This window comes from Pseudorca crassidens, chromosome 15 (genome assembly GCF_039906515.1).
Source record: "Pseudorca crassidens isolate mPseCra1 chromosome 15, mPseCra1.hap1, whole genome shotgun sequence".
In the NCBI taxonomy this organism is placed as follows: Eukaryota; Metazoa; Chordata; class Mammalia; order Artiodactyla; family Delphinidae; genus Pseudorca; species Pseudorca crassidens.
In genome coordinates, this window is record NC_090310.1 from 7,359,618 (window position 1) to 7,605,335 (window position 245,718).

Below are 245,718 nucleotides of genomic sequence, written 5' to 3' on the forward strand. Positions count from 1 at the left end.
TACAGCGGCTGGGGAACGTGTAGTAATGGTAATGAAATCAGCTAACATGAGCTGATTCCTTACCGGGTGCCACACCCAACTTGAAGCACTTTGCACCTATCCACTCCTTTAAAATTCTCAGCAACCTCATAGGTAGGTACTATTATTACCTTCATTTCTGTCTTATGGAAGGTAGAACCAAGGTACAGGGACTGTTTGAGGCCATCCGGGGTTTGAATGAAGGCTGTGTGAAGCCAGGACCCAACTCCCTGCTGCTACCCTGTCCTGCTACCTTGCTGGTACCATCATTAGGGTGGGATGTGTGTCACTTGGTGGCTTGGCAATGAGTCTTCTTTTTTTTTTTTTTTAAGAGCAAACTTAAAAAAATATATATTTATTTGTTTCTTTGGTTGCGTCGGGTCTTAGTTGCGGCAGGCAGGCTCCTTAGTTGTGGCTCACCTGCTCCTTAGTTGCGGCATGCATGTGGGATCTAATTCCCTGACCAGAGATCGAACCCGGGCCCCCTGCATTGGGAATGGCAGTGAGTCTTGATCAGGGAAACAGTGCAAGCTGATGACCAGACTGTTCCATCACAGAGGGACGCCTCTAAACCCATTAACATTCCCCTCCCCCTCCCCCCCCCCCGCCCCGCTTCCTTCCTCTCTTAACTTGTCAATATGGACAACTTAAATATATACACATCATTTGCTTTAACAATTATCAACCATTTTCGACCCCATTTTATCTACCATACCACTTTTTTTTCCCAGAGTATTTTAGAGTAAATCCCAGACATCATGTCATTTCACCGGTACATACATGTGTTTAACAGATAGGGGCTTTTTAAAAAACATAACCACCATGTCATTATCACACTTAATAAAATGAACAACGATTCCTGAGAAATATCATCTAATATCCAGTCCATATTCAAATTTCCCCGATTGTTGTAAAGACGTTTTTACAATGGATTTGTTCAAACCAGGATCCAAACAAGGGCCTTCCATTGTATTTGGCTCTTATACTTCTAAAGCCCCTCTCTCTTTAAAAAAAAAACCTTTTTATTTTGGAATAATTTTAGATTTATAAAGAAGTTACAAAGCTGGTACAAGAGTTCCTGTATACCTTTCACACAGTTTTCTTTAATGTTAATATCTTAGGCAATCATGGTGCATTTGTCAAAAGTAAGAAATTAACATGAATACATTACTATTAAGTAAATTTCAGAGTTAATTCAGGTTTCATCAGTTTTTTTCCCCACTAATATCTTTTTTTTCTGTCCCAGGATCCAATCCAGGATACCATAGCATTTGGTTAAGTCTCTTTAATCTCAATTTTGATCTAATTTAATCGCCTTATTTTTCTTCCTTCATGCCCTTTGTGTTTGGGAGAAACCAGGTCAGCTGGCCTGGTGGACATCCTGCCTTTGGACTTGGCCGACCGCTTCCCTCTGGTATCGTTTAACGTGTTCCTGTGTCTCCCGTATTTCCAATAAATTCATGGTTAAACGCAGAGGCTTCATGAGATTGAGGTTCCGTGTCTTTTTGAGACAGGGATTCTTCGTGGATGCTGCTGTGTTATTGCATCATCTTATGAAACATAATGACTGGAGGTCCCACTTAAGGGCCTGGCATGTCATAGGCGCTCAATAAATATTTGTCAGATGAATCAGCAAATCGATGATCCTGTATATGTCGGAGGTGGGCCATTAGGGGGTGAGGGAGGAAGGAAGGGGCTCAGGACAGGCTGTGTGGAGAGTTATCCTAGCTGTTTCTCTCATCATGATCTGCGCAGTGATTTGTAGTTTCCGTCCCCAGCATGGATTTACCCGCTGAGTTCCAGGCCTGTCCTTCCAGTGAAATATCCTTCTTGGATATCCTAGAGGCATATCCACATTCAACGCATCCCCAAATGAATTCCTTTTTTCTCTCACCCTCCCAGCCCGCTCCCCCGTTCCCAACCTCAGTTCATGGGACTTCTAGAAGTGCAGTATCGGTTGTGACTAAGAGCCTGGACCCTGGAGTCAGACTGCCTGGGTCCACATCCCTGCTCTGCCTGTGACCTCTCTGTGTCTTAGTTTTCCCATCTGCAAAATGGAGATAACATTGGCATCTGCCTCATTAGATTGTTGGGAGGAATGAAAAGAGCATGTGGATTAAGGCGCTTAGGACCATACCTGCATCCAGGAAGCGGGGGCTGCGTGTGGTACCCGCTATCACCCTAATCATCACTCAGTCTCCTGAGCAGATACCCAGAGTCATTGTAGGCACCCCCTCCCCCTCCATGGTCCCGCTAATCCAGCACCACCCAATAGAAATAGAATGTAAGATTTAGATGTGATTTTGAGTTTTTAATAGCCACATTAAAAACATTTAAGAGAGAGAAAAGAGAAAAAAGAAAAAAAAAATCTGAGAGAAATACGAAGAGTTAATTTTAACACTTTTATTTAGTCCAGTATCTCAAAAATATAATCTCAACATAGAATCAATATAGAAGTTATTAGTGAGGTATTTTACATTCTTATTTAAAATTAATTTATTTTTGGCTGCATTGGGTCTTCGTTGCTGCACATGGTTTTTCTCTAGTTGCAGCGAGCGGGGGCTACTCTACGTTGCGGTGTGTGGGCTTCTCATTGCGGTGGCTTCTCTTGTTGCAGAGCACGGGCTCTAGGTATGCGGGCTTCAGTAGTTGTAGCACGTGGGCTCAGTAGTTGTGGCGCACAGGCTTAGTTGCTCCGCGGCATGTGGGATCTTCCCGAACCAGGGCTCGAACCTGTGTCCCCTGCATTGGCAGGCGGATTCTTAACCACTGCGCCACCAGGGAAGCCCCTATTTTACATTCTTTTTAAAATTTTGAACTAGGGACTTCCCTGGTGGTCCAATGATAAAGAATCCGCCTTCCAATGCAGCGGAGGTGGGTTTGATCTCTGGTCAGGGAACTAAGATCCCACAGGCTGTGGGGCAACTAAGCCCGCGCGCCACAACTACTGAGACCGCGTGCCTCAACTAGAGAGCCTGCGTGCTGCAAACTACAGAGCCTATGCTCTCTGGAGCCCACGCGCTCTGGATCCCATGCGCCACAACTAGAGAGAGAAAACCCGCACGCCACAACTAGAGAGAAGCCCATGCGCCACAACAAAAAGATCCCGCGTGCCGCAACGAAGATCCCGCGTGCCACAACGAAGACCTGACGCAGCCAAAAATAAATAAAATATTAAAAAAATTTTTTTGAACTAACTCTTCAAAATCTGTTGTGTATGCCAGATGTGTAGGCCATCTCACTTTGGACCAGGTGTATCTCCAGAGCTCAACAGCCACAAGCGGCTGGTGGCTACTGTGTTGGGCAGTGCAGCTCTGACTGGGCAGAAAGTTTGGGGGATTCTCTCTAATCTGCTCCCTCGTCACCATCTCCACTTCTAGTCAGGTTTCTGCAAGAGCTTCTGAACTGGTTTCCCAGCCTCTCACCTTCCCTGTGCCTGTTTGCTCTACATCCTGCAGCCAGAGAAATGTTCCTAAAATGCAAACCTGATTATTTCTTGTCCCTTGTTTCTTGAAACTCCTCCAGGGGGCTCCATCCTCTGCAATGAGACAGCTTTGGCCCACTAAGCCCCTAATGATGTGTCTGGGCCGGTGCAGCTGTACTGGCCTCATCTCTTGCCCTCGCCCACATCTTCTCTGCTCCTGCTCCTCCTTTCCCCTTCTGTGCACTGTCCCCACTTTCTCTCGGGCAAACTCCTACGCGTCCCTAGGTCTTAGCTCACATAGGGCTCTTCTGAGACACCTTTAACTGCCACAGGCTGGTCTAGCAGCCAGTCCCTCTCCTGGGACTCCCTACACACTCCATGCAGGTGTCACACTGCTTGTATCTGTGGGTTCACTTATCTGTCTCCCCAAGTCCTCTGGGTCCTGGGCACTGAGCCATGCACTGTTGCATCTTAGCTCATGCAATTTCCCAACCCTGTGTATATGGCTTGCTCTGGGATACGTGCTGGTAAAGAAGGAAGCAGTGAGAGATGATTCCAGAAGGGTAGTTTGAGGCCAGTTCATGAAGGGCTTCGAAAAATGCCAGTTCAGAGAGTTCAGACTTTATTCTCTAGGCAATCGGGAGCCATGGCAGGTGTTTGAGGGAAGCAGGCAGGGCACAGGGTGAGGCCAAGAGGGCCTTTTGGTCTGAGCATCAGGCTCAAAGTGAAGTCAAATCTAAATCCTTGGCACCCTCTGCAAAGTCCTGGAGGGCAACGATATGATCTGCATTCTAGAACCATCTTTTCTGAAGGTCACTTAGGGAAGGGTTGGAGAGAGGAAGTGAGGAAGAGAACCAATACACATGGAGCTTCCATAGGCCCGGTTCTTTTCAAATATTGTCGGTATGAATGTATATAGGTATGGATTTTCCTAGTGACCCTGCGTGAGAATATTCTTTCCACCTCACAGAGAGAGAAGGAAACTGAAGTTCAGGGAGGTTAAGAAAGTTGCCCAAAGCACCCTGCAGTAAGTGTCTGAGCTGGGGTTCTGTTGGGCCTGGATGCTTGCTGGAGGGCCAGGAGATGGCAGTGGGGACACCAGGGAGAGATTCGGGCGGGACCAGGCTGGTGCTGCACCCTGAGCCCCACCCTCACGCCAGGTGGGTAGCAGCCTCTGGATAGCACCGAGAGGTGCACGCTGGACTTGGGGGCTGCTTCCCCCCAAGATCCCATGGTGGGGTCCCTCTGGGTGGCTCTGTGAGGGTGTCCAGGCCAGCCTTAAAAAAGCCTGTGTGTGGAATCAGACAGTTGTACAGGGCTTTGAAACAAAACGGGTCACTTTCTTTGTCCCCCTCCTCCCCGTAAGATTTTTTTTTTTTTTTTTTTTTTTTTTTGCGGTACGCGGGCCTCTCACTGTTGTGGCCTCTCCCGTTGAGGAGCACAGGCTCCGGACGCGCAGGCTCAGCGGCCGTGGCTCACGGGCCCAGCCGCTCCGCGGCATGTGGGATCTTCCCAGACCGGGGCACGAACCCGTGTCCCCTGCATCGGCAGGCGGACTCTCAACCACTGCGCCACCAGGGAAGCCCCCCATAAGATTTTGATTAAATTGACAGGGTCTTCTGGTCACAGCCAACGCCTTAGCTTTAATAGTGCCTTAATTTTAAAATCCTTGAAAGAAGTTTTGGCTCCCCTTAAGCATGAAAAGATTTTCCCCCAAAGCCTTTAATTCTGCGGTCATCTATTTTTCCAATCAAAGGCAATTCCATGGACTGTCATGGTCTTAATTAATGGCTCTGTAATCAGAGTTCCACTCTGGCTGCTCTCTCACGCCCCTCCCTTTTTTCCTGGTTTCTCAATGAAGGACTTATCTAGAACTTGTCTCGACTTCAAACAGATATTTCGTGATAGTAAATTGAAGTGAGTGTTTTAAAAAATAAATAAATTTATTTGTTTAGCTGTTTTTGGCGGCTTTGGGTCTTCGTTGCTGCGTGCGGGCTTTCTCTCTAGTTGCGGCGAGCGGGGGCTACTCTTGGTTGTGGCGCGCGGGCTTCTCATTGCGGTGTCTTCTCTTTTTGGGAAGCACGGGCTCTAGGTGCGCGGGCTTCAGTAGCTGTGGCTCGCGGGCTCAGTAGATGTAGTGCAGGAGCTTAGCTGCTCCGCAGCATGTGAGATCTTCCTGGACCAGGGATCGAACCTGTGTCCCCTGCATTGGCAGGCGGATTCTTTTTTTTTTTTAAATTAATTTATTTATTTTTTGCTGCATTGGGTCTTGGCTGCTGCGCGCGGGCTTTCTCTAGTTGTGGCGAGCGGGGGCCACTCCTCGTTGCAGTGCGCGGGCTTCTCATTGCAGTGGTCTCTCCTGTTGTGGAGCACTGGCTCTAGGCACGTGGGCTTCAGCAGTGGTGGCACGTGGGCTTCAGTAGTTGTGGCTCGCGGGCTCCAGAGCGCAGGCCCAGTAGCTGTGGCACACGGGCCCGGCTGCTCCACGGCATGTAGAATCCTCCCAGACCAGGGCTCGAACCCATGTTCCCTGCATTGGCAGGCAGATTCCCAACCACTGCACCACCAGGGAAGTCCCTGGCAGGCGGATTCTTAACCACTGCACCACCAGGGAATTCCCTGCACTGAGGTTTTATCAAGTGGAACAACCTTTTCATTCTCTTTGTTTTGGGTCTTGGTATCAGTGCAAAACCACCCTTAGGGAACATGGTCTGCCTTCCTCTCTGCTTTTCAGCAAAAGATACCTTCCGAGAAGCACTGGGAAGGTGTTTTCGATTATGTGCAGCAAAGACCAACATGGTAAATCCTAATAAGATGTTGGTGGGCTGGTATTTACGGGGCTACCTGGAGACTTCTGGTTTGAAGATTGCACCTGACAATCCTTTCTTAAGTTAGGATAAACTCAATTTTGGATAGAGATGTGAGTGGGGTAGATACCAGTCTCTCTTGAAACGAATGGCAAGTCCCTTCTTTGGTCTGGTCATCTGTAGGACCCACCTGACATTTGCATTTGTGCTTCTCTCTTTTTCTTTGTCACAGACAAAGAAGGAAGAATACAGAGTAAACAATTGTGTTGCTCAGGTTCCCAACACTGGCCCTCCTCTTCCTGAGGGCTTGGGAAAATGAACCAAGTGGTTCATTGATTTACTCAGATATCCAGCTAATATTTATTTAGCTTGGACTGAGTGTGATGCTGTTAGGCCCAGGGAGACAGAGATGGGTGGGAAACTACCCTTGTTCTTAGAGTGTGTAATGTGTGGTAGGGGAGACAGCAAACATGTTAAGAAGTAACCATGGCAAGTGGAAGTGTGTGTGGACTAAGAAGGTTGTGGAAAGACCTCTGGGAGCACAGGATGGGTATCAATCCTAGTTGGGGGGATTTGGTGACGAGCTGCATCCTGAAGAAGGCTCACCAGGAGGAGACTGAGTGAGGATGGAAGTGTCTTAGTTCATTTGGGCTGCTATAATATCATGAACTGGGGGGATGATAATTCTCATGGTTCTGGAGGTTGGGAAGTCCAAGATCAAGGTGCCAGCAGATGTGGTGTCTGGTGAGGGCCTGATTCCTGGTTTATAGAGGGTCATCACCTTGCTGTGTCCCCACATGGCCAAAGAGGGGAGGGAGCTCTGCGGGGTCTTTTATAAGGGCACTAATCCTATTCATTAGGGCTCCACCCTCATGACCTAATCACTTCCCAAAGGCCTCATCACATTAAGGGTTAGGATTTCAACATAAGAATTTGGAGGGGACACAAACATTCAGTCTATGCCAAAAACATGCCAGATAGAGAGAACAATCTGTGCAAAGCCACGGCAGTGAGAAAGATCTCGGCCTGTTGAGGGAATGCAAGTGTTGCTCTGTGGCTGGAGCATGGGGTGGGGGTGGGGGTAGGTGGAAGTGGGGGTAGTGTGGCAGCAGGACAGACAAGGAAGGCAGGATGGGAACAGGTGGCAGAGGATGCACTCAGGGATCCAGGCTGACAAAGGCCCAGCCTGGAGAACATCTGCTGTGGCAGGGATGGAGAAGGCTTGGAGAGAACTCATACTCTTTCTTTCCTCTTTGTCCTGGACGTGGCACAGCTCCCTTCTGCGCAGAGCTCACTGGCCAGAGCTAGTCACATGACCTTGCCTAACTGCAAGAGAGGCTGGTAAGGGAGGTTTTCTTCGTGCCCAGAGATGACAGGAGATCCAGATGTTGGTGAGCACTGGTAAAGTCTACCATACTTATTCATGCCTGTTCAGGGAAAATTCTACAGTTAATTAAATCCCTTTCTTGTCTCTGAGGTTCAAGAATCATGGTCTCAGGGCCATAGGTAGTGCTTTCTGCTTAATTATAATGTTTCTACTAGGTGCTACCCCACTCTCTGGCTGGATCCCGCTAGTGATGGGGAACTCACCCCTCAACCCACCATGCAGCTAAAGCCAACTGTGGCCAACCTATTTCAAAGTTCTTCCTTATATTCAGCTGGCATCTTCCATCCACTGGCCCCCAATTCATCCCTGTGACTCAGAGAACAAGTTTAATTCTTTTTTCCTGCATGTTTTTTTTTTCCCCTTTCCTTTTCTAAGCCCAACGTCTCTCTTGTTACCTACCTGCCCTGATGGCTCTCCTTTTCACTCATGGTTTGTTTTACCAACAAGCTGTCATGTAGGAGCCCCAAGTGCTGAACTGCAGAACTGGGCAGTGGAGGGGGTATGGAGAACCAGGGTGGGGAGCCCTGAGCAGATCCCCCACCACAGACCCCCAGCTAGGGGCAGCTAGGGAGGGATATCATTGACATGGGTTCAATGTGTCTAAACCCCCTACATCTTCATGCCTGTGCGAGGATAAAGCTTGTTAAGTCAACACTCCCCAGGTGTTGCGTCTTCTTTATTTTATAGCTGTAATGGACTGAATGTTTGTGTTCCCCCCAGATGCATATGTTGAGATCCTAACCTCCGAGGTTTTGGTATTAGGAGGTGGGGTTATTGGGAGGTGATTAGGTCATGAGGGTGGAGCCCTCCTGAGTGAGATTAGTGCCCTTATAAAGGAGACCCCACAGAGCTCCCTTGCGCCTTCCACCATGTGAGGACACAGTGAGAAAACAGCTCTCTGTGAACGAGGAAGCAAGTCCTCACCTGGCTACGAATCTGCTGGTGCCTTGATCTTGGACTTCCAGTCTCCTGAAGTGTGAGAAATAAATTTCTGTTTTTTAAAGCCCCCTCGTCTATGGGATTCTGTTATAGCAGCCAGCCAGAAAAAGACATCCCCTTTCTTCATTTTTTCCCAGTAATCTCATTAAGTTCTTAGGGAAGCATTTGTTTAGCTGTGGCTGCATTAGTCAGCAGTCAAACTTCTTATCACCACATTTGAGTTGGGCTTTTGGCATTGGTAGTTGGGCAGACTCCATGTTTTTAGTGTTTTTTAGGTTTTGCTTTTAATACTTCATTTTCCCTTCCAAATTTGTGTTTAAGATCATGCGCTATGGTGGTAGCCATCTAATTTGCTGTCTACTTTGTGTGTGTGTGTGTGTGTGTCATCATTTCTTTATTTCTTACAAGAGAAGACAGAGACAGTCGACTTGCTAAAGCCATACGTGAATGTTAATGCAAAAAAGACCTAGATGCATGAAGTATTTGTCTTAATTTGCTGTCTTCTGAACATCTATTTCACTGCCAAAGTTTAGGGAAACAGGTATGCTGAGCAAGGAAGTGTTCCCTTTTATAGGGTTGGGTGGAATTTTGCGGGTGTCCAGGTAAAGAAGAAAATTCAGAGTCGGCGTCTTCCATTATATCCACATTCTCATATTTTGCCCCTGGCCAAGTACAGAAAGTTTGGAGCAAAACAAAGAAGGCCCTTTGTTGCAACCGTCCCACTACGTTGAGTCAATCCAGCCCATTCCTGTGCTGGCCTGGGATCTGGAACAGCTGGGAGGATGGGCTGCTAAAGAGATCAGTATGAAAACCAGGCTGTCCTTACTATTGCTTCCCTGAACTTCTGGGAGGATTGCAGGATCCATGTCCTGTAAGGGTACTCACGGGGGAGGGGCAGATTCTGTTTTAGATTAACAGGAGGGTTTATCATGCCAGAAGGTCAGTATTTACCTTGGCTTCAGCTTGATGAGTATTTACTTCTCCGTTCAGTTGGTCTCTCTGCTGACTTCAGCAGAAGTGAAGATCTGCTTTTTGTCTGCCCAAGAGGATGCTGACTGATATTTTCTTATCAGAAGGGCCTGGAAACATAGTTGCGGAGGAGCCCACTTCTCCAGTGTGTGTGTGTCGGGGCCTTTGTCTACCTCCACCAAGAAATCTGATCCCTCTTTGTACAAACAACCCCGTTTCTAAGGCGCTTTTGAACTTACAGACGGGGGCGAGAGCACAAGATCGCAGACAGATCACTTCTCTCATCTCCTTGTATGATGAAAACTGGGGAGATTCTGAGAACCCTGATTGTGTCAGAGTTGTGGTGAGAGGTCGAGGAGTTAAGGGCTCAGTGGCGCCCTGCTGACCCTCATTTGTCCAGTTTCCATTTTATCGAGGTTTGGGGGTGGGGGCACGCTGTATGATGCCTGAAGATCACCAAGGAAGAGAGGAGGAGGGAGCCAGACTACGACCGGTCCCAACTCCAAGGCTTCAATGTTGATTTCTTGGGCTCTTGGGAACAGTGGCTTCTGTCTCTCCTGGGGCTTTAGCAGGTATTTGGTGAGTGCCGCGGGCACAGTATAGAAATACAGAGACCAGTGCTCGTGTGGAGTTTGGATCAGGGGCCAGCCGGGGTGGCTGACGTTTGAGGAGGCGCTGGACCTTCTGAGGGCACCAGTACGCCCCTCAGTTAGGGGCTGTTCAAACTTTCCTGCTTTTGCTGCCGCTCACAAGTATGTTTTATCTTGAAAAATAATGCAAATGTCGCATTCTATTCAATACTATCCCCGTATTTGTTTTAAAATAAAGTTTCATCTTAAACTGTCAACCACAGAGAAAGATGTACCAGGTTTATCCCGGGGCTCCAGAGTCTCCTGAGAAAGCTCCAAGCACTCCTGGGTATGAGCCCACTTGGGGCTTTGAAAAGGGAGCCATTCTTCAGTTTTATCCTTCACCAAAGCTCTGCACATAATAATCATTAACATTTATTGAGCATTACAATGTGTCAGGCACATGATTCCAAGCACTTTGTGTGAATAAGTCATTGAATTCTTTTAGCAAACCCATACATAAGGTACAGTTATTATTCTGATTTTACGGATGAAGAAGCTCAGAGAGGTTAGGTAACTTGTCCAAGGTCACACAGCTGGTACTGGTTGGAGTTGGACTCTACTACCTGATGTCCTCTGGGGGTGAGGGAGGGGTTAGAATGTGATACCACAGAATCCTTCTCCATTCTTCTCGGCTCCCATGGCCCCCCTTACGGGGCTGCTGCCGCTGGAAATCTTGCCTACAAGAGTGATGGCTTGCTAGGGTTGGGTTTATCCACAGCTGCCTTGGTGATAGGAGTGGAGGATGAAGGGAAAGTGAATTATAGAAGGCCACAACTGGAAAGGTCTTCAGAGACAAGCCAGTCCACTCTTCATTTTACAAATGAAGATGCTGGGGAGGACCGGAGAGGGAAGGGGTTTACTCCAGGTCACCCAGCAAGTCAGCAGGGGCACCAGGAGCAGACCTGGGGCTTCTGCATCTGGGTGGTGTGTGTGATATCACATTTCTTGGTTTTCTGCATCTTCGTCTTTTTAATCCCTTGCCCTCTATATGGAACCTCCTCTTGTTTGCAGAGTGTTTCTCCAGACTGCCTGCTGGCTTTTAAAAAAAATTTTATTTATTTTTGGCTGCGTCGGGTCCTGGTTATGGCACGCAGGATCTTTCGTTGTGGCACGCAGGCTTCTCTCTAGTTGTGGCAGGGGCTCCAGAGCACAAGGGCTCAGTAGTTGGGGCGCGTGGGCTCTCTAGTTGTGGCGTGCAGGCTTAGTTGCCCCGCAGCATGTGGGGTCTTAGTTCCCCGGCCAGGGATTGAACCCACGTCTCCTGCACTGGAAGGCGGATTCTTAACCGCTGGATCACCAGGGAAGTCCCTGGTGGCTTTTGAAGGAAAAAAAAAAAAAGCCCATTGTAACGCTTCCTCAAGAATAATGTAAGCATCCTGAGGGTGAGAACCATGTTATTTGCTTCTCTAAGAGCGTTCACTACACCAGGACAGTGCTGGACACGCAGAAGTTTCTCAATACATGTTCACGGGGCCAGAATGAACTTTTTGTCCTAGAAGTGAAACAGAGGACCAAACTAGACCTGGTTAGTCCTGAAGTTTCTGGGATGTATTAATTCTTTTCCTAAAGCTTTTCATGCCAAAAGAATCCTGCAGGTACGGAATAGTGGTATCTTTTCCTGTCCTTGGTCCCTCTAGCTTGGGTGCAGCCCATGGCACTGGAAAAATGAATTTAAGATAAAAACTAAATTCTTGTTCCCTTACTGCAGTGTCTACAGCATAAAGCCAATTTACAGCAACGTGGAATTCCTCTGGTCTTTAAGATCTCACTATGCAAGTAAAGGAGGGAAAGGAGGAAGACGGATGCTTACAAATTCCTGGCGGGGGGTGGGGGGGGAGGATGACCTCATCATTTATTGGGTGTTGGAAAACAGCCCAAGGAACACAGTTCAGATTCCTTTTGGGGGAGGCACTGAAAATCCCCTGATAACCCAAATTCTCCAAATCTTTTAGGCCTTGAGAAAAGGATGGAGGACAAGATGAAGGAAGTGGTCCTAGGTGCAAGTGACGTTTCCCATTAGGGGACTGTCCACTCTGAGATGGACTGTTCATCCCGATTCCGAGATGGAAACTCTGGACTTGGGAAGTGTGGAAGTTCCATTTAAAAGGCCCAGGCAGGGGACTGCAGTCCAGTGGTTAAGACTCCACGCTTCCACTGCAGGGGGTGAGGCTTCAATCCCTGGTGGGGGAACTAAGATCCCACTAAGATTCTGCATGCCTAGTGGCCAAAAAATAAAAAAGAAAGAAAAGGCCCAGGTAGGATTTGAGGGAATTGAATGGGTGGTTTGGGGAGAGGATAAAGGGGGTTGGAGATGATATCTTGGTATTTGTACTCAAGAGGGTACATAGGGGAAATGTACATATGGATACGTATTGGGATGTGTAAACAAGAGGACAAAAGCCTTGGGAGTGGCCCTTTCCCTCCACATTTTCAACAGCATCCTCCGGTTCTTCCTTTAACAACAGTCCCACAGTTCTTTTACAAAATGGATTGCAGTCCACGGAGCACTTCCATACTTGATGGCTTCTCTCCAGTCCTACTGGCATTTTGCGGACTAGGAGTTCCCCACTGTTAGCAGGGACAGAGCTGGCCTCAGGACCTCTGCCAACCCTTGGTTGCTCTGGGGAGAATTAGAAAAAGACTTTCTCCCTGGGGGAGTGGGGCACGGGATGGATTTCGGGTCCCCCCTGCTTTGTGCTGGGTACAAGCCCTATGGGGATCCTGTGGTCCAGAAAAGACCAACTTGGGGCCAGGCTGGCCTTGGGCTCAGTGTGCGATCTGAGACCCAGCCTTCCCATCTGTAAAAGGTGGGATTGTGTTACATCTTCCCCCAGCTCCTTCCCAGATACGATGCCTCATGAATCTGTGAGTCCAGGGACAACTTCTCACCCCACATCAACTGCTTCCTTCCTTCCCAGCTGCTTCTCAGCTTAGAGAGACAGCTGGCAAGGTAGAGGCTGGAGGTGAAAGGGGGATAGAATTCTGGGGAAGTCTGGGGTGTGCAATGGTTTGGTCAAAAGAGCCTTGGACAAGGAGTGTGTATTTTTTCTGCTTAACTTTTTTGAGCCTCAGTTTGTACCTCTGAAAAATGGAACGGCACCACCTTATATAGAGAGCAGTGCTGTAGGGATTAAACAGCATTGCCCAGGTGAACTTGCCGGACACAGAGTGGGTGCTCCGTAAGCACTTGCGACCCGAAGAGGGTTTGGTTGGGAAGGTTCTAAAGAGCGTGTGTTTGGGGACCCAGGCACAAGATCTGGCTTTCGGGGCGCGCGGCTCCCCGGACCCCCAGCGGAGGAGGAACCCCAGCTCTGCCGCCACTGCCGCCTCCTCGGCCCCGGACCGCCGAGGGTTAATGAGAAAGCCCCACGCCCCCTTTGACGGCGCAGAGCCCACCTCGCCGAATTTGAAAAGGCGGCCCTGAGAGGCGTGGGCGCCCCCCAGACATTTCCAGCTCGGACCTGGGCTCCGCTCGCTCACCGGCGCGCTCGCTCGGCTCTCGGCGGGGGCCGCGGGTTCGGTCCGGCCGTCGGTGCGCTCCCGACTGTCCTCCCGCCCGGGACTCCGGGTCCCCGCGGGCGGCCGCGCAAGATGAAGCTGGCTCTGCTTCTGCCCTGGGCGTGCTGCTGCCTCTGCGGGTCGGCGCTGGCCACCGGCTTCCTCTACCCCTTCCCGGCCGCAGCCCTGCAGCAGCACGGCTATCCTGAGCAGGGCTCCGGCTCTCCCGGCAGCGGCTACGGGAGCCGCCGGTGAGTAGCTGGGGGCGGCGGGACCTGGGGGCGCGCGGCAGCCCGGGGCTGGGGGCGCGGGGAGGTGAGGTTTGGGGCTTGGGATCTTGGGATTGGGGGTTGGGGGCGCGGGCTGCCGGGTCTCGGGGCCGTCTGGGGCTGGGGCGCGGGGGCGGGGTTTGGGGCTTGGGAAGGTGGGATTGGGGGCTGGGGGCGTGGGGCGGTCGAGGACTGGGGGGGCTGGGGACGCGGGGTGATCGTGGCACAGACAGTGGGGGCTGGGGGCTCGGGGCGGAGAGACTGAAGGTGCGGGGCTGGGACTGCGGTGGTCTCTGGCCGCGCCCACCCCCACTTCCTTCCCTTGCTCTTCCAACCTTCGCCCCTTCGGCTCCCGAATCCGGGTGGAGGTGGCTCAGACCTGCGGCGGGGGCGCGCGAAGGGGTGACCGTGGCTGGCTGGGGCTCGGTGGCTCGGTTCCTGGACGTTTACCGGCTCACGTGGCTCCGCCGAGCTCACCTGCGCGGCCGGGGCTTTGTGTTGGGGAGCAGGTTCCCGCGATTCCAAGGCCTTGCATCCGGGCCCCCTACTCTCACGCCGGCCGCCAGGGACACCGGAGGGGCGATTCCGTCCGGTCTTTGGGGCTGGGCCCGCGGAGGAGCCTCGGCTGCGGCTCCCCAGCCACCTAAGAACGTGGAGCCGGCTCCGATCGCATGAGTCCGTGGTGGGGTCGGAGAGGGAGCCAGGGTCACGGAGCCCGCGGTGCCCGGACCCACCCGCGGCCTCCTCCTCCGCCGGCAGGTGGCGCCCTGGCCACCCCAGGACGGTTAGGGCAGCAACTTCTCAATCCGTGGTTGAAATCCGCCAGAAAACGCGTTAAGTACTCAAGTAAAAGTTGCCAAGTCCCTGTCTGCGTAACTCATTCGACTTTAGCTTTTCCCATTTAACAGTAATTACGCCTCACACGGCTGTAATAGCCTTCTAGAACACACAACATGCATTGGTAGCATCCATCTCTTTTGATCCTAACACCACCCCAGGGTTAGCTGTTAGAGTATTATCTTTCCTTTAACGGAGGAAACAGGCTCAGAGAGAGGTCCTCAAATTCGGTGGCAACTCAGGGCTCACCTCTTGTCTTCTTTCTCCAAATCCTGTCCTTTCTATGGCCCCACTCTGCTTATCGTTTATGGAGCAAGGTCCATAAACCTTGCTCCATAAGGTCCCAGTTCTTCTGTCCTCCATGGTGTTTACCAAGCTAGGGAGGGCTACCAAGATGAATTCTGGCAACGTCTTGTATCAAGGAGACAGGGATATTTTGTGTTGAGAAGAGCGGTACACTTAATGGCTGGATAAGGCGGTTCTCAGAAGAGCATTTAAAGTGCTTCAGGAAAATTTTGCATGCAATTTTATTTCCTTCATTTTGTTTGGAAGTACTTCTCCCAGGCTCCTATTAGTATTACTCTCCAAACACCCACAGTAGTGTGGACTCTGCACGCTTGCATAGGAGCATATCTTAAAAACTCAGCTTCTCAAATCGCAGAATGATATGTATAGCATGATCTCACTTATGAAAAAAAATTCGATCTATATCTAGATATCTATCTCTCTATCTCTCTATCTATCTATATCCAGGAAAAAAGTTGGTAGGAAACCATTTTTAGCAGTTACCTATAGGGAGAGACCTGGGGCTGGACTAGGGGAGAGTGAAAGAGGACTCCCATTTTTTCCCTCTGTTTGCTTGTGTCTTGTTTGCATGTTTTACAAGGAGGGTATATTCATGTATTACTTTTGTAATTCAAAAGTGTGTGTGTGTTGGGGGCTGGGAGTGGGGGTGGGGTGGGGGCAGAGCCTCCTGCAGCCTGGACTCTGCATGCAGAGAGGGGCCAGAGGGGAAGTCCATGAAGGGAGCCAGTGAATGGGGACGGGGGTTCTGGCGTTCGGTGGGCTGGAACTTGGGGACTCCAGAGACACTTGGAAAGGATAGTTTTAGCACAAATAAAAAGAGGCCCAAACAAATGTAATCTTCCAGAACTCTTTCTACCAGGCTGGGAGCAGGGAGAAGGTATAATTAGGTTCAGGGAGGATCTGGATGAATTTGTGGAAAATGGATTTCTGAATAGGATATTGGGGGGTGTTAAGGACTTGGGGCGGGTTCCAGATGCTTGAGATGGGTGTTCCGGACTGTAACTGAGCCCTTCCATGCCAAGCCCTGCGTGGGCACTGCAGGCACCTGATTCAGGTCCGGGCAAGTTATGGGCTGGAGCTGGCCTGGTGTCACATGTTCCTGTGTGTTATTCGCTCCAGAAGCAGAAGCCTTGGGGACGGCGTTTGGCACAGGGCTCTTCACAGCTTTGGCCTCTGCTTGGCTCCATACATGTGTTTACAGTGGCTTGGTTTCAGCTGATGGGCAGGGCTATAGGGCTGTTTCTCGACAAATAGTTTTATTTCATGGTTATTGCTCCTGTTGGCAGTTTGTGTTCTCCTTTCTGTGTGTGTGTGTGTGTGTGTGTGTGTGTGTGTGTGTGTGTATGTGTGTGTACCTGTACCTACCTTCCTGGGCTGGGTGTCTGTGTCTAACACGTGCTGGGGGCATCTTGCTTTGCCCAGGGATGCTCTGCTCTGCTCACCTCCATCACAAGCCCAGGGTGGGCCCCTCTGATGAAGCTATTTTGGCAAAAAGAAGAGGACCCCAATTCCTTAGAGGCCTGTTTCCAGTAGAATCTTGCAGCCCTGTGTTTGGGCCACTCATGACTTTTGTCATCCACAGTGCTGTTCGGATGCCAAATGAAAGCTAAAGGGAAATGTAACGTTAATTGACCAGCAGGGTTGCACGAGGATGGAGCCTCTCAGCTGCCCAGCCCTTCTTCCCAGAAGAACTTCCCAGTATAAGGATAACACATTGGTGAAACTCTTTAATGGATGTATATCTCACTCTTCTCCCCGCCTCCCTCCCCCGATCATTCCCTCCCTCCCTTTCACAGATGGTGATTAGAAGTCTTGTCTGTTGTCTGCTCCTCATATCTGTATCCAACCCTAAAGGGTCCAACATAGCAGCGAGTCTTCCGGGCACGAGGAGTGAGAACCAGAAAGGGGGCCCCGCACCCCATCTGGGGTGCACATCTCCCAGCTGTTGATGGCGAGGTTTTAATTTGGATAAAAGTTAATATTCTTGGAGTGGGAATGTTCTCCTAAGAGAAACCAGAAGAGTGGTGGGACCTGCCTGGATTTTAAGCAGAGGAAGGAATGAATACACCCAGAGGGCGGGTTCGTGGGACAGGGGATGAGGGACAGAGTTGCTTTGTGCTTCTGCCCTGAAGAGTGGCACGCATTCCATAAACCTATTCCTTCTGTACAGGACCCGAGGCATGAGAACAAAGAGAGACCACATACTACATGGCTGAATATCTACAGGTTATGAATCAAGCTAACGGATGGTTAAATAAGTAGGTCCTATCCTCTAACCTTGATGAGTAATACCTTCACAGTGACCTGGAAAGCCAACTTCAAATGAGGAGTTCTTAGACGCTTTAGAACTCTCTGCTCTGGCAAGTGGTGGCAGGGGGAAAGCTCCCCACAGCCCAGCCATCTTCACTGCTTTTTGACCTTCAACTTCCTGTCCACTTATTGGTTGTTGTGTCTCTTTAGTCTTTTTCATTGCGGGAGAGTCCTCTCCTTTAAAAGAAAGCATTTCCAGGGACCTCCCTGGTGGTTCAGTGGTTCAGACTCTGCACTCCCAGTGCAGGGGGCCTGGGTTCGATCCCTGGTCAGGGAACTAGATACCACATGCTGCAACTAAAGATCCTGTGTGCCGCAACTAAGACCCGGCGCAGCCAAACAAATAAATACTTTTAAGAAACTAATAAAAGAAGGCTTTTCGCCCTGCCGTTGACTTGGTGAAGACGGCCAGTTGTCCTGTAGAACCCCAGGTTCTAGATTTGCCTGACTGCTTCCCAGTGGTGTAAATAATTGGGTCCTCTATGCCCTGTATCTCTTCTATGTTAGAGATTAGGTGTAAACGTTTGATTAGATTTAGGATCTTTTTTTTTTTTTGACGGTGGTGGGGGAGAACAAGAACGCTTTATAGTTGGTCCAGTGCATCGTGTTATATCATATCCGGAGGTGTTATGGATTGAATGCTTATATTCCCTCCATCCCGCAATTCATACGTTGAAACCCTGACTCTCAATGTGATGGTATTTAGAGGTGGGGCCTTTGGGCGGTAATTATGAAGATGAAGGTTTAGATGAAATCATGAAGGTGGGGTCCCCATGATGGGATTTGTGCCCTTATAAGAAGAGGAAGAGAGACCAGGGCGCCTTTTCTCTCTTTCTCTCTCTCCTTCCCATGTGAAGACAGAGAGAACTCTGCTGTGTGCAAGCAAAAGAGATGGTCCTCACCAGGAACTAAATCAGCCTTGATCCTGGATTTCCCAGCCTCCAGATCTGAGAAATAAATGTCTGGTGCCTAAGTCACCCAGTCTCTGGTGTTTTGTTATGAAAGCCTGAGCTGACTAATATGGGAGAGCATGACATTTTTCTCCTGGAGAGCTGGGTGTCAAACCTTCACCAGAATACCACTGCCTATAGGTTCCCTCCTTCTTTGCTCTCTTTACTTTGTAATTTATTTTGAAGAAACTAGGCTTTGATAGCGTTTTCCTTGTTCAGGATTTGTTTGATTATATCCTCATGGTGCCTGTTAACGTGTTGCCCTGTCCTCAGTGTGTCCAGAAAATTGGAAATTGGATGGGGAGGCTCGATTGGATTTTGGTTCCTTCTCCTCCTCCTTATTATTATTATTTGTTTGGGCAAAATTACCTCTATGGTTGTGTAGCATTCTTCCATTAAGAATCATATCAGGGGGCTTCCCTGGTGGCGCAGTGGTTGAGAGTCTGCCTGCCGATGCAGGGGACACGGGTTCGTGCCCCGGTCCGGGAAGATCCCACGTGCCGCGGAGCGGCTGGGCCCGTGAGCCATGGCCGCTGAGCCTGCGCATCCGGAGCCTGTGCTCCGCAACAGGAGAGGCCACAGCAGTGAGAGGCCCGCATACCGGAAAAAAAAAAAAAAAAAAAAAGAATCATATCAGGAATCACACAACATCTTGTCATCTCTCCTCTTGTGATGTTAACAGGTGTTGATGATCACTGCCTAGGTCATTATTTCATTAAGGGTTACAAAGCAGTCCTATTCTAATTCTGACATTTCTTTTTCATTTAATTACTGGAATACTTGCATAAATAATTTCCCACTTATGTACTATTTGTAGGGAATCATGTTTTGAATTCATTTTTGATTTATCTTTCCATTGTTTCATTTTGCAAATGTAAGTGTGTGTGTCTTCTTTCTTTTTAAAAAAAATTTATTGAAGTTTAGTTGATTTACAATGTGTTCATTTCTGCTGTACAGCAAAGTGATTCATATGTATGTATACATATACATAATTCTTTTTTATATTCCTTGCATGGTGGTTATCACAGGATATTGAATATAGTTCCCTGCGCTATACAGTAGAACCTTGTTGTTTATTCCTTCCTTTTTTTCTTATGCAGAGGTGGTACTAGTAACACTGTTGTGCACTTGGCTTTTTTTGTTTCACATTGTACTGTGGAGATTGCTCTAGATCGGGGCATAGATAGCTTCTGCATTTATTTTGTTTTTCACGATTTGACAATTTGTGGTGAAAATACACGTAAAGCTTACCATCTTAGCCATATTTAAGTGTACGGTTTGGTGGTATTAAATACATTCAGAGGGTTGTCCAGCCATCACCAGAATGTTCATCTCCTGCATTCTTTTTTTTTTTTTTTTGGCCACGCCCTGCGGCTTGCAAGATCTTAGTTCCGCGACCAGGGATCTAACCCGGGCCCCTGAAGGGGAAGCGCTGAGTCCTAACAACTGGACCTCCAGGGAATGCCCTCCTGTATTCATTTTTGTAGCTCTGTAGTTCTCGGTGGTGCCAATGACTGTGGTTTTTTTCAGCAAGTCCCCTACTGATAGACATCGTGTCGTTCTAACCTTTTGTGTCACGTGTAATGCCATAATAAATAGCCTTGTGAGTTATTCATTTCATATTTTTGCAGATGAATCTTTAGGATGCATTTTTTGAAAGCGGATTTTCCGAGTGAAAAGGTAAATGCACGTGTAATTCTGCCAGATAGTGTCAAATTTCCCGCCATAGAAGTTACACCATTTTGTTTCCCATCAGCAGGTTTTTCTTGGGATGCATTTGAAGATGACACTGCAATAATGCTGGGTCCAAATAGCCTTGGTGGGGGTGAGAGCGGCCTTCCCTGGCCTATACCACCTGCCAGCCCGACCCACTCCTCATTTGAGGGGTCTGGGGCAAGGGTACAGAGGGAAGCCCACACAGTGTATGTCTAAATATTTAAAAGATATCATTCAAGCTTACGGACTGTTACATAAAATAAATTCTGTCATTGACCTTGACCTTGACAAACACACCCTTCTCGTTCCTGGGGGTGGGGTCGAGGCTCGGGTTTAGAAGTCTTGCCTCCATGAATTTTGTGTGGGAACTTGGCGGTGCAGGAGGAGCCACCTTCCCCTTCCCTCCGTGTCCTGCCAGATACCTCGCCCTGGTCAGGCCTCACCCACACCCCGTGGACACGCTAGTCCAGCCCAGAACCCCCTCTCCTTACCCTGACAACTGCCACTTGGCCATACCTCCTGCTTCAGTGTGCCCAGCTGTTTGGGGAGGGAGTTCCAGGCCCCTGGGTACCCACCTTTGCTCCATAAGGGGGGCTGTGGTCTCTGGAGCGTCACGTCCCCTCGGCCCCATGGTCTCCTCGCCCTGTGCGGTGTGGTGTGGCTGGAGAGGGGCCAGATTGGGGTCCTTGAAACCTCAGTGCCCAGGATGGGGCTCCTCTCGCCCAGGTTTAAGGCAGTTCTGGGGGGATGTGGAGTGAGTCTTGGGGATGGAGCAAGGACACGTGTGCCCTGAGTCCTCAAAAGTTGGACAGCCTTTCCCCAGATGTCCACGGTCAAAAAAGGCTGCGTCGTGGTGACAGAGCTACGCTGTGTCCAGATGTTCCCTTCCCGTGTCCTCCCTGCCATGTCCCCCGTTAGACTGTGAGCGCCAGGTGGGACAATCACCCGCCTGTTTGCGACCCAGCCCAGGGCCCAGAAGAGAGTCGGGCTCTGTCGGTTGTGTGGAGTGAACCGGATCGCATCCACCAAGGACCCACCAAGGCCCTGAATCCAGAGTGGATGTGGGTCCCACGGGGGGTCACTTTGCAGTCCCAGTGGCAGGGGTCCCATACTCTGCGTGGATGTAAAGACCCCTTTCAGAGATGACGGGGGGCTTTGGGGAAGGAGGCTTCAGGGTGGCTCCCAGGGACTTGCTCGTGCTGTTTTAGAAGCACAGCTATATTCTGGCCTGACGTTGGGGTATTTACCCATTTTCAGACTATTCTAAGAAACGATGGGATGGATTTCAGAACTTACTACTGCTTACGGTTTTCCGTTGAGAAATTCTCTGGGAGTCAGGTTTGAAAGGGTCTGATCCCTGCTATGATGACAGTGCTGGACCGCGCTGTTTCCTCCCCATTCTTCTTGGTCCAGCCTCTCCATCCCCACCCCCGGCTTCCCAGGCAGGGCCATTTGACCAGTGCAGAGGCCAGGGCGCAATGCTCAGCAGGGTCCACGCTTGGAGTTTAATGCTTTGCGCTCACCATCTCCAAATTCTCGATACTCTCATTCTTAAATGTGTTTTGTAAGTGAAGTCCGATGGGACCATGGGGCACCAGGAAACTGACCCTCAGCTTTGACCATGACCCACCTCTCACCACCTCCTACCGTCTCCCTGGGGTGGGTTCTCCGCTACTCACTCCCCACCCCTCTGGCACCCCAGGTCCACCTGGCCTCCCGCTCTCCACCCCTGCCCAGTGCCCGCTGCCACCCTCTGCCTCTGGCTGGAGCCTGGGTGTGGGCTCAGAGAGGGTTGGGATTGGGTGCCCGCACCCCGTGCCACCCTGGAGTGGGACATGGCGGCTGCAGTCCCTGCCCTGGGCTGGCAGTGCTACCGTGTGCTCAAAGGGTGACTCAGCAGGGGAGAGCCTCTGGCCACACCGATCCTAGTGTGTCCTGGGGAGAGATCGCAGTACCCTGAAGCGTTGCCCATCCGTCGTACGATAGTGGGCCCCTGGGAAGGGGTTACGCCTGGCTTCACTTCCTGCTCCGGACCGGGGCGCTGTGCTTCAGCCCGCTGGCTGGTGGGAAGGGTGGCACGCGCACTTACACACCGTGGGGTTGCAGGGAGGGGTCTGCACTTGCCCCCCAGAGATCCCTGTGCACGAGGGAGCACACATGAAACACTAAACAAATGACAGGTCGAGAGAGACGGAGAGACAGAGACCCCAGAAGAGAGGAAAACACTTTGTATTTTACTGTCTTTAATGACCCAGCTTTTTGAATGAGGGGTCCCTTAACTTCAGTTTGCCATGAGTCCCACAGATTATTTAGCTGGTTTTAGATACAGCAGGGCGCTGACTGGCTCATCACGATGAACTGGGGTGATTAAAGAATTGGGTATCCAGACCCACACGTGACTCAGGAAGTCTAGGTCCTGAGAGCTGTATTTAATGGCCTCCCCAAGCGGGTTTTATTTTTTTATTTTTTTGGATGCCACCAGGTTTAGGAAGCACTGCGTGGAGAACAGAATTTTTTGAGGTTCTTTCATCGTGACCCATAGTAGGAAATACCTTTTATATGATGCCTGAGTCCATGCGTGCGCACTTACACACACATACACACACCCCCACACACCCCCCCAAATGCACACACACATACCCCTGAAATAAGTTTCACAGAATCATGCTTACTATTACCATATGTGATACTTACTTTTTTATGGTGCTCTATCTAGTTCATAAAAAAGTGCCTGCCAAGACTCAGAAAATTGATTCCACAGCCCCTCTGGCTTACGACCTGCAGTGGGAGACCCCGTGCCCTGGGGGAATTCAGGGGTTTTCTGGCCCCATCACCCCAGTTCCCCTGCCTGGTTCTCTAGACTCTGACTCCAAAACCTCTTTCTTGTTCTTTCTGCTGAGCTGAGGTGCTTGGCCTCTCCGCTCCCCACCCCATACCTCGGATCCATCCTCTTCTGGGGGCAGTCACACCCCCCCTCCTTCAGGAAGTCTTCCTGGACTGCTCTGCTCCCGTCTCTGTGGGCGGCTCCCTGCGCCTCCTGTATCTGTGATTGCTTGTGGTTTTTGTACCGAGAACTCACTTCCTGCTCTCCTTCCCCGCAGATGGAATCATTTCTCCTACCTGTTTCGTCCCTAGCATGGCCCTGACGGGCCCACCTGGGACATGAGTGCATGAGCCGGGCCTGTGCCCTGAGCCTGGGCTGCCCGCCATCCACCCTTGCCTCTTGGACATGTGAGCTTATCCAGGCTGGGCATTTAACCACCCAACCTTTTCCGATCCCACTGTCGGTGGGTTGTAGGCTGAAGCTGGGGGCTGAACCATGGGGGAAGGGGTGTTCTGCCCTGAGCCCTGAATGGGAGGGGTTCTCTGTAAACTCCAGGGGGGTGAATGATCCCCTTTCCACCCCACCCCACCCCCTTTTCCCTGCCACTGGATCCAGGTTCCCTGGAGCCTTACATTCAGGAAGTTACTACAAGCACCTACTGCCTGCTTGGTGCTGGGGGTAGTGAGATGACTGCTGATTCAGACTCAGCCTCTGCCCTTGATGAGCTCGGAGGCTGGTTGGGGAAGACCCAGGAGCAAGTGTGGAATTTGCTGTGACACAAATGTGTGCAAAGTGGGCCAGGTAGGCAAGGGATGTATGAACAAGTACCTGTTTAGGGGAGTTAGGTGTGTGGGAGTTTGGCGTGTCTTTGTGCCTCGGTTTTCTCCTCTGTAAAATGGGGATGATCTACTTCATAAGGTTATTCTAGGCTTAGATGAGTTAAAATTAATAAATTGCTTAGAGAAATATGTACTAAACATTCTGTTCGTGCTTGTGGTGTATGGTGTGCTAACCTTGCAAAGATTGCCAAGAAGGGGGGGGTTTGCAAACATATGAGGCTGTGGAATCCTTTTGTTGGGATGACGTTCCAGACTCCGTACCTTGGGAAACGCTGGCCTGGTGGACCAAGGCTACATGCCAAGGCCTTTCTAGAGGAATCACGTTTGAAGTGGGTCTTGTAGGGTGAGGGGGGGGTGTTCTCTGCAGTGACTGGGGGGGCATTTCAGGTGGACAGGACAGCTGTGTAAGGGCTGGGAGGCGTGACGGTGTCTGACATTTATGGTTTGTGCAGTTGGGTTCAGAGTGGCTGGACCAAGGGCTGCGAGTGTGGGGCAGGTGGGGCCTTCGGGCCCTGAGGGTGAAGCCCCTTTTCTGCCAGCCCTAAGGAGCTTGGGCTTTGGGTCGAGGCTGGGTCACAGTGGGTCCTGTGTCAGCGTTACTGGTATGGAGGAGATGGGGCCGGAGGAGGGAGGCAGCTAACAGGCAGTGTCAGGAACCCTGAAACAGGGCTGGGGCAGTGGGGAGGGAGCCGCCGAGCGACGAGCGCTCAGAGTCTGTGCAGTTGGCAGCATCTGGCCACTTGCTGGACCACGGACAGGCCAGAACAGGTTGCAGCCTGGGGCTCCTGGACTTTCCCAGTGCCTGTGGGATGCCAGAAGCTGGCTGTTTTGCTTCCTGGAAGCTTGCAAAGACTCCCCAGTGTTTTCTCAGCTTTGAAAAGGCAACAAAGCGTGGTGTTCACGCACCTTGTGTTTTTGTAAAGTACTTGTATTTTTAACATCTAGCGCAGGCTTGCGCGTATCAGGTGTTCCGTGGTTGCTTTTTGAGCAAGTGAGTGAACAAGTGCCTTGACCTCTGTCCTCTGGGAAGCCGAGGGGGTGGCCTCTGCCCCCGGGCAGTTCTGTCCTTCTGAGAGGTCCTGGAGTGAGGTCCTTCTCTGTGCTCCACCCCCCACCAGGCCAGCTCTGGAAGCCACATTTAGGGGAGCCACAGAGGCCACCCACTTTAGGGGGTCCTGCTTCTTCCTTTGAAGTAGGATTGGGTGGAAAATCACATGGAATGGCCTCGATGTAAATATCTGGTGAGGCCTTTTCTTAAGGCCCCGGGGTTTTCTGAATCTCCTCGCCCTTCCTCTGGCTCACCTCTCCCCCCTCAGCCTCTCTGTTATTTTAAAATCCATTCCCAGAGAAACAATTCCTATGGCAATAAGAACACGGCTGCAGGCTTCTCTTGGCTTGAACTGGTCCGACACTTCAGTGCTGCTTCGAGAGTGTGCAAGCTGGACCCAGACCAGCTCTGCCTGGAGCAGGGGAATAGAGTAACAATAACTAACTGTTAGAGGATTTTCAGGAACCCTGAAGCAGATCCTATGGAAGGAGACACACGGCGCGCTGTTCTCCTCTCTGAAGAGTCAGGGGTCCCCAGCTTCCTCGCCTGGGCTTCCTTTCCCTGCCTCCCTGAAACCAGGGTCTACATGTTTCTTTGGTGGCCTGGACAAGACCACCTTGAAAGAAGCTGGGCCCAGTCCAGGTTAATTCTGTAACACTTGGGCAAGAGGCGGGGGCTCCCACCTTCTGGGCCTCTGTCTGCCCTACCCCCAGCCGCGTCCGGAGTGATGGGCGGGAAGGTCAGAGCTGGCCAGCTGACTGCTGACCTTTGCCGGCTCCCCTGCTGCCTGTAACGATGTTGCCAAGCTTGTTCCGTCAGGTGTTAATGGAAGTTATGAGAAGCAGCCTGGGAAATGCTTGTGAACCAAGCTCAAGTGTTTCCTTCAGAAAGAGGGAGGGTGTGAAGACCAGACTCTGGAGCCAGGCGGTCTGGGTCTGAATCCCCGCGCTGGGTGGCCCTGAGCGAACCATCTGACCTCTCTGTGCCTCAGTCTCATATGTAAAATGGGCGTGGGTTTACTTCCTCAGGTCGTTCTGGGGCTTCGATGAGTTAATGTTCATATAGGGCTTAGAACAGTATCTAGTAGACACTCTATGCAGCCCCATGAAATGGTAAAGGCTTTCCCAGAGTGGGCAGTGTGATGATGGACCTTGCAAAGCTTGGGGAAAGGAGGAGTTTCGCAGACATCTGGGACCACTGGATCCGTTTCTGGGGAGCGTGTTGGTTGGTGTTCCAGACGCGGTGCTCTGGGAAACGCTGGCCTAGTGGGTCAAGGTTAAATGCCTCAGCAGTTATGGTGCCCTCTGCCTTTTGCAGAGGACCTCTGGCTGGGGTCATTTGCAACCTCGCCCTGCAGTTGCCCACCCTGGTGCTGTGGAGGAGCCAGAGAAACACAGAAGGGAGGGTCCTGTCAGGGTTTCGGAATCCCTGAGAGCCCGCTCAGGTTTTCAAGGCCAAGAGTGAGGGATGGGGGCTGGTCCTCTCTCCCAGCTTCCACCACTGGGTGGGGTGGGGCGGTGGATGAACACAGAGGGTCGCCCTCAAAGTATGACTGGGGAGCAGGTTGGAGGGTCTGGGGTCCCGAGATGCCCGTGGCGAGTCAGAGGCTGAGGAATTCTGAGGAGCTTTGTGTCCCGGGAGTGTGACAGCTGAGGGGACCCTGTGTGGCCCCAGGATGGGGGAGAAGGGACCGGGGGACCCACAGTCAGGCCAGTGCTTCCCTTCATTGACTCAACGCCTCACAAGTAACCTGAAACTAATAGGATTGGGCTAAGATCAAATGAGGAAATGTGTTTATTAAATATGCAGGCTCATTATTACTCAGCGCAACCTGCTCCCTGGCCGAGGGCCCCCACCTTTGCAGCTCCCTCCAGCCCGAGTCCACCCTCTGAACAAGCCTGGGGGCACCAACACTTGCCGGAGGATGGATGTTTGCTGCGCGCACGTGCGTGTGTGTGTGTGTGTGTGTGTGTGTGTGGTGTTGTTTGCACCCATGCCTGGCTGCAGTTTGCAGCTGAAACATTTTATGTCTTTGAAAGGGTCTGGTCCCCTCCCCCTTCCACATTCTGGAAGGTCAGGGACTGTGTGACATTTGCTGAGAAGTCCCCCAGTTCCTAGCACGCAGGAGGCCCGGCAGAGGGGCTTCTCTGCTTGGAGTCATTGTGAAAGGCTCAGGCTTCCCTCTTCCCCAGAGAGTACCTTCTGGAATCTGGCCCTGCTGCAGGTTGCCCGCTGACCCTGCGGCCCTGCTGGCCCCGGAGGCGCCAGGGCCTTTGGGGAGAAGGTGGCAGTTTCCCTCTGACTTGGCTCCAGCTGTCTGTACCCCCGCCAGTTGCCTCTGGCATCTGACATTTTTGTCATTCCTGAAAGGGCTTATCTGGGGAATCGGCACTTACCTCTTCCTGCCCCTCCCTGATTGACTTGGCCAGACCGCTGATTCTCCCTTCTGAGAGGTCTCAACCTGCCCGGACACCCTCTATTTCTGGGGTCATGGGATCCTGGGCCTCTACAGGGTTTGCCAGGCTCTCTCTCTCTTTTGTCCCCTAGCCGACGATGACGATTAGCTCAGATCCTGAAAGTCTTCGTGCAAGAGCTCTGAATACGTACTTTCCTGGAAAGGCAGCTGAACTGATGGGAGAGACCCCTATATCAGGGGCTTGGAGGGAGCCCGGTCCAACCCCGTCTAGCCTGCTTCTTGTCTCTCTGGGTGCTCTGCTCATCACTGGCTACCTTCTAATCTCAAGCTGCTTCCTGCCTCAGGGTCTTTGCACTGCCTTGATCAGTTTTTGCTTTTTCTTGGCCTAGCTAGTTCCTGCTCAAAGCTTAGAGATCCGCTTAAACATCACATCTTCAGGGAAACTTTTGCTGGCCCCCCTCCACAAGGTAAGGTAAGGTCCTTTTGTTAAGCCCTCAGAGCTTACTCTCATATTAGAAGTTCATGATAACTGTAAGTCAATCCTCTAATTAATTGATTGATAATTAGTTAATAGTTGTCTATGCTATGACTGTAAATTCTCCGAGGGCAGGGATCTTGTTTGGTGCTGTATCTCTTGGTTCTTGCAGAGTGCCCGGATCACAGAGAGTATCCAGGAAAGGACTAACCACTTTGCAGGCTGTGTTAGCTTCCTACTGCTGCTGTAACAAATGGCCATAAACTTTGTGGCTTAAAACCGCACAAATTTATTACCTTACAGTTCTCAGGGCTAGAAGCCTGAAGTGGGTCTCCCTGGGATAAAAGGTATTCGCAGGATTGGTCCTTCTGTCGGGTCCAGGGAAGAATCCGTTTCCTTGCTTTTTCCAGCTTCTAGAGGCTGCTGGCACTCCTTGACTTATAGCTCCTTCCTCCATCTTCAGAGAGCCTCCTCCAACCTCTCTCTCTGACTCTGATCCTCCTGCCTCCATTTTATAAGACCCTTGTGATTAGGTTGGGCCCACCCGGTTTAATAATCCAGGATCAGCTCCCCACCTCAAGATCCTTAGTTTAATCACACCTGCAAAGTCCTTTTTACCGTGTGAGATAATGTATTCACAGGTTCCTGGGGTTAGGAGGGGGCATTATTTAGCCTACAGCACAAACGGAAATGAAAAGTGAAAGATTTGGGGCCTTGAAGAGTTGGATTGAGCTTAGATTTCAAACAGTATTAAGACTGAAAGTGGCTTTGAGCCTCAAAAACCTGTTAAGACTCAGCTTTGTGTAAAGAGTCATGATAAGGGCATAGCCTTCCCACTGAAGTTTTTACAGAGGCTGTGAGGTAGGGATTTAACTTTTGTTTCTTTCCCCACAAACCTCCCCTCACACTTCTACTGAAAAATCCATCTATTCCCAATAATTTGAAATGCCGCTTTTATCACATACTAAACTTCCCTATGTACACAGCCCTTTTTCTGAACTCTTAATCTGATCTGGTGCCAAAACTACACTATTGTAATTACTATATCCTTATTCTATGTTTTGTTAGTTGATAGAGCAATTCCTCTTTGCTGTTCATCTTTATCAAAATATTCTTAGCATTTGTACACTTTTGGGTGAATTTTATTTTATTTTTACAATTTTATTTATTTATTTTAATAGTTTGATGTATTTTAATAGCAAACTTACAGGAAGAGCACAGAAGACAGACAACATTAAAAACATGTACTTGCATATAGGACAACTCAGTTAGAAAAGTATAGTGAATGGATGGAATCTATTGTATGATAAAAATGCTACAAACACCATTTAGTTGCAGTCAATAAGAAATTTACTTGTTTTAAAAAAATCCAAAAGAAATCCAAATACTGGCATTGTCCAGAAAAATTTGACAGGTTTATTTATAATTGTTATAAAGTTGAACTGCTGAAACTTGTTCACTCAAACATTTTGACCTGCATTAATGCTTTATGTCCCCGCATTTATATTAAAAATTCACACACAAATGAAAATGGAAAAGCTGCCATTACCTGATTTCTGTCCCCTATTTTTCCACCTGCAGTCATATTCTTAGGTACCTTTTGACCCCATGGGGGGGGGAAAATCTAACATTCAGAACTACCAATAACAGGAAGAGAAATTTTTTTTCTTTTAAAGAATGAAATGTTTCCCATCATAGTCGATTCTTAAGCACCTTCTCCACGTATGCGGCGTGCTATAGCTGGATGTCTTTTAGCATAATTGTTACACGTTTGGCATGGATAGCACGCAGGCTGGGGTCTTCAAAAAGGCCAACCAGCTAGGCCTCACTTGCCTCCTGCAAAGCACCAATAGCTGCACTCTGGAAGCGCAGATCTGTTCGGAAGTCCTGAGCAATTTCCCGCACCAGGCGCTGGAAGGGAAGTTTGCAAATCAAAGGTTCAGTGGACTTCTGATAACGTCTGATTTCGCGGAGCGCCCCGGTACCAGGCCTGTAACAATGAGTTTTCTTCACCCCTCCAGTAGAGGGCGCACTCTTGCGAGCGGCTTCTGTAGCCAGTTGCTTCCTCGGTGCCTGACCACTGGTCGCTTTGCGGGCAGTCGAGCCATGGTAAAGAGACCTCCTGACTTAACCTCACTTCTCCTTCCGCTGGAGCTCTGCGAGCTAGAGGCAGCGCTGGAGTTGGAGAGTGACAGCGGCGCGGCGGCAGCAGCGAACACAATTGAAAGATCTTGGGTGAATTTTAGAATCATCTTTTCTTGTTCTATGAAACATGCTGTTGGGATTTTGATCTAGGCTGTGTTGACTTAATGGATTAATAGAATTCAATGTTTATAATACTGTGTGTTTTTCAGTCTTTCTGCTCCATTTATCCAGAACTTGTTAGATTTATTCTTAGGCATTTTGTAGTTTTTATTGCTATCGTGAATGAGTTCTTTATGTTCCCTGACACTTTTAAATGTTGATGTCTGGCAAATAGGAAAGCTGTTGATTTGGGGTACGTTGATTTTATGTCCTGCTACCATAAGGCATTAAAAATTTTTTTTTGATGGTTTTTCAGGTGGCTCTCTTGGGTTTTTGAGGTAGAGAATCCTATAGTCTTCCAATGTGTGTGCGTGTGTGTGTATGCGTGTGTACGTTTGTGTGTATGCGTGTGTGTGTTGGTCACCGTGTAAGTCAACATCTTGGCTGACTTGGAAGAATGAGGCTTCATCTTTCTTACAAAGGATGGTGACGTAGAGGGCTCTGAGGAGAGAGAAAGGAAAGTGGGTTGTGGTTTGGTCTCCCCCAGAGTCATCTTCTCTGCTGCCTCTTCTCCTTGTTTACTCTGAAGAGAGGCAGACAATGTGTGGGTCCTGGACGCAGTTAGAAGATGATGGTATATTTGCCTCACTTCTTGGTTTATAGATGGGATACTTTTGGAGTCCGAGGACCCAGGATTCACCCACCTTTCCCTCCCTCTCATCCCCCCTTTATTAAACAAATAGCCTAATAATAGACTGCGGTTTCTAGACTCCTTGTAGGGCCAATCATTCTGATGAGGCTAAATTATTTCTGCCATTATCACGCATCTGCCCTCTCCTTCCCCATCAGTCACAACTTATTCTTCCTGAAAACAGCCCTGGTCCTAGACCATGAGCTGTCAGCTTCTGTTTGGTCTCTTTTTCTCTAACAAAGCCAGCATCTGTTTGAAGCGGGTGGGGAGGCAGATGCTGAGCTGGGAGTGGGGAGCATGTGAATTCCTCCCTCCCCCCACCCAGCTTGTCCTATGCCGGGAAATGCAGTTAAAATGAAAACCAAGGGCCATCTTGTTTAGCAGAGTCAAGAACATGAACCTATGTCCTTCTACACTGGTGCTCAGGTAGATGGTGTTCCCTGAAAACCACAGGTGGCCCAAAGCATGCCTAAGGCGAGAGAGCAGTGTTTCAGGCTGGCGTGACACTCTTTTATAGCCTGATGCCAGCTGCATTTTAGTCCCTGCGTTAGCTGTCCAGTTGCTTCGTATGGACTGGGGCTGGCCGTGTGGGCCGACTCTGGTCCTCTGCACCCGTTGGTGGGGGACTCACAGGGACAGCTAAGACTGAGTCACAGCTGTGTCCCAGAGAATACAGAGGGCCAAAGTCATCAGTGCCTGGGATCTTGACACATCCTAGCAGGGAAGCTTCGGGGGGCCTGGGATTGTCTGCCTTGGTTATCGCCATATCACTGGAATCTGCCCATATGGAGCCAGAAATAGGTGATAAAGCCAAGTAGGTTCATGCTGGGTGGGCATGTGCCATCTGTGAGTAGGCAGGCAGGTCAGTTTATAAAGGTTCAGCCAAGTTGGGCTGCGGTGGGTGGTCCCCAAAGCACAGACCTAATGATACTCAGAACTTTGGAGTCAGGCAAATTGACATCAGAACCGTGGCCCCTTGTCTCGCTATGGGCAAGTTCCTGTTACCTTGCATCAGTTTACACATCTGTGAAATGGGACTAATCCTAGCCAGTTCCTGTGGGAGCATTCAGTGAGCTGTTTGAATCAGGGCTGTGTGTTCTACTTGGAATCTAGAGTGAACAGTGGCCCCTGGGGTGGGTTGTTCTGCCTTCTGGATGGCAGAGCACCTGGCCGTGTGGCTGCCACGGGCAGCTTTCCCCAGGTCCTGTCCTGGTTTGCTTTATTCTTGTTTCATGTGCTTGTCCTGCAGCTGGACTTGAGCCCCTTGGGGTCAGGATCCCCATCCTAGATGGCTTTGTCTGCCCCAGCAGGTAACCCGGGGCTGAGCATGGAGCATGGGCTCAAACAATCCCTTATTGATTCAACCACAGCCCAACTGGGACACCACAGTTGCTTTCTAGGCCAAGAAGTCCAAGTCACTCAGGATCCTGGAGTTGCATTCTAACCTGGAATGAACCAGGGAGTGAACAGGGGCTCACTGGGCCATGATGCAGTGTGAGGGTCCAGGCACTGCACGAGCAAGGGGTTTGGAAGGAAAGTTCAATTCCCTGGCTGGCCGTTGGCAGGGAGGCGGGAGGGCTGGAAGTTGTCTGCCTGCTGGCCCGGGGCAGCTGCATGTGGGGACAGCTGTCTCAGCTTCGGACATAGGATCTGCCCCAAGATTAATAACAGAGCCTGGCCATGCCCGTGGGGAGCAGAGAGGGGCTTGGGTTACCGCGCACCAGGAAATTCGCCTGCCCCACTGACAGTGGGTGGGTAGCCGGCAGGATGGATGGGCTCTGGGGGCTGGGGGGTGTCTGGGCAAGACAGCTCAGTGCGGGCCCAGCCAAATGCACCCCGATGGGATGCAAGCTGACCCTCCCAAGGGCCGCTTTCTTTCCGCTGGACCCGAAACCGGCAGGAGCTGATCTCCAAGAATTATGTGAAGCGTTGGGAATGGAAACCAAATGTTGGTGTCAGGTAGAGAAAGCTGATGGAAGCTCTCGGCCCAGCAGGCCTGGGAGCAGCAGGGGTTGGGGCTCCGGTGGCCAGCACAGATGTTTAGGTGAAAGGGGGCCTGACATCTTCTTTTAAAAAAGGTTTATTTTCCCCCTGATTATATTTATCATAGATCATTCGGAAAATATGGAAAAGTGGAAAGAAAGAAATCATTTATAATTCCATTTTTGTAGGTTTAAAAATTTAAATTCTTTTTATTGTGATAGAATACACACAACTTAAAATTTACCACCTTAATCACTTTTACATGAACAGTTCACTAGCATTAAGTGTATTCACATTGCTGTGCAACCATCACCACTATCATCTCCAGACCCTTTTCATCTTGCAAAACAGAAACTGCAACCATTAGACACTAACCCCCCATTTCCTCCTCCCTGCCGCCCCTGGCAACTGCCATCCTACCTTCTCTCTCTATGGTTTTGACTACTCTAGGGACCTTGTATAAGTAGAATCATACAGTATTGGTCCTTTTGTAACTAGCATATTTCACTTAGCATAATGTCCTCAAGGCTCACCCATGCTCTAGCATGTGTCAAAATTTCCTCCATTTTTAAGGCCGAATAATATTCCATCGTCTGGGTGGACCACATTTTGTTTATCCATTCATCTGTTGATGGACACTTGGGTTTCTTCCACCTTCTGGCTGTTATAAATAATGCTGATAAGGACATGGGCGTACACATTTCTCTGAGTCTCTGCTTTCAATTCTTTTGGCTAGATACCTAGAAGTGGAATTGCTGGGTCATATGGTAGTTCTATTTTTAACTTTTTTGAGGACCCATCATACTGTTTCCCATGGTGGCTGCACAATTTTATGTTCCCACTAACAGAGCAAATGGGTTCCGATTTCTCCACATCCTTACCAACACTTGTTATTTTGTAAATTTTTTTGGATAGTCGTCATCCTAGTGGGTGTAAAGCGGTGGTTTTGATTTGTATTTCTCCAGTGATTAGTGATGTTTAGCATCTTTTCACGTGCTTATTGGCCATTTGTTCATCATCTGTAGAGAAATGTCTATTTAAGTCCTTTGCCCAATTTTGAATCAGGTTTTTTTTGTTGAATTGTCAGTGTTCTTTATATATTCTGGATATTAACCCCTCATCAGATATATGATTTGCAAATATTTTCTCCCATTGTGTGGGTTGCCTTTTCACTCTGTTGACTGTGTTCTTTGATGCATAAAAGTTTTAAATGTTGACGTAGTCCAATTTATCTATATTTTCTTTTGTTGCTTGTGCTTTTCATGTCATATCCAAGAAATCATTGCCAAATCCAGTGTCAAGAAGCTTTGGCCCTACATTTTCTTTTCTATTTTGCCCTAGGAGTTTTATTCTTTTAGGACTTACATTTAAGTCTTTGATCTATTTTGAGTAAATTTTTGTAAATGATGTAAGGTAAGGGTTCAATGTCATTCTATTACAACGTCATTCTATTACAACGTCATTCTATTACGTGTGTACAATTTTCCCAACACATTTTGTTGAAAAGACTGTCCTTTCCCAATAATTCCATTTTTGAGAGCCATATTTCTTTTGGTATTTGCTGTGTACTTGCATATATATATATATATATAATTTTGCACAGTTGAGATCACACAGGATTTGTTAAGGAGGAAAGTCAATATATTTAGTCTTGGGTCCTGCCTTTTTTTTTTTTTTTTTTTTTTGGTGGTATGCGGGCCTTTCACTGTTGTGGCCTCTCCCGTTGTGGAGCACAGGCTCCGGACGCGCAGGCTCAGCGGCCATGGCTCACGGGCCCAGCCGCTCCGCGGCATGTGGGATCTTCCCGGACCGGGGCATGAACCCATGTCCCCCGCATCGGCAGGCGGACTCTCAATCACTGCACCACCAGGGAAGCCCGGGTCCTGCCTTTTAACACATTCACCTGGAAGCCTCAATGAAGTGGTCTTCAGTCATTATGTAGGTATTCCAGATGCCCAGGGTTTAGCAGGGACTGTTAAACGGTTGCTGAGTGTGCAGAAATGGTTCAGAGAAGGTCACTGTCTTCAAAGTCCAATAGAGGAGACTAAATGAACAATTATCACAGGAGGTCTGGAGTCACAAAAGTCTGGACAAAGGGATACAAGGAAACAGAGGCAGGAGCAATGTGGTACCCAGGACAGCTGGGGAGGCTTCCCAAAAGGGGTGACATTTGAGGTGCCTCTGGAGGAAGAAGAGGCAGGGATGGGGAAGACGGAGGACAAGGAGTGAGCAAACGCCCAGCAAGTGGGTGGGAGGGGGCCTGGCATGGTGTGGCCCTGGGTTCTGAGAACGAGAGACAGAAGCAAGGATGGAGGTGAGCATGGTTCATCCTGGGGGCCATGAGGAGCCTCTGAGTTCTGGAAGGATTGGAGTGGAGTGATGTGGGCCACCAGATATGACGCCCATCAGAGCCTTGCAGCCATATAGAGTCAGGGGCTCATGCTATGTCACCAGTCTGCAGAGAGATGAGTACAACTTGGCAAATGGTAAAATGGTAAAATGGCAAATGGTAAAACCTTCTGGAGAATATCTCACCAGTCACAGTTCACCACCCCCCTCTTTCAAGGCCTGTGTAGGCTGAGGCATAATGTAGCACAGGGGAGGTGATCTTGCCTGGGGCTTTGTTTCTGAGGGTAGTATAATTTGATGGCCAAGGATCTGACTCGTAGTTTGAGTCCTGCCTCTACCACCTGCCAGCTGTGTGACCTAGGAGAAACCATTTCTTCTCCACAAGCCTCGATTTCCTCATCTGTAAAGTGGGGACAACCATCATATCTACCCCAGAAGTGGACGAGAAGATTTATAATAGACTTTATCACATTAGGAATTATTATTATTTTTTAAATTAATTAATTAATTTTATTTTTGGCTGCATTGGGTCTTTGTTGCTGCACATGGGCTTTCTCTAGTTGTGGCGAGTGAGGGCTACTCTTCATTGCAGTGCGTCGGCTTCTCATTGCGGTGGCTTCTCTTGTTGCAGAGCAAGGGCTCTAGGCACGTAGGCTCAGTAGTTGTGGCACACGGGCTCAGTAGTTGTGGCGCATGGGCTTAGTTGTTCTGTGGCATGTGGGATCTTCCCGAACCAGGGCTCGAACCCGTGACCCCTGCATTGGCAGGTGGATTCTTAACCACTGTGCCACCAGGGAAGTCCCGGAGGAGAAGATTAAACAAGAAAAGTCTTTAAAGCACTTGGTATTATCCATCTTGGATCATGTGTTTTAACTTTTAATTTCATTTGTAAACTTTTATGAAAGTTGCATATGTACATAGTTTCAAGAACCAAATAGTTCTACAAGGCTTAAAACGAAAAACAACAGCCCTCCCTCATCCACTTCCTTTCTCATGTTCTCCAGAGACAACCACTCCAACTCTTTTAACTTTTCATATTTTTAGTATTTGCACCCACATCTCTAAGATATGTAGTTACATTGCTACAGCTTGATTTTTCTGTTTCGGGCATTAGGTATCAGTTTTCCACTATGAAAGGTGAGAGTGGAGCATCTTCCACACGCTGCCCTCCCCTTCACACACATTTCCTGTGCCCCCATTTTCCCAAGACACTTTATGTCACAATTCTAGTTAGCACAATACTCAGGTCTTACATTTTATGCCAAGTGATAGCTGAGCCATGCAGTGTACTATGATGGCTTCTCCTGAACACATTTTTGACCCTTCTTGTTTTTGTTCACTTAGCTTTTCTGTGTTTTTATTAATTCATCTCCAAACTCTCTCCCAGTTGTGCAGATTTCCTCCCGACACTTCATGAGATATTCCATTACTTTCATCTTCTTCCAGCAATTGCTCCTTGAACCTCTGATCTGCTGCGATCTGGGCAGGTAGAAACCTACAATTTTGGGATTGCTCTTCACCAACAGCCTGGGGATTTCCTTTGCCCCAAGCTTCCTCCCTGTATTGGGCACCCTCTTTCCTACAGTTCATGCGCTTGTGTGCAAGCAAACTCCCGAGACTGGAGAAACTCCCCTCTTGTACTGGAACCGGACCCCCGGCGAGGAAAACAAGCTTCTTTTCTTCGCCGTCTGCTCCGGCTCTGAAGGCTGGGGCTCTCCCCATCCCCCTTCCCTTCTGCTTCCCCATCCCCCAGGCATCCGCCAGGCAGCGCTGACCTCGCACAGAAGGCTTTGGTTAGCAGGTCAGGCTGGAGAGGCAGGGTGGGGGCAAAGGGCACAGGCCAAAGAGGAGACCTACAGAGGGGGGATGCTCTTCGGAGGGAATCCTGGAGCCACAGGGGAGGAGAGAGGGGAGCGGAGCTCTGGGGGTGTGTGGGAGGCCCCAGCTGGCCAGGCCCTTTCCCACCCCTCTACCCAAGCCCTCTGCTGCGGGCCCTCAGCTTCCCGGCCCCAGAGAAGCAGTTCCCAATTCCTAAGACCTCACCAGATAGTGGGAATGTGTGAGTTGGGGGGGGTCACCCCCTTTTTGCTGGAAGTGCTGGGGCCTGCTGGGGATTCTGGTTGTTGTTTACCTTCCTCAAGGCCTGACTCTGTCTGGGCTGTGAATTCATCCCGGGCAGGGGCCGTGACCCACCCCCCCAGTTCCTGTGTACCCTGGGGGTGTGTCGGCACAGATCTGGTTGAGTGACAGCTGGTCCCAGGAGACTTCAGGCGGACCAGAGAGTCTTCGTCTTCTCCAAGGCTCTCTGGGGGAGGGAGCGATCTCTGCATGTGGACCCAGTTCTAGAGGACTTAGAGCTTAGAGACAGCGTCTGTCCTGCTCACTGAAGTCCCTGGAACATCGTCGATGCCTGATTACAAGGGCAAACACTTCATTCATGCTTATTCTGTGCCAGGCGGTCTTCTTCCTGTGTTACATATATTGACTCTTTCCTCACAATGACCCTACAGGTTAGGCGCTGGTATTATCCCCATTTTCTAGGTAGGGAAACTGAGGCCCAGGGAGGGAGAAGTCACTCTGGGCTTCACAGCAGAGTTGGGATGTGGGAGGCGGGTGCCGAGGCGGGAGAGTTCTCCAGATTGGGGGAAACGGCAGGAGCAGAGGCGCCCCGAGGGCAGCGGGTCTGGCCCTTTTGAGCCATCCGCACCCACCCCTGCGTCCTGTCTGTAGGCACCTTCCAACAGTTCCTTTCTTTTCGTATCAGTTGTTTTGTACTGCACGCCTTCTGTATTAACTAGGGACCAAGTTTCCCAAAACCAGGCTTATGGTCACATCTGGGAACCCCGGAAAGGTGGCAAAGGTCTGTGACCCAGTTCCCACTTGTCTGAACTGCACCTCCCTCCACAGGCCTGGTGTGGCCACCGCTCGGCTGTGTGGCCTGGGGCCAACTCTGCGTAGGAGGTGGAATAAAAGCCCCCAAAGATGTCCACATTCTACTCCCCAGAGCCTGTGAATATGTTACCTCACGTGATAAAAGCGACTTTGCAGATGTGACTAAACGAACGCTGTTGAGGTGGAAGATGTTCCTAGATTCCAGGTGAGCACAAGCTAATCACACCGCCCTTCTAAGAGGGAGGCAGCAGGGCAGACGTGACGATGGAATTAAGAGATCAGAGTGATGTGAGGAAGGGGCCTTGAGCCAAGAACTGCAGGCAGCCTCCTGGAAAAGACGCGGGACAGATTCTCCCCTAGAGCCTCCAGAGGGAGCCAGCCCCATCGACGGCAGCCCCGCCGACACCTTGACTCCAGCTCAGGGAGACTGATTTAGGACTTCTGGCCTCCAGAACTGTAAGATAATAAATGTATATCATTTTACATTGCTGAGTTGATGGTAATTTGTTACAGCGGCCCTAGCACACCAACACACCATGCCCCCACTCTGAACCACAGTCTCTTCATCTGGAGAATGGTCACAGCACCCACGTCCTGACTCCAAGGCTCTGGGGGTCAGAAAGCAGGAGACCTTCCATTCTTCTGGGCTGTTGCTGGAACTTTCTGTCACCTAAAGCAGGTTTCTGCCCATCAGCGGATGAATGGATAAAGAACACGTGGTATTGATGTGCAGTGGAATATTATTCAGCCTTTAAACAGAAGAAAATCCCGCCATTTGTGACAACATGGATGGAACTGGAAGACAGAATACTGAATGAAATAGGCTAGGTGCAGATGGACAAATACTGCATGAGGCCACTTACAGGAGGGACCTAAACTAGTCAAATTTATAGAAGCAGAGAGTGGAATGGTGGGAGGAGGGGCAATGGGGAGGTACTAGTCAAAGGCTACAAAGATGAGTAAGTTCTAGAGATGCTGTGTAGTTAACAATGCTGTAGTGTGTGTTTAAAAATTTGCCAAGAGGGTAGATCTTGTGTTAAGTGTTCTTACCACAGAATAATAGTAATAATAATCATGATAATAAGTAGGGCAGGAGGAAACTCTTGGAGGCAATGGATATGTTTGTGGCATAGATTGTAGTGATCGTTTCCCTAGCGTATCCTTGCCTCTGCATTCATCAAGTTGGATCCATTAAATATGTACAGCTTTCTGTATGTCAGTCATACCTCAATAAAATGGTTTAGAAAAAGAAAACAAGCGGGTTTCCAGACCTCACTGTTGTGAGGTCTCTTCTGGAGGGGAGAGACCCTCACCCAGAGGAATTCTAACCAAAGGCTCTGCCATCCCACCACAGGCCTGATTAAAAGAAGCCTTTCTAGCAGGAAAACTGCACGTCATTAGTTTTCAGCTTTTTCTTGTGTGAACGACCGTTGGGAGGCCTGGTTCACAGCATCCTGCAGCTTGGGATGCATTTAATTTTCTCTCTTGATTCCATGGCAAAACCCACAAATAGGGGTGCAGTAGCCTGGTCCTGGCGGCCGCGCTCCTGGGACGGACGAGCTGCAGGTGGAAGGGCCTCCTGCGCTGTCCTGTGGGAATCACCTGTCTGCGGGCGTTCCTGGAGGGACAACGGCACTGCAGAAACAAACCAAGAACTTGAAAGTGCGTCTCTCTGCCGGATGCCAGGGGAAAGGGGCGGTTCTTCTCCGGTGATTTTGTGTCTTTCTTGTGGCCGGCCCTGTGGTGCCTGGAGGACTTGGGCAAAGCCGCCAGATGAGAGGGGAAAGGTGAGGGGAAGGTGGGCTGCCCGAACAGGGGGACATCTGCCTTCAGTCACAGCGAAGAACAAAGTGGGGCTGAGGAATTACATTGGACCACGCTTCTCTGGAGGCTGCAGCCTTCGGGTGGGGTCTCAGCCCTGGGGTCGTGCACACAGGGGCTCTGGGGAAAACCTTCTGGAACTTAGCTGTGTTCACGTCCTGCCCTTGCTTACAATCTGTTCTGAGCGCTCCCCCGGCCTCGGGCCAAGGCTGGAACCCCGAGGCCACTCCAGCCGCATACAGCTTCTCCGGCAATTCTAGCGCTTTCAAGCTTTTGCAAGTGACCATCCTGCTCATGAAAGTTCCTCAGCCCCGGCTCGGAGTCAGGCTGATGCTGGGGGTCCTTCCCCTCCGCCCAGGATGGTGTGCATCCTGGGAGGGACCTGGGAGGCCTGGACCAGTGGCAGCAGGAGTGGGAGGGTGATGTAGCAGCCCAGTGGGTGCTCAGGAGACAGCATAAAGCCCTGGTGCAGGCGAGGGGGCCGGGATGCTGGGGATGGTGCTGTTTGCCGGACGAAGGGCCGAGGTGTGGGGAAGGGGAGTCGGTTTGGTGTGATGCTGGGTTTGCATCTGAGGCTGGGGAGGGTGCAGTGCCCGGACGTCCTGGAGAAGATGACCGGGGGCCTTCCCCATAGAGGTCTGGAGTGGACGAGCTCCCTCCAGGCGGGCATAGAGGGAGACGCGGGAGGGTTCATGGGATCTGCAGGACCCCGACATCTAGATGAGGCTCAGAGAGGGCGGAGGAGGGGAGAAGTTGACAGGGTTCCGAGAGTCAGGAGGGGAGATTTGGGAGACAGGGACTGAGGCGCGGGCGTGTGGACTCCTCTTTTGAGAATTGCGACCCCGAGGAAGAGGAGGAGAGAGAAGGATGAGCCCTGGGCATGGGGACCCGGATCTGGTGCGAGAGCCTGGAACATGCAGGTCACTGGAGTAAGATCCAGTGGAGAATGGACATGAAAGCATGGAATATATAGGGGTTGGGGGGTGGGGGGACACCTGGCATGGCCTCCTGATCCCAGGTCAGCTGAGAGGCGGAGAGGCCACCTGCTTCCAGGTGAGTGGGAGGGGAAGACTCAGCCCTGGTAAGCCTGGAGGACGCTGGGGAAGAAGCCAAGGCAGTGTGCGCCTGTGGGCTCAGCGTTCCCAGTGGATTGAGAGGTGGGCGGCCTGCAGGTGCGGGGAAAGGAGAGGAGGGGAGGGGAGGACAGCAGAGCATCTTGGTGGGGGACCAGGGAAGACTGAGCTGCCACCAGCATGGAGGGCCCTGGGGGGGGGGGGGGCCAGGCAGGACGTGGCTCTGGGGGATCAGAGTCCCTGGGCAGTGGGGCAGGGCCGGGGCGGTTTGACCTTACCATCCCTCCCCGGCAGAGCCAGGCATCTCCTCCTCAGGGCTCCCGCAGCATCCCAGGTCCTGGCCTGTTCTCATCACCTGCCTCCTATTTCTGTGGTCCTTCGCATTGTCTGTGTCCTTCCCCCAGATCGCAGATCTCCTTCCTGCTCTGTCAGCCAGTGACCACGTCAGGGGCTGGTGCCTAGAGAGGGCTTAATAAAAGTTAATGGACGGGGACTTCCCTGGTGGCGCAATGGTTAGGAATCCGCCTGCCAATGCAGGGGACACGGGTTCGAGCCCTGGTCCGGGAAGGTCCCACATGCCGCGGAGCAAATAAGCCAGTGCGCCACAACTACTGAGCCTACGCTCTAGAGCCCGCGAGCCACAACGACTGAGCCTGAGTGCCACAACTACTGAAGCCTGCACGCCTAGAGCCCGTGCTCTGCAACAAGAGAAGCCACCACAGTGAGAATCCCATGCACCGCAACAAAGAGTAGCCCCCGCTCACCGCAACCAGAGAAAACCCGCGCGCAGCAATGAAGACCCAACGCAGCCAAAAATAAATAAATAAATTTATATTAAAAAAAAAAGTTAATGGACCAAATGGCTTAGAACCACCCTCAGGAGCTCAGAGTGTCTTTGCTCTGGAAGCCGCAGTTAGACGGGGTGAGTGGACAATGGTTCACTTCTGTGCCTGACGTGCCCCACACGCTGGCTCTGCTTTGCCGGAAGTTCTCTCCGAGCCCCTGGCTGGGGGATGACTTTGGAGACCCAGGTGTTTGCAGAACTACCTGCCTGGAAAGGATGTAGGGCTAAGGCTTTCCCTGACACCGCCAGTCCTGTGGGTGGTAGAAGCCTGGCCCCGGCCGGCTGGAGGACGTGGTACCTTGCTCGGCCAGTCCAGTTTCCCAACTGTTCTGGCTTCTGGGCGAGAGGCAGTGTTGCTCGGGCCCTTCTGCCGAGGTGGGGGTGATGGCCTCTGTAATAGTCCCCCAGCTCTGATGCTGCCTTGTGAGTTCCATCTGCTGCTGAGGAGGAGGCAGAGGCCCAGAGAGGGATGGGGCCTGTACAAAGTCACACAGCAATTCCTACAGCTGGACCCCCCAATCCAGAGCTCTGGAAGCTCCTGTGAGGAAGACCCCTGGAACCCACTGGCTGATCTCAGATGGAAAGGGCAGGATCCGCTGTTGTCTACCCATGTTTCCCGGCTACCTGCTGGAGGGGTTAATGGGCCATCCATGAGTAGTGCTGATAGCAAGATACCTCTAAGAGGCAGATTTGAGAAGTGGTGATCCCAACGAAAAGGCAAACTTCACAAACGGCAGAATGTCATTCGGAACACTGCACTCATTCTCCTGGATTTTGCCCTTTGCAGGGGAATTGAGGCATTCCTTAGAGACTCCGACAGCTGTGGGTTTCTGGGGTGTCATGGGCCACCCAGCTGGGCCTGGTGTTTAGAGCCGGAACCCCTTTCCTTTGGAAAGGGATGCAGGTCCAGAAGGTGTTCTGCTCACAGGAGACTCGCTTGGTTGTAATTGTGTGTGATCCTCGGCGGGTATCAAATACCAAATTCCACAGTCAGTCCCTTTCAGCCGTCACATTCCTCAGATTCTTATCAGTTTTTTTTTCCTCAAGTGAACACTGGGAACCACTCTCCCCGCTGATTGCAGAAGGAGGGGAGAAAATTAAAAACAGGAGTCCTGGCTTTCGTCCCTGACTCTGCCACCAGCTCGCCATCCACCTTGGGTCCTTCCCTTCTTTTCTCACCTGTAAAGAGAAGGGGTTGGGACAAGATGCTCTCTGCAAAATCTCTTGTACAAAGCTTTCGTAATCCTCCATCCAAGTCCATAGCAAGATGCCGTCTGGAAAATACACCTAAACAACATTCCGACTGCTTCACCAAGCAGGAGAATTTTCCAGCACATCTGCAGTGGTGGGAGGTTAGGAGTGGTGGCCTTTCCATGTGTCCCCTCCCTCACGGGGCACCGTTCCTTCCCCTGAATGTTGCAGCAGAGATTCTCAGAGATGGGCATTCTGAGTTCCAAGGGGCTGAGCCCTCAGGGGAATGTTCCAGTAGTTTTCATCTCCTTGCCCAGCAGTCTGCTGTATGGCCTTTGGCCGTACCTGTTGGTAGCAGTAACCATGGCGGTCACTACCACTGATTCTCCTTTACAAGTGACAAACTGCTTACACATTCATTTATTTTTGTGGATCCCAGACTGCATGTTATTATTCCCAGTATAGAGAGGAGGCCCCAGAGGCTCAGGTGCCATGAAGCCCGTTCAGCTAGGCAGGGCAGAACCAGGACTGGAGCCCGGCTCTCCTGACCCGCCCACATCCTGGGCACTTTCCACATCCCATAGTGTGTGGGGTCACGCAGCTAGTCAGGGGCCTTGCATGAGGCAGGGGCTCCGTGGACATTTGTGCAAATCGGCGAGTGATGCCCCCTCGGCCCCGCCATGCAGGGCCAGCGTCTTGGTTGGCATTCAGCAGTAGGAGTCTTGGGGCACATGCTATGCTGATGTTTATGGAAGTGAAACATTTATATCCCAAGGATCCTAAAAGCCCAAACCAAGGAGGTGGTCAAGCCAGAGCATCTGACGCTCACAGACCCGGATATAGTCTCTGAAACTGTCCATCATCTAGTGGAGCAAAAACATGCAGATACCATTGGGTGAAGAGCAAAGTCTTCCTTTGTCCCAGAAAAGATAGAGCTAGTTCAGGATCACGATTATATTTCCATTATGAAGTACAATCAACGGAAGTGCTCAGTAAACGTTACTCATCCCCGCAATGAGTCAGCAAGGTGCCGTGCCTTTGTTCTGGACCTGCCAATGGTCCTCGTGTCCACTGGGGCACCGGGATGCATTTGGTCGGTGAGTGACCTCTGTGGAAAGCGGAGCTTTCCTGTGTCCAAGATCACGACAGGATCTAGCAGCGTCTTTCTCAAAGACACAGTCCTTCGTGGTCTTTCTCAAGTGCACCGTCTCTCAAAACCACCTACTGACTCAGATTCTGTGAAGACGGGCCCCAGGAGTATGCATGTGTAACAGGTTTCCGGGTGATGCGGAGGAAGGAAGGTGACCCTATCCACTTGAAGGAAGTTGGAAGCTAAAGCAGGAGTAAGAGTAACGTATACGGAGCGCTTACGATGTGCCCGGTTCAGGGGTTCTCGTGGAAAGTGCTGGTCATGGGACCACAAAAGTGCTTAGCCAGAGGGCATCTCAGCACGTGGTCCTCATAAACGTGGGCAGGAACGCTGACCCCATGCAACGCGTTTGGCCCCATCTTCTCACAACTTGTGGCAGAATGCTCAAAACCACATGGTCTGTTCGGCCAAATCATATACTCCCTTAGCTGCCCTCCTCTGAATGGGTAATTCAACCCCTAAGTAGCTGATGTTCTGTGCAAGGCTCTCTCCAGCCGCCTCGCAGTGGGGGGAGGCCTCAGGAATTCTCAGCTGTGGAAGGTGCTAGAGGATGAATGCAGACAATAATTAAGTGGGAGGAAGCCCAGAGGCTGCCTCTGGCACAGCCGTGCTCCCGGGGCCTGCCGGCTCTCCAGCCCCCCCCACCCCACGCAAATCTGCATTCGCCCTCCAAGCCTCCGTGCGCGCGGGACCCTGGAGTCTGTGCCATCGCCCTCCTTTTTTACAGAAACGTTTGGTCAGTTGCCGCGGGGCTTTCGGATCAACATCTTTACCTCTAAAAGTCAGTGACCTTAAATGTACTTAAATTCCTCCCCAGTGTTGCCTTGAAACGGACCGTTCCAGTAAAAACGCCTGTGAGGAGATGCAGGCAAATTGACCCTCTTATCCAAACACTCCTACTGGTTTTTGTGCCCTGAAAACCCATCAGGCCTTAGTGTAACGTACACTCAGCTATCCTTACATAAACAAAACCCTAACTCCGGACAGTGGTTTAGGTGGCTGAGAGCTGAGAGGTGGAGAGCCGCGTCAGCCGTACAGACACTTACCTTGTTGGGAGACAGCGTGTAGTGGTCCGTGGGTTGGCCCCGTTTGGATCCAGGTGGTAAAGCCCATTTCAGGGGGCTTCCGCCGGGCCTCGGCTGGTCCCTTCAGGGTCTGTGCCCGTTTATCCCAAATGGGTTCAGCCTCTGCCCTCCCCCCTGCCACCAGAGGGTCCTCCTGGAACCCCACTGACCGGGTTCCTCTCTCATTTAAAAATCTTCCGAGTCTTCCGGCGGCCTGGGTTCGATCCCTAGTCGGGGAACTAAGATCCCGCAAGCCGCACAGCGCAGCCAGAAAACCCCAAAACTCTTCCCTGCCTTACCTCCTCTTTTCCAATAGGTGAATCTCCATGCTCTTTGCGGGTCAATTGTGTATCTTCACCCTCCATCCGCCAAGTGGGTGTCCTGCCTCTGGTCACCGTTCCCCTCCCAGGACGGGGCACCCACTACCAACGTGCGGGCAGCTCATTGCACCCATGGCCCACCCTCCGGAAGCAGTACCTCCCCAGCCTGAGCGGAAGTCTGCCTTCTGGTGGGTGTCGTGTTCTGACCCGACTCCGGGCCCTCTGCGGCCCCACGAGCAAGTGTTGTCTAGCTCCCCTGCACTTATCCTGGCGGGGGGGAGAGCTGGCCTCCCAGAGCTGCCTCCCGCCACCACGGCCGTCAGCTTACTTCTGCTCAGTATATCTGAACGCTCCATCGTCGACAGGCCTCTGCTGCTGGAGAGGGCAGATGTGGACCCGAGGGGCGTGGGGCCGTCCCCTCCACGTCACCAAACCTTGGGCTTCTGACCTGTCCTCCTCCCATGGACACTCACACCTCTGCAGGTGTCCCCTGCTCAGAGGACAGCGGTCGCAGCCCTCTCCTCCCAGCGCACTGGCTCTCAGTTTGTTCCTTTTCCCGTTGGGGCTCACGGCAGACACCAGGTGGAGTCTCCAGGAAGCAGATTCTGAGATGCAGTCCAAGAGGGAGGACGTGTATTGGGGGCACCTCTTAAGATTGTTGCCCGTGGAAGGGAGGGGCAGAAGCAGGAGTTAGAAGGAGAAGTTGAGCTTTGATGTGGACCCAGTGACAACTACCATTGACCTCCAGGGGGCCCTGCACCTACAATGGCCCTTCGAGTTGTCCTGAGGTCCATATGACTGAGCCTTTCATCTTGTGCAGGGACCAGACACTGGACGGGGCCCCAGGAAGAGCCGGCCCTTGGGCAAGGTGGTTCTGGGCAGCTGAGGTCTAAAGACCCTTCACTGAGGGGGATCTGGGTGGCACAGCCCAGGGTCCACCATATGCAGGCCAGTGCAGAGGGGAGCGGGGATGTTCTCGACGTTATTCTGCTCTTAAGACAGCCTGAGATTGCCTTTGCTTTCTGCATGCTGCACACACCTCTGACTCACACCTCTGACTCACAGTGAACTTATTGTTGGCGAGAACCACTGCGCCCCATCTGGGGCCTGTCTGCTGGGTTTTGGGGCTGCAGTGCAGGACTCCACATTTGCCTGGTCATGTTTCATCTTGTTAGACTTGGCTCCTTGCTCTGGGCTGGGGAGATCTAGCTTGGATCCTGACCCCCTCCCAAGACCCAGGCCCTGCTTCTCCCAGCTCCTGGGCTTCCGCGGTTTCTCTCAGCAGCCCCGCTGCCTTCGTCATGGTCTGTGGCACGGCTGTCTCCTGGCAGCACGGCCCCAGGTGGACAGACCACCGTATGCTGAGACCCACGCAGTCAGGGTGAGCTCTAAGTCAGTTCGGCAGGGTAGTCAGGGGGCTAGGGGCCGGGCTCGAATCTGGGTTGTCTGTTGACTTGTGGGGTGGCCTTGGATGTGCCTCGGTTTCCTTTCCTGGAAAACTGGCAGAACAGCAGTTCTGACCACCCAGGATTGTGTGAGGCTGAATGGAGGTCTGTTTTAGGTAACTGCAGGGAAGAGGGGGCAGGGGACAGGACCGGCTTGGAGCCCGCCCTGTGAGCCCTGCTGTGGCCTGAACTGCCCTCAACAGGTGTCCCAATGGTTTCACGCATGAGGTGGGGGCTGTCCCGTCTGCTTGCGTTTTGCATGTGAGGTGGTCCCCTGAGGCCCACGGCTCGTAAGGGCCTGCCCGGGGATGCTGTATTTGCTGTCTAACTCTCTGCTGTCCTCACTGGCAAGGTGGATACAGCCTGGGGTTTGGAATTAGAAGGCTGATCTTCAAGACCTAAGATAAAAGGTATAAACTTCCAGCTACAAGATAAACGAATCTCAGGGAGAAAACGTACAGTATGGGGAATATAGTCAATGATATCGTAAACACTTTGTATGGTGACGGATGGTAACTAGACTTATCGTGGTGATCATTTTGTGATGTATAGAGATATTGAACCACTATGTTGTACACCTGGAGCTAACATAGTGTTGTAGGTCAGTTATACTTCAATTCAAAAAAAAAGAAAAGAACCTAAACTGATCACTTATCACTGTGTGACCTCGAGTCTCCCCTGCAGTCTGGGGCTCCTTCTTTGTAGAATTCCTACCTGACACTTGTTGAGAAGATTAAACAAGGTCACGTATGTGTGTGAGTTGACTAGGGCAGCCATAACAAAGTACCACACAGGGGGCAGCTGAAACAACAGAAGTTAATTTCCTTAAAGTTCTGGAGGCTGGAAGTCCAAGATCAAGGTGCTGACAAGGGTGCTTTCTCCTGAGGCCTCTCAGATGGCCACCTTCTCCCTGTGTTGTTCACATTCGAATCCAAACTTCCTCTTTTTTTTTTTGTTTTTTGCAGTACGCGGGCCTCTCACTGCTGTGGCCTTTCCTGTTGCAGAGCACAGGCTCCGGACGCGCAGGCTCAGCGGCCATGGCTCACGGGCCCAGCCGCTCCGCGGCATGTGGGATCTTCCCAGACCGGGGCATGAACCGGCGTCCCCTGCATCGGCAGGCGGACTCCCAACCACTGCGCCACCAGGGAAGCCCCCAAACTTCCTCTTCTTATGACACCAGTCCTATTGGATTAGAACCCACCCTAAGGCCCTCACTTTAATGTAATTATCTCTTTAAAGACCCTATCTCCAAATACAGTCAGATTTTGAGGTAATTGGGGTTAGGGCTTCAGTGTATGGATTTGTGTGTGAGGGGGACACAATTCAGCCTATAACAGTATGTGAAACTGCTTTGCCAACCGTAAAACAGGTCTTGGGGGGGCTTCCCTGGTGGCGCAGTGGTTGAGAGTCCGTCTGCCGATGCAGGGGACACGGGTTCGTGCCCCGGTCCAGGAGGATCCCACATGCCGCGGAACGACTGGGCCCGTGAGCCATGGCCGCTGAGCCTGCGCGTCCGGAGCCTGTGCTCTGCAACGGGAGGGGCCACGGCAGTGAGAGGCCCGCGTACCGCAAAAAAAAAAAAAAAAAAAAAAAGGTCTTGGGGTACTGGGCCTGACTCTGCCCACGGAAGAGGGTCTCTGTATGGTAAGGATCCTGGCAGGCCGATTCTGCTTGCACCAGAGTTGTTCTTCCTGTCCCTGGAAGGGGCTGGGAGCTGGCTCCTCTGCCTGCATCTCTCAGGGAACCAGCCCAGGCCATGTGGGCTCTTTGTCATGGGCGTGGCCTCAGCGTCATCTGAATTGCCTATCCACTTGGCCATGGCCTTTAGGTTGCAAACCTCATTTCTCACAGAGTTTCTTGAGCCAAGCTGGCAGGCAACCCCCCTGGAATTGGCCTCTGTAGGGGTCAGGCAGGTGTGGTCAGGTAATAGAATAGTGAGGGCCAGGTGGAGAGGGGCCTGACACAGGACACCCCCAACCTTGAGGTGGGTGGCTGCAGCCACAGGAGCAAGCCCCACGGTGCCGAGCCTGAGAAGCAGCTTTTGGTAAGAGAGTGAGTGAATGTGGATGGGAAAAGGTCCCTCTGGGATGCGGGGCTTGGGGTCAGATGAGCACACCTTTATGGGGCCTGCTGTCGTCCGGAGCCTGTGGTCATCAGGTGTGATGAGGGTTAAGATAGAGGCATGCAGGGGGCCCTGTGGAGCAGGGGGTCAGGGAGGGCTTCCAGGAGGGGACAGAGCCTGAATGGAGACGGGTAGGGTAAGAGTTGGCTGAGTGAAAGAAGGTGGGATGGCATGCCAGGGAGGACAAAGTGACAGCATAAATGGCAAGATGGAGCGTCGTGGGAGGTGACAACGGGGAGGTGGGTGGGAACCGTGGAGGATGGGGAGCTGGGAAAGGGTTTCCAGAGGCCGGGTGACAGGGCCAGGTTTGTGGTTTAGGGGGCGCCCTCTGGTGGCACCTCGAGGAGATTGCAGGGAAACAGGGCGGATGCTGGCCGACCAGCAAGGGCCTGGCTGTGGGAATCAGGACTGTGGGACCAGGGCTGGGATGCAGGCAGGACTTGCCTGACGTGGGGGCTGATCAGCCGTGGAGAGTAAGGGAGGGAAAATGTGGGTTCTGTGGCGATTTGCTTCTGGGGGTTCTGGGTCAGGGGACCGGGAACTTACTGGTGCTGGTCACCAAGATGGAGCGAGAAGGGGTTGGATAGCGATGGTCTCCGTAGTGGATGGATTGAAATGGTGTGTCCTGAGGTGTTCCGTGGGCTATGAGGATGTGTGTCCATGCAAGTGGGGCACATATGTTGGGGTTCAAGAGGAAGCATTGAGGTGATGCCACACTGGGGTGGAGCAGAGCATGAGACAGTGACATGGGGGCAGACTGGGTGGTCCTCTTGGGGAGGGAGATCACTGTCAAAGCCCTCGGGCTTGGTTCAGGCTCAGGGTCCTGGGGGTGGAGGGGAAGGTGAGATCAGGTCCCAAAGCAAAGCTCAGATAGAACTGGGGCTCATGGGCCGGTGCGGGAGGGGGTCCCAGGGTTAAGGGGAGAAGGGCTGATGTGGTGGCATGCCCCGGGTGAAATAGATGGGTTGGTTAGTTATGTTCAGAGGTGGGCATGGGCTGGTGGTGTCCTGAAGACCCCTCCGTTCCATCATGACATGATTTCCTGAAAGCACTTAGCACTTGTTTTCCCAAAGGACTCTAAATTAAGGATTTCACGGCTTGGCCAAGCCACAGAGCCAGACACATAGCGTGGCAAAAGCTGCTGTAGGAGCAGCCCCCAGGCCTGGCGGAGCAGGGCCAAGTCAGCTTCTCTTCCCCATCAGGGAGCGGGGCCTCCCCTCATAAGACAGACCTGGAGCGGAGCAGATCCGTCCCCAAGGCTGGGAGTGAGTTTCCCATCCTGGACCCACCACGAGAACTCAGCTGAGGAGGCGGGGGGGGGGGGGGAGATGATGAAGGGAGGTCGCTGAGATGATGCCCCCAAATAAAGGCAGTCCTGCCCCATCCTGATGAAGGCTGCTGAGGCCACCCTTACTTCTTAGGCAGTTTGAAGACCAGCCCTGCCACTCCCCAAATCTCTGCCCCTGGGCCAGTCCTTCCAGTAGGGTCACAGAAGGGACGTACTTCTCCTGCCAAGCCTGTCTCTGGGCGGAGTCATCCTGTGGCCCTTACAGCCTTGTTCACTCATCACTGTGCACCCACCATGGTCAGGGGTGGTGGTGGTGGTGGGCGGTGGTGTGATGCCACCCACAAAACAGGAGACATAGATATGATACTCAGGAGACGGGGATCCTAAGGGGGACCCCATATGGGAGCAGAGTGCCTGACACCGAGATTCCCTGGAACTGCGGGTGCCTGGAGATGAATGGGGTTTAGAATTCCATCTGAAAAGGCCCGGAGCCCTCTTTGCTTGTCTCTGCCTGCCTTCTTCGTTGTTTTTGGCCAGGTTTTAATTTTGGGAAACCATTTACAGCCCATTAAAAGATCAAATGTCTGGAGATGATGAATCAAGGCATTTGAAAATGTTTTCCAGTTCATAGCTCATTTCCCTATAGAAAGCTCTGACCCAGAGGTGGCTGGACTCTGTCTGTTCCAGATCGCCAGGGGCAGATCTCAGGGTGGAGCACTGTCCTTGGATTGGACAGCAGTTCATCCCGAAGAGACTCACGCTGAATGCCCGAGGTGGTACTGATGCTCCCTGGTAGAGATGGAGGAGGGGTCCAGACCCAGTTTCCCTGAGTAACGAGCAGAGGCAGTGGTTTGTATTGTACAGGTGGGACCCTACTGGCCGCCTGGGCAGGAAGATTGGATTCCCTTCCCAGCTCGGCCTCTGATTTGAGCCATGGGCAGTGAGGTTTCATCTCTCAGTACTTCTTTTCCCATCTGCAAAATAGGAAGGACAGTCCTTACACCTGTTGTGGGGTTTCAGTAGCCAGGTAATCAATCATGGCCCCTTGGGGTAGGTAGTGCCACATGGATCTGCTCACTCAGTCCTCAACAATAACCTTGAGAGGTAGAATTTTTTTATTTAACTGAGGCTCAGAGAGGGAACATCACTTTGCTCAAGTCACACAGCAGACTGGTGGCAGAACCAGGTCTCCTGATGCCTTTGGGGAGAGGGATCAACTTTTGGTTACTTTTTCATGTTCTTTTTGACTGTGCCAATATATTCTCCTAGAAAATTGTCCAGTTGTCAACATTTTGAAAAATGTTGATGTAAGATCAGACATAATATTTATTTACAATTTCTAATCTCTATGGGGATTTTTTTCTTGTTCTTAATGTCTTCTTATGTCTTTTGTTTGTTTCTCATTAAAAATTGTCTAGGTTTTGTCTGTTTGATTTTTTTTTAGACCTGTGTTTGATTTTGTTGATTCACTTTTGAAAGTAATCTATTTCATTAATTTCTTTTTTAAAAAATTTTATTTATTTTTGGCTGCATTGGGTCTTCGTTGCTGCACGCGGGCTTTCTCTAGTTGTGGCGAGTGGGGGCTACTCTTGGTTGCAGTGCGTGGGCTTCTCATTGTGGTGGCTTCTCTTGTTGTGGAGCACGGGCTCTAGGTGCGTGGGCTTCAGTAGTTGCAGCACGTGGGCTCAGTAGTTGTGGCTTGAGGGCTGTAGAGCACAGGCTCAGTAGTTGCGGTGCACGGGCTTAGTTACTCCACGGCATGTGGGATCTTCCCCGACCAGGGAGCGAACCTGTGTCCCCTGTGCTGGGGGGTGGATTCTTAACCACTGCACCACCAGGGAAGCCCTATTTCATTAATTTCTGCTTCCATCTTTGTTAATTCCTTTCTTCTCCTTTCTAATTTCATTGTCTTCTAATTACTGTGTTTTCTGTTGCTACTTTCTTGCTTTTCTAGCATTCTGTTGGGTTAATCAAATCTTTGTTATACTTCTTTCTTTCATGGTTTGTCAGTTTTATGTCCTCTTCCTACACTTTCTAGTATTTATCTTAAAATTAAAAATTTTTTTAAATTTTTAAAATTTAATTGTATATTTATCTACTGCACCTAACGTTGCACAGTTTCTATATCTTTTCCTTAAACAAGACAAAAATATCAGCAAATATTAGTTCCTTCTGTCCCCTCTTTGCCATTGTCCATATTTAGATCACCTTGGATTTTAGATCTAGGCTGTTTTTAAATCTTATTATTGTTTCTTTGTTTGTAACTGCTCCTCATGTTTAATATATTCCTCCTATGCTCTCCTATGTCTGTTAGTTTGTTGGAATACATCCTCTAGTAATTCTTTCAGAAAAGGTAACTGATAAACTTTCTGAGTTCTTGTGCATCTGAAAATGTCTTTATTTTGCCTTCACCTTTGAAGAAGAGTTTGTTCAGGTATAGAATTCTGGGTTCTAAATATTTCCCCTCAAAACTTTGAAGCAGTTGTGTCACTATATTCCCGATTCTGATATTGCTCATAAGAAATCTAATTTCAGTTTATTGTAGGTGATTTGTTTTTTCTTTCCTTTCTTCAGTGTTTAGTATTTTCTCTTCATTCTGAGTGTTCTGAAATTTCACCGCAATATGTCTGTCTTTGTTCATCTTGCTTAGCACTCAGTGGGCCCTTTTGAATTAAGAATTCATGTCTTTTACAAATATCATAGGATATCACTTATATGTGGAATCTAAAGACATGATACAAATGAACGTATTTACAAAACAGAAATAGACTGACAGACATAGAAAACAAACTTATGGTTGCCCAAGGGGAAAGGTGGGGGGAGGGATAAATTAGGAATCTGGGATTAATAGATACACACTACAATATATAAAATAGATAAACAACAAGGACCTACTGTATAGCACAGGGAACTATACTCAGTATCTTGTAATAACCTATAATGGAAAAGAATCTGAAAAAGAATATGTATATATAACTGAATCACTTTGCTATATACCTGAAACATTGTAAATCAACTATATCTCAATTAAAAAATAAACATTATTCACACACACACAAAAGAATTCATGTCTTTCTTCAGCTCTGGGAAATATTCTTTATTATCGCTTTAAGTCTATACTTCCCTGTGCTCTCTCTGGTCTCCCCTTCCAGGGCTACTAATAGATGTATGCTGGAATTTGGTGTGTCCTCCAGGTACCTCACCTTTTCTCATACATTTTCCATCTCTATGTCCCTTTGCAGTATATCCTTGGAAAGTTCATGGCTCAGATTTCCAGCTCATCAGCTCATTCCTTAGCTTTGTCTGTTCTGTGTTTTCAGCCCATCTGTCGAGCCTTTTTATTTTCACAGTCATACATTTCATTTCTAACATATCTAATTTTTTGATTTCATGATAGTTCTTATGAGTGAAAAATTCTATCTCTTTAAGGACTTTAATTGTGCTTGAAAAAACTGTCTCCATTATTTGCTTCATTAATTGTTTTTTCTTGAAGTGTGATTTATTATCTGTTGAGTCAGTGCCTTTCTTTCAGGGTGTTGGCCTTTTTTCTTAAATAATTTGCAATTGTTGGCATTTGGGGTTTTCCATTAGCTTGTCTCTGTTTCTCTGTTCACTGCTGCTTTGCCTCTTGGAGGGTTGGTGGTATAGGATAAAGAATGTGCAAGAATTCAGTTGTCTGACCTTGAGAGGATCCCTGTGTCTTCTGGAGGTCATCAGCCTTTGAGGCACCCATTCTGACCACACCTGCCACAAAACAAGTGAGTTCGATGCCTGATTCTTGACACCAGCAGGGATAGGGATCCTGGTCCTACCTGTCTGGCTCCTTCTACCATGGTCCTTTGACAGTCACCTCTGCTGCTCCTATATTGTACCCACCTTGAGCCCCAATCTTCCCTGTGTGTTTTGGACTGTACTTCCTCCTTCAATTTATTCTCATGTGCTTTTCAGTCTCTCAAGGATTCCTCAAAATATCTGGCCCACTGCTTTTTGTTTTCCAATGCTGTTAGGGACTTATTTTTACTTTATTTGTATTTTCTGCTTTATTGAGCTCCGATTGACAAATTTAAAAAGTGTTTATTCAAGTCGTACAACTTGATTTTTTTGGTTTAAAACATGATGATTTAATTGCGTACACATCGTGAAATGATTACCATGGATTATTAACACATCTGTCATCTCATGTAGCTACCTTTTTTATGTGTGTGGTAAGAACACTTAAGATCTATTCTCTTAGCAAATTTCAAGTATACAATATGGTATTTTGAACTATAATCACTATGTGCAGATCTAATCTGTACATTAGATCCCCAGAACTTATTCATCTCATAACTGGAAGTTTGTATCCTTTGACCAACATCTCCCCATCTCTCCTATTCCCCCTCCCCTGGCAACCACTATTCTACTCTCTGGTTCTATGAGTTTGACATTTTCAGACTCCACTTATAAGTGAGATCATACAGATTTGTCTTTCTCTGTCCGACTTACTCACTGAGCATAATGTCCTCTAGGTTCATCCATGTTGTCACAAATGGTAGGATTACCTTCTTTTTTATGGTCGAATAATTGTATTCCATTGTACATATACATGACATTTTCTTTATCCATTTATCTGTAGATGGACACTTAGGTTGTTTCCATCTTGGCTGTTGTGAACAGTGCTGCATTGAACGTGGAGGTGCAGATATCTCTTTGGGATACTGATTTTGTTTCCTTTGGATAGATACCCAGAATTGAGATTCCCGGATCATATGGTAGTTCTATTTTTAATTTTTTGAGGAACCTACCATAATGACTGCACCAATTTACATTCCTACCAGCACTGTACCAGGGTTCCCTTTTCTCCACACCTTCAACCACTCTTGTTGTCTCATGTCTTTTTGATAATAGCCATCCTAACAGGTGTGAGGTGATATCTTATTTTGATTTGCATTTCCCTGATGATTAGTGATGTTGAGCACCTTTTCATATACCTGTCAGCCATCTATATGTATTCTTTGGAAAAATGTCTATTCAGATTTTTTGGCCATTTTTATTGGATTATTATTACTATTTTTTTGCTATTGAGTTTTATGAGTTCCTTATATATTTTGGATATCAATCGTTATCAGATAAATACTTTGCAAAAATCCTAAAGTTCCCACAAAGGCATTTTTGTTCAAGAATGGCTGCTAAATTACTGTTACTGAAGGGTACTGAGTAAGGGCCCTCCTCTCCCACCATCTTGCCGATGTCACAGTGGGGACTTATTTTTAGATTTTCAATATCTAGGATCTGGAGATGGGAGGGGGAGGTGTCTGCCATCTTGATCCAATCACCATATTGTTTGCACATGTCCCCTCTTCCCCGCTGCAGGCCCCAGCTCAGGCCTCCTCAGCTCTTACACACTGCACCAGAGGGGCTTTTCTAAAATCAGACCCATCTGAGTCATTCCCCACCGCGCCCACCCCCCAGTCCTTCAGTGGCTCTCCACCAATGTCATAAGACCCACCTCTGGCAGGTTCCCCGCCTCTTCCTTTCTCCTGGCTACTCCCTTTCGTCCAGCCTCAGGCCACGCCTAGTTGCACTCTGGTCCCTGGGCAGCTGCAGTCCGTCTCGCCGACGTTCCCTTGCTCACCCTGCTCTCTCCTCTGTGAACTGTCCCCCCTCCTTGCCCCCACACTTTGGGTCTGCTGACTCTGACCTTTCAGTTCTCAGCTGATTGGCCTTTCTTAGGACCTGGGTTGGGGGCCCTGCTGGGTTCCCATGGTTCCCTGTGCGCATCCTGTGGTTGTTCCTATGAGCCAGTGTTCCCGTGTGTTCTCTTCATCTCGCCGACCGTCTTCGCCTCCAGAGTGGGATTTCCTGACAGGGGGACAGCCTTTATCACTGATTTCGCACGGAGTGTTTGAAGACTGAAATGATGCTGGGGCTTCATGGCTAGGGGGTGTGGGTACTCTCCCGTCCCCTTAGACCGGTACGCAGGGTCTCAGTGGGCCCCTTACCCAGGGTCTCAGTGGGTCCCTTACCCAGGAGCACCGTCCCTCAGGCTTGTGGACGGGCCCCTCCTCGGCCCGCACGGCCTTTTGGTCCACAGTCGGCACCTCAGGAACAGGCAGGACTGACCTGACTGTTGCTCTCCCCACAGGCACTGGTGCTATCACACGGTGACACGGACGGTGTCCTGCCAGGTGCAGAACGGCTCAGAGACAGTGGTCCAGCGCGTGTACCAGAGCTGCCGGTGGCCCGGGCCCTGCGCCAACCTCGTGAGGTAAAGGCCGCGGGGCTGAGCAGCTCTGCCTTGCCTGTCTGTTCCCTTGGATGAATCCAACCCTCGCACAGCTGCTGGGATAGGGGGGTTGACTCTCGGAAACAGAGTCGGACATGCATTTATGGAGCACCTTTTGTGTACGGGGCCTGGGGGGTGTGCGTGCGCAAAGATGAAAGGGACGTGCTCCCCACACGGAAGAGTCCTCACAATCCAGTGGGTATTTGATGAGCAGAAGGGCCAGGTGAGGCCCCCTCACACACCTCCCCACAAGCCCCGCCCCCTCATAGGCCCGCCCCCACAGCCACGCCCCCTCAAGCCCGGCCCCTTTCACAGTCTTGCTCCTCTCGCCAGTGCCTTCCGCTCCCAGCCCTCAGCAGCTCCTCGGCATTCACAGGGAGAGCTCTGAATGAATGACCAGACTTTCTGGGTCTCTGAGACGCCAGCTTGCAGTGCCTCGTTGTCCTCTCCCCCTCCAGGCCCTGCTCCAGCTCCAGGGACTGGCTTCCCTTACACCCTCACCCCCACACCTCTCCAGCCCTGCATTTCTGCCTCAAAGACCCTTCCTCATCTCTGCCTGGGACCACCCTCCTCAAACTCCAAATCCCTTTCCCTTCTATGTTAAGAGAGCACTTTGTGCCCTCCACTGAAAGGACTTACTGCATGAGGTCTGTATTAGGCAAGGTTCTCCAGAGAAACAGAACCAATAGAATAAGTGTGTGTGTGTGTGTGTGTGTGTGTGTGTGTGTGTGTGTGTGCGTTGGATAGATATATAGGAGATGGAGAGATTTTTAAGGAATTGGCTCATGTGGTGGTAGAGGTTGGCACATCCAAAAGCTGCAGGATAGGCTAATGGGCCAGAGACCCAGAGAAGAACTGATGTTTCAGAAGGAATCAGAAGGCAATCAGATGACAGAATTTACTCTTCCTCAGAGGAAGTCAGTCTTTTTCTGAAAGCCTTCACCTGATTGGATGAGGCCCACCACATTATCGAGGGTCATCTGCTTTACTCAAAGTTTACCGCCTTGATGTTAATCTCATCTAAAGAAATACTTTCATGGCAACATCCGTCGGCATTTGACCAAATATCTGGGTACTGTCACTCAACCAAGCTGACACATAAAATTAACCATCAGAGGGTCATCATGAGTTGGATATGTTTTCATCACCAGAGATGGAGAATGAGCCCATGCATGAGTCAGGGCCTGTGCCCACACAGTGCTGTCCCCTGTGGGGCTCACCATGGAGCTGACACCAGAATCAGCCTGCAGCATGAATTAGTGGGACCCACAAATGTGGCAGAGAATCTGATCCTGGGCCAGAATTATTATTGTTTGTTTTTATTATAAAGATAATGATACATACTGCAGAAAAAGTTCAAACATTCGGTAATAACTGAATAAGGTAAAAAATGAGCATTCTTTCCTCTCCCAATGCCACCTCCATAATCCCATTATTAACATGTCATTCCAGACTTTTTTCTCCTTATACGTATATATGTAAATATATTTTCTTTTTTTTAAAATTTATGTTTTATTGAAGTATAGTTGAATTACAATGTTGTGTTAATTACTGCTGCACAGCAAAGTGACTCAGTTATACATATATATACATTCTTTTCATATTCTTTTCCATTATGGTTTATCACAGGATATTGAATATAGTTCCCTGTGCTATACAGTAGGATCTTGTTGTTTATCCATTCTATATATACCAGTTTGTATCTGCTAATCCCAAGCTCCCAATCCCCTCCCCACCACCCTTAGCAACCACCAGTCTCTTCTCTATGTCCCTGATTATAAATGTATTTTCTTAAACAAATACTAAATGATGTTATTTTGTTCTACAACTTGCTTTTCCCCCAGAAAAATATTTTGAAATATATTCCCATAGAGCCACCTCATTTTTAACAGCTGTGTAGTATTCCACTGTAGAAAAGCATCATCATTTATTTCCCATGTCCTCAATTGATGGATATTTAAGTGGTTTCCTAGTTTAGCCATTCCAGACCATGCTTCAATTGCATCATTATATATATTTTAACACTTTTACAAGTGTTCTTAAAAAAATATTTATTTATTTGGTTGCACTGGTTCTTAGTTGCAGCAGACAGGCTCCTTAGTTGCAGCTTGTGGGCTCCTCAGTTGCGGCACGCATGTGGGATCTAGTTCCCTGATCAGGGATTGAACCTGGACCCCCTGCATTGGGAGCGTGGAGTCTTAACCACTGGACCACCAAGGAAGTCCCTACAAGTGTTTTTTCTTTTCTTCAAACTTTTTTTGGGGAACAATTTTAGATTTATGTAAGTGTTGCAAAAAATAGTAAACAGAGTTTCTGCATAACTTTTCCTTTCACCCAGCTTCCCTGTCTTAGTCCGTTTGGACTGCTATATCAAACCACCGTAGACTGGGTGGCTTAAACAACAAACATTTATTTCTCACAGTTCTGGAGGCTGAGAAGTCCAAGATCAAGGTGCTGGCAGATTCATTGTCTGGAGAGAGCTCTTTTCTTGGTTCACAGACAGCCCTCTTCTCAATGTATCTTCACATGGCAGAGGAGATGAGGGAGTTCCCTGGGGTCTCTTTTATAAGGGCACTAATCCCATTCATGAGGGCTCCACCCTCATGACCTAATCACCTCCCAAAGTCCCCACCTCCAAATGTCATTACACTGGGGATTAGGTTTTAACATATGAATTTAGTGGGGTGACACAAATATTGAGTCTATAGCATAACCCTAAGATTAATATCTTATGGGGCTTCCCTGGCAGTCCAGTGGTTGGGACTTCGCCTTCCAATGCAGGGGGTGCGGGTTCGATCCCCGGTTGGGGAGCTAAGATCCCACATGCCTTGCAGCCAAAAAAACCAGAACATAAAACAGAAGCAATATTGTAACAAATTCAATAAAGACTTTAAAAATGGTCCACATAAAAAAGAATCTTAAAAAAAAGATTAATATCTTCTATAACCATAGTACAATTATCCAAGCCAAGAAATTAACAACAATGCAATACTGTAAACTAAGACCTTATTCAAATTTTACCAACTGTCCCACTAATATCATTTTTCTGTTATTTTTTTTCCCCATTTTTCATTTAAGTTGTCATATCTCCTTAGTCTCCTCTAATCTGGGGCCATTTCTTAGTCTTACTTTGTCTTTCACGACCTTAACACCTGTGAAAGTACTGGCCAGTTATTTGATGGAGGTTATGCATTTTTGGCAAGGAGCCTGTAAAAGGCATGTTCTACCTTTCTCAGGGCATCATATTAAGAGGTACATCAATCAATACTGGTGATGTTAACTTTGATCACTTGATTAAGGTGGTGTCTGCCAGGTTTCTCCACTGTTGTGTAATTATTTCTCCCTTTTTCATTTATAAGTACCTTGTGGGGAGATATCTGAGTCTAGACAAACGTCCTGTTCCTCATCCTATTTTCACCCAGTAATTTTAGCATCCATTGGTGACTCTCGCTTGCCATAATTATTATTATGGTGTTGGCCAAATAGTGATTTTCTATTTTCATCATTTTTTAGTAGTAGAGGTTCTTAACTTGGGGTCTGCATGGTACACAAGTGTTTTTATATACTCATTCTGCAGGAGGAATGGCTAAGTAAATGGATACGTCCATTAAAAATTGAAGGCAAAAGACTGCTTTTATTTTATTTTATTTTAAATTTATTTATTTATTTATATTTTATTTTTGGCTGCATTGGGTCTTTGTTGCTACGTGCGGGCTTTCTCTAGTTGTGGTGAGTGGGGGCTTCTCTTCCTTGCAGTGTGCAGGCCTCTCATTGCAGTGGCTTCTCTTGTTGCGGAGCACGGGCTCTAAGCGCGCAGGCTCAGTAGTTGTGGCGCACAGAGTTAGTTGCTCCACGGCATGTGGGATCTTCCCGGACCAGGGATCGAACCTGTGTCCCCTGCATTGGCAGGCGGATTGTTAATCCCTGTGCCGTCAGGGAAGTCCCTAAAGGACTGCTTTTAAATGCTGTGCTAGAGGGATGGCCAATGGATCCATAATGAAGAAAAGATGCTGACCCCCTTTCCTTTTCAGCAGAGGGCACAGAGACACCCCCACCTTTCCCTCCCTCCCTCATCTCCCAGGAGCCGAATTCCAAGAACCTCCTGCCTTTCTCATCATCAGGGAGCGTCAGATGACCAGGTCACCACCTCCCGATCCTGGGAGCATCTTCTGAGAAGAAGGGTCTTTGGAGTCTGGTCTGTAAGTGGACCTGACTGTGGATCCTGCTCAGTGTTGGAGTGGCTGCCCCGCCCTTCAAACAGCGAAGCTGCTGATTGGTCCCAGAATTCAGGCCACTGAGAAGCAAGGCTATGCCTGTCTCACAGTTCCGCCCCCACCAGTCTCGCTTTTTGCAAGTGGGGAGCCGAGCTTGGAAGTGGCTCTTTCCAAGACATGGGATTTGACTTCAGCAAACTCATATTGTCTTTGGAGCTGAGGCACACGAAGAGTTTATGCCTCGACTTTAGCCACAGTCCCGTGTGTTGGGTGCACCCCACGGTCAGCTCCCAAGGTGGAAGCAAAAAAGAGCACGTACGCATGTGCGCACACACACACGTGCCATTGTATTGTATTTGGGTTTAGAGAATGAACTGTCAGGATTCCCTTTACTGAAAAACCTTGGAAGGAAGGGAACAGTTGGCTGGCTTTCTTAATGTCAAAATTACAGCTTGAGGTTTTTCTATTTTCTAAATACAATAAGGCACCTTTAAGAAAAGCCAAACGAGCTAAGTACAGAATTACTGACCTCAACTGAAAAAATGTTAAATGATCGTTAATTTTCACAACTGCCCTTTGCTTTAGGACTTAAGAAATCACAGGAATAAGGTTTCAGAAGCATCAGGGTCTTGTCTTTGGGGTGGGTGTTTACAGGCCTTTCAGGGAGGCCTCTCCCTCTCCTTGGCATCAGGAGCTGAGAACAGAATGTTCAATCAGAGCAGACGTGCATTTGTCACGAGCCTTCCCTCTGCCTTCAAAACGTAGCCAGCAGGAACTTTGTTAAGGAAAATTTATTTCCCATTCTTTCAAGGAATTCTGTATTTCTGATGTAATTGTCATTTCTACTTCTGTTATCGTTATTTGTTAAGGAAGGAGGGGTTACCCCACTTTTCTTCCTCACCAGTAACACACATCTGAGTTAGGACTGGGGTGTACCCCCTTTGTGGTCTCTGGCTGCTGGCTGGGCAGGAGGGTGGTGGGTTGCTCCCTGGTGACCTGGGGTATCACGTGCGTCCTGCTTTCAGGTCCCAGTTCCGCTGGTTTCACATACGATGCATCGTTTCTGTAGCAGCCACCTCACTTGTGTCCCCACGTCCCTCCTGTCCCCCTCCAGTTCCTTCTGGCCGATCATGGCACGACCCTACTCCAAATCTTCCAGAAGCTTCCATCTCACCTAAAAGTCCACACCTCTCTCTGCGGCCAACCAAGGTCTCGTGTGACATGGACCCTGTTCTCTTGCTGACCCCGTGGCCTTTCATGGGCCGCCTCGCTCCTTGGGCTCCGGTCACACGGACCTTGCTGGCTGGAGGCTGCGTCCCTCCTCGGAGCTTCACATTTGCTTGTCCTTTTGCCTCGACTGCTTTCACCCCGAGAAACTGGAAAAGCTGGATCTCCTTACGTGATTCAGTTCTCTGCTCCTTCGTCTGTCTTATCTCAGACCCCATAATTCTCCAGCCTTTATCCCACTTAATCTTTTTTTTTAAATTTATTTATTTTTAGCTGCGTTGAGTCTTTGTTGCTGCACGTGGGCTTCCCCTAGTTGCGGCGAGTGGGGCCACTCCTCGTTGCGGTGCATGGGCCTCTCATTGCGGGAGCTTCTCCCGTGGCAGAGCCCGGGCTCCAGGCGCACAGGCCTAGTAGTTGTGCCACGTGGGCTCAGTAGTTGTGGCCCGCGGGCTCTAGAGCACAGGCTCCATGGCATGGGGGATCTTCCTGGACCAGGACTCGAACCTGTGTCCCCTGCATTGGCGGGCGGATTCTCAACCACCACACCACCAGGGAAGCCCTAGCCCGCTTAATCTTATTCTTAGCATTTGTCACTCTCTGACCCACAGTGTTCATCCTGTGGTCAGGCTGGTCATCGTCTGCCTGGCCCTCTAGCCTGGGGGCTGGGGGAGGGTGGGCGCTGTCTTACTCCCTTCTGTACCCCCAGTGCCTAGCGTTCAGGGGCTCAAGAAACCTTGAAAAAGCCTTACCGAATTGATGGTTCTATGTCGGGAGGGTGAAATGAGATAAAGTTGTCAGAACACTTTGAAATCGCGCACAGCGAGTGCGTGATGGTGAGCTGTGAGCACAGATCTTTATGGAGCAAAGTTCTTGTCTTCTAAACTGGTCTGCAAACTTGCAATGAGGAGATGGAGGCTCAGAGAGGCAAAATGACTTGCTCAAGGTCACAAGGAGAGTCACAGGGACCGGGTTGGGTTTGATGCTGGCCCATCAAGCAGGCCCCATTGGGATGCTCCTGAGGTTTCAAGGCCCAGCTCCCTTTTCCCCCAAATGAACGTTTGTAGACCTCCTCCTGTATACAGGCCCCGAGGCTCCCAGGAGAGTGCGGGTGAGAACACAGACCAGTTCCTGACTTGGAGAGATGACGGTGGGGCTGGGGAGGGGAACAGTAGTCAGAGCAGCACAGTATCAAGTGCACAGTTATGTCTGTCCCTGGTGCTGTGTGGAGACCGAGTGGGGCCCAGACCCGCGGGGAGAGCTTTCCTGAGCTGGGGCAACCTGTGAGGGGAGTTTTCCGAGGTAAGAAAGAGCTCCAGGGACTGCCCTGGTGATCCAGGGGTTAAGACTCCGCACTTCCAGCGCAGGGGCAGGGGGCATGGGTTCGATCCCTGATCTGGGAACTAAGATCCCACATGCCGCGTGGTGGGGCCAAAACATAAAGACAAAGCTCCAGACTGTATAGCACTGTCTCAGCGAGATTACTGTTTCTTCGCCTAATTTTTTAAAGCATACTTTTACAGTTTTCTTAAGAGTCTGCATGCTGCAAAATCTGTGTGCTGGGCTGATTACCCAGAGCAGAGCCTCAGGGCGGGAGGAGCTTGGGAGGTCCCTGGGAGCCGTTTGAGGCAGAGACTGTGTCTTATGCGTGTTTTCCCGTGTCTCACAATACCTTGGGCTGAAAACAATAGACGACATTGCTGAAAGAGGCTTCGATAACAGGAGCCTATTAATCTCACAACCATCTGGAAGAGCTGCTTCCATTTGGGCCGATGATATGCTCAAGATCTCGGCCTCCTTTATCTTCCTCTCTGCCAGCCCCTGTGTGTCGGCCACATGGTTCCTCAAGAGTATAGAAGGGCGGCAGCAGCTCCAGGCATCACGTCTCATATAACCGTGTCCCAAAAAAGGAGGAAAGGGGATTTGGCATCGTTATTTTCCTATCAGAGAGGATTGTCTTTACCAGAGCCTTCAGCTGATTCCCCTGATGTTTCATTGGCCCGGATTTGTCCTTTCAGCCTGCCTTTCCCCACCTCTAAAATGGGAGTGATAGAGTGCTCCTTAAGAGGTTGTTGGAGGATGGTTTGAAGTTCAGTGGGGGAAGTCCCGCACAGACCCTGGCTCGTAAGAAGTGCTCTGGGAATGCAACCTGAGGCCGGGCCATGGCTCAGCTAAGAACAAAAACAGACTCACAGATAGAGAGAACAGACTCGTGGTTGCCAACGGGGAAGGGGAGTAGGGGAGGGCAGGAATGGGAGTTTGGGATTAGCAGAGGCAAACTATTATATACAGGCTGGATAAACAACAAGGTCCTACTGTATAGCACAGGGAACTATATTCAGTATCCTGTGACAACCCATAATGGAGAAGAATATGAAAAAGAATATATATCTATATATATGTATAACTGATTCATTTTGCTGTACAGCAGAAACGAACACAACATTGTAAATCAACTACACTTCAATAAAATTTAAAAAAATAAAGAAAGAAGCAGATCCCAGGAAAACCACCCCAAGGCAGCTCCCAGCAGGTAGTTCAGGCCTGGGCGTGCTCTGAGCTTGCATTTCGCATTCTGAGGTTAGGGTGGCAAACCCCAGCTGAACCCCCATAGCCGCCTTGTGCCGTGTTCTCTCGTTTGTAATCCTGGCTCCTCAGCTGTGTCTTGCCATGCTTCAATCCGCTGTTCCCTTCATTTCTGGAAACATTCTGGATGCTTTGGTTTGTGTTCACACAGAATTTTGCACAGGAAACAAGATGGTACATGACTGTGGCGTGATCAGTGGCGGACTGCCTCTCCCAATTCTCCATTTCACCCTCCATCTTACCATCCCTTTGATGTCTAGGACATGAACAGATCCAAGATTTCTTACCTTTTTTCTTTTTTAAAAAATGGAGACATAATTGACACACAACATTGTGTAAGTTTGAGTTGTACAAGTTGATACATTTATATATTACAGTCTAATTGCTGCAGTAGCTTTTGCTAATACCTTATCACGTCACATCGGTATCTAGCTTTCTGGTCATGACGACACAGGAAAGAGAAAGAGGGAGGGTGACTCATTCTCACGAGAGCTGGCGCAAATTTGTCCAGATCCCCGTGAATGTTTTGACTGGGGCTGACATAGTTTAGCTTGTGCACAACGTCCCCCAGATGTGTCATCTAAGATGATGTGATCGTGTTTGAACAGATATTTGTCCACATTTCACTGGAAAAGGAAGAGGCTGTTCTCACCATCGCATACTAAAGACACCCAGGCTCCCCCCACTGCTTTTCTCCTCCCTTATTTCCTTCTTCATTTCTGACTCTTGGAGGAGTTTTCCCTTTGGTCCTGGGAATAATTCACCTGCGCTCTCTTTCTCTCTGTGGCATTTTGTTTACTTTGTTCTATGCATCTCACGCCTCCTTGCCATCGTTATAGCCTGTTATGGGGGTTGGGGGGTATACAGTAAGGTGGGCTTCAGAGTCAAAAAGACCAGCTGTGTGACTTTGAGCAAGTTACTTGCCCTCTCTGAGCCTTATTTCTAAAACGGAGACAATGCCTGTCTTATAGGGCGGTTGTTAGAATTCCAGGAGAGAAAGTGCTAGTTCGTGCTGTGTGTGTGATGTGTTTTGGGACATGCTAATGACAGTTATTTGTTAACTGTTATTTTCTGTTGGCCAGTGAATTCCTTCTGCCTTGGAGGTCCAGCTGCACCCTCCCAGGCAGAAGTGATAAGTCCTTCAGTTATATTCCCCCAGAATCTTATTTGTCCTCTCCTAGAGCACAGCTGGACTTGTTTTAGTTAATTGTCTGCCTGGCCATCTCTCCTCTTGCTGGAGTCTGTCCCTCAAGGGCAGGGGGTGTCTGCTCGTCACTTTGAGATCCCCTGGGTGTCTGCCTGGAGAAGGTTATCATGAACTTGGTAAAGTTTTGCCCACATCCCCCTCCTTTCTGCTTCCTGTCCCCCACTCCCCCACTGGCTGGGGTGCTCCCACCCTATAAGGAAGGGTTTCCCTCAGCTGGATCCCGTCACCAGAGGTGTGACACACCTCAAGGGAATTTATCTTTAACTGAAGACTCCTGGACCAGGCTTCACCAGGTCCTGTGTAGAATTGTGGGCAGTCCAACCAGAAAAGAATAAACATGACAAGGAAGCTTGTAGAACCCTAAACGTCCTGTCTTCTTCTGGCCGTGTTTGGAAACGGGGCTCCATCTCAATTCCCTCGTGTGGCTGTGACAGGGTGACCAGAAGGGAGGACATGGGGCCCCAGCCTAGCTGTCAGGAGAGCGTGTCTGAGCCCCGGTAGAGAAGGGCTAGAATGTCGGGTGTAACCTGGCTGTTGTCTCGGGCAGTGAGCCTGCTGGTGGGAAGGGCTGGTCGGTGGGTGGGGCCAGGAAGTGAGAGCCGAGGGGCTCTGGGTGGCATGTGATTGGGCGCCGCCCGGGGAGGGGAGGGGATGCTCTCTGACCTGTGTATCTGGAGCCTGTGGTCCAGTCAGGAGCCCTGTCTTCATCCCTGGCTGTTTGCTGGTCTCCTCCTCCCTTCTCCCCAGTTTGGGTGCTGAGTCTGCGCCCGGATCCTAGTCCGTCCCTCTCCCCCGACTCCATTCACTCACCGTGAGCTCGATCCGGAGTCGAATTTAATAAATGGAAGCTGGTGGGCCTGCCCAGTCACCTGGACACGGCCGTCCACGGGCGTCCCCTCCTTGGAGTCCAGGCAATGGCCTCCTCCCTCTCCTAGAGGTGCGCTTAGCTTTGCCTAGAAATAGGTAACATGATTTGGGGTGCTCGGAAAACCCCTGTCCCCGGATATCCCTTCCCAGGAGGCCTGGAATGTCTTGTTTGTTCACTCATTCATTCATTCATTCATTCAAGTTTGCCTGGAGGCCGGCTCTATGCCAGGCCCTGGCCAAAAGAGAGCACATGACTGTCTCTCTTCAAAGAGATGACTGTCCAGGAGCGAGGAAGGATGGTTTGAATGGCGGCTGGGGTCCGAGGTAAGCCAGGCGCTTCAACCTGACAGGGGGCTTGGGAAGGCTCCTGGGACGAGGTGACGTCTGAGCTGAGGCAGGGCCTCGCAGCAAAGAAACAGAACAGCTGGTGGCCACAATGGGAGGCGCTCAGGGGCTCCAGACCCCTGCATGGGGCTGGGTGATGACAGATGGGGGGGGCACATGAAGCAGGGGTAGGGGGACCACAGGCCTAATGCACTCAGCTGAGGGGTTGGGGCTTAGCCGGTCCTTCCCTTCGATTCTGCAGCATCTGGTCCAGGAGCCTTCAGTTAAATAGAATTATCTCCCCACCCCTCCTGCCAAGACAACTGGCTGAGGGACTGCTTTCTCCTTTGATGGGAGCACCTTGGGCAGCGAGAGCCCAAAGCAGGAGGGAGGAGGCAGAAAGGAGTGTGAGCTGGGTGAGAAGCCCTCTACCCATCACATTTGTGCCTGAGGAGTGCCCTGCTGTCTCAGAGCTCTGGGTTTTCTGAGAGGAGCAGGCTGGCCCCGCTCTACCATCTGCAGAGCCGTAGGAGATGGAGCCGGACTCAGGCATGATGGGGGCCTACCTGCACCCCCTCCCCTACCCCGCAGAACAGAGTGCCTGGGTCCTAGGGCCCTTCTACCCAGGCAGAGGGGACCCTTTAGGGAGGCCACTCTGGCCCTCCTTCAGCCATGCCCATCCTCATGGGGCAAGGAGTCCATGAGGCCAGGGGGATGTGTCCATCTGGAGCCTATGCCCCACTTCTAGACCATTCTCTGGATACCAGCCCTGAGTGGCTTCTAGGCCTGCCCCGGCCTCTTCCTTGAATCTTGGGGACGGTGCCCGTGGTGGGTGCACCGCAAGCCTTAAGAGGAGGGGGAGGGGTGGCTATTTGTGGAACTGAGGCGCATGGATGGAGCTGGGACGTGCAGGCTGGGTCCACACACCCAGTGTGGGATGGAGCTGAGGGTAGGAAGAGAAGGGGTGGGGATCGGGGTCTCACTTGTTTCGTTTATAAAAATGATGCGTTGTATGAAGTTATTGGGGAGATTCAGTGCTGGGGCGATGGCATGTGTCGGCCAGTGTCTTGCTGGTGATATGCTCTTGATATGTTGGCTACGACTCCCAGGGAAGACGTATAAATATCAAGTGACTCATGAGGGGACACAGAGCAGGGTTGCTGCCGAGTGGTTGGAGCACCTGCACCAGCGCCCTCCTGCTGCCCATTCTGCTCAGTGTGAATTCTGGGCTGGGACCACCACAGGGAGAAGGGGTTTCTGCAATTCTGCAGAGTTAGATTTGGGGATCAGCGGGACCATAATCCTTGGTGGTGCCTCTCTTTGCTGAGCGCTATGAAGTCAGCACCTTATCTCATTACACCCCGATGACATTTTTATGACAAAACTGTGCAGGTGGGGGAAGGGAGGGTGTGGTTATGAAAACATGAGTGTAACAGAATCTGGGCACACTGAAGCCGATTTGGAATGCACTAGAGGACTGGCATGTGTCCCCAATCCCTCCCTGTGCCCCACCCACTCCCCCAGGAGCTCCACGTAGGCCTCTTTGTGTTTGTTCAACCACTCAAGCGTCTCAACAAATATTTATTAAGGGCCTACTTTGTGCCCGGGGGGGGGGGAATATGATGGAGAATAAGACCAAATCCTCTCTCTGATGGAGTTTCTATTCACACAAATATGAAAACAGGAAAAAAATATTCCCTCCTAATGAGTTCAGGAAATTAAAATAGGGTAATGACTGAGAATAAATCCGGGCTACTTCAGAGGACGTGGGAGAGAGATTCTTTGAAGAGATGATGTTGATGCTGAGTCATGAATGGTGAGAAAGAGCCTCCGTGTGAAGATGGGGTGGAGATAGTTGGTGCAAAGGCCCTGAGGCAACAAGGTCCCAGATGAAGGAACAGAGAGAAAGGTCCATGTCCAGAAGCAGAGCAGGTGAGGAGGATACAGAGGCAGAGACTGATCTCAACAAGCTTAAGTTTGGAATTTATTGTAAGAGTACTGGGACGTCATTGAAGGTTTTGAGGACTGATGATAAATGTCTTGATTTAGGTTTTTTAAAAAAATTAAACTTTATTTCAAGATCATTGTAAATTCATAAGCAGTTGTAAGACATAATTTAATTGTGTTAAAATACACATAAATCAAAATTTGCTGCCTTAACCATTATTTCTTTCTTTTGGCCACGCCACATGGCATGCGGGATCTTAGTTCCCCAATCAGGGCTTGAACCCATGCCCCCTGCAGTGGAAGCGTTGAGTCTTAACCACTGGACTGCCAGGGAAGTCGCGCCATCTTAACCATTTTTAAGTGTACAGTTCAGCAGTATTAAGTATGTCTATACTGCTGTGCAGCCATCACCACCATCCATCTCCATAATTCTTTGCATCTTGTAAAACTGAAACTCTATACCCATTAAACAATAACTCCCCATTCTCCCTTCCCTCCAGCCCCTGGAAACCACCATTACCACTAATCTGTTCTCCATTTCTATAATTTTGTCATTTCAAGAATGGAATCATACAGTGTATAACTTTTCAGGAATGGGTCTTTTTATTCATAATTCTCTGGAGATTCCTCCAGGCTGTTGGGTGTGTCAAGAATTCTTTCCTTTTTATAGCTGAGTAGTATTCTGTGGTATGGATGTGCCACAGTTAGTTTAACCATGTGTCTGTTAAAAGACATTTAAAAACGGCTGGGTCGTTTCCAGTTTGGGGCTATATTGAATAAAGCTGCTATAAACATTCATGAACATTCAAGTTTTTGTGTGAACATCAGTTTTTATTTCTTTGGGTAAATGCCCAGTAGTGTAATTGTTGGGTCATATGGTACTTGCATGTTTAGTTTTTAAAGAAACTGCCAGACTGTTTCCAGAGTGGCTGTACCATTTTACATTCCCACCAGCAACGTCTGAGTGATCCAGTTTCACGCATCCCTGCCAGCATTTGGTGTTGTCACAATATTTTATTTTAGCCATTCTGTGTAGTCTGTTTAATTGTGGTTTTAATTTGCATTTCCCTAGGGGCTAATAATGTTGAACATCTTTTCATGTGCTTATTTGTCATCCAGATATCTTCTTTTGTGAAATGTCTCTTCATGTCTCTTGCCCATTTTCTAATTGGATTTTTTTTTTTTTTTTTTTTACTGTGGAGGTTTGAGATGTCTTTATATATTCTAGATACTAGCCCATGGTCAGATACGTGGTTTTGCAAATATTTTCTCCCACTCTGTGGCTTGCCTTTTCATCTTCTTAACCCTCTTTTGCAGAGTCAAAGTTTTTAATTTCAACAAAGTCCAGTGGATCAATTTTTCATTTTATGGATCATGCTTTCGGTGTCAAGTCTAAGACCATTTTCTCCTATTTTTTTTTTCTAAAAGTTTTAAGTTTTATATTTGACCCATAAGTCCGTGATCCATGTTGGGTTGGTTTTTGCATGAGGCGTGTGATTTAGGGAGAGGTTCATTTTATTGGTCTATGGATATCCCAGCTACACCAGTACCATTTGTTGAAAACATCCTTCCTTCATTGAATTGCTTTTGCATGTTTGTCAAAAATCATTTGGGCACAGTTGTGTTGGTCTCTTTCTAAGTTCTCTTTTCTGTTCCATTGATATGTGTGTCTGCAGTTCTGCCAGTATCACACGGTCTCGATTGCTGTAGCTATGCAAGTCTTGGAATCGGGTAGATTGATTTTTCCCACTTTATTCATCTCTTTTGAAATTGTTTTCGCTACTATAGTTCCTATGTCTTTTCATATAAACTTTAGACTAATTTTGTCTATATCTACCAAAAATCTTCATGAGATTTTAACAGGAATTGCATTAAACCTGTATATCCACTTGGGGAAAATTGATATCTTTATTACATTGACTCTTCCAATCCAGAACTATGGATTTCATTTATTTAGATCTTTTTTCATTTATTTAGATATTTTTTATTTCTTTCATCTTTCTTCATTGATTTCTTGGATTTCTTATAGCTTTTGGCATACAAGTTCTATTCTTTTTTTTTTTTTTTGGAGTGATTGTAAATAGGTTTTTTTGGTACAGTTGGTAAAATTGTAAAAATGGTCAAATTGCTAGTATGGAGAAACACAGTTGATTTTTGTATGTTTGTCTTGGATCCTATGACCTTGCTGAATCCATGTATTAGTTCTGGGAGTTTTGGGGTCTATTCCTTGAGATTTTCTGCAAAGACAGTCAAGTCATCTGTAAATAGAGACAGTCTTGATTCCTTGTTTCCAACCTGTATGTCTGTTATTTCCTTTTCTCAACCTTTCACTGACTAGAACTTCCAGAACCTATAAATGAGTGGAGAGAATGCTTTGTTCCCAGTTATAGGGAGAAAGCATTCCACCATCAACTATAATGTTAACTGTAAAGTTTTTGTGCATGTTCTGTATCAAGTTGAGGAAATTCTATTATTATTTTTCTTGGAGTTTTTATCATGGGCACTGAATTTGGTCCAAAAATTTTTTTTGCATTGATTAACATGGTCATGTGATTTCTTTAGCTTGTGAATATCGTGATTACATTGACTAACTTTGCAATATTGAGCCAACATTGCATCCCTGGAATAAACTCCACTTGGCCATGGTATATAGTTTTTTTAATGTAATACTGAATTCTGTTTGCTAATATTTTGTTAAGGATTTTTGTGTCTATATTCATGATGGATATCGGTCTGTAGTTTTCTGGTTTTGTACTGTCTTTGTCTGACGTTGGTATCAAGGTCTCATAAAATAAGCTAGGAAGTGCTCCCTCCTCTTTTATATTCTGGAAGAGATTATATAGAATTGGTATTAATTCTTCTTAAACATTTGGTAGAATTCTCCAGTGAACATCTGGGTCTGGAGATTTCTTTAGGGAGAGTTTTTCAGCTACAAATTCAATTTCCTTAATAGTTATAGGGCTATTCAAATGATCTATTTCATATTGAGTGAGCTGGGGTAATTCGTGTTTTTTGATGAATTGGTCCCTTTCCTCTGAGTTGTTAAATTTATGTGTATCATGATCTTCCCAACGTCATTCCTGATATTGATAATTTGTGTCTTCTCTCCTTTTTTTCTTTGTCAGTCTTGCTAGAGGTTTATCATTTTTAAAAAATCTTTTCAGAGAACCAGCTTTTGGTTTCATTGAGTTTTCTCTATTGTTTTTCTCTTTTCAATGTCATTGATTCCCGCTCTTACGTATACTATGTCTTTCCTTGTGCTTGCTTTGGGTGTATTTTTTCTCTGCTTTTTGGAGGTTCCTGAGATCGGCTGATTTAGCTTTCGAAAAGATGACTGGCTGCCGAGGGAAAAGTGGACACAGGCTCCAGATGACGGTGGGTGATAGCTGGGGAAGTGGAGAGAAGTGAGTGGATTCAGGAGGTGTTCTGGAAACTGAGATGGCAGGAGTGTCTGATTACTTATGGGCGGGAGCAATTTGGGATAACCCTAAACTTCTGGTGTGAGTGGCTGGTTGGCTGGGCATGCCATTCATTGAGCTGGGGACCCTGACAGGAGGTCACCCCTAGGAGGTGGAAAACAACAGCTCTGCTTTGGCCAAGTGAAGTGTGAGATGCCCATGGGGCATCCGTGGGGAGAGGGGTATCAAGCAAGAGGTTGATTTTAAAAGTTTGGAGTTCCAGGAAGACCCTGGGGCCATATTGAATTTCATGGATTCTCAGATGCCATTGGTTTGGAAGAAGTGCATTACCTTATGGTCATTAAGAATGTTGCTCATTAAGCTATAGTGCACCATCAACTGTTACATGAATCCCAATGTCAGAGATGTTAAAGTGTAACAGTATGTGCATGGTAGAATTGGGGAAACTTGATGGTTGAGAATCATAAGCGTTTTGATGGTATTTAAAGCTATGGGACTGGAGGTGAACTTGGGGATGAACAGATAGAGAAGAGGTGCTGACCCCGGAACAGTCTGGGTACCCCAGCCTCTGAGATAGGGCTAAGGAGATGAGAAGAAGCAGCCAGGTCAGAAGGAGCATCAAGAAAACCCAGTGTTCTGGGATGAGACTTTTGGGAGGGAGAGTGGGAGTCTTTTCAATGCTTCTGGGTGGCCGACGGGATGAGGGCTGAGGAGTGACCATTGGATTTGGCAATGTGGAGTCACTGGGGACCTGGCAACTGCAGTTTTGGGGAGTGGTGAGGATGGAGGCTGAGATGACGTGGGTGGAGGAGAAAAATTAGAGGTGAGGAAATGAAGATCCGAAGGATAGAAAACTCTTTCAAGAAGTTTTGCTGTGAAGGAAGCGAGAAATGGGGCTTGGGGGACTGCCCTGGTGGTCCAGTGGCTAGGACTCCGCACTCCCAATGCAGGGGCCCTGGGTTCGATCCCTGGTCAGGGAACTGGAACCCATATGCCGCAAGTGAAGACCCCACATGCCACAACTAAAAGATTCCTCATGCTGCAACTAAAAAAAAAAAAAGATCCTGCATGCCGCAAGGAAGAGCCCACACGCGGCAATGAAGATCCTGCGTGCCACAACTAAGACGCAACGCAGCCAAATAAATAAATATTAAAAAAAGAAGAAATGGGAAAGAGGGGATATATGTATACGTATTGCTGATTCACTTTGCTATAGAGTAGAAACTAACAATATTGTAAAGCAACTATACTCCAATAAAAATTTTTTTTAAAATAGGGCTTGGTAGCTGGAGGGGAGTAAGAGGTCCAGGGAGGTGTTTTTTTGTTTGTTTTTAAGATAGGAGATACAGGAGCATGTTTGTAACTGCCAGCAATGACCTGGGAGAGAGGGGAGGCGGCTGGTGAAGGCGGGCAGAGGATGGCTGTAGGAGCAAAGCTGCCCGGGGGTGGGGGTGGGTGGCGGTGGGGGGATGTGGGGGGTGACGGGTTGGGGGGAGTTAGGGGGTGTGACAGGAGAGGGGGGTGGACCCGGAAGGGAGGGGGAGGGCCTTGTCAGGGCAGCACTAGGAGAGAACACTGGGGTTGGGGGCACCCATCACCCATGCGGGTCCAACCATGTGACACCCAGACGGTCTGACATCAGGGCTGACTCTTTTCGCCCACCCACGGACACCTCAAAGGCAGGACCACAGTGTCCTCATCCCAGAGCCTGGGCACATTAAGCTGCTTAACAAGTGTTCATTAAAGAAACGTATCCATCCTCTTGTTAAATGAAAAAAAAAAAATTGTAGTGCAACTGGGTCCCGTTTGGATTTTCCCATCCCATGATTTTCTTATATTGGGTTTTTGTAGTGTGTGTGTGTGTGTGTGTCTGTGTGTATGTAGGTGAGGGTGACACCCAAAACTAATGTTCACATGGGCCCCAGAGGACGGTGCCCGGCGCCCAGTCAGGCCAAGCTGGCGTGGAGCGGGGTCCCGCCGGGCCGGGTCTGGTCTCAGGACCTGCGGCCCTGGCTCGGGTTTCTCAGATCATGCGTTTGGTCTGTTTAGCTGTTTGTTTGGTACTGAATGAGCACTTAAGCGCCAGGCACTAGTGTGCAAAAAGATCACGGCCCCTCCCTCTCAGAGTTGGGGGGGGCGAGTGGAGGGAGGGACATGTCAATCAAAGACTCACAGCTATGCGGGGGAGGAGGGTGTCCCTGCTATAAGACCTGGTTCTGGGGTTTCCCTGGGGGTCATGTGAGCTGAGATCTGGGGGATGAGGGGATTTCGCTAGAGGAAGGGGTGCAGGTCGGGGAGAGGGAACAGCCAGGGAGGGGGCCCTGGCCGGGGTGGGGGAGGGGGGTGGGAGTCTCTTCCCTGCTGGCTTCTCCTCCTGGCTTGTAGTGAGGGGCTGGACCGGGACACTTCCCTGTGAGGGGCCTTCAGAACCAGTGGAGAGGACTAGGGGTGCTGCGCCCCCGTGCCTCAGTTTCCCTTTCCCTCCCGTCTTGCTCTGGGGTGGAAATCACAGCCCTGGCTGTGCCTGGTTCACTGCAGCGGGATGCCGCTCGTTTCCGCCGCTGCCCTCGTGCCCTCCCGAGCCCCCGGTCAGCTGCTGGAGGGGGTGGGCCCCAGGGCCAGACAGACTTGGAAGGAGGAGCCCCAGGCCCTCGGGGGTTAAGTTTTCCTCGGCCTGGCTCTCCTGCCCTCAGCTCTCTCCCTGGCCCCTCCAAGCTCTTTGATGGCATTAGAGCCAACCTTTTCCAGATGTGCTGAGTCGAGGGGTTTGCCGGAACTTCATCTGCCTCCGCCAGACGGCCCCCTGCCAGGCCGCCTCCCCCCTCTGGTTGGGTTGCCTGCGGCCCTCAAGGCCACATGAAGTCCTGGACTTAGTGCTTTCTTAAAACGTGGCCTGCTTTCCTGCCCCTCCTCAGCCAGCCTGTGTGGTTCGAGAAGCCCACGATGTGTCCACCTCCCCCCCGACTGGACCGTGGTTTGGGGCTTGAGTGGGAGCGGCAGCCTGGGCGGGGGACACTGCCCTCTGGGCCTCTGTCCCTTCCGTCCGCACTTGGGAACGACTAGCTTGGACTGTGGGGAGACCAGAGCCTGGAGGACCCTGCCGGCTGCCGCAGAACTGCGGTGGGACTGCCCATGCCCCTCCCCGCCGGCCCGCTGCTATTAATCAAGAGATTAATAATCTCCTGCCTCCCTTTCTGAAACCCCCACTCCCGTTTCCTGTTGAGTCTCCAGTCTGTCTCGGTACCTCCCAGTCTGGTCCTCCTCGTGGTGGTCCCTGCTGAGGAAGTGGGGCTGGGGCAGGAGCCGGGGCCTGCAAGCTGCGGTGCCCAGTGAGGGAGGGCGGCCCCCCGCCTCCACCCGATGAGGTCTCTGCCCTGGCAGAGTCGTTCCCAGCAGGCAATGCCCGGACGATGGCCCTGTCCTGGCACCCACTGAAGGACCTCACGATGCTGTGGGGACATGGCCTTTGAAGGCCAGAGAGCCATGGCCTGGGCTTACACACCTCCAGTGACGGGCACCTCACCCCTCCTGGAGCTCTTTCTTCATATTCCCTCTCACATGACCTTGTGCACCCAGGGCCACCTTTGGGGACACACAGGACTCATCTGCACCCTATCTAGGACAGTCACTGAGTGGCTGGAGGACTGCGGCCAGGACTCTCAGAGCACCTCATGACCGCTGTGCTCACTGGGAGGGTCCCGGGGACGCTGCAGAGGGCAAGGACCTCCTCTGACTCCTGGGAGGGGTCGGGGGGCAGCTTCGATGTGTTGTTGAGCGGGAGAGAACATGGGGCTCCCATCAGGAGGTCTGGTTCGGTCAAACCTCTGCTGCTTTATCACCTGGAATCTGACCCCCTCTTTGGCCTCAGTTTCCCCTCCATCAAGTGCGGCCATTCATCCCTGCTGGCCCCTCTTTCTCGGCCAGCAGCCTCCTGACTCATTTCCTCACCTCCCATCTCTCCTGTCCAGTCCGGCTGCCATGCCAACACAGGTGGGGTCTTTCTTGAAAGCAGATCTGATCATGATGTTCTTCTGAGCCACAGTGCCTGGGTGGCTTCCCCATGGCCAGGAAAAGGGTGGTCTCCCCGTGGGTACACAAGGCTGTCTGTCGAGGGGTGGAAAAACTATATCAAGTCTTCTGTTTAGTTTTTAATCTACAAAATAAGAGAGAAATTAAGCTCTACTGATTTTTTTTTTTTTTTTTTTGCGGTATGCGGGCCTCTCACTGTTGTGGCCTGTCCAGTTGAGGAGCACAGGCTCCGGACGCGCAGGCTCAGCGGCCATGGCTTACGGGCCCAGCCGCTCCGCGGCATGTGGGATCTTCCCAGACCGGGGCACGAACCCGTGTCCCCTGCATCGGCAGGTGGACTCTCAACCACTGCACCACCAGGGAAGCCTTCTACTGGTTTTTTATACATGCAAAGATGGTAAATAATACCCGTATATATACATGTATAAATTAATAGAATCTCTTGCAGGCTCAGAAATACGTCACTGATCAGGAGCACCCCTGGATACCTGGAGAGCACGGCCAGTCTGCACGGACGCAGTCCAGACTCCTTGCCTGCACTACAGGCTTTCACAGCCGCCCGAATGCCCTGTCTTCCTGTCCAAGCACTCTGCCCCCCACATGCACCAAACTTCACCCAAATTTCCTGGCTCTCCTGGTGCTGGTTGCCTCCTCACCTTTTTAGCTCAGCAGTGTTGCCTCATGTGGGAAGTCTTTGCCGGCTCCTCCTGGTGGATGGAAGTGGCCATACCCTGCTCCCTCTCCCTGCATCCATCAGTTTCCGTGGATGTCATCCTGAGCTCCTCCAGGGAGCCACCCCATCTTGGTTATCATTACAGTTCCTGGCCTGGGACTCCATCTGGTACAAATTATTCAGTGATTGTTTTATTCATTCCACCAGTCTTTATTGAGCATGTATGATGTGCCAAACCCTGAACTAGGCCTGGGGTTAGTGGAGGAGACAGACATCAGACAAATGATCGCACAGGTGCGATCACCCTTATATACTTGTAAGGGTGATAAGTGTTTAGAAGTCAGGGTTCTATGACAGTGTAAATCGAAGGGACTCAGCCTGCAGTGGGGTGGGTGGAATTGATGGGTGGGCTGATCAAGGAGGGCTTCTCAGAGGAGGTGACACTGGAGGCTGCATTGGAGTTAGTGGACATCTTGGGCAGAGGGAACAGTGGATGACAAGTCCTGATACAGGAAGGAGCTCTGGGGGTTCAGAAGCTCAAAAGCCGATTGCTGCTGGAGTTCTGAGTAGCCTGGAGGGGGGGCGGCAAGCAGCGGGGCAGCCAAGGTGGGCAGTGGTTAGAAGTCTACGTGGTGATACTAAGGATTTGGTTTTTGTCCTAAGATTGAAGAGAAGCCAGGAAGGGTGCATGGAGGGGATTTGTGCTTTGAAAACATCACTGGAGCCAGCTTCTGTGTATAGGCTGGAAGCTTGGGCACCAGTCAGGGGCCATTGCTGCTGTCTGGGAGGGTGATGAGGAAGGCTGGACTAGGGCGGGGTGGGGGAGAGCAGTGGGCAGGTAGGATCTACTTGGTGAGTGATCTCCCTGGACTCATCGATGTGAGGCGCCAGAGAGGGGTAGGGTCAAGCTCTCCATGGATACTTGTTGAGTGAATAACAACCCCCTGGAGAATATATGTCCCTGAATTTGCCGAGTGACAGTGAGGGAAGTCCCAGGATCTGCCCTACAGAGGGAACAAATACACAGAGATCAGAAGTCCCTAGAATTGATCTGTCTTGGGAAAAAAAAAACAACTAGGGCTAGTGAGACACCAGATGGGAGACTCCACATTGGATCTGGAGAATTTCAGGGTAGCAAGGGATCTGTATGTTTTTGCATCTCAGCCCAGACTCCACAGGGGGTTCAGAGAGGCAGGACTTGCTCAGCGGCTCACAGATGGGCAGAGATTTATTGGGATCAAGTGTTGGTGAGGATGTTTTAAACCATCCAGGCTACGATATTTTGATATGGCAGCCTGAGCAGCCTAATACAAATACCTAGGGGTAAGTTTAACAAAAGATGGTACACTGCTGAGAAAAATTAAAGAAGGCTTAAATAAATGGAAAGTTACGCCATATGTACGGATAAGGAGACTCAGATTATTAAGATGTCAGTTCTCTACAAATTGATCTATAGATTCCATATAACCTTATCAAAATTATAGTGGGGTGTTTTTTTTGCAGAAATTGATAAGCCAATTAAAAAAGTCAATGGGAATGCAAAGGACCTAGGTGTCCAAGACAACCTTAAAGGAGAACAAGATTGGAGGACTTACATTACTGTATTTCAAGACTTACTATTAAGCTCTATTAATTAAGGCAGTGTGGTTTTGGTGCCAGGATGGACAAACAGATCAATGGAACAGAACAGAGAGTCAAGAAATAGACTCATATTTAAACAATCATTTGATTTTCAACAAGGCACTAAATAATTTAAGTTTAGTGGGAAAATTTAGGCCAAAAGAAGGTCTTTTCAATAAATTGTGCTGTAGCAAGTGGATATCCAAATGGAAAACAATGAACCTTGACTCCTACCTAGCAGATAGTAAAATTTTAAAAATGATAAATTGAACTTGATCAAAATTTACAACCTGATCATTAAAAATACACCTTTAAGGGACTTCCCTGGTGGCGCAGTGGATAAGACTCCACACTCCCAGTGGAGGGGACCCGGGTTCAATCCCTGGTCAGGGAACTAGATCCCACATGCATGCTGCAACTAAGAGTTTTCATGACACAACTAAGAAACCTGCCTGCCACAACTAAGACCTGGTGAAAATAAATAAATATATACATACATAAATAAATAAATTTTTTTTTAAAAAAACTGGTATCAAAAATACTTCCAAGTTAATATAAAAAAGTACACCTTTAAGAAAATGAAAAGGCAAGACACATATTGGGAGAAAACATTCACAATACATATATCTGACAAAGGTCTCTCATATATCTTACAAATCAATAAGAAAGACCCGAAACCCAGTTTAAAAGTGGGCAAAAGACTTGAACAGGCACTTCACAAAAGGAGATATCTAACTGGCAAGCATGAAAAGGGGTTCAAATTTAGTCAATAAGAATTGCAAGTTAAAACCATAATGAAAGAGTACTGCATACACCCTAGAATGACTAAAATGAAAATGATTGACAGTATCAAATGCTGACGAGGTTATAGAGCAACTGGAACTCACACACTGCTGCTGGGCATGTGAACTTGGTTCATCCAGATAGGTTTGGGACAAGTGTTTGTAGCATCTACTAAAGTTAAACATATAACCATCCTATGGCCCATCAATTTTATTTCTAGGTATATACCCTAGAGAAGTGAAAAAGTGTCCACGAAGACTTATACGAAAACACTCCTAGCGTCTTTATTCATCAAAGCTCAAAACTGGAAATAATCCAAATGTCCATGAACAGAATAGACACATTGTGGTATATTTGCATAATGGAATATTATTTAGCAATAAAAAGAAACGAAGGAGTGCTACACTTAACAGCATAGATGAACCTCACAGACATGATGGGTGAGTGAAAGAAGGCAGACACAAATGAGTGCATGCTGTAAGATTCCATTTATCTAAAATTCTAGAACAGGCAAAACTAGTATCTGGCGAGAGAAGTCAGAAGGATGGTTATGTCTGGGGGCTGGATAATCAATTTGGAAGGGGCACAAAAGGACTTCGGGGCAATGGGAATGTTGGTGTAAACATATTGAATAGGTAAGAGTTCATTGAGCTAAACACCAGATTTACCTACAGATCTTCCTCGACTTAACGATGGGGTTACATTCGCGATAAACCCATTGCAAGTCGAAAATGCATTAAATACACCTACTGAACATTGTAGCTTAGCCTAGCCTGCCTTAAACATGCTGAGAACACTTCCATTAGCCTACAGTTGGGCAAACTCATCTAATACAAACCCTGTTTAATAGTAAAGTGTTGGCCATCTCATGTAATTTATTGAATACTGTACTAAAAGTGAAGAACAGAATGGAAGGGTACCCACCGTTATCGTACACAGCTGAAGGCACGTTGGGCCTGAAGAGTGTTTGAAGCATTGAACTAAGATTAATTGCTGCATGATGGGGATGCTACGGCGACAAGGTCGTCAATTTCTCCCTCTTCTGATATGCCTGGAGAATAGCCTGGAGAAGGCACTGGGGCATCGGCACTTGTTGATGGTTTAGCAGGCATAGTGTTCTTTGGGGAGATATCAAGTTTGGACTGTCCGGTTTGTTTCTTCTTTCCATTTTATATTTCTCTAGAGCAAGGAAGAACATCCTGTATCTGCCTGTCAGCTCTTGCTAATGTCTCATAATTGACGTCCATTTCTTCTAACATCCTTACACCGCTTCTGATAGCAGCAAACGTCTCTGCCAGTCTCTTTACTGTGAACTTTCCTGGTGCCTCAGCCATAACTTCTTCCTCTTTCCTTCCTTCTTTCTTCCTCCAGTTCGATCAGCTCCTCAGTGGAAAGTTCTTCAGCTTCAATACCAACAATCTCATGAACATCCTCTTCGTCAATGTCCAATTCTAGCTGTTTCCCAAGCACTAATATCTTGGGACTATTTCATCCACAGCAGAATCTTAGTTAAAGCCTTTGAACGTGTTCACACATGTCTTTAAGACTTTCTTCTAAATGCTGTTCATGCGTTGCCATGTGACTCCTTCCCACGAGGCAGCGATGGTCTGGGTAGCATTTAGAATGTTAAAAGCTTTCCAAAACTCTCAGAGTGTTCGGCCAGATCCCGCCTCTTCAACAGCCTGAACAGACAGTTGGTGTAAAGAGCGTGCTTTGAACGTAGCTGTGGCACCATGGCCCATGGGTTGAATGAGTGCAGTTGCGTTCGGTGGCAACTACACAACGTTGACATCAGAATGCATGTCGCTGGTATGCTGCGGATGCCCTGGAGTGTTGTCTAAGACCAGCAGACTCTTGAATGGGATGTTGTTTTGTCTTCAATATTCTCTTGTCTGTGGGATAAAACACTTCAAAAGCCAGGCTTCAAACAATGCTTATGTCATCCAGGCTTTCTTGTGATGGCGATAACAAACGGGAAATGAATGCTTGCTCACATAGTTGAATGCTCTCGGGCTCTCCGAGTGGTAGATTAGGAAAAACTTTCGTTCGAACCCTGCACCATTTCTACCCCAAAGCAGCCTTCCACGGTGTTCGAATGCCTTGAATCCTGGCATTGTCTTGGGCTCTTGATGAATGTGTGTATGCTCTGGCATTCGCTTCCAGAACAAGCTCATTTCCTCGACGTTCAATATTTGTTCTGGCGAATATTCCTTATCCACAATTACCCTCTGCAGCTCTTCCTTAAAAACTTCGGCACCTTCAGTATTGGCACTTACTGCCTCACCGCTGACTTTCACATTATGAAAATTATGCTGCCTTTTGAAGCATTGGAACCGGCCGTAACTTGGTATAAACACTTGCATTATTTGTAGAATCATCGACACACTTTTTGAGTGTATGGATAGACTTCTTGCCTTAGCCTGGATGGTCAGTAGGCTAAGTGGTATGAACTTCTGTACCTGGTCTTCCATCCACGTGACAAGTTTTTTTTTTTTTCTTTTTCTTTGTTTCTTATTTATTTATTTATTTGGCCGCACGGTGCGGCTTGCGGGATCTCAGTCCCCCCACAAGGGACCGAACCCGCGCTCTCAGCAGTGAAAGCGCGGAGTCCTAATCACTGGACCACCACGAAATTCCCAGACACGTTTTTTTTTTTTTCCATGTCATCCATCAGCCCAGCCCTTTTCTTCACGATGACAGTGAATTTAACCAATGCTGATGATTTCACTGCATCACTCATTTGCTTCTTATCCTTTAAGATGGTCAAGATCGTCGATTGCCAAAGTCCTAACTCACCTGCGATGGCTGTTACTGGCTTACCGCCTTCATGCTGGGCAGTTATCTTGAGTTTCATCTCAAGAGTATTGTCCTCCTCTTCTTCTCACCAGAAGCAGGAGACACAGATGGGCACTTTGTAGACACGATGGGATGGGAAAACGCGAAACACAGTATCGAAAACAATGCTGGCAACACGGTACCAGTTGAGTATTGGCTGTTTACCCTTGTGATCGCAGGGCTGACTGGGAGCTTCCCATCATCACCAGAGAGTACCGTACCCCATATGGCTAGCCTGGGGAAAAGATCAAAATTCAAAATTCCAAGTGTGGTCTCTACTGACTGCGTATCACTTTCGCACCATCGTGAAATCCAAAAAATTGTAAGTCAGACCATCATAAGTTGGGGACCATCTGTGTTTTACTGCATGTAAATTATATTTTAATTGAAAAAGAGAAAACAAATCCATTACAATGTGAGGAGTGAGCTCAGCGCTTTCCTCCCTGGCACTGACCACCACGCATGGCCACATATTTATGTGTGTGAGACAGGATTAGTGCCACCAGCTCTGGCAGAGTGGAGCTCATGCTGCCTCCTTCATTCTCGTATTCCCAGTGCCCGGCTCATGGCAGGCACCCCACACGTAAAACCAAGCTGTGTACAGGGTGTTGGGGGTACTGAGGAGGGAGCCTGTCCGCTCTGGCTGGGGCTGGGGGTGCTCCACAGAGAAGGGGTTGTGGAGTCACACCCTGGAGGCCCTTGGGGATTTTTCTCATCAGAGTAAAGAAGGAGGGGTGAGTAGGCAGAGGAGCCTGCATGTATGTGCAAAGGCCCAGAGGCAGGAAGAGCTGCTTGTCTGTGCTGTGGTGGGAGGAGTGGAGGGGAGAAAGGTAGGCAGGGCCTTATTTGCTGACCTAGAGAGTGTGGTCTTAAGTCTATGGGAGCCATGGAAGGTTCTGAGAGAGGGCAGTCACAAAAGCGGATCTGCATTTTAGAAAGATCAGTGGGTTTGCAGACTGGAGCCCAGGGGAAGGGCTGGGAGTTCTTCACGGAGGGTGAAAAGATGGGGACAGCCCATGAACCCTTGCACCTGCCCTGGGCATTCAGGGGAGATCTGAGGGTCTGAGCTCTGGCCTGCTGGGCTGGGGAAGCAGCGCCACCTACTGGCTCTCTCTGCTCCTGGACTTTGCAGGCCACCATGATGCTTCTGGTCCCGCAGTGGGACAGGCCAGCCTGTGGCCCTCAGAAGGAGGGGGCAGAAAGAGACCTTCTCTGGGGGATGAGCTCTCCCTCCGGTTCAGGGGCCTGAGATCAGTACCTTGTGCAGATGCAGGGAGGAACAATGTTCCCCTGTACTGAACGAACACAAATTAGTATTACTAGGTTCTGCTAATTCTGCCTGGGTTTGGAACCAAGTTCCACCACCTTCTAGCAGGGTGACCTTGATAAAGTTACTGAAGCTCTCGGCGCCTCAGTTTCCTCATCTGTAAATTAGGAATAGTAATAGCATCCACCTGTCAGGGTTGTTATGAGTCAGCAAGTGTAAAGCACTCAGCACGGTGCCTGGTACGTGGTAAGTACGCAAAGCTCTTACTATAGCTATTATTATTTTATCACCATCATCACTCAGGGCACGAAGTGAGGAGTGCCTGGCGCCTTTGGAGGGCTTATGGGCTGCAGGCTGACAGGCAGCCTGTGGCACAGGGGGCCTGAGGGCAGCTGTGGCAGCTGGAGAAGGGCTGGGCCCCGTGGCTAAACAGCTCAGACTCTCTCCTGACCACAGTGGGGACAGGCGAAAGGTGCTGGCCAGGAAGAAAGGGGTCAGATCTGTGTTTCGCAAGCCCAGCAGCTACACGTCCCTTTCTGCTCTCGCACGTGCTCTCCCAGGGAGCCTCACACCCAGCATCCCGGTCCTCGGCGTGCAGACCCGGAAACGGGCTCAGGGAGGTTAAGGAACGTGTGCAATTCACATGGTGAATCAGGGGCAGGGCCCTAAACTCTCAGCTTATGACCCCACAGCCCGGGGTTCCATCTCTTCCATGGTGCAGTGGTCATGGGAGGGATTCCATAGCTTTTCTGGTCCCTCTCAGCCAGAGCAACAATCTTCTTTCAAGAATTAATTTAAAAACTGACTTTTTAAATTGAAATGAAAGCGTCTTCCTTTTCCCAGCTGGGCCAGTTCCTGGCTGGGAAGTTTGCAGCAGGAAGAGGGTGTGAGCGTGTGTGTGTGTGTGTGTGTGTGTGTGAGCATGTGTGTGAGCATGTGAGTGTATATGTGAATGAGAAATCGTGTGTGTGTTTGTCATACAGTCTATTGGGACTCCTCGGACCCAGGCTCGCCTACCCACTTATGTCCCACCAGGCTCCTTCTATAAGGAGTGGTGACGATGACTGGTCCTCTGCCACCCCCCCACCCCCTCCCCAGTGGCCTATGCCAGCTGCTTCCTGCCGTGGATCTGAGAGACCAAAGGCCTGCCTTTGCTCTCGGGCACTTCTCCGTGCAGACTCCTGGCTCCTCACTCGAAAGTTCCAGTCCCTGGCTGCGCACTGCCAGCCCCTGCCCCCACCCCGCTTCCCACTTAGAGCTCCAGAGGGAAGCTGGTTTGCCGGAATGTTTACGAAACATGAGTGAGAGGATTTTTTTTTTTGAAAGAAAAATTAGTGTAGCAGGATTCTTCAGACTTAGTGCAGTATTTCTGAAATTCAAAACCTGACTTATGTATTTTCCTGTCAACAGTGCATCTCAAAGCGTCACGCCTGCTGCCACCAATTACTTCATAATTTTCCCATTCACGATTAAGTTGCATGGCGTCAGCAGATGCAAGTTCTGTGAAGTCATGCAGTTCTGCTTTCAAGAGGAAGTTGTGCAGACTTTATCAAGCAGCCAAGTTATAATGACGCGTGTAAATCGAATAATAAAGCCGAATTTTTGCCCCTCGTGAAAATCAGTCACATGTTCTTGTGTGTGTGTGTGTGTGTGTTCACTGAGGTGTAAGTGATAGATAACACTGAATTAGTTTCATGTGTGCAACATAGTGATTCGATATTTGTGTATGTTGTGAAATGATCACCACAAATAGGTCTAGTCAACATCTGTCACCACAAGTAGTTACACAATTTTTTTTTCTTGTAATGAGAACTTTTAAGATCTGCTCTGAGCGATTTTGAACTATGCAATACGGTATTATTAACTATAGTTGCCATGCTGTACCTTACAGCCCATGACTTATTATAACCGGAAGTTTGTGCCTTTTGACCACCTTCACCCATTTTGCACTGCTCCCTGCCCACCGTCCCCCAGTTGCTGGCAACCACCAGTCTGTTCTCTGTATCTATGAGCTTGGTTTGTTTTTCTTTTTTTGTTTTTAGATTCCACCTATAAGGGAGATCATACAGTATTTGTCCAAGGTCTTTCCACGTTGTCGAAAATGGCAAGATTTCATTCTTTTTTATGCTGAATAATATTCGTGTGTGTGTGTGTACGTGTGCCACGTTTTCTTTATCCGCTCACCCGTTGATGGGTACTTTGGTTGCTTCCATATCTTGGCTATTGCAAATACTGCTGCAGTGCACATGGGGGTTCAGACATCTTTTTGAGTTAGTGTTTTCATTTCCTTTGGATAAACACCCAGAAGTGGATGTTATGGTAGTTCTATTTCTAACTTTTTTTTAGCAACTACCGTCCTGTTTTGCACGGTTTCCAATTTACGTTCCCATCAACAGGGCATGAAGGTTCCCTTTTCTCCGTATCCTCACCAACACTTATTTTTGATAAGTGTCTTTTTGATAATAGCCATTCTAACAGGCGTGAGGTGATATCTCAGTGTGGTTTGGTCCTATATTTTATATTCACTATTCTTGGAGTTTCACAAAATAGTATCAAACTTATTTTCAAGAAAAATTTCAAAATTGTGTGAAAATTTACCATGGAATCCCACAGCGCTTTGCAGGAGCGTTTGGTGGCTGCAAGGGCCCCACTACTGAACTGCAAGTTTTCACTGGAGTGTCTCTCTCTCTCATCTATCAGGCTGGGATTTTCTCAAGGATGGGACTCCGTTTTATTAATCTGTGACCACAGTATTGCCTGTAGTTGATGCTCAATAAATATTCATTGGGGACTTCCCTGGCAGTCCAGTGGTTAAGACTCCATGCTTCTACCGCAGGGGGCAGGGGTTCAGTCCCTGGTTGGGGAACTAAAATCCCACATGCCACGGGGCGCGGCCAAAAAAAATACATATATATATTCATTGGATGAATCAACCAAAAGAAATAATGATTGGGAAAAAGTTGGAGTTAAGTGACTTGTGGGTGGTTGGAAGTTGTACAGGTTCTAATGATATTTTTCTTTTCCTTATTCATTATCTTGGGCTGCCTTAACAAAATATCATGGACCAGATGGCTGCAACACAGAAATTAATTTTCTCAGCCAGCCACCTCTCTGTGTCCTCACATGGCCTTTGTTCAGTGTGTGCATGTGCACAGAGAGAGATCTCTGTCTGTCCTCCTCTTCTTAAAAGGCCACCAATCTTATTGGATTAGGGCCCCACCCCTCTGACCTCATTTAACCTAATTACCTCTTCAGAGCCTATGCTTAAGTACAGTCACATTGTGGGGGTTAGGGCTTCAACATATGATTTCTGGGAGACACAGTTCAGTCCGTAGCAGTCATTTCCCCACCCTAGGGGGCCGCCCTTGGAGATTTGTGGGAAGGCAGAGCTGGAAGGGACTTTACAATGCACCCGACACAGAGAGGGGCGGTCTCTCACCCAGGGCCACATAGCCTGTGGGCACAGAGCTAGGATGATGGGCTCTACTGCCTGGGGGGCTCCCAGAGCCCTAGGCTGGGTGGTTTCAGCAGGAGTGGGATCTGGGGTGGGCAGGTAGGTGCTCACACTGTCCTGACTCTGCCCTTGTGTTAGTTACAGGACTCTGATCAGACCCACGTACAGAGTGTCCTACCGCACAGTGACGGCGCTGGAGTGGAGGTGCTGCCCTGGCTTTACCGGGAGCAACTGTGACGAGGGTGAGTCTGCCGGGGGCAGGGGGCAAGAGGAGGGGGTGCTGGCCGGGCCGAGCTTCAGAGTCTACAGATGCTCCTCCCTCCCCTGCCCTCCTTCTGCAAGCAGCTCTCCTTTCTTCCACATTCCTTCCTTCTTTTTCCTAAGCATCCCTGAACCAAATGCTCGGGACTGGCCAAACTGGGGAGAGCCTGGCACCCTGCCTGTGGGCACAGAGGTGGGGTCCCGTGTGCACTGCTTGGGCCAGGCATGAAGGAGAATCGTAAGCCCTGGCCTGAGGAGGAGATTCAGTGTACAGCCTATGTCTTCTGCTCTGGCTCTGACTTACCCCAGAGCCAGGGCAGGCAGAGCTGGATATCTGGGCTCTGAGCAAATGCAGATGAGGATCCAGGAGCCTTGAAGCCATGCTGGTTGTAGAGTAAGGCAGATGGACCTGGTGGGCGGCAGCAGCAGGAAGGCCTCACCCTGCTGCTCTGGCCCTGTTGCTGGGCAGGTGCCCAGAGGGAGGAGGGGAGGTTGGGACCCAGAGCCAGAGCCTTCCTTCTGAGCCCAGGAGCCAGGCTCAGTCTGGCTCTGGAACTTGATGGGCCCAGAGAGCAGCGCTCAGGTGGCATTCAGAGACAGCAACAGAGCCCATCCCTGCCGCACCCACATCCAGGGACAGTGGGTCCTGCCTGACAAACAGGTTTGCAGCCCACCTGGTTTTCCAGAAGAGCTGGGCAGTCCCAAGGCTCAGGGGTCAGTTTTGAATTTGGAAACAGTAGTTCTCAACCTCAACTTTCTGACAAAATGATCCTCTCTCATCTTTTTTTATTACCTAACTTACTGATTTTAGTTATACGTATATTTAAAATATAAGTACTCTATATGTGTATGCTTTTATTGTAAACTGCCTAAAAGTCATTGGATTACACATAATAGCCGAAGAACAGCAAGGGCAGCAATAGTAACGATGATGGTGCTTCAGTGAGCCTGTGGCCCCAAGCTGAGCTGAAGGAAGGGGTTGGGACATGGCAGCGTCCAGTGGTACCTCCTTCACTGGTCTGTGAGCCTAATTCTGGGAAGGGAGGTGGACAGCCTCAGGGGCTGGCCCATACTTGGGGGCGCAGGACTGCCTGGGCCTTTCTTTGGGGAGAAACAGAAGGGACCCCAGGTGTGAGGGGCTGAGGGGAGGCCTGGCTCCCCCAGGCGAAGGCGTGGGTGGCAGGACTTTGTGCTTTATGTGTTGAATGACCACGGCTCACACTGGGTCCCTTGTTGAGGTCGGAGGCCCTCAGAAGCAGGTTTGGACCATGGTTGTGGGAGAGACCTCTGGTCCCTCCAGCAGAGTAGAGCAGACCTGTCCTCTGGATTCTGCGGGGGGCTGGGGACACAGGGCTTTCAAGGGCAGTGACTGATTTGCCCTTAAGTAACTGACTCAGCGCTTTTCAGTGACCGATAAAATAAATACCATTGGCTCCAGCCGACGAAGTCCTGGCTTGCCATCAAGACTTCAACTGTAGGAGCCCTCCCTAAGCCTCAGGAAGGCTCCCGGGTCCTTCTTTCAGCTCCGGAGCCTCTGAGGGCGCCCCCGCCACCCACCCGCCCCCTCGTCATCGCCTCGGCCAACTATGATCCTGTGTCTTCACGTCGGCCTCCCCCCCCCCCCCCGCCACCCTGCAGGGCTGTCCAGTTCCTCTAGGGGTAACTAAGCCCCACCCGCATGGGGCCCCTTCCTTCCTCTCTTGGAAACACTGCAGTGCTGGAGCGTATATGTTTTTCATCTCTCTTCATATTCTCTTCATTAGAGGAATGAATGAACCACGAGATGAAGTGTAGTCAGTCTCAAAATGTGTAAGTCGTAATTCTCACACAAGTGGCTTGTGAGCGTGCGTTGTATCGAACGCATGGCTTGTGGAACCAGCAACATGGCAAAGCTGATTCAACAGAGATTAGAGAAACTGATACATATGCAGATTGGGGTCCCCAAGACCACGCTTGGGTTGCTGCCCTGAACCAGAGCTCTTGGTGGGACTCAGTCGTGTATACACGGTGGCTTCCTGCATGGCTGAGCTGTTTCTAGCCCCTCTGCTGGTTGAGCTGGCACAAGGGATGCCCCCAGAAATCACAACGTTGGCATAGACTATCTGGCCCAAGGCTCCCAGACCCTCTTATCAGATAGGACATTTCAAGAGCTTAGAGATAGCTCCCAGGAGCCAAGTGCAAAGGCCAGACCTCTCTTTGGGTTAGGTTAATCCTTTACTGATGTGTGTGTGTGTGTGTATACACATATATATGAATATACACATATAGAATGCATATATTTCATACATATTAAAATACAGGAACTATGATTTTTTAAAAATATATATGAAATAAGAACCTGAAATAAAATCACTACGTTAGATCCTACAGGACAATAAAAACAAAACCTTTGGGGTTATCCTTTCTACTGAGCAGAAATCGTTTACATATCCCCAGTTTCGTACAAGTTAACATCCAGCTTTGCAGAACCTTGGCTGTCATACACAGTGAATGGCAAGTAGACAAGGTGAACTTCCCCCAGGAAGTCCCATGGCCCCTGGGTGGGCTCCTTAGAGAATGCCGTAGCGTGACGCTCAAAGGTCAGGCCCTCACCTTTTTGCCCACGTCCATGTTTAGGTAATTCTTGCAGACCGAGTGGACGAAGCACAGCATTTGGCGAGCAGCAGACCTGGCATGTGTGGGGGGCAATCCTTGTCCTCAGGGAAGTTCTGCCCATCGGGACAGGAGTAGGTTCTAGCAGGACTGGGGGGCCCATCCTTCCTGGGAGAGGAGATGTAACTGTGAGCTGGTCAAGTGCCCCCAAAGGTGCCCGCCCTTGAGAGCTTGGCACGTCACCTCCAGAAGAAAGCTCTGACCTGGTAGGCCACGGGGATGTGGATTATCGATGCACTCCCCAGAAACGTCTCGGCGTCCTGAGCTAATTATTAAGAGGTGTCGGCACCACTCCAGACACCGTCAGCCTCAGAATCTCTGCCAGCCCCTCCCTGGTGGAGGAACCTTCCAGGTTCGCCCACTTCGGTGAGGAATGCGTGTTCACCTTAGGGCATGGGGTGAGGCTTGCCTCTCTCAGGGAGTATCAGGGTTGAGCAGCCCCTTCCCAGCTCTGAGCACGAGGGTCCTGGGAACCCTGCGGGGCTGAGGAATTCCTGGGAGCGTGAGGCCCTGGGCTGAGGTCGGGACTGGCTCCTGTAAGCCCTGGTAAAGACTTTGCATTCCCAAGCATGAAACAGTAATGACAGAAGACAAAATCAAGGCGGTGTCCGTGACTTCAGACACATTCCTGAGATGGTTGTGGAGGGGTCTGGACCATGAACTCCCACTCGGTTCCCAGTCCAGCCTCTCTGGAAAGCCAGCAGGTCAGGGGTGCCCTCCTCTGTGGTTTTGCTTTGGTTCAGATGAGATTCCCCGGGAGATGCATCTTTCTTTGCTGTGTCTGGCTTTCCTTCCAAGTTGTCAGGTCTCTGGTCTTACGACTTGGGGCTGGGACTGCCTGGAGGTAGGTGGCTCCTGCCTCCCAGGTGGCCTGTCTCTGGGCCTGCTTCCCCCCTGCTGGGTCTCCCCCTCCCTTTCCTCCCTGGACACCCCAGGAGTGCTGGCCCGAAGCTTGGGGACACTTTCCTCCATAGATAAGTCTATATACAGTTGATCCTAACTATTTGACGATTTTATATTTGTGAATTTGGCCTACTTGCTAAAATTTATTTTTTACCCCCCCAAATCAGTGACCACTTTTGTGGTCATTCACAGCTATGTGCAGAGTGACAGACAATTTGAGTCACCCAACACGTGTGTTACCAGCTGAGGTTGAACAAGGTGACCCTCTGCTTCCTCGTTCCAGTTCTCATGCAAACAAGTGTCCTTTTCATGGTCTGTTTAGTGCCGTGTTTTTCGCATTTTTGTGCCCCTCCCTTTTTTGTGACAATTCCCTTGTCTAAAATGTCCCCAAGCATAGTGCTGTCCAGTGTTCTTAAGTGCAAAAAGACTATGATGTGCCTTCCTGAGAAAATACATGCGATAAGTAAGCTTTGTTTGGCATGAGTTATAGTGCTGTTGGCTGTAAGTTCAATGTTAGTGAATCAGCACTATATATTCAATAAGATGTCTTTCGATAAAAGCCCACATAAAACAAGGTTATGTATTGATTAGCTGATGAAAACGTTGTGACCAGATGCTCACAGGAACCAAATCCTGTATTTCTCCCATGAGTGATGTTTCAGTATTCACTAATTCAGAGTTCTGGGGACTTTATGAAATGTAACTACCATGAATAAGGAGAATTAACTGTATCTATGGATCTATAACATCTATCTAGAAATATTTTTTTTCTTATTACAAAAGCAAGTACGTGTTCCGTGTAGAAAAAGTGAAAACATCCAGAATTATACCTCTTAAGGTAACCTCCAGTCTCACTTTGGTGAAAAGCCTCCAGACCTTTCTCTGTGCTTACATGTCTGTTGTACTCTACATGCTGTTTGATAACTTTCTTTTACACATAAATTGTCATGAACATCTCTCCTTGTCAATAAGGTGCTTTCTCTTGTATCATTTTCAGTGGTGTGGAGTTTGGGTATACACTTTATTAACTATCCCCCACTAGAAGATATTTAAGTTGTTTCCATTTTAAAAATTTCTGTAAACATCTTTTTTTTTTTTTAACTGAAGTAAAATTTACATATACAGAGTACACCAATTCTAAGTGTACAATTTAATAAGTTTTGATAAATGCATACATGTTTCCATCACCTCCCAGAAAGTTCCCCCCACTTAGCAACCTCTGTTCTGATTTCTATCATCATAGATCAGTTTTACCTATTCTTGAACCTCATGTAAATGGAACCATACAGTATATACTCTTTTGTGTATAGTTTCTTTCACTTAGCATAATGTTTTTGAGATTTATTCATGTTGTTACATGTGTATCAGTAGTTTATTTTTGTTACTAAGTATTGTTCCATTGTATAAATAACCACAATTTTATTCACCCATTCTCCTGTGGATAGATGTTGAGATATTTCTAGTTTTAGCCTTTAAGCTTCTGTGAACATTCTTGTATATGTCTTTCTATCAATATGTATGTTTTTACTTCCCTTGGGCAAATCCCTAGGAGTGGAGTTGCTCGGTTGTGGTGTATGTTTAACTTTATAAGAAAGAGCTAAACTATTTTCTAAAGTGGTTTTACCACGTTACACTCCTATTAGCAAAGTATGTTCTAATTGCTCCATATCTTTGTCAACACTTGGTGTTGTCAGCCTTTAATTTTAGCCATTCTGGTGGGTATGAAATGCTTTCTCATTGTGATTTTAATTTGCTCTTCCCTGTTGACTTATGATGTTGAGCATCTTTTTTTTTTTTTTTTTGTGGTATGCGGGCCTCTCGCTGTTGTGGCCTCTCCCGTTGCGGAGCTCAGCGGCCATGGCTCACGGGCCCAGCCGCTCTGCGGCATGTGGGATCTTCCCGGACCAGGGCACAAACCCGTGTCCCCTGCATCGGCAGGCGGACTCTCAACCACTGCGCCACCAGGGAAGCCCATTGAGCATCTTTTTGTATGCCTAACTGATGTGCTTACTAGCCATTTGTATATATTCTTTTGTGAAGTGCCTTTTCAAGATTTTGCCCGTTTTTAACTGAGTTGTTTAATTTTAATAAGAAACAGCCAAATTGTTTTCCAAAGAGATGTTAACATTCTATACTCTCACAAGCACAGTGTTCCAATTGTTCCACATTCTTGCTAAGATTTGATGTTATTAGTCTTTTTAAATTTAGCTGTTCCAGTAAGAATGGAATGGTATGTAATTGTAATTTCTTCTTTTTTAAGACTGTTTTGACCACTCTAGTTCTTTTGCATTTCCATAACAATTTTACAATCCTTTTATCAATGTCTTCCAAAAAAAAGTCTATTGGAATTGGGGTTAGGATTGTGATGAATTTGCAGACCAATTTGGGGAGAATGGAGGTCTTAATAGTGAATCTTCTGATTCATGATCATGGTATAGCTCTCCATTCATATAAGGCTTTAATTTTTCTCAGCAATACTTTGTAGTTTTCACAGTGGAGGGCTTGCTTATCTTTTATTAAATGTATTTCTAAGTATTTCATATTTTTAGTGCTTCTAAAAAATGGGATTGCTTTAAAAGTTTTCATATTATAATAATTTTGCTGTTATTATATAGAAATATATTTGATTTTTGAATATTGACCTTGTGTCTGAAAACCATGCTAAATCCATTTATTAGTTCTAGCAGCTTATTTATTGATTTGTTTGGATTTTCTAAATAAACTATCATGTCTTCTGTGAATAAAAACATTTTTGCTTTTTCCTTTCAAATATTTTGCCTTTTATTTCTTTTTCTTGCCTTATTGGACTGGCTAGAACTTCTAGTAAAATGTTTACTAGAAGTGGTGAGAACAGATATCCTTGCTTTGTTCCTTATCATAGGGGAGAAGTTCTCAATATTTCACAACTAATTATTAAGTATGTGATTAGCAGCAGATTTTTTATATATGCCATTTATCAGATGAGGACAGTCACTTCTAAGTTTGTTGAGAGTATTTGTCAGGAATAGGTGCTGAATCTTATCAAATGCTTTTTCTGCATCTATATTGAGGTGATTATATTTTTATCCTTAATTATGTCAATATAGCACATTGCATTGATTTGGAATACTAAACTAACTTTTTGTTCCTGGGAATAACCTTATTATTACTGGGATAAACTTCTTTTGGATACATTATTCTTTTTTATATTTCCGTATTTGTTATTTATCTGTAATTTGCTTTCCTTCTAATGTCTGTCAGTTTTTAATTATGAGGACTTAGCTGTTCTCATAAAAAGACTTGGGCATTTTTCCTCCTCTATTTTCTGAAAACTTTTTTTTTTTAAGATCATATTGCTTTTTCCTTAAGAGTTTAATTGAACTTTGAGTTCACAGTGAAACCATCTGGACCTGTAGTTTTCTTTGTGGGGAAGTTTTTGATAACAAATTCATTCTCTTTCATCTATATAGGGCCACACATGTTTTCTGTTTCTTATTTTAATAATTATTTACACATTTTAAATTAACTTTATTGAAGTGTAATTTGCATACAACTCATTACGTGTATTTAATTTACACACACCAGAAGTATACAGTTCAATAAGTTTTGACCCCATGAATGAATAATTTTCTACATAATTCTCTTTTCTCTGGTATTCCTCTCACCAAATTTGCCTCAGCCTCCTTGTACTCTGATTTCTTGCTCTTCAATTCAGAGAGATTGCCATGTTCTACATAGTGTCACCCTCATGAGCTCCAGTGCAGTAAGTGCTTCCAGGAATTACCTTGTTTGTTTTCCTTCTCTCAGGAATCAGTGCTCATATTGTTCAATGTCTGTGGACATTTGTTTCATAAATTTCATCCCATTTTCTAGTTGTTTATGGTGGGAGGGCAAGTTCAGTATGACTTAGTCTATCATGACCGGAAGCAGAAGTTACATATTTTCCTTTATTGGGTTTTTAGTTATACTTCTCTGTATCATGTATTAGTACTCCTAAGGATTAAAATCTGTATCCTTAACTTATCATAGTAAACATGGGATTATTCCATGTAAAATGAAAGAAAATTTTAACAGTACAATTTTAACAGTTCATTTATCTACCCCACCATCCTTTGTGCTATTGTTGTCATATGCTTTATTATTTATTTGTTTTAAAGATTTATTTATTTAGGGGTACATTGGGTCTTAATTGCTGTGCATGGGCTTTCTCAGTTGCAGCGATCGGGGGCTACTCTTCGTTGCAGTCCCCAGGCTTCTTGTTGGGTGGTTTCTCTTGTTGCAGAACATGGGCTCTAAGCACACGGGCTTCAGTAGTTGCGGCATGTGGGCTCAGTAGTTGCGGCATGCAGGCTCTAGGGCATGTGGGCTTCAGTAGTATAGTTGCTCCGTGGCATGTGGGATCTTCCCAGACCAGGGCTTGAACCCATGTCCCCTGCATTGGCAGGCAGATTCTTAACCACTGTGCCACCAGGGAAGTCCCTCATATGCTTTAAATATGAATATGTTATAAACTTTACAATTCAATATTATACTTTTTTGCATTAAACAGTCAGATTACTATTTAAGAAGTGAAGAGAAGGAAAAGTAGTCTTCTCTGTACTCCATAATTATCATTTCCAGTGATCTTTATTTCTTCCTGGAACTCTGAGCCTTCATCCAGAATCCTTTTTCCTCAACCCCAAGAAGTTCTTTCAGCATTGCTTGTAGTACAGATCTGCTTGTAGTGAATTCTCTCAACTTAAAAAAAAATTTTAGTAACTATTTTGCCTTAATATTTATCTATCTATCATCTGTCTATATTATATATATATGTATCATAAAATACACATAACATAAAATTTACCATTTCAGCCATTTTAAAGTGTATAATTCAGTGTCATTAAGTACATTCACAATGTTTTGCAACCATCACGCTATCTAGTTCCAGAATTTTTTATCACCCCAAAGGGAAACCTGACACCCATTAAGCAGTTATTTCTCATTCTCTCCTTCCCTTAGCCCTTGGCAACCACAAATCTGCTTTCTGTCTCTATTGATTTGCATATTCTGGATATTTCGTGTAAATGGAATCATACAATATGTGGCCTTTGTGTCTGGCTTCTCTTACTTAACATAATGTGGGTTTTTTTTGTTTTTACTTTTGGCTGCGTTGGGTCTTTGTTGTGGTGCGCATGCTTCTCATGGTCATGGCTTCTCTTGTTGCGGAGCATGGGCTCTAGGCGCGTGGGCTTCAGTAGTTGTGGCATGCAGGGTCAGTGGTTGTGGCACGCAGGCTCAGTAGTTGTGGCTCGCGGGCTCTAGAGTGCAGGCTCAGTAGTTGTGGTGCATGGGCTTAGTTGCTCTGCAGCATGTGGGATCTTCCTGGGCCAGGGATCGAACCCATGTCCCCTGCATTGGCAGGCAGATCCTTAACCACTGTGCCACCAGGGAAGCCCTTGACATAATGTTTTGAAGCTTTATCCGAGTTGTGGCATATGTCTGAATAATGAATAGTATTCCGTTATATGGATGCAATACTTTTGTTTATTCATTCATCAGTTGATGGACATTTAGGTTGTTTCCACCTTTTGGCTATTGTGATTAGTGAGGCTATGCACATTCATGTGCAGGTTTTTGTTTGAACGCCTGTTTTCAATTCTTTTTGGTGTATACTTAGGATTGGGAATTTCTGAATCATGTGGTAATTTTCTGTTTAACTTGCTGAGAGACTGCAAAACTGTTTTCGTAGTGGCTGCACCATTTCACATTTCCGCCAGCAATGTACAAGGGCTCCAGTTTCTACACATTATCTACAGTACTTCATTTTCCATTAATTTTAAAATATTTTTATTGAGTTTATAATTGTGGATTGATTTTTTTTTTCTTTCAGTTATTTTAAAGTTTGGTCATTCTATTGTCTTTTTGCATCCATTATTTCAGGTGAGAATCTGCTGTCATCATATTGTTTCCACACTAAGATTGTTTCCTTTTCTCCTCTGGTTGTTTTAAGAATTTTTTTTTTTATCCTTGCCTTTCAGCAGTTTGACTATGATGTTACCAAGTGGGATTTGAGAAATCCTGCTTGGGGTTGTTTGAGGATCTTGGATCTATAAGTCAATGTTTTTGACCAAATTTGGAAAATTTTGTCCATTATTTCTTCAAATATATTTTTCTGCCCTATTCTCTCCACTCCTCTTGAGATTCCATTTGCATACATGTTAGATTGCTTGATACTGTCATTGAAGATCTTTTTTCCCCTCTGTTCTTCAGATTGGATAATTTCTGTTGATCTGTCTTCAAGTTCATTGACTATTTCTTCTGACTTTTACAATCTTCTGTTAAGCCATCCAGTGAAATTTTCATTTCAGATATTATTCTTTTCAGTTATAGAATTTCTGTGTGTGTGTGTGCGGTTTTTTGTTTTGTTTATATTTCCCTGATAAGATCTCTGCATATAGTTTATTTTTTATCCAAGAATGTATATGTAATAGCTGCTTTTAGGTCCTTGTTTTCTATTTCCAACATCTGGGTCATCTTATGGTTTGTTTGTATTGATACTTTTCCCTCGATTTGGGTAGCATTTCCCCCTTTCTTCCTCCCTTCCTCCCTTCCTTCCTCTTTCTCTCTTTCCCTCTTTCTTCCTTTCTTCCTTCCCACCTACCTTACATGTTAACAACTTTTGCTTGTATACTGGACCCTTTGAATGATATTTTGTAGAGATTCTGGTTTCTTGGAAGAGTGTTGATTTTTGTTGTAGCAAGCAGTTAAATCACTATACATTTGTGAAGACTTGGTTTTTATACTTTATTGGGGTGGATATGTAAATCTCTTAGACCTGGGATATAGCTTTTTCACCTAAGCCATAGCCTTTCTCTGGTTTCAAAGGCAAGCTTAGTTAGGTGTTAACTAAACCCCTTAACTTGGAGAGACTCAAGCTCTAAATCACCTTCCTTTTATTGGGTAGCAGCTGATACATCAGCTCAGCTTTTGAAGCCTTCCCACTGTTGTTTTCTGCTGAGCTCATTGGAATCTCCGCTACACATGCACAGTTCAGGGACCAGCCAAGGATTTCCGGGTAGTTTGTACACAGAGTTTGAGGCTCTCTGCTCTATGTTGTTCCTCCCTAATTAGATTTCTTCCCCCAGTTTCCAGGTCCTCTGGCAGCCTTAAGACTAAACAACTGCAGTTTTTGATTTGAGTTTTGGCCACCCTGCACTGCTTGAATTGGGGTGTGCCCTTGGGGGAAAAGCCATGTAATGTAGAATTCACTCGGTGCTATTCCCTTTTTGTAAGGGTTGAATTCCCACCAGTTTCTGCTGGCTTTTTGTTGCTCTCTAGTGTCTTCAAATAGTTGTTTAAAATTTTTTATCTAGAGTTTGTTATTTTTATCTAAAGTGGAATTAGTCTGACACAAGCTACTCTATCCTTACTGGCACTGGAACTTTGCGACCATCTTTTTAGTTAAATTTTTGTCCACACCTTTAATGATTTCCTTAGGATAAATTCCTAAGCAGAATTATTGGGTCAAGGAGCCTACACACCACATCAAGGTTTTTGAATCGTACTGCCAAATTAGCCCCTAGAAAGGTTGCTGATTACATTGCTGTGGACATATTGAGAAATTCTAGAGGCTAATTTCCCATTGTGGTACCTGACACAGTGCCTGGCACTTCGGGTCTGTAAAGGCTGTTGACTGACTCTGAATCTGGAACATGATTTTTGCCAGTGCTGATCAGAGGAGTCAGCATTAAGCATGGGATACAGTACCGTTAACTTCATCACTAGAACTAATTTAAAAAGTGTTCCTTAAGTCACATTCCACCAGTAGATGTCCCTCCAGTGAGTTCAACTGGCTGGCAGCAGAAGTGACACCAACACCTTTACCAACATCATATAATCACGTCAGTATTCCTCACCTCTGAAATGGTATTTTATACTTCCAAAAGGGCTTTCAGTCACGTTATTCTGTATTTCCACAGTATAGATGCTGCTATATACTGTCTGTGTCCCCACCCCCGCCAAATTCATATGTTGAAACCTGTTCCTTAAAATATAGGTATATTAGGGGCCTTTGGGAGGTAATTAGATCATGAGGGTGGAGCCCTTATGAATGGGATTAGTGACCTTGTAAAAGAGACCCAAGAGGTCTCCCTCGGCCCTTCTGCCATGTGAAGACACATGAAGAAGACAGACGCCTGTGACCCAGGAACTTGGCCAAGTTCATCCAGCTGAGAAGTGGCTGATGCAGAATTGGAAGCTGGGTCTCTTGCTCCTGATTAAATGACCCTTACTCTTAGTTACCTGTGACCTTTAAGGTCTTGGGAAATCCCACTCAAACTTGCCCCAGCACAAAGGACAGGCCAGCTGGACTCTCAGCTGGCTCCTTCATGCAGTAGCTGCTGTGGCCCGGTCCCTGGTGTTTTAAAGGCCGGATTTCATGTTGCTTTGGTGTTGTGGAGGAGCTTTGCCTCAAATTCATCAGGAGATGATAAGTTTCATTCAACTAGGGGATGTTTCCTCTGTGTGTGTGTGTGTGTGTGTGTGTGTGTGTGTGTGTGTGTGTGTGTGTGTGTGAGCTGGAGTCCTGGCCAGGACAGGAAATGAATCCTCTGGGCCTCCATATGGACAAGGGCAGGCCTGGGGCGAGGTGGCTCAGCCAGTGCATCCAAGCACTGAACTGATTGATTTGAGTCCAAGACGATGCTGACATTTCACCCCTGGCTCGAGCTCTGTATATGAGTGTGTTTGTGTTTTGAATGGCTGAGGGTTCAAAGCCAGAAGGAGTTCTCTTGGGAGGAGGCTGTAGCCTCCTGGCCAATCTGCAGAGCTCAGCATTTTAGGGAAATGACGTTCAGTGAATCTGATGTTTCCGAGACTTGCTACCATGGCTGCCATTAAAGGGTGGGACAAGCCAGTAGAACCATATATTCAAATTAGCGTGGAGGTTCCAGGCACTGTGCAAGATGCTTGGGTCACATTGATGAAAAGGAGACCTCAGGAGCTCCCAGATGGGGGTTGTGTATGTGTTGCTGGGTGCCAGGGATAGAGGGTGAGCAGATGATCTGGTCAAAAAAAGGCTTTGCTAGGTGTTGTGGGACCCACCTGAGGTCGGGATTGGGGCGGGGGCCATCTTCCTCCAGCTCAAGACCTTACCCTCTGGGTCCAACCCAGCTCACTTTCTCAGGTCTGCACTCTTCTGGGCATCCCTTAACTCCTGTGGGTTCCGTCTTTCTCACTCACTGGTTTCTTCCCCTCAGCACAGAAAGCATCTCCCATCTTTACGAAAACAATCTTACTGAATCTGCACCACCCTTTACCCACCATCCCACCTCGGGCTTCCTTTCTTGGCCAGGCTTCTTGGAAGAATTGCCTTCCCTGCCTTCCCCGACTTGGCTTCCTTGCTTCCAGGGTCTTCCGCAACCTGCAAGGTAAAACCTCTGCTCCACTTACCACTCAGAGAGTCTTTTCACTGAGTGACCAGTCACTGGCCGGGAGCTGGAAGGCAATACATTTCTTGAATAAATGAATGATTACCAAGGCCGTTTTCATGGGTGTGAGATATGAGGTTCAGATGGTGGAGGGATGATTCCCCCATTGTAGAGACGAGTAACTGAGGCTTAGAGAAATGTTGATATTATTTATGTGAGGCCCTGCTGGAGCCCATGGGGGAGCTGGAGACTGAGTGATGGGAAGAAAGTACCATCACCACTGCCCGCTCTCTGGCTGGCTGAGCTGGGAGGACCACTAGGGCGCTGACCGTTCAACCGCTTATAACACCTGCCTCTTTCCTGGCATCTTTGGTAGACTTCCGGCCCTGACCTGACGTGGAGAATGAGCTGAGGGTCTGCTCCATTCAGCATCTGTTCTTGCTGTCCGCTCCAACAGACAGTGTGGCCTCACTGATGAGATTCCGGGCCCTTTGATACTCCATCCCAGCCTGGAGTGGTTCCAGCCATCGAGATGGGTTTTGTTGTCAGGCAAGCATCTTTCGGCGCCTCCCGTCATGCTGTGTGGGGCTGTAAATATCCACAGATGTCACCTGCCTTTTCTTTTTCTGGAAAGCGCTTACGTGGGGGCTAGCCCAGGTCGCTGGCGCATTGCTCAACTGCTGGGCTGTCTGCGCACCCAGAGGGCTCTCAGCCCTCCCCGAGGCTGCTGCTTCTGCATCCACGGGCATCTCACAGGGCATGGCGGGGGCCACAGTGATGCCAAGGGAGATGATTGCTAAGCTCGTGAATTTTCTGAGACTCTCCTGGCCAGGGTGACACGACTTCCAGGGAAACCTAGACATTTCCCGTTGGCCACAGGGATCCGGCGTCTCTCCGGGGCAGAGGCTCCAGGTGTAAGACAAGGCTCTCCTGTCACTCCCTCTGATGTGCTGAGCACAGGGAGGGAGATGGGGACCTCTGCTGAGGTGGGCAGAGCCTGGGACAGTCAGGCTCTCTTGCTCTAATCAACCACCTCTTTGAGAGGTGAGTATCGGCCAGTCCAGAGACTTGGGGCTGGACCACATAAACCTGGTATGGGGTGAGATGCCGGGGAGCTGTGCATGGGCGAGAAGGAGGGGCCAGGCAAAGGGCAGCAGATGTGTGTTCTTCCCGCTGAGTGGCTGGGCCAAGGCAGCCTTTGTGGGGGAAACTGGGTCCCTCAATTAACAGCTGAGGCTCCAGGGAGAACATGTTCGTCCCCTAAGTGACCTGCTAGATGCCAGCGGGCTTCTTTCCAGAACGCTCAGGAAGGGAGTGGAGGACTTTCTAGAGCACAGCCTGCATGTTGGCAGGGAGAAGTTGGGCTGGGGTGGTGTGGTATTAGGAAAATAGGGGAAAACATAAAGAGAGGAGTAGTTACACTAATTCAGCAGATCAAGGAGTTGGTTTTCTTCTTCCACCTCCTGCTTCTCGTTAGGATCCTCTCTGGGGCCAAGTCCACATGCTGGGGCTCAAGGTCACACACTTTGGCTTTGGGTGGCTGCAGTAGTTGCCAGGGCCAATGCACTGGAGAGGACTGGTTTGGCCTGCTGCAGGGAAGCATTTCCAGAACCTTCCAAATGGGGCTGGGGTCCCAGGCAGTGAGCACATCACACCCACGCTGTGGCCGGGAGAGGGGAAGGGCCTTGGCCAGTGGTCATTTGCCATAAGCTTATACGTGCGATGCTGTCCAGGCTGGGCAGAGCCAGTGGCTGGCAGAGGCTGTTGGTCCACCCCAGCCCCACCCTCAGGGTCTAGGGGTGACTGTTTGGGGCCTGCCTGTGCTTTGGCAGAAGCCTTGGCCTGTTATGGTGGATGGCGCTGTCTGGGCCCCACCCAGGGAGCACCTTCGACCCGACAACTCCATCTTCTAAGTGTTTCTGCTTCTTCTCCTGGGACCTCCAGGACTGCAGTGTCATCAACAGCTCCCCGTACTCTTATTGGAGACCTCCGTGTCTCGACCCCAGGTGACACATGGGAGGGTGAGGGGAGGTCCGGACCATCACGATAGTCCTATAACTGGGGTATACTGAAGATTGGAGAACAGCGGTGTCCACAGGATGAGACTGAGCAAAACAAACCATGAGCCCCATGCCTGAGCTGAGGAGGGCCTTACAGGGAGGGCGTCCCACCGTGACCCATGACCTTAAAGAGTGACACGGCTGTGAACCACTCTCTCCTTCCCCAGAATAGTGATCCAAACCTCTTAGATGGCAAGGACAGGCCATGAGACAAGCAGATGTGGGCTCATTGGACTAGGCTTCCTCTGCTAAAGCCTGCTGCTGTCCTGACCCTCAGCTCAGTCTTTTCTAGAAAGAGGATGGAGGTGGGTGGCAGTCCAGCCCTTCTGAAGGCTGGACAGGACATTTTCTTACAGTTGATCCTAGTGCTGGGCAGAGAGGGGCCAGCTCTCAGGATGGGAAGTTGAGAGCATGGCAGGGCCTTCCTGGTGAGGAGGGGCTGGTGGGAGCTGAGTCTCCTGGAACCACAGAATCAGCTGTGTATGCAAAGCACGTGCCAGAGCTGCGCAAGCCTGCACTCTTGGTGCCTGACCGTAATCCTCACCAGCCATGTTGGAGCCATGGCAGGAGGTGGTGGGGATGCTGGAGTCCTGCCTGATGTCGCGAAGCTCGCTCTTCCAACCTCCGCAGGCTGCGTCCAGGGTCCCCGGAGCGAGCACAATGCAGCCCCATCAGGCACTGTTCTGTGAGGGTGGCTGGGCTGTCCTCCCCCAAGGAAGGATAGAGAGCCACCCTCTGGGCTGCCCAAGTGCCCCTTGGGGAAGCTCGACCCACTTTACCTGTATGAGGTGACAGCACAGTTTGTATTCTCATGAACTCAATGACAGGCTCTTTGGATCTGCTCGTCTTAGCTCGCACTGTTGTAACAGAATACCATAGACTGGGGTGCTTAAACCACAGACATTTGTTTTGCATAGTTCTGGAAGCTATGCAGTCCAAGATCTAGATACTGGCAGATTCGGTTCTCAGTGAAAGCTCTCTTCCTGGCCACCTTCTCGCTATGTCCCCACATGGTGGGGACGCAGGGAGAGGGAGAGAGCTCTCTGGCGTCTCTTCTTGTAAAGGCACTAATCCCATCGTGGGGGCACACCCCCAATATTTGCTTGGTGACATATCTATCCATCCCTCTATCCCTCTCTCCATCTTACTTTTTGGTACCTGGGTCCTCACGTCCTAGGTGGATGGGCTCAGAGAGGCAGCTTCTTTAACATCTCATCCGAATCCCACCCCGAGCCTGTGTCTACGTGTAAGCCCTGCTTCATATTTACAGTTTCCCATCATATAGTATCTCTCCCTCTCTCTTGCTGAGCAGATCACACAGGCCACTGTGGCCTCCATCCTTGCTGCCCTGTCTGGTTCTCCTGCCCCTGGGGACCATGGTGGATGAACTTACCAGGACCAGTGGGCGGAGCTTCAGTCTGAGTTGCTTCATGGGCTCCATTTAAATGTTTTTCTTCCAATGCCACGTGACCGACCAAGGCCTGCTTGGGGTCCACCGGGAGCCCAGGAAAGTTCTCTCTGCACCATTTTAACAGAATTGCAGCCCCTGGGCCCTGGGCTGGGGGAGGGGAGGGGAGAACTCCAGCCCACGCAGACATCAGGAAGCGCCTTGCGGTGATATAAGGCATCAGGCCCTTTCCCATGTAACCAGAAACCCATGGGCAGAGTGTGGTCATTTTACAAACAGGACAAGCAGAGTGGAGAACAAAATCTCACCTCCCTGAGGACCCATACATGATCCCTGGAGTGTGGAGTGAGCCAGGCCAGCTGGCCCAGAGTGAGGGCACCCTGGGCACCACGGGGCAATGGCTTTCCACCCACCTGGGAGGAAAGGAAGGGTTGGTCACCCTCCCCCTTCCTATGGTCCTGCTTTGCCCTTGGTGGCTGTTTCCCAGTTAGAGCTCCCAGACAGGGGATCTAGGCTTGGTTCCCAGCACAATTCACACGCCCAGCACCGAGGAGCAATCAGTCTATCCCTGCAGAAAGATTCCGTATCCCTCATTCGCTTGGACAGTGGAAAGGCCACAGGCTTCAACCCAGACCAAGGGCTGAAATCCTGGCTCCACACAATCGCTCTGTAGGCAAGTCAGTTCCTCTCTCTGAACCTCAGTTTCCTCATCTGTAAAGTGAGTACAATGATACTTGTCTTGCAGAATTATTAATTCTATTGCACATCAAATGAGGTGAATAAAAAGTACCTGATGGGCATAGGAGGCCCTTAATAAGTGATTCTTGTTACTATTACTGTTCTCCCAACTTGCCCAGTGCTAGACACGGTGCCCAGTGCTAGGTACCAGAAATATACGGCGACTGATTATGGTGTCTTTTCCTTCCAAATACGGGTGCTTAGGGCTGAAATGGACCTTAAGATCTCTGTCCTTGTACGCACACGTGCGCGCGCGCGCTTGTGTGTGTGTGAGAGAGAGAGAGAGAGAAAGATTGATTCAGTCTCTGCTGTTTTTGAACAGGCCTGGGATGTGAGTGCAGCATGAGAATTAGGCCCACAGTTTCCCAGGCACTAGGGGCCACAGAAATGGGGTTCATTCAGCTGCCAGTGACTCTGAGCAGCCCCAGCAGGGAGAGGGCGTCAGGGGTCCCTGGTCTTGCTGGAGGTGCTGGGTGTCCTAGGCTGAAGGCCAGGTGAGTGATCTCACCTGCCGAGGTGCTGTTCTCCTTTGGGGAGTGGAAATTTACAGCCAGGGGCTGGGGTCCAACCAAATTGCCCTTCAAGGCAGCTGATCAACACCAAAGATGCTGGGAATGGAACCTGGGAGGTGGCAGGTGGTGTGGACAGAGCTTGGGGTGCGAGGCCAGAAGTTGTGACTATTCCTGGCCAGGCGACCTTTGTAAGTCACCTGCACATCCGTTTCTCCCCTGGAAGCGGTTGTTCTGCTGGGGAGGGGTGTAGCTTTGAGGTCTGCAAGCCTGCAGTTCTGGGCTCCCCTCAGCAGGAGCAAGGCTGTTGTAACAATGATGCTGAGCTCTGGTTATTGTAAACTTCCCAGAGAACGAGGCATACCTTACCATGATGTCATGTCTAGACACCCAGGTCAGGTATAAATTATGGAGACAAAGTAGCATGTTCAGTGGTTAGACTGTAAAACTTTAACGAGAGATTTCTGTGACTCCAACATATGCTGGGAAAGGCTGTTCTTGGAGGAGGAGGAGGAGGAAAGGCGCTTTCTTCCCTTTTCACTTCCTCTCTGGCATCTGTGGGTGGCAGGCACCGCCTTTGGGGCAAGGCCCTTGGGACTCATGAAGGCTCTGGTCCCAGGTGGCAGCTTCCTCCAGAGCAGGAAGTGACCGGCACTGGTTTCCGGAGACCTGGTAGCTGGAGCTCTGCCCTGCTGAGCTGGGTGGACCTTGGGCAAGTCCCAACCTCTCAGGGCCTCAGTTTCCTTATCTGTAAAATGGGGGCGGAAGAGAGAAGCTTCCTGCACGAACGTTTCCCCCTACCAGTCCTCTAGGGCCTGGCAGAGCAAAGCAGTAGACACGCGTGTGGAGCAGAAGGAATGCCTTTCTGCATTTAAGACTTACCTCCTGTGGCTTTGGTGATGAGAAATGTAGCAAGACAGAGGACCAGCTTGGGGGGCTGAAAAGTGCTGACGTGAGGGGGCCTGGCCCGGAAATCCTGGGGTCTCCTTCTGTGAAAAAGGCTGAAAGTTATGCTGGTAGCAAGTTAGGGGATACCTTTGTGGCACCGATGGACGCTGTTGTGTTTTTGTTTTCGTTTCTGACACCAGATACATTTTTCCAACACCAATTCTCCAACTCCCTGACCACGACTGGGGGTTCAACACTCCAATTCAGTTCTGATGCCAGCTACCTGGAGTTAGTGGATACCCCACGAGTTAAGGGCTCAGTCTCACAAGACTGCCCCCCACTTCAGACGCCAGCTGCAGATGAGGTCCCCAGGCTATCTGCACTTCCGCCACCCTGCTGACTACAAATCTGGGGGTTCCCACGACACCCCCTCAAGTGTGATAATTCACTAGAATGACTCAGAGAACTCAGGAAAGCGCTAGACTTACCATTACAGTTTTCTCATAAAGGATACAACTCTGGAACAGATGCACAGGGCGAGGGGTGGGGGGAAGGGTGCTGAGCTCCCACGCCCTCTCTGGGTCTACCACCCTCCCAGCACCTCTGTGTGTTCATCCACCCAGCTCTCCAAACCCCACCATCTGGGATCTTTATGGAAGTTCCATTACATAGGCACGATTGATTTAATCGTTGGCAATTGGTGATTGAATTCAATCTCCAGCCCCTCTCCCCTCCCCAGAGGTCGGGGCTGGGGCCGAAATTTCCAACCTCCTAATCACGTGGTTGGTTCCCTTGGCTACCAGCCCCCCGCCTAAAGTTATCTAGGGACCCAAGAGGAGTCACCTCATTAGTATGAACTCAGGTGTGACTGAAAGGGGCTCCTTATGTATATCAAAAGATGCTCCCTTCACTCTGGAAATTCCAAGGGTGTTAGGAGCTTGGTGCCAGGAACTGGGGACAGAGATCGAATATATACATTTTATAATACCGCAGACACGAAGGCCTTTGTAGCTGGGATTGACAATACCGAAGATGCTGAGGACGCCCACCTTGGCCCTAGGTTTGAGACAGGGGAGGCCCTGGTGTCTGGCAATGACATTCCATGGTGCCAGAAGCCATGGGGCACAATACAGGGGTCTGTTCCCAGACGTTGTGTACCTGACAGCATGAGGGCTCTGCTGCAGTCATGCATGTGGCACAGGGATGGCCAAGCTTTTGAACAGGGTGGCTAGCTTTGCGGGGCACTTGTGCCTTTGCTGTGTACGTGGACCCATGCAATCATGGGTCCATCGACCCATGAAGGCATCGATGCCAGACAGCGGTACCCTGCATGCGCTAAGGATGCGGACTCTGCGATCCCTGTACATGTGGACCAGGGTCATGTTCATCACATGAAAATGTGATTGAACATGGAAAATGACCCCCAGGGGACCACAGAGCAGCTGGTTTGAGGACAGCCTGTCCCTCAGCCAACTGTCTCACCATCAGATCACATTTACGAAGCGCCCGCTTATCTGAGGAGCCCATAAACACTGGAGTCTATGGCGCAAACCCTCAGTCATTCCAGCTGAAGTGTTGCAGGGGGCGGAGGGGCCTCCCTGGGACCCTCAGGCTCTGTGGAGGGGGTGCATTTGGCCCTGGGTCCCCTGTTCCCATAAGAACCTCCTAAATGTTCTTTGTGGCCAAGCATTGCCTGGACTACCCCTCAGGAGAGGCTGCATTTCCGGACTTGGGGTTGGAATGTTCCAGAATCTCTGTGCCTCACTCTGCTTTGAACAGTTATTTATTGCCTGGGCCTCTCATTCAGCGCTTCTCTCCCAGTCTCGGGGTTTTCTCCTCCTGCCCCTCCCTCTCGCCTTCTTCCCGTCCTCCTCCTCCTGTTTCTCTCAATTGCCTACATGTCCATCTTCCCAACTACTCTATGAGCTGCCTGGGGATTGGGTCTTTCTCTGCTGCTTTTTGTTCTGCAAGGACGCCACCCAAAGGAGGAAAAATGGGGTTTGGAGCCTCTCGGTCTACAGTCAAATCTGGCCCCAGTATTTCTTAGGTATGAAATTTTGGACAAGCAAATGATTGCCTAGAGCCTCACTTTCCCCAGCAATGAAATGGGAAAGTTAAGGCTTACCCTGCAGGGGTCTTAGGAGGTTCTAGAGGCTTCTGGAAGTGCCCAGCTCACTGCCCAGCTCCTGGGAGCACTCAACTAGTCCAGTGCCTGGCCCGAAAGAAGCAGGTGCTGCCTTGCACCTGGCCCTAGGGCACGATTTCCTTTTACCTTCCCGGTAACCCCATGGAACAGGCAGGGGTTGCCATGTTCCCATTTTACAGATGAGAAAGATGAGGCTAAGTGGTTAAGTGCGTAGATGAAGGCCACATGCTTAGTAAGTGATTGATCCTGGACCAGAAACCTGGTCTTGCCTTTGAACTGCTCCACACTAAGGAGGAAATGAATGGATGAATGAGAGATTACATACAGGGTCACGCTGTGGCTGCAGCTGGCTCTGCTTCCCCGGGCTCGGGGAGAAGGCCTGGGAAGGATGAAGAGAAGCAGGTGGCTGGCTGGTCGTTCTGGCATCAGGATAGGTCTCCAGATGCCTCATTCAGAGACCGAGGGCCAGGTTGGATGTCCAGGCCACTGGATCACAAGGTGGACTCGTGGACCAGGGCTGTTTGCATATATCATGTGCATCTGCGTCCTGTTTATAATGTGTGCGTGTGCCTGGTGTGTATGGGATGTGTGTGGTGACTATGCATATTGTCCGTGTATGCATAACACTGGTGCAAGTGCATACGTGTGTGAGGGGTGGGCGTGCTGTCTATGCATGGGGGTGCTTGTGATACGTGTGAGTGTGTGAGGGGTGTGTATTTTGGCGAGTGAATTGTAAGGTATTTATGTCTACGTGGTATATGTGTGCAGTGAATTATGATGTGTGTAATGTTTGTGCACACGTGTGCATTACTGTGTGAGGTTTATATGTGTGTGGTGTGTGCAGATGTGTGGTGAGCGTGTAGTAAACCCTTCATGATGTTCTCGTGGACTGGTTAGATTCCCCTGAGATAATATGTCTAATCTTGAATTTGGAGGGTGTCCGTCTGGCCACTTGCATACTGGGAGCTGAGATGGGGAGGAGGGCTGGGGGGGAGGTTCTGACCCTCAGCCTGTAAACTTGCACTTAACCCTCAGGCTTTCTGTATGGCTCCCTCACCCTCCATCACACCTGGTATTCTTCCATCACGAGATTCTGTTTTTTTCTCTCCAGAGAGTAAGTCTCCAGTTTTATGCCTGAGTGGGCATGAGGACCTAGAAACTTCTTCCTCCTTGAGACTTTGCATCTGTCCTATTTTTAGCACCTCCATATAGCTTCACTTTTCTGAGCACCTGATCCGCTGCCCTCTGGGGGAGGGAAACGAGCTTTTCTCAGCCGGTCCAACTGCTGACTCAGGACTCAACACCCTTGAGTCAGCAAGGGCAGCTCCCATTTGTCCATTTGTTTTGCACTTTTCACATTTGCTGCAGTTGACTCCTCTCCTATTTTCTTTTCTTTTTTAAAAAAATAAATTTTATTTATTTATTTATATTTTTGGCTGTGTTGGGTCTTCATTGTTGTGCGCAGGCTTTCTCTAGTTGCGGCGAGTGGGGGCTACTCTTCACCGTGGTACGCGGGCCTCCCATTGCTGTGGCCTCTCTTGTTGCAGAGCATGGGCTCTAGGCACACGGGCTTTAGTATTTGCAGCACATGGGCTCAGTAGTTGTGGCTCGCGGGCTCCAGAGCGCAGGCTGAGTAGTTGTGGCGCACGGGCTTAGTTGATTCCCGGCATGTGGAATCTTCCCGGACCAGGGCTTGAACCCGTGTCCCCTGCATTGGCAGGCGGACTCTTTTAACCACTGTGCCACCAGGGAAGCCTCTCCTATTTTCTTTATCCTTGTCAATTTATATCTTTAAGAAACCCAAACCCCCAAAACTCTTCCTGTCACTTTAGTGGGGTTTCAGGAGAGTGTGGACAAATGTGTATCTGACATCTCTGCTGAAAACAGGTGAGCCAAGGAAAATGGCACGTCCCTTTGTGGAGGCATATGTCATGACACAGGGCGACTTAACTCAGTAACCCTTAGTACCTCTTAGCATACGAATGGTCAAGTTAAACTCTTAATTTAAAAAATGTACATAAGAACTATTTCAAACTAATTAAAAAGTACATAAAACACCCCATAAGATACTTAGGTACCCACCACTGAGATTAAACAGCGGTCGTCAGCATCATCTCTTATTTGCTTCAGAACAGTTTTTTCTTTTGAAACTTTGAAATAATTCAGAACAGTGTCGTAAAGACATAAAATGTTAACAGGTATGGCTAAAGCCAGGTACAGCTGAAGCCCCACTCTCCATGCCTTTTCTATGTTTCCTTCCCAGACAAAACACTAACTTCAAGTTGGTGTGTGCCCTTCTCAGGCAAATTTCTATACTATTATTATATGTATTTATACCTATAAAAATATATATGACTATATGTTTTAAAATTTGCATACATGATGTTCTGCTGAATGCATCCTTTTGCAGTTTGCTTTTTCACTTAAGATATTTGTGAGCTCTATTCATGACGACTTTGTTACCCCTAGTTCGTCAATTTTGATTTCTAGTATTCCACTGCATGACTATACTATACTACTCCACAGCACGAGTTTATCTATCATTCTCCCACTAAAAGACGTATTGCTTCCGTTTTTCACAAATACAATCAAGACTACAGAGAATGCCCTCAGGTCCTTCTGTACATGAGCAAAGGCTTGCCCAGACTGAGAATGCTGATCTTTAACTCTTTGCGATAGCGTCAAATTGCTCTCCAATCTCGTCGTTCCAATTTCCACTCCACCGGCAGTGTACAAAAGTTCCCCATTGCTCTATAGCCTTGCCAATATTTGGTGTTGCCAGATGTGATTTTTTTGTACTCCATTAGATGAAAAAATGTATATCAATTTAAAGATCTGCATTCCCCTAGTACCTCTGAGTTACAGCTTCTTTCTGTTTTTGTTTGTTCAAAAATGTTTGTATGTAGCCCTGACTCTTGAATGATAGTTTAGTTGGGTATAAAATTCTATGTTGACAGTTACTTTCCCCCCTGCACTTTGGAGATACTGTACCATTATCTTCTGGCCTCTGTTGTTGCTGTTGAGTGGTCTACTGAAGACGTCTTTGGAGATAGTTCATCTTTTTTTTTTGGTTGATTGTAAGTTTTTGTCTGCCTTTGGTGTTCTGCAGATTCACTGTGACTTGTCCAGGTCTGGATCGGTTTACTTACCTATTTGGGACTCATTGCAGTCTTTGAATCCTTGATATATGAGGATCCTTTTTTTTTTTTTTTTTTTTTGCGGTACGCAGGCCTCTCACTGTTGTGGCCTCTCCCGTTGCGGAGCACAGGCTCTGGACACACAGGCTCAGCGGCCATGGCTCACAGGCCCAGCCGCTCCGCGGCATGTGGGATCTTCCCAGACCGGGGCACGAACCCGCGTCCCCTGCATCGGCAGGCGGACTCTCAACCACTGCGCCACCAGGGAAGCCCAAGGATCCATATATTTTTAAATCAATTCCAGAAAAGTCCAAGCCATTTTCTCTCCAGATTTTTGCCTCTTTACCATTTTCATTCGGTGCTTCTGAAATTCCTTTTAGGCAGATAGGATCCCCATTTCGTCTTCCATGTCTCTTAACCACTCATTCTTTCTGTTTCTTTATGTTTCACTTTTGCACTTTGGGCAAAATTTCCTCAGATATAACTTTTATTTTATCAGTCTTCTCCTCAGCAGTGTCCAACATGCCTTTTAACCTGTCCATTTCATTTTCATTTTTAATGATTATATTTTTGATTTTTATGGATTATATTTAGTTCTTTTTTATTTCTATCCAATTTCCAGCTTCTTTCTTTTAGCACTCTACATCCTTCCTTTATATATGTTTCATATCTTCTTTCTTATTGGAATTTTATTTTCTCCTGTTGTTGGGGTTTACTCTTCCTGGTTGTCTTCTTTGCTCTCTCACTTATGGTAGCTTTTTTCCTTGTTGCTTCTGTAATTTTATTGTATGGTGAGCTCTTCTTTGTCACTGCTTGTTTTTTTTTTTTTTTGTAAGGATCCCCTGTAGCCTGGATTGTGGAACCATTCTCCCACAAAGTTTTGTAAGGTACTTCAGAGTATTACTGACCAGGAATAGATTTTTATGTTAATTTCTTGGTTTGTGGGCTTCTGGGTAAATTCTTCTGGGTTTATAATATTAATTCAAACCCGAGATCCACACAAGGCACAGGCCTGAGGTTGGCTGCATCAGGGAGATTTTCTTTTTTTTTTGCGGTACGCGGGCCTCTCACTGTTGCGGCCTCTCCCGTTGCGGAGCACAGGCTCCGGACGCGCAAGCCCAGCGGCCATGGCTCACGGGCCCAGCAGCTCCGCGGCATGTGGGATCCTCCCGGACAGGGACACGAACCCGCGTCCCCTGCATCGGCAGGCAGACCCTCAACCATTGCACCACCAGGGAAGCCCAGGGGAGATTTTCTGTTTAATTCTAGGCAAAAGAGAGGAGCTTCGTTATTCCCTCCCTGTGCTGACTGGCAGATAGTCTTCTAGAAAATCTTCTGTGGGGGAGTGGTCCCCTTCCCCCCTTCACGGACACTCAAAGCACATGGGTGTGGAAACCCCACACTGAAGCAGTCAGGTTACCCTGGCGATAACCTTCTCACTCCTTCCCCAAGGTCAGTTAGACAATCTGCTCTTATAGTAGCTACTCTGTTTTCAGTTTCCTCTTTACCCTTGTAAATACCTCCTTTCTTTCTTGGGAAGTCAGCTATGCATTTAAACTAATCTTTTGTATTTTGTCCAGCATTTCTTTTTATTTTAATCCAACATTTCTAAGTGTTTGTAGAAAGGCGTTTTTCTGATTTTCCTATACACCATCTTGTTAGAACCCGAGGTCTCTAATCTCCTTCCATCTCAATTTCTCCACTTAGAAGGTAGGAATAATGTTGCCTTCTACAAAGAGTTATCAGGATCAAGTAAGGATTTACATAATCGACCTAGCCACAGGGTAAGTACTCAATAAATGCTAGCAATAATGATTACTGTTACATTGATATCATATGTGTTTTTTCTTTTTATTGATATTTGTGGGTAGACTCGCTGGAGACCTTTGAAAATAAAACAGCTCATTTTCTCCCAGTGCAGGTTGTGATCTTTAATTGTACCGTATTTATTCTCAGAGGGAGGTGGGGGAAAAGCAATAAAACTAAAAGGGTGCACATGGTATGCTAATTACAATAATATATATTATTTCATATCATCCATATAATAACCCCATGACATAGGATGTTGTAACAGTCAGGATGGTAACAAACAGTCCCATGAGTTTGGGGGCAGTTGATCCAACAGAAGTTACCTTCTTGCTCAAGCCGCATGTCCAGTGCAGGGCAGCAGAGGACCCAGCATGTCAGCGCTCCTTAGGGCTCTAGGTTGACAGAAGTTCCACCATCCTGCACCTGCACCCTGTACAACAGGTGGGGAACTGGAAAGTTGTGCATGGACTTTTCACTGTCTCAGTCTCTCATAACTTACTATCCCAACCTAGTCATGTGGCCCTGGTCAACTCCAAGGAGTCGAGGAAATATAATGAAGATAATGGGGTCTGGGGTGGTTACATCTGTCTCTGCCACAGGCGGGATGGAAAGATAGGAACTTTTCTCAGACGCCCTCTAAGTGTCCAGCACTGTGCCAGTCATGTGTCCTACTTTCTCAACTCTCCACAGTGCTTCAAGGTAGCTTTGCATATGAAGAAACAGGAGCTGGAGAGGTTAAGGAACTCATGTGAGATGCCACTTCTAATACGTGGTACAGCCACTTATTAGTCTACCTTCTGACTCCATGTTACCTACTTCTGCCAGGGGACAAAAAGGGCCAGAAACATGCAGGGAGGTGAGACGAGCCCAGAGGTCAGCACTGGACATGTTGGCATTGAGAGGTGATGCTGCCTCTCCCTGAAGCCCCAGCAGCGGGGGAGCCAGATCAGCCTTCCAATTCACCTGTGTGAGGGCTTCACCCCTTGGCTTCAGGGGCTAGTCATGCCGTGCCAGACATATGCGTAGTTGTGGACACATTCCAAAGTCAGGCATGAACGCTATGTGATAAGTGTGAGTTTGGATCCTTTGTGCCATAGGCTGCTGTGCTTGCACGGGCCACCCAGGCTCCCCTGGGACATACACTTGGGAGCTCATGGACCAGAAAGGTCCTCATGCTCTCAGCCTCTGTCCCCTGACCTGTGGCTGCCTTCGTTTGCATGTCTGCTTTGCTCAGGAAGCTGGCGTCTTCATCTAATTTATCTCAGTGTCCAGGACAGGACCTGACCCTGAAGAGGCCTCAGGAAAGGCTCTTTGGTGGGACAGAACTGACTGTTCTGACATCCTTGAGAGCAGGTTGTTACAAACCTGTGTTGCCTGGGCTGTCGGGGAGTGGACAGGGGAGGCTTGGGTTGGGTCCAGGCCTGGCCGCTGCATTCGTGTGACTCTGGGATGGCTACTTCTCTCTCTCAGACTCCCATCCTGGATGGTGGTGTTGGGGGGCAAAGTGATCCCAGCGGGTCTGAGATTCTCTGGGATTCTGGGATCTGTCTTCACCTTCCGGCATGCCTGAACCTTGGGAAAGGTTTGGTCAGGGATCAAACCCCACAGAGGACCCAGCTGAATTCTTTTTTTTTTTTTTTTTTTTGTTTTGCGGTACGCGGGCCTCTCACTGTTGTGGCCTCTCCCGTTGCAGAGCACAGGCTCCGGACGCGCAGGCTCAGCGGCCATGGCTCACGGGCCCAGCCGCTCCACGGCATGTGGGATCTTCCCGGACCGGGGCACGAACCCGTGTACCCTGCATCGGCAGGTGGACTCTAACCACTGAGCCACCAGGGAAGCCCTCAGCTGAATTCTTGATTCCGCAGCTCCTCCAGAGCCCAAGTCTGCCCGTGTCTACCTTACAGCAGTCTTGGGGTTCACCCTGGGTCTTGGGGTTCACAGACCAGGCTCAGCAGAGACCTTGAGAAGAGAGCGGGCTGGGGCTCTGAGCCTGAGATGGGGGTCCCCAAGACGGCTCTGCGGGGAAGGGCTGGAGGCAGACCCGCGCTCCTCAGCTAGCCGCAGCCTCTGTCCACAGCAGCTGCGGGGAAGAGGACCCTGTCTGCAAAGGCCACGCAGTTGTTTTAGATTAGCATACAAATCGACATTAGTGTAGTACATCTGTTGTTAATCCACATCCCGGGGAAGGGGGATGCCAACACGTCGTTTATTAGGCACCTCGATCCCATAATGTCCTTTTTTTTGCTGCCTTTGTCTTCTATCGGCCTCCATGATGGGTTCCAGGATGTCTTTTATTTCGCTACAGACCACGTTTCCTCCTGCCTAACAGATCAGAACGTAATGGATTCCAGGATGTAATTTATGCTATTTTGGAATCAGACTCTGTACTATTAATTCTAAAGCCTTTGGGCAATCTCCAGGGAGGCCGGAGTTCTCTGTTTGCCCCCCTGGTCATCAGACAGGCACCAGGAACCCAAGCACAGTCCAGGGGCTGGAGAGGGAGGGAGCCCATGCCGACAGCTCCCAATTAAGGGAATTCCAGGCAGGCGTGGGAGCGGAGGCCAGAGGGTGCTGGTGGAGACAAAGGAAGCTGAGAGGATGCAGAGCCAGGAGGGGGAGGCGCAAGATGTTCGAAAAAGCCAGAGATGAGCAGAACCCCCGGGGGACTGGTCACAGACACTGGACCACGGTTTTTGAGCCCTTGGGGAAGAGAACTTGGACCCTGGGCTTCCAGGAGGGACAAAGCCCCAGGGAGGTGTCTCCCAGAGGAGGGCAAGGCCATGTGAGCAACAACACGGCCCTGGGAGCCACCAGACCTGGACCCGAGGCTGAGCTGGGTGACCCGGGTCCTCTTGCTTACGGTTGGCCCTAGCATGGTCACTGCCCCTCGCTGAGGCTGGCATTCTTCGCCCAGAGCCATCACTGAGCCCGAGAGACACATCAGAAGTGTTGTGGACATGTGCAAGTTCCGGAGAAGCCTGAGGATTTCGGTCCTGAGTGCAGAGTGTGTCCAGTGCACTGCCCAGCCTGCCCCCAGCTCTGCCAGGTCCCTTCCCCACGCAGGGTACCTTCGTTTGAATTAGAGAAAGAGCCTCTAGGAGCATGGGTTCGGGGGAACTCTCTCCCTTCAGGCCCCGAGGGTGGGGGAGACACAGGGGTCTCTTCTGTGCCCTGTGCCTCGGGACCACACACACTCCAGGGGTGCACGGCCCAGGCAGATCTCTGGGACCTTCCTGCCCCCAGGTGCTCTCTCCACCCTGGTGGGCAGCTCCTTCCTCACCAGACAGCCTGGGCTGTAGTCTGAGTCCCACCACCCCGTGTAGGGCTCCCCAGTCATGCCTGCCCCCCCTGCCTGCTGCCAGGCCCTGCGGGCTAGGGTCTGACATGGCCCCAGGGGGTGGGGTCAGAGGGTCTCCTCCATGTGACCTCAACCTCTCCCCTTATGACCAGGTGTCCAGTGGTCTCTCCCGCCATCCTGGACACCTTCTCGAGAAGGGGAGGGGCTCAGGACCAGCTGCCCTGCCTGGCGGTGTGTTCTGGGGGCTTCGAGGTGGATGGAGTCCAAGGCTCCCCTCCCTCCTCTGGGACGGTCATGTTCACCTGCAGCCCTGAGGCCTCTCGCCCACATGCTAGCCCTTTAGTTTTCCACCCCCTATGAGGGACGCCTCCCCCCTGAAGCTGGGTATGGAGAGGTTCTGAGCAGAAAAGAGCCCCTGGGGAGGTCAAAGCCCTTCGCAATACTGGTCTCTGAGGCCACGAAGCAAACCCTCCGTGTCACTGGTGGGGCTACTGCCGTATCTTTCACGTGGAAGCCTTTTAAAAAAAATTCTGGTAAAATATACATAAGATCAAATTGACCGTTTTAACTAGTGTTAAGCGCACAGTGCAGTGGTACTAAGTACATTCACGTTGTACAGTCATCACCCGGCATCCACCTCCAGAACTTTTTCATCATCCCAATTAAATTGCAGACTTTTAAAGGGGAAAAAAAGTTGACTGTGTCTCCTGACCAATACATTCTTCTGGGTCATCTCCACCTCTCGTTGTCTTTGAGGTATTTTACAGCTCTGTAAAACTGTCCCAAACTAGGAATAACGCGAACGATGCTTGTCCGTATTAAAATAAATTAATTGAGTCCAGTGAAAAGCAGTCGGTTATTGCCCTAGGGATGGGTCGGTTTGCATTTATTTGTAAATTCATCCCAGCATTCCTTATTTGCCTACATGGTCTTGTGGTTCTCAGAGTTTTCCTTTGAACTGCTTGTAGCATCTTACTGGTTTGTTCCCTCTTTAATTAATGCGTTAAATAAAATCTTTGACATATGTTCATTTTATGTTTGTTAGAGAACTATGGCTTTTTTTCCCTTTTGTTAGAATTGGTCCTTTTTAAAAATTTATTTATTTACTTATGGCCGTGTTGGGTCTTTGCTGCTGCGCACGGGTTTTCTCTAGTTGTGGCGAGAGGGGGCTACTCTTCATTGTGGTGCGCGGGCTTCTCATTGCGGTGTCTCCTCCTGTGGTGGAGCATGGGCTCTAGGCGCGTGGGCTTCAGTAGTTGTGGCGCGCGGGCTCAGTAGTTGTGCTCGTGGGCTCTAGAGCACAGGCTCAGTAGTTGTGGCACTTGGGCTTAGTTGCTCTGCGGCATGGGGGATCTTCCCGGACCAGGGCTCAAACCCGTGTGCCCTGCATTGGCAGGCGGGTTCTTAATCACTGCGTCACCAGGGAAGCCCTAGAATTGGTCCTTTAACAAGATTAGAGTCTGCGGAGCTGGGGGCGAAGTGGTTTACCCCTGAAATTCCTCACCAAATCCAAATTCCCACAGGGGGTTGGAATATGTGGATACTCAGCAGGGCTGGGGATTCCTTGTACCTTAGCCCCACTGGGAATCTGTGAGGAGCTCAGATCTGACAGGTGAGAAAGTCACAAGGGAGAGGAGGGGGTGGGGAGGAGGGGTGGGGGGAGGCCTTTACCCCGCTGTAGAAAGGGCAAGGCCTGGGGTCTTCTCAGCTGTCAGAGCTGGAGAAAGGGATGCCAGATATATTCCATCCTGTCACCCTGGGAGAAAATGACAGCAATGACACAGTCAGCCAGCCAGAGCTGGACGGATTCCTGCGACCACGTCACCCGCCAACTTGCTTGTGTTACTGCCAAGGCCCCGGGGCCAGTTTGCATCCGGCCAGGTCCTGAGTGCTTCCTGTGTGCCAGTGCCTACTCTGGGCCCATCACATCTGCTCTTGTTGACCCTTGGGACATCCCTGTGAGGTGTGGAGATGAACTTCCCGGGCCTCGGGAGGGTCAGGTGACCAGCCCAGGTCCCACTGTGGCCAGATGGACAGCAGCTAAGGGTCCCAGGCCTCCAGCCCTGTCCACCCACTGACATTGGAGGGTCAAGAGGCAGAGGGACCCAAGTGGTCCCCAGGGGAGCAAACCACTTTCCAGGGTGCCTGGAACTGCTCAGACAATGGGCTTTTGTTTGGTTCAGAAGAAGGGGAGTCCTTAAAGAAAAAACCAAAACAATAAAAAGCGTTTGCAGGGGAAATGTAAATACCGCCTGCTGGGTGGCTGTTCATTTGGTTAAAAAAATGCATCTGTCACTGGGGGAAATTGCAGGCTTGGTCCCTTCCGCAGCTGTCTGAACCGGCAGGTCACCTTGAGTCCAGGGCTGCACTGGCGGGCGGTGTGGGGCGGGTGTGGTGTGGGTGTGACGCTGGGCCCCTCCCAGGGGTCTGTGGATAGTGGAGCTCCCTTGCAGCTGGCTCCCGGCAATCACAGCATCCCCCACAGCCTCTCTTTGTCCATCTGTCCTTTTGCCAGCTCTCCAGGGTTGTTCTAAAAATAATGCACTTTTATGGGAGGCCTCGTGGTAAAGCAGAGAGACATAAATTCAGAGTCTCCAAGGAAGCCCTTTGAGCCTCAGTTTCCTCATCTGTCAAGAGCCGATGTTGCATACCACCATCCACCTTTGTTCTCAGTGATGTCATTTCGGTAGCTTGAAATCGGCCACGGGGGTGGGGGGGAGTATTTCCACCACGGAAACCAGCAAACACTACAAATAAAGGATCGCCCCTGCGGAGAACCGGTTGTTAACCACTTGGCAGCACGCCACTGGAGGTTGTGCGAATGCATGGCAGGTGTTTGGTGCCCTGTACTTGGGACACTTGTCCTCTCTGGGGTGAGAGCACTTTGGTGTAAAAGGATGCAAGATCACTGGGTTTGGAGGGGCTGACAAGGGGGCGGTCCTGGCCTGGAGGCTGGCTCTGGATGCCTGAGGGAGAGTCCAGTGGCTCAGAATCAGCACAGGTGCGGAATTTAAGAGAAGAGGGTAAGAATTGAACTTTGCTGGAAGTGACATTTCCTACTCTCTCTTCTTGCCCAGACAGTGGGACCTTCTGGGAAAAGCCTTCTTTGCTTTTTCTTAAGAACAAAAACAGTAGATGGAAGTAGTGGTTCAGATAATATGGATAAGATGACAGCGATTTGTCACCATTTCTTGGGCCGCTGCCAGGTGCCAGGTGTGGTCGGCAAACTATGGCCCCTTGTTGCATTTAACGCCCAAACAAGCTAGGCATTGTCATCCCCCTTCCACGGGGGAGCAAAATCAAATTCGGAGAGGCACAGTCACTTTGAGGGGCATCCAGTGGGTAAAAGGCCAGAGCTGGGGTCCAACCCAGAGCTGTCTGAGCCCCACTCACTGCACTAGGGAGAGAGAAGCTGGGACAGACCAGCCTGACCCTCACCGCACCCTGGTTGCCCCCGCAGCACCTGCGCCCCCTCCCCACCCCTCCCCTCCAAACTGGCCACGCGTCTTCCTTCCTCCATCCAAGCTTAGGCAAAGACTCCCACCCCAGCCCCTCCCTGTTTGCCCAGCAGGCTCTGCTCTTCTGCAAAGACCCAGCTCAGAAATCACCTCCTCCGTGAAGCGCCCCAGATTCCCCGGGGGTCCTGCAATGGCAGCTCTGCTCCATCATCAGAGTCCTGGCCACACTATGTGAACACTGCTGGGCATCTCGGCCAGCCCCTTTCCACTTTTGGTGCCACAAAGCCCTTTGGCTGTCTGCAGAAGCCTGCAGGTCTTTTCTCAGGATAATGTTTTTAAATGCATAAAAGAAACGATCAGGATTACAAAGTACTGCAAGCTACAGTTATCAAAAAATCTTTTTAGGGAATTCCCTGGCGGACCAATGGTTAGACCCTGCACTTTCACTGCTGAGGGCCCGGGTTCGATCCCTAGTCGGAGAACTAAGATTCCACAAACTGCCTGGCAACAAAAAAAACAAACCCCAACTTTTTTTTTTTTTTTAACTTTTTTTTTTTTGCGGTACGCGGGCCTCTCACTGCTGCGGCCTCTCCCGTCGCAGAGCACAGGCTCCGGACACACAGGCCCAGCGGCCATGGCTCACGGGCCCAGCCGCTCCGCGGTATGTGGGATCCTCCTGGACCGGGACACGAACCCACGCCCCCTGCATCGGCAGGTGGACCCCCAACAACTGCGCCACCAGGGAAGCCCCAAACCCCAACTTTTAAAAAATACAAATTATAGGTAGAATAACCCACGTGTTTCTATACTAACACACAAATAGGAAGATCTAATAGCGAGCCTAATGGCTCCCAGAACGTCAAAGTAGTGCTGAGCGTAAATAATATTTCTAAATAGCTGTGACAACTGTAACGTGAACTCTGTGAGTTCTGGAGGGAACAAAGATACAGGTACTTCTACTTCTGCATCGTTCACGTTGCTGTTAGGACGGTCACCATGGAAAGAAATGCCAAATTTCAGTTAGAAATTGGTGAAAATAAAGATGTAATTCTAGGGGCTTCCCTGGTGGTACAGGGGTTAAGAATCCACCTGCCAATGCAGGGGACACGAGTTCGAGTCCTGGTCCGGGAAGATCCCACATACCGTGTAGCAACTAAGCCCATGCACCACAACTACTGAGCCTGTGCTCTAGGGCCCGCGAGCCACAACTACTGAGCCCACGTGCCGCAACTACTGAAGCCCACCTGCCTACAGCCCGTGCTGCACAACAAGGGAAGCCACTGCCATGAGAAGCCTGCACACCACAACAAAGGGTAGCCCCCGCTCATTGCAACTAGAGAAAGCCCGCACGCAGCAACAAAGACCCAACGCAGCCAAAAATAAATAAATACATTTTATTTAAAAAAAATATATAATTCTATTTCCCATCACAGTTCATACAGTCCTGATTTCTATCCTTGGACCCTGGCTAAGAACCTGTGCTCCAGAGTCAGGGTTCCTTGAGGGCCGGGATTGTCTGCATTTCCAGGACATTGAGTTGTGCCTGGTTTGGACCATGCACACGAGCTGAATCCAGCAAACAGCAGGTTTGTTGAATGAGTGAGTGAGCGAGTGAGTGAATTAAGTGAAGGAAGGCATGGCAGGGGGCCAGGCTCCGCTCTTCCCCAGGCTCTGGTCCTCCACCTGTACTGGTTTAATGGTGTGAACGTGACGTGGCTTAGCCCGGCTCTGTGATGGAAGGCGTATGCTGGCTGTCCGGTGAGACACCCTCTCTGAATCAGTGCTTGTCACTTTCTGCCCCAAACTGGCTGTGATTCATCTTATCTCTGGGGGAGGGGAGCTGTAATCATCACACCCCAGCTTCCCCCCTGCTTCTAAACCTTCCTCCTGGCAAGTGCAGCCTGAAGGAACTGCCACGGTTGGAGAAATTAATTGACCTGATACTATTCTGGCCCATAGAAAAAAGACTTCGAGGGTTATCTTAAAGAGGCATTACACTATCCGCTGAGAATGTCAGGCTATCAGGGAGCTGCCTGGGAAGAGGAACCATCACCCCCAGCTGTCACTGGCGCGCAGTGCAGGGTTGTAACGTTATCCAAGCTCTGGCAGTTCGGGGCTTTGCAAAGCACGTGGCCTCAATTTCCCTTTCTTCCCAAGAGAGGCTGTCCAGCTCTCCAAGTTTCCAGGGGACTTCTGGCGGTGGGGTTTGGCGCAAGGGCACAGCCATGCACTGTGGACAGCCCAGGGTGCTGTGCACCCCATCCAGACGCTCTGGGCCCGGAGCCTTCAAAGACCCCCTGCAGAAACCAGAAAGTGGCTCAGCGTTCCTCCATGTGACCTGGCCTGTAGCAGCCCCATGTCTGGGGGCAACATTGACGTTACACTTGCCAAGATCATTTGCTACCGTCTGGAGTGGAGCAAGGTCTCAATGCAGCTGACTCCTGGACCAGGGGGCTGTGGCCAGGGCCATGGGGCTGAGGGCAGGCCACGTCCAGCAGAAGCCATCAGGTCTTAGGAGCAAAGAGTGGCTTCGGCCATTGGCCTCCATCGGGGGGAGGAACGTGCACCTGCCAGGCGCCCAAGGTAGCATGGCCTCGTCAGAGCAAGATGTCCCCGAGGGGCGGATGCTTGCGGCTCACAGCATGCTCTGTGGCGGGCTGCAAAACTTGTGTCATCCTTAGCCTTTATTTTTTTTTACTTCCTCTGGGTCTAGTTTGTTACCAAAATGGGTCTGCAGCATTTAGGAAGCAAAGTAGGACCTTGCCTGTATGGCTGCTGGTGGGCAAGGCAGGCGATCGCTCTGCACTCCCAGTGTTTGGAGCTGAGACCTGTGGCTAGGGCGGCAGGAAGTTCATCCTATTTTGTGTTCATCTCATTTTGTCTGTCCTGGGCTGAGCGCCTTGCGTGCCAGGAACTGGCCTCAGCCCTTTAAAGGCATTTAATCTTCACTGAATCCCTGCAACTACCATGAGAGGCTGGCGTCATTTGGTAGCCAAGGAAACTCATCTCTCAAGGCTGAGAGAAGTTGAATAGTTTGCCTGAACTCCAGCGCATAAGTGCCAGGGTCGGGACTTGAACTTATAACCTATAATGATCTATGGCCCCAAGAAGTAAGGCAATAAGTGGAAAATTAGGGAAATAAGACCCAGTCTTTGTCCCAGAGGAGCTCATGCCAGTCAGCAAGGGGACAGACGTAGAGACAGATAAACTGGACACAACCTCATATGTACCATAACAGAGGAGGACACAGGCTGTGGGCACTCAGGGGCGGGGCAGCCAGCTCCCCCAGGGGCAGGGCTTCTTCGAGGAGGCGTACCTGGAAAGACGAGGAGGAATTGGCCAGGTGAGACGTGTTGGGAAAGCCCTCCTGGCGGGGGGACAGCAAATGCAAAACCGTGGAGGCGGATTCAGCGAGAAATGAGTGGTTCTTTGTCAGCTCTGGAGCGCGGGTGTGCGGGGGGCATGGCTGCCCGCGGTGATGCCGCCTGGCCAGGCGGACTTGAACTTGGTCCTGTCGGCGACGGGGAGCCATTCAAGGCTGGTGAGCGGGGAAGCGAGGAGAACTCAGACCCACGTTTCAGAAAGAAGTCTGTGGAGTTCCAGGAGGAGGATTCCGGATCGGGGAGGGAATTCAGGGACAGTGGTGGTCACTGCTCTGCTGTTTCCCTCACTCACCACGTCCATTTGAGAAGAGCTACGTGGACTGGTGGAAGGAGGTTTCTGGTCCAGGAATTTCCCCAAACTAAAGCCCTTAGCTCGCCTTATAGGAAAACTAAGCCCAAGGGCGCCTCCTGTGCTAGGTTGATTGGTGCTTCCCTGGGCATCCTGCCCCGGGGGCCATCAAAGTCACATCAGAGTGATTGAGACAGGAAATCCAGGTGTGAGAAACGGGCACGGGCTCGGGAGCTCCAGGTTCTCACGTTGGCTCTGAGCTCCCTGGTGGGCCTTGCAGCATCCCACGCCGCTAAACCTCGTTTCTCTATCTGCAGCATGCGTGGTGTCCTCAAGATGCCACCCACCCCTGAGTTACTTCATGACGCTGGTTTGAGGTCAGGAAGGGCTCTTGGAGACTAGCGAACAGTAGTGTGTTTTCCTTGACACGTTTGTCACCAGCTTTCGCGAAATCCCAGTGGACGTGTTCCCAAGGCGAAGGCTATTGTCTTTTGGAGACACAGACTGGAGACGGATTCTTTGGGGTTTGTAAACTCGAGGGAGACAGAGAGGCCGTGCAGTGGCTCCCCGCACGCGGCACCCCCGAGAATCTGGTCTCCATTGAACGCTCGCAGGCATGGGTGTAAGCTGATCTGCGCACAGCAACAGCGCATTAATGAAAGTTTTGACAGAGAGATTTCATTTTGGAACGCACATTCCCTGAAGGGTTTGTAATAATTGCGCTTGAAATGGAGCCATGGGTCTCAATGCTTTCCAGATTGGGGGAGCAGAGGTATGCTTCTTTCTGGGAAGGTCGGGCTGGTGGGGGGAGGCCCTCAGCCCCTCTCTCCGCATGGGTGCAGGGCCACAGGCTGACCCCAAGACCTTGCGTCTCCATGTCCTCCCATCCTGCAAGGTGGGTGTTAGGACTCAGTTTACAGTGAGCAATGGTGGTAATGGAGCTTGCTGGGGTCTGAGTCATAGACTGAGTGGGGACAGACTGGGGTCTCCTGCCTCCCCCCAGGCCCCTTGCTTCTTGCCCCAGAAATGCTTCGGGAAACGTCCGCCTCCCAGAGTCCCACCCCTGTGTGATCTGTTCTCAGGTGTTTGGGACCCTTCTGCAACTTGGCTTCTGCCCACCCTGGGGGGCAGCCACGGAACAGGGCAACTTCTGGCATCTGCCTCCCTCCCCCACCTCTCAGCCCCCCTTGCCCCCTCCATCTCAGCCCCACTGACCCCCTGGTTGTACCTCAACACCAGAAGCCCACGTCCACCCCAGGGCCTTTGCACTTACGGTTTCTTCCAGCTGGAACACTCTCCTATCAAGCTATCTAAGCAGAGTGGCCCCTGGCCCACTTTACCTATTCCTTTACTCTGCTTTATTTCTCCCCATGACATGTATCACCCACAACCTATGAGTGCCACATAATTGACTATTAATTAATTAATTAATTAATTAATAATTATCATGCTAATTATCTTTCTGCACTGGAATGTTGGTCATCCCTCTAAGGATGCTGGAAAACAAGCAAAGGACATGCCCTTCCATGGGGCAGATGCCTTTATCCCAGAAGGTGTGTGAGAAGCAGGACTTGTGGATGTGGGCAGGAAGCACCTTGATCATCGTCTCCCACACTCCCTTTAAAATGTATTCAAGGTGGGAGTTCTGCCCTGGCTCTTGAGCTACTCAGAGTGGAGTGGGCATTCTCACCTTCTCTGCCTCATCGCTATGCCCCCATCTCTCTCAGCACTGTTTCCGGCCTCTCCAGGGTTGAAGCAGGGGTGTGGGGTGGAGGCGAGGCCAGAAGGGCAGGAGAGTGGCTACTTGTGAATTGCTCATAAATGGCTTCTCTGCGTGGGGCTTCCATGCTTAGAGCTGCCTTCTTTTTGGAGGGGCACCCCTCGCTTCTCCATCCCAATCACCTGGGCAAATGCACTCTCTTCTGTCAGTTGCTTCTGCCCTTTTCAATGGCCGGGAATCCAGAGGCCATCTCTGACTTCCGTTGAGGTCTGTTCATCTGCGATGGACAGGAGTTAAGATGATGCCCAGGCAGGCTGATCGTACAATTCTTGTTGGTACTGCCAAAGCAGCCAGCCTGCCAGCCTCTCATCCTCTAGATTTCCAGGGCCAGGGCCACCTGACAGCCTCAGTATCCTGTAATTACAAGGAACTCCCCTTAAGCTCTCCAAGTGGCCGGACCAGCTGTCCCATTGAAGCCCGCTCACCAGACTTGAGGTGAGAGGCCAGCACTTTGGGGTCCCTCAGCACGCCCCATCCTGTCCAAATAAAACTTCAGAAATCCTCTCAACTCTTGGATAGCTCTGATGGGAGCGAGCTAAGAGGTTTTCCGTCACCTGCTTTGAACTTCCTACATGACGGTTTGTTTCTAAATTCACTTTGGTATTTGACAGCTTAGTGCTTTAGTGGAAACTTCCAGTGGGAACGTCCTGATTCATCGTGGAAACAATACCACAGTTAGTGAACGCTTTCTTGCTGCCAGCGTTCTGTCACTGAATCCTCCCAACGACGCCATGAAGCAGGCTATATTATATTATTTTATTTTATTTCATATCATCACATTAATATATGTGTAATTATATAACATAACAATATATATTATTATATATTATTACGATTGTTATCCCCATTTACAGATGACAAAACTGAGGCTCAGAGAGATTGGGTAACCTGTCAAAGGTCACACAGCCAGCAAGAGGCTAGTCACTGCCAGGCCTCTGTTTACCCACTGGGCTTTGCTGCCTTGATCCAGGCATAAGGGCCAGAACGAGATTTGCCTTTTTCCAGAGGTCACGTGCAGGAAATGTCCCTGCCCATGGGGGCAAAGGCAGCCTCGAGACGCTAACACAGGCTGAACTGCTGATCTGCACCTTGCTGGAAGGAGCAGGGCTGTTCTTGCAAACCACTCCCTTTCCTCCTGAATCTCTGAGGATCTCAGGCCTCTGCTGGGAGTTGGTGTGTTTAGGAGGGTGTGTAAAAATGCCCAGCTGGGGGCTCTCTTTCCACTGGCTGCCATGCCCAGGGCTTGGGTACCGGAGACCCCAGGAAGCACATAGAAAGGTAGCCCGGTGGGCATGGAACTGGGCCTGGTGGGCTGGTGGTATCTCTTCCAGATCATGGTGAGGCCCAAGGAGAATGCTGCTGTGCCTGGCCTTGTGCAGGGACCCCTGATCTGGGGAGGAAGGGGGTCTTTTGACAGCAAATCCTATATCACAGACTTCCAAGGTGATCCTCTGTAAGTCACACTCATCTTTAGTGTCCTTTGTGTAAGCCGACCATCTCCTCACATTGGTCCAGCAGCATCGGCTCCAGGATGAAGCCAGGCCTCTGGGGCGGGGCCGTCCGCTTCATTAGAACCAGATTCTCACTGCAGGGCTCAGGAGTTGGTCCTCATATCCGGAGGTGTTTTATTTTTATTCTTATTAAAAAGAAAATTGCCCTGATCATTTAAACAAGGCCGTTAAATATGTAGGGACCTGCCAACTGAAATAAGCCTGAAGGATTAGGGAGGAAGTGGGATGGTGGCCGTGAGAGCTGCTGGCTGGCAGACATGCACACACCCTCACTGCTGGCCCTGCTGCAGCTCCCACTGCCACCCCGTTGGGTCTGGAGGTGGTGGCGGCGGTGGGGTGAGGCCAGGAGGGGCTGTGAGCTCAGAGGTGACATCCCTTGGAGATGGCCTGTCTCTTCACACCCCAAAACCTTCTACTCTTTCTTCCAGATCCACTGGGCACCTCCTCCAGGATGCCTACCTGGGTCTCTCCAGGTGGCAGCCAGGCTCTCTCTAGGAGTTGCCCTCTTTTCAGCTCTTGTCACTCTCTGCCTGTTGTTTCTGCCCCAGGTCTTGATCCGCCGCTCAGCCACACGCTCCATTTTGGCAAGATGGTCGTGGGGTTTGTCCCCACCGTGCCCAGCACACACCCTGGTCTATATTGGTGCTCAGATTCTAGGTGTGTGTGTGCCTAAGCCTGGTGTGTACGTGCCCCTCGTGTGCAAGCCTGGGCTGTGTGCTTGGGATGCGTGTGAACGTAGGATGTGTGTGTGTAGGACTCTGTGTGTGCATAAGTGCTTGTATGTGAGCTGTGTGTACACGGCTCTGCAATCTCAGTTCAAACAGCTCTCCAGAAAAATACACGTGGGCCGGATTATCCCTGAAAAGCCTTAGAGGTCATTTGGTCCAACCCCCTTTTTGTTCAAATGGAGAAACCGAGGTTCAGGGGGTATTGGGCATTCCATACCTACGGGCCCCGACTCTGAAACTCCTTCAAAGCTAGAGGTAGAGACTTCTGAAGAACTAGTGGCTGCCAGGAAGGAGACGGGGCTTGGGTGGGAGTTGGGCTGGAGCCCCACCGTCCTCAGGGACGCGTGAACAGGGCCTGGCAGCTGCAACCTTGGAGGTGGCTTGGCCAGGAACCCCCTTCCCTGGCCCCACGTGAGTGGGCGGCTCAGCCCATGGGCGCCTCAGCCCATGCGTTCTTGGGGGATCAATCCTCCCCTCGGCATGCCCACCAAGTGGCTGTCCACCCTCTTCCTGGCTACTTCCAAGGATGGACACTCCCTCCTGGGGAAGCCACTGCTCTCTGCAGGGAGCATCTCCTCTGAGGGGACTGGGGCCCTGCGAGGTGTCTTCACGCTCACCCTGGTTGTCCCCAGCGCTCATCTGCTGGCGCAGGCCACCTCCTCCTCCCCAGGGTGAACTGGCCCAGTACCTTCTGTGGCTCCCCAGGACCCCGCCTGCCTGCTCTCCCAGAACCACCCCAGTTTGCCCATAACCCCCGAAGAATCGAGCCTGGGCTACATGTACTGGGTCCCTCCTGTCACACACCTTTTTCATTATTTCTTCTCTCGTCAGTGATAGGACTTCATGGCAGGACCCAGGTCTAGGGTTCTAGGTGCAGAGACTCTGCGGGGCTCCCTTTCTCCTTTGCTCCTGTAGTGCTTTCCTTCCTGTGGCGCTGAGGATGCAGGGCACTGGTGGCGGCACAGCTGTCACCGCCCTGTCGCCCTGTCCCTGGTTCTTTGTGTCTCAGAAACCGTGGCTGGAAAATAAGGCATGAGCCAGTGCTCCTTAAACTACCTCATTGCTCATGACTCGCCTGGGGTCTCGGTAAAATGCAGATTTGGGCCGGGCAGGTCTGGGGCCTCACCTGAGAGCCTGCATTTCTAACAGCTCCCGGGAGATGCGATGCTGCTGGTCTGTGGACCCCACCTGGAGTAGCAAAGGTGCTGATGAAACACAGAGCCCACAGAAGGAGCCTCAAGGCCAGACGTGGGGGCTCTTCGTCTTTCAGCCTGAAATCGTGGGCACTGGGCAGGTTGGAGAGCAAAGGGGTGTGCGTGGCAGGTGTTACTCTTGTCCATAGAGAGTTCTTCGCCTCAGCCTTCTTTTGGGTTATTGAATACAGCTCCGGAACTGTCATAGAAACACGTTTGGGCTACTGTGGGTACGCCCCTTCCTGCTTTACAGTTGTTCAGCCTTTACAGTGACTTCTGGGAAGAGGGGGTGTGTAAGGCACCAGCTGACCCTTTCTCTCAGCAGCGGGCTCAGGACAAGGGAGGTGGCCTTGACCTGAACCCTCATGTCCATCTGGCTCCTACGGACCCCAGCTTCTCAGCCCCTCTGGGTTTACTGCCTCGCGTGAGCCAGTGCCCCCTCTTTGCCTCAAGGTGACCCCTCCTCACGCTTCGGGATTTAGGGGTCCAGGCTGTGTCCCCCCATATGCAATTCCCAATGCAGGCGGTTTCCACCCAGCTCCTCTTCAGGCCCAAGGCTCCAGCATTTCTGTCTGCCCAGGTGGCACCAAAGCTGAGCACTGATGTGTGATTCAGAGAACATCTCCCTCTGCTGCCTCGTAGGTCCTCTTCCCCAGGCCCCGGGAGGCCATCGGGGTGGAGAGGGTTTTTATGAGGTTTTTTTTATTACACACACAAGGCCCCCGAGCTCAGAGGAGCTCAGTGACTTGCCCAGAGTCCCCGGCCACCAAGTGTCACAGCCTGGGCTCTTGATTATTGTTCAGATTCTCTGACTCCAGCAAGGACTCGGGCCACTGTCAGCCCCGCCCACAGTGTGTGTGTGCGCACACGCGCGTGTGTGCTTGTGTATCTAGTCACGTATGTGGATGGGCCTGAGTGGGCCTGGATGTGGCCATGCGTGTGAGTCCCGTGTGTGTGCATGTGTGTGCATGTCTGTACACAGCACATGTGTGACATTGTCCCTCCCCTGCCGTTCAGAAATGGCACTGGTGGTGCTGGGGGACTGGGATGACCATGGGAAACCACGAACTGCAATATTTGCTTTTCATTTTGACATCAGTGGCAAGTGCAGCTCCCTTGGAACCAGGCGCCCGGAGGTTCTGGTAAGTTGGGACAGGGCATCCGTAGAACAAAAGGAAGATGCACAGATAGGAAGGGCAGGATCTGTGACTGGGGCTCACCCTCACGGCCTGAGCCTCCCAGGTGGTGTGTGACAGCCCAGGGAGCAAGGGCTCTGTGCCTCCGATCCTTGGAAGTGTTCTAGAATCCGTAGAGATTTGTCATTTCACAGAGAAGCAAATGCAACCTTCGTGCCCCCCCACCCCGCCCCTGAAAGGAGTCTTTTGTGAGGTGGCTGCTGGTCCCCCACTGTTCTGTAGAGTCTGATGGATCCGGGATCACCACAGGGTGCCTCAGCACTGCACTGTGACACTCCCTGTGCGACGCTGTACCAGGTGCTTTACGTAAACTAGATCCCACTACAGCCCAAGGAAGTGGGTCCTATTATTATCTCTCTTTTGCTCATGAGGAGACTGAGGCTCAGAGAAGTTAAGCAACCTGCCGGGAGTCACACAGCTAAATAGAGGTGAGGCCAATCTTTAGACTCAGGTCCTAACCACTGGGCTCCACTGCCTCCTGATACTTCTGCGTGCTGCGCACGAATCAGGCGACTTTGGGCAAGTAACAAGACTGTAAAACAGGGGTCCCCACGAGGAGGGAATGACAGAATGTGAGGAAAGCATGCCTGGCACATCATAGGTGCTCAAGAGGTGCCCTGCCCTCCTCTGCCTGTTCCCTCTGGACACACCCATGGAGGGAGCGGTGGAGTGAGCTGTTAGCAGAATGGGCTCTTGTCCGCCTGAGCCTGCCCCAGATGGACACCAGACCTGCAGGTGGAGGCTGCAGAGCGGGATGTTGGGCGAAGGGTTCAGGAGACTTGTCCCTGCTCCCCAGACATCTAAAGTGCTGTCATGGGTGGGGAAGGAGGACCAGCAAGCACGCCTGGGACCAAGGGACAGAGAGGGAGAGACGACCCCCTGGCAGGTTCCCAGAGAGGCAGTGGACTTCTTGTTGGTGGGGGGACATTGAGGCGAAGAGTCACGTGGCACACTGGGGTGGGCTTGATCGCGTTTAAGTCACCTTCCGACTCTACTTAATTGCAAGGACCCCACAAGATCCAGTTGGCACTGGGGCCACTCCACCAGCCCTGCTCCACCGTCCCGCCTCCCCCCCGCCTCCAGCCGAGAGAAACCAGAGAATGTCAGAGGTGGAAGTCACCTTTTGACATCTAGGTCAAACACCTTCTCTTATAGATGGGGAAACCGAGGCCTAGCAGCCCAGAGCCGAACAGACGTCTGCCCAGGATAACACAGCGTTGTCACAGGCTAGACCTTCGGTCTGCTGATCGCCTGCTGGAGTGCTCTGCCCTCCCCAACTTGTTCCACTTCTGAGGTCCCTAAGACAGGAGAAGCCAGACCCGGGGCTGTCCTCCCACCCCGCAAGCCACAGCCCTTGATTTCTCCCACTCTGTCTTCCCCCATCCCCTCCACCAGGCTTGAGAAAGCCTTGATTTTATAAAGGGAAAGGATACAGTAAAAGCCAACCCGTTCAGAGCCTTGAGGACAAATAGTTGAGAGTCACCAATTACCTGATCCTCAAAGACATGCCTTCGACTTGCTTCCTGCTCGTCTCGGTTATGCGGCCCGGCGGCCTCCCGGGATCCCGGCTGTGACAGCCATATTGCACACACATGTTCTCTAATAAGCTGATGCCGAAAACCGCATTAAAATGAGCCGAGGAGAGGGAGTCACTTTGTAACATGCTTTATTTTATTTTATTTTTGACTTGGAAAGAAGCATGTCTTGGCTGCTAATCAAAGAGCTGGTGGGGGCCTCTTAGCAGAAACCAAACCCACCCCAGGCCAGACCTGCCCGCCCAGCCCCCATGGACAGCGACGGCGGCTCCAGCTCAAGGGAGCCGAGAAGGGGATCCCAGACCTTGGGTGGGCCACGCGGCTGGTCCAGACGTTGGAGGTGGGCCCTCGGTGCCAGCCTGCGTCTGCCGCATCCAGGCTGTGGGACGCCGGATCTCTTTGTTCTTTTTGGTTCAGCTGCAGTGTTCTGGGGTGTCAGGGCTCCGTTTGTTCCCAGCAACACGGACTCCTTATTAGTAAGGGGGCTCTGCGGCCCCCATGGAGAGAGTATGTTTAAGGATCTTCTTGGCACGGGAGGGGGACAGTGACTCAGTGACAGTGGAAGTATATCCTGGCTTCACCTCGGCTTGCTCTGAGACCGCAGAAAGATCCCACTCCCTCCCAGGTTTCCCATGACAGCTCTGCAGGATGTTAGGATCAGATGGGATTCCCAGCCAGAGTGCTAGCCTCTCGAATTGATGGGTCACGCGCTGAGATTCATTCCTTTACGTCCAACCACCCTCTGATGTCCTTCTTAGATTCCAAAGGTCCCCTCACCCCCTACACGCCCCAAAGCCAACTCATCATCACTCCCTAGAACCACTTCGGGTTCTCCTTGCTTAGGGATGAGTGTTACTCTAGCGGCTGTTGAGTCCAGAAACCTCAAAGCCCCAACGCTTTCCTTTCCTTTGCAACCCCAGTTCCAGGGATCCCTAAGTCCTGTGGGTTCACAGCCTTTGAACCCATCCTCTCTCCTCTGGCCCCTGGTTAGACCCCGCCCACCTATCACCTGGACCGCCCCAGCAGCCTCCAGTCCAAGATGCAAATTAAACATTCCCTTTCCCTCTTTGAGACCCTTCTGGATATAAGCCAAACAGCATCACCACTAGTGCATACAGTGTCTTTGTGCAGATTGGGAAAAGGTGCTTCTTCCTCAAGGCACTTGACTGCCATCTGCTGGAAAATGGTTGTAATAAATATACGGATCTCTGATGGCCGGGCGGTGATGGCGCCCCCTAGGGTTGTGCATGCGCAGTGGCCCGAATCCAGACATCTCCTGAGGGCCCTCATATCTCCAGCCCCTTTTACCCGCTCACATCTTACCCTCCAAGGATATTGAGCTGTCTCTGCTCCAAACGCATGATGGTTAAGGATGATTTGGGGGACAGAATCCCAGCTCTACCACATGCCGGCTGTCAAGTTCCTTACCTTCTGGGTGCAATGAGTTTCCTCATCTGTAGAATAGGGATGAGAATAAGACCCTCCTCACTGGGTTTTTGTGAGGATTAAATGAGTTAATATTTGTAAAATGTTTAAAAGAGGGTTTAGTGGGGAATTCCCTGGTAGTCCGACAGTGGTTAGGGCTCTGTGCTTCCACTGCAGGGGGGATCCCGCATGCTGCGTGGTGCAGCCCCCCAAAATAATAAATAAAATAAAATAAAATAGAGCTTGGTGCATTGAAATGCTATATTAGTATCTTTTATTATATTATTATCATCATCATCATCATCTCACATCTCGGTCCTTTGCATATATTCCTTCTGCTGAGAACGGCCTCTCTCCCACACCACTCTGCCCTTCTTTGGTCAGCTACTCATACTTCAGGACTTAGAAAGCCTTTCCTGACCAAGGCCAGGCAGGTCCCCTCCCTTCCTCCTCCAGGCTCCCCCAGCCCCTGGGTGACCCTCAGGCATAGCCCTCGTTCCTTAGATGTCCCTGGGCTGTGAGCTCCTTGCCAGCAGGAAAGAGGTTTTATTAGGGTGTGAATGTTCAGGCCCCAGCCCAATGCTGGCCTCAGAATAGGACCTTCCCAAAGCTTGTCTTGAAAATCACCTCATTTCGAGCATTTTGCTGTTTCATACTGGTTTTAAGTGAAGTAGCCGTCACGCAGGATCTCAGTTCAAAATGGTAAAATAAATATTCCTTCGTCGATATTGTTTACGGAGTAACTAAGCCCTCTTACAAAAGGAAGCTGAAGGGGAAAATGAATAATAACAATGCACATTAATTGCCCACTATGGTGAGCACCTCCTGTGCCCTTCCTCAAGAATTTTTACAAGAACAAAAGCAACCCTACCCATAGTCCTGTTGCAGGAAAGAAAAGCGGGGCCAGAGAGGACGGTCCTGTCCCAGGTCTCAGGCGAGTCCCTGGGACGGCCGCCGAGTGTGGGTTCTTGGCTTCGCACAGGAAAGAATTCAGGAGCGAGCCATAATAAAGAGAAAGGAGGTTTATTCTGGGAGATACACACTCCACAGACAGAGTGTGGGCCATCTCAGAAGGCAAGAGAGGCACCAAGGTATGAGGTGGTCAGTTTTTATAGGGGTGGGTAATTTCATAGGCTAATGAGTGGTAGGAGTATTCCAGCTATTTTTGGGGAAGGGGTGGGGATTTCCAGGAATTGGGCCACTTCCCACTTTTTGACCTTTGTGGTCGGCCTTGGAACTGTCATGGCGCCTGCAGGTGTGTATTTAGCTTGCTGATGTGTTACAACAAGCGTATAATGAGGCTCAGGTTCTAGTGGAAGTCAACTTGTCCGCCATCTTGGACCTTGTAGGTGTTAATCAGTTTATGCTGTGTCCTTGGGCTATGTCATTCTTTCAAAGGTTGTGCGCTGCCCCCTTCCCATCTCAGTCCCATTTTACAGACGAGAACACTGAGGCCCTGGAGATGAAGTAACGTGCTCAATACCTGTCGACTAGTAAGGGGTGGATCCAGGGTTGGAGCCTAGGTCTGACTGATTGCAGGGCTGGAGGGAGAGGTGGAGAAGCCTGATGGTCTGCAGGCTGCTGACTTCTGCCCTGAGGTGGGGGGGGGGGCAGGGCCTGGAGCCCCAGGGACTGAGAAAGGGACATGCTAAGGAGGTGCAGAGGGAAGGGCGGTACCCAGGACTTTGCCCTCTGAGTCTGTCTTGGCATCATGACCACTCTGTGGGAGCCATGTGACTGTATGCTGGGAGACAGGAAGTGAAATTGACATCGGGCATCACAGCAGCCTGGGGATCAGAAGCCTGGGCTCACATCCCAGCTCTGTCACCCGCTGTGGCCCTGGAGAGTCGCTCACCAGACTGAGCCACAGCTTCATCTTGCAAACATCGCATCTGCCTGGGGCTTGCGTGCAGGCAGCTGATAAGAAAGGCTGTGTAAATCGGTCCCGAAGAGAAGCATTGCCTGGCGGCCAGGAATTCTCTAGTGAGGTTCGCAATTATCTGAAAGGAGATGGGAGTCTGGGCCTGAGGGATTTACATCAGCAGCGCTTTTTCAGATCAGCATCCTTTCCCGCTGGGGCGTGACTTTGCCCGTCATTCTTGGGGTGGGGCCCGTACACCAGAGCAGAGCCTAAGAGGTCAGGCTGGTTGTGTCCTTCAGTGGCTTAGCTCAGGGCACTCGGCTCAACCCCGTGGGGCGGTTGGAGACAACTTACTGGATCAGGCGCCTGAGATGGGATGGGGGTCTTGTCCAGCCTAGGGAAGCATATTCTATAGTGTCTACTAGATTTTCAGGTTTATTTATTTTAAAAATAATTTATTGAGGTAAATTTCGCATAACATAAATCTAACCATTTTAAAGTGAACAGTTCAGCGGCATTTGGCACAGTCACTATACTGTATAGCTACCATCTCTCTCTGGTTCCAAAATGTTTCCATAACTCCAAAGTAAAACCCCTTAACCAATTACTTCCCACCTCACACTGCCCCCACCCCCGCCGCCCCGCACCTGCCCCTGTCAACCACCAATCTACATTCTGTCTCTGTGGATGTATCTATTCTGACATTTCATATAAATAGAATCACACAATACGTGACCTTTTGTATCTGGCTTCTTTCGCTTCTCATAATGTTTTGGAGGTTCCTCTACATTGTAAGCATGTACCAGTACTTCATTCCTTTTCATGGCTGAATAGTATTCCATAATTTGTTTATCCATTCATCTATTGATGGGCATTTGGGCTATTTCCACCTTTTGGAAATAGTGCTGTTGTGAACAGTTAGCCTCTATGTACGCATGGTTGTTTGAGGACCTGTTTTCAGTTCTTGGCATGTACCTAAGGTCTAAGGGTAGAATTGCTAACGTTACCGAGTCCAAGCTCGCTCTGCTCGCCGGACGACAGGCCAGTGAGTCGGAAACACGGTGCTGAGGCAAGGAATACGACTTTATTCAGAAAGCCGGTAGACTGAGAAGACGGCAGACTAGTGCCTCTGAAAAACCATCTTAACTGGGTCTGGGTGCCAGTCTCTTTTATAGATCAGAGAGGGAGAGGCGGTGAGGAAGTAATAAGTAAAAGGGCCATCAGTCTTGCAAAACGTCTCCTGGAATGACCAGCCTCCCTGAGGGGATGTGTTAGTTTCTTTTTTCTTGCAGCCATTCACAGGTGGCCAGGGTTCCTTGAGGCAGGCCATTAGGTATGATTACAATAACAAAAGCCACGAAAAGCAAAGGTTAAAGTCAAAGAAACAGATCCAAAGTGGAGTCGATTTAGCTCTTGCCTGTGACAATTCCCCACTGTCAATGTCCATTCCACAGTCTTGTGGGACAAGGGGTGACAACGTTCTAACAGCTCCGTCCGACGGATCTTTCTGGGAGGGTCCACCACCGGTGTCAGTGTTCCAACTGTTGAGACTTGTCTTTCGTTCCGCTTTGGAAGTGGCTACTTTACACCTGCAGACTTAAAAATATTCACAACCTAAAAGTTGAGAGTTATCAGGAATTTTGAGGACTTCAAGCCCAGGAGGCCACATCTCAAGTTAAGGGACTTAGTGTTTTCCTATGTATGGAAAGAGGCAAGAGTCTGGGCTCGCTGAAATCGTTTCTTTGATATGCACCTCAGCTATCTGGGGCCTGTATCCTGTATCCTCATATCCTGAGTTTCCTCAGGGCTCGCCACAGGGAGTGGCTGCAGTCTGATGGCTGCTACGCGGAAGGTATTCTCCTTCCTGAGTTTCCTCAGGGTTCACCGGCTCACATTGGAGGGCTGCAATCGCCAATGACTGATCCTCTCCTCTTGGTCAGGAATTTGACCAATATTTGGGAGACATTTCACGATCAAATTTTGTCCCACGGTGCTGGAAGGCTCATCCCAGGTCAGACGAAAATTCTTGCTATGCCACTCCAGGTGCTAATTTTCGGATTAGGCCCTATTGATAATTAAAGATTCTCTGGATCCCCTAATTATGATCCAGGAGACATTTTCCCTCGTTGCTTCTTCCCATACCTAGAATCACATAATTACAATTATTTTATGCTATAAAGTGATATATTACCTTAAGATGTTTAGCCATACAAGTTTTGTGGGAGGCCCGGTTACACACTGGGTACTGCAAGAGACAACAATCTTATAAAATAGACAGGATATAAGTAATGCAGCTAGTAACATTGACAGAGACATAGTGCAGCAGGGAGACAAAGCACAAACAATTTGGAAACAAAGAACAAATCAAAACAATGATTAGCATAATATCAAGTCCACAGGAGAGCCAGCTGGAGACCACAAATTCTGGCAGGATCAGGTAGAGAGAGAAAGATAAACATTTTGTCTTTGTTTACATACTTTACCAACTTGTGTAGGTCATAGCATAAGAGAAAAGGTTTTTCCGCAAAACAAAGATTAAAGCCAGTATATTTCCCAAAGTCATAAAGTTATAAATCATATTTACCAATTCATTCAGTCCCATGTAATTAATTCCCATTGATCGGGATAAAATAATCGGGTTTCCCATTAGTTCTGTCAGTCGTTACCCAGCCCACTGATATTATCTAAAAGCTATCAGAAACTTACGTTTGTTAAAAAGTTCCTTTTTAATCGGTCTTTCTTGAAAATCTTCATGTTGTAAAAGCATCAGGACAAAACTTAAAATAGCATGGTTAAAGATTTGAGTACAACGCAATTAGCAGGAAACTTGGATATAACATTTTAGAATAACTAGTATTATGATTGATAACATATCAGGACATATCAGATGTTAGGGATTCCATGTGAATTTTGGAATATCTATATAAATGACATTTATCCATACACTGTAACCTAAGGTTCATCTCCAATCACTTGACAATGTTTTTGAAGTACTTTAACATACCAAATAAACTTAGTTTGACATTTTTCTCTGAGATGTCTCAGAGATGTTCTTTCGAAGTATCCCAGAGTCAGCTGGAGGCTAAAAAGCTTTTAGTCAGATTTTGATATTTGGGAAGTTTGTTAAAAATATCAAAAAGGTTTTAAAACACAGCAGGATAGAATTAGGGGTGGGGGGGGCAAAAAAAAAAAGAAAAAAGAAACACAACAGGATCGTAGGTCACTGTGAAACAGTATTTATTCATTTAACCAAAGTCACAAAACGATTAAAAGAATACAAATACAGAGCATCTATTATCAAAAGGAGCACGTCTTGGGCTTCCCTGGTGGCGCAGTGGTTGAGTGTCCGCCTGCCGATGCAGGGGACACGGGTTCGTGCCCTGGTCCAGAAAGATGCTGCGGAGCGGCTGGGCCCATGAGCCATGGCCGCTGAGCCTACGCGTCCGGAGCCTGTGCTCCGCAACGGGAGAGGCCACAACAAGTGAGAGGCCCGCGTATCGCAAAAAAAAAAAAAGAAAAGAAAAGAAAAGGAGCACGTCTAACAGAGATCAAATTCCAGTCTTGTAGTAGCTTACTTAGCAAAATCCATTTACTTAGTTAACTTCAATGTAAATTTAGTTAATCCTGACCATGTATAAAGCCTTCTCAGTAAAATGTAATTCCATTACTACCTTCTTAACTGAAAACACACATTCTACCATACTGAAATGTCTTATTTTCAGTAGCTTTAATTATATATTTAAATTAGAATCCCCGATTCTTAAAAACCTTAATTTCCAGTGACAACCAAGAGGCAAGTAATAGTTACCAAAATCTGGAGAAACTATTTTTGATGATTTTTAGAACATAATTATTCTTTTTTTTTTTAATTTTATTTATTTTATTTATTTAGTTTTTGACTGTGTTGGGTCTTTGTTGCTGCGCACGGGCTTTCCTTAATTGCGGCGAGCGGGGGCCACTCTTCGTTGTGGTGCGAGGGCTTCGCATTGTTGTGGCTTCTCTTGTTGCAGAGCAGGGGCTCTAGACACACGGGCTTCAGTAGTTGTGGCACGTGGGCTTCAGTAGTTGTGACTCGCGGGCTCTAGGTGTGCGGGCTCAGTAGTTGTGGCGCACGGGCATTGTTGCTCCGTGGCATGTGGGATCTTCCTGGACCAGGGCTCGAACCTGTGTCCCATGCATCGGCAGGTAGATTCTTAACCACGGCACCACCAGGAAAGCCCCATAATTATTCTTATAGTTTACCTAAAAGCTCTTATCTCATTTATATTTAAAGTTTCATCATATCAAGTTATTTTTCTTGCTGACAAATTTGCAACAGATATAACAAGATTTATTTAACTTTTATTAAACCTAGGTGCAGTGAAAGTACTATACTTAATGTTGATGGCTCTAAAGACACGTCTATATTAATTAGATCAACAAACTTAAACATTAATACCAGGTATTAATTTAATACTATATATTTCCCAGTTCACGTGAACCTGAAACTCATTTAGCTTAATTTCTCTCTTTTTTAAAATATTTATTTATTTATTTTTGGCTGCGTTGGGTCTTCTTTGCTGCGAGCGGGCTTTTTCTCTAGTTGCGGTGAGCAGGGGCTACTCTTCATTGCGGTGCGCGAGCTTCTCATTGCAGTGGCTTCTCTTGTTGCAGAGCACGGGCTCTAGGCACGTGGGCTTCAGTAGTTGTAGCATGCGAGCTCAGTAGTTGTGGCTTGCGGGCTCTAGAGCGCAGGCTAAGTAGTTGTGGCTCACGGGCTTAGTTGCTCCGCGGCATGTGGGATCTTCCCGGACCAGGGCTTGAACCCGTGTCCCCTGTATTGGCAGGTGGATTCTTAACCACTGAGCCACCAGGGAAGCCCTAATTTCTCTTGTATGTAGAATTGTTTGGTTTGTAAGCGCTTACTTTTCTTTAAGCCAATTGAATAGAGCTCATTTACAGATTGACCTCAGCAATGTTATCCAAAGACACAAACACATACAAATACACAAACGGAGAAACATCACAGTTCTCATTTCAAAATGTCAGCCCTGAGTCAGGTACAGGAATGTAAAACCCATCAGTTTACAAAAGAGGTTGGATTAAAGTTAGTTTTCTGGCAGATGGAACAAATCAAGCTCACTTGTCTAGATGACTAAACTCTTTCTACTAATATTTATGGAAAGGAAAACAAGTCAAGTTCTAAATTACTGTACCCGCCTTTTCAAGATTTGCATTTTAAAAAGATGGCAGAGATAAGGGTTTTTGAGAAGATCAGATAGGACATTTGTATCTCAAAGATACAGTCAAGTTTCTCCTAGGATGACTTTGTTTCCCCTTTGTTTAGTATCTACAAGCCTCTTAAGATCACCCGTATTTATTAGAAAATCAATCAACTTGTTCCCCACTGTCAATGTTACCCAGGCCCCTGTGGGGAAATCAGAATCAGACGCCTCAAGTGCAAGGGAGTCCCCCGGCCTCTTACCAGATATTGGGGCAAGGGAAATTGCCCTGCTGCAGAAGTGGCTCCCGGTCCAAATTGGGTGCCCTGTCGGGTCTTAGATGGTGGTACTAAACCAGGTCCCTGGGCCCTGGAGGTTATCATAGAAACTTCTATTTGATCCCCTTGGGTAGGGGAAATAGGAGGCAGTGAATATGTTGGCGGCACGGGAGGGGGGCAGTTGGAACAACTGCCGGTGCAGCTCGCCCAGCCCCTGGGGGAGCTGGATAGGCTGGAAGGGGGGTTAAGTTTTGAAACATGTCCCCACTCTCATTTTTTTCTATTCGAACAGGTTTCCCCTTGGGTTTCCTTTCAGACCGCTGCGCCATAAAGGGGCAGCCCTCTGACTCCTTTTCCTCCTGATGCAATAGCATAAATGCTCCTACATATGAAATCTCATCTCTTTTCCCTGCTTTTTTTTTTTTAAAGTAAATTTATTTATTTACTTACTTATTTATTTTTGGCTGTGTTGGGTCTTTGTTGCGGTGTGCAGGTTTCTAGTTGCGGTGGCTTCCTCTTGTCTCAGAGCACCGGCTCTAGGCGCATGGACTTCATTAGTTGTGGCTCATGGGCTCTAGAGCACAGGCTCAGTAGTTGTGGCGCACGGGCCTAGTTTCTCTGTCGCATGTGGGATCTTCCCGGACCAGGGCTTGAACCCATGTCCCCTGCATTGGCAGGCGGATTCTTAACCACTGCACCACCAGAGAGGTCCTTCCCTGCTCTTTTGCAGAACATTTCTAACTGTGAGATTGTGTAATAATTAAGTGAGCCATTCAGGGGCCATCGTTCTTCTGATCCTAACGTATATTGGGTCCACACCCTATTACAATAGTACATCACGTCTTTCTTAGTCATTGCCTCACGGCTATGTTTTGCCCATTTATCTAATATATTCCCCAAAGGGCTCTCCTTCAGGATAGATATTTTCCACTTTTAAAAGTTTAATACGGGCTTCCCTGGTGGCGCAGTGGCTGAGAGTCCGCCTGCCGATGCAGGGGACGCGGGTTCGTGCCCCGGTCCGGGAAGACCCCACATGCTGCGGAGCGGCTGGGGCCGTGAGCCATGGCCGCTGAGCCTGCGCGTCCGGAGCCTGTGCTCCGCAACGGGAGAGGCCACGGCAGTGAGAGGCCCGCGTACCGCAAAAAAAAGACGCAGACAAATTCCAACACAAAAGGCACAAATTCTAGCACTGATGCGCGCAAAACCAAGACAAGACCAACGAACCCGTTCCCAGATCGGGTAGACTTACCCTACAAAACCAACGAACTAGTTCCCAGTGAACTGGTTCCCAGAATCAGGTAGAGTGCAACAACAATTCCCCCCTCCAGCAGGTACCCCGACCCGATCGGCTTTCCCGTAAAGGAAAAGCCCAGACTGAAGGGGGAATATGTTCCCAGCGTGCAGGCCAGAGCGACCTACCCCCCCAGAATCGAATCGAGTCCGTCGACTTGTAGCCCCAGATGGAACCAAAGTTCCCCAAATGGAAGTTTCTCGGTTCCTGGCCTCAACTGCCAAGTGCTGGGGTACCTGGTGCCACTTCAAGGGAACTTTGAAGGGAAGATCTTCAGGACAAATGGTCCCGGCAGCTGCTAGGGCCTTGCCCCAACATTCCCCGAGCGGGACCAGCTAGGCAGCAAGGCGCCCGGCTGGCCAAGCCAAATTCGTTACCGAGTCTAAGCTCGCTCTGCTCGCCGGACGACAGGCCAGTGAATCGGAGACGAGGTGCTAAGGCAAGGAATATGACTTTATTCGGAAATCTGGCAGACCGAGAAGATGGCAGACTAGCGTCTCTGAAAAACCAACTTATCTGGGTCTGGTTGCCAGTTTCCTTTATAGAGTCAGAGAGGGAGAGGCGGTGAGGAAGTAAAGTAAAAGGGCCATCAGTCTTGCAAAACATGTCCTGGAGTGACCAGCCTTGGTGAGGGGGTGTGTTAGTTTCTTTTTTCTTGCAGCCATTCACAGGTGGCCAGGGTTCCTTGAGGCAGGCCATTATGTATGATTACAATAACAAAAGCAACAAAAAGCAAAAGTTAAAGTCAAAGAAATAGATGGAACGTGGAGTCTGATCTAGCTCTTCCCTGTTACACGATGTCATATGGTAGTTCTTTGTTTACCTTAATGAATAACCAGCGAGCTGTCTTCCATAGCAACTGGACCATCTTTCATTCCCAGCAGCAATGTACATGGGTTCCAAATTTCTCCACATCCTCGTACACACTTGCTATTTTCTGTTTGTTTTGTTTTTCCTTTTTTTTTTGCCACACCGTGAGGCTTGTGGGATCTTAGTTCCCCGACCAGAGATTGAAGCCATGCCCTCGGCAATGAAAACGGAGCGTCTTAACCACTGGACCATTGGGGAATTCCTCCAAAAATTTTTTATTATTAACTATCGTAGAGGGTGTGAAGGGGTAGCTCATTGTGGTTTTGATTTGTATTTTCCTAATAACTAATGATGTTGAGCATCTTTTTGTGTGCTTGTTGCCCATTTGTATGTCTTCTTAGGAGAACTATCTATTCAGGTCCTTTTCTCTTTTTTAAACTGGGTTGTTTGTCTTTTTGTTGTTGAGTTGCAAGATATTTTGGACACTAGACCCTTTTCAGATATGGGATTTGCAAATACTTTTCCCATTCTGTAGGTGGTCTTTTCACTTTCTTGATAATGTCCTTTGATGCACAAACATTTTTAATTTTGATGAAGCCCAGTTGATCCATTGTCTCGTTTGTTGCTTGTGCTTTTGGTGGCACATCTAAGGATTTATTGCCGAATCCAAGGCCATGAAGGCTTACCCTGTGTTTTCTTCTAAGAGTTTTATGGTTTCAGCTTTACATTTAGGTCACTGATCCACTTCAAGTTGATTTTTGTATATAGTGTGAGATGGGGGTCTAAGTTCATTCTTTGCACGTGGATATCCAGTGTTCCCAGCACCATTTGTGGAAGAGACTCTTCTTTCCCCGTTGAATGATCTCGGAACCCTCGATGAAAATCAGTTGGCCGAGACTTACGGCTCTGTCTTTTTCAAAGGCCTGGGTTCTTTCCCTGGCTCTGCCACTTCCCATCGTGTGCTGTGGGGAAGGCCTTGGGCTCTCTGAGCCTCCGTTTCCTTGTTTATGAAATGAATCCTTGGGCTTGCTCAACACTGAGGCTGCGTGGCTCCCTCAAGGGCTCTATGTTCTGAGCTGTAATTGCCGTGGGCAGGCCAGTTCTGAGCTGGCTCTGCCAGTGTGGAGGGGTATCGCCCTTTCCTGGCTCCCACTTACGGCTGATCCCTCTCTGGCTTCTTCAGAGAGCACAGTTCTCTTTCCCGTTGGTGGAGCTACTGAAAATCTTCCGGGTCTGCAGTCTTCCGTAGCCCTTGTGTTGGAGTCACACTTTCAATCTGCTGTTTGGGGGTGTGGGTGGAGGATGTTAGTTTTCCCATCCGCCTCCCTGTTTGTTTATTCTGCAACTCTGAAAGCATTTGCCCAGTGAGTTGGAAATGAAATCCCCAGACCAGACCCAAGTCTCTGCTGCGCTGCCAGGATTACAGCTCTGTTGGGGGATGCTCTCGGAATACTGCAGTGCTGAAGATGCCAGAAAATTCCTAACAGTTGCCCACCTGGCTTCTCCCTACCTTTCAACAGTCCTCGATGATGACTTGTCCTGTTCTTTTCATTTTAAAAAAAAATGTGTTTATTTATTTATTTTTGGCTGCGTTGGGTCTTCGTTGCTGCATGCAGGCTTTCTCTAGTTGCGGCGAGCGGGGGCTACTCTTCGTGGTGGTGCGCAGGCTTCTCATTGCGGTGGCTTCTCTTGTTGCGGAGTACGGGCTGTAGGCTCAGGCTTCAGTAGTTGTGGCACACAGGCTCAGTAGTTGTGGCTCACGGGCTCTAGAGAGCAGGCTCAGTAGTTGTGGCACATGGGCTTAGTGGCTCCACGGCATGTGGGATCCTCCCGGACCAGGGCTCAAACCCATGTCCCCTGCATTGGCAGGCAGATTCCTAACCACTGTGCCACCAGGGAAGTCCCTGTTCTTTTCATTTTGAGGAAGAAAACTCACATCTGTGTACAGCTCCTGCCTACTCTGGGCCTGGCTCGGCGTGGGGTGGGGATTCATGCCAGCGGGCGCGCCTGTAATTCTCACCATAGCCATGTGAGGGCAGTAGAATGGCCCGCAGGACAGGTAAGGGGGCTGCCTTGCCCAGGTTTGCTTTTAGAGGCCTTGGGAGGTCCTGGGAGAGGCTCCTTATGTGCCGATATGGCTTTCTGCTGCAGAGGCGTTGGGGACGTCACCTTTCCACTTACCCTCCTTTTTGGGAGGCCCCTGAAGGAGCTCCTCAGACCTTTGCCAGAAGTGCAAGTTCCGTTTTCTCCAGCAGCTGGTGGTTTCTGTTCTAGGGATGTGATTCTCTGTCTTACCTTTTAGAACGCCTAGAGCCCCATACTATCGAACTGTTGACAATTGTGGTGGTTCTCCCAGTTCCATTTTTCATCCCCTCACTTAAACCCTGGCTCCATTTTCTGCCCTGATATTTCCTCCGCTCCATCTTTCTACCAGTTTTTGACCTGCATATGTGTGTTTCAGCATCTCCAACCAATCTTCCCTCCTTCCTCATCTGTAAGAGGAGGGATTGAACTGGACAATCAAGGCAGTGGTCTTAACATTTAGGGGGGTCATGGATCCCCAACTCTGAGAATTGGACAAAACTTCAGACAGTTTCTTCTAAAACATGCCCAGGACAGATCATCTTGCTTACAATTTCCAAGGGTTCAGAGACTGAAAACCTTCGAGGGTTCCCTGATCTCTCATTAAGAAGCCTGCATCCAAAGGTCCTTTGGCCTCAGTGGGAAAACAAGGAGAGACCCCCCCTAATCTTTGCCGGGTCCCATTTCACATGGGATAAGGGTCACTTTTCAAATTCTCGGGCACTTGGGATTTCCCTGGTGGCTCAGTGGTTAAGAATCCGCCTGCCAAGGCAGAGGACACGGGTTTGAGCCCTGGTCCAGGAAGATCCCACATTCCGCGGAGCAACTAAACCCGTGCGCCACAACTACTGAAGCCCGTGCACCTAGAGCCTGTGCTCTGCAACGAAGAGTGCCCCCACTCGCCACAACTAGAGGAAGCCCGTGTGCAGCAACGAAGACTCAACGCAGCCAAAGATAAATAAAATAAATAGATTTATAGAAAAACAAACCAAAAAAGCCACGAAAACCCCACAAATTCTCAGGCACTTGCCTACCCACTAGAGTGGCCCAGACCTTTCTCAGCTGATCCTTGGGGGTAAACACACTAAGTTCTGATAGAGCAGCAGGACTTTTGGGAGACCCCCACATCCCTCATAACTGGGGAAGAAACCCAAAGGAAACTCTGTTCTTGGGGGGAAGAGAGAGGAGGAGTATGGAGGAGTATGGAGGAGTATGGAGGAGTGGGGCTCAAGATGGAGCCCAGCCAGCTTCCAGCTGACCCTGGACAGGGCCTGGCATCTCTCGGGTCCACTGGTGAAATGGGGATAAACCAGGAAACCCCTAGTGGGAGTGTGCTAGCTCAGGGAGCTTGGGTCTCCCTTTATAGTGAATGGATAAAAGATTCCTCTACCTCTTCCCATAAGTGGAGCTCATATCTGTTTTCCCTAGCTGGGACTGAGTCACAAAAATTCTTTTATGATCCATTTTCTGGCCCCCACCCCTGTTGTTTTTGGAAATCTGAAGCAGCATCCGAAATTTCCTCGGCCTAATTTTAGTCTCTGGGAACTGCAGCCAGATGATGTCAGACTGAATATTAGATGCCGTTGGTCTTCCCAGGCCAGACTCTGTCACCAGCTCCCTGCAGCTGCCCCATCCCATGGGGTCAGGTGTGGGCCTGGGAGGTGTCACGGTCACCGGCCACGGGGGGGCTGAGCAAGTGATGGAATCTTGCTTGTCTATCGGAAATGCCCTCAGCATTTGGAACCCACCTAAGTGCAGGGCTGGGAAAAGTTTTCCCAAAGGGAAGGGGGCAAGTGTTCCCGGAATACCCTACTGTGTGTCCAGAAAAAGTGGGCAAGACCCTCTTCTAAGAAAATGGACCCCGTCCACCTCCCACACTCAGCCCGGCAGCACCTTCCAGCAGCAGTTTTTTTAAATTTATTAATTTATTTATTTTTGGCCACGTTGCGCGGCTTGCTGGACCTTAGTGCCCCGACCAGGGATGGAACCCATGCCCCCCGCGGTGGAAGCGTCCTACCCACTGGACCGCCAGGGAATTCCCCAGGAATTGTTTTTTTAAAAGACTTAATTTTTTTCAGAGCAGCTTTAGGGTCACAGCAAAATTGGGCTGAAGCACAGAGTTCCCTTGTACCCCCTGCCACCACCCGTTCACAGCCTCCCCCATCACTGACATCCCCCACCAGACGGGTGGATTTGTCACAATGGATGAACCTACACGGACACACCCTAATCACCCAAGGTCCATCGCTCACGCTCGGGCTCACCCCTGGTGTCGTACATCTTATGCCGGGAGTACCTTCTAACAACCAGATCTGATCTCATCATCCAGGGGCAGATCCGGGTTCACGGGCCCTGAAGCTTATCCGACTTGAGGGGCTTTTAAATAAAAAGAATACATAGAAAACTCTTACTTTGGTGAATTTTACAAAAACCTGTGAGCGTGTGAACACATTGCCTAGGGTTTCTCTCTTGAAGGACCCCTTGCAGGTGAAGGTTCCAGAAGCCTAAGCTTCATGGTGAAGCCTCTGCTGCCTCTTATTCCCTCTTTTAAATTGTTCATCTGCTTCTGCCGCTCTGAGGATGAATCCCAGGCACCTTAGCAGGCATGCAGGGCGCGGCATGATGAGACCGGGGCCCGTGTTCTAGCTACCCTGACCCGGGGCGTGCTGGGCTCTCTGCGCTCTGGGGCCCCTGCCCGGGCTGGCCTTTCCCCTAACCAGCGTCCCTGCCGTCTTCACTTGCTTGTTCCCGCTCTGGGGGCCTCTGTGGACAAATCATGTCTCCGTGTTCTCAAAGGGCCCATCACTACTACTATGACAGCACACGGGACATCACAGGAGCTGTCTGGGGACCCCATGTCTCCTCCATCAGACTCAAGTCAAGGAGCATGTTGGACCCACTATGTGTCGTAGCCCCTGACCTGTGGCAGGACACAGTAGAGCATCTGTTGCATAAACGGATGGTGGAAGGTTGAACGCGTGAACGGTGGAGGGAGAAGCATCCTGGGTTCCATCCTGCCTGGAGCCCTCTACTGGCCGTAACACAGCTGCTGAGCCCTGCCGACGCGAGCATACTGCACTCTGCCGAGTGCGGCTGGGTGAGACATTTAGGGGAATAACCCCCTGCCTTTCCAATAGACGTATTCTCCTGAGGGGTCCTCTGTTCCTGGCCTCAGCGTGCAGTCCTTTTCCTCTCCCTAAGCCCCAATAGCTTTAGTGACCCAGAGCCCTTGGCCGCCTGCTGGAGGATGGGGTGTGGGATGTGGACTCCCCTGACCAGCCATCCCCTCCTCCGCACCAGCCCCAGCCCCTCCGGGTTCATGGCCTTGGCGGTGTGATGCCGGCCTGCCGCCCGGTCTCCTGCACTTCCCAGAATGGAGCAGACTGAGGCTCCCTCACTTCTCGGACCCACAAGGGCTCCAGCTGCTGAGTTTCTGCATCACTTGCAGCTGCCCAGAGCCCCAGCTGGGCTCTGCTGCTGGGCCTCCAAGAACGCACAGAGCTGGAGGCAGCCCTTCGGCCCTTCCTGGCCAGATGTGGAGACGGCCCTTCCTGGCCAGATGTCGAGACGGAAGCCTCTCCCACGGAGATGCTTCTCGAGACATCTTCTTATCATCAGGTCACGAAGCTGGGAGGTGCTGTCCCCTTGCAGGCTTGCGGGGGTTCTGCGGCCTGCAGATGGCTGGTCCAGCGGTGCCGACTCTCCATCTGAGGATCCCAGCTCCAGCCCCCCTGGCCTGGGGTGGGGTGGGCAGTGTGGATGGAGGAAGGAGCATCGTCCTGGGAGGTAGGCAGGTGGGGTTCAAGCCCTGTCTTCTTTGGGGTGATCTTGTCTAACTCCCATTTCTTCTTTGAGTCTCTGAGTCTATTTCATTTGTTTTAATTTATTTTATTGAAATATAATTGATTTACAATGTTGTGTTAATTTCTGTTGTACAGCAAAGTGATTCAGTCATATATATATATATATGTATATATATATTCACACACATTCTTTTTCATATTCTTTTCCGTTGTGGTTTATCACAGGACATTATAGTTCCCTGTGCTATACAGTAGGACCTTGTTGTTTATCCATCCTATATATATAATAGTTGGCATCTGCTGAGTCTATTTCTCTATCTTTATTCAAGGTAAAATTCTTCCTCCTCCTTTTTCAAAAGGTGAAGGATGCTTTGGTGCCTCCTCGTATTTGTACTTGGTCTGGGTTCTGTAGCCTTTGATCAAAACTGTGGTCTCCGTGTCTTGTCCTAGGGTGGGGCTGCAGTCGGCTTATAGACAGTGGTGCTATATATGGGCACAGCCCAACCCTGCCCAAAGCGTCAAGGGGCAATGGTTTCCTCAAAGTCCCCTGAGACCACCAACCTCCCAATGTGGGGCCCCAGTCCTTCCAGGTCCATTGCTCGGCCATGATTGAGGCGTCTGTCAGTGGGGTCAAGGAGGGCCCTGTCACAGAGACGCTGTGCAAAGTTCAGGAGCCAGAGAAGGGCAAGATCTGCTCTGGGAACTGCAGGCCATGCGATGTGATGCACAGGGAGGATGTGGGGAAGGTGACAGGTGGGGGATTCTGGCTGGGGGTGTCCAGAGCCACTCTGTGAGGGTGTTGAAGGGCAAGCTGAGGGATTTGCACTTGACACCACAGGTGATGGGGAGCCCGTTGTCCAGAGAATTTGAGACTTTCCTTAAGGGAGCTGGTGACAGCCTGGGGAACCCCGACGGGGCTGAGGACAACTGCAGGATGGAGAACTTGCAGAGGCCTGAGCCCTTCTGGAGCTGGCGTGTGGGCCACAGGCTCTGGTCCAGCTGTGCTCTTGACTGGGCTTTCTTGGGTAGATTCCTACCCTCTCTGGGCCATTGTCCCCATCTAGATAAGATGGAGTTTAGCCTCAATGTTCCTTGAGGGACCAACTGTGGTTACAGCCATCATGGACTCCTGGGAATGCAGACCAGCCCCACTTGTTGGGAAGGAGGTTCTACGGTCGGTGAGAGATCCTGCTGCTTTGGACCAATAGGCACCTGATGGAGCCCTGGGCACGCCTGAGCTGGAGTCTTGGATTCCCGGCATCAGTCTGGGGAATTATGAACGAAGTTAGATTTGGAAACTACCTAAGTACCATTTTCCCTTCCCAGTAATTCCGACTTACTCTTTATATTCTGGCCGCCACCCTCAGGAAGCCCTCCTTGACTACCCTGCCCCACCCCCTTGGCTTCCTTGGCTCGCTGTTATAATGGTCCCGTAGATTACCTCTCCCAGGGCCATGGGTCTGTGTTCTCACTCCCTGAATCTTGAATGCCAGGGCCAGTGCCAGGGTCCTGGGCAGCGTTTGCCAAATGAATATCTGTGAGGTCATTTACTATCTATTTCTCCCAATGTTGGGCAGTTGTGAGTGCCCAGTTCTGTGTTCCGGAATTTGCCAGGGTCATTGCCATCTGGGGAATGCTCTGGGAGCTGATCGGTGCTGAGACCTGGCCTCCCCCTTCACGTACAGCCTCAGGCCTGCCTCCCAGAGCTGGCCGCTGTCTCTGCCGGGCTCCCCCAGACCCTCACATGCCACAGGCCTCGGGGCTGGATGGAGGGGTGTCCCAATTCTTGGCTTTTGAGTCAAGTCTCAACCTGGAATGTCCTATATGGAAGGCTTCAGGGACTTCCCTGGCGGTCCAGTGGTTAGGACTCAGTGCTTTCACTGCCGGGGACCTGGGTTCAATCCCTGGTCTGGGAACTAAGATTCCACGAGCCACAAGTCTCAGCCAGAAAAGAAAAAGAAAAAGGAAGACTTCAGAGAGTGTCATGATGTATAGTGTGCGTGTGCGGGCGTCTGCACGCGTTGTGAGTATCAGAGAGTGTCATGATGTATAGTGTGCGTGTGCGGGCGTCTGCACGTGCTGTGAGTATATGTGCATGTGTGCACCTGTGTGTGTATGTGCGTGCGTGTTTGTGTGTGTGTGTGATCCCAGCATCAGACTCCTCACGCTCATTCAGAGCTTGGACATCAGTCCTTGGGGATATATATGTGTGTATATGTGTGTATGAATATATGCACATATATATATATATATTATATATATGTGTATGCTACAGAAGGAACTTTGGGCCCAAGGGAATTGGCTCTGGCCAGTAGCAGGAGCCCTTGTTCATGAAGGTGTGAACCCAGGGCAGAGCTCACACACTGAGAATCTCTCCATAATCCAGGCCCAGGTGACCTCTTCACATCAGACTACTGTGAATTCTACCAGCGCTTAAGAACCATGTACTGTTACCCTGTGCTTGGGTCGGCTGGTCGACTAGGAGGAAGATTGTATCCTGCCTCATTCATCGGCATTTTCAAGAACCATTTCTTTTACATTTTACATAGAACTTCAGCTTGGAAAAAAGCAGGGAAGAGGTTGCCGATGCTTCTGTGCCTCCCCTCCAGGGCAGAGACCAAGCGGGGGCCCGCAGGATCCATCCAGGCTCTGTGGCCCCCTCAAGCTCCGGTGCCCAGTAAGCTAAGGAAGCAGAGGGTCTGACGCTGTTGCTGTGATTGCCCGTGGTAGGCGGGGAAGTGGGTCCTGGGAATCTGGGACCGAGTTTTATACCTGAGCCAAAACAGGGGGAAAGGGTGGGCTCCTGTGTTACAGGGTGCAATAGCTGAGACGTAGTGAAAGAAGAGACAGGAAAAGTCCACCCCTGGCTCACGGTAACGAGGAAGCTTGTCTGTCTGGACTTTGGAAGGGGAAAAATAAGCCTGAGGAACCAAAGCCTTGGGCTTCAACCTCCCACAGGTTCAGGACTGAAAGTTACCCTAGTTCTGGGACCACCGAGTTGGTTCTGGGTTGGAGCTATAGATGAGTCAAGTGAAAAATCCGAAATAAAATATTAGCTATTTAAATCTGGCCATGCACAGAAAGTGATAGATTGTGACCAAGGAGAATTTAGAAAATCTATTCATGTGACTCAGCTCACGAACAGTTTAAGAGATACAATTCAACACCTATTCATGATGGAAACTCCTGGGAAACAAGGTAGAGGAAGGAACTTCTGGCCGTGTAGAACTCAGCTACCAAGTAAGTCAATATCACGCTAGTATGAGTGAGTCATTAGAATTGCCCCTTTAAATTGTGAACGGGATAGGGAGGGAACTATCACGACTCCACCTGATACCTTTAAAGGAATTAAAAGCAAATCGTTTGGGGGACTTCCCTGGTGGTCCAGTGGTTAAGGCTCCGAGCTCCCAATGCAGGGGGCACGGGTTCAATCCCTGGTCAGGGGAACTACCATACCGCATGCCTCATGGCGTGGCAAAAAAAAAAAAAAAGTAGCTTGGGAAACTTCTCTCTGACAAAAGGCAGCCTTACCAAAGGCAAAAACAGAAGCCACAGGCTGGGAGGAGATACTTGCAATGCGTAAAATTGACAACGGGTTGGTATCAGAAATACAGAAAGAACTCACGTGAATCAATATGGAAAAGACAGAAAAATCCAACAGATAAATGGGTCAAGAACACGGACAGGCCTTTCACGGCTGGAGGGGAGGCGCTGGGGAGAAATGGCTCCAAAACCTATGAAAAAATGTTCAGCCTCATCAGTGGTGTGGAAGATGCAAATTCAGACCACAGTGAGATAGCATTTCACACCCACCAGATGGGCAGACTTTTGTAGTCTTGGACGGCTGCCTCTTGGGGCTCCTGGATACGGGGCTGAGGGGGCGGTGTTGGAGGAAGAGGAGACCGGGTGCCCCGCACTCCCAGTAGGGAGGCTCATTTCAGACTCCTTTCGCCCTTGGACTTGGTTCTGGCTGGGACGGTGAGTGGTCCCAGAGCGGTGCTGTTTGGGTCCTACCCCAGCCCCTCCCCGCTCCACTCTTTGCCCCTCCACCCCAGGCCCTTGGGTTCTGCGAGACCGCTTCCTTGGAATCTGCCGGATTCCCTGGCCCGCCTGCCCCCCCGCCCCCCATATCCCTAAAGCTCAGAGAGGCTGAAGGGAGGAGGGTTGGGCTCTCCCTCCCCGCATACTGCAGCCCAGCTGTGAGCAGGGAGCAGGCATCAGACACCGAGGCCAGCCTCTGGCGGTCCCCTCACCTCCTCTGCAATGGCTCTGCTTCTGGCCCGAGCCTTCTCCCATCTGCCACTTGGTGAGTCCAGCGGGGCTCCCAGGAGCCTGGGGTAGGACCAGTGTGGACATGAGACCTGTTCCTGGAAAAGAAACTTCTCCCGCTGCTCCAGACCAGGATCTGGAATGCGGGAAAATGTGGCCAATAAGAACCCCGACCCAGTAACCGCACTCCGTGCCTGAGCAGAAGGTTTCTCATCCCCCTCCTCTAATCTGCACGCAGATGGAGCCGCTGAGCAAGGAGGATTGGCATTTCCGGACCCTGGGCCACATTTTACCTTTCTGGGCTGGACCATCTTGCTCCTCCTTAATTATGGGGATTATATTATCTTCCTCTAAGGCTCTTCTGGCAGGAGAGAGGGATGGCAGAGTGCTTGTAAGGTGTTGTGCTCCCAGTGGTACTGTATGGACTCATTCTTACTATGGTGTAAATGACTAAGGGGGAGTAATGAGGTGCCTGCCCTGGGAAGGTGAAAAGGTGCAAACCCAGAACTGGGTTTTAGCCCTGGGTGGGCCACCACCTCAAATGTGTGACTGTGGCCATGAACCACTTACCACCCCAGATCTGTTTTCTCATCTGTGAAAAGAAAGGGCCCGGTGAGATAGCCCTAAGACGCTTCTGGTCTTTACAATTGTATGGGAGATTTGCTTTCTAATATGAGTACAGATAATAGCTGCCTTTTCTCTGCACGTACTCTGTGCTGATCCCGCATTCTCTCTAACTGGTTCGGGGCCCTAGGAGGTGGCCTTGATCATCCTCATCTCTTGTCGAGGGGCAGGGCCCAGAGAGATGACTAAGCCTTGAGCTATTAGGCAAACACCATAAATCCTGCACAAATGCCTTTCTGTTGTTCGAATGTGTTTTAAGCTATTGGGACAGTCGGTGGAGGGAAAGTGTCTCTAAGAAAGAGTCAGCTTGTGTCTGACTTGTGATCTAGAAAGTCAGATCAGGAGCTGGAAACTACAGGCAATTAGCAGAAAAATCCATCCCCAGTGAAGGTCTGGGCCCCATCTCAAGTGGTCCTTTAGTTGCCATGACAACCTCCTCCTGTTGGGAAGGATGCAGTCCAGGTTTGACCCTGGGAGTCAGGAGTCTTGTCACCTGCCCACTCCTCCTCCCTCCGTGTCTCGACAGGAGGCCACGTGGGCCTGGGCTCCAGCCAGACCCACTCCTGGCTAGGAGGGTGGAGGGGCAGCTGACCAGTGCATGGTGGCCCCTGAGGGAGGGGGCAGGCCAGGCCCGGAAGAATGTAAGCCCCAGACGTTGCCTGGGGGAGCTGAGTCCAAACGGCCCCCTGTCACGAAGCAGGAAGCTTCCGTGTGGGCACTACGTCCCCCACTGGACGTGGGATGGGCCTCTTCACATGCTGTTCCCTTGGGTGTCTGAGAACCAGGGGTGGGGACACCGAGACCCATCTACCTCTTGCCCACCTTGAACCCAGGGGGCAGATGGTGGCTGATTTGGGGGCTCTGGGCTCCCACCCCCTGCAGTCGGAGCAGCCTCTCTTTGATTTGGTACCTGTTGGGGTCCCAGAAGCCATTGTGTGTAGGAAAAAGACTTCTTTCTTTTAAAAAGGCATTTGATGGGACTTCCCTGGCGGTCCAGTGGTTAAGACTCTGTGCTTCCATTGCAGGGGGCACGGGTTTGATCCCTGGTCGGGGTACTGAGATCCTGCATGCCGCGGGGCACAGCCAAAAAAAAAAAAAAGAAAAGGGCATTTGATAACTGCTGCTCTGGGCTCTCTCCAACATGAGGTCAGGCCCATGGTCCTCCAGACTGAGATTGGACCTCTTATAGAGAACTCGGGAGACCTGGTGTCAGAGGAAGCATCCCACACTCACGTCCCAGCTCCCCTAAACAACCGTCAAGAGGCAGATGGCGGCACGAAGACACCAAGCCTTTCCTGGAGCCCAGATGACCCCTGAATAGAAGCTGAAGCTACCTTGGGCCTTCCCCTTGCCTTTGGAGGGATAGAGACCCCAAGAGGGGAAGGGGCCTGCCCAGGTGCATGCAGGGAAAGGCCAGAGCTGATTTGCCTGGGCTTCCTCTGATGCACTGCCCCGTCCAGACCTCCCGCCTGGGGACTTTGAATTCTGCCACCATTTTCCTCTGAAAGCCCCAAGACGGAGCCTTGTTAAAAGGGATTCTTTCCCACTGACACAGAGTGATGGTGGCAGTACTGACGCCACATGTCCAAGAGGATCGGGAATCGGAGCTCGTCTCCCTGGGCTGTGCCTGGTGTCAGCTTTCAGATCCAGGCAAGGCCGCCTGCCAGCTCTGTGGGACCCTGGAGATATTTATGATTTCTTTCTGGATGAGGAAAAAAGAGGAAGAACACTTCAAACAATAACTTCAGTTTAAGAACACAAACCTCGGAAAACCCTGAAAGATAAAACATGTGCAGGGATGACCCTCCCCCCAGTTCCTCGATCCCCCAAATGGCTGCAGAGACTGGATCTCTTATTTCTGTTGTGATAAAACCCCCTTTAAGTCCTGAGGGATGTTCCTGGAAGGCTGGAAACCGCTCTGCTGAGCAAATGGTCCCACAGCCACCTTCACCCAAGCACCCCCCAGCTGCGGGGGCCCTCCTCCAGCCCCAACCAAGGACCAAGAAGTCCTTTATGCTGCGGGATTCTGGCTGTTCCATTCTCATGCCGGGGGTTTCTGGGGACGGACTTCCCCCAGCCGTGCCAGTCTGAAGGGAAGCCACTCCACAGCCCGTTGGGAGCAGCGCTGATGAGAAAGTCATTCATTGCGTCAAACAAACCTGCCATCACCTGCTATAACTCACCTGTCCAGAGACACAGCCACGACAGGGCTGGATCAGCCCCAGGGGGCCCCAGGGTCCAGGCACTAAAGCACACACACTTTTCTTGGGTGCACTCACCGGCGCTACAGTTCTAACTCCCTTGCTGAGGAGGTTTCCAACGTGGCCAGGAATCGTGAAGGAAAGAGCGCTGGCTTTGGAGCATCTCTGATCTGGTTCCTGCCCCTGCCTGTGGGGCCTGGGGCAACTTCACAGCCTCTCAGAGTCTCCGTTTTCATCATCTGTAACAGAGGAACCAAAACACCTATGGGGAAGATGCGTAATGCACATGGTGACGCCCGAGGAGCGTTAGAGATACCCAGGAAGTATGGCTTTCGTTACTACGTCATCATCAACACAGAAGGGACTCGGGGAGAGCATGAATCCAGACCCAGAATCCAGGGTTCAGGAATCCCGGTGGTTAGTGAGGGCGGAAGGAGGGGTGCAGTGGAGACGTTCATTTCAGGGGTGAGCGCCCTCCACACTTGGGTGCCCTGTGGTCAGCACAGGTGTGCTGTATACCTCCACTCTGGCGGCTGGGCAGTCAGTACTTCTCAGATGAGTTTCTCTCCAAAATGGTCCAGATACCAAAGGCTTTGCTGGCCAGAAGGCTGGATCTTTGCTGCCTGGAGGGTCCCGAGGACGCTGCACTCTCCCCGGCTGTGCTGTCCTCCTGACGGCTTCTGGACGTCCAAGCAACTGCCTCGCCCAGCATGGACCCAGGAGAGTTTGCCCCTTCCTGCATATCCTTCCTGCGCAAGCGCGAGTACCAAAACCCATGGCAAAGATCTGGACTGGGCCTCGTGAATACACAGGGCAGGGACTATTGTTCCATTTTATTGTGGAGGAAAGCTGAGGGCCCGGTGTGGGTGCTCCTCACCTGGGCTGTGGATTGCCCGGGCCCACCAAGTGGCCTCTCCAGCCCAACAGGATGCTTCCCAGGGGATCACCTTTCACCACAGAAGCCAGGGAATGGGCCACCGTGATATGATCCATTTGCTTGCAGGAAGCAAAGCCTGGCTCCTTTTCCCACAGGAGAGAGAAGGGGAAAGGTGGATGCCCAGCTGATGTGCCTTCTGACTCCAGTTACGGTTACTGACTCAGAGAACAAAAGGCTGAAAGGGAGCATCCAGTCCATCCCTGCATCTGACTGATGGGAAGTTGAGGCCCAGAGAGGGCTGAACTCTGCCTGAGGACACACAGCACAGTTCCTAATGCTGACCCCATTCCTGGTCCATCAGAAGGCGTATGCTCCCAGAGCAGGGGACCAGCCCCCTGGATTTAAGAGCTCCTCCTCCTGCAGCCTCTTCTGACTCATTTGGGTCCCCATGGAGGGTGTAGGTGGGGTGGGAGGAGGGTTCCTGGCCTTCCCCAGAACACATTGGGGTTTTTGCTGCAGTTCTGTGTGACCTGGGGAGGTCTTCTCCCACTCTGAGCTGCCCTTGACACAGCTATAAGTTGGGACCATGGATTGTGGGGCCTCACTGGCCACAAAGGTACCAAGAGATGTCAAAGATGCGAAAGGGCTTTGTAAACCCCGGGGCCCGTGGAGATGGCGAATGCTTCTGAGCTTCCACCCACGTGTCAGAAATAGGACCAGACACGGACTTCCCTGGCGGTCCAGTGGTTAAGACACTGCGCTTCCACTGCAGGGGGCACGGGTTCGATCCCTGGTCTGGGAACTAAGATCCCGCATGCCGTGTGGTGTGGCCAAAAAGAAGAAAGAAAGAAATAGTACCAGACAGAGACACAAACACAATGTGCACACAAATGTCCACACGCAGAGACACTCCCATGTAGACCCCCTGCCTTAGACCTGAGTGTATCCACACTCATGCTCACTCCCACGCGCACCCTTGAAGGTCTGCATTCTGGTACAGGGACGTGGCCTGTGGGTTGGTCTCTCTCTATGCCCCCTCCCACACCCCCTCCCCAGCAGCAGGGCCCTGACCCTCTTGGAGCCACTGATGCCCCTCCCTGCGTGCCAGCCCCTCTGGCCCCACAGTCCCCACCCCATGCCACTGCCAGATTGGGTTTCTTCTCACTAGGGCCCAGCTGCCTTCTGGGGAAGGGGGGCAAAGGGACCATGTCATCCCTACATAGCAGCGGGCCTCTACTCACTTTTGGGAAGGGTCTCATTTCTTAAAAAGTTGCATTTATTTAATTCCTGTCTTTTCCCCACAGAAGTCAAGGGCCCTGATGTTTTAGAAAGGAAATGCCGTGGTGCCCTCAGCTGGGGTGAGGGGCCAGGATGGCATCTGGGGAAAGGCTGTGGAGCCCCACCCCACAACCCTGGGGGTAGGACTTCCAGAGGACAGCAGGGTGGGGGCCACTGAGGGCAGGGCTCCAGGAGCCCCCTGGGACTTCAGGCGTTTTCAGCAGGCCAGTTCCTGAGGCTGCCAAGATGATGGCTAAGAGCCAGTGGCAGCCCCTGACTCCCCGGGTTTGAATCCAGCCTCTGGCACCTACTAGCTGTGTGACTTTGGGCAAGTTACCTAACCTCTCTGTGCCTGGGTTGCCGCATCTGTAAAACAGAGATAATAATGGTTCTTCCCTCATTGGGCTGTTGCAGGAATTAGACAAATTTACATGAAAAGCGGTGCATCAAGGTCTCGCCCTTCCATTAGCGTCTGGCAGATTGAGTGCTCTGTGAACTCCAGTTGCTTTTTCTTCTTTTGATCATTATTATGACCTGCATGGCTCCACATGGGCCAGACCCTCTGCTCTTGTGAAATCGGAAGAGAACGTTTCCTCCCTTCCTCCCCTCCCACCATGACACAAGCCAGAATATAATGAACTTCAGCATCAAAACATCTTCCTTATCTCTACTTTAAACCCCTTCCGTTTTTCCTGACTTTGGTGGAAATGGAAAACAGCTGCTCAGGGGCTGCAGCGCTTGCCGTGTACAGTGAGGAAGCTCCCGGCACAGAGCTGCCAGGGTGCACGTGGGACAGACGGCCCCCTGCGGGAGGAGAGCAGTCCCTCCCCTCCCCCGGGGCCCCCTGAGGTCCTCCAAGGCAGGCTACCTGGACAATGAGCTGGGGGTCCCCTTCCATATCTGCTCGCCCCCCTCCCCAAAACTGCTGCTTCCCAAGAGGACACACGAGCATCTTTGCAGCCCCATATGATGGAGGAATATTCTGCCCCCATTTTTCAGAATACGAGAATGGGTGAGACATGGCCCCACAGGGAAGAGGGGTACACAAGAGGTTCCCCGTCCACGCCGCCGAGTGCTGTCAGCAAGGTGTACACAGGATGCATGGCAATTGGTGGGAAGGTGGGTGCTTGAATCTGCCTAGAGTGGTCAAGGAAGGCTTCCTGGAGGAGGTGGTGCTTCACGAGGAATTCGCTCATCAATGGAGTGGTTGCAAGCCATTTCTAGATGCGATGACAAGACAAATGCTAAAGGCCTAGAAGAGTTAGAGGTGCTCAGAGCATGGCAAGTAGCCCATCCCAGGGGTGGGGGTTGTCCTCAGGGCATCGGGGAGCACTGGGGGCTGACGGGTCAGATTGGTGGTTTAGGATGGGCAGGACAGCGGCTTGACATGTTTTACATACACTGACCACACCTGTGTCCTAGCGTCCAGCTCAAGAAAGAATAATTTCATCATCGTAGAAGCCCTTCTCCTGCCTCTTCTGGTAACTGCCCTCCCCAAGATAACTGCTAACCCGCAGGCCACTGCCTTTGACCTGTCCTGCCTGTGCTGGAACCTTCGATAAATGGACTCACACAGTGTGTGCTCTTTGAGGGGGGCTCTGTCATCTTTGTGAAGTTCATCCACGCGGCTGCACGTGGTTTGCGTGCGCTTTTTACAGTGTCAATAGTCCATTTTGTGAATATTCAATTTACCCAGGTGGCCACCGATGGGAATTTGGATTATTTATAATTTTTGATTATTATGAGCAACGCTGCTCATTCTTGCACGTGTCTTTTGGTGAAAGGATTTATTCATTTTTGTATCTAGAGATGGAATTGCTCCTACTCAGCCCTATTAGAAACTGCCACATTTTAAAAATGTGGTTATTCCATGGACGTTCCACTGACGCTCTCTTAGAGTTCCAGTGGCTCATACTCTCTCGGATACTACATTGTTAGTCTTTAATTTTAGCCATTCTTGTGGGTGTGGCTTAATTTGCATTTCCTGATACGGCTAATGAGTTGACCCCTCCGCCTATGACTGTGGGCCATTTGGCATCTTTTTTTTTTTTTATTTATTATATTTTTATTTATTTTTGGCTGTGTTGGGTCTTTGTTGCTGCGCGCAGGCTTTCTCTAGTTGTGGTGAGCCCGGGGGGGCTACTCTTCTTCGCGGTGCGCGGGCTTCTCATTGTGGCGGCTTCTCTTGTTGCGGAGCACAAGCTTTAGGCGCGCGGGCTTCAGTAGTTGTGGCTCGTGGGCTCTAGAGCACAGGCTCAGTAGTTGTGGCACGTGGGCTTAGTTGCTTCGTGGCATGTGGGATCTTCCCGGACGAGGGATCGAACGCGTGTCCCCTGCATTGGCAGACGGGTTCTTAACCACTGTGCCACCAAGGAAGCACTTTTTTTTTTTAAATTTCTTCACCATCACTAAGATTTTTTTTTTTTTTAATAAATTTATTTATTTATTTATTTATGGCTGCATTGGGTCTTCGTTGCTGTGCGCGGGCTTTCTCTAGTTGCGGCGAGCGGGGGCTACTCTTCATTGTGATGCGCGGGCTTCTCATTGCGGTGGCTTCTCTTGCTGCGGAGCACGGACTCTAGGTGCGTGATCTTCAGTAGTTGTGGCTCGCAGGCTCTAGAGCACAGGCTCAGTAGTTGTGGCGAACGGGCTTAGTTGCTCCACGGCATGTGGGATCTTCCCGGACCAGGGCTCAAACTCATGTCCCCTGCATTGGCAGGTGGATCATTTGGCATCTTATTTTGTGGTTTTATGTCTTCCAAGGACCTCTTCTACTCGGTGATAGGCCTCTTCATTCTCTTAATGATGTATTCTGATGAAAAGAAATTCTTAAATTTAATGTGATCCATTTTATCAAAGTTTTCTTTAATGTTAGTGCTTTTTGTGTCCTAAGAAACCTTTGTCTATTCTGAGGTCATGAAGGTAAGTTACCCATTTTTTCTAACACTGGTATTGTTGGAAATTCCCTGGCGATCCAGCGGTTAGGACTTGGAGTCTTCACTGCCGGGGCCTGGGTTTGATCCCTGGTCTGGGGAACTAAGATCCTGAAAGCCATACTGCGCTGCAAAAAAAAAAGCTGTATTGTTCTTCTTTTAACATTTAGATCTACAATCCGTCTGGAATCGGCTTTCATGTGTAGTGTGCGTTAGGGGTCAGATTTTTTTATTTTACTTTTCAATTTGGATGTCCAATTGACCCAGCACCATTTATTGAAAAGTCCGTCCTTTCTCTCCTCTACTCGTACGTGCCTTTTTAATAAACCAGGTGAATGTTTAAGTGTGGGTCTCTTTGTCTATCTTTGCACCAATAATACAGTGTTTTAGTTACTGTAGTTTTATAATAGATCTCGTTTCTGGTCCTAAACGTCTTCCACTTTTGTTCTATTTGTTCTAGATCGCCTTGGCTATTCTTGGACCTTTGCATTTTCATATATATTTTAGAATCAACTTGCAAATTTACACGCACACACACACAACATACACAAAGCCTTCTGAGATTTAAATGGGACTGCATTGAATTTATAGATCAAGTGGGAGAGAGTTAACATCTATAATATAAGGCCTTCCAATCCATGAACATATCTTTCCATTTATTTAGATCTTCTTTAATTTCTCTCAATGATGTTTTATAGTTTTCAGTAGATTTATTCCTAGATAATTTGATGCTTTTTGTGAATGATGTTATTGTCAATAGATAGAAATATGGTTGATTTTCTTTTTAATTGAAGGCAAGCTTTTTATTTATTTATTTATTTATTTGGCTGTGCGGGGTCTTAGTTGCTGTAGGCAGGATCTTTTTAGTTGTGGCATGGGGGATCTTTAGTTGTGGCGTGCAGCATGCGGGATCTTTAGCTGCATCGTGCACGACCTAGTTCCCTGACGAGGAATCAAAACCAGGCCCCCTGCATTGAGAGCGCAGAGTCTTAACTGCTGGACCACCAGGGAAGTCCCGGAATACGGTTGATTTGTATAAACTGTCTTTGTATTCCATCAACCTTGCTAAATTAACTTAATAATTCCAATAATTCCTCTTTAGATTTCATTGGGGCAAAGATGCTTTGGGGTGTGATCCAGCCATGGTACAAGACCCAACAATCTTGAACTCTGGGCTGGATGTGGAGGTAGAGAGGGAGGAAGACAGACTTGGCCAGTTAGGTCAGCAGAGTTTTTAGGGCCATGGTGGGGTGAAGAAATCACAAACTTCACCCATGTCCAGCCATGGTCCAGGCACTGTTTTCACATCGCGTTGAGAGTTGCTGCCCCAGCCAGGGCACCTAGCCCAGCCCACCATGGGCTTATGGGAATGGAAGGCCTGGGTTCTGATTCTGGCCTTTAATCGACAAGCTGTGTGACCTTGAGTGCATTGCTGAACCTCTCTGAATCTCATCATCCTCACTCATAAAGGGAGGGACACACGCCAGGGTATTTCTGCCTCTCACCCTGTAGGTGACTGATTAACATTAGTGAATTGGTTTCACTCACCAGTGTTGTCCCTTTTCCCCACAGGGGGTTTCTGAAAGCTCTGCAGTCCAGGGGCTGCTGGTGTCGGGGTGGAGGTGGCCAGCTACCAGTGTGCTCTGAGCAGTTTCAGCGCAGCTGGTCCTTTGGGGATTTGTGTTTCTACAGCGGTGACACCCATGCAAGGCTGCCCCTCTCCAAGAAGAAACTCCAATTACTTTTCAATAAAAACTCTTGGCAGAAGTTCTTGAAAAAATATCTGGCTTTCTCTGTGATCCGTGATAGAGAAAAAGATGGAATTTAATTATTCTGTCCTGTCCATTAGCCCCACGGCTGGGCCTGGGAAGCAGTCACAGCTCCATCCAACCAGCAGGCTCCCGACCCCCGATGGGCTCCGTCGCTCTGGCATGTGTGGAGGAGCACAGGGGGGTCCAGGGTAGGGCCCCCACCTTTGGCCTGGCCTTGTCCTTTCCACGCTTCCTTCTGGGGTATGTGTCTTAGAAAAATCCGATCTGTCTGCAAGTACCTGGACAAGCGGTTCTCTACAAGTTAACTGGAAAGGTGGCTTCCCAGGCCCAGGGAAGGTTTTTTTTTTTAAATTAATTAATTAATTATTTTTGGCTGCGTTGGGTCTTTGTTGCTGCGCGCGGGCTTTCTCTTGTTGTGGCGAGCAGGGGCTACTCTTCGTTGCGGTGCGCGGGCTTCTCATTGCGGTGGCTTCTCTTGTCGTGGAGCACGGGCTCTAGGCGTGCGGGCTTCAGTAGTTGTGGCTCGCGGGCTCTAGAGCACGGGCTTAGTAGTTGTGGCGCACGGGCTTAGCTGCTCCACGGCATGTGGGATCTTCCCGGAGCTCGAACCCGTGTCCCCTGCATTGGCAGGCAGATTCTTAACCACTGTGCCACCAGGGAAGCCCCCCAGGGAAGGTATTTTACAAAATTCCTACCAGGTCCTCGCTGCTACCCACGGAGCTAGGCTCAGAGCAGCAGAGGGCACTTAAGAGCTGCAGGCTGAACTGGAAACACCAGGACTGGAAGAATCTGGAACGATCATGTCTTGGTGGCACTATCTCTGGAGCTCCAGCCTGCAGCTGGCTTGTTTCCTGCCGGCTCACTAATAGATACAATTTTGTATATTTTCCACACAGCATCATGAGCACATTTCATGCTTTCACCCAGTTAAAAGTTTAAATTACATTACGTATATTAAATATATACATTGTTTTAAAAAGGCCAGTAGCTCTTCAAGGCTTACCATGAGAAAGGAGAGTCCCCTGTACCCCTCTTTACCCCCAATTTTCATTCCCTAGAGTCAGGCTTTTGGCGGGGGGGGGGGAGCTTACCTCCATAGCTCTTGTCACATTAGGGAAACAGATCACTCAGGACCTCCTTATTCCTGTGGTGCCCTGTGTGCACCCATGGCCAGTCTAGCTGGCCTGCCCTACCCCTGTCTCCGCAGTATCTTACCCTATTGACCTCCTTGGAGGTTTTTTCCCCTAGGAGTCTCGACTAGGGTCAAAGTTCTCCCGGGGGATTATAGGGGTCTCTTCCAGCTGGGCCCCGTTGGGTTGGCTGCAGGTGACATCCACCCTGCGTATGTCCCGTACCTTCAGACCATTTCAGAGACCTCTCAGAGGGAGCTGGGCCTCTGGGGACAGGACCATGCAAGTGCCCTGGCTGCACCTGTCAGGGTCTCGTGGCCCAAGCAGGAAAGGGATGGGTGAGGTAAGCAGAAGCTGGAGGCACAAAGGTGGGATGCCCTGGGAGGAGGAACAGAAAGAGAGAGGCAGAGAGGGCAGCCAGCCGGCAAGGGCAGGAGCAAAGAGTCCAGGAGCCCGAGGCCCCTGGAGCTGAGCAATGTAAACCCCTTTTACAGATGGGGAAACTGAGGTGCAGAGAGAAAGAGGGCCTCACAAGCCACACAGTGAGTTAGTGGCCTCTGTAGGGCTCTCTCTACTGACCACGCCAAGCAGTCAGTTTCTCTCTCTCTTACGCACACACACACACACGCACGCACACACACACACACGCACACCAGTTCGCCTGGCACATCCACCCTTCTGATATATTGGCAGAGAATTCCCAACACAGGTTCTGCCGCTGTGTCCTCAAAACGAGGAAACACTCGTGGGCCTGTGTGTGCTGGGAACGTGGGAATCCTCAGAATCCCAGAGAGTTAGAGTCTGCGTCTCAGGGAGGGGGAACCGGCCCAGAGCCAGGCGGCAGGGCCTCGGCCAGTCACACAGCCAGAACTGTCCCCACCAGGCCCATCTCCGTATTTCCACCGCTCCGAGGAATAGTTAGAGAAAGTCAAATGCATAATTTAATTGCTGTCGATGACAGAATGCCAGGGGAACCATGAAACCCGCCCAGTCTCAGAGCGCCTGCCCGGGCAGGTGGCACAGGGAGGCTGAGCTGGCAGCCTCGCCCCTGCCCGCTGGCTGGGCCTCTCTGCGGCTGGGGAGCTGGACCCCCTGTGCCTGCTGACAGCCAAGCCGCTCCCCACAGGCCAAGCAGGGTGCCCGGAGCCAGAGCAAACTAGGTCCGGGCCCAGCACACTTTCCAGAAATGGGTTTCTGCGAGGGCCCAAGGCTCACCCCTTCCTCTGCTGGCCTTCCCCCCTGCCTCACACCCTGGAAATGTGTTCACAGCCTCTAAATGCCTCAGGCATGTTCACTGGGTGGGGCTGGGGCTCTGACTGACACCTCACCCATGGCCATCCTGCACCCCCTTCCTGCTGGGCCCCGGGGTGGGGCGGTGCCCTCCTGTGTGTGGAGGGGACAGCTGAGGCTCAGACAGGAAAGTTCTCCAGGCCAGCCCTCCTCCAGAGCCAGCGCCTGTTCTCCCATGAGATGCTCTTGGGCCTTTGCTGCGAGGGCAGGCACCTCATCCATGCTGCCCTGCCACCCACCCGTCAGGATCAGCACGGGGTCACCAAGGGGCCCACGGGGAGCCACGGTGCCTCCAGGTGGATGAAGGGATGGTTGGGGATGGGTAGCGTCCGGGGGTGAAGGGAGGGGTGGGGGATGGATGAATGGGAAGGTGGGTGGGTGGAAAGTAAGGTGGAGGGTGGAGGGTAGGGTGGGTGGAATGACAAATGGAACCCTGTTTGTTTTGATGTCTGTCTTTCCCATGAAGGGCCTCCTTCAGAGGCACAGGAATCCTGGACCCTCTGTATTTAGGAGGGAGGCACTAAGAGCCCCCTGGGGCTCTTTCCGTGTGTTTGGCCTTGTTGACTGGAGGCCATTGTACAGGAGGTGGGGGGGCGGGGAAGGGGACCTCCCTAGGTATCAGCGCCTGTGGGCCTTTCCCCTTGGGCGGGTCGCTGAGCCCAGAGAGGACCCTCTCCTTTCCCTGATCTCCAAGCCCTCCTGTGTCTGCGAGCCTGGGACTCGGCCCCCGGCTGCCTTTCACTGCGAAGTCTCCTCTGCCCATCTCTCTGCTTTGTGGTTTGTACCTTTTTCTCCCTTCACCATCCCTTTCCTGGGAGGAACTAGAGGGGCACATGTGTGTTCAATTCCCCATGTTTAACCAGAAAACCGCCTCCTTTCTCGCTGATCCTTTGTGAAGTCCTGCCCCGTCCCCGAGTCAGACAACTGTATACATTCTTCTGGTTGTTTTAAAGTTTCAGTGTTTACGCCTCAGTCTTTAATCTCTTTCATGTATCGGGGTTCCTGACAAGGTTTTATTGGGGGAGAAAGAGTTCTGTTCCTACAAAAGGCTTATAAACCACTGACTGGGCCGAGCCCAGGGTAGATGGGGAGGGAGATGAGGGTGAGGGGACCCCTGCCAGCCCACAGAAAGCCAGGTAGGGCTGGTGAGCAGAAAGTGGCTGTCAGCACCCCTGGCCCCAAGGCTGGGCGCCCCTGGGGAGGACACGGCCTGAATCACCCGCTCCCATGGTCCTAACGTCCTGGTGTCTCCTCACGTCTCTCGCAGAGCACCCATTATTCTAAAATAGGGACATTTACAAGGTGGTTTGCATTCAGCGATAAAGATGGGGGACAGACAAGGCTGACGATGGGGGGCCGGGGGCCTCGCTGTGGCCAAGGGGCCTCTGAACACCAAGTGGGACCTGCCGAGTTACCCTAATAGCTCTCGTGTGTCTGTTTAACCAGAATGGGGTTCCTGTAGGGTCAGGCTTTGAACTGAGGGAGGGATCTGAGCATCTCTTGACTTCTAGAGCAATAAAAGCTTCTTAGAACAGCTTTGAACCATCTATTTCCTCATTAAAGAGCTCTGGGTCTCTGGGGGAGACAGACGTGAATAGATGATTACAGCCCAGGGAGATGTATGCCTGGGAGGTTAACAGTTCCTGGTCTCCTAATTGGCCTTCGGCTCCCAGGCCCTCCCACTCCCACCCATGGGACACTTCCGCTGCCAGAGTGAGCTTTTAAAAATGCAAATCTGACCTTGGCTTTCACCCCCTCCAACAGCAGCCCATTGGCCTCAGGATACTGCCAAGCTCTTCCCCCCAGGCCTCCTGTGTCAGGGCCCAGCCCACTGCTCCAGCCTTGGTGGCCCGCAGGTGTGCTCGGATAGGCCAGGCTGCTGGCAGACGCTCCCCTGTTCTGTTCTCCTTGGGGCCTCAGCCCTTATTCTTCCTTCTGCTGAACCTGACCAGTCATTGTGCATCCCTCAGGCCTCACCTTAGATGCCACTGCCTCCAAGAAGCCCTCCTGGACCACTGCCCACCCCAGATGGGCTTTGACATCCCCCATGACGCCTTTTGCACGTTCTGTTCTTCTAGCCCTTACCAGCCTGTGTCTATTTGCCTGTGTCCTTCCCCAGACCGTAGTTCTCAAAGTCAGGGAGCGTGTCTCATTTACTATCCATTCAGCAACTATCAGGTATTTTTTTGAGCCTCTATTTTGTGCCAGGCACTGAAATGCATGAACAAACAAAATAGACAAAGACTCCGCCCACACGGCACCCACAGACTGACAAGGCAACCCAGGTGCTGGCTCAGACAATTCACTGAGTAAACAGACAGTACTCTGTGCTGTGGATGCCCAGAAAGGAGGGTCAGGGGTCAGGCAGACTGCATGGAGGAGGGGGCGCTAAGGGTAAGGAGGCTCTGAAGGATGGTAGGAGTTTTGCTGGCAACAGCTCAGAGATTTCCCTGCCCGCCTGACCAGAGGCTATCCTTGTGGCTGGGCTGCTCTCTCCCCAGGATCTACTCCACTCTCACCTCTTCTCTTTCAGAATGCATGAACTGTACCCGGCTCAGTGACATGAGTGACCGGCTGACCACGCTGGAAGCCAAGGTCAGATGGTCTGGGGATAATGGGCCTAGGGAGCTGGCTGGGGAGGGGCTTGCATCAGCCCCAGGGAGCCCAGCAGGACTGAGCAGCCTGGTCCTGAGGGATGGGTGCTGTTTGGGGCTTCAGTGGCCCGGGGTAACCTTCTCTGGGCCGGGCCAGTCTCCTGGGGTTGGGGAAGGGAGTGGGGTGAGCAAGAAAGCTGAGGGTCCCAGGTGTGAGGGACGCTGGGGAAGATGCTGGGACGTACTTCTGGTACCCGAGACTTTAGAAAAGGTCGGGTCCCCAGGCTGCTGGCCTGACGGACATTTTCCAGGCACCTGAAACCAGGCTGACAGCCTGCTCTGGCCCAGGCCCAGTACACTCACTGGGGTGTTAAAAATCACAGCTCTGGGGGAGGACGGGCACCGTGCCAGCTGTCCCCTGCCCACTTAGCCCTCGCCCATGCCCTCCCGCCGTGAGCAATTCCTCCCCTGGTCCTCCCACCCTGACACCTCCCTCTGCCTAGAGAGGCTGTACCACGACCATGGCCAAGGCCACGGCAGCGGGCTGGGGGTGGGGCTTACTCTCTGGTCCTGAGGGTGAGGATCATGACCCCTCTGTAGACCTCAGGGGACTACAGAGGTGGGGGGTCAGGCTGTCCCAGTAATTGCTCTGCCTTGGCAGGTCCCTTCCTAGCTCTGGGCCTCAGTCTGCTGCCCTGTAAAATGGAAATTGAAGGAGACATTTCCCGGCCCCTCACTGGGTCCTTCTGAGGCTGGTGGACAGGGGTGAGCTCGGTGGCTCCTGGGTGGGGGAGGGGAGAGGTAGCTCGAGACGGGTGTGCAGAGAGGTGGCTGCCACTGCGTTTCTTCTGGATCCCCAGGTAGGGGGTGGGAGACTCCTGTCTCAACTCCGGTGTCTTATCTGGATCACCTTCCAGCTGCCCACCTGCCTGCTCTATGCCCAAGTGTCCCCTGGAGGAACTGGGCCCCTGGGGGCTTCGTCAGCCCGATCAGAGGGCCCTGAGAGGCGGCAGCCTGCAGAGGGAGGGGGACACAAGCCAGGCTAGCAGCCAGGACAGCCCCGCAGCCTCAGGGGCTGTGCTGAGGCCAGGTGAGCCCGCAGGGGTCAGAGAGAGCACGGAGCTGGGCTCAGGGGCTGGGGTCAGGTGGGCGAAGGCAGGACCAGGCAGGCAGACCCCAGATGGGGAGTCAGAACCCAGGCAGCTGGCATAAGAGAGCAGAAACTCTGAGACCTGGACACTGCAACTTCTGCTTCTGCAGACAAGAAACCTGTTTTGGCATCAGAAGGGATGTGTTCAGAAACCCAGCCACTGGCAGCTTACTCCTTACCATTCATCGTTAGTTCACTAGGAACTCCAGAAGTTAGTGGTCTCAGGATTGGTTTGGTGGCTCAAGAACCCAGACTCTTCACACAGCCTTCCTCTCCACCTCCTTAGTGAATTGGCTTTTGGTCTCATGGTCAGTGCCTCATGGTTACAAAGTGGCTGCTGCAGCTCAAGGCCTCACATCCTTATACCTTGTTCAAAGGCAGGAAGTAGTGGGGGGAAGTAAAGCACCCCAACAGATTCATTATGTATCATTGGCCAGCACTGGGCTATACGCCCACCTCCTAGTTGCAAGGGAGCTGGGAAAATGAGTAATTGGCCACTCATGATTCCTCCTCTGGGGCACACCCGCAGGCACACAGTAGGGGGCTCTGCAGCCAGGGAAGAGGAGGAGGTTGGAGGCCAGGCGACCACAAGGGACTGTTCCATTTACACTCCGCACGGTGCCCGAGTTGCCAAAGGACCCAGACCTAGGAGCTCGTCTAGATTCCTGCCACCCTCTTTTCCTGGGACAGGCTGGAATGGCTGTTGGGCGATGGTGGGGTGGAAGGCCAGCAGACAAAGTTTCCTGCCTTCCTTCCTCTCCTGCCCCTCAGTTTACACTCTGACTCCAAGGACCAGACTGAGTGGGAGGCAGCCCGAGGGCGTTTCCCTGAGTGAGGGTCACAGGAGCCTCGGAACTCGGCTGCTCTCCAGTGCAGGAGGGCGGTGTCCTGGCCAATCAGGCAGGCCGCCATGATGTCATCAGAGCCACTGCCTCCGAGGCTGGCCAAGGTCTGGTTTTCTTGGGCTAAGTCCCCACGCCCACTGCTGCCCGCCCTGGTGTGCTCATGCCCGGCAGGAATGGGGTCAGTTTCTCTGGGAGGTTGGCCATGGCCAGGCCAGGAGGACTTGGACTCTGGTGGGGGCTGATTCTAACTTGACCGTGGCCAGGGCTTCTCTGCCTGGGTCCGTGGGCTCTGTGGGCCTTGGTGTCTGCGTGGGAAGTGCCCCAGGAAAAAGTGAGCCGGGTGTCTGGTGCAGGGCTAAGGCTGCAGGTGGCAGGTCCCCTTGGGAGCTGGGCCTGACCCCCCTCCTTGATCTTTCCAAGCTGCTCCAAACCCCCTTCTGCTCCTGGCTACTCCCTGTTAAATATTTCCATCTGGAGGTTCCCCCGAGACACTGCATCTCAACTCACCCCTGGACTGATCACCTTCACCCCCAGACCTGCCCTCTCCTGCGCCCCTGTTTGACTGGAGGCAATCCCACCATCTCCAGAGCCAGGCCAGAAACAAGGGAGCTACCCCTGCCTTCGCCCACCCTCCTGCCCCCAAGCCTTGGGGCGCCAGGTACTGACAGTTCTCCCCGCCTCCATCCTCACACCCACAGCTCTGGGTCCCAAATCATGGGCACCGACAGACAAGTCTCCTTCCCCTGCCGCCCAGCTCCTCCACTTGGCCGTGGCCGGTCAGCTTCCCAGTGGACAGTCAGTAGTTGGGACAGGAATTGTAACCCTCCCTTCCTAGAGGGGGTTCCAGGGCTCAGGAGATGGGGTTCCACCCCTGAGCCGCTGTGTGATCTGAGCCAGCCGCTCCCCTTCTCTGTGCCTCCGTGAAGCTCCACTGAGGCCAAGGTTGTGGCCCGGCTGTGGGGAGGTGGGTGAGGCAGCACATGGGGCCCTGGCCCCACCACCTACTTGCTGGGTGACCTTGGGCAAGTCACTTGCAGTCTCTGAGCCTCTATTTCCACCTCACCTGTGATGGGGCTGCAGTGGCCCTTCCTGTCTCATGAGCCCTTGTGAGGACCAGAAAGGAGAGGGGCTGAGAGACAGGGGCCCTGGGAGTCACCAGAGCCTCAAGGGTCAGGAACCCACCCACCCAACACAGACGGGGACCTGAGATCTGATGCAGGGGTGCCACTTTATTCCCAAGAGTCCTCAGAGACTCTTGTCACCCAGGCCCCGGAACACTGCAGAACTGGTGGGAGGGGGTGCTCAGAGGGACCCTGTCTGCACAGCCACAAAGCCTCAGCCCAGCCAGCCAGGCCTGGGTGCTGTGAAGGCCGCCGTTTGTTCCCGTGACCCGCCCCCCCGCCACCGTCCCAGCATCAGCAGGACTAACCGGGTTGCTCATGTGTTGAGCGCTCCCGATCTCCCGTGGCCCTGCAGGGTCAGTGTTATCACCCCCATTTTGCTGATGGGAAAACTGAGGCCCACAGAGGTCACAATGCTTGCACAAGGTCACACAGTGGTCACCTAGTAGGAGAGCAGGGATTCAAACCAGCCTGGCTGGTAGCAGGGCCTCAGCTTCCCCCATCACATGGCACTTAACCTGTGCTGGGCTCTGGGGACCCAGAGCAAGGAGGGCGCCCCCTCCCCAGGTGGTCCCTACTCCTGAGGGCGGGGCTGGTGGCATTGCTCCCACCGCCGCCCTGGCTGTGGGCACAAAGTGATTGTACAGGAGCTGAGGGGACACACAGGAGGGGAGGGCCCCCTTCTGCCCAGAGGGTCAGACAGACACAGGGAGGAGGGGACAGCTCACTGGATCTCAGAATCTTCCGGGGGTCGGGGTTGTGGGCAGGGCTGGTGGAGGGCCCTGCAGGAGCTTGGGCTTGGAGGTGGGGCCGTCTTGGGCTTGAGGGGCACTGGGAGAGTTCAGGGCAGCTGGAGCAGAGCGGGTGGAAGAGACGCAGGTGAGGCCAAGGCGGGCGCCTGTGTACGAAGTGTGTGGAGATATGGGCGGTGTTTAGGGGGTTTGCTTTGCAGGAGGTCCTCATGCACTGCTGTTGATTGTGGGGACCGGGGGCTGCAGGAGAGGGAGGGGGCAGGCGGAGGTGGGGGAGGCAGAGGGCTGTTGCAGAGCCTGAGGCCACAGGCCTGGGGAGCGGGGACATGACAGGCCGAGCGAGGGCCACAGGCAGGCGGAGGGGCACTGGAAGAGGCCTGGGGGCCCATTAGGCCCTCCGGGAAGTATGGACTCCCGCGTTGGGGTGGGCGTGGGGTGGGGTATAGGCCGGGGGACTTAAGTTTGGATGCCTTCAGGCAGCAAAACCTGCGGGATTAGACACCAGTGATTCTAATGGGGGGGGATGGGGGGCCTGGGGGGCGGCGGGGGTGTGCTCAGCTCCATACTCAGAACACTTTCATCTCACACGCTGAGTTGGAGACTCGAGCAGGACGCGGGATTCGGGTTTCTAAGAGCTGGAGGGGACGTGAGACACTGGGCTTCTTCCTTCCTGTCTGGCAGATCGGCACAGGAAGCCGGGCTCCATCTGATATGGCCCGGGAACCCCAGGGCCGCCTCTGCTGGGGTGGGGGGGGTCTACTGTGTGCTAGCATCTGCCTGCCTGCCCTGTGCAGATCCCGGGCACGCAGCGCCCCCTGCTAGCCTCTCTGGGGACAGCAGGGCCTCTCTGAGGCCTCCTGGCTCCCAGTTCACGTGAACTGAGGCCCTGGGTCCTTTTGGTTCTTGACCCCTGCTTTCCTCCAGGGGAGAGGACAGTTGCTTTCCAGGCTGGCCCTGGGTGACCACGGCCACTTCTGTTTCTCTGGAGTTCCAGCTAAACGTGCATCAAGCTGGACCCATTTATTTATTCTTCCTCCTTCTTTTCTTTCTTCTTCTTTTTTTCTTTCCTTTCCTTTCCCCTTCCCTTTCTTGCCCTCTGCCCCTCCCTCCCTCCCTCCCTCCATCCATCCGTTCATCCACAAACATTCCCTGACTGCGTTGTTTGTGCCCTGAGCCAGGCAGTGTGGGGGACAGGCGGGCCCAGTCCCTCCCTTGAGAGGAGCCGGTGAAGTGGAGGTGACCGTGGTCGTTATTCCAACAGCCAGTGTCCAATCCCAGTGACAGCCGCTCTAGGAGAAAAGTACGGTGACTCTGAACGTGTCCAAAGGGGACCTGCCTGAGCCCAAGGGTCAGGAGGGCTTCCTGAATGGGAAGGGGAGGGGGGCAGGGGTGGGAGAACATTCCAGCGAGGGGACTGGTGGTCCCAAGAGCAGCGGGCAGCTGCTTGTCTCCTGGGGCACACGTTCCCATTCACATGTGTCCCCGGCCTGGCCTGGGCCTGACCCTCTGCCCTTTTCCGGCCCAGGTTCTCCTTCTGGAAGCAGCAGAGCGGCCCTTAGCCCCAGACAATGACCTGCCGACCCCCCAGAGCACCCCACCGCCCTGGAACGAAGATTTCCTCCCTGACGCCCTCCCTCTCGCCCACCCCGGGCCCCAAAGAAGAAGGCCCACGGGCCCGGCCGGTGAGTGAGGCCTACAGGGGAGGCATGGCCTCCCAGGGCCTGCACAAGGAGGTCATACATGCCCACGTGGCATTTTGAAAAACTGAGCTGATGTTTAAAACCTGGGGGGATTTCACATAAAAACCAGGATTTCTCGCTTCTCTTAGAAAAATGGAAGATCTGGCCATTGGGGTTGGCTGTCTCTTAACAGAAACAATTGGCTGGGACTTCCCTGGTGGTCCAGTGGTTAAGACTCCACACTTCCAATGCAAGGGGCACGGGTTTGATCCCTGGTCAGGGAACCAAGATCCCACATGCCGTGTGGTTTGGCCAAAAATATATATTAAAAAAAAATTAAAAAAAGAGAAACAATTGGCTGCAGCTAAGTCACAGCTGCCCCTGCAGATCCCGTTCAAGGTCTGCAGTTTGCCGCAGTCCTCACCATTCCTTATTGCCTCACAGTCCAGCTACTGTGCTCACTGACTTCCCTGCTGCCCCTTAGCCTCTGCACTTAGGCCCCCAGCCCAGCTCCATCCAATTTTACAGCAGCCCCTGCCTGTATACCACCAGGGACGGGCAGCTTACTGACTGCCCCCCTTCTGGGGGATCCTCTCTGAACTCTCTGACCCAAGTTGGAAGACATCCACTCACCTGTTGTTTTCACCCTTCCCACCACACTTTGAAGTCAGAGGTAAACGTTTTCTCTCTGCAGTTTCTATCCATTGGTTTGGGCTCTGCTCCCTGGGGCTGCAGAAAGTACTAATAACTGTAATACTGGTAGTCAGCACTGTTGAAGGCCTGCCACGTGCCAGGAGAAGCGCCGGGGCTTTACCCTGGGCGGCGAGCTGGCACTGTCTGTGTGGCTGAACTCAAGGGTTTAAGGCTGAGGTCTCGTCTGACTGGTCAGTATCCGTGCTGTGCCAGTTACTAAATATTTTTGTATCACCCTAGTCTGTACAGATATCATTGCTAATCATTCCAGTAAGCTCGTACAGCTCAGGTTACAGAGGAGAGAACTGAGGCTCCGAAAAGTGACCCCTGGGGTCGCCCAGCGATCCAGGGCCATTTTGACTCAGTGATTCTCGGACCCACTGGAGCCCTTTGCAGGTGACGCCTTCCCTCCTCCTGTCCCCAGGCTGAGCCCCCAGCTTCTTAGCACTCCTGCCCAGACTCAGCTCTGAGCACGCTCCATCCCCTTCCCTGCCTGTAGACCCCCAGCAGTGGGAGAGTTGCCTCCAGTAGCCATTCCAGGGGCCAGGGAAGCATCAGATATTCTGTAGTCTCTGGAGGCTGGGAGGGTGTAGGGGTGAGCTTAGGCCTGCTATGAGAGGAGGGGGCATCTCACTTTGGGTCCCCCCCCGCCCCCCCCGCACCTCTCTAGCCACTCTCCCCAAAGTCTCATTTCCAGAGGGCTGCCCCATGCTCATCTTCAGATCCTTCTTCTTGGACTGAGGAGGGAGCGGGGGCTGGGGGAAGGGGGGGCTTCTCATCCCCTGGAGGACCCAGGCCCCAACACCCCCTGGAGGGGAGGGAGGAAGCTGGAATGGGTTCCAGGTCTCCTGGGGCACCTTTCTTCTTACCGGGACTGCAGTTCCCAAGAATGGCCACCAGGTGGGGCACAAACCCTACAAATGCTGACACCTGGGTGAACCCTGGAATCCTCGCGAGTAGGTGGGAATCTCTCTGGAAACCGGCACCTCCAGGGCCTCCATCAGTTCAGCAGGCATTTTTGAGCATTCTCCCCAGGCCCAGGGCTTCCAGAGGGAGAGAAGGGGCTGTCCCCAGGCCACACAGGGGGACTCTGGCCTCTCCATCTACTCTTGCCCACCCGTGGGGCCTGGAGACCGTGAAGCTGGGCAGGCATGTCCTTCAGGGCTTCCTGGGGTCTCTAAGGAGGCCTCACTGGGAAGTTCTTTGCCAGAAGCCCAGTTCCTGAGCCTGAGCAAGGAGACAGCAGGATGCGGAGAGAGGATTCTGACTCATGTACAGCCTGGCTCTGCTACCTTGAGCAAAGGGCCACCTTTCTGAGCCTCAGTTTTCCCATCTGTCAAGTGGGGACACAAGTAGCTCTTGAGATCATAGAAGTTAATAGGAACAAAAATGGTTTGCAAGCTGTAATAACTGATGTGAGCTAGTGATGGTCCCTTTGCCCATTGTGGGGGGCCCCAGGTGGGCCGGATTCCTGGAGGCAGGTCTGACCGGACAGCCCAGGTGGTCAAGCCTGGAGCCACGGGGGGCGCAGGTCAGCCCACAGTGTCTCAGGCCTCATTTCATTCTATCCCCAGGGCCCCCGGGACAGACGGGACCACCAGGGCCTGCAGGTCCCCCAGGCTCCAAAGGTGACCGGGGCCAGGCAGGAGAGAAGGGCCCAGCGGGTCCTCCTGGTAAGGACACACCCCCACACGCCCCAACCCGACTCTGTCCACTGGGGGAAGGGAGTTGGGGTTTCTCCCCTGTCTGAGCAGGCGAGGCATCCCAGACACCCCCTTTCTTGCTGGGGCTAATGACTGCCATCTTGGGGGGCTCCAGGCCCACTTCCTCCCACTGCCCCCCTCACGGCAGCCTCACCCCAAGCACCTTAGGGCTCCGTCTCGCCCCGGGCTGTGGGAAGAGAAGGCTTCTGGAGTTGTGGGCGCAGGTTTCCGGGGGTGCTCCTGGGGGCTGGGGGTTGTGCTCAGCCGTGTAAACAACACCTCCAGAGACCACCCAGCTCCTCCTGGGCTCTGTCAGGGCAGGTACAGGGCTGGCCCAGGCTGGCTGCCACCCTCGGCGCCCCTTCCCCAGAGCTGAGGTCCCTGGAGCGGGCAGAGGGCATCTGGCCGGAGCCCCCACTGGTTCTGTGGTTCCTGTCTCCCTCACCTCCCATCCAGCTGCCCCGGGTCCCCTGTGCACTGGGTTGGGAAGGGGAAGTCATGTTATTAGCTCCCGGAAGAGGCCGCCAGGGTGTCCCTGGGCCTGGAGGCCACCACCGACCCTCGCCAGCCCCGTCCCCTTCAGGGTCTGCTTCTCGTCTCTGTTACATCAGCCACGAGGCCCGGCCCTCCTGTGACTCCTCTCCTCCCCACTGCAGGCCTCTTGGGGCCGCCAGGGCCCCGTGGGCTTCCTGGAGAGATGGGGCGCCCCGGCCCCCCCGGCCCCCCCGGCCCAGCAGGCAGCCCAGGCCTCCCTCCAAACGGCCCCCAAGGCGTCCTCTACTCCCTGCAGCCGCCGACAGACAAGGACAGTGAGTGGCATGCCTGAGGGGTGGGGAGGGAGGGCGGGCCTGAGCCTGTCTTCGGGGGGACCAGCCCTCCCCAGAGGACCCCATGAAGCAAGCGGACTGTCAGTGAAGGGAGCCTTGGCTCTGTCAAGTGGGGGGCGGGGTCGCCAGGGGGGGACTGACGCGGGGTGGGGCGGCAACCCACGCTCAGCTCCTGCCCCGGGGTCTGACCCCCACGGGTCACTCCGCTCTCTGGCCTGGCCTCGGGTCATCCGTTACCCCGTGTCCTCTCCACAAACCCCCTCACTGTAGCCACTGGACATGTGTTGATCACCTACGACGTGTGGGACTCTGTCTTTACCCGCCCGCCTCGTACAGCCGTGAGCAAAACAGCCTCCTGCCTGCAGAGGCTACAGTCTAGCGCGAGAGGGCGCCTCTGAGCACACACACAGCCGCCCCAGCGCGCGGGGAGGGCGGTTCCAGGGAGGCCCCGAGGACGGGGGTGGGGGTGGGGCCGGCAGCCCACGGCGGGCATCGTTTTGGTTAAGGGCGCTGGGGAGTGGGAAGGGTTTTAAGAAGCAGGATTGACTTGAAATTCTGAATGGGTGACATCCCAGGGACCGCTTTGTCGGCTGTCGGAGAAACCCAAGCCCCTCCTCCTGGTGCTTCTGCCCCCTCCGCCCCGCGGCAGCATAGCCCTCCCCTGAGCGTTAAGACCTGTGTCCCGCTCTGAGCCTCAGTTTCCCCATCCGTAGAGGAGGGGTGGTAATACATCCTGATGGAGTTGCTCTGGGGGTGAAAAAACACAGCCCCCAGCCATGAGGGAGGGGCTCATTCCAAGGGGACTGAGGGGCCTGGGCTGCCCTCAGTAGATACAGGGGCAGGAGAAAGTGTTAACTCCCTGACGACCCAACCGCCTCACCCTCACGGTGGGCTCAGTGGTGCTCCCTAGTGGGGAGAATGGATGATGCGTGTAAAGTGCCTTGGGAGTCTAAGGGCTCAGCCGGCATCCCTGGGCCAGGAGAGCTGCAGCCTGCCCTGGCCTGGGCACGATGCCCTGCACCTGGCACTGCCCGCCTGCCACGTCTAGTGCTGGGAGCCCTCCTCAGACAGGACCCTTCTTCCCCAGCCCTTGGGCCCTCCAGGGAGGGCAGCTTTCCTGGAAGACCCAGGTGTGAATGTTTGGGGACAGTGGGGGGTGCCCCAGTGGGGGCACCTGGCTGGCCAGGACTGAGCACCTGTAGGAGGCCACCCGCCATGAAGCCTATGGAAGGGCTCTCCAGGCTTCCATGAGTGGAGGGAGAGGCAGAGGCAGCCACCCCCATCCAGACATTTCCAAGCCTGGCTGTCTGGTCCTGGCTCTGAGAATAGGGCAGAGTGAAGTCACACGGGGCTCACCCTGGAGAGACCCAGGCCACTAGACAGACTCCACCCGGCTCTGGGGCCCTGATGGAGGCAGCCCAGGGCCCTGCAGCTCAGAGGGGTGGGCAGGGAGGGCTTCCTGGAGGAGGCCCCACAGGAGTGAGCTAGCCAGGTACGTCAGGATGGGTATGTGGGGTGGACCCTGGAAGAGCGTCCAGCCCGGGTGGTAAGCAAGGTGGGGCCAGAGTCAAGGGCCTGGAGTGTTCAGGAAGGAGTTTGTGTTTTAAATGGAGCCCACGGGGCTTCCCCTGCCCTCTGATTTGGCCTCTGTGTGCTCCTCTTGAGTCGTGGGAGCAATGGCGTCTGCTCACCAGGGCTGCAGTGAGGCCCGGCGGGGCCGGGCATGCCCACCCTGGCTCCGGGGGATCTCAGCTCTAGCCCCCCCGCCCCGCCGGCCCTGCCCCCCAGGTCACGGGCCGCTCTGCCCTTCCCGCAGATGCAGACGTGCAGCTGGCCTCTGCCGCCGTGGACACGGTGCTGGCGGGCGTCCCAGGGCCCCGGGGCCCCCCCGGCCCTCCAGGTGAGCACAGAGGGCAACAGCACAGGCTGGTCTCCACCGGTGACCCCTCCTGGGCTTGGCCTGGACCAAGGGGCCTTGAGGGGCCCAGGTGGGGGTCATGGCCTTGGCAGGGCGCTGGGTCTGCCCCAGCCAGCAGTGGCTTGAGGTGGGGCCTCTTGCTCCCGGCGGCAGCTTCCCCGGGACTGGACACAGTGTTTCTGCCAGAACAAGGCCTGACACCCACATGATGCAGCCCCGGGCTGCCCTCGTGTGAGCCGGAGCAGGGATGCTCTGGGTGTGGGGAGGCCTGGGTCTGCACGGGTGGTGTGGGGGCCATGCGGGAGACCCAGGGAGCTGGTGGGGCGTTGCCCATAAGAGACAGGAGGCCCTGGGCCTGCAGGCAGAGAGCAGGGCCCTGGGGGAGGGCATGGGATGGGACCCTCGCTGGGGGAGGAGGGGAGTGTGGGGAGGGGACGGGATAGGACCCTCGCTGGGGGAGGAGGGGAGTGTGGGGAGGGGACGGGATGGGACCCTCGCTGGGGGAGGAGGGGAGTGTGGGGAGGGGATGGGATGGGACCCTCGCTGGGGGAGGAGGGGAGTGTGGGGAGGGGACGGGATGGGACCCTCGCTGGGGGAGGAGGGGACTGTGGGGCGGGGCTGGCACCCAGGTGTGTGGACGTCTCCTCTGACAGGTGTGGACGTCTCCTCTGACAGGTTCTACCTGTGAATGAACGAGCAACAGAGGCCCTGGGGGCCGGCGGGTGGGGCGCCTCTTGATTAGGGCTCCAGGCCCGGGCACTCATTCTCTGTCATTCACTCACTCTCTCAGAATTCGGGAAGTGTTCGCCGAGCACTGTTCAGCTGGGCAGTGTTCTAAGTTCCTGGGGTACTTAAATAAACCAAGCAAAGATCCCCGTCCTCATGGTACTTCCATTCTAGTGGAGACGGCGAACGGCACCCCCATACCATCAGTGAATCCCACAGGGTCTGAGAACGCAGGGCTGGGCGAGCAGCTGCGCCGGGGTGGCCCCATTTAAAAGGTGGTATTTGGGAGTGAGCTGGGAGGGTGTTTGTCCTTTAGCTAGACTGAGTCCAGATCGTCACCCCACCAGGGGTACACTTTCCTGCGGGTCCTCCCTAAGCGTGCCGGGGGCACACTGGTACAGCCTAGCAGCCCAAGAGGCGCAGACCTGTGCCGGCCACTGGGGACGGAGGCCTCACTCTTCCAAGCATTCGGGAAGTTCAGTCAGGAACACCACTTCCTGTGCTGCACCCGTCAGGCCTGGCCTGACCCTCTGGGCACTCCCTGGCCCGTGGTGGGGGGCAGGCATGCAAACCGACAGTGGCCAGAGGTGGCAGCTGGTCTGTCAGGGCTTTGCCTAGAGAAGAGGCGGGGTAGGTTCCTGGAAGGCTTCCTGGAGGAGGTGACGCTTAGCCTGAGACTAGTAGCAAAGAGTTTGCTGGGGTGTGGAGGGGTTGGAGGAGCTCCAGGAGGAAGCAACAGCATCGGCAAAGGCACGGATGCAGAGGAACTTTCCAGAAGGGGGTATCTGACTGATGAAGGTGGAGGAGGCTGGGCTGAGAGGGACCTATTTGAAAGGTCACTCTGGGGGGCTGCGTGGAGGGCAGATGGTCAGGCAGCAGTAACCCAGGCAAGAAGGATGGCTTCAGAGGGGTCAGGTCTGAGGTCCCGAGGAGGGAGAGACTCGAGATTTGCTGGGGGACTAGCCGGCTGGGGAGGGGCTGCGGGGTGGCCCCGAGGATGAGGCTCTGGTTGTGATGTCAGGGCTGCAGGGAGAGTGGGTGGAGGTGGGCTCTCTGCTCTGGCGGTGGGCAGGGGAGGCCAAGGGAGCGGGTGCCCCCCTCCCCCACCATTCATTCACCGCACCTTCCTTTGCTGCCCATGGAGACAGACCCAGGGCAGGGACTGGGGTGGGAGGGTGGGAAGGTCCTCTCCAGAGTTGATGGGGGCAGCGGGCTTCTCTGGCCCCAGGTGACCATCTGTGACTCTGCCGGCAGGTCCCCCTGGACCACACGGTCCCCCTGGACCCCCAGGTGCACCAGGATCCCAGGTAAGGTCTTTCCCATTTCTGGCAAGGGAAGAGACATTGTCTCGCCAGGAAAGGAGGAGCCAGGCTTCTTACCAGCACAGTTGCTCAGGAAGGAGCCAGCCCACCTGGCCGGTCCCCACCTGGGTCCCGGCAGGCCCCAGGGGAAGGCAGGCGTGGGGTCCTGGTTTTGTTAGCAGCAGCGACCGTCTGCTGCCCACTCCGCCTACGCCAGGGAGGTGCTAACATGGCTCCCGGTTCATAAGTGAGCTGAGACCCAAGTGCCACCCGAGGTCGTCCAGAGGGTGTGGTGGAGCTGGGCCAGGATCACAGAACGTCCACCCCAGCCCGTGGCCCCTCCTCAAGGAGACCTGCCTGTGCGGGGGCCACTCTGACGCCTGACTGTGTGGCCCGGAACCCCAGCTTGCTCTGCCTCCCAGCTGTGTGACCTCGGGCAGAAAGGCAGCCTCTCTGGGCTCCGGCTTCCTCAGCTGCTAAGACGGGGTGTACAGGGCCTCCCTGGTGGATTGTCACAGGGAGTGAAAGAGAAATAAATTGCCGGGGGGATGTGCCTTGTGCCGCAGGGGCCCAGGGGCCTGGGGGGGAGGTCACGTGGAGGGGGGGGGGGGTCCTGGACGTGGAGGCAGCAAGGGAGGCGGCTGGGGATGTCTGCACGGAGCTTCCTGCAGCCCCTCCCCTGGGCCTTGTCCAGACCGAGGGCTCCGAGGTCCCTGGAACTCAGGCCCCCGGGTGGGGTGGAGTGGCTGAGAGGTGCCCCCCCTCCCACTGCAAGGGAGGTGGGTCCGGGCCTTGGCCCTGTGGGTGCTGGGACCTCAGGAGTCCCACACATTCATTCATCCCTTTAGACATTTGACAAATATTCCCCAGACACAGGGAGGGCCCCAGCCACGCCAGCCGAGGACGCAGCCGGAGCCCGGGCCACAGGACAGCCCTCTAGAGCACATGTTCTAGACGTCAAAGAACCCGTGTCCCACGGCTCCTGATCTCTCTCTGTTGTCCCCCGCGTGTTTTCACACCAGGAGGATGCGGCGTGGAGGAGAAGGGCCAGTGGGGTGCACGGCGTAGGGCAGAACCAGGGTGGGTGTGGTAGAGACCAGGCCGGCAGGCGGGGCCTGGGGAAGGGGGTGGCTGCAGGGGGGACCGGAGGCCCTCAGACCTGATCTGCCCCTGAGTCAGGTGGGGTGGCCAGCTTAGCCAGGGGTCTGGGCGCCCCAGGGCACCCTCCTGGCCCCTCAGGCTCCCTGCCACAGGCCCAGGCCCCAGAGAGAAGGGGTGGGGGCAGGTGAGAGAGAAGGACAGTGACAGTGACAGGACTGCGGTGAGGGTCGGAGAGCCCCGGGAACTGCAGGAGCTTGGCAGGGGGCGTCTGGCCGAGCTCCACACGCCAGGAGCCCCGTGCCAGCAGCGCGGTCTCTCCTGCTTCTCCGGTGCTGGGGGCTCCCCCCTCCCTTCAGGCCGGGCCTGCTCAGCCCTGACAAAAGTGCAGGAAGAGGGGGAGGGGGGCACGTGGAAGGCCGGCAGATACTCTCACGGGAAGGGCTGGGGGCAGTGGGGCTCCTCCAGAGGCCCAAGTGCACGGCGACAGGGCAGGTCAGCGATGCGAAGGGATCCCATCGTTCTGTCCCAGCAGCAATGGGGCGGCGGAGGCTGAGAGACTCTGTCACCCGCCAGAGTCACACAGCAGGACAGCAGAGTGCCAGGAACGCAGTGGGTGCTTTGGGGTGGTTGATCCTGCCAGCTGGCTGATTTTTAGGGTCTTCCAGGCCCTTGCGGGCAGGGCTGCCTTGGGTGGCTGTGCAGACCGTGCCCACAGCAGCCTTGTGGGGACCCAGGGCCTGCAAGATTCCAACAGGTTCAAGGGGAGCAAGTCAGAGCTGCTCGTCCAGCCCCGCTCGAGGCGGCGTGACCGGGCACCAGCCTGGGGCGTCTTCAGGCTGGCGGCATCTTGGCCCCTTTCCTCCTTGTGGTGGTCCTTCCTTAAACCTGAGGGTCTATAGCCAGGGCTGGGATGCCAGGGGCACCAGACAGTGCCCGGCATGGCCCTGGCTCCCCAGGGCCCCACTGAACAGGTGTCGAAGGGCCCCCTTCCAGGACCCACTGCCAGGACCCACCGAGGCCCCTACACGGCAGGGATGGGGCTGGGTTCCAAGGCTCCATCGTCCCAGTATTGACAATGTCAGAATGGCCACGAGGTGGGCTGGACTGTGGCTTCATGGTGGATGGTGGGGCCAGTCTGATGACCCAGTCTCCGTCTCCATCCTTGCCAAGGAGTCGAGGCCTCTGAGAATTGGCGGTCTGTGGGGAGGGATGTCTCCTAGTCAGGGGTCAAAGAAGAGCGAGAAGGCACAATAACAGGGGACCATGTGGTCCCGACTTTCTCGAGTAGGACGGACAGCCCTGGGTTTGAAGCCTGGTTCTGCCAATTTCCAGCTGGGTGACCTTAAACAAGTCCCTGAGCCCCTGGGCCTCAGTTTCCCCATCTGTGAACTGAGGATAAAAATCCCTTCTGGGTAGGTTCGTTGTGAGAAATAATGGGGAAAACAGGTGGAGAATGCCAGGCTCCTCGGAGACCCTTAATGAACGCTATTCGTTAACTATGTATGTCCTGGGGCCTCAGTTGCTCTAGACACTGTACTGGGCACAGGAACAAGGATGTGGGGATCCCTGCCCTCCGGTAGCTGATAGTCTAGTGCAGGAGGCAGACGTGATAGAGAATAACTGGGAAAGGACCTATGGTGACAGGAGGGGGTGACAGACAGGAGGAGGTGACATTCCGACTGAGAGCCGAGGAACCGGAAGTCCTACAGAGATGCCAAGAGCGTTCCTGGTCGAGGGAAGGGCAGGTGCAGAGGTCTCGGAGCAGGGGAATGCGTGGCGCGTACTGAGCGGAGGAGAGCGTGGGGTGAGAGGAGGTGGGGAGGTGGGCAGGGCCTCGCCTGCAGGGCTGCTGTGTGGATTTGCGTCACAGTGGAAAGGGGACTCATCGGGGTTCAGGGAGGGAGAGTCCGTGACCTGATTTACAGCTTTCCAAGGCCCCTCTGGCTATCGAGGGAGGGATGGAAGGCGGGGGAGGCGGCAGTGGGACAGGGAGACCAGGGAGGAGGCCACAGCAGCGCAGAGGAAATGGCAACGTGAACAGACATACTTAGAAAGTGAACCTGACAGGTCTGGCTGATGGAATAAATTTGGTGAGGGAGGGAAAGGGAAGGTTAGCTCCAAGGTGTGTGTGGGAGCAGCTGCGGGACCGTGGAGCCGTTTCCGTTTCCGAGAGGAGAGACTGCAGGGTGGGGGTGGGTGGGTGGGGAACCGGGAGTTCCACTTTGGAGAAGTTGAGGGGGGGCATCTCCTGGCTGGCCGGGGGAGGGTGCTGGAGGACGGCGGGATGCACAGGTCTGGGGCCCTGGGGAGCCTTCCGGCTGGGCATCAGCGCTGATGGGGAGTCCACGCAGGCACCCTCACGATCACCGTTGCTGTCACTCGTTCTCTGAGGGCCCCTCTCTCGCGTGCTGGGGGGATGTGTGCTTTGCCATCCGGTCCCCTTCTCCGAGTGATAACCATACTTGGCATTGCCCCATTTCACAGGCCAGTGGCGGGGGCGCCAGGACCGGGGAGGCCCCCGGCTGTGGCCTTCGTGTTTCCTCTGCGCCACCCTCCTCCCCACATCCATTTTTCAGATTTCCAGAGCCCAGTGCAGGGGGAGGGCCAGCGGAGGACTGAGAGGTTGTCAAGGGCAGGCAAAGCCTAATTTGCTTTGTTTGATTTTCTACAGGGCCTGGCTGGAGAGCGGGGCGTGACAGGGCAGCCTGTAAGTGTGGGGCCGTGTGGATGGGCCACCCCCAGGACGATGGGCTCTGGTACAGGCCCAGGGTACCAGGTGGGCGGGCGTCTGCCCCAGGCGGCCTGGCTGAGTTCAGCCCCCCAGCTTCCCCAGGCATGGCCGGATCCAGCCCAGCCAGGATGGGGCAGGGGGAGAGAAACGGGCAACCTGGCTGCAGTGCCAGCTGCCCAAGTTAAGAAGGGGTGACTTCGGGAGGTGGGAGCCCCCTCGCTGAGCGTATGAAGTAAGGACTGAAATAGCCTCCTGTTGCAAGGCTTAGATGAGAGTCCTGAGGTCCCTTCCAGGGAGCCCAGGCCCCTGGGTTAATGTGCTGTGTGACCTGCAGAGTCCCTTGCCTTCTCTGAACCTTCTAGGAATAGAGACATAGATAGCTGACCTCTAATTCTCCTCTTGGAAATAAGAATTCATGAGTCTCAGCCCCTATCTCCAGGGCCAAGGAGGTGGGTACCTCCTTCGTGCCCAAGTCTTATGTCAGGAGCATGGGGCTGGGGGCAAAGGGGTGGATCTTTGCTGAGCATCTTCTATGTGGAAACCCTCTTCATCCATAGCGTGTTTAAGCTTCACAGTGACCCCATGAGACAGTGCTTTATTTTCCCTATTTGCCAGAACTGGCAGCTAAGGCTCAGAGAGGTTAAGCAACTTGCCCAAGGTCACACAGCTAGGCAAAGGTAGAGCCAAGATTTAAATGCAAGAGTGTTAGCCTCCAAAGCCATGCCTTCTCCAAGCTTATTATTGAGATTGATTCATTTAATCCTCCTAATAGCTCTATGAGGCTATTATTACCTCCAATTTGGAGATGGGAAAATCGAGGCACGGAGAGGTAAGGTAACTTGCTCAAGGTCACACAGGAGTAAGTGGCCACCTAGGTGTTATTGTGAGGCTGATGTTACTGGGGTTACTGGCCCCATTTTAGAGTCAGGGAAGCAGAGACCTGAGATGCAGGGGATGTGATCCCTAGAAGGGCCAACACCTGAGCTCCTGGGGTTCCAAACCTGACTCCTCCCTCCCTAGAAACAGAATTAAGCCCCTAAAATCAACCCTGTGCCGGGCTGTGCAGGGGTGCCCAGGGAGAGAAGCTGGAGAGGGTGGAGAAGCGCCCCACCCCACACCCATCATTGACTGCACGACTTTCTTCCCAGGGCGAGCCTGGCGGGAAGGGGGAAGAGGAAGAGAAAGCTACCGCCGAGGTAACTGTGCCCCTGGGCCCGTGCTTCCCTCCTGCCCTTTGGCTGTGTCTCAGCAGGAGAGCGGGTACCCAACAGAGCTGGACTGACACCGTCAGCCCTGAGCCGGGCATCAGTCACGGGGTGAATGGGGTCCCAGCCCAGCGGGGGAGACAGCTGAGTGAATAGCGACTGCAGCACAGGGTGAAGTTGGCTGCAATGGGGTAGCACTGATGGGGTGACCGGCCTGGGGCCTGAGTCGGGGGGAGACCCTGCCGGAGAGGGCCGGAGGAACCACGGACCTGCAGAAAAGACCTTTCTTTTAAGGAGGCTTCAAGCCGTGGCGTCCCTCTCCAGGGACAGGACTCTCCCATGACAGCACCTGGCACACGGGTGTGCCCAAGGTCGCTGTGGTGGACTGAAGGATGCATGGCCATGCGGATGTGGGAGAGGACGATGAAAGAGTGAGGTTGGGAGCACACAGGGGCCAGGGCAAGATGGGATGGGGAGGGGGCACAGATGGAGTGCGAGCATGGCTGTGGGGAGCCACGCCTTCTGGGACCAGGAGAGGAGGCTGGGGACCAGGGTGATGGATAAAGGGGGCGGAGGCGGTAGGGCCAGCAGGGGAGGTCTTGCAAGCTGAGAATGAGTCCCGTGGGAGTGCCAGGGCTCAGCGGGCTGGCCAGCTCAGTGGGCACACAGCTGAGTGAGCTGAGGGAGGTTCTAAGCTGGGGGTGGGGATATCTGCAGAGGTTGGAGGCGGATGGCTGCGGGAGGCGGGCTGGGCTGGAGAGGTGAAGCTGGGGCCAGGGGACATTCCAGAGGTCCTTGCGGGACTGGAGAAGGGGGAAGAGGCTGGAATCAGGGCAACCGTGGTGGGCACAGGAGGCAGTGGGAGGAAGATGTGGATGCGGGGGTCACTTGTGATGGGGAGACAGAGAGGATACCCACGACTTCCCCCGGCCCATCTCATCGGCGTGAATCCTGTGACCCAGGGACCGAGGCTTAGCCGGGTCCTGACAGAGGGGGCCTGGACCGCCTGCTCCTAGCTGGGACACCCCCATCCCAGACGCCACCCACAGCCCGGCTTCTCACGGCCTGTGGTGGGAAGGCCTCTCTCTTGCAACTCAGTAGCCTGCTTTGGGTTTTCTTTTGTTTTAAGCTAACTTAATCTGAATGTCATGACAGAGCTGTCATGTTCTACCAGCCAAAGATGCCTGTTTGCTGCTGACTCCAGGGCGGGGCCTTGTCTCTCCACCATCACTTTTTATTTCAAAGTGGCCTTGTCACCTGTCTTCTCGATTAATCAGCTCATTCACGTGTCTCGACACACGAGGTCCTTCGCCCATGTGTAGGCTGGCTCCCAGAAACGCAGACATGCCATCATCGCGTCCTCCTGCTGGCTTCCCAGAAGCCGTGGCTCTGCCCTCTCTTTTTTTCTCCCGGGTGACCACCCTGGAAATCTCTCGGGTGGGCAGTGCCAGGAAGGAGACAGGCAAAGCACCCCCGACCCGTGGGCCCGTACTAGGTGCTCTGCCCACAGCAGAGTATTTTCCGGAAAGAAGGGCACACAGAGGAAGCAGCAGGCAGCCATGGGAGCAGGACGAGCCCAGGCTGGAGGCAGACAGGTCTGGGTGTGAAGCCCCGGTTGGCCATTTCCAGGCTGTGTGGCCACAGGACTCTGGTTACCCTCTCTGTGCGTCAAGTTCCGTGTCTCTGAATAGTAATTCGAACCCCAGCCCTGGCGCCGGGATGTCCGCCCTGTGATGGCTGTTGGGAGGAGGGAAGTGGCAGGAGGGAAGTGGCGGGCGTGGGGAGGGCTGGGACAGTACACTGAGGCGGGACGGCCCTGACCTTGGCTGCCTCCTCCCCCCCCCCAGGGCGAGGGGGTGCAGCAGCTGCGGGAGGCGCTGAAGATCCTGGCCGAGAGAGTCCTCATCCTGGAGCACATGATTGGAATCCACGGTGCGTGGTGACCAGGACCTGGGGACAGGCAGGCCCACAGGCGGCCGCCGAGTCCGAATGCCCCCTGTTCCGCCTCCCTGCCGCCCTCGTGGTGCTGCCTCTGGCGCCTGCTCTCCCTGCCCCAGTGGCCCCTCACTTGGCTGCCAGTCTGGCCCTGTCCCACCCCCGCTCAAGGACCCTCCGTGGCTCCCTGCTGCCCGTGACCGACATCCAGGTCCCAAGTCCCTCCCCAGCATGACCTGGTGTCCAGTGACACACAGCCGTCATCCGGTTACCCCAGGCCCTTTCCCACCTCGGCACCTTTGCTCAGGCTGGTCCCTTGGCCTCCTGGGCACCAGCTCCCGCTTCGGGACCTGCCCTGGGATCTCTTCCTCCCTGAAGCCGCCTTCCTGTCTCCCCACCAAGCTCTCTCTGCTGAACCTTCTGTTCCCTTATGGCGTGAGGTTTCCATGACTCTCCCTAGCACTTCTGCAGGGCCTGGAGCCTGGCCCTGGTTAGCATGTGTTGAAGAATGGATGAATGAGTGGATGAATGAGTGAATTGGTGAATGGATAGATGAGCAAATGGGAGAATGAATGAAATGAGCGCCTGGATGAGTGGATGAATGAATGAATGAGTGTACGAATGAATGGATGAATGAGTGAGTGAGTGAATGGATGCGTGAGGAGTAGAAGCCAGCTGCTGCTTTGTCGTGTCCTCACTGGGCACAGAGCTTCCGTTGCTGGCGGGGCTGGAAGTGAAGGTGCTTTGCTTGCTCCCAAGGCCCTGTGCAAGCCCACCCTCCTGCTCTCCTTCCAGATCCCCTGGCCTCCCCTGACGGAGGCTCCGGCCAGGACGCCGCTCTGAAAGCAAACCTCAAGATGAAGCGTGGTGGCCCCCCACCCGACGGCTCCCTGGCTGCCCTGCTTGGCCCCGACCCTGGGCAGAGGAGCGCTGGCCGGGCCAGCGGCGGGAAGTAAGAGGCCAGCGCTCCAGGACAAGCCCCGACTCCGCCAGAGACCCAGCCCCGGGGCCTGTGCAGCCACTGGCACCTGAGGACTCCCCGAGTGGGACCGGGCTCCAGGCCTGGACGATCGTCAGGAACACTGGCTCCTGGGGGCTGGGGGCCTTGGGGACAGATGGCAGCTCCAGGGGCAGGGGCCCGAGGCCAGAGCCCTGCCCTGGTCCCTTCCCTCCTCACCTGCACTCCCTGCTGGAGACGGGGTCTGGTGGGCCGGGCGGGCTGTGAGAATAGTCGTCATACTCATCATTTACTGGGTCCCTGCGTCATTCGGGCCTGTCTGAGGAGCTTCCCTACATTGTCTCATTTAACCCTTAGGAGGTAGGCTTGTTATCCCGACTTTACACGGGGGACAGAGGCTTGGAGAGGATGACTCACCTGCCCAAGGTCCCCAGACCAGGGATGGCTGGGGCAGGGTTTGAACCCATGTTCTCTCTACCCTGCCAGCTTCCCCTCTTCACGGGGAAACTCAGGGCGGGTGTCGGGCCGGGCGGCTCCTGAGGTTCCAGCTGGGAAGGAGGGCAGGGCCCTGCCCAGCACGAGACAGCGGGGGCCCTGGGCCTCCTCCCTCGACTCCCCTGCCTGGGCTTGGGGTCTGCTCCACGGGTTGGGGAGCAGCTTGGCCTGTAGCTACTCTCGGAGGCCAGGGAGACCTTGAATAAACCCGAAACAGTCACGAGGACTTGGAGACCGTGAGAGAGGAGCGTTGGGGTGCAAGCACCCTCAAACTGAATTGGCATTGCCCACCGCCGCATCCCAATCTCTCTGACCCCGTTGAGCTGGGAGGAGGGAGGATTTAATGCAAATGTGCACCCTCCAGGGGCCATCCCTGCAGCCCCGCCCTCTCCCAGGCTCTCTGGGAAGCCACAGGGTTGGCCACTTCTGCGTTACACGGCAAGTCCTATGTCCCAAGGAGGAAGAGGGATTGCTGCCTGATTCCCAGGCCCTGCTGGAGAGAGATGCTCCCACCCTCGGCGCTGTGGTCCCAGCCAGGCTCCGCAGCAGACACCCAGGTCCCCGGTGCCCCAGAGCAGCTCTCAAGGCCACAGCGCTCGAGGCCTCTCCGGCACCGGGTCCCCTGTGCCCTGGGCTGGCCCTCGTGCTCCTCTCGCTGTCTCAGCGATGGCCGCAAACTCAGATATTCACAGGTGCTGGCGCCGCCCCAGGTGCATCTCCCCTTGTGGCAGGAGCGACTCGTCCCCACTGCCCTTGTTGCACCGGGGAGGCTGTGGCCTGGTCCCTCCGGGCCCTGGTAACCTCTCCCTGCCCTTGAGGCCTCGACTGCCCCCCTTGAGGCAGGGCTGGCCGTGTGGGAGCCAAGACGTGGCTTCCTGCAGGCCTGTCTTCACGGAGGGGCGGTCAGAGGTGGCGGGAAACCTGTAACCCTCCGACAATAAAGGTGCTCTCCCCGCTGTGCTCTGGTGTCCTGTGGCGGCGGCTTCTGGGGAGGCTGGCTGTGCCGGGTCAGCTTCGGCCGGGCCCAGCCCCAGGGGTGTCCGACGGGAGCCCCCGGGAGCCAAAGGGACCACAAGGCCCTGAGGCAGGGAGGCCTGGCTCTGCCCCCCGGGAGCCCCACGGGGGGTTGGGAGAGCGAGGGGAGCCCCTCAGAGGCTCCCCACCCTCTACCCAGCAGCGCTGCATCTGGGCTGGGCCTGGGCCCAGCTTTGCTAGATGGAGAGTGAAGTGGGGAGGGCTCGGGGCTCTGGGCGGAGGGACCCCTACCCACCATGCTCCTGCCCCGGGCCTGGGGTCCTGGACATTTTCGTCCACTTGGGGGCCCAGCGTCTCGGACCTTCCCCTGAGCCCTCAGCCGAGGTGGGGGACTGGCTGAATGCCACCCGGGGCCTCCTGCAGGCCGTGTCCAGCCGGAGCTCACCCTTGCTGGGACCACCCCACCGCACATGAGGGGACCCAGGGGAGCCCTGCTCTGATGGCAGCCCCCTTCCCGTTGCAAGACCCTGTGTTCCCAGCCGGAAGCTTCGGGCTTGGTGCCCCCTGCCCCCGGCCCCACACTGTCTCCCTAGAATATCCTCGCCCGCCCCGAGCTGGCACCCCGCAGGCTCGCTCACAGCAGGGCTGGGTCTGGCTGACTTCCATCCTCCCAGCCCACCTCCCTCGCCCACGCCCCCGCCGAGGGCCTGGCCCAGATGAGACGTCAGTTTCTTAATAAAGGAATGCCTTCCCCCAGATGGGGACACCCACCCCATTACCCAGCAAGAGCACCTATGACGGCTGCTGCCGAGCCCGGCCGCGGTGACCCGCCGGTGCTGCAGGAGGCCGTCCCCGGGAGGCCCACATCTAGTGACAGTGCAGCCCTCTCTGCCCAGAGCACCCCCCCTTTGTGGGGTGAAGCCTCATTCATGGAGCAGTGCACCTCCTGGGGCTACGCGAGGACCGATGCCATCTGACAAGCTAAGCCCCCCCACCCCTTAGTGAAGCAGGACACGAGGCATCTCGTTCTCGCTGAGCCAGCGGCAGACGGGGGGCCCTAAGAGAGATTGTCCTGCCTTACCCAGGACCCCAAATCTGCTGCCCCAGCGGCCCCCAGCCTGAATGTCTCAAGGACAGACCCCACAGGCGTCAGCATCCTTAGATCAGGGGCTGCTGCTTGGAGGTGGGGAGGTGTAGACTGAGCACAGGCGGGCAGAGTGGGTGCCCACGTGCACACACAAAGGCCCTCAGTGCAAACAGAAGCACGTGGGCGGCGTGGGATGGGTCAAAGGGCAAGGGCCTGGCTCTGCCCAGGCCGTCACAGGCCAGTGCAGAACTCTGCAAGGTCACAACCTGAAATCAACCTGGCCTTCCTGGTCCTTCTAAAGGATGTTTGTAACAGTAGGAGTGTAGAGCATCTTTTCTTTAACAGTTGATTAGCTGAACGTATAAGTTTTAAATATTCAGACGTACGATGCCTCCCTTTGTACCCTGGCCCTGGACCCTGCACTTTCCGGGGCAGGCCTGGGTTGGGGGCTGGCAGAGTCTGGAGTGACCCTGCCCCCAGGACTGGATGTCCAGGTGCTCCCAGGCCCATCTCAGAGCCACTGGGAGCAGAAGGGGTTCAGGAGGGAACCAACGTCCAAGGGGGGGGCTCGTGCCAGCAGGGCGGACAGGCCAAGCCTGCGGGGTGTCAGATGGGGCCAGGGCACCAGGATTCGTGGACCTGGAGAGGTCAGGGGAGCTGTGCCCTGCACAGCCTCCCAGCGAGTGGTTCTAGAAGGAAGAGTGGAGTTCACGTCCACCAAGAGACCAAGGGACAGCACTGCCGGGCTGGGCAAGTGTGAGCAAAGGGCAGAGGTAGATGACAGCAGACAGAATTCCCGCAGGAGACTGAAGTAGATGCCAGGGGCCAGGTCTTGGAGGACCCTAAACACTGGAGGGGGAGAAGCTGACCCGGAGGGGATGGGCTGCCGTGGCCGGTTTTCACTGTCCGTCTGGCCTCTCCCCTCCGTCTGGATGGTAGATCGATCTTTCTGGAATGCGAGCCTGGCAGCATCCCCCCTTGATCATGAACCTGCAGTGGCTCCCTTGTTTCTGGCCCCCAGCCTGGGCTCTGCAACCTGGTACCACCATCCGGGCCTCTAGCCTCCTGGCTGCCGGCTGCAGAAGAGACCCACCACCTGGTCTCGTCTCTGTGCAGTCTGGGTGCTGGTGCCCCGCAAGGCCAGCACTTGGTGCTTGCAGGACGTGGGAGAGCAGGGGGTGCCTGGGGCGTCCAGCACTTACAACCCCATCGGGAGCACAGCTCTTGGCTTTGGGCAAAGGCCTCAGACGCATCACCTCCTCTGACCCCTGCAGCCTGACAGCTGGGCTGTGTCCCTCTGGTCCTTGGTTCTGTCGTGACCATGAGCGTCTTTGTGCTGATGTGTGGAAACCCTAACCTGTTCAGCCTGCAGGTCCCAAGATGGATTCAGATGGTGGGGTGCGTTGCTCAGAGCGCCCCTAGGATCCATGACTGGGCTTCCAGGGCCAGGCACCCTCCTCTGCCTGAAACTGCCCCTCTCCCTGCAGCTCCTGGGGACGGGGTCCATGAGGGTCAGCCCAGTGCAGGGGATGGGCATCTCTGAGCTCCTAACTCCAGCCCCGCCTGCAGGGTCCACCCAGGGGGTTAAGGAGGGAGAATTGGCTCAGGCCGACCCCCTGGCCTCGCCTCCCCTCACTCCCTTCCCTGTCTCCTCCCCCAAGCCTGCTCTATTCCTCCAGCCAGCCTCAGGGCACACCCAGCCTCCCTCCAGGCAATGCCTCCTGCACACACTTCTCTCCTGTGCCCCAGTGTCCGGATAAAACCACGACAGGGACTGAGAGCTCTTTACTAACACCTTCCCTTCCAGACCCACCTCCCCCAGAATCCTGAGCAGCCCTAGTCTGCAGGACCCTCTTCTCCTCACCCTCCTGCCTAGCTGAGCCCAGGGAAGCAAGGATCTGAAGGGCACAGGCTCAGGCAGGGCCCCGGCTCGGGCCCCCCTTTCCGTGGGCGGGTCCCCAGGGTCTCCTGGGCAGGGCAGGTGTGGGACCTGGTTGCAGCTCCTGAACTCATACCCAGGGACCCCCGCCAGACCCCTTAGTCAGCCACCAGCCAAAGCAGAAATTCAGGATCCCCTTGGTCAGATGGTGACTCTGGCAAGTGCCCGGATGTGGTGGCCACAGTGAACGTGGAGGGGACTCGGGCTGGGCTGATCTTCAGTAGCTCCCACTGGGGCAGCGAAACCTGTAGTTAAAATATCGAAACACCCCTGTGCTGACGGACCCAGCTCCTCACGTGCCCCCCACCATCCCGACCCCTCCCGTAGCCTCCCCAGAATCTAGGACCCCGCTCCAGTGCTAGGAAGAGGACCTGTTCTGATGGGTGGGATCCTGTGCCATACGGATCATAAAATATTTTTAGCATCTCTCCCGACGCGGCAATGAGAAGCTGATGGCAAGAGCCGGGGCTGAGGGGGTACGCTTTGCCACTGCTCGGGGCACATCCTGACCTCAGGCAGAAATTCACAGCTGACGTGCTGCCTTGGGATGGGGAGCCGGATGGAGGTGCTGGATGGTCATGGTCAAAAGCTGAGAAGTGGGCCAGAAGCCCTGGTGAGCCCAGGCTAGGGTTCCTCTCGGGCACTCCAATAGGACCCCACGTTTCCTGCTGCACCGCCTTGGGATTGGAACTCAAGAGAACATGGTGACCTGTTTCCTGGGACCAGGAGGGAATCAGGGTGAGGCTGGAAATTAATCAGACACTCGCCTGACCCCCAGGGGTTCAGAGGTCACCTGTATCTCTTTTCCCAGAATGCACTGGGCGAGGTTGGCCCCCTCCAGGCTGGGGGGAAGGGCACTTGGGGGCACATTTTTCTCGTCCTGCACTTGGCATGTCCCAAAGACACACAGCAGGTGATTCTCCTGCTGGATGGGCAGGAACTACCTAACTCTGGCCCTGGGCCCCAGCCAGAGGTGGTCCAGGTGCTACTGGGGTCCCCCAGCACAAGCCCTCACCTCCCTGGATCAACAAGACACCCTCACAGCTCCACCCCCCACCCCACGTCCCTCACTCGGCTGTGATCTTCTTGTGGGCAGGGTCACACGTGCATCCCCAGTGCCCAGCTCTGGTCACTGCAGTGAGTCACAGGACATTCACAAAGGAGAGGGACTCCTTCCCAGACCCCAGAGGCAGTGACTGAGGTGGTGGGTAGGGGGCCAGGTGGGCATCCAAGATGGTCCTAGGTCAGAACAGAAGCCTCCTCCCCACTGGCAATCCCACACCTGCAATCCCAACTATCTCGAGGTTTCTGGAACGCCTCTCTGCCAGACCTGTTTTATGGACTATAAAAAAAAGAAAATTTCATGAGATTTGCAATTACGTGAATTCCAGGGAGATTTATTTCCAATGTTATTAATAAATTCTAACGCCACCTATAACTTTCAATTACCAGTTAATTAACATGCAGTTGGTGCATTGTAAAAGGCAAATTAAATACTTTCTCAGGCAGGGGCTGGTGAATCTAATGAGCCAGTGTGTCCCGAAGGAGACGGCTGGGCTCACACGTCCCGGTCTCCCCCTCCCCCATGTTGATGGGTGTGTGACACATTGATGGGCAAGTGATAATCCGGCCTCAGTGTCCCCATCTTAAAAGGGGATCACAGAACCTGCCTCCGGAACTCTCATGGTATCTGGGGTCGAAGCTGGTTTTTATTCACATAAATACAACTTGAACCTAGAGTCTGTCATACAGAGTGAAGTAAGTCAGAAAGAGAAAGACAAATACCGTATGCTAACACATATATATGCAATTTAAGAAAAAAAATGTCATGAAGAAACTAGGGGTAAGACAGGAATAAAGACACAGACCTACTAGAGAATGGACTTGAGGATATGGTGGGGGGGGAAGGGTAAGCTGTGACAAAGCGAGAGAGTGGCATGGACATATATACACTACCAAATGTAAAACAGATAGCTAGTGGGAAGCAGCCGCATAGCAGAGCGAGATCAGCTCTGTGCTTTGTGACCACCTAGAGAGGTGGGATATGGAGGGTGGGATGGAGGGAGACACAAGAGGGAAGAGATATGGGAACATATGTATATGTATAACTGATTCACTTTGTTATAAAGAGAAACTAACACACCATTGTAAAGCAATTATACTCCAATAAAGAATTTTTAAAAAATCAAGTGATAATTAGAATCAAGTCTGGCTCTTTGCTCCCACAGGCTGAGCGACCCGACCAGTTTCCCGGGGCTGCGTTAACAGGTTGCCAGAAACGTATCCTCCACGGTTCTGGAGGCTGGAATCTGAAATCAACGTGTCCGCGGGGCTGTGCGTCCTCCGACGTCTCCAGGGGAGAATCCATTTTTGCCTTTACCAGCTTCTAGTGGCCCCAGGCGTCCCTTTGGCTCCTGACTCCATCAGTCCAACCTCTGTCCCTGTCTTCACGGCCTTGTCTCCTATGTCTGTCTTGTCGTCTATGTGTCTCTCATAAGGACGCTGGTCACTGGGTAATCCAGGATGATCTCTTCATCTCAATATCCTTGACTTAATCCCATCCACAGAGACTCTCTTTCAAAATAGTGTCATGCTCAGAGGTTCCGCAATTGGGACTTGGACATACACTTGGGGGCCGTTCTTCAGTCTATGACAGTGACCTTGGGCAAGTCACTTAACCTCTTGGCGCTTCCGTTTTCCTTGTCCAACAAAGGGCTTCTTCACTGAACTAGTAAGAGCAGCTGCTGCCGCGGGTCAGGCGCCACGCCGAGCCCGTCATGTGCATTGACTCATTCAGTCCCCACGCCAGCCCCAGGATTTGTCATCTTCATTTGTTGCAGGTGATCAAATCCAGGCACCAGGAGGTTAAGTGACTTGCCCCAGGTACCAAGTCGTGGGGCGAGGATTTGAACCCAGGTCACCTCACCCTGCAGCCTACACCCCCCTTTTTGTAATTGAGCTTTTTAAAATCAAGCAATAACTCACATGCCATTCAACTCCCCCATTCCAAGCGTACAATTCAGGGGGTTTTAGTATATTCAGAGCTGTGCAACCATCGCCACAGTTGACTTGAGAACATGTGCGTCCGTATCATTTAGTGATACCCCGCAGTCCTCCTGCCCCCCCACCCCTAGGCAACCACTGATCTACTTTCTGTCTCTATGGAGTTACCTGCTCTGGACATTTCATAGACATGGAATCAGACACTTTTGTGTTTCACGTAGTATGATGATTTCAAGGCTCATCCATGTTGTGGCTGTATCAGGGCTTCATTTCTCTTTGTGGCAAAACAAGAACCTATATGCTTAACTGCTACAATGACCTGTAAGGTCCCTGGCCGCTCTGAAAGCCCCTCTGTAGGACTGACACATTCCAGAAATCTCAGCCAAACCCTGAGGTTTGATCTGCGAAGATTCTGTAGGACTTGGGGGCCAGAATCTCTCACCCTCTCTGCCCGCGGCACTGTCCTCTCTCTTTACCAGATTCCTGGCGCGGCAAGAACGCTGGCGGGGCCGGGCGCCAGTGGGGGAGCTGGAAGAGCAGCCGTCAGGCCCGGTCACTCCTGAAGTGCAGCTGCTTGGCCCTCACCTGGGGCAGAGCTTCCCGATCTTTCTCACGACACGGCTCACAGGCAACAGGATATTATTTGCACAGCACTCGGGGTAAACAGGCAGAGCTGCACCCAGCAACGTGCCCAGCCCGGGGTCTCTGGCTGTCCCGGCACCACCCTGGTAGCCTCCGAGGGCCGCCACCTGAGACTACCTGGAGCCCACCTGCAGCACAGGGCTGGGAAGCTCTGATCTCGGGCGTCAGGGCTCTCACCCAAAGGATGCTCCTGCTGGGTGTGAGGCGGGAGGAGATGCTGGCTCTTCAGGGGCCAGGCCTTCAGACCGTCCTCTGTCGCTGGTTGAGGAGGGGAAGGGAGGGCGCGAGAGGAAGGATGCCTGGACCCGGGCTCTACAGGCCTCGGTACCCAGGTCCTCAGGGAGAAGAGGAAGGGGGTGGGTGTTTAATTAAGCCTGGAGACCTAGGGCTTCTGCGTGTTCCCACCACGGCTTCTGCGTGTTCCCACCATGGCTTCTGCATCTTCCCACCATGGCTTCTGCATTTTCCCACTGTAGCTTGCCATGGCCTCTTTTTTTTTTTTTTTTTTTTTTTTTTTGCGGTACGCGGGCCTCTCACTGTTGTGGCCTCTCCCGTTGCGGAGCACAGGCTCCGGACGCGCAGGCTCAGCGGCCATGGCTCACGGGCCCAGCTGCTCCGCGGCATGTGGGATCTTCCCAGATCAGGGCACGAACCCATGTCCCCTGCACCGGCAGGCAGACTCTCAAACACTGCGCCACCAGGGAAGCCCCTTGCCATGGCCTCTTGCTCACTCTCTTCTCACAGCAGGTGGCTTTGCGGTCACCCAACATTCAGGGCTGTTATCAAGCATCTTCACGGTCTCCACTCCAGGGCTCAGGCTCCCTGGCACCTCCCCAGAGGAGGACTCCTTCTCCTGCTCTTGGCAAATGAACTCAGGTCCAGGTCTCACCCCCTCCAGCCTGGACACAGATACCTGACAGGGAAGGAGAACTCTGGGAACCTAAGGCCAGAACCCCAGAGAACGGGCAGTGTGGGCTTTGCTGCCTGTTGGTGGCAGAAGCTGCCTTCCCAGGAGGGGAGGGAATGCTTGGGGCCCCAAGCTGGGCTCCTCTGGGCCAACAGCGGAAGTCTCTGCTTTGTTTTACATCATAGTTGTATTCTCATCCCCGCCCTCCAGCTTTTCAAGGACCTTGATGACATCCATCCAGGTCCTCAGGATGTATCAGGAGTACATCACTCTCCACTTTCTCACCCCACCGTCCATGCCCCGCCCCCTCATGCTCCAACTACTCTGGCAGGCCCAGCTCATAACAGATCAGACGTGAAAGGACCTTGGCCTTAATTTTCCTTTGGCATCATGGCTATAAAAGGAGAATTTTGTTTTTTAAAAAAGACAAAACCAAAAAGTGCATCTTAATTAGGGAAGATGTGCAGTGAGGCCAGACTGAGCCCTGCTGGGCACCAGCCCTCCACTGGGTGAGAACAAATACTTTTAACACAGTCCCGTTGCCAAGGTGATCACCGCATCTCAACTTACTGAGGTTGCATTGCAGATCTGTGGGGAAAGAACAGATTATTCAATAAATTATGCCAGGACATTTGCTTAGCTATTTGGAAAGAAATAAAATTAGCTTTTTCCTTCACACCATACTTCAATATAAATTCCAGAGGATTTAAAGAATTAGATGTAAAAAGGGAAATTATAAAAAAAACTAGAAGAAATTATAGACAAATATTTGATCTTGGGGTGACTAAAGACTTCTAAACATAAAAGCAGTGGAAAAAAGAATAAGATAGGTAGAATTTAATACATAAAATTTAAATCTCTTTGTGTTTTAGAGAACCTTTTAATTAAATTTATTGGGGAACTACAAATAAGGCTAAGCCCGTTGCAACATATATGACAAAGGGTCATATATGAAAAGCAATTACAGGACTTGCCTGGTGGCGCAGCGGTTAAGAATCTGTCTGCCAAGCAGGAGACACAGGTTTGAGCCCTGGTCTGGGAATATCCCACAAGCTGTGGAGCAACTAAGCCCGTGCACCACAACTACTGAGTCTGCATGCCACAAATACTGAAGCCCGCACACCACAACTACTGAAGCCTGCGCTCCTAGAGCCCGTGTTCCGCAACAAGAGAAGCCACCACAGTGAGAAGCCCGCGCACCGCATCGAAGAGTAGCCCCCGCTCCCCGCAGCTAGAGAAAGCCCGCGCGCAGCAACAAAGACCCAACGCAGCCAAAAATAAATAATAAATAAATAAATAAACTTTAAAAAAAGCAATTACAAATAAATAAAAATGAATGTTCCAATAGAAAAATGGCTAAAAAGAAATGCACAAAAGAAGAAATAAAAAAAGGCAAGAAACATATTTTAAAATATTCACCTTCGCTGGTAATCAAAGAAATGCCCAGTAAAGCACCAATGAGATTTTCCTCTCTCACCACTTATAGTAAACATTGTACTGGAGATTCTACCCAGAGTAATTAGACTAGAAAAATACAGTCACCCAGATTGGTGATTGCTGGAAATCTGTCCATTTCATCTAGGTTATATAATTTCTGGCATACACTTATTCCTGGTATTCTCTTATAATCCTTTTTATTTCTGTAAAGTCAGTAATAATGTCCCCACTTTCATTTCTGATTTTAGTAATTTGAGTCTTCTCTCTTTTTTTCTTGGTCAGTCTACCGAAAGGTTTGTCAAATTTTCTGATCTTTTCAAAGAACCAAACTTTGTGTTTTGTTTTTTCTCTATTGTATTCCTATAAGGTAAAAATTTAGGTTATTGGTTTGAAACCTTTATTCTGTTTAAATATAGGCAATTAGAACTATAACACTCCCTCTCAGCACTGCTTTAGCTGCATCTCACAAGTTTGGGTATATTGTGTTTTCATTTTTATTCATCTCAAAGTATTTTCTAATTTCCTTGTGATTTCTTCTTTGACCCATTAGTTATTTAAGAGTGTGTTAGTTAATTTCCACATATTATTCCACAAGTATACTTCTGCTATGGATTTCTAATTTCATTCTGTTGAGACAGGAGAACACATGCTGTATGATTTCATTCCTTTTAAATTTATTTAGTCTTGTTTTATGGGCTAACATATGATTCCAACTGCAGATTCCAACATATGATTCCATGTGCACTTGAGAAGAATATGGGTTCTGATGTTGCTTGGAGTGCTCTGTAGTTGTCTGTTTAGGTTCAGTTGGTTACGAGTGTTGTTCCTTTAATTCTTTAGACCTGGTTTCCTTTAGTTCTTTGCACATATTTATAACAGGGTATTTAAAGACTTTGTCTAGGGCTTCCGTGGTGGCGCAGTGGTTAAGAATCCACCTGCCAATTCAGGGGACACGGGTTTGAGCCCTGGTTCAGGAAGATCCCACATGCCGCGGAGCAGCTAAGCCCGTGCGCCACAACGACTAGAGCCTGTGCTCTAGAGCCTGCGAGCCACAACTACTGAGCCCGCGTGCCACAACTACTGAAGCCCTCGCGCCTAGAGCCCGTGCTGCACAACAAGAGAAGCCACCGCAGTGAGAAGTCTGCGCACCGGAACAAAGAGTAACCGCCGCTCATCGCAACTAGAGAAAGCCCGCGCGCAGCAACGAAGACCCAAAGCAGCCAAAACTAAATAAAAATAAGTAAATGAATAATAAATAAATAAAAGAAATGCAACAAAAATATAAAAAAATTTAAAAAATAAATAAAGTCTTTGTCTAGTAAGTCCAGTGTTTAGGCTTCCTCAGGAACACTTTCCTGTGAATGGGCCATACTTTCCTGTGTCTTTGCAGGTCTCATGAATTTTTGTTGAAAACTGGACATTTAAAAGAATATGGGGCTTCCCTGGTGGCGCAGTGGTTGAGAGTCCGCCTGCCGATGCAGGGGACACGGGTTCGTGCCCCGGTCCGGGAAGATCCCACATGCCGTGGAGCGGCTGGGCCCGTGAGCCATGGCCGCTGAGCCTGTGCGCCCGGAGCCTGTGCTCCGCAACGGGAGAGGCCACAACAGTGAGAGGCCCAGTTACCGCAAAAAAAAAAAAAAAAAAAAAAAAAAAGAATATGATGAGGCAAATCTGGAAATCAGATCTCCCCCCTCCCATGCAACACCATTTGCCAAGGGTTTGTTGTTATTATTGCTGCTACCGTTTATTTCTTTAGTGACTTTCCTGAACTAATTCCGCAAAATCTGCGTTCTTTGCTGTGTTTGGCCACTGAAGTTTCTGCTCAGTTAGTTTAGTGGTCAGCTAATGATTAGATAGAGATTTCCTTAAACCCTTCAAACCAGTAAGTCTTCCAGCCTTTGTTGAGGGGCTTTGTATATGTGATGGGGCATACCTTCAATGCTCTAGCCTTAGCTTTCACTTCCTGATTGTGCAGAGCCTCAAGGTCAGTCAGAGGTGAGAAATTAGGTCCGTCCCAGGTCTTTCCTGGGCGTGTGCAGAGTTATGTACGTGCATATGGCCTTCAAGCAACCCAAGAATATGTTGGAGCTTTTCAAAGCCCCCTGTGGACATCTCATTTGTCGGCTTTTCCTTTTAATATTTTCTTTAGCCCCAACTGGTGCCACTTCAGGCAGCTACAAAATTAAACAATTGCAGCTGATTGTTTTTTTGCGATACGCGGGCCTCTCTCACCGCTGTGGCTCCTCCTGTTGCGGAGCACAGGCTCCAGACGCGCAGGCTCAGCGGCCGTGGCTCACGGGCCCAGCCGCTCCGCGAAATGTGAGATCCTCCCGGACCGGGGCACGAGCCCACATCCCCTGCATCGGCAGGCGGACTCCCAACCACTGCGCCACCAGGAAAGCCCGCAGCTGATTGTTTTTGACAAATGCCCTGGAGCTGGGGCACACAGAGCAAAGACTGAGGGCAAATAAAAGACAATCCCTGAGAATGCTGCTTTTCAGGGAGCTGCCCGACAGGTCAAACAGTGACAATTCTCTGGCCGTGGGGTTTTTGGGGAAGCTCCAAACCTTTTCTTTCCCTTCTAGTAGCTGCTGGGCTACTGGTTTTCACAACCACCATAGTTGTGAGGCTGTTGCTTTTCAAAACCTACAGTGGAGCTGTGAAAAGGGAAATGGGAATAAGGCAAGTTAACACTTCACAAAGCTTGCTGTTCTGACTGGGATTTGGCCATATAATGTAAAAAAAAACAAAGCAAAATAAAACACTGCTCAAGTGTTGAAAGCCTTTGGTTAATTTCTAGAGCCATGAAAAAGTTGATTTTGACAGGTTTTGCCAGCATTTTCATTGCTTTTATAAAGCAGCGTATTTTTGGAAGTCCTTACTCTGCCGTTCCGGAAGTGCTTCCCTCCCACCTGTTTGTGTACAGCAAATATTATAGGAACACAGCCATGCCCATTCATTTATGTATTATCTATAGCTGCTTTCACACTACAATGAAGATCTGAGTGGTTGCAACAGAAACCATATGGCCGGCAAAGCCTAAAATATGTACTATCTGGCCCTTACAGAAAAAGTTTGCCAACCCCTTCGGTAAGGCAAGAAAATGATAGAAAGATTGGAGGAAACAAATTGCTGCTCTTCACACTGAAGAGATTTTTGCATTAAAAGTTGTTTTTTTAAATTTGTGAACAACTTGTGAGCATTAGTAAGTGAGTTTAACAAGGTCACTGAATGTGTCATACCAAACCCAATTATAGGACTTCCTGGATCCAGCTAAGAGAGTGTAAGCACACTCCACCTTACCTCTCCCACGGATGAGAATTAAAAAGCTTGGACAGAATACATAAAGCCGCCATCTGAGGACTCTGGAAAGTCAGTCCTAAGAGGTGGACTGGGAGGGAGATCCAAATGCAAAGGATGACTGGAATAGCTGTGAGTTTTCTGGCTTGTTTGTTTGTTTTTCTCCGGGGTTAAACTTTAGCATAACCCAAATCCTGGAAGTGAAGTGAAGTGAATGAAAACAGAATAAGCTCTAAGAAAAACTCTGTCTTCTGGCAGGAGAACCAGGAATGGGGCATCTTGCAAGACTGAGAGCCTGGTGGGTGGGGGTGTGGTGATCCCAGTATTTTTCTTTCACTTTTAACTGTCTCTGTCCTGAGACAAGCCCCTGTTAGGAATCCACATTCCTGGGGTTCCAGTAGACCCACATGCACCTAAAACTCTGAGAGAAAAGAATTCCTTCTGATCAGAGAATCTAGGCACTTTCAGGCAGTGTCTTGTATGCCTCCTAATTTACTGTCTGGGGTAGCCATCATTGTTACTCCCATTTTCTTGGTGAAGAAACTGAGGCTCAGAGAGGTTAAGTAGCTTGCCCAGGGTCACCCAGCAGTGAAGTGGCAGAGTTAGTATTCTCACCCTCCCTGCCTCCTTAGTGTACCTGTGAGCTCTAGCACCTGGCTCAGTGCCTGGCAGACAGTGAGCGCCCTGTGAGATGGGTCCATCTCCGCTCGCTGGCTCCAATGCAAGGCCTGGCTCAGAGCGTCCATTGACCCGTGTCCGCTTCTCGAACCTGTGCACACACAAAGGAGACCAGCCCCCAGCCTCCCTGGCCGACGAGGAGAGGCCTTGAACTCCACTCTGGATCAGCCGTTCTCAATGCAGATGAACTGCCGTTGATGTTCTTTGCACATAATTTTCAGCGAGACAGAATCATTTGGAAAGCCGTAAATACACATTCAGATGCACATGATGGATAATAAACTCGGCTCCAACGAGTCACTTGAGCCCCCATAAATCTTGGCTGCATTTTCTTCCCTGGTGCCCGTAAATCAGGCCCTATCTCTGCCTCGTCTCTGTCATCCTGCCGGCCCCTACCTGCCATGCATCATGCCGCAGGTGGAGCGTCTGGCAGCTGGCCTCACACGCTGCCCTCATGCCCCGCGTGTATCCCGCTGCTCCCCTGAGGGACCCAGGCGTCTGGCCCATTTCGGGCGTCCTTTGTGCTTTTCTGAACAGCAGTCACCCTGCACATCACGGTTTACACAAGCCTCAAGGGGTTTTCACAACATGCAATTTTTTAAAAGCAGGCTGTAGCTGTTCTCTGCCTCTCCCTCTCCTGGGCTTGTGCCTCTGTGGGCTATTGTTAATAAGCTGACAATGCGAGGGGCTGGGAACACCTCACAGGGTCTGGCGTTGGGCACAGTGGTTCTAGAGATTTCAGCCAAGTCCCTTTTCTGGGCCTCAGTGGGCTCATTTGTGAGATGGAAACAATAATCCCTATTCCCCAGGATTGTGTTATTCAGGGTAACAATGCACAGGCAACCAGCATTAGAGGAAGCCTCAAACCCCAGTTTGTGCATAGCCCAACACGAAGTTTAATTTTTGCTGCAAAGTCCGATGTGGAGGTCTTCTTCCATCTCATAGCTTCATTATCTGGAACGTGAGGCCCTCCAAGATTGCCACAGCGGGAGAAGAGAGACATGGAGACACATTGGCTCATAAGAGCTTCAGCCCAGAAGGGATGTGGGTCACGTCCGCTCACATCCTATTGGCCAGAACCAGTCACATGGCCCCAGGCTAATCGCAAAGGACGCTGGGAAACAGAGAAGCACATGGCTGATTGGTGAGCATTTACATTCCTGCCAGAGTGGTTGAAAATGCTTAATTAAACACAATTCACAAGAGACAGCAAGGAAGGGCTCTAGTAGAAGCTCAAGATGTCAGAGGGGAATCTAGATCGGTATTGGCTGATGGGGGATTTACGTCCAGCCCTCTTCCAAAATGGTGTATGTTGGTCCCTGCTCATGGATAAAGCATTTGCCGTCATGCCTTCCTTGGGGCCTGGTTGTGAAGGACGCAGAGCCAGGTTCCTAACAGGTGCTCAGGAAGTGGGACTCACCCAAGGTCACGCAGTTTTCCGTGATACACTGCATGCTCCCTGCGAGCCAAGCTCTCTCCCCTCACGTTCCCACCACCCGCTCCTCCTAGCAGCACTTAGCAGCTCCTACTCTTTCCCAACCCCTGGTTTCTCCCAGCCTCCATTGCGGCTTCAGGCTCCCATTACTCAAGAGGATGGCTCCCACCCACAGCTGGGCCCCACCTACAGGAAGCCCTCTGTGATTTCCCTGGCTCTTGTGTTTGGGGAGAGGGTAGGTGGTTCTCTGAACTGTGGCTGAATAGGGAGGAGGTGATCTGGCATATGAGGGTCTTCTGTGTCTCAGAGCCCGCCCGCCCACTGAACAGCCTCCCACAGCTGGGCCATGTGATTTCACAGCTGGAACTCCTCATACCTTCTGTCCCCCTTCCTCATGCATAGAAGCAGCAGGTCATGGTAAGGCTTGGAAGCAGGAAGTCCAGGAGGCCAGGGCCTGGTGCAGCTGGAGGAAACAGACTGATTTGGTGCCCTCTGCTATCAGGGTGGGAGGTTGGAGACCCCGAGGGCCGCTCTCCCATGGCTGGAGACAGCTGGGCTAGAAAGAATCAGCCTAAGCTGTAAGGGCCCCGTGTTCCAATCCTTGCCCGGCTACTAACTGAGCATGTGGCCTAAGCTGATGCTTTCATTCCTGGGCCTCAGCTTGCTCATCTGTAAAATGGGAATCTGTATTCATTCTATCCAGCTTACAAGATCAGCTACAAAACACTTGAGAACAGGGTTCAGGGTGGGGGTGGGCATGGGGGTGGAAGGTGGGGAGCCAAGGGACCTCTGCTGGGGTCTTAAATCCTGCCTGGGACAAGCTCTGGGCCAGGGCAGCCACTCAGTTCCTCTGGACCCAGGTGGAGCCCAATGGTGATCACTGGACCAGAGGGACTGTTTCTCCTCTCTCCTTCCTCCCAGCCCAGTGATGAAATCTGCTGCTTATTCCTAGTGGAATTCTCTTTTTCCATCTCCCATCCTCAAAATCACCCCATAAAACACCAAAAATAAACACTGTGCCTGGCTTTCATTTGGGGAGGGTTTGCCTGTCCCCTTTAATTACTTCTTACCATGACATACCAGCCTTTCATCTTTGCGTGCCCGGGTTGGTGACCCTAAGAGGCAGGCCAAAGGCAGTGCAACTGGACCTCTTTGGTCAAATGAGGACTCAATACTTAGAATGCTGGGGTAAGCACGGGGGACTGCCTGGGCTAGGCAGCCAACGCTGAACAGATGAGGAGACGTTGAACCTGGGTTTAGAAGGATCAGTAGAAGTTTGTCAGGTGGAGAAAGTTGAGGGAGAGCATTCCCAGCAGAGCCAACAGTATGTGCAAAGGGATAGAGAGAGGAACGGAATGGAATGTTTTAGGAAGAAGTAGAAGTTCAGTGAGGCTGGATATTAGGGTGCCCAAGGGAGGAGAGGGCGCCCCAGAGTTGCCAGGAGAGCTGGGTTGCATAGCCCTTGAATGCCAGGCTAAGGAGCCTGGACTTTATCCTAAGGGCCACGAGGAGCCGAGGAGGACTGTAAGTGAGGTGGGGACACCCCCGGACACCTGGCCACCAGGGTCAGCCTTTGTGACACAGCTGCTTCTTGTGTCAATGGAAGGTTGGGGGCTGGCAGGGTGACCCGTCTCCTCCCCAAACTCAACTTCCCTGGAGGAGGAAGTCTTGAAAGAATCTAAGAGGAGCCTCCACATAAAATGACTCTCTTAAAAAGTCAACATTTCTGTGATTTTGTAGAAATTAATCAGGAACACATGTGTTCTATTTTTCATAAATCGCGAGGGATCCAAAGGGAAGGAAAAATCTCTTAGGGTAAAAGATGACATGAGATCCACCACCCGCTGAAAGACCCCACACCACTGCCTCGCAGCCTGGGGCTTTCCTTCCACCCGGCATCCCCCGTGCACCCTGGTGGGCGTGGGCCCCATGCTGGTGTGGGACACAGAGGTATCTCAGACGCAGCCCAGACGCTGAGGTGCTCCCAGGAGGGAGGGAGCGCCAGCCAGTGAGGGGCCAGGGCAGTCGCTGTGTGTGACGGGTGCTGGGAGAGGAAGCCTGGCACTGGGGGAGCCCAGAGGAAGCCTCCAGCCCAGCTGATGGAGGGACCAGAAGAAGGGACACTTAGAGAACAGATGAGAGAGGTGGGAACAGATGAGGACTGCCTTGAATGCACTGCTAAAGAATCTAGATTGTCCCCTGCATTTTTCCCCACTGCTGTCTGAGGACCGGGGTGTGATGGGAAGGGCCCTGGGCCTGGGGACAGAAGCTCCATTCAGCCTCCCTCTTACAGTGGGACCTATCCCAGATCTGGAACCTCAGTGTTCTCCTCTGTCAAATGGGTATAATAATGAGGTGTACCTCCCCCAGGGGAGCTGTGCAGAGCCGTGGACAGGCGGGTGCTCACTCAGGCCTCTGTCACCCTGGTCTCACCCTTGCTGGCCTCACCTGTCCTCTGTGGGGACCACGGTCAAGGACAGAAGAGGTGAGGAAGCAGTTTCTCAGGCCTCCACCCTGCCGATGCCCTGTGTCCAAAGCCCAGTGGTTCCACAGCAAAGAAGAGGGGCCCAGGCCTCCCGGGGTCCCAACATCCCTGCGTCCATCCTGGGTGGAGACCGACCAGGGGGCCTGCCCGAGACCCCGTAGGCCCCTCGTTCTTCAGCCCCCAGATCAGGGGCTTCCTCCCTCCCCACCTCCCTCTCCACTCCAGGCCCCCCCAACCCTGGGTTGAGCGGCACTCAGTCCGCCCCTGCTGTGGGCGCCGTGCCAGCCCTGTGGACGGGCGCTGAGATAATCCGGCTAGACAGGCTGCCACCTTGGCACGTCCTGGGGCGCCCGGGGCCGCGGGGAGCCTCAAAAGGAAAATTAATGTCTCTTACCAGCAATTAGAAGACATTATTTCAGTAGAAATCTTGTTTTATATCCTCCCCATCCTTGTTTTTCAATCCCCAGCCTTTGATTTCTTTCTTCTTCGGGGATTCTCAGAAAGGCACTTGAGAGCCTGGGCCGCACACCCGGGCCTAGGGAGCGCCAGGGCCTCCCCTGTGGAGACCCTGGGGTCTCCCAGCGTGGCTGGCGGCCCGTCGGCAGCCGGGGCTGTACTCCCAGGTGGGCAGTCGTGGGTGGGCCTCTGGCTGGCTGGCTTTTCTGCTGCCCGACGCGGGTGACTCCGGGGCCCAGGCCTGGCCAAGGTCATGGCGTCAGGGGGTGGCACAATGCTGAGGGGGAATCCAGGATGGGAGGGGCCCAGAGGCCTTCTGGGAGAAGGCCAGTACCCTTCCTCTCTCCTTGGGGAGACCGCCTCACATCTGTACCCTTCATGTCGCCCCAGTGCCTCAGACAATGTCCCTACTCTGCAGCCTGGAGCTCAAAGCCCTGCAGATTCACGCCTGCCAGCTCCCCTGGTCTGGTCCACCCCTCCACCCCCCATCCCCCTCTGCAGCTGCCCAGGATGCCTGGCTTGACCCAGAGTGGGGCCGAGCAGCTGTGGCCTGGGGTCCCTTGCACAGCCCGGGCCTGGAATCAACAGCCTTTTCTTTCTCTACCTGGCCAGCTCCGGCACCTTCTTCCAGGTTCAGCCCTGCCTCACCTCCTCCGAAATCCTGACTCGGAGTCCACCTCCCAGAATGTTTGGTGCCCCCGGCCCTTAGCACAGGCCTCTGCCCTGATCCTGTCAAACTATGCATGGGCCGGCTGCCCTAGGAGCTCCTCGAATCCAGGGAGCAGGTTTGCTTTAGCCCTAAGTCCCTAAATGGGCTTCAGCCAGCTTCTGCTCGAGTGGATGGGTTGTGCTTAACCCATAGAATGCCCTGGAAGGGACACTGTGCTAGTTCCAGGCCCGGCCTTTAAGGAGACTGGCCGCTTCTGCTTCTTCCCTCTTAGAAAACCCCCTCTTGGAATCTAGCCATCACGGTCAAGCATGTGGAGAAGCCACATTCAGGTTAACAGCAGCAGCTAAAGTCCCAGCCAACTTCCCACATCAGCTGCCTGTGACGTGAATGAGCCCCTGGGTGGCTGCAGCCCAAATGAACATCACTTGCAGAAGAACCTCCAAGCTGAGCACAGTCAACTCACAGGATCACGAGATTTAGTACGATTGTTTCTGTTTTAAACGACCAAATTTTGGAGCACTCTGTTGCAGCAACAAGTAACTAAAATGTATAGTATACGTGTTTACCAGATGTGTATGCGTTTCTAAGTATTTAACTACTATTTTTCAAAAGATTAACCATTCTACACTACAGAGCAGGAGTCCAAGAACTACAGAAAACAGCCAGCTGCCTGTTTTTGTGCCACCTGCAAGGAAAGAATGGTTTTTACTTTTTAAAAAAAATGTTACTTATTTAATTATTTTTGGCTGTGTTGGGTCTTCGTTGCTGTGCGTGGGCTTTCTCTAGTCAAGGTGAGAAAGGGCTACTCTTCAATGCAGTGTGTGGGCTTCTCATTGCGGTGGCTTCTCTTTGTTGCGCTCTAGGTGTGTGGGCTCAGTAGTTGCGGCATGTGGGCCCAGTAGTTGTGGTTCACGGGCTCTAGAGCGCAGGCTCAGCAGTTGCGGCGCACGGGCTTAGTTGCTCCGTGGCATGTGGGATCTTCCCAGACTGGGGCTCGAACCCGTGTCCCCTGCATTGGCAGGTGGATTCTTAACCACTGTGCCACCAGGGAAGTCCTGGTTTTCACATTTATAAGTGGCTTGAAAATCAAAAGAAGGATGTGATTCGGTGACTGGTGCATGAAGATTATATGAAATTGAAATTTCAGTACGTAAAGTGGGATTGGAGCACAGGTATGCGTCATTTGTGTACGTATGATCCTTGGTTGTTTTTGCACAATGGCCAACTTCTGTGGTCGTGGTAGAGACCAAACGGCTGCAGAGCCTAAAAGATCTACTGTCTGGTCCTTTCCAGGAAGCTTACCAATCCCCGCTGGAGGACATTAAATGTTCATCATCATTTTGAACTTCAAACACGGCATCAAAAGATTTGTATGTGTTTCTAAGCATTTATTTCCTTGGTCCACTAAGTATTAAAAAAAGAAAAATTGTGGACTTTTTGGCTTATTTATTTGTTTATTTGAAAGTTCGAAGAAATATAAAAATGGTCAAAGAGAGTACAAAAATTTAACAAATTATGGGAGGAATGCTGAGAAAGCGTTCGAGGAGAGGTCAAAATGAAACTTTCTGTTGATGGGGAGCAATGGAGGGTTTTGAAGAAAGGGATTAAAAATTGAAAAGAGGGCCCAGCTGGACAGGGTCACCCGCTAAGGCTTTGGAAGCATCTGGGCAGATTGCCTCCTCCTTCCCCTCCCCCACCTCCCCCCCACATCCTGCCCTGGCCAGTGCTTCAGGCCTCATGCCTCTCTCTGGGAGGCGTCACAACAGCTGTCCCCCTCCTCGTCCCCTGCCTGCCTTCCTGCCCTCCACCGGCGCCCCTGCAGGCCTTTGAGTCAGCCATCAACACCGCCCCTACCATAGCTCCCCCTACACAAAGCCTTCCCCCACCTGCAGGCCAGCATTCACCCGCTTCTCTGTGCTCATCCTTCTAAGATCCCACCTGCCGTATCACACCATTGAGGCCCACTTATTGTCCTTCTGCTTCCTGGGCTGGAAGCACCTCCAGAGCAAATGGCTGGATCCCAGGGGAGGTATCAGAGCCCAGCTTCTGAATAAAGGAGCTCTGCAGCCCCAAGGATGCAGAGTGGGCCGAACAGTGTAGATTTCCGTGATGCGGCACCCCCACCCCACGCCCAGCCTGTTGGGACCAGGGATGTGGAGAGATCAGGGCCCCCGACCGGTGGGCACCTTCAGGGTCACGCCTGAGCTGCCCCACCCTTGCCTGGCCTCTGGCAGGGCCTCGGGCCGGGCAGGAGTGGCTGACAGAGCCACCTCCCTTTCACAAGCCAGAAGCTGACAGCCGGGTTCGGGAGAACAAGAAGCCCATTCAGGGCGCAGGGCCAGGCGGGCCTGCTTTCAGGTGCATGATCTCACCTTTTGGAAACGCAGAGGGCCCACCAGGGGACCTCCTAAAGCCTTTGATGACCCATGTGCGGGACACAAATCACAGGCCCCCGGGCCTCCAGGGCCTGGCGGACACTTCGCTCCAGGGACTCACATTCCAGTCCAGAAAGGGGCGCGGATGGGTGGGGCCGCGGGCTGCAGAGGCAGGCAGCAGGGTGTCCACCCTGACAGCAAGCCCAGGCCTGACTGGGGCCCAGGCCCCGAAGAGCGCCCAGAGCAGAGGTGGCCCAGGCCCCTAGGCCCTACTCTCTGGGACCCGGCAGCACGTTCGTTCACTCTGGTTGGTCGACTTTGACCAAGCTGACTGGTGACACCAGGCAGACACACACCACCCCAAACCGGTGGCCATAACACACCGGGCCCAGCTGGGGGCTGGAGCTAGAGGGACTTTGGGTCCGGGCTTTGTCCCCTGATGGCCACCAGCCCTCTGCAGGGGAGGGACCAGCCAGGGGGAGCAGCTGGCTCCCTCTTGGGTGGAGAATTCCCTGGCCGGCAGCTCATGGGAGGCCCGACTTTCCTGTGAGCTCATAGGGCATGGCCCGGGAGCCAAAAGTGACCCAGAAGCAATGGAACTCAGATGGCCACAGAAGCCACTGCCCTCTGTCCCCCTGGCACAGTTACTTGGCTCCATCTGCAAAGACGGGACAGTGGCCTCCGGCTTCTCCGAGTGCCCGCAGGACAGGATACCAGGACAGGGCACGCACACCTCTCCCTGTGCCCAGCCTCGTGTCCAGCAGTGGCTTCTGTCACGACTTCTGTGGATGGCAGTACTGGCCTGCCATCCATTCCCTAGAGGGAAGGCCGGGCCACATTGCCCATGTGGGCCCCCAAGCCCTGGAGGGCAGCTCCCAGTGCCCTCAGGATAAACCTCCAGCTCTGGCTGGAGGCCCAAGGCCCTGCCCTCTGACCCTGAGGGCTTCTCCCAGTCTCAGGGCCTGCCTCCTGATTACCCGTGAGCTCGGCCATCTGCTGGTCCCCCTGAAGCTCCTCCTGTTCTGCCAATCTGCTTCTCCCTCTGGCCCTGGCAGCAAGGGGTCCCTCCTCCAGGCCCCCCAGGACTCTGCGCAGCCCATACGTGGGCGGTTTATGGAGGCACCCACCGCTCTCTGGACACAGCTGCTCCGGAAGAGAGACCAGGGGTGAGCTGGCCCTGACTCCCAGCCCCCAGCATGGACCTGCCAAAGGAGGTGCCCGCTGGTGGTTTGCAAAGTGACTGATGCATTCAGGAAGTCTCTGGTCAGCAAAAGGCAGTCTGGCCACACCCTTAAGAGTAGAAAGATGGCGGGCTTGGAGGGCAGGAGGCCCTGGGCATCCTTGGCCATTGGACGGGGGTCTTGGCTTCTCTGAGCCTCAGCTCCCTCATCAGCAGGATGGGAATACTATATGCACCATCTTTTTCATTTTAGCCATTCTGGGAGATGTGTACCTTATCGACGTTTTCATTTGCGTTTTCCTTATGAGGAATGACGTCGAGCACCTTGTCCTTCTTTGCCATCTGGATTTTTTTTTTATCACCTACCTGGGTTTTTGTAGATTTGGGGTTGTTGTTGTTCCGTGATTGATCTGTAGCATTTTTTTTTTTTTTTCGGTAACTGGGCCTCTCACTGTTGTGCCCTCTCCCGTTGCGGAGCACAGGCTCCGGATGCGCAGGCTCAGCGGCCATGGCTCACGGGCCCAGCTGCTCCGCAGCATGTGGGATCTTCCCGGACTGGGGCACGAACCCGTGTCCCCTGCATCGGCAGGCAGACTCTTAACCACTGCGCCACCAGGGAAGTCCAATCTGTAGCATTTTTAAAAAGTGTATTTAGGAGATGCGGTCTTTGTCAAGATCTATTTTCAGTTATCACAGGGCTAAAGAGAGGTTTCCGAGAGATCGACCACATGAAGCCCCAGGCACAGGGCCTGGCACCCAGGTGTCCAAAAACTGTCAGTTTCTCTCCAGCCTCAGGCACTGCCCATCACCTGCCTCTCAGAGTCCACCGCTTTGCTTCATCCCCGGGCCGTCTAAAATGCCCCCTCATCCTAGACCTTCACCGTTTCCCTGGTGTCTGCCTCGGGGTCCATGACCTGCCCCACCCCTGAACACTCTTTGAGCACCCGTGTTCTCTGTGCCCACCCCCAGGAAACAGCCCAGAGCCAGGGACTAGACCCCTAGGGCAGGCAACGGGGAGAACACTGGGCCCCGAGCCCTCAGCCTCCGCCTCTGGGGGTTATTCTGCCACTTCCTGCCTGCATGCCCAAAGGCAAGTCGCTTTTCCTCTCTGGGCCTCAGCCTTGTCATCTGTAAAATGGGCTCTCCTGCCTGCCTGGCCCACCTCCCAGATGGTGGCAGGCCTGAACCTCAGAGTGGGGGGGTCCAAGTGTGGTGGAGACTGTCAAGAGCTAAGTACCAGGTAGCTCAGGCCGACCAGTCCCCAGCACTCGGTGACAGGGAGCTCACCCCCTCACTGGTAGGTTGCATAGAGACAGGTTCCATCCAGGAGGGCCTTTCTGGATGGTGGCCCTGGGAGTGTCCACGGTCCCTGGTCAGGTCTCCTCTAGGCCAGCTTGATCTATGGTCCCGTCTCCAAGTCTCCCAAACTGGACAGCAGGTTTCTGGGGCCCCCACTTCCCTTTCCATTTTATTTGGAGCTGCTCAAGCTGGCCCAGGCCTCCTGCTTCTACAGCAGACTCCTATCTCTCGCAAACACTTTAAGCTTGGAGGTGGGGCAGGAAGGAGAAAAAACAGTAATTACAGAGCTGATGGGGGCATTTCCAGGCAGGGGCATTCCACTCAACGGAGGCCCATGTGGAAAGAGGGAGGCTGGACTGGGACGGCCATCCTAGCAGCCTGAGCCTTGTGGCCTCCTCCTTGGCCCTTCCATCCCCCACCGTGGTGGCCAGGAAGCTTGCTCCGCAGTGGAGGTGTCTGGAGGCCTAGGACCATGTCCGTGGCTAATCCAACACCTTGATGGGCCCACTGTGGGAGGAGGGGAAAGGCGGGAGCTTCCGAGCTGGAAGTGGCGAGAGCTATAATGTAACCCCCTTTGCGGACCGGAAAACAAGGGGTCTCAGAGCAGATCACAAACAGGTGGCGGGAGGCATTTCCTCCCACCCCCATCATTGTCCTGGGAGAGCCCGGATTCCCAAGTGGGTGGTAGGGTTAGGCTGTGCAGGGGACCCCTAGAGGCCTACAAGAGGAGGAAAACTTCTCCCACCAAACTTGGAGGAAGGTGTGAGGCGGGATCGACAGATGAGGTCCCTCCACGGCTGCTTCCCCCTCCACTCACGGCCCCAGGGCTCAGGTAGCCTCAGCCCTCTTTCCTGGATGCGGGAACCAGGATGAAGTTCCCTTCCGTCTGAACATCCAGCTCCTCCCCAGTTGCCAGCCTTCTGGTGCCCCAGGGATGCAGGACCGTGGCAGTATGAGGATGGCTTTGTGGACCAACCAGCTCCGGGTACACGTGGACCAGCAGGGGCCCACCTGCTCAGAGCAAGGACGTCCCCGGCGCCTGAGAACAATGAGGAGCTCACGGTTGCCAGGGGCTGGGGGCCCTTCCTTGCCTCACCTCTGACCCTTGCGCTGAGCCATCGATGAGGACACTGAGGCACCAGCGCTGGGCGGCTCACGCAGGCCCCACAGCTAGCGAGTGAGTAGTGGAGCCAAGACGAGAACCCAGGGCAACTGCAACTCCTGTGCTGGAGTCACTGTGACACACCCCTTGAGCCGAGGGTCTCAGCCCAACTACCAAGGGTAACTCTTACCCGCAGCCTTGCAAGGCAGCTATGCTGTGTCTTAGCCTGTGGTGACAAGTAGGGGACGAGGACCTAGACTGCCTGCGTTCAAATCCCAGCTCTGCCACTTACTGTGCAGCCTAGGGCCAGTGTCTTACCCTCTCTGGTCTCAGTTTCCCCATCTGTAAAAGGGGATGGTAGTAGGCTCTACTTCCCGTGGTTGTTGAGGAGTTCTACGTGTGAATGCATGTGAAGCACAGCGCCTGGTACACAGAGGGTGCTCTTAAGTGCTGCTGCCGCCTTTCACAGGAATCTGGAGGTAAACGAGCTTGCCTTGTCTTCCAGCCAGAAATTGAACTGAGGCAGCCAGGACTCACATGCCAACTTGTCTGCCCTCAAATTGCACTTTTAACCTTGCACCCATGGCCGCTTCGAAGATGCAGGCCCGGAAAGGCCTTGGGGAAGCCGGAGCCGGGCGAGGCTTCTCATCCGTCAATAGATGGCGCTGTGCGGCCATAAGGGCCACCCTCGCGGCCAGAGTGAGAGCTCGGCACACCAGGCCTTGCAGACTGAGGCCACCACCCAGGGCCAGGCCCTACACCGGGTGCTGCTTTCAGAGGGATGTACCACTCGCCCTGTTTCTCTGATGAGAAATACGAGGGCCCAGAGTGGTTAAGCCATTGGCCTGAGGTCACACAGCCATAAGGCGCTGAGGCTCTCCAACCCCAGATGCTCCAATTGAGATCTTCAGCCCTGTCCTCCTGCCACCCACTCCACCCTCCAAGGGGCCTCTGGAGCTTGATGGGAACCAGGCACCCGCTCTCCACCCCCACCATGGCTGGACAATTCCAGTGAAGCTGAAGCCGCCAGCTCTGAATTCGGAGCAAAGCCCCCGATTAGGGCGGCTCCAGGCCGGCCTGTCCCTCCCGGCCCCATCGCCAGGCCCACGCCACGGGCTTCCCCAGCCCAGTCCAGCATCCTCGTGGTACCAAGAAGTCTGGGGCCCAGAGACGGAGGGACCTGCTCAGCAAGACACAGCCCATCTCCTGGATGCCCTCTTCCTGGTCACTAAGGAGTCCCAGGTCCCCCACGATCTGCTACAGGCCCCAAATCACATCTCCCAGTCCCCCGTCATCACCCAAGAGGCTGCATGCTAACATGCCCCCAGCTCTGTCCCACTGACACACACGCATTAGAACCCATCACTCCAATAACACGTCTTGGACAGGAATGTGATCCTGACCATGTTCAGGAGTGTGAACGGAAAGACAGAAGGAATGTGGTAGGTCTGGAGCTGGGAAGGGGGAGCTCCCTCTGGGCCTCGGCTTCCTCATCTGTTCACCGAGAATTCTTCTGCCTCAGCCTGCCCTGGGCTCTGTGATTCTGGTTGGACCACAGTGAAGCCACGTGGGTATGGGGAGAGGGATACCCCACTGTGCACCAGGCAACGAGCTAGGTGCTTTATGCACCCCTATCTTTCTGCTCTGAGGAGCAATTCAGGTTCTAAAAGCCAGCCAGCCCCATCCCTGCCGCGTGTTCACCATCTCCGGCTTGCATACCTCCAGTCACGGGTAGTTCACTCCCTACTGAGGAGCCTGTTCCCAGGATGGCTCAGAAAGCCAGAGAGGTCCAAAGGCTGGGTCCCTGTACTCCAGACACCTGCCCGGCTCTGCCTTGTGGGACACCTGAGCCAGCTCCACGCTCTTGCCCCAGGACAGGGATTTGAAAATAGGTTTTACCAGACTTCCCTGGTGGTGCAGTGGTTAAGAATCCGCCTGCCAATGCAGGGGACACGGGTTCGAGCCCTGGTCCGGAAAGATCCCACATTGCCGCCAAGCAACTAAGCCCTTGCGCCACAACTACTAAGCCTGCACTCTAGAGCCCGTGAGCCACAACTATTGAGCCCGCGTGCCACAACTACTGAAGCCATCGCACCTAAAGTCCGTGCTCGGCAACAAGAGAAGCCACCGCAATGAGAAGCCCACACACCGCAACGAAGAGTAGCCCCCTGCTCGCCGCAACTAGAGAAAGCCCGTGCACGGCAACGAAGACCAAACACAGCCTAAAATAAATAAATACATAAATTTTAAAAAAAATAGGTTTTCCCCACCCTGCATGCGCAGACTCACAGGACACTCCTCAACCTCCCTCATCCCTGGTCCTGGCCTCCCCGCCTTCAGCTTCCCTTCACCTTTGTCAAGTGAGACTTGAGGGCTGGATGCGTGAGACAGACAGGAAGAGGTGAATAGACACAGATACCTGGGGGTCCCGGGAGGCCCAGATGAACCCTCAGCCAGACTGAAATCTTGGCCCAGCCCAGGGCTCAGCTCACAGAAGGAATGGAGTAGTTTTCCTACCAAACAGACTCTATGGCTACTGGGGCGTCCCCTCGGAACCTCACCGCTTGCCTTCCCCACCCCCAGGCCTGAAATTCCACCGGGATGTTTCATTACTGCTCTGAGGTCTAGCGCCCCCGTTCCTGGCTGAGGACGCCATTGGCTCCCCCCAGCCCCCCACCCCTGCCACTCCCGGCTGTGAAGAGGTGCAGAGTCACCCCCAGGGTTGCCACGGAGACAGAGTGATGGTAGAGCCGCATCAGGCAGGGTCCCTCCAGCAGCCACGAGGTCCTGGTGGGGCCCCGCCCGCCCGCGGTTAGCAGAGCTTCCCGGGGAGATTCCCCGCCCAGCCGGCTCTAAGCCCCGGGGTCCACCCTGGAAAGACCTTCAAAGGACTTGGCCATTCTTGAGTGAGCGCCAGGAGGGAATCTGCTCTCAGAATCAATTTCGCCAGCCACACGGGTGGAAGGAATTTGCCATTTCTCCTAACAGTGACCCCTCGTGATTTATACGGGGGCCACCGTCCGAAGGCCCCAGTTAACGGATCATAGCGGAAAATGAAAGGCCCAGACCCAGGCGTCTCACTGGGCTAATTACCCTCAATAAGACCCAGCTGGCTGGGGGAGCTGGCGGGACCAGGGCAGGGCAGGATCCCTGCACGCAACTCCCTGGGGACACGGAGACCTGCCATGGCCACGCCTGGGCTTCCTGCCCATCACCCTCCAGGGCGCGCTGGAGCCACCAAGCATTCCGGGAGAGCCAACCCGGCCAGCTTACGAGACAGGTCACCTCTGGGGATGGCCCCGGCCTCAGGGTTTGCTGCTGCCGAGGAGCTGGAAATCCCTGGGACCCAGAGAAGCACAGGGTCCCATTCTGCCTATGCGGAGACTAAGGCCCAGACAGATAGGCAGGTCCCAGGGAGACTCGGGCATGGCTTTGGCCTGGCTGCAGGCCCAGACCTCAGTGCTGGCCACGGAAGCCGCCTCCAGAGGCCTCATGCACCTCAAGCTCAACTTGCTGGGCCGCCCGGAGTTGGTTAAATGTTTCCCAAGAGTCTGTTTTGTGCCGGGTCCAGTGAGGGTTGCTAGGGGTAGAGTGATGGGCAAAATCCAACCTGACCCCAGGCCCGCAGCTCTTCGGGGAAGGCCAGCGCCGTGCGCACCTCCCCAGCAAAAGCACTTAGCATCATGGGAGTACACAGAAGGGGATTTGACCTACTCCAGGCACCAGGGACAGGGCATGTGAGGTGGAGCTGAGAGCGGAAAGCTGAGTACGGGAGATTGGGCACTTATCCAATGAGAGAGTATCCTAGGCAACAGGAGCGGCATATGCAAAGGCCCTGTGGCAGGAGGGAATGTAGGGCACTCAAGGAACTGAATGAGGCTGTGCAGGGAAGCACCATAAAGGTGGTGGTAAAGGGGCAGGTGGGAAGGTGGGGGAGGCCACAAGTAGTTCTTGTACCTTTAAAAAGGTGATTCCAGATATGATGACTCAGGAGGGAGGAGTCAATATCTCTCTGGCTTTCAGGAGCCTCAGCCCCCACCCCTGGAAGGGGCAGCTCTGTGGACCACCCCAGCTGCCTGGACCAGAGAAGGACCCAGAGGAACCCATCTAGGGGTCGTGGAGTGCCAACCCAGGTGTCCCTCGGGAACTAGACATAGAGTCATGGAGACTGAAGGAAGCTGGTGGTAGGCCCAGGTCAGGGGCAGCCAAGACCACCAATGAGCCCCAGCTGGAGGGGGAGGGGTCCCGAGCAAGCAACGCTGTGAAAAACGCCAAGAGAAGCAGAGGCCAGGGCCTTGGAGCCACCAATAGCCTCACGACTGGTCCCCCACTCCCCTCCCGACTTCTTTGCCCTAGACCACTGGTGCCTCCTGTCCCTGTGGGTCCCCCACCCAGAGCCCAGGTGGGTGTGATAGGCGCTACTGAGTGCGTCTGGGCCCTGGAACAGAGTGGGTGTAAGTGGACAGCTGTCTGAAGGGCGGAGGAATGAATGAGCAAAGGAAGGGCTCCCAGTCTCCCCTCCTGAGCTGCATGGAGCCCCTCCGGCCTTCCCCACTGGCCACCCCGTGTCCTCGTGGAGCCAGGCCGATGCAGGGCCAGCAGGCCTGGTGTCACGGAGTAGGGCAGCCCGGAGCTGCCGGACGGGAGAGCAGGTAGCCACGGCTCCCACTCCCTCCAAAAGCTTGACTCTGGCCTGGTTCCTGGGGACACAAACAGGTCTGACGAGTTCCTCGGCAGCCGAGTCCTTGACTTCCAGGAAAGCTAAACTCTTCGAGAGCAGAGAGAGCGAGGCCTGGGAGGAGGGAGGGATCTTTTGGAATATTCCTCTGCCTCTGCCTCGGGCCTGCCCCAGCCCTGCTCTGCGGATCTCGCCCCTTGTGTCCTGAGCCTGGGAGCCCCAGGCTGATGGGGACGCCTCTCTCCCCACCTCCCCCAGAGGGAACATGGAGTGCAGGAGGGCAAGGGACAAGGAAAGGGACCTCCTCACTGTGACCCCAGATTCAGTCCCCGCCCCCATGTCCCAGTGCAGGATGTAGCAGTGTGGGGTAGAGCTTATGGGCACAGGCTCAGAGCCATGCTGCCTGGGTCCACTCCCAGCTCTGCCATTGACCTCATCACCTACCTTGTTTCTGTTTTCTGTTTTGGTTATCTTTCCCTTATTGATGTATGGGATTTTTTTTTAAACCCTTGCTTCCATGGACCTTACATCCTTTTTTTTTTTTTAATTTATTTATTATTTATTTTGCTTCGTTGCTGCATGCAGGCTTTCTCTAGTTGTGGCGAGCCTGGGCTACTCTTCGTTGTGGTGCACAGGCTTCTCATTGTGGTGGCTTCTCTTGTTGCGGACCACGGGCTCTAGGCGTGCGGGCTTCAGTACTTGTGGCACAGGGGCTCAGTAGTTGTGGCTTGCGGGCTCTAGAGTGCAGGCTTAGTAGTTGAGGCGGACGGGCTTAGTTGCTCCGCGGCATGTGGGATCTTCCCAGGCCAGGGCTCGAACCCATGTCCCCTGCACTGGCAGGCAGATTCTTAACCACTGCACCACCAGGGAAGTCCTGATGTGTAGGATTTTTTTAAAAGTATATTTGGGATTTAAGATCTTTGTCAATATCTGTTGTTGCCAATATCTTCTCCAGCCTGGGCTTGCCTTTTCACGCCCTTCATGGTATCTTTTGCTGAGTGGAAGTTTTCAATTTGAAGTCCAGTTTCTGCCCTTTTATCATATGGTTGGTGCTATGCATGCCCTGTTCAAGAAATCTTTGCCTCTTCCATAAACATCCTTTGAATCCACCCCCCGCCCCCTCCCCCCACCACCTTCTTTGCCTCTGTCTGGCTTCTAGCTGCCAGGTCTCTCCTGGCCCTCTCCCACCTCCTCCCCACTGTGTCCCCACCCCAGTTCTTGTCTCTCTCACTGCATGATATTTCCGCCCAGGGACAGGGCTGGCTCATGTCCATGTCGCTGGGCCTGGCACCAGGGCTGGCACGCACTAGGTGCTCAATAAAAGCTTCATAAATGAAGACAGTGTCTGTGCCCCAGCTGGGGATCAATTAGTTCTAAACACCAGCTCATCAGGAACATTTGAGCAAAGCCAGGAAGTGAAAAACTTTGGAAAAACCAACAACATAGGAATGTTTAGCTTTCTCCCCAACCGGAGCATTAATCACAAAACCTCAGACCTTGTTACATTATTTATTCTTACTTTGCCCCTGACCCACAGGCCAGAGAGCCTTTTCCTTACACACACGCGTTGGCTGCAGGGGCTCCTCAACGGCCGCCCCTCCCCCACACCCCCAGCCCCGTGTTTGCTGCCTCTGAATGTGTGTATGGGGTGGGGGGGGGCCGTCGGCGGTCCCCTTTTAGTCCTTCTCTTCGCCATGCGTGATGACGTAACACAGGTTCCTATAGTCCAGATTGCCACACACATCTGGCGGGAAGGCAGCAAACATCTGCTTGATCTGGGGAAAGAGCCGGGAGTCAGCCTCAACCAGGGCCGAGGGGGGGCCAGAGCCGGGGGTCACCCAAGGGCATTAGGCAGAATGTCGCTCCCCTCTTTGGAGAGGGAGGCATCAGGGCGGAGGCCACAGAGGCCAGGCCAGCAGGCCAGGATCCCACCACCCTTGTTCCCATCCTAGGAGTCAAGGGGGCATCATCTTAGCAGATCACTAAAGAAAGAGCGCTTCCCAGGAAGCTGCTCGTCAGTGCTGAGCAAGGACCTGAAAAGCCGGCGCTCACCTCGTCCTCACTGAAGCGGTCTGCCTGCGTCATGAGCTTCTCTTTGATGCTGTTCAAGGGAGAGAAAGGGTCACATTCAGGGTAAGGGCCACTCTGGACGTGGACACGCAGATCCTGGGGCTGATGGCCCAGGAGGACCCCAACCAGGGCTGGCCCTACAGCCCCCAGATGGCTGTGTGGCCTCGGGCGGCCACTTCAGCTCTCAGCCTCCGTTGTAACGTGGACTCCCCTCTTCACATCAGGTGGGGACCCAATGACATGGCTTTGGGACCCCGACATGACTGTGGGGGCCACTCTGATGTCCCATCGTGCACCAATAATCAGCCTCTAGGTCACTGAGGGGAGCCTCTTTGCCCTGGCTCTAGACGCACCGCCTCTTCAGCTTACGAGTTTTGTGGACATCTGTAAGGTGTTTCGGAGCGTGCGAGGTGCTTGCACTCAGCCAGGGGGCAGGAAGTCTGCCCAGGCCCGCGTCCTCCTGCGCCTGCCCAGGCCTCCTTTGCTCCTCGCAGCCCTGGGAAGTGAGTACTATTATCCCCCTTTTACAGAGAGGGAAACTGTCCCCCTGCGTGGTCCAGAGGAGCAGCTGCCCACAGCGGCCAGAGCTGCCCGGGGCCTGGAGGGATGGCCAGAGGTGGGGCATTTGAGGCTGTGGGGGAGGGACTGGTGCCCCCGGGAGCTCTCAGGGGGTGCAGAGGGCAGGGGTGGGACCAGAGGGCTGAACAGGGCCCTGAGCACCCGTGTGCCCCGTGGCGCCGGCAGCCGCCGCCCTGCTCCAGACCGACGCACATTTTCCATTATTTATGTTACTACAGGACAGTCACAGTTTCCAACTCTCCACGCTGGGGATTTTTCACAGACTCTCTTTCAACCAGAGCCTCCTCTGTGGCCGGCCTGGCAGGCAGCCGTGTCTCTCAGATCCCATAGCCTGGGGATGGCGCGCGCGGTTCCCAAACTGGGTCTCCAAAGGGTTCCTCCCAGCCCTGACTTTGCTCTAGTGGGAGGGAAGGTAGGTGGCAGTAGAGGGGTGGGTTCGGGTCACCCCAGGGGTTCCCCCAGTGCCCCCCTAGGTCTCCAAGATGGGGGTGGGAACCCGGACTCTGAGGGAGGGCTGAAGGAGAGGGCTGCGGCCTGAAGAAACCCTCGGGAACCTCAGGAACCCCTCCCCGACCCCTGAGGAGAATGTGACTCAAAACTCTGGGGGGTGAGGGGCTGTAAGAATGTCTGAGAGACAAGATAGACCCTCGCCACTTCCTCCCTGCCCCCCTGCCCTCTCCCACCCCACCTCCATCACGTGCTATGCTAACGTTGAATAGAAAGCAAAATTAGCCTCCAGCCGAGGCCTCAAGCATCACAGTAATTGGTCGCGAAGCCTGTGACTAAGGAAGAAATCTTGCCTGCCCAGGGTCACCCACAGGCCCAGGGAGGCCTTGGAGGCCCTGAAGGGACAGCTCAGGGGTTGGCTCAGAACACTCAGTGTCTCAGCCCCTGGACCGGCTGCCTCTGCCCGTCCCGCCCCGGCCCGCAAGTCTTGGCTGTCTGCCCTGTGCTCTCCCTGGGCTGAGGCTCCCAGACACAGCAGGCATTAGCCCTCCCTCCTTCAGTGATGCCAGCCCAGTGGAGGCCGGACAGCTGCCCACGGCCACCGCACTCTCTCTGCGGCCCCAGCTGAGCTGGTGCCTTCCCATGGCTACGCCTCCATCCCCACATCCACTTGGGCCCTGGCTAACATCTACTAAATACCGCCCTGTACCCTGGTGGTACAGATGGGGAAACTGAAGCCCAGAGAGAGGAAGGGTCTCACCCAAGGTCTCAGGGACTGTGTGAACGACAGCAGGTGGCCTGGTGACCCTTACCTGGTCCTCTTCCCAACACCCTGGATCCCATTGGTGCTGGCCTCTTGTATTTCACTCACCCATCCACTCGCCTCCATCCCGATGGCCAAGACCCTTGTGGCCGCTGCAACCCTCTCTTCTCCTCCTCCAGGCTGGCCTCCATGTTGCCCCTGCCTAACTGCTGCTTAGGCTCTCCCATGCCCCCAGGGCAGACCCAAGGTCCAGGGCCCACACAGGCCCTGCCTTCCTCTGTGTGCTCCAGCCAGGGGGAGCCTTAGTCATCCTTCAGGGCCCACCTCTACCCCCACCCGTTCCTCCCTCGCTACTGGGAAGCCCTCGCCTGGGGACCCCATGTTCCCCATACACATCCACACAGATGGGGACACTGAGGCCCAGAGAGGGGAAGGGACATCTAGTAATGGCTGAACTGGGCAGGGCAGCGGCCTCCTGGCTCCTGGCTGGAAGCTGCCTGAGATGCCTGAGTTCCAGGCAGGACAGGAGACTGGGCTGCGACCCACCCTGACCCGACCTCAGTCCATCTATCACCTGAGGCTTTGGGGAGAGAAAAACCAAAACAGAAGGCCGAGGAGACTTACAAATCAGCCTTGACGAAACCTTTCCCTTCAGTGTCGAACACATTGAAGGCGTGGAGAATGGTCTCCTCTGGGTCCGTACCTAGAAGCAGCGCACACAGGCAGGGGGAGCATCAGGATGAAGAGGCCAGGCAGCGGCTGGGGCTGGGGCAGGTCCCATGGCCCCTACAGAGGCCAAGGGCTCAGGGAGCTTCCTCCCCAGCTTCTAGTCCACAGTGAGGCCAGAGAAGGGATGTTTCAGAGAAACAAGGAACAGTATAATAGCCAAGGGCTCTGCATATAGCAACAATCAGCCTGCACAGATGCACCTGGAAAGGCCTACCAGGCTTTTACTATGGGCTTAACCCTCCTGCCCATTGGTCCCATTTTACAGATGAAGAAACTGGGGCTCAGAGAGGTTAAGTGACTCGTCCAAGTTCTCACAACTGATGCTATGTGATTCGACGATGGATGGAGGAGAACAGCTTTTACTTGGGGGCTGGAGGTGGGGGCTCTGGCAGCGGCATTGGAGGAGTCTGAGAGGTTGTCCAGGCCAGAGGCGGGGCAGGTGGGTCCACAGGTTTGTGGGAGTGAGGGTGGGGGGACAGGAGAGGCAGAGCGCATCCGGAGCAGTTCTGGTTTTATCACTTTTATGGTGTGGGCTTTGGGGAAAGATGTCATTAGAAGAAATGGTTCTACTAACACAATGGGATTAAATACCCAGCCTCCTGGTGGTACAGATGGGGAAACTGAAGCCCAGAGAGAGGAAGGGTCTCACCCAAGGTCTCAGGGACTGTGTGAACGACAGCAGGTGGCCTGGTGACCCTTACCTGGTGCTCTTCTCCCCGTCACACTGACCTCCCTTCTCACTATGGAACCACGGGATGTCCCCTTCCTTCTTAAGGCTCAGCTGTGTCATTGGTGAAATGGAGACAAGGGCGGGGTTTGCTGCCCGCCTCCCAGGATCAGTTAAGATAAAGGGTCATTAATGGGCAAGGTCTTGACCAACATTATTATGGCCACAGACACATCTGAGCGCTCTGTGCCAAGTCCATCCTGCAGCTTCGGCACTGTGCCCCATGGGACTCCAGCACACCCCTTGTGGTAGGTCCTGATGCGCCAGTTTGTCAAAGAGGAAACTCAGGCTCAGAGAGGCTCTGTTACTTGCCTGAGGTCTCCAGATATAAGGGGAGGAAGGGTTTGAAGCCAACTCCTTGAACCTCCAGAGCCCCCTTCTTGTTCTGCCATGCTGTGCTCCTGTTACTCAGACTGGGTCAGGGCCAGCTGTGTCCCCCACATCAGGCTGGGTCAGGGTCATCTGTGTCCCCACATCAGACTGGGTCAGCGTCATCTGTGTCTCCCCCATCAGACTGGGTCAGCGTCATCTGTGTCTCCCCCATCAGGCTGGGTCAGGGCCAGCTGTGTCCCCACATCAGGATAATCCAGGACAGGATCATGTCTGAGTGACTCCACATTTCTGAGACTGGCCCTGAGTGACTGGGCCGGGCTCAGTGCTGACCTTGCCAGCCTGGGAGCTCCTAGAGGCAGAGCCGTGGGCTTCCTCTAGGTAGGGTGGCAGGGAGCCCGTGTGCCCAGGCCAGAGGCTCCGTCCAGGGCCCGTCACAGCCTGGCCTTGCAGGAGGAGAAGGGTTGGCCACAGGATTATGCTTGGGGAGCTGCTGTGCAGTCTCTGCCTCCCAGGGTCTCCGGAGAGACCTCTGTGCCGGGGCAGCCTGGCTCCAGCCTGCTTTCCTCAGGACTGGCTGTGTGTGGACCAGCTGCCCTGGGTTCAGGCCCCATGGCTGGACATTCACCACACCCGCTCCTCCCTTCTCTCCTCTGCTCTGCAGACTGCAAACCTCATCAAATGGGCTGCAGAGAGACTGCTTCCCCTCACTGCTGTTGGGAACCTCATGACAGTGTCCTTGTCCCAGTTAGAGGGACGAGGTGGTGCCTGCCCAGCCCCCCGGCTCCTGTCCCCACCCCAGGCTCAGCCACGTTCGCATGACAGGCTCAGCTGGAGCTCCAGCCCCGGAGCCCCTGCGAAAATGAGAAAAAGCTGCAGCCCTGGGTCGGAGCTCTTAGCTCAGCTGCAGACGGACACGAGCTCCAGGACTTGCTTTAAAGCCATGGCTGGAGTCACGCATGTCTTTGCCTGTGAGTGTGCCCCTGCCCTGCCCCCTGGACTTCTGCGCTTTTCAAGGAGGTGGCCATGGTCCCAGGAATAACCCTTAACAGCTTCCCAGAGGGGGGCCTGAGGGCACTGTTCTGTCAGCTGGACAACACCAGGCTGTCGTGGGTTTAGTGGTGGCCCCCCAAAGATATACCCAGGTCCTCATCCCCAGGACCTGGAAATGTCACTTGGCAAAAGGGCCTCTGTAGATGTAAGGAAAGGCTCTTAAGATGGACTGACCACCCTGGCTTATCCGGGTGGGCCCTAAATCCAATAACAAGTGTCCTTACAAAAGTGAGGCAGAGGGAGACAGAAGAGGAGGGGGCAGTATGACCACAGAGGCAGAGATGGGACCAAAGCAGAGACCAGAAGCTAGAAAAGGTCAAGAACGGGTTCTCCCCTGGAGCCTCGCAGGGAGCCCGACCCGCCAGATTTCAGATTTCTGGATTCCAGAACTGAGAGAATACATTGCTGGGGTTTTTTTGTTTTGTTTTGTTTTGTTTTGCGATACGCGGGCCTCTCACTGCTGGGGCCTCTCCCGTTGCGGAGCACAGGCTCCGGACGTGCAGGCTCAGCGGCCATGGCTCACGGGCCCAGCCGCTCCGCGGCATGTGGGATCTTCCCGGACCGGGGCACGAACCCGTGTCCCCTGCATCGGCAGGCGGACTCTCAACCACTACGCCACCAGGGAAGCCCCATTGCTGGTTTTTTGAGCCGTCAAGTTCGTGGTCATCTGTTACAGCAGTCTCGGGAAACTAACACAGCCCCCATTTTACAGACAGAAAAACTGAGGTGCAAAGAGCCGATAAGCCTTGCCCAAGGTCACCCTGGGGGTCAGTGTGAGACCAGGTCTTAAGCCCAGTTGTAGCCGAAGCGCCAGGGGAGGGTATCAGGCAGGGATGACGATGAGCCCCACCCCGCAAGGGCAGCCGCAGCCCAGGCTGGCCCTTCCTTCTGACCACAGAACCCCAGCCCGGCCTGATGCTGCATCTCAGGGGAGTGCAGTGGTTAGAGCCAGAGTCGGGGTTACAGTTCCATCCCTGCCACTTCGATGCTGGGACACCTGGAGCAGGTGTGGTGACCCGTCTGAGCCTGGGTCTCCTCACTCACGAATGAGGCCCCTGATCCTTTCCCTGGAGGAGAAGCCCATCTTGTACTGGGGTTGGCCACAGAAGCTTCCAGAACGCCCCTCCCCCATACCACCTTCTCCTGTCAGCAGCGGGCGGTAAGGCAGAACAGCCAAGATGAGCCCAGGGCTAGGAAGGTGGGGCTGGGGCTGGGGCGCCATCCTGACGGTGGGCGAAGGGCTTTCTCGCAAACTGTCCCGCTGGGCGCCTCACAGCCCTGCAAACTGGGGGTCATCACATTCACCCCACTCTGTGATATGGAGGTGGAAATCGAGGCAGGGTCTTGCGTGTGTGCCCCGGGGGCTGGTGTCTGGGGCTGCATCGTGCATCGGTGCGGGGTACGTCAGCACGCAGGGCCCTGCCTACCCACACCCACTCGCCCATCCCCTCCCCAGGGCCCCCTGGGGCCTCACTCACCCTTCAGCTTCTCCCCAAACATGGTCAGGAAGACGGTGAAGTTGATGGGCCCGGGGGCCTCCTTCACCATGGCCTCCAGCTCCTCGTTCTTTACGTTGATGCGGCCTAGGGGAGGCACCCAGGAGTACAAGGAGGGTCAGAGGGGACCCTGCCTGCAGGCAGCCCCAGAGAGCAGAGCATCCTGCAGGATCCCCCAGCCCTACCGTCTCACCCGCCCCCCACTCAGCCCTAAGGCCCTGCCCCCCTGCTGGGGGACCTCGGGATGGGGACACATCCAGCCGTGGTCAGCACGGGGCTGCCCCCAGCCTCACCACCCGCCTGCCACCACCTCAGCCTCCCTGGAAAGGAGAGCAAGTTGGTGGTTATCCCCATGTTACAGATGAGGAAACTGAGACCCAAAGAAGCTGAAGCTGAGGAACACAGGGGTGGAAGGCCTGGGCCTCAGGGCTCAGGTGCCCCGGGAGGGGACGGGGACCCGGGTTCCTCACGGTCCCAGGGGACAAGCAGATCTCTGGGGGCTTAAGGCTCAGTCCGGAAGTGAGTTGGTTACGCCCCTGTCCCCCAGCCCCAGTGCCCCCATCCAGGCTTCAGGCCCATCCCTGGGCCCTCAGAGAAGGCAAAAGCCTCGCTGGCAGCTGAAGACCGCCCGGTAACCCGAGTCCCACCCCTGGATATCTCCAGCCTCGTCCCCACCCACTGCGTCTCCCCCTGCTCTGCTGACCCCTCCCCCTCCCCTCCCCCTCCCAGCCTTTGCACGGGCCACTACTGCCCCTCTTCCCCACCACCTGTGTCTCCCCCTGCTCTGCTGCCCCCCTCCCTCCCCTGGCCAGTCCTCCTCTAACACCCGGGATCTCCCCTGACCTGCCAGGCAGTGGCCGCCCCTCCTCGGCACCCCCAGAGAACACCAGCCCCTCACATCCCCTGCGCCAACCGCCCTGGCCTGCCCCCAGCTGCCGACCCTTTCTGGATGGCCAGGGCTCGGATTGCCCCCCATCCCCAAGCCTCCGGCTGCTGGGCACCCACCCAGGGCAGCAAAGGTGTCCCTCAGGTCCTCCTTGTCGATGAAGCCATCCCGGTTCTGGTCCATGATGGTGAAAGCCTGGCAGAGACACGGGCACTGAGCAGCCACCCCCGCCTGCCCAAGCCCAGGCGCCCTCCCCAGAGAGATCCCCCCTCCCTGCAAGGGGCTGTCCTCCCGACCACTGTTGCCTGGGCAACCTCAATACAGGCCCTCTGGCCACCGGGTCACCCAGCTCAGCATGACGCCGGCATGAGAGTGATGGTCAACCTGCCCTGGGCTCCTGCTGTGTGCCAGCACGTGCTGGGGCTTCGTGCCCGTCCCTCATGTCATGCTCCCAGCAGCCCCATTTTACGGAGAGTGAAACTGAGGCTCGGAGAGAGGAAGGGCTTGCCCTAGGTCACACAGCAAGCAAAGGCTCGGGGAGAGGCGGGGTAGAGGCTGCCCAAGGACAGCTCGTCACCTCTCCAGAGGCTAAGCTATAGCACGGCAGCCTCTAAGGATAGTGATGTCATCACCCCCCAGCGACTGAGGGCTGAGCCCACGCCCTGCCGGCTCCCTAAGGGCTTTCCGTGCATTCCTGTAACCCTCCCCTGGCCCTGGGGGCGGCTGACCAACCTCTTTAAACTCCTGGATCTGCGACTGATCGAACATGGAGAAGACGTTGGAGCTGGCTCCGCCTTCTGCTCTTTTCCGGGCTCTCCTGGGTGCCTGTGAGGGTCCAGGGGACGCCTTACAGAAGCCCCTTCCCGGGAAGGTCCCCCATTCGCCCCACTCAACCCTCAGGGCTCATCTCCTGAAGGACACTGCCCACCCCCACGGACCCCAGCAGACAGACCAGGCTCCTCAGGAAGGCTGGCAGAGAAGCAGGGCGTTTCCCCGCTTCTTCTTCCCGGCGAGAAGCCAACAGAGCGGCTACCCCACGGGGCTACCTGCGGCTTCCCCGACAGGCCCCTGACTCCAGAATGCAGGAGGTCAGTGCCCAGGATGCGGAGCAGACAGGGGGGTCTTTTCTGGCACCAGCCACCGTGTGGGGGCCCCTCCTCTCCTGCCCCCCTCCCCGGTGTTCAGGGTAACACCCAGATCCCTTAGCCCTGTGACGTCTGCTCCCTCTCCCAGAGCATCCTCCCCCGGCAACCTGGGTCCCCCCCACTTGCTTTGAGCTTCCTTCTCTCCCAACATTTGCTCCTGCCATTCCCACTACCTGGGACACCTTCCCTGCCTTCCATGGGGTGAATCCTCATCCTTCAGGCTTAATTCCCCCACCTCCTCCTCTGAGAAGCCTTCCCTGACTAACCCCTCCCAAGGCCAACTTAGAGCTCCCCCACCCCCTCTGTCCCTCCCCACCAGTCTTGGGCTTCCACACCCCGTAGCACGTAGCACACTGTCCGGCCATATCTCCCTGTGTCTGTCTCACCGCTGGGCTCCCCTCCCCCGCCCAGGGCCTGGCTCCGATCTGGACTGGTTTGGAAGTAGCGGCCCAGAGCTCAGGGCATATCTCAGGGCAGCAGGCAGAGCAGGTGACCGCCCACGTGGAGTGTCTCTGGCCAGACTTCCTGCCTCTGTGTGTTTCTTTCCAGATATCATGGTGCCTGAGAGTCGTCCACTACTGGGCATTTGCTGAAAGCTCTCTGTTCCCAAACCCCTCCAAGGGACCGTTCTCTCAGCAGCCGTCACTGAGGTCCCCATGTGCAAGGAGCCCCAGACTTGGCTTGTGATGGGGGGGACAGGACAGGCGGGACTTCACAGAGGAGGAGGTGGAAGGGGACCCTCCACAGATGTGGGCGTCCCACACCCAGCTCGGGCCTCCATCTCAGCCCCTTTCACCCTCTGTGCCCAGCCCCATCCACCCCACCCCAGGGCCCGGGCTTCCCTGGAGCCCCCGCGCCCGCCCCCAGCGCCCCTGTGGTCTCCCCTCCCCCGGCTCACTCCTGTCCGCTCGCCCAGTGTCCCCATGCCCGCACTTGCCCCCAACTCCTCTGGGTTCCTGGGCTCACTTCAGGAGCCCCAGTGCCCGGATGACTTATAATTAGCTTTTACTGGGTCCTTTGTCTTCACTAATCCTTTGAAAGGGGGCTGGCAGGGCGGCCAGGACGTTATGATTCTGTAAAACCCCTGTAATATTTATAAATCCCTTCAGACGTCATAAAGAAAAGAACCTCCCTGTGGAATTCATCTCACATAATTACATATACATTTCCTTAATAAAAAGCAGTCACTTCCGTCTGTGGGATATGCTGCCCTTTCTCTCCTCAGACCTGCCCTTGGCCACGGCATCCCCCATCCCTGTCTCGCCCCAGGCTTTCAAGTCCATCTGGGGGAAACGTCACCCTACTGTGTGGCAGACCCTGTTCTAGAACCTTGCAAGGAAGGAAGGGGCTGTTTTCTCCTACTGCACAGGCAAACCTGAGGCCCAGGGCCCTGACCGGGCTTCTGATCTCCCAGCCAGGACCCTTTCCAGCCCAGCTGTCTTGGAAATTCCCTTTTATAATGTGCCTCTAAAAATCCGCTGAAGGGAACATCTCAGGGCAGAAGGGGTCACCCAGACCTGAGTTCTAATCCTGCCTTTGCTACTCACAGCCTCTGTGATGTTAGGAAAATCAGTTTTCTGCCCTGAGCCTCATTTATAAAACCGAGATGACGTCTCCCTCAAAGCATCCGGACATGTATTAGGTACCTGCTGACCTCCAGCAGGTACCTGTGCCCAATCCCAGGGACCTGGAGCTGAATCAGGCCTGGTCCTTGTCCCCAAGGAGCTCACAGTCCAGCTGGGAGACAGACAATCACTAGAGGGTGATGGGGGGGGGGAAGATGCTGAGAACACAGAGGAGCCTCTGTACCGCTGGGGTACTCAGGGCGGACCTCCTGGAGGAGGTGGCTTCTGAGCTGAGGCTTGACAGAGTTCTCAGGCCAGGAGGGACCGATGAGGGTGAGTGAGACAGGGGCATGAAAGAACGGCACCACTGAGAGCCTACAGGGAGACCCAAGGGGCTGGAGCACAGGGGCAAGGGGAAGGTGGCAGGGCAGGCCCCACATGGCCTGAAGGACCCCGTAGCAAGGCCAGCAGGCCCCATGCCAGGCTCCGTAGGACCCAGGCTGTCCTGGAATAGTGACCCCGACCCCCATAGGAAACATATTCTCTTAGTGATATCAGAGCCCCACTTTTCCCTGAAACCTCCAAGCCTGGCCCATCCTGTCCCCCTCCACCCTCCTCTTCCTCGCCCCCCGCCCCAGCTTTCACCTCAGCAGCCCCCACCGAGTCCAGGAAGGCAGAGACCCAAATCAGGACCCACAAGGATGGACTGGCCGGGTGCAGGGATGACATCAAGGGTGAAGAAAAGGTCAGGACAGGCACAACATCAGGTCAAGGTCAAGGTCAGGGTGAGTTCAGGCAATGAGGTCAAGGTCAGAATCACAAATGCAGTCAAGGTCACAGGATGAGGTCAAGGTCAGGAGGCGGGGCAGCACCAGCCTACCATGGTCTGGATGGCTCCCTCTCGCTGCAGCAGGGCTGCGAGAGTGCAGCGACAGCTCTTTAAATAGTGCTCCACGTCCGGACGACAGTTTGGAAGGTGACAAAGGACAGGAAGGGGGCCTCCCTGCCAGACACCTGTCAGGGGCCATTGAGAGTGGGTGGAGTTGTGGAATCCAGAGACTGTCCAAACCACAACGATCTCCACCAGTGCAGGGCCAACAGGATCTCTGCGGCCAAGGGACCGAGGCCCAGGAAGGGGCTCCTGGCTGAGGGCACACGAGAAGCTGAGGCCTGGGGCCAGCTAGGGAGACTTGGCCTTGGGCCACGCAAGTTCAGGAGAGCTCCCAAGGCAGGGCCACCCACGCCAACTGGGGAGACTCAGGGCGGCACCGTGGCCCGAGCCCTCGAGCTGTGTGACTCTCGGTGGGACACCATCCTGCAGAAGGCTCGGGCCTCTCGTGTGAAAAGCGGGGAGCACCATCCTGCAGAAGGCTCGGGCCTCTCATGTGAAAAGCGGGGAGCTCATGACGCTTCTTGGTCAGCCCATGGAGAGCGTTTCTGCATCAGCCTGGCCTGCAGGGACCCCTCAACCAATAGGACTACTGCCACCATTACCCACCCCAGCCTGGGCCCCCCCAGGGCCTTGAAAATAGTCCAGGGAGTTGAGAGAGCAAAGAGACAAGAAAAATGGAAGTGACTCTGATGAAGGAGAACTGAGAAATCACATGCCCATCCGCTCTGGCCACACACATAGTGGGACGTAGCCCGTCCCCACCAGGCCTGGGCCGGCCCAAGAAGTCTCTAGTTCATGTGACAAGCCGAGCCTGCACCTGCCCATGGCAGGGGCCCCAAAGCAGCCCGGCTGCCCAGTCTATCCAGCCAAGTCGGCCCCCACCTGGGACCACCACGCCTGATGGGCTGCCAGGGCCGGCAGTGCTGGGCTCAGGCTGTGGTCCCACCCGGCCCCAGGCACAGGACGGCTTAACTGTCCCCGGAGCTGGCCTTAGGCCTCCAGGCCCCGGTACGGCTGATCCCCTGTCTTGGGGGAGGGAATGTGATGACGATGAAAACAGTAAGAGTAGCTAACGTTAATGAAACGCAGCAAGTCAGGCTATATCCTAAAACTTGTGTCTTCACATTGACTCCTTTACCCCATTTTCCAGGTCAGGAGACTGGGGCACACACGGGTTAAGTGACTCACCCAGGCTGATAAGTAGTGGTGCCAGGATGAGGGCTCCTTTCTAGTGGTTCCAGAAGGTTGTGCCCATTGCGATGCTCCCCTCCCCGAGCCATCCTGGACCAGCTGACTCTTACCAGCCCCTCTGACCTCCCCGAGAACTGTGATGGAATCTGCCGCCCTGAGCTGGGGCCAGGCCCTGCCATGCTGCCCGCTGGCAGGGACCAACCACACGGGCTACAGGTGTTCAGCAGGTCAGGGTGAAGGGAAACTGGCTCTGGGCACAGGAGCCAGGATTCCAGTCGCAGCCCCATCTCCACCCACGGTGGGAGATGAACTGGGCGAGCACAGCAGACGCCTGCCCCTTTCTGGGCCTGAGTGGAGGGGCAGGTGGCCACTGTCCATGCCAGCTGTGGCAGCAGCCTTTCCTGGCCTGGTCCATGAGCCTGGCCCTGGGGCCTCCTGGCTCTGGGCTTGCTGAGAGGGGAGAGATGATGCTATCCGGGGCTACTACCCCTGCTTCCTGCTGGCCGGAGGTGTCCATATGTGAGGCCTGGATGCCCCTGAGCTCCTGCTTCTGGGGATCACTGCTCAGGACAATGCAGGGGCTCCTGAGGGCCCAGGACAGTCCTGAGCACTCCGAGGGCCGCCCAGCCTGCCAGGAGGAGGGAACTGCAAGAGGGAATCGCAATGAAACTCGGAGTGAGTCACACAGAGCTCGCAGTGCTGAGTAAATGAGTCCCTGTGGTTTCCTTCCCTGGCCGCCTCTTCCGTCATATTATGAAAGCAGGAAGAGCTAGTCAGAAACCTGGTGGAGACCGTGGAAACCCCCAAGGAGAGATGGTCGGGAAACACTTGTCCCTGGGGTGGGGGGAGTAGGGGGAGATGTGGGGAGCATGCAGCGGTCCTGAGAGAAAGACGCTTTGAGTTCCACCCTCACGGTGGGACTCTCTCAGCAACACACAGACCCTCAGTCTTCCCCATCTGAGAAATGGTGCCAGTGAGCTGGCTGCTTGGAAGCAGCCATCAGGCAGCCCAGCGCCCTGGGAAGGAGTCACTGGCCCGGTTTGGAGGGCAGAGCCCCCACGTGGATGGAATTCTTTTTCTTTTTTTAATAAATTTTTTAATTTTTGGCTGCGTTGGGTCTTCATTGCTGCGCGCGAGCTTTCTCTAGTTGCAGCGAGCGGGGGCTACTCTTCGTTGCGGTGCGCGGGCATCTCATTGCGGTGGCTCCTCTTACTGCGGAGCATGAGCTCTAGGCGCGTGGGCTCAGTAGTTGTGGTGCGCGAGCTCTAGGCGCGCGGACTCAGTAGTTGTGGCGCACGGGCTTAGCTGCTCCGCGGTATGTGGGATCTTCCCGGACCAGGGCTCGAACCCCTGTCCCCTGCATTGGCAGGCTGATTCTTAACCACTGTGCCACCAGGGAAGTCCCTGGATGGAATTCTTGATGAAACTTACCACCGCAGTCCCCCATCTGCCTGATGGGGCCACGGCAAGTCTGTTGCCATCACCAGGTCACATTGTTCAGCTCGGCTGACCACTGGGTGACGGCCAGTTGTTGGGGTCAGAGAGACCCCCGAGGGGTTTGTGCTCCCAGCCAGGTGCCTCCAGGAGCAATTAGTCTCAGAACTGGAATTTCAGGTGGGCCCCAGGGAGTCAGAGGACTTAGACGCTTGTGAAGGGCACCCCACTTTCCAGAGGGCAACCCGAGGTCTCAGGGGTGACCAAGCCAGGATGGGAACTTGAAAGAGACCAATTGCCTTAGGACAAGGCCACCCCCCTGCAGGGTGACAGCTGTCACCCAGACCACATGAGAGCAAGCTGGGGCAGATGACTTTACCCCTAACCTCTCACCACTAACTCTTTGTCATCAGCAGGCTGTCCCCTGCCCTCCCAGGCCCACTGCCCTGGGATACTGCCCCCACCGCCCCCGCCAGCCACCACCTTGACCTCCAGTGCTTTCCAAATCCTTCCTTCATTTTCCTTCCTCCAAGCCTTTGCCCCCTCCCCTCCCCCACTGGAGTCACTGTCTATCTCCAACCTCTACTCCGCAGAGCAAGGACCACCTGCTTTTCCCTCACCACCATTGCCCCACCTAGAGGCTTCTACTCACCTGGCCTATGGGAGCATGGAGGGAACCAGCAGTCCTTGAGTCCAGCCCTGCTAGCTGCTGAGTGTCTTTTGCAGCCTCCCCATCAAGTGGATGTTGCTTGCATACCACCTGTGATGGGGAGCTCACCACTTCCCGAGCAAAGGCAACTCAAATTGGCAAATGCTCATTGATTTTCTACTGTGGCCCTCCACTGGGTGTTCTGGGGGACTAAGAACTCATCCTTGACAATTCCTGGGCTTGGGTCATTGTAGTAACCCAGTCAGACAATGTACACTGAGTTTCTTCATTCACTCATCAATTATTTATTGGGTGCTGGGCACAGCGCTGAACAAAACAGGTGTGGCTCTGAGAGTGAGGGGACCAGACAAAAAGTGCCAACGCCCACCCGTTCAGAGGGGACATTATGGGCTGGGACCCAATGAACTGGGCCTTGAAGGATGAGGAAGACGCAGTGGGAGAGGTCACTGCTCTGGGAGGAGAGCAGATAAGGTGTGGGTGTCCTGGGGCACCTACGGAGTTGCTCAGATATGAAGGGTCAAGTGGGAGGGGCCGGGGCCCAGCGGGAGACGGGAGCAGAGGGGGCAGGGCTGTTCAGAGGTGGCCTCCCGACCATCGAGAGGTGACCTCGAGGCCCCAAGCAGGACCCAGCAAAGAGTTCCCAGACCGGGCTTGGGGCTCCCTCTTCTCTTGGTCTAGGGTCACTCTTGGCCCACTGAGCAGAGGAATCCCGTCCTTTCTCCTCCTGCAGCCTTCAAACCCGCAGCTATTTTTATAGCAGGATGCTGTGGCCACAGGCCCCTTGAACGGGGCGCCTCTCCCATGCTTCTGCAGATCGAGCACACTGGCCAGCCCTCCTGCCGCTGCTATGAAACAGGCAGGAGGCATCCTGGGAGACATTCTTCTTAGCTTTAAAGGCTTCCTTGTCTTTTCTAAGTGGCTCCAAATTAGAGGAAGGCTCCAGACAGGGGCGGGCCTGGGGAGGAGGGGACAGCAGGGAGTTTGGGAAAAGACAGACCTCCCCCTAATTATCCTTTAGATCTCGGGCCATCCCATCTGCTAATTAGAAAGTTGATGTATGTGAAAGGCAATTTCCTTTGGGATAAGAAGGAGCAAAGGGTAAATCGGCTCTAAGTCTGGGTTCTGCTCGAAACATTAACTGCAGAGTGGTGGCCTGCGTCTGGCCCCCGGTCACTTGGGAGGGGGCGGATGCCTCCACCATGAGCACAGGGACTACTGTGGCAGCAGCACGTGTTGGATGTTCCGCGACCAATGCCGGATTTACTGGTCTGGATTCTGAGTGGGGAAAGTGGTCCTCAGGAAGCTTGCACCTCCCTGGTGTTAGGGTCCTGCCTCCCAGGGATTATTTGGTGAGCCTCCTTGGGAGAGGGAGGGGACCGACCCCTTTGTCCAGTCTCTTATCTCATGACTGGGGATGTGATGAGGAGGTGGGGGATGGTGAAAAGCAGGTATCAGAAGCCAGACCTCCTGACCCCGGGCTTGACCACCCCCCGGCCCCCCCAGGGGAGACCCTTCTCACATGCTCACCTTGCCTTCCTCAGAGTTAAGTAGCTACAGAGTTTGACAGGACGGTTTGGCGACCAGGTCACAGCCAGGAGGATCCAGGGGTCCACGGGTAGAAGTGGGGGCTCTCACTGCCGCGTCACTGCAGAGGATGACAGTGACTTGTCTTCCCAGCCTCAGTAGCCACAAGGCAGGTCAGACCTAGCAACAACTTGTGCTGAGGAGTTGCAGGGATGTATAGGAGCACAGGAGCAACCTAGGGATTGTAGCTCACAGCTCAGCTCAGACATGTGCAGGTATTCTTGGGTTGCATTAATAGAGGTCTAGGTCCTCAGTACAGGGAGGTGACGGTGCTACCTTCTGTTGACCTACACAAACAATAGAAAACTTAGGCTTGAACCTAGGACTGAGCTTTGCAGGGGAGGGCTTTTAGGAGGATAGCCACATGAATTGTGGCTGGAGAGTAACAGCCTTGGTGGGAAGCATAATTGTGGCAGTTTAGCAGCTGGGCCATGCATGGCCTGTACCCACTCAACTGGGACCACTCTTCAGCTCTCCAGCCTCCATTGTCCTTCCTCCGGGTATTTGCCGTCAGGCTCATAGGCTTTTCTCCAAGCTCTGTGCCTTGGGAAGAACTTTCCCTCTGTTATCCCATTTTAATTCTACTTTGGGTTATTAGCTATTGCTACGTAAAGAATCACCCAAATCACAGTGGCGTGTTCACGGTTTCTATGGGTCAGAAATTCAGAAAATGCATAGCAAGGAAGGCTTGTCTCTACTTTGAAATGTCTGGGACTAAGGCCAGGGATGGCCGGACAGCTAGCACTGGAAACATCTGAAGGCTTGACCACGCATGTGTTTGGGGTCTGGGCTGGGAAGGGGAGAGGGGGACCAGCCCCCTGGTTCACAAAGCACAGACCTCATCCCATTGGACAGCTGAGAAAACTGAGGCCTGAGGCAGGGAAGGGCTGGCTCGAGGTGCCACTGGAAGACGTTTACCACATCCTGGAAGAGACACCTGGGAGCCGAGTCAGCGGGGACGTCCAGAAGGGCTTCCCACTCTTCGAGATGCGGGACATCCTGGTGGCAGACGGTGGCACAGGCAATGCTTGGACCTGGGACCCCCCCAGGGGCCTGGAGGCTGCCAAGCAGGCCCATTTGCTGCACTAATGTGTGCCTTCTGCTGCTCGGGGCCTCCTCACAGCCTCTCCTGCGAGCCAGGCCAGAGGCAACAGGACAAACTATAATGATGTCAAACCACGCCCTGCTGCCCTGGCTTAGCAAATAGCCCGGTTGCCCAGCATCCAGCAGCTTCCACCCCCGCCTGGCTCAGGGTGGGGTGAATCAGAAGCCAGGACAGGGGGTGGGCCACTTTTTTTTTTGCGATACGCGGGCCTCTCACTGTTGTGGCCTCTCCCGTTGCGGAGCACAGGCTCCGGACGCGCAGGCTCAGCGGCCATGGCTCACGGGCACAGCCGCTCCGCGGCATGTGGGATCTTCCCGGACCGGGGCACGAACCCGTGTCCCCTGCATCGGCAGGCGGACTCTCAACCACTGCGCTACCAGGGAAGGGGTGGGCCGCTTTTTAATGCCCCCTCCCACCCCTACCCCCCAGGAAAAGAGCCTGCAGGTGGAGCCTCCTTCCCCTGTGAAGGAGATCATGGAGCCGGGCCCCCTCCCGCTCCACAGGCTGGAGCACCCACAGTGGAGGGACAGTGGAGAGCAGAGCCCTCCCTAGAAGGCACCCCTCCCCAGAGCCCGGGCCTGTGGGCTGATCTGTACGGGGAACAGCCGTACAGCTGCAATCTTCTCCCCAGGGTCTGGGGGCTGTGGATAGACTAGAGCTTGAATTTGGGATTAGACCTGGGTTCGGGTCCTGCTGGGCCTGACTTCTCTGTGACCCTAGTGCACATCACTTAATTGCCTCAGGGTCTCTGTTTCTTTACCCGTAACCCGAAATTGTTTGTATTTAAAAAAAAATTTTATTGAAGTATAGTTGATTTACAATGTTGTGTTAATTTCTGCTGTGCAGCAAAGTGACTCAGTTATACATACATATATATATATTCTTTTTCATATTCTTTTCCATTATGGTTTATCACAGGATATTGAATATAGTTCCCTGTGCTGTACAGTAGGACCTTGTTGTTTCTCCATCCTATATATAATAATTTGCCTCTGCTAACGAAATTGGTTGTATTTACTCAGCAACTTTGTTATGAGGGTTAAAGCGTCGTGCCTGGAACATGTTCGGTGATTATCAGTCGGGGCTACAAACCCTGTCTGGTCATTGGCAGAAGACATGGCTGTCAGTGACAAGATCCCCCAACTGCAAGGTCACGTGGCCCGATCGTCCTCGGGCCCAGCGTACAAGCCGGCTGTTACGTCACTGCACTTCCAGATGCTAACTCGCAGGGGAATGCTGGCTGTGTCTGTGTCACGCAAATACAGGCCTGCACCCCAGCCCGAAGCAGAGGACCCGAAACACAGTGGGCACTTATCATCAACAGCTGTGGACTCTGCTTCGCGTTGATTCCTTCTGCAGACGCTGGCTCGACCACAGGCCGGGCTTGTATCCTCCACTGTTCAAGACTCAGATTAGCTTCAAACTCGTCCCAGTTGTGTAATAACCGTTCGTTGAGACCTTCCGGAAAGATCAAGGAAGCGTCAGCATCTTACGTGGAATGGAGCACAGATATATTGGGAGGATGGTAGGTTGGAAAATGTGGAGGGCGTGTGTGTGTGCATGTGTGTGCGTGCGTGTGTGTGTGTGTGTGTGTGTGTGTAGATAGATGCCTCCTACAGTAGGAAGTCCTTAGATAAACTTGACACTGAAAAGCCAACTGGTAGCAACACAAGCTTGTTATTTAGTGCTACGGAGGGAACTCTGAAAGAATCAGCTAGAAATGAGAGCAGTGGCCTCTGCGGCAGGGGAGAAATGGAGCAGGAGGAGGGGTAGGCCTGCGTAACTGTGTAACTACACAACTCTTATTACAACCTCTAATTGAGGGACCTGCTTACATCTGACAAATTGAAATTAAAAAGAAGAAATATGTACTGTTGAATCGACCTCTGTCTCCCTAGTCTTGGGGGCCCTGAGGGGAATGGGGTGGGGAGCAGTTCTGCCTTGGGCCTGGTATAGCCCACGCAGGGCTGGGCACATCGTGGTCCTCAGGGAAGCCACCCGAGGTCACACTCTTACCGTCACCAGACCCTGGGGCCCAATGGTGCAGCACACGCCCGGTGTTGACTTTGGGGTGCTCACACTGTGGGGAACCTGCAAGGCGCCCCAGTGGCCCAGGGGCACTTTCGAAGTCCCAGTACCTTCTAAGGATTCCGTTTAACAAGCTGGGTGCTGCAGGCACCTGGATGAAAGATGCTGTATGAAGACATGAGATAATTACCAATTAAAGCCATTTTCTTAGAAACAGGAAGGTCCCATTTGCCAAGAGTAAACAGTGGGGGCATGCCCAGCCTGGGAAAGTCATTCCAGGGGGCCTCAGAAGCCGGTGTGAGTCAGAGCTCCCTCCCCCGAACCCCGAGGGTGAGAAGTCAGCAGAGACACAGCGGCAGGGCCCCCCCAACCCCAGGGTGGCAGGAGAGGCCCCACCCCACGGCTCTCCACCCTGCCTGGCAGGAATGGAGGAACTGCTAGAACGGCCCAGATGGAGGGGCTCTGCACTGAACTCAGGGACATCCCCACATCCTCTGCAGGATGTAACCTCGATGAAGGGACAAACGAGGGGAAGCGAGCCCTGGGGCTCCCTTTTCACTAGTCTCACAAACCCCTGTTGAGGACCTCCTGCGTGATGCTGGGTGCCTGGAGTGAAGCAGCGGAGTGCCCTCCTCGGCCTTAACTCTTAGCAGCCAAGCCTCATTGGTGCTTACGACGGACCAGACAACTCCGTCGAGTGCTTTAAGGGCTGCCTCTTTTTACCTTCACCCTGACCCTAGAAAGTGGTCTGTTAGGATCCCCATTTATAGAGGAGGCTAAGTGACTTCCTGAGGTCACCCAGCTAGTAAGTAAGAAGCTCCAGGCTCTGAGCAAGTAACCACTGCACTACCCATCCCCCGATCTCCTCGGCATCTGCCCTGCCTGCAGCTGTGAGGTTGGTAATCCGGCTGGCGTCCAGCCCTCGATGGGCAGCCTCACCTTGCAGACTCCCAGCCTCCAGGAGGACTCGAACCCCTCTCCAGCCTGTGCCTCTTTCCTGGAAGCCCCTCAAAGCCAGATCAGGGAGTCAGGCACTCCCTGCACACACCCATGCTGACTGCATCCCCATCACTGAGAACCATCCATTCAAACTTCCAAGCCAGGGAGCTGGGACCAGTTCCAACTCCTCCTGTTCCCTGCTCTCCAAGTTTCATCAGCTCGCAGAGAGGAGAGGCCGCATGTCTCTGATGGGCCAAGTGGAACCTGGGGCCAGGACCCAGCAGCCCAGAGCAGATCCACAAAGAGACTCGGCTCCTTTTACCACGTGTCCTAGTTACCTGGTTACTGCTGGCCCGTGGCTAATTCCTGCTCCCCTGCCCAGTGGGAAGGTTCCTTGTAAACTATAAAGTCCCTAATAATGGAAGCAAGTCTTACAATATTCAGGTCAAATGTACAGGCATAGCTCAGTTTCCCAAAATCACATGGTTCTTGGAGACGGTCGTATTCAGCATTTCACAAAGCCACCTATTGTGTTCTGACATCTACTACGTGCTGAGTGGACCTCAGATCTTAGCTACCCCAGGGTATCTCCGATAACCCGTCCTTACAAACGAGGGCCTTGATCCTCGAGGAGTGTAAGTTCTGCCGGAGGTGAGGGACAGCTGCACCAGAGATCAGTTCTCTCCGATGCCTCCTGAATTAGTTTTCTGTTGCTACATAAAAACACAACCAGAGGTTTAGTGACCTCAGACAACACACGCATTTGTTATCTGACAGTTTCCTCGGGACAGGAGTCTGGGCACAGCTGGCTGAGTCACCTGCTCAGCATCTTGCAGTCTAGCTGTCAGCCGGGCTGTGTTCTCATCTGGAGGCTTGACTGGGGAAGAATCCGCTCCCACACTTATTCTGGCTTTTTCAGAATTCCTTCCACTTCTTGGTGTCTGTGCGGCTGAGGACTCTTTGCTGGCAGTCCACTGCAGGTGGCCTCAGGTCCTAGAGGCTCTGTGCCATTCCCTGCTGCATGGCCTTCTCCAACATAACTACTTCGGGAAGCCAGTAATAAAAGTCTCTCTCCAGTCTGCTCAAACGGAGTCTTATACAATGTAACATAATCATGGGAGTGACATCTCATCACTTCTGCCACATTTTTTTTGGTTAAAAGCAAGTTACAGGTCCACACACACTCAAGTGGAAGGGCTTGTACATTGGGGGTCATAGGAGGGTCTGCTCCTATGTGCCCCCAGGAAGGATGAGGGGCACCCCTGACCCCAGTGGGGTTGTCACTGGTCAGGCATCCAGGCATCACTGGCAGCCGGGAGGGGATGCACACACATGCACGTGCACATGTGCACACGCCAAGCATCCTCCTGCTGGGAGTTTCCCATCAAAGACCCCATAACAAGCTCTCACGTTCTTAGATCCTCATCTCAGGAAATCCTCACCTGGTCCCCTGAGCAGGAACCAGGGCAGGGCTTACTGTCCCTTCATGAGCACAAGAAACCGAGGCTCCCAGTTAGTCCGTGACCAGGCTGTCCCCTGGCCTCCCGCCCAGCGTGTAGCCCTCACCCCCGTGCCTAGGCTGTGTCACCTCTTCTGTTCTGCAGCGTCAGCGCAGCCTCAAGCTACAGCCCCTCTCTAAGCCCTGAAGGAGTCGACGCGCCGCTTCCTGGCAAGAGTGTTTCTGCAGCCTTGTTTACAGTTGTTGAACTATTTTCATCAAATTAATTAAATACATGCTAAATCCTCTCCAATTTGTTGTGCGATAAATTAAAGATGCTAAGATTGTGAAATGCATAACAAAACCTGTTTATTCTGATAAAAGCCCGCATGACAGCCCTGAGACAAGCGTCTGATGGTCCAGAATCTGCTTCCACTGCCGGCTTTGTCAGAGCGGGGCTTCTGGCCAACAAGCCCCTCGGTGGCTGGGGTCCCAGTGAGCCCACATGACTACCCAAAATGGGGACTTGAGGCTCAGAGGGAGGCGACGGGCCCCACATCGCCAGAGAAGACGCTGCACGGAGGCCAGGGCTGCAGAATGCATCGTCCTTCCCCAGAACCTCCTGCTGGCTTCCTGCTGCACCGGGTCAGCAGCTTGTAGGAATGATAACAGCTAATATGGGCCTGGGGTCATAGTATATAAACTCAAGTAATCCTCATGCAACTCTCAGAGGGCAGTGCTGCTATTACCCCATTGTACAGAGGAGTAAGTAAAGGCATCGCAAGTAACCAGCGGAGCGCACACAGCCTAGGACATGGAGAAGCCGGGATGGGGCCAGCAGTCCAACTACAGAGTCTGTGCCACTCACTCTATGTACACAGGATCCTCCTCCAGCTCTGGCCACCCATCCCCAGGCCAGGCTATAGTCCCAGAATCCCTCTGGGTCCAGGACACACACCACTACCACCACCACTCCATCCCACAGCTAGTGTCTGTCTCACTCCGTTCTTTCTCTGTGCAAAGTGTGCCCCGTTGGCCACATGAGCATGATGGGTCACCTGTGAGAATCCCCTTCACCCACACAGGGGCATTCTGCAGCTCCTGAGAAAAAGAGGGCAAGGGCATTCCACCCATCCAATCTGGGGCACAGAGAGCCTTGCAACCATCAGCCTGTGGCCCAAACCCTCCCTCCCAGACCAAGCGGATGTATGGATTCAAAGCGACTCCACAGCCACTACCCATGTGGGTCACTTGGCCAAACCCAGAGCTGTACTTTGTTATTCCCATTTTGTGGATGAGGAAACTGAGGCCCAGGGAAGAAAAGGGACTTTCCCGACTCCCATAGAGAGATTGTGGGATAACTAAGTTTAGACCCAGAAAAGGCTGAGCTGCAGGTACCCAAAGCCCAGCTCCAGACTTCAGTGCAGCCTGGTCATCACTGTCTCTCAGCCTCCCTCGGCCTAACCAGGTGTTCTGGGCACCTTGGGACCCAGAGCACACTTAACAGAGGTCCCGATGCAGGCCTGACTCCACTCCAGTCCTAGCTTCCACCCCCACGAGTGGGCATTTGCAGTACCCCACTTGCTGGGCCCTTAAGAACCTCAGAGCAACTGGGGATTGTTACACCTTGTAAACTCTGAATCCCAAAAGCGATGGTAATTGTTAGCAGTACTGCTGCTGCTGAGGAAGAAGAACAGGACAAATTGGGTGACTTCCAAGCTGATCCCTCCTTCCAAGGCAGGCACCCCTTATTCCTATATGTCCACTCCGGTGAGCCCACACTGCCCAGGGCCAGGCTTCCCAGGAGGGGAGGCAGGACACACACCCTCAGTGGTCTCTCCCAAAACTCTCTTGCCCCTTTGGTGTCCCCAAGTGGTGTGGCCCTGGCTCCCTCGCAAGTTCTTTGATGACAGTTTGACCACGTGGCTCCCGCCCCGTGATGTCCCCTTGCTCCTCAGCGCATCAACTCCCATCACCCTGGCACGTGGGAGGTCTGCTGACTGGTCACTCATAGGCAGAGGGAGACAGAGAGAAAAACGCCGCTGCCGTCCAGTGGGACAGGGCGAGGACACTGGAAGCCCAAGGAACCACAGGAGAACCGGAGGGAGTGATCCGTTCTAATGGGGGCCAGCGGGGAGGGTGTGGTCCAGAGAACAAGTGAGCGGAGGTGAACACAGAGGCTGAAGTTCTGAAGGATGAATAGGAGTTTTCCAGACAGACACGGGAGCGGTGAGCAAAGTGGGGAGTGGGATTCAGACAGCCTGTCTGCAGGACACTACCTTTCCCTCTCGTTTCCCCCAGGACAATCATTAGCGACACTGATTCAGCAGGGGTGGAGGGGGCGATTTGGAGTGGCTGACACAGGGCACAGGATGAGATGGTGGGGACTTGCCTGTGAAGGTGCTGAGTGTGGGCCTGACAGGGTCCCTGAACCCCAGGTAAATGTCTTGGTGCTCGTGCGTGTCTGGGAGCTGCAGAGAGATTTGGGGCAGAGGGAAATACGAGCCACAGACACAGAGCTGGACCAGAGCTAGAAAACTAGAAAAGACTGATAAAATAGTGCAAAAATAGCGCAGGCAAGAAGGGACAGAGGCCTGGATGGAGGAGCACATGGGGGGAGTGTGTCAATCAGAGGCGCAATAAGGGCGTACAGCCAACAGGACATGGGGAGCAATTAACTATGACCTGAGGACGAAGGGGGCATCCAGGCTGCTCTCACTTACTCTGATGTGGGTAAGGGGTGGGCATCATTCGGGCTCAGTGAGGGAAGCAGAACCCCGGTGAGGGTTATAGTACAGGAATTAGCACCCACACCGCTGGGGAGGGTCTGGGAAGGAAAGGTCCAAAGTAAGGAGCTTTATGGTACCCGGGAATGTCACCAGCCAGCCCTCTCTAAGCAGGGGTGCAGGTGGAGCTTGCAGAAAAAGCTGGAAGCCAAGTGGGTCTGGCTGCTGGAGTGGGAAGGCAGAGCCAGTGTAGACGTTGATGGAAGTACCTTCACAGCTTCTGCTCTGTGAGATCATAGCCAAGCATCTGGTGGAAGGCCCAGGTCACTGTGAGCCGGCAGGGCCAGCAGTCCTCAAAAGGAGGACAGAGGAAAGGGCAAGGACAAACCAGAACCTGCTGGCATCTCTGTGTCTGTCTCTCCCACCTCTAGCCTTGATGGCCTCAGAGCACAAATTTCTCTTCAGGCCAACTAGAGGGGAGAGGATTCTAGGGAACAAGGTTCCAGCCAACTTGATCGGCATGAGCCACCACAGGGGAATGACACGGCCATTTGCTGAGACCCGGCACCCAGGAGGGGGCAGGTGCAGGGCCACCTGGTACAGTTGTGCATGTCGTTCACTGCTCAAGGGCACTTGGCTAAGGGATCCACAAAGGCTGAACACCTGATCCTGGCATGAAGCTGTATCTACCTGGATTCAGGGGTATCTTTTTCTAATTTATATAAGATATTCTTTGAGCGTGGGCAGGGTGCAGGGAAAGAGGATGTGTTCCAGGTGGGATGGGGGGGTATCTGGGTATCTGGGGGGGATGGGCTTCCCCATCTGTGGCCAACACCAAGGAAGGGATCATTTCCCTTTAAGGGCCAGGCAAACAGGTTTCTTGTTAATGGTTGGACTAATCAATAACAGGGGTGGGGCATAAGGTGCTGGTCCTAAAATCCCCAGAGGGCAGAGCTAGGCCCAAGGAAGAAGCGCAAAAGTGGGCAGAAGCCAGCTTACTCTGAGGGAGAATTCTGCCCTAGGCAAAGTTATTTCAGATACAACAAGCTGACTTTACCGGTGATGAGCCCCCCGTCACTGGAGATATGCAAGCAGGGCCCGACGGATGCTTAGAGGGTTTGCTGCAGGGGATGTTATGAAGCATCAGTGGCCATTCAGCTACCTGCCCCTCCTGGGCTGTGAGTCAAACAGGAGAGAGATCTCTGATGATGGGAGGGTGGGGCTCCCCCCAAGCCCACCCCCATGCTTTCTCTCTGCTCACTTCTTTTTGGAACCGCCTTGGGTGTTTAGAAGATTAATTTCATGTTTGTGCAAAGCAGGGGATTAGGAGGGGAGGAGACTGAAGTTCTGTGTAGGTTGTTAAGAAAACATCATCTAAAAAAAGACTGGCAAAATCGTTGTGGATACAGATTACAGTTGAATGACCTGTTTACCACCAACAACCCAGGGCTTTTAGTTGTAGGTAATTTGCTCTCGTGCTCTGCAGTCTCAGAACCTAAACCCTTGGGCTCTGGGATGTTAAAAGACAGAGCATGGTGGGGTGACCTCTATCCCTTAGGGCAGGGAGAGTGGGGCATCTTACCACCACCCCTGTCCTGCCGGGGTCCAGGCTACAGACCTCAGGCAGAATTCTGCCGTGGGGACCACTGGCTCCTCTGTCCACTGCTGCTTCCTGCATCACTTCTCAGTGCTCCTGGGGGAATCAGGGGAGAGAATGAGGCTCAGAGAGGGCACAGGCTCACCCCAGCACACACAGCAAGTTGCTGACTCCTGGTCCGGAGCTCCTTCTCTAAGCTACCACTTGCTCTTTGAGATCAAGATGGTGGGAGCTGCCGGACCATAGCAGGCCTTTGCGGGAGGGCCTCGGGAGACAGAGCCCACACCATCCAGCATCCTATCCTTTTTTTTTTAACAGCTTTGTTGAGATATAATTCACATACCATACAATACACCCACTTAAAGCATACACTTCAAGGGCTTTCAGCACATTCACTTTGTTGTGCAACCATCACTACAACTGCTTTTAGACCATATCTATCACCCCAAACAGAAACCCTGTACCTTTCAGCAGTTACCCTCCAACCCCTGCCAGTGGCTGCCAGAGCCTCCCCCCAGCTCCCGGCAACCACTAATCTATTTTCTGTCCCTATGGAGTTGCCAACTCTGGACACTTCACACAAATGAAATCTTATAGGAACTTGGTCTTCACTTAGCATAACGTTTTTGAGATTCATCCGCGTTGTAGCATCCATCGGTACTTCACTCCTTTTTATGGCTGAATCATATCCCGT

At 52.4% G+C, this 245,718-nt stretch overlaps 2 protein-coding genes and 1 pseudogene across 4 annotated transcripts; 1 reads left to right on the plus strand and 2 right to left on the minus strand.

Annotated features, from left to right (window-relative positions):
* The first annotated feature begins 13,636 nt into the window (after positions 1 to 13,636).
* COL26A1 (collagen type XXVI alpha 1 chain) lies at positions 13,637 to 188,942 on the plus strand. Of its 2 annotated transcripts, none has more exons than XM_067705092.1 (13): positions 13,637 to 13,925; positions 56,266 to 56,388; positions 86,994 to 87,097; positions 166,782 to 166,843; positions 172,236 to 172,392; positions 174,657 to 174,755; positions 175,442 to 175,594; positions 177,429 to 177,512; positions 179,511 to 179,563; positions 183,330 to 183,365; positions 184,538 to 184,585; positions 186,442 to 186,526; positions 187,325 to 188,942. In XM_067705092.1, the coding sequence occupies exons 1-13, from the start codon at positions 13,768 to 13,770 to the stop codon at positions 187,483 to 187,485; spliced, it is 1,323 nt and encodes a 440-aa protein (XP_067561193.1). In that variant the 5' UTR covers positions 13,637 to 13,767; the 3' UTR covers positions 187,486 to 188,942. The 2 variants fall into 2 exon arrangements, with proteins under 2 accessions (XP_067561193.1, XP_067561192.1); XM_067705091.1 differs by having other exon boundaries at positions 87,000 to 87,097.
* Positions 29,370 to 43,117, minus strand: LOC137206480 (histone H3.3A-like; annotated as a pseudogene).
* A 30,189-nt stretch (positions 188,943 to 219,131) lies between the features above and the next one.
* On the minus strand, positions 219,132 to 227,803 carry MYL10 (myosin light chain 10). Of its 2 annotated transcripts, none has more exons than XM_067705093.1 (6): positions 227,443 to 227,803; positions 226,830 to 226,905; positions 225,807 to 225,911; positions 222,114 to 222,192; positions 219,683 to 219,731; positions 219,132 to 219,405 (listed from the first exon to the last, which is right to left on the minus strand). In XM_067705093.1, the coding sequence occupies exons 1-6, from the start codon at positions 227,476 to 227,478 to the stop codon at positions 219,307 to 219,309; spliced, it is 444 nt and encodes a 147-aa protein (XP_067561194.1). In that variant the 5' UTR covers positions 227,479 to 227,803; the 3' UTR covers positions 219,132 to 219,306. The 2 variants fall into 2 exon arrangements, with proteins under 2 accessions (XP_067561194.1, XP_067561195.1); XM_067705094.1 differs by lacking the exon at positions 227,443 to 227,803 and adding an exon at positions 227,095 to 227,241.
* Between the last annotated feature and the right edge of the window lie 17,915 nt (positions 227,804 to 245,718).

Coding starts and splice junctions, on each gene's coding strand:
- MYL10 (XM_067705093.1), bottom strand. CDS start 227,478: ATGTTCGATCAGTCGCAGATCCAGGAGTTTAAAGAG. Junction 222,193..225,806: donor GTTTGGGGAGAAGCTGAAGG/GTGAGTGAGGCC, acceptor CGCTGCTTCTAG/GTACGGACCCAGAGGAGACC. Junction 219,406..219,682: donor ACCGCTTCAGTGAGGACGAG/GTGAGCGCCGGC, acceptor CTCTTTCCCCAG/ATCAAGCAGATGTTTGCTGC.
- COL26A1 (XM_067705092.1), top strand. CDS start 13,768: ATGAAGCTGGCTCTGCTTCTGCCCTGGGCGTGCTGCTGCCTCTGCGGG. Junction 166,844..172,235: donor TGACCACGCTGGAAGCCAAG/GTCAGATGGTCT, acceptor TTTCCGGCCCAG/GTTCTCCTTCTGGAAGCAGC. Junction 183,366..184,537: donor GGGGCGTGACAGGGCAGCCT/GTAAGTGTGGGG, acceptor CTTTCTTCCCAG/GGCGAGCCTGGCGGGAAGGG.